This window comes from Petromyzon marinus, chromosome 16, assembly GCF_048934315.1.
Source record: "Petromyzon marinus isolate PM22_M1 ecotype Great Lakes invasive population chromosome 16, UKy_Petmar_22M1.pri1.0, whole genome shotgun sequence".
NCBI lineage: Eukaryota > Metazoa > Chordata > Hyperoartia > Petromyzontiformes > Petromyzontidae > Petromyzon > Petromyzon marinus.
In genome coordinates, this window is record NC_133682.1 from 2,032,634 (window position 1) to 2,248,111 (window position 215,478).

At 49.8% G+C, this 215,478-nt stretch overlaps 7 protein-coding genes across 22 annotated transcripts; 1 reads left to right on the forward strand and 6 right to left on the reverse strand.

The window, feature by feature from the left end:
• Window positions 1–1,821: 1,821 nt before the first annotated feature.
• Window positions 1,822–54,401, reverse strand: TRIM2 (tripartite motif containing 2). 6 transcript variants are annotated; one of them, XM_032955575.2, is made up of 14 exons: window positions 46,143–46,292; window positions 44,110–44,158; window positions 30,166–30,374; window positions 18,538–18,868; window positions 12,142–12,293; window positions 10,671–10,851; window positions 9,773–10,081; window positions 7,727–8,195; window positions 6,151–6,254; window positions 5,058–5,225; window positions 4,417–4,585; window positions 3,653–3,723; window positions 2,652–2,792; window positions 1,822–2,112 (listed from the first exon to the last, which is right to left on the reverse strand). In XM_032955575.2, exons 3-14 carry the CDS (start codon window positions 30,342–30,344, stop codon window positions 1,960–1,962), a joined length of 2,427 nt encoding a protein of 808 aa, XP_032811466.2. In that variant the 5' UTR covers window positions 30,345–30,374; window positions 44,110–44,158; window positions 46,143–46,292; the 3' UTR covers window positions 1,822–1,959. The 6 variants fall into 6 exon arrangements, with proteins under 6 accessions (XP_032811466.2, XP_032811468.2, XP_032811469.2 ...); XM_032955577.2 differs by lacking the exons at window positions 44,110–44,158; window positions 46,143–46,292 and adding an exon at window positions 53,830–54,401; XM_032955578.2 differs by lacking the exons at window positions 44,110–44,158; window positions 46,143–46,292 and adding an exon at window positions 46,323–46,593.
• Window positions 54,402–80,018: 25,617 nt separating this feature from the next.
• FHDC1 (FH2 domain containing 1) lies at window positions 80,019–119,567 on the reverse strand. Its single transcript, XM_032955572.2, has 12 exons — window positions 119,351–119,567; window positions 112,067–112,673; window positions 107,302–107,363; window positions 105,540–105,645; window positions 104,701–104,786; window positions 98,230–98,330; window positions 94,688–94,758; window positions 93,882–93,989; window positions 90,951–91,021; window positions 89,010–89,127; window positions 87,298–87,462; window positions 80,019–86,801 (listed from the first exon to the last, which is right to left on the reverse strand). The coding sequence occupies exons 2-12, from the start codon at window positions 112,472–112,474 to the stop codon at window positions 84,249–84,251; spliced, it is 3,849 nt and encodes a 1,282-aa protein (XP_032811463.2). The 5' UTR covers window positions 112,475–112,673; window positions 119,351–119,567; the 3' UTR covers window positions 80,019–84,248.
• A 5,353-nt stretch (window positions 119,568–124,920) lies between these two features.
• On the reverse strand, window positions 124,921–171,789 carry ARFIP1 (ARF interacting protein 1). 10 transcript variants are annotated; one of them, XM_032955565.2, is made up of 11 exons: window positions 171,599–171,789; window positions 164,881–164,951; window positions 163,303–163,406; window positions 148,041–148,142; window positions 146,729–146,837; window positions 140,357–140,476; window positions 137,362–137,480; window positions 132,229–132,450; window positions 131,377–131,534; window positions 130,807–130,981; window positions 124,921–130,282 (listed from the first exon to the last, which is right to left on the reverse strand). In XM_032955565.2, exons 3-11 carry the CDS (start codon window positions 163,399–163,401, stop codon window positions 130,127–130,129), a joined length of 1,260 nt encoding a protein of 419 aa, XP_032811456.2. In that variant the 5' UTR covers window positions 163,402–163,406; window positions 164,881–164,951; window positions 171,599–171,789; the 3' UTR covers window positions 124,921–130,126. The 10 variants fall into 10 exon arrangements, with proteins under 10 accessions (XP_032811456.2, XP_075923519.1, XP_032811458.2 ...); XM_076067404.1 differs by lacking the exon at window positions 171,599–171,789 and adding an exon at window positions 170,762–170,783; XM_032955567.2 differs by lacking the exon at window positions 171,599–171,789 and adding an exon at window positions 169,807–169,923 and having other exon boundaries at window positions 140,363–140,476.
• A 1,313-nt stretch (window positions 171,790–173,102) lies between these two features.
• Window positions 173,103–179,367, reverse strand: LOC116942994 (ileal sodium/bile acid cotransporter-like). Its single transcript, XM_032955563.2, has 7 exons — window positions 178,396–179,367; window positions 177,626–177,816; window positions 176,685–176,803; window positions 176,381–176,469; window positions 176,023–176,198; window positions 175,473–175,630; window positions 173,103–174,062 (listed from the first exon to the last, which is right to left on the reverse strand). The coding sequence occupies exons 1-7, from the start codon at window positions 178,558–178,560 to the stop codon at window positions 173,893–173,895; spliced, it is 1,068 nt and encodes a 355-aa protein (XP_032811454.1). The 5' UTR covers window positions 178,561–179,367; the 3' UTR covers window positions 173,103–173,892.
• Window positions 179,368–184,744: 5,377 nt separating this feature from the next.
• POGLUT2 (protein O-glucosyltransferase 2) lies at window positions 184,745–200,052 on the reverse strand. The gene is made up of 10 exons (XM_032955561.2): window positions 199,465–200,052; window positions 196,674–196,879; window positions 196,075–196,280; window positions 195,638–195,715; window positions 194,801–194,976; window positions 194,255–194,495; window positions 192,517–192,726; window positions 191,210–191,299; window positions 187,562–187,669; window positions 184,745–187,088 (listed from the first exon to the last, which is right to left on the reverse strand). The coding sequence occupies exons 1-10, from the start codon at window positions 199,638–199,640 to the stop codon at window positions 187,071–187,073; spliced, it is 1,509 nt and encodes a 502-aa protein (XP_032811452.2). The 5' UTR covers window positions 199,641–200,052; the 3' UTR covers window positions 184,745–187,070.
• An 811-nt stretch (window positions 200,053–200,863) lies between these two features.
• LOC116942992 (ras-related protein Rab-33B-like) lies at window positions 200,864–205,969 on the forward strand. 2 transcript variants are annotated; one of them, XM_076067408.1, is made up of 4 exons: window positions 200,864–201,052; window positions 202,277–202,430; window positions 204,426–204,647; window positions 205,090–205,969. In XM_076067408.1, the coding sequence occupies exons 1-4, from the start codon at window positions 200,946–200,948 to the stop codon at window positions 205,327–205,329; spliced, it is 723 nt and encodes a 240-aa protein (XP_075923523.1). In that variant the 5' UTR covers window positions 200,864–200,945; the 3' UTR covers window positions 205,330–205,969. The 2 variants fall into 2 exon arrangements, with proteins under 2 accessions (XP_075923523.1, XP_032811451.1); XM_032955560.2 differs by lacking the exon at window positions 200,864–201,052 and having other exon boundaries at window positions 202,104–202,430.
• Window positions 205,970–206,095: 126 nt separating this feature from the next.
• On the reverse strand, window positions 206,096–214,828 carry PLRG1 (pleiotropic regulator 1). The gene is made up of 15 exons (XM_032955559.2): window positions 214,612–214,828; window positions 213,623–213,729; window positions 212,654–212,796; window positions 212,511–212,564; window positions 211,907–212,000; window positions 211,073–211,163; window positions 210,380–210,481; window positions 209,872–209,964; window positions 209,607–209,756; window positions 209,119–209,220; window positions 208,883–208,985; window positions 208,672–208,780; window positions 208,254–208,393; window positions 206,914–207,107; window positions 206,096–206,276 (listed from the first exon to the last, which is right to left on the reverse strand). The coding sequence occupies exons 1-15, from the start codon at window positions 214,618–214,620 to the stop codon at window positions 206,217–206,219; spliced, it is 1,551 nt and encodes a 516-aa protein (XP_032811450.1). The 5' UTR covers window positions 214,621–214,828; the 3' UTR covers window positions 206,096–206,216.
• Window positions 214,829–215,478: the final 650 nt, after the last annotated feature.

Consider the following 215,478-nt stretch of genomic DNA (forward strand, 5'->3'; position numbering starts at 1 on the left):
TGATTCATTGTAAAAGGTTTCAGCTTGGTGTTTTTACATCTTAACACCTGTTTTGTTGCCAGAAAAAAAGCGGATAATGTATTCTTACAGAGACATTTTATTTCATAGCCTCTAAACGTCGACACAGATGTCAACACACACTTATCCAATGTTTAAACAATCTCCTGTTACACCTATTTCAACAAAGCCAACCTGACTTGCTTACATCACTCCTTTTGAGAAGCAAACGAGGCCGTTCGAACATTGGTGGGGTCTCTATAAACGGATCGAACTCTGCATCCTGTACGCGCACGTGTGTTCGTGTGCAATATTTCGAGACCTGTTCCCCGTGCAACAACGGGCTCTCCCGGCACACGCTGCCCGCGCGTTCACAAAAGCGCACATTTGTGGAATGAAAGCACCAGTTTGTGATCAAACGATACGTAGAGCAGAGAATTACTGAAAGAAAATCCAGAAGATTGACAACTAGGACACGTCTCCTGGGAGGAAGCAAAACGTCGAACTTGGCCCACGGATCTCCACCGCAGTGAAGGGGAGCGAACGTGAATGTGGCAACTCGGCCTCGTGCCGACAGCGTCGGGCAGTTTGACGACCGCTCTCCTTGAGATCACACCATGGCTGTGGGTTAGCTTCCCCGGCTCGGGATATAAGTGCTAAGCATGACAACAGTGTTTTTCATTGTGACAAACCTGTAAACACGCACCGCTTGTACAGCAATTGCACACGGGTGTACCATATCACGCGGGAGGACAAACACGCGGCGCTTAAAAACGGCTTCGAGTAAAAGCACTTAAAACAATCGACGCAAATGAGAAATTAAACAAACAGCACATTGCATCACGCCTGCAAGTTGTCGGGGATGGGGGGGGGGGAGAACGGACGAATGGAAAATGTAACGCGAGCACTCGTGCTGATGTGCGGCGTGCAAGGTTACAACCAGAGCCGTGCAGTGCGAGTTCCTGCCGGTCTACCCGCATTGGGGAACAGGCACGAGTAACACGTCTCTCGTGGCCCGCGCGTGTGTGTGAGCGCGCGTGTTTAGTCACACTGTGAATGTGCTGCACGCAGAGCGTGACGTCGACGCAGTCGATGAACCGATCTCCGGCAGGGACGTCGATGGCCCCCGAACGTCTCCCGAGTCCACTTCCTGGCCGTGGTGCGACGATCGCCTCGTCGCCAACAATCGCGAGCTTCCTGTCCGTCGTGTGAAGTCCTGGCGTGTCGAACCACGCCACTCCCCCCCCACCCACCACCCCCCCCCCCCCGGATCAGGACCCTGCGTGCAGGCGTCCCTCCGCCGCTCCCGCTGCGGAGTCCTGTGGCGGACGAGCGGCGCGTCTCGCCTCCCACGTGTAGTTCGGCGCGACGTCCGACGTTTCGCCCCGCGTGCCGACAGCTTCGCGCCGTCTCCGTACAAGCGAGGTTCTTTCTCGTTCTTCTCGGGACGCCGGCGCGGGTGACGTGGCAGGGAGCGACCGTCTGTGCCGTGTCGCTCCAAGTCCGGAGCTTTACGGACACTCCGAGGTGTGGGGGGGGGGGGTACGAGCGAAGGGGCGCGTGCGCGTGGACGAGTGCCCACAGGGTGACAACAGATCAGCCTCCCAAAGCAGCGTCCAGAGGAACACCGGGAAGCGTTCACAATAACAATAAATTAAATCAACATACTTCATGCCAGAGCTTGTAACCCAACGTAAGAACGCGAGACGACCGTAAACGAGTTTAGTTTGATTATGACACGGCGCGTGCGGGGGAGTTTACGCTTCAACCCAAAACGGGACATCGCGCGACGGACGCGAGGGTTCGTCGTCGAGGGCGACGGCCGATCCCGCAGGTCACACGGAGAAGAGATCGGCGCACGCGTGCCCCCTACGCCGGAGACCCAAGAGGCCCGGCCGCCGGCCATCGGCAGAACCGCTCGCGACGCCGCGCTGGGAGGAAGTGAGGAGCCGCGGCCGGCGTTCACTGCAGGTATCGGTAAATCTTGAAGCAGTGGTTGCCCGAGTCGGCGACAATGACGTGGCCGTCGCAGGTGAGAGCCAGGCCCTGGGGCCCGTAGAGTGGGTCCGCCGAGGTGTTGATGTAGGAGAGGAACGAGCCGGAGCTGTCGAACACCTGTCCCGCACGCGGAGGGAACACGCGCGACACGTAGGGGACTTTTAAGGGCAGCACGGAGGGGGGACGGAGAGAGGGCAGGTGGGAGCGAGTTGTCCTGCAGCCTTTGTCACGAACTTTACCGGCTTCGCTCATGTCACAATCACAAGAATACGAATGCTTTTATGTCAATCCACTGTTGAATGAAGGCTTCTTCAAAGACATCTTCTGTTTTCTCTGTCTGTGTCGGTCTACACGAATAAATAAACCACATTTGTTTTCTAATTGCGGAGGTTACCGCTTTAGAAACAGCCCGCTGAACCCCGGGCAATGACATGAAGTCATAAGGCACGCGACGTCGTGACCGTCGCGTGGTCACGTGCAATGACGTCATCGCTGAGGCAACACGCGCATGTCCGGTGATGTCACCGCTCTGGCATAAGAGGCTCATCTACTTTTGAGACGCAACAATAACATCGGCACGAGGCACGGGCCCGTTCTCCACACTGGGCCCTCGATGCGACCGGTCCGCCCCGCACAGCGACGCGACGCGGCGTCACCTGTATCCGACTGTTGCCCCAGTCGGCCACGATGATGTTGCCCAGGGCGTCCACAGCCACGCCGGTAGGGGCGTTGAACTGCCCGTTGCCTTCTCCGTTGGAGCCGAACTTGAGCAGGAACTCCCCGTCCGAGTTGAAGACCTGCGCCACCGCCGCCGGCGGGAGCGATCGAGCGTGCGGGAGGGAGGGAGGTGGAGCAGGTGGGTTGAGCGAGCCGGGGAGTGTGTGGAGGTTGATGGAGTTGGTGGACGATTGTTTGAGTGGTGGTATGATTGTGCGGGGCATGTAAATAGTAAGGTGCACGATGGTGAGAGTAGATGAAGTGTCGGAAAGGTACAAGATAGCAGAACACAGAGGTTGTTTTTCGTTTTTTTTAACCAATATCTAAGAGCAGACTCTGCCTATATATTTTGGCGTGAGTATCACACTCCGTGGAAGGGAAATTACTTGGGTTACTGATAATGGGGATGATATATTTGTAAGCGTTATGCACAAGAACAACAGTGAAGGCAAACATTTGATCAGTAATTAATTTAAGGGCCCAGAGTTGAAACTATTGGCTTGCAAACGTTTCTAATTTGACTCAATGATATCTGTGAAAAGTTTCTAAGCTTTCTAGGCCTTCTAGAACATCACTGCATTGCGTGCTCTCAGATGCACTTCTGGGGCCGTCTGGAACGCTCTTCCTTCCGATATTAGGAAGCCACTGGAGGTATGCACTTTTAAATCTACGTTGAAAACTCATTGTTAGAACTAGTTTTGTGTTTATTTTGATGTCCTTCCCACGCACCTTCAATTAGTACGGTTGGCTACGTACGGTGCGAAAGAAGTTCAACATGCATACATCATGATAACAATTTACAGTCACTCTGACACTATTACCTGTATGTATCAGATAATATCACTCACATCCCATCTCTGAACAATGAACGTGTTAAGCATTCTTGTTCAATCTAAAACTAATATGGATGGGGCAGCGTGTCGCTACTCAGAGGCAATACCTTGACGGAGTGGTTGTGGAAATCCGTGACTATGATGTCGTTGTTGCTGTTTACTGCGACAAAGTGAGGTCCTGTGGGGTAAACGGACGTCGTGAGGCTCATCATGAACAGCAGGGGGCCACGCGACAGGAAGGAGACGCCACCCTGTGGGACACCCCCGCCCCCCCGCCTCCTGGCACAATCCCTCAACTGAGTTTCCTTCCCAATCCTCGCTCCCAACAGCAGCTGACCCACCAGCTGGCCAGGAGGACTTTGGCCACGCCCCATGGCTTCCTCCACCCATCGTGTGCCCAAGCAGAAAGAACCTGGTATGCAGGGTCAACTAAAGCAACGAGAGACACGTTTCTGAAATGCCGTCGTAGGCGTTGTTCTGACGTTGCCGTATGTGCTGTAAAGTTCTTTAATTTCGTGCCGCGAAAGCGACGGCTTTACCCAAATCAATGTCGACCAACAACACAAGGCTTTAATTCAAAATTTAAACGCAAGGTCTATTGCCCATTCTTTATGGTGGCATTGCAGGGCAGAGAGAGAAAGACAGAGGGAGGGGCGATGCCCTGAAAAGCCTTGGTCGTGCCTTCTGCTTCGAACAAACCCGGGAGTGGGGGGGGATCAATTACAATCATTAGAATGGGGCAAGTCGCAATCGACCTGCGGTCGCAACGCAATCGCAAAATTTCAAAGAACGCTACACGTTGGTGTCATTGTCATCGTAATTGAACCGCTTGTGTGTGTCCGGCTCCGAGCGCCCGTTTGCCGGTGGCAACCTGCGAACTGCTTGTCCCCGTTCCCCCGGCTGCCGAAGCGCGTCACGAGTTTGCCGCTCGGCTGGAAGGCCGTGACGCAGCACGCCTTGTTGTCCACCACGATGATATGCCCGTTGCGGTCCACCGCCACGCCCTTGGGCCCCAGCAGCTTGCCGGCACCCAGCTTGCTCTGCAGGAGGGGGGGCGGGAAGCGCGCACGCGCACATGAGCGAGCGTTCCCCGCGTTATTTCTGGAACCCCCGTCGGCTCCGATTGTGACGGTTCGCGATGACACAGCCGGAGACGTGATCGACAGGGTTCAATAGCAGCCGGCTTTGCGCGCGACCGGCAACGCGGAAAATATTTCTGAACTCGGCAACACCCCATGGCGGTATGCCGCTCACTACCAGCTGGTGTCAACGTCTCTAGGTGTTCCGAGGTTGCGTGATTACGTCGAGTGCTAATTGAGGCCTCCCCCTCCTCCTGTCATCCGCCTGCTGCAGTCGAGCAGCGATCCGGAGAGTTTCACCGCTCGAGTTGACGTGGGCTCCTTTGGAACGTGGGCCACGGGCGTACAACGGAGAGGACGTTCAATCTTCGGTGAGACGTTAAAGGCCACCCCGCACGGTGAGATGCGGTGGGAGGGGGGGGGGGCGTCTCACCTTGAACTTCCCGTCGGTGCCGAAGATGCTGACCCACTTGTTGTCGTAGTCGGCCACGATGACGTCCCCGTTTGGGTGGACAGCAACGCCCGTCGGCCGCTGCAGCTGCCCCGGGGAGCGACCTCGCACGCCGAAACGCGACTTGAACGTCCCGTCGTTGGTGAAGACCTTCCGACGGGTGAGAGGGGGCGAGTGGTCACCGTGGTTACCGTGTTCACCGTGTTCAGTGGTCACAGTGGTCCCCCGCTCGCGTCTTTATTTAAATAGCCTTAAATTGAGCTACCAGCTTGCTACTAATCGAGGGGTGTAAGGAATACGTCGATATTCGTAACACCGTGCATCATATTGCGTGTTTGAGAATCGATGTTGTTACATTCGTATATGTTGCATGCAACAGGCTCGCGGCAGCCTTGCAGCCAATAGAGGCGCTCACATTCACCGCATTTAGACAGCGCGTTGCAGAATCCACCCTCTGGATTCGGCCCCTAGGGTCCCTCTTAGCAAAGCGCCCAAGCGAGTCCCCTTTCCTTCTCCACGTCTCCGCAGTAGCGGTCGATCCGATGCCGCCACGAGGCATGTGGCCCACTCCTCCCCCCTCCCTGCTCCCCGAGGGTCTCTGGATCAGAGAGCTTGGCGAGCAGGGTCAGCACGGAGGAGGCGAGGAGCCACCGTTAAAGGCCAAAAGTGCCGTAGTCGGAATTCCCGCGTGTATTTTTTTTTTAGCAGGTAAGGTCCGCTGAGCTATACAGCTCTGTTTCAAAAGCAGCCTCGCCACAAATGATAGCTCAACAAAGTGGCTTATGTGTACATTTATAGCAGCCATATAACTCGAAACACATGTTGACTCTAAAGGTATCATCCTCCTAAGCAAGCCTCATCTTTAGTTGCAGTCACCTTTGGTTGAACTCTCAAAACAATCCAATGTGAGAGCAAAGGATCGACTGCTGCACCTGCTCGTGATTCTGGCCACATCCTGCAGTGTGTCAGCATGGGCCGCTGGTGGAGGTGAGTGTGGGGATTAGGGGTGAGGGGTCGAGAGAGGGGGAGGGGGTGTGGGGTCGAGGGGGGGGTCAGGATGCAAGCAGGCCCTTACCTGCACACACTGGTTGTTGCTGTCGGCGATGACGATGCGGCTGTTCCCGGAGGTCGCGACCCCCTGCAGGTTCGTGAACTCTCCCTTGTTCCTTCCTTTGGTCCCTGCGGGAAGTAGACATTTCAAATTCTTCCTCGGACAAGGTCCCGGGGACCGCTGATCCAGGGCAAAGAATCATCCGTTACTACAAATCAGGCAAAGTGGAAAGGTAATCAGAAAGCTGGGGGGGGGGGGGGTCTGAGTACCGCAGCTGGCACCGTTGTGATTCTGGATTCGAATCCAGGTTTTAGCCGCCCCGTAGTTAAACCGCATCCGCATTCTCAAACGTAACAACTATCCGATGGTCTCAGTCCCAGTCACTGTTGACTCCATACGAAATAATCATCACATTGAGTTTGGATTTGCACTTGATTTGGATTAATTCATCGGTTAGGCAGTCATATTAATAACGTTTCTCTGTGGCAGGCAGTGTGTGATAGAAAACAAATGATCGCTTGAAGAGATCTCAGAAGTACTCTACGACGTCTCTTTCCTGTAGACTAATTCTCTGACGTGGGGTGGTGGCACTGCCTTGGCAGAGTTCCTCATTCATTCTTCCTCTTATAAAACAAAACTCCCAGAGCAAAACTGGATCAAAAGTGTGAAGAAGAAAGACTACAAAGTGGAGCAAGTGCCGAGTGGCACGGCTACCACTGAGCTATAAACATGCCCAGTGGCTTCACAAATGGAGCAGATAGCGAGCCAGACAATGTGAAATTGTTTTACCCTTCTAAGCCAGTTGAAATTCAGCAACCTTCCTCACAGGCAAAACCAACACGGTTACTTTATTCATGCAGACAAGTAGACAGAAAACAGACAGCACCACATGCAAAGATGCAGACAGACAGAAGCAGGGAAGAGTTAAGTAGAAATAGTGAGGATGAAGACAAGAGAGAGATGGCGATGATGAGGACAAGGGTGAAACGGAGGGGGGGGGGAGAGATGAGGAGAAGGATTTGTGCAACATCAGGGTGAAGTGGACAACAAGGGGCGTGAGGGAGCGACGTGGTACGTGAAGGGAGTGTGGGCAATGTGTGTACAAAACGTGGATTGCGCGAGGCAGCGTGGAGAGAGAGGAGACGGGGAGCGAGATGGTTTGGAAGTGGAGTCCGTGCCCGTCGTGCGCACGGGGGCCGTGGAGCTGACGAAGAAGGGGACACGCGGTACAACCGGGGGTGCGGAGAAGCACTCCAGGCGGTTATCGAATGTGACGTGGGACGGAGCGTGCGAGAGGGGAAGCGCTCAGTGAAGTTTGGTCATTGACTGCAATTTTAAGAACACAGCGCGAGGGCACGCAGGGCGTAGAGCTGCTGGTGAATACGACGTGGAGCGTAAGGGCGAGAGAGGGAAGCACCGAGCGCTAGGGGTGGTCACTGAATGCGGCGTGGAGGTGCAGAGTGACAACAGGGGGATTTGCAAGCAGCAGGGAATACACACGGAGGAGGGGGAATACCCCGGGTACCCCCCCTCCACCTCCCCCACCCCCCCACCAACCCCAAACCACGTGGGCGAAGTTCCCAAGCGGCGAGCGGCTCACCGATGCGCGCGATGAGGTCGTCCTCTATGGGGTTCTCCTTCCGCCGCCCGGTGCTGTACATGCTGGACGGTCGCTTGAGGGCGCGCTGCCGCACGTGAGCGCTCGACGGCGCCGCCCCTCCTCCTCCGCCGCCGCCGCCTCCCCCGCCGGCGCCCGGCGACTTGCCCCGGCGGCGCGCCGCGTCCCCCGCGCCGGGCGACAGGTCGCTGGGCTTGAGGCCGCGCAGGCGGAAGGGGCTGCCGCGGATGTGCTGGTCGTAGAGTCGCAGCGCGAGCGTGAACTCGCCGTCGCGCGGCAGCGTGTACGTGAGCTCGTAGGTGCCGTTGCGGTTGTCGGTGACCTCGCCGTCCACCACGCTGCCCTCGGGCGTGCAGATCTCCACGGTGAGGGCCGCCGAGCCCGAGCGCACCAGCTCGCCGTCCTTGTCCTTCGTGGTGACGGTGACGCACGCCGGCTGCCCGACCACCGCCTGCGCCGCCGCGCGTGTCCAGCGGAGGGGACGGGGTCAAAAGGGATTTTCTGCGAGCTGGCAAAGATTCGTGAACGATAAAATAAAATAACACAATAATATTCTCACGACGTTTTGGCCACAACACAAGCGGCCTTCATCAGGTGAAGGGACGAGACTGGCTGGAGGACCGAGACTGTCTGGAGGACAGTCTCGTCCCTTCACCTGATGAAGGCCGCTTGTGTTGTGGCCGAAACGTCGTGAGAATATTATTGTGTTATTTTATTTTATCAATTTATTATTTTATTCTCATTCTACGTGACTTTACCGAAAGAACCAAAGAAGATGAATCCTTGCAGTCACGAAAGCTTTAAATCGAAAAAATTCGTGAACGATTTCATGCGCTCCTCGTTTCGATGAAGCGACGCGATTTAAAGGTTGTGACTCGATTCCGTAGTTGATTGTTGCATTTTGGCGAGAGGAAGCACATCCGGCAGTGCCTGCAGGTGTACGTGAACCAATTACCGACGTTAGCGCCTCTCGCCGAACTAGCGGTTGTCGCGAGGTGAACAAGGCGATGCCGCCCGTCGAAATTGTACGCCGAGAGGACGGGCGATTTTCAATTTAAATAAAAACTAATCTATCCTCAAGTGCACTATTCAATGCATTGTTTCAGGAGCATGGGAATCGCATCGGGCCCCAGGCAGAGTTGAATGTGGGGGCTCTGTGGTCGTTTGTATGAAAACAACCAAAGTGACAATTTGCCTTCAGCTAATCTAGAAATCTATAGCCACTTATTCATGCTGGGAGACTGGGCGTGGGGTGTCCTGTTCAGACTGCAGAGTACAAGAAATGGCACATTATAAAACATATCTGTAATAAATATCGTACGTAGGACATTTTTGGAGCCATCCTAAGAACAGGACTGGACTCTGTCGTGGTAAATGGGATGGCGGTAACCTTACAATAACTTGAAAGGCTTTTTTTCCTCATTAATAAAGCTTTAACTCACATGTGACAGCCAGGACCACACAGCCTGGGTCCATTACCTGCAAGATGAGAGCTGTGATTTATTTTGGCTTGCGGCTCCATTTAATCACGGAGCCCTTTCACTTGTATGTTTTGACTTGTTTTCAATATGTCAGGGTGAAGCGGTGGCACTGTGCTATGAACCCAGTGACCTCAGCTCAGTACCCAGTGGTATCTGAACTGGCCCCTGGGTCTCCCCATTGGTCAACCGAAACAGAGCAACATTGTCAAGTTTGGTAAAACTACTCCTATGACCGACGTGCTTGTGGGGCCTTCCTCCAGCAGTGGATCCACAATGGGCTGTAAAATGTTTACAGCACCGCCATAGCTTATGAAGGCCATTTGCTGCCACCATATCAACACCTCCACCAGTACCACGATTTCCACTGCCACCACCACAATCTCCATCCCCACCATAATTATCGCCACCACCACCACCATCGCTGTTGACACCGCCACCCATCACCACCACTACAAACAGGCACCACTGCCACCACGATCTCTACCAACCACCATCACAACCTCCACGACCACCATGGCCACCGCCACAGCTTCTGCTAGAGCCGCACCTGCCGCAGGGCGTCCCCGGTGGCGACGGTCTGGCAGGCGACGGCGTGCGTGGTGACGAGCGCGCCCAAGTTGAGCAGCGAGCGGCGCAGCGGGTCGGCGGCCTCGGCGCGGAACTCCAGGTGGTCGTTCTGCAGCGGGTGCAGCGGGAAGCTCTGCTCCGCCAGCTGCGCCAGCCGCTCGCTCATCTGCTTGCGCACGAGCAGCACCTCCGTCTCGCCGCCTTGGCTCAGCGCCTGCGCCGTGAAGTCGCAGCTGCTGCGGATGTTGGCACGGCCCTGCACCAGCGTGTCCAGCTGAGCCTGCAGCACCTGGCGGACGGAGCGGAGGGGCGGCGGTTTGGGTCGACCGGCAGGTGCGATGGCGGCCGGCGGTAGTAGGGGTGGGGCAATGGAGGGGGAGGGGAAACGGGGGGGGGGGGGGGTGGCAACGGGGGAAGGAGGGCCCAGGGCAGCGTTCGCCGATAAGACATCAGTGTGGCGGCCGCCATACATTTGAAACCATTGGCTTTGACAGCAAAATGGGGCGCGTCAGGGGCCGCACTGAAGGTCACCAGAGGCCGCCAGTGGCCCACAGGCCTCGCAATGAAGAACACCGGCATAGGGTGCATGCTATTACTAATCTTTATAATGAGCAGGCAAGTATCGGTTTGTTGTGCCAGTGAGGCCTGGTCGACCGGCCTTTAATGGACATCAGGCCACTGGGCGGGTGCAGGGTACGTGACTGGAGGAACTCCGCCGACTTCAGGGTTTCTTTGGGGGGGGGGGGGAAGTAGAGGGCATAGAGGGGGCACGCACGCCACCCCCACCTTCATCCCGACGCGTTACCACGACCTCATCCAGCGATTGCGTCCGCTCACAACGAACCCACGCAGCTACGCAGAAGCGGGGCGCCCCGCACCTTCTGCTTGGAGGTGTAGAGGCCCTCCGTGTCCGTGACGAGCGCGCTCTTGCGCTGCTCCAGGGCCTTGGTGAGGTCGTCGAAGGCGGCGCGGATCTCCCCGAGTGCCTCGTCCCGCTGGGCCAGCAGCTGCTTAGCAATCTCCGACACCATGCCGATAGCAGAGTCAAGCTCCGGGAGCCTGCGGTCACACGGGAGGTATGGGATGATCATCATCAGCCATGGTCAATCCACCGCTGGATGAAAGCCTCCTCACAATACGTCGCCTCCTCTCACAGTTCTGAAATGCATCGGCCCACCAAGCATCTGAACGCGAGCCGATTTCATCGCTCCATCTCCACGGTGGACGTGAATGGGTTACATGGTGTACCTGGGAAACATGCAGTCCATGGGGTACAAGTGATGCATGGGACACGTGGGGTATGCATTCAATGGGCAAACAGCACCATACGAGAGTAAATGCGGTATACGCGAGGTACGTCATCATGGAGGGGCATATGCCATTGGACATGGGGGAGCCTGGGTCATGGGTTATGGGTCAGATAGGAAACACGGTGTATAAGGCAGCAAGGCACGGACACGTGTACAAGGCAAAGAGTTTTTTTGTAAATTGCGATTAGGTTTGTCGGAATGTTCCAAGAGCGGATAGCGCAAAGCGGCGTCTGTGCTTCTCCGTGAAGCCGATACAGAATGTGGCACCGCGGTGCCGCAGTGCCGCAGTGCCGCGCGAGCACAGCACCCGGCAGACTCCGGAGTCTTCCGCGTTTAAAATAAAAACATCTCCGCCTCACGGCAGGGCCGTTCACCCCCCGAGCGCCGACAGACAAGCGCGAGCGCGGCCCGACCACGCCCGCGGTCGGTCACGAAACGGTCCTGTCCGTGTTACGGACCGTTTTCTCGCGAACGTAGAATTGTGTATGGGGCGCCATGGTGGCGCCTGGTTTACAGGAGGTCGCCGATTCGATTCCGACCCTAAAGCCTGCTGTAAATTTGCAGTGTTAATGTTCGCCCCACGGTTGTGTGGCTTTTCTCCGGGTCCTCCGTTTTTTCCCCTCCACATTTAGAATCATGCGTTTAGAGTATTTGGCCGCTAAAAATGCCCATATGATTAGCCACTTCGTTGAGCTATCATTTGTGGCCAGGTGGCTTCTGAAAAAGAGCTAAATCGCTAACTGGGCCTTACCTGGTGAAATAAAAGTAGTTAAACTAAATTAAAAAAGTATATAACGAACAAATAATTATCGATGTATATTACATTTTATCACACGGTTTAACACCACGTGATGAAAACTTAATGTACGTGCGATCAATTCTGTTTCCTGAAAAGATTCCCCCCATCCTTGGGGGAGCAGCGAAGAAAGGCGACGGGGGGGATTGCGCTTTGGTGGCATGGGGGGACGTCGCAGAGGGCAGAGACGGAACGGGTTCGGTGCGGAGCTGGGAGCGTAGCGCGGGGAGCGGGGAGACTCGCCTGGCCTGCACGAGCTCCACCTGGCCCTGCAGGGACGCCTTGTGCTGCTCCACCACGTCCTTGAGCAGCACCGAGGGGTGCTCCAGGTGCTCCGCGTTGGTGCAGTCGTGGCACACGGCCGTCTCGCACGACTCGCAGTAGAACTCCATCACCTGAGCCCAGACACGCCACCGTCGTCGTTTAAAACTCATTCCGTTAGAAGTGCCGTTTGACGCGTTTACTTTGTTGTCTTGCCATCGCACCTCCGATTAGCACGGTTGGCTATGTACGGTGAGAAAGAAGTTCAACAAACGGTCACTTTTGTCATCGTCACCACCATCATCATCATCATCAAAAACCACCAACAGGCCTCACCAGGCCCACGACAGGAAAATTAAAGACACGAGCCACAGCGATGCGATTGTGCGACTCATTAAACCTGTGCGTCTGTCACCAAAGTAAACTACTTCATGAATAAATGATCGACGACCCCGAGATGTTTAATGAATGGGGAACCAAAATAGACCTTTCGTCTCGTGTTCAGAGCCCCTAACGGAATGCTGCGTGTCTGAGCACGATTCCCAGCTTCGACACCCGAGCCATCTCATGCAATATGCAGCAGCAGCAGCGGCGGCGGCGGTGGCAGCGTGGCCACAAGATGGCTCATAGAAGAGCCCCTCACTTCGTCATCAATGGCCACAGCAAATAACAAATACTATCTTTGACCTTTTCACACATGCATTTGTACGTGCGTACATGTGCACGCGTACAGCCCTTCTGTCAATGCACTGTTGGATGAGGACCTCTCCACTCGGTGCAGGTCGTGGGGGTTACGAGACCACGCTGGTCAGAGCGGGTAGGTGATGGCAAGCGGCAGAGGATGCTGGAGAGTAGGACAGTGGATCTCGCAGCACTGCCCTCCGATGACAACGCAGCCCTGCGGCAGCCTATAGCACCTGCTTTATGCGCGGCGATCCCCCATCCAAGCACCATCCAGGCTCAAATGTGCGGAGCTTCTGAGATCCGACGAGATCGGGTGCAGGTCGGGGTGATTTGGTCGAAGGCTTCGGACAGCATGCGGTTTGCGAATTGCAGACGTTGCTTCTGTCTCTCTCTGTATGCCTCTCTCGATTTTCTCCCTCCTTGTATATACACTCCCCCTGACTGCCTCGTGATCCCTCCCACAGCAGACTCTCCAGTTCATGAATAAACACGCTCAGTCTCTTACAGTGCGTACGTGAGAGCCGTCGGTTAGACTTGCACGCTAATGTGCATGCAAAACGTTGATTTTAAAGATCGTTTACCCTATCAGCACTATGTCGTTCTGTTTAGATCGTAATGTCCAACATTAAGTTCGCTCAAAACCTTTGAATCACTACTCATTCAAATACAAATGATAATTTACAGCCCTCTGTCAATACACTGGTGTACGTAGACCCCCCAAAGCCGTGTCGATCGATCGTGGCCGTTGTTTGACCATGCTTCACCACTCTGCTCAGCCCGTGGGATGGTGAAGTTCGGGATTCAGGAACGGGTCCAGATGACACTCGCGAATAATAATGGCAGTGGCCAGGAATCAAACTCAGGTGGCCAGGGTTCAGGTTCAAAGCGAAGTGTGCTAACCAGTTGCGCCACCGCTCCGTTCCACTCATCCATGAGTTTACACGCACACACGTTAAAATATAAAACACGTGGGGACACGTGGTGAGCAGCAGAGAGCGTTGCAGCAGAATCCATCGTTGGACTACACTTTCTATGCTCCCTCGCTTCACAAATCCGCACTGAGCAACGCAGCCAAAATAAACCCCACGACCTGAACGGCATGGGGAGCCTCTCACCCAGCAGCGGAGTAACAAAGGGCTGCACGTGTACAATGTGTGCATATCCTGAAGCGCTATGATCCGTGCGAGAGCCGAGCGTTTGTTAAACACCAGACGATGCCCGATGCACTCTCGAGCAAAACGTCATAAAAAAACGTGTTAACGCTTTTGCTTGCTTTTCAACATTCAGCCGAATTTGCCAAAAAAAACGAATCAATAGCCAAATTTGGCGACGTGACAACTCAACCAGATTGGCTCTGTCGGGCGGTGGGAGATTGACGTTCTCGCCGACACGATCGACAACCAACAAAGAACCAATTACGAGAATGGAATTCACGTGAGCGGGCACCGTCGACACATTTGTCCGCATCACCGCGGGGGGGGGGGGGGGGCAGGACGCACCCCCGCGAGCCGAGCGTTGCAGCAGCGTCCGGCCTACGGGATGAAAGCGGCGACGGTGATGTCATGGCGCACGACGCGCTGCGGCTTGGCAGCAGCCGGCGGACCGACCGTGGCGCGAGCGATGCCACACCCCCACCGCACCACCCCCCTCCCGCCCCTCTGCGCCGTGCACCGCAGCGGCTCACGGGGACGCGAGCACGTGTTCCGACTGTAGCGGTCCCGCGAGGCCGCGCGCTCAGGCGCGCCAACGGACCGCGAGCACGCGGCCATCGATCGCCCTCGACGGCGACCACCTGGTGGTTCCTGGAATCAACGGTGACCTCTCGCCTCCCCGGGTCTCCCCCACCAGCCCCACGCGCAGCGGTCGCTTTTCATGGGGGGGAAAAAAACCACACCGTCCGATGCGGGAAATGATCCCTTCGCCGCCGTAACGTCTTCGTTGTACAAACACACACACAGGGGTAAAGCCATTTCTGTCGTCAATCCGATGCTTGATGAAGCCCCCCCCCCACCCCACGCTGTGCGCATTTTCATTCGACCATCTTTTTTGCTGCGCCTGACGGCGCGGGTCGGTCAAGGTCAGGGCACGGATGTTGAAGCCACGGCAGAGTACAACAATGGAGTGAAGCTGCGCTGTGCGTTGCTGACAAAGCAGCTCCGGCAGCAGCAGCAGCAGCAGCATGGTCGGTCGGTCGCCCGCCCGCACACTTCTTGGACGACAGGTGACGCTGCACGGCATCTGAGACGTGGTGACGTGACCGAGATCACTCGCGGGGCGATTTGGTTCGCGATCGGTGTTGGTATAAAACCGCCGCGGAAAATGCAGCCGAGGGGTCTCTGGGGAGCTCACAACAATCGCCGTGCCACGGGGTGTGGTCACCTTACTCACTCCCCTTCGGACTAAAATCACTGCAGGAGCACTGATGTATGGGGAGTCCACAGTGTCCCGTTCCTCCTGGGCTGCATGGATTTGCGTTTGTTTATAAAGCATTTAAATTGTTCATCATCGTCGTCATTATCATCATCGTCACCATGACCAGGGCCGGTGGTGGCTATGCACGTGGCCGTTACTCCATCACTTTGGAGGCAGCAAGGGTTGGTGGATAGCACAGATGTTGTGAGACTCCCTTCCCGTGGGCGTCGAGGTGCCATACCCTGGCTCGCCAGGTGAAGGCGGTATATAGAGTAAAGTTTAGACGAATCTCCATCTGTTCCATCTGTACGCGGTAGTATCGCACCTCGCACGCATGTGTTTTCTACGGGCACTCCAGTTTCCTTCCACATGTATTCACACTCATTAACTGAAAACATCTTCCTATATAGAGGACCGCAGAGCTTGGGCAATTATGGGTGCCAGCTGCTACCTTCCCACTTTGTCTGTGGCTCCTCGCACCTCTGAATCGATCTCTCCCTCTTCAAGAGTGAGCAAATAATGTGTGCATTACAAGTTGAAATTATTAATATTATCCACTGCTGGATTAAGGCCTCCCCATGCCACCGCCGTCTCTCAATGTCCTGTGACGCCACAGTTCTACCACAGATAGGCTTGCCGCCCTTAGCATTCCGCACTGACCGGCGGGAGTGAAGTATGGTCAATTAACCCCAATGACCCGCACGCCGTGGGAAAGCGCTCATTCAGCAGTGGCTTGAGAAAAGGGGCCACACATGCACAGCGAAGAACACGCGTTACTCATCTTACACTGGAGAAAGCGGCTAATTTTCACGCTCCATGGAATGCCAGCATAGTGATCGTGGTGGCACAGTGCTGTAAGCCCGGTGACCTAGGTTCGATTCCCAGCCACGGCTACCATCAGTGGCGAGCGAAATCCTCAAGTTCTGGGCCGCTACCCCCATCCCCTTCACCAAACCCGCACTGATCATCGCGGTGAAGCACAGTCATGTAACACCCGCGGTGAATGACATCAGGCACCCGTGCGCGGAGCTTCACGGCACCGCTTGTCTTTGCTAATCTGGCGTCTCGGCGTCTCTCGTTAGCTTCGGGGCTGGCGGGCTGGCCGGGCGGGTGGGCAGGCAAGCGGCAGTGTTAGTGCGTCGTCATCACAAGCGCTGGCGGAGAGGAGAGGGCGCAACGCGTCTCCGCGTGCAGAGCCGCTGGGCTGTGTATCGTGGGCGTGGTGCTCAAGACTCGCGTCTCCGCATTGCTGGTGGTGGGAAGGCCCAAACGCTGAGCTGAGGCTAGAGGTGTCTTCGATGCCCATCATCATCATAATCACCAAGGGCAAAGGTCTCCCATTTAGCCCACAAAGGCTGTCAAGGCAAGTGCTGTTAGTAAGCACCAGTTAAGGCCAGCATGCTACACAATGGCATGGTGTGATCAACATAATGGGGTCTAAGCGAAATGCGATAACCATTTACACGCCTGTTTTTCACAGCTACTACACATAAATCACACGCACGCACGCACACATCCAGACCACCAGTAACACTCTCACCTTCACTTAATTACGGCTTGCGTCATTGTGATATTCCCAAAGTGAAATAAAAACGGAACACCCAGCCCGCACCGATAACGCCACTGTTGCGCAAGGTCGCTTGAAGCGCGACCAACATTTTGCTGAGAAAAATCGAATCGGCTCGATACGCAGCCCCGGCCTCACTGCGCCGACGGGCCCACTGCGTGTGTGAGGCCCAATCGCGCACACGCCCTCCGTGTCCTTAATCGCGGGCAGAGCGGAGCTTTTCATTGGACAAACAACTAAAATAAACCCCACCTCTCTTTTTCGCTGGAAAGGCGGCTTGCTAAAGCCAACCTTGTGCTTAACCCTTTCCCGTTCCAATGACGTAGGTGCACATCATCAAAACGAAGCTGAAAGAAAAACCTCGAATAGAATAGCCCAAACCGAAGCGAGGCTCCCGCAAGGCCATGCAGCAGGGCGTGCGGCACGGTTTAGCGGCACGGTTTAGCGCCGCGTCGCTTCGGTTCTCTGCGGCAGGTACGGCGTCTTGAAAAAACAGCGGCGCTGCTACGACGCCTCTACAAGAAAAATGAACACCGAGCCGCTCGCGTGTTCCGAGATTCGGCGGTGAACGAGATGACCCGCCCTGCAGCTTGCAGACGTCTCGGAACGGGAAAGGACTTAACGGGTAAAAGGGTGCAGGATGCAGCGGTGGCAATTGCTTTGCTCACGCCACCACTGGCGAACGGGCGGCGTTCCCATGAGAGTCACAAGAACTCGAGGGAACGCCTCTAGGAGATGTTTGGGTCTACTCTTCCACGCCAGCCACATGCCTTGGAAGAGAATGCACTTAATTTGATTGGGAGAAGGTACCAGTCGCCTTGCTGTGCGTGTTCTTTGAATGAATTAACCAAAGGTCAGGCTTTGTTCAGTTAAAGCTCACTTAAGTTGACTCATCAAACGCACGCTGTGTTTTTCGTTAACTCGTAATAAGTCCTCTATTATTCTACTTGAATTTGCATGATGCAATCGTGCATTGCTTTGGCCTGTTTTTTTTTAATATTGCACTGATTAAGTTGTTGTTGTGATGGACAGAATCTGTGGAATGTTTCTTTGTTTACGAGTTGCTCCTCGAATTATCTGCCAGCTCTCCCTTGCACAAGACAATCGCCGTCTCCGTACCTTCTCAGCCGGCTATTCGTCAAGAATTTACGTCGTAGATGATCATGGTCGTGATGATGATGATGACAACGACGTTGCTACAAATGTTTATGAAGGGTGATGTTGACCATGATGATTGTGATCATTATGATGGTGACAGGTGAAGAGGATGATCACAGCAACGACGATGAGGTGGGGATCATGACGACGATGGTCAGGAAGACGATGGTGATGATGCTGGGTTTGATGACAATACTGATGATCATGATAGTGATTAAAGTGGTAGTGATGGTGCTGACCATGACGATAATGGCAATCAACATCGTCACGGCCCTCATTATCAGCACTGTTGCAACGTCTTGCCACCTTGCGCTGCGATAGGTAACCGCAGTTATTATTATTATTATGACGGCTATTGAGCAGATGATGATGACGACACCGACGATGATACCAACGAAGGTGGAGGATGACGACAAACGATGACTGTGACGTCAACGACGACGGCACAAACCCCGACGGATCACAACGACCGGGAGTACGCAACCACAAATCCCGGCGAATCAAACACCGGTCCAGCATCATCACCACCATCACCACCACCACCACCACCTCCTCACCTTGCCCTGGTGGTTGGGGCAGGAGAGCGGCTGGCCGATGACGACACACACCACCCCGCCGGGGACGCCGCCGCCGACGCCGCCGCCGGCCCCGGGGGCCGCGCCGTCTCCCGTCCCGGCACAGCCCCCGGCGCCGAGCTCGCCGGAGCCGGCCACGCCGGGGCACGTCCCCGCGGCACCGTCTCCCTGCGTGCTCAGCACCTCCATGAGGTTCGTGATGAAGAAGTTGTTCTGCAGCGCGGAGACGCCGCGCTCGGGGAGGATGGACGTCTGGCGGCACACCGGGCACGACAGCGTCAGGCTCTGGGCTGGGATGTAGTTCTGGAGGCACCTGGGTGGCGGAGTGGAAGGGGAGACGCGGGGGGGGGGGAAGAGGAGGGGGGTGTGTGGGGTGGGGGTGTGTGTGTGGGGTGAGGGTGTGTGTGTGGGGTGGGGGTGTGTGGGGGGTAGGAGGGTGTGTGGGGTGGGAGGGTGTGTGTAGGGTGGGGGTGTGTGTGTGGGGTGGGGGTGTGTGGGGGGTAGGAGGGTGTGTGGGGTGGGAGGGTGTGTGTAGGGTAGGAGGGTGTGTGTGGGGTAGGAGGTGTGTGTGGGGTAGGAGGGTGTGTGGGGTGGGAGGGTGTGTGTAGAGTAGGAGGGTGTGTGTGGGGTAGGAGGTGTGTGTGGGGTGGGGGTGTGTGTGTGGGGTGGGGGTGTATGGGGTGGGAGGGTGTGCGTGGGGTGGGGGTGTGTGTGGGGTAGGGGGGTGTGCGTGGGGTGGGGGTGTATGGGGTGGGAGGGTGTGTGTGGGGTAGGAGGGTGTGTGTGGGGTAGGAGGTGTGTGTGGGGTGGGGGTGTGTGTGTGGGGTGGGGGTGTATGGGGTGGGAGGGTGTGCGTGGGGTGGGCGTGTGTGTGGGGTAGGATGGGCGTGTGGGGTAGGAGGGTGTGCGTGGGGTGGGGGTGTGTGTAGAGTAGGAGGGCGTGTGTGGGGTGGGGGTGTGTGTGGGGTAGGAGGGGGTGTGTGGGGTGGGGGTGTGTGTGGGGTGGGGGACACGGCGGGCAGTGGGTGGGGAGGGGGTACAGCAGACGTGCGCCGTGGTTTAGCGGCACGGCACCGCCGCTCAGTGCGGCGGTGCCGATCGCTCGTCATGCCACGGTCGCTTGTTTTGCGAATCGATGCATTTGCGCGGAGCCGGATGAGAAGTAAATAAAGAGAAACTTAAATCATTAATTTATGGACTGCATTAGCTGTGGTGTGAGTGCAAATACAAAAAACTCGGCATTACTCACGCTCAGTTTAACACGTAGGCTTTCGCGACGAATATTATTCATAATAAAGGTTTTTGGGGTTAGATCGCGTTATTTATTAATGTGTCGTAACCCTCCACCACCCGACACGGCCAATCAGCAAAAAAAGTGTCACGTTGACAAAAGACAAATAATTCACTACTTTAGCCCACCGGTGTGTTGAAGAGTGAATCCACAACATTTACAGTTTGAGTACGACGTTTCGCTGGTAAATACATCCAGCATCATCGGGCAATTCGCCAGAATGGTAAAGCCCTCGCTTGCTCACTCCACCTGATATGAGTTAAATGATGACGTCACCCTGCTGCTCTATTTTAAACCGGGAGCAAGCGAGGGCTTTACCATTCTGGCGAATTGCCCGATGATGCTGGATGTATTTACCAGCGAAACGTCGTACTCAAACTGTAAATGTGGATTCACTCTTCAACACACCGGTGGGCTAAAGTAGTGAATTATTTGTCTTTTGTCAACGTGACAATTTTTTTGCTGATTGGCCGTGTCGGGTGGTGGAAGGTTACGACACATTTATAAATAACGCGATCTAACCCAAAAACCTTAATTATGGATTACTCACGCTACCTACGAAGGGTGAGTTCGGTGAGCACTGCCACATAAATAGAACAATACAAAATAGATCTTAACTTAAAGCTTTCGTGACTGCAGGAATTCATATTCTTGGGTCTTTCGGTAAAGTCACGTAGATAGGGTTCAAAGAAAAAAAAGAAAAAAATAACTAAAAAACCTACGACGCGACACAAGCAATCGTCATCCTGTTGACGACTGCTTGTGTTGCGATCGAAACGTCGTCGTTTGTTGTTAATTTTTTTTGTTATTTTCTTTGTGACTTTTCCGAAACACCCAAGAACAATACACAATAGGCTGATGTTTCAGATAATGGCCCTTCTTCAGAGCATAAATATTGAATGATTATAAGGCAGAGAGGTGTCACGAACGATTCAATCTCTACCCTCTCTGAAGGGGTCACTTCCCAGAACATTAGCTTCCGATATACGGTATCTTTGAGTCGTAAGGCGGTGGTGGTAATGATCAATGTGGTGGTAATTTTCCCCTTTCATGGTATCACAATTACAAATATCAAACCGCACAACCGAAGCGTAAATCATTCACGGTACATGTCATCGCAAAATGAGCGGATTTATTACCAGACGTGTCTGTGTGTGCTGCTTGTTTACGGTTACTGTGGACGCGCCTGAAAGAGGGCAAAACGAACGATCGGCACAGGGAGACGGTGGGACGCGTTGTTGGTTTGGGGGGCGGGCTATGACGGGGGGCGGGCTATGATGGGGAGGGGCTATGACGGGAGGGGCTATGACGGGGGGGGCTATGACGGGGGGGGCTATGACGGGGGGGGCTATGACGGGGAGGGGCTATGATGGGGGAGCTATGATGGGGGGGGCTATGACGGGGGGGCTATGATGGGGGGGGCTATGACGGGGGGGGCTATGACGGGGGGGCTATGACGGGGGGGGCTATGACGGGGGGGGCTATTACGGGGGGGGCTATTACGGGGGGGGCTATGACGGGGGGGGCTATGACGGGGGGGGGGGAGCGTGCACATCAAGATTATTGCCCCACAGCGCGCTCCTTGCACGTCGTGGTTTGGATCGCGCGCTGCCCACAAGTAGAGTTTGATGGGCACGTAAAGCGAAGCGCCGACATCTGACGCCCGATTAAAAACTAAAATTAGATAAAAATGTTATTCATTTCAGCAGGAAGGGCCCAATGAGCTGTTGAGCTCTTGTTGTTTCATGGAAATCATGCGACGGTACAGATGTCATCCAGCAAGAGATCTTCGTTACAATCATGGTGAGATCGTTCGCGATACAAACAGCGAGTATCGTTACGTGCTGCTCATCGCACTGGAATATAGATAACCGGTCGGAAACGTGAAAAAAAAAACCACGACTACATTCCGTTACAAACAAAAATAAATGAAGGGCGGTAAAAAAACATAATTTAACAAAGCGAACACAACCAGTAACCGGGAACTGGAATTGCGATCCACACAGACTCGGGCTTACATTTCTCTGCCGATTATTTATAACAGCTATGTCTACGAAGGAACTTGGATTTCAGAAGTGAACGGAGGTGTCTCACAGTCGACGATTGAATCCCCAAATATAAATATGATCGCAACGCCCCCAAACATCAAATATTATTACTACCGCAGAGTTTGGCCAAATGGCCTAATGCAGGAGCTGCCTGACAAAACGGTCTTTCAGCCTCAGCGATGCTTCCGTCAGTAAGACATTTACATTATTACTTGAGGAGGGAAAAAAACGGTGGAAATATATTCGCTGGTCTTGAGTGAAATACACATGTTTAAAGGCTGTATACGAATCTTATTTGTCAGATAAAATGTCCTAACCCTTTCTACTGACGTAAACATCACTTATTTGAGCGAAATAATAAATGTGTTAACCCAGCGAATAAAGGAGAGGGAGTGAGGGGGTATTGGAGAGGGGATCGTGATAAGAAGAGACTCGTAGCGACAGCAAGAGGTTTACTGGACGTTGTGCGCCAGGTGCAGAAATATATTAAGGGTCACCGACCCCAGGAAGACCCGTCTGAAATTAAGCCTTGCGAGAGAGAACGAGGAGGGAGCGGGAAAAAATGAAAGATGCAGGAGACCTTTAGATTTGACAAGCAGGGCAGACCTCTGGGTGGCGTGAGATGTGGGAATGAGGCAGAAGGCTGGGGCTGCCTTAGGGCATTGGCGCGGCGGTGGCTAGATGCGGGGTTCAGCAGGGGGAGGGGGGGGAATAAATTTAAACAAAGCTAGCGGGAACGTGCAGTCGTCGTGCGCCCGTTTGACGAGGGAGGAGAGGCTCCGAGTTGCCAATCCTGGCCCCTGTTAAACCCCCGTCTAGCTGCAGCTCCTCACAAAGCGACGGCGGTGGCAATCCGCTGTGAGCTCGAGGACGGCCGCTTGGGTTTCAGAACTACTGCGACGCGCGCCTTTAAAAAAGGGCAGAGGAGAACAGCAAGGCCTTAAACCAGGTGCAGGGAGTCGACAGCACGGATGGCAGAGTTAAGGGTGTTCCAGACGATGAGGGCAGCAGAGGAGAATGAGTGACCTCCCACTGAGCAAAGGTTGACTGGGGCCTTTGACAGGAAGCCTTGGTTGCCCGAGCGGAGAATGCTTGGAGGGAAGTTGAGCGAGATGAAAATGTGGAGGGGAGTAGCGCGAGGCAGAGAGGTAGACATGGCCTGAGCAACTTCCGCAGATATTCAATGCCGCCATATCCTGACGATGAATGGAAACGTGCCATGCAGTCTGTTACACGGCATAATGCAGTAAAACAGTGTAATGCATCTGAAGGCTGCACATAAAACGGCGCGCATATAAACCACGTCGACGCTGGCACATCCGCGTCAACGGCGGACCGCAGTGGTACGTTGTAATCCGGGCCACATAACGCACATGGTTATGGAGAGGGCACGGTTGCAGCACTGGCTATGCGTCTGGTTATCACGTATGCGATGGCAAATTTAATTGTAGGGCGTGTGATGTATTGATTTAGTGTGCGGCGTAACGCATTGTCGCGGGTGGCATGGTTAACGCACACACAACGACGCAATGCATGAACACTGCAATATACATATATGCCCGCTGCGTGCAGACATTTTTGAGGAATACTCCATTAATAGTAATAATAATGTACAGGCCCTTTGTCAATCCCATTGCTGGATGAAGGCCTCCCCACGCCGTGTCGGTCAAGGGGGCTACTTGACCATACTTCACCACGCTGGTCAATGCAAGACTGGTGAAGCGGTCGTGCCAAGAACCGGTTTGGATATCGCTCACCACTGCTGTTAGCCACGGTCTGCAATACAACTCTGGTGGCCAGGTTAATAGTGCAATGTGAAAACCACTGCGCCACCTTTCCACCCCTGGTAATATAACAGTAATACGTATACATTCGTATACATACGTATCACTACACATGGCTATTGCTACACATACGTACGCATATACGATGTTATGTAATTAATGGGCAAGAACATTAGCTTGTGTGATGACAGTATTTTGTCGAAGTTAAGAGTCGGGCAGCTCTCAGATTGTCCGGGGCGATGGGGAGTGCAGGAGGAGTGGGCGCAGCTGAGTACAATGCCATCCATTGAGCCGGCAAAGCCTCAACGAGTCTCAAGAATTTGCTTTCAAGGAGCGTCCTGCGTTGGAATGTTTGGGCAATGAGCTCCATGAACGGCAGCACCGCCATCTCCTGCAGCCCCATGCCTACAACACCTGGCAAGCACCGATGGTCACATGTCTACTCCTCTCCGCACGGATGCAATTCATTGCTGCATGTTGCGTGTTGCCTATGTTAGGGTTAAATGTGAAAGGAAACGGGTTATTATTACAAACTACAAAACAGGCTGAATGCTACTTAGCATTTGGGATAGGATGAGATCGGGCACATTCAGGATGAAGCTTTGGTGGTAGGCAATGAGATATATCTGAGAATTTAATTCAACAGAACACAGACCCTTCCAGGAACATTTAATTAATTTCTCGGAATTGGAATACGCTGAACCAAGTGAAAATAATTCAACATTTAATTTGTTAAAAGCCATTAGTGACCGGGCTGAGATGACCAACTCGCTAGATTTCAGAGCCAGGTTTAATCGTAGATGATTGCCCAGAATCAAACCCAAGGTCACAGTGTTATTGACTCACTGCTGCAACACAGAGTCAGCCACCTAAGCCACTCAGTCACGTCGTCTAACTGGGAATATCAAAATATAATCTTCACGAGATGGCTGAGTCTCTCCCCTCTCTGTCTGCCTCTCATGCAGCCGACTCCGCACACATGATAGAGCAGTGATCCAGCACCAAATGAGATCCTGGGTTCAAATCCCAGGCTCCCACAAGAGATTAGATCAGGACAAAATGTGCAGTGTTTATACTGTACTCTACAAGTGGCTGACCTCACAAGGGTCGTCGTCCCCCGCCCTGACAGAGTGCGACTCCCAAAGGGCTGCCGCATTTCCTGCTTCTCAAAAGTGTCCGCCTCTCTCCCCCCCCCCGTCCCATTCTTCTTTCCCCTTCGCCCCCGCCCCCCTCGCAGGGCAAACATCACGTGGAAATCTCAACGGGAAATTTCGGCTCCGCTGGTCACATTAAACATCCATGTGAAATGTCGCTGCGGCAGTCCCTCGCCGTCGAACGAAGACGGAGGTCACCGCATCGCGCGGCGCTTTCAGATGTGCTCCTGCGGCCGTCTGGAACGCTCTTCCTTCCGATATTCGGAAGTCACTGGAGCTATGCACTTTTAAATCTTCGAGATTGAAAACTCATTTCTTTAGAACTGCCTTTTGATTTTAGTTTGTTGTCTTTCAACCACACCTCCGATAACACAGTTCGCTGCGTACGGTGCGAAATAAGTTCAACATACATGCATACATACAACCAACCCTGTCAATATGCGATACAATTGTAATAAACGACTTCCACGACACGTTGAGACTTGCGTCCTTTCTTTATTAGTTATGACTGCTCGGCTCCTCACTCTCTTTAGATGGTCACCCTCCCTCTCTTTCTTGCCGCATGCACGTGCTCTCTGCTCCTCCGTTCCCGCGCGGCTTTCCTCGCTCTCGCTTCCCCCGCGCACCGCTGGTCGATGGCGTGCTGGGAATCGGGAGAGCTTCGCTCGCGTCTGCCACGTGGTCGGTGGCTGACGAGATGGCGGCGATGCAGTTGGGACCCAGGCTTCCACACCGAACCCCGAGTCGTCTTCCTGCCTCTCCTTATATCCTCCTTGGCGGTTCGAAGCCCCGCCTCTAACCACGCCCCCTTCAGAACCTTCTCGATGGTTCCCGCATGTACCCCTGAGCTCCGCCCATTAACTTTGGCCCAGATCGAACACGTAGCCGAGATTGGCTTTGACCGATGCGGCAATGCCTATGCAGCCCTCCGTATGTCGGTGTGCTCTCTCATTACACAATCATTCTCAATGCGATGCGTTTTCCTCCTCTTCCTCCTCCTCCTCCTGAATATCAATGAGTTGGTCTATCACAGGGTTTGTCAACCTTCCGTGCTGTACTGGTAACCCATCGTGGTCCACGTTTGCATGAGGTGAAGCTCAAATGCAAATTAAGCTGTTATGCGCTGCACGCGCCCGATCATTGAAACACGCTCCTTAGTAAAGGAATTGGCCAAACATCTCAATGCAGGAGTCTCCTCGGAAAGACACACAGCGAAGCTTTTGCTGGGTAACGAAACATTGCTCATACACACAGCGTGGAGCAGGCCTTCATCCAGCAGGAAACCCACACAGGGTTGTAAAAGAATGACACCATTATTCTGTGCTCATACACGCAGAATTAACATTCACGAGTTTGAAATCCAAGCTTTCCTGACCGACTACTAAATGTTATAACAGCACAAACATACATAATGTACAGCCCTTTCTCCATTCACTGCCGGATTAATGCCTCTCCGCGGTCTGTTGGGTCGTGGCTGTTGTTTGACCATACTTCACCACGCCGGTCGGCGCGGGTTCATGAAAGTGGGGCTGGGCAGCCAGGAGTACGAACGGGTCTCGCTCGCCACCGATGTTAGCTGCCGACGTGAATCTAGCTCTGGTTGCTGGCTCCGGAGGGCGGTGCCCTAACCCTAGCGGACGTTCAAATCGTGGGCAGCTGTGGCCTCTTTATTCATCACTCACTCTGTGAGCAATGGGCGCTTTATCTTTCCGGGATTAGTTCTTACCGAGATGTTTTTGTTGAGTAAATTCTTAAACGGGCTGTAATAGTGAAGGGGTGAAGAGGTGGCGCAGGTGGTTCGGGCTTCCTGGATAAAGCCTCGGCGAGGCAACGTGAACCTATATCATCAGGTCACTGCGAATCCTTTTGAAATTAAATTTCCACGTCTATTTTAACATTTCCCCAAAATGTCACGGTGAAATGTTTTTTTTTATTGAAACAGATTGCCAAAAAATATATATGTGCCCTTTACGATGCTACTGCTACGTGAACGGTTGGTTTATTAAACTCGTTTTTCTCATTCTCTATTTTCATCACGACGCCAGATGCGCCGCTTGATTATGAGCTAAGCACTGGCACGAGGCTCTGATCAGTGATCAAAGGGCAACTATATTGCGTCTCAGTAGCTAATCCTCAAAAGCAATATTTTTTTAAATTATTCATTCACATCAAAAAGACGGCCTGACAGAGAGAGACAAGTGCGCACAATTGCAGGCTCATGCGTAGAGAGCATTCGATAGCAGGGATTCCAAAATGTCATCTTCAAATGCAAAACACGTCCAAAGAAGCAACAACATACATTGAAGAACAGCTACATTTTTTTATGGCATATGAAAGATTTTCAAGGGACTTTTTATGTAGCTCGGAACGCCCTGGTGGTTCTCAAAGCTATTTCTGGATTGGAATCTTTGACCAATGTTTTGCCGATTCCCTGAACGAGTGTTTAATCGGAACTGTACTGTGCATTAATAATGACAGGGTAAAGGCACAGCCTCGTAACCACTGGCTCGTGCCACCGCTGCTGGAAGGAGCACCACTGCTAGAGGGAGCTCTATGGAACCCCTCTCTCCATACTGTGTATTTGGCCTACTCTTCCACGCTGGCCAGGCATCCCTCGGGATAGGTGGGAGTACCCACACTCTACCCCACCACGTGCTACCTGCCAATCGATGGTGGCGAACTCATTTACACTGCCGAAGAAACTTGCCCTGGTGTTGCGGCCGTAGCGCGTGGAGGGAGCAGCTCGAATAATTGTGATTGAAATCAAGAACTGCGCTTCTATGAACAGCAATACATGATTTCCCAAGGAGCGATTACATGAGAAACGTTAACAACGTCCGCAGTGTTCGCCGGCACACACTCGGCCACCGCCTGCAGGGGGTGCCACGGCGGCTATGAGATGTTAACTCCCTCGCCTGGTGTACAGGGGGTCCTGGGTTTGATCACGACCCTGACGCCTGCATATCTGGAGTTTGCGTGTTCTCCTCGTGGTCGTGTGGATTTTGCTCCTGGTCCTCCAGTTTTCCCCCCTCCACATTTAGAATGAACATGCGAGTATATGGCTGCGATACTGCCACGTGATAAGCCACCTTGTAGAGCCATCATTTGTGGCCAGGTCGAGCAGCCCTCGAGCTCACGCGTCCGTATGCCTCGCCGCGCGCGACGCCGGGCCACGGAAACTCGCCGCGTTGCCTTGGAGACGAGCGCCCGCTCCCCCCGCCCCCCCGCCCCGCTCGCCCCACTCGCCCCACTCCCCGCCCTTCCCCGCTCCCCCGCCCCGCTCCCCCGCCCCGCTCCCCCGCTCCGCTCCCCCCGCCCGCTCCCCCCTCCCCGCTCCCCCCGCCCCGCTCCCCCCGCCCCGTCCACCCTGCCCCGCTCGCCCCGCCCCGCTCCCCCTCCCCGCTCCCCCCTCCCCGCTCCCCCCGCCCCGCTCCTCCTCCCCGCTCCCCCGCCCCGCTCCCCCCGCCCCGTCCACCCTGCCCCGCTCCCCCCGTCCCGCTCCCCCCGCCCCACTCCCCGCCCTTCCCCGCTCCCCCCGCCCCGCTCGCCCCGCCCCGCTCGCCCGACTCCCCTGCCCCGCTCGCCCCGCCCCGCTCCCCCCTCCCCGCTCCCCGCTCCCCCCGCCCCGCTCCCCCCGCCCCGCTCCCCCCGCCCCGCTCCCCCCTCCCCGCTCCCCCCGCCCCGCCCCCGTTCCTCACCTCGAACGCTCAAACGATCTACCCCCGTCCACTCAGTCAGCCACTCCACCACGTTTGTTCGCTCGCCTCGCTCGGTCCAATGTTTTGTTTACCAGGTAAGCTCCACCGAGCTATGTAGCTCTTTTTCAGAAGCGAGCTGGCCACAAATGATAGCTCAACAAAGTGGCTTATCATCGTGTGGAAATGTAAAGCGGCCAAATACTCGGCGTGGCTTTCCGGGATAATAAACAACATTGTGATTTGTTACATAACGCGTCGCGCTCCCGGGCTATTCCCAAGTTCACAGCTGGGGTCACAGAGTGGCTGTGACCCCTGGGAAGGATATGCCAAGATACATAAGCATTTGTAACAATTCATGCCATCCTGCGATTCAACACAATTCACGGTTGCAATTAAATTCAAGAATCGATTCGTTTTCTGCTTTTTTTGTGGTTTAGGTCTCGTTGATATTTGTGTCGAGTTTATTCTGCCTCGTTTGCACAGTTTTGCTCGGTCAATCAGCCGAATCGTTAACGTCACCGTACTATTTGCGCAGGCCTTAAGTGATCGATCCCATCGCGCGTGTGTGTGTATATCGTGAGGAATTCAAATCTGATACCGTCTGTATATTATGAGAGAGGACATGACAACAGGTACATGTGTTCGAATGGAAAGAAGGCAAATCTCCAATCGTGCCGTACATGTGTAGTGGGCTCAAATAGGCGCACACACTTCTTGGGAGGCAACACTTTTGATTTTAACACACAGCGTTTTAACATGTTTTTTTGCGTGGAATATTGGCTGGTTTATTCCAGGATGTTTCTGTTACACGTCGCTTTAAGATGTTCTGTGTTAAAATTTTGTTTGTTGCGGTTGCACCCGACTTAAGAGCCGCATGGCTCACAGGGCTATACCTAATAAATGAAACTTGAAACTTGAAACACCAACACTGGCCGCGTTCCATAGAGTGGTAACCACCGTCCTACTCGAGCTAACACACACACACTTCTCTAGCGTGACCCAGCCAGGTGGGCGACTGGCGGGTCCGCTGACTGGAGGCTTGACCCTTCTTGGCGTCTTCACGAGGCATCTTCGTTCTTGATACGGGCAGCCTCGAAGCTCGTGAGGAGGCTGCTTATATGGGCCTCGGCGTGCCCGGGCCCCGCCCCGGCCACGCCTCCCTTCGAGAACCCTCTCGAAGCCTTCCTGCTGTCCACGTGCCCCCCGAGGTGCCCCCTAGGCCCCCGGCCCCCACTGGGGTCTAGTCACGTGTCCAGCCGGGGTCACAGAGAGTGCCACGGCCTCACACCACCCCCGTGGCCTCCCGAGTCCAGAACCGGCCCTGACGTCATTCCCGCCTCCAGCCGGGATGACGTCATGTGTGTGTGTAGACCCGCGTGGTAGTGACGCTCCCCCACATAGTGACGTCACACGTGTGCGTGTGTACACAGTAGTGACGCTACTGGTCACTACACATGTATCATATGACCGCTAAAATGCGTGTAAAATGCCCTCAGCCTCGTCTCGACAACCCGCTCAAATCATCTGAAAGTGTGCTCGCATTATTGCTCGTCGTCCAATCAGGCGCGTTGTAACGAGCGCAAGGATTGCTTCCAAGCCGGGCGGGCGGGCGGGGGGGACGGGGCGCGAACTTACTTCTCGCAGAACGTGTGCAGGCACGGCAGGACCTTGGGGTTGGTGTAGCGCTCCAGGCAGATGCTGCAGATCAAGAACTGCTTGTCGATCTGTCGCACGACGGGGCTCGAGCTGCTGCTGGCGCTGCTGGTTCCCACGGCGACCCCGTCCGCGCTGCTGCTACTGCTGCTCGTCGCCATAGTCCGTCGTCACGGCGACACCATCCCAGCCTGACGGCAGAGACAAAAGATCGGCGGTATAAATTAAGGCGAGGGTTTTTCAAGGCTGCTGAGGCGAGCGCTGTTCAAGAGCGACCATGAAAGCCGGCACGGCGCACGAGGGGGCGAGGGGCCAACAGCACACCCGGTCGCACATGCACGCACACATACACACGGACACAGTATAACCAGCGTGGCGGGCGGAGTTACCTTACATCGGTGCACGTAATCAGACACGATGAGGTCAAATTAGCCCTTTGTTTAACTTTTTTTGAATGAAGTCGTGAGAGAAAAAGCAAACTGTGGCCAATTTCTCCACTTAAACGTGGACAGCGGTTGAATGTCTCTGCCTCCAGTCTACGAAGTGTCTTGACTTGCCCAGTCATCCCTGCGATGTGCGCGTCTCGGCATCCTGTTCAGCACCGAGAGAAGAGCGCTGTGTTTAGACAATCCATTATTTAAAACCTTATTGCAACACCGTGGATTTCTATTGCATATGAATGTGACCGTATCATCCCAAGATCCTGTACAGAAACACAGGTAAGGGCAGTCAATGGACTTGCAGGGGAGCAGACAACACGGATAGCTGGGGGAGAGGAGTTCCAGACTACAGGGGCAGCAGAGGAGAATGAGCGACCCTCCCACCGAGTCTCAGTTGCTGGAGCGTAGAGTGCGTGGAGGGGAGTAGAGTGAGATGAGAGGGGAGAGTAAACTGATCTGGGATTTAGTTCATCAACCAATGAGACTTCTTGACTAACTGTCCAGCAGGCAGACTCTGGACAGGAAGGCCTCTAGGCTGACGGATTAACATAAATGTTATTTTTAGGGCAAAATACAATTGTTTCTTATTTGTTTTATTGCACTTAATCCTCCACATCCCTTTTGTGCTGAATGAGTCCCAGATTATTCATGGGCAGTTATTGCCAAGAACGGGCCAGGCTCTGCAACCAGGTTTATTTGTTTAAACAAATGCTACTACGACGTAACATTAGTCCAGAAGGCCAACACTGTTAAAAAAAGACGATGGTTACATCAACATGTCTGTCCATTCATTGATTTACTTTATGATCCATAATATTGCAGAACTGTGCATAATGAGTGTTAATACCACATGACCATTAATATTTGACACGGGAAGGTCACCCTGGCGAGGTGAGGATGAGATAGGATGTTGCAAGTGCCTCCGCGTGCGAGGCAACAGCAAGAGTGACGGAGCGTGCGTGGCGCTCACCCTTCCTCACCGACTCACGGCACCACCTCCCTCGCCCTCACACCGCGGCGAGGGGTGTGCCCCCTGTGATGAAGCATTGCCGAGAGCCTCGAATATTTCTAGTGAAGCAGAAAATCAGAGCTGTGTGCGTGCAAGTGTGCGACATATCGGGCGAGCGGTAGCGTAGCGGTTTGCGTGCTGTGCTAAAAAACCGGGGACACGAGATCAATTTCCGCTCACGGCCAACATCAGTGACGATATTTGAACCGGTCCTGGGCCTAGCCTAGGTCGACTCAGCCTCAAATGAGAACCTGCTGTGGTGTGTAAACATCGCCACTAGCCACTAGGGAGATAAAGTCGGTCGGGCGTGATGTTGTCCACCCACCCACTCGTGTACCACTCCAGCCTTCAGGAGGTGCTCGTTAACACCACTTGCCTCAACAGTCTATTCAGGCTATCCGGGGGATATTTGTCTTTGTGACACATTTCCTGACAAGGCCTGCAGCTCCCGCCGCCCTCCGACCACCGCTGCCTGACCCCTGACCTCATCTCCTCTCTACACGAAGCCCGCTCCCTCTGTTCTCCAGGGCCACCAATCCCAAATGCGACATCAACATTCAGCCGGCGTGCGCAGGCGTCTGCACTAACCCGAGCTGCGGCCCACGGCCGCCGGCGAACAATGAAAATTCCCGGATGGTTTATGAAAGGCGATTTTTTTTTCACCAAAACCGATCGCTCAGGGGAGAGGAAGTGAATTGAGAAAACAATGTGGGCGAGAAGGGGGAATATGGCTCGGCAAGCCCCTTCACAAGCCGAGCCCAAGCATCGCTCGCTCCATTGCCTCACTCAGGCCACCCCCTGGGACAAACGTTCAGTGTGAATGTAGCAGCGGTTACTCAGCGCAACATCACGTGGTGTCATCTAACGCGAGGCGTCACTCCTAATTGAATGACCTGACTGTACGATTCATAGGTGTGCATTCGTTCCAGGGAGCTTGTTGGTCAGGATTGTGTCAATGGTTTTTATTCAGCGGTAGAGCGAAGGAGGCTGCAAGTAGGTGGGGTTGCAAGTTCAAATCTGTTGGGGGTTGACTCAGCCAATCATCCTTCCACAGTCGATTCAATGAGTACCACTTTGTGGGAAAGTCAACAGTGGTTTTACAGCCGTGCATAGGCTCGTCCCCATCACAGGAATGTGTAATTTACACCACTAGATCAGGGCTGTAAAGAAGATATGAGCTCTGCCGCAGTGTTAATTTGAGCCGGAAATCACTGACGTTTGTTCATTTGCGTTGATGAGACTTTAAGGACAATGGCAAAGACACACACGGGAATCGCAGTGCACCAGCCCCGGGTTAAATAATGAATCATATCCGAGCACTAAGACCGCGGTCGCACGGTGGGTACCAGACTAAATTCTTCCTCAAGTTGGCGCAACCATTTGTGCCCAACGTTTTTTTGTTCACGTGCGAAAGATGGGAATAGAAAGAAAACCCATGACGAGGTTTGAACGGGCGAGATGCGGGGACAGAGAGAGAGGGAGAGATGGGGCGGGCACAATGAATGCCCCTTCCCCAGCCGCCTGCTTAGAATCACAAAATGTGCTGTAGCTGCACGCGGGACATCTGCAAAGGATTTTCCTTTTCGTGGGAAGGCGCGGTCACAAAATCGGCAAAAAACTTAAAAACTACACGCGCCGCTCCCACGGTCCACGCAAGGCCCTCCCGCACGGCACGGCGAGGCCTGGGCCCGGCGGGAAGACGACACGCGGACCGAGCCACCACCCCTGCCCACGATGCACGCCGTGGCGCAGTGAAGACGCACGTCGCTTCACTGCAACAGACACCGAATGTCAAAGCCAGTCCCGGAGGTTTGCTCGTGTTCAACAAATGCTGCTGAAACGATGTGCTCTCAGAAGGCCAGGGGGCTGAAGGGATGTGTAAAATAAAAAATAAACCGTTAATTTTTTTATGTGGATGCGCAGATATAGATGTGGGTAGGTGGCGAACCGTCTGTCGTGGTATTTTGAGGCGTCAAAGGGTTGCCGCGATGTCCGATGACAATCATCGCGATAGCAATTTCCCAAAATGTAATTATAGCGCATATTATAATTGTAACGTTTTTGAGCTTTGCTCTACTGACAGTTTGAATAAAATACGAGACTATATGCCTCCTTCCCATTGTATACGTGATTATAAACACGTGCAGTATAAAGATAACTTAAATGTCATTCAACTCACAGGTCGCTCAGCATAAGCCTGCCAAAGATATGACTTCCATTCGTTGCAACTTTACAATCTGTTTTGCTTACAGAGCACATTCTGTCAGTTGCAAAATAAATTATTCAAATATGAAATGACCTCCAAAAACGATTACTTCATATAACCGCCATGCCGTAAATTCCACCAGAAAACGTTTTGCAAAGCACTAATTTAATGGGTAAAGAGCTAATTATTTAAATTGCTCATTAGAACATTTTTTTTGGCTTAGATCGCGTAAATGTGTCGTACACCCACCTCCACCTGACGCAGCCAATAAGTAAGATTTGTTCTACGAGTTCAGAAAACGCAGCGATAATTATCACGGAGACAATAATATTTTCGCTCAATGGACGATACGATTATCGTGAACCTTGAATCGTGCGATGTATAACAGTATCCGTGGTACGCATTTGTAACATAACGGCAAACCCATTGCCTCATTAGCCAGGGTCGGGGGGCTCGTGAGTGAGCGATGAGTATGGCACCCTGCGTGCAGCTCCACTCGCCCTCCTCCCCCTGGTGGGGGCTAAGTACTGCCCGCGCCGTACGCGGTTACGTCATAGGAGTGGAAAGCTGAAGGGAGGCTGGGCTGCTTTCACTACTAAGGCTGGTAATAATAGTAGGGTTCAGCCCTTTGCATAGCCACTGCTGGATGAAGGCCTCACCATTTTTATCTTTTTGTCTCTATAGGCGCGTCCTTCACTCAATGAACTTAAGATAATTAAAAAAAACGGTAACAGAATAGAATGATATCGATGGCAGGGGCGTTCAAGGGCTGAGGAATGAGTGACCACGATGGAGGGTACGAACAGGGGGCGATGGGAGGGAAGAGGAGGTGCAATAGAGAAGAGCATTGTTTCCAGGTCGCCTCCTTCACCATCCCGCACTAACGAGCGTGAAGTATGGTCAAACAACCCCCAAGATGAACACTGATAAAACTTTTTTTTTTATTTAAACCACGTGCGTTTCTCTGCAGCACAATGAGCTCATCTGACACGGCACCACGGTTTGAGTGTTCATTTCCTGTGAGAGGCTTCCACACAGATTGCAGATCCAAGAGAAAGCTGTCACAATGCTCGCCTCGCCTGGAACGCCGTTCTCTCCCGTCACTGCATCGCAGTAATCGTCAGAGACGCACGGCGTTGACTTGTGGAGAGGCCTTCCGCCCAGCAGTGGCTTGACCACGGCTTACAACGATGCTGGTACATCTGCAGCGTCGCGCTTGCTATAGACGAGCTGCTGGTGCTGGAGGTTTTTAGGAGTGTGCAGTCATCGTGAGAGCGAGCAGCTGGTGCATGAGTGGCTCCGTGTCGGCAGAAGGGGCGTCTGCCGCCACGGTGCAAGAGACGAGGATTTTTTTCTTCAAAACTCATCTCCGCCTTCCGTGTGACTCATTAGCGATCCCAATGCCGCGTGCAGCTGCGTGCAGACAGAAATGTAAATACAGCCAACGCACGCCGGCAATATACCTCTCCCAAGCCTCCATCACGTAACAGATATGTAAACTAGCTATTGCTACCCAGACCTATTCTCTTGCACACTCATGACATAACATCATCGACGTATACAGGAAGTATATTGTGCACCGGGCTATGATGCCGATGAACCGGGTCGACATGATTTAAATTCCCCGGTACGGTTCACATTAGTGGTGAGTGATGTCTGAATGGGTCCTGGGCACCCCCCACTATCTTCAGCAGTCCACACTGACCCACGTGTTCAAGTGTGGTCAAACAACCCCCATGGGGGAGGCCTTCATCCAGCAGCGGATTGACACAGGGCAGTACATTAAATCCTGCGCAGTGATGCCCGATGAGCTGAGTTCATGCACAGGAAGGAGGGGAAAAAAACAACATCAATTGCACCTTTGTAGTTTGCGAAGGGTAGTTTAAGTGCTGGATGCTACCAGTAAATCGTGGCTTCTCATCCATAATTGTCGGGCTTTGTGCATCACAGCCGCTGCCTCCTGCCTTTCTAATCCCAGCAAGCTCAGCGTCTAAACTCTGGGCCGAGAATATTGATTGAATGGAACGAATTCTAGCCTCAAGGCTATGACATTGCAAAGTCTATCAAACATAATATCTTAATTATAAATACTGGCTGCTTGAGCCTGGCAGAGAGCCACATATGTTGCTAAAATATTAAACACGAGGAGCCCAGACTATGCATATGCATACTGGCAGGTGGACGGTGGCGTTTTCAGATTAATGGTTCGAAGGCGCCTGCCATTTCAATTGTATGTCCATTCAAATCAAGCAAGCTGGCAGGACCAAACGTATTTCCAGGACTTACATATTTAAATTTAACATCATTAAGAGCGATGCATTTCTTGTTATTTTGACACCTATTCGTTTTTTTTACAAATTGTATATACACAACCTTCTAGGTGCAGGGGCGAATGTAGCATTTTGGAATCACCTGGAAAATTGTTTCATAGGATCTGTGCTCAAAATCCTTCAAAGATCCATCTTGTAACAACCTCTAAATTGTGCCCCACACCTGCGCAGTGGTTACCCGTGCCCATCTGCTAAATTGGAAGTTTCAAGAAAGACAACGAAACGTACATGTATGTTATAAATGTACCGTCACTAGCAATCGGGCAAAAAACCATCGACTCACCACGACCCTTGAGCACCTGGATTAATCTGTACCCTGGATTCCCCAGCCCTGTATCTCAACACCGCAGCAGGTTAAATACCCCGAATGGGATATTAACCCAGTGCGCCACCCCTGCCAGCTCCTATTTTAGTCGCAAAACCGCATCGTTGTTGATTTTGCGCGTCACGTCCCGGTGATCAGGACGACCCCGGCGCTACGCGGCCCATGAGGACGGAACGGTGGAGGGGGGGGGGGCAGTAACCAAGAGCCCCCCCCCACTCCCCCCCCACAAACGGCCTCGACCCCACCCCACACGTCCGTGGCGTACACACACACCGCCCACGCTCGCCCCGGTGTGACACAGAGCGGCGGAGAACGCGAGCAGAATGTCTGCCAAACCCCATCAGCGTCCAGCTACCCCGACGAGCACAAGGGGGGGCTCGGCCGCCTCGTGGGCTGCTGATGATCAACCCCCCACTCTCTGGCACTTCCCCCCACCCTGCACCCCCCCCACTCCCCGGCACTTCCCTCCACCCCGCACCCCCCCCCCCACTTCCCGGCACTTCCCCCCAACTCCCCAGCACTTCCCCCCACCCTGCACCCTCCCCACTCTCCGGCACTTCCCCCCCCACTCTCCGGCACTTCCCCGCACCCCCCCCCCCACTCCCCGGCACTTCCCCCACCCCCCACTCCCCGGCACTTCCCCCCACCCCGCACCCCCCCCCCCCCCCATATCATCGTCACTTTAAAAAATTGTGCAGGTAACAAAGGAAGTTCGTTGCCCCCAACAAAATGTTTAGAGGGCGGCCGTTGTATGTCACGGACCATTTCTGAGATTTTTCACGAATGTAAAATTAAAAGATACATTTCTACAACCTTTTGATAAATCGTAAGAAGAAAACTTGGCGAGGAAAAAAAATATTTTTTGTATTGCCCCTTCGAAACGCTCGCCTGTGTGCGCCAACTGCTCACGTGCTGCGCTGGCGTTTGTTGAAACGAAACGACCAAAATATTTTTCTTGTTCAAGGTATTGGCTCTGGCGCGCTGCTGCTGCTGCTAACAATCGCTGTTGCTAACATTCGGTCGAAAACTAAAAGAAAAAATTGGAGTTGCACGCGTCTGTGGATTTCCAATTGTCCTCCGAGCGATGCCGCGGTGCGTGCGCCAATTGGGAAACAAGAAGGGGCCCCCATGCGCAGCGAGGCCCCACTGGCCGTGTCCGGAGCCGGGTTGGGGGCTACAATGCCACAGGAATTAGCAGCAACAACAATTCAGGAATTAGCAGCAACAACAAAAATGTGGCGGGTTGCGTCGCAGGCAAATGTCGACTCTTACCCGCCAGGCGTCCCAATTTGCCTACCTCATTAGGCGCCCATCCACATACTCGGTGCGAAATTCAATCTCCTGGTTGCAGCGCTCGACAGCCATTTGGAAGTCTGCTCACGTACGTCATAACTCTGGGGTAAATTAAATGTGAAACAATTTAATAATAAAATATATATTTTATCATTGTATTGTTTCCCTTCAACGTGACTTTACCGAAAGAACCAAGAATATGAATCACTGCAGTCACGAAAGCTTGAAATCAAAACACCCTCCTGAATAAAAGGGTCCCGAGACCCGGTGAGGTTTTTCTGGGTTAACAAGCGGAATAATAACGATGACGGAAGGACAGATTTTACACTGACGGTCTACCTTCGCAGATGACTCGGCTACATTTATTTCTACGAAGGCGACGCCAGGGTCTGGTGCCACCAGGGGCCATGTGACATCGCCAAGGGGGCACCAAGGGATGAAAACAACAGATATGGATCATCACAGGATACATGCAACGTTGGGCCAAAGTTGGCAATACGATTAGCCCAGCATTCGTCCAACATTTCTACTTTTACCGGGATGGGAGGAAGAATATCCTCACAAAAGCCAAAAGCGGTGAGAACTACGCTGTTCTTGTGCATTCCTATGCCAAGGACACACACACCGTGAGGCTTAAATGGTTCGGGAAAGGTCTACAGATGTTCTAGGACGGCTACCTTTACAAGAGGGCAGTCCTGGGTAAACCAGGACAGGTGGCAACCCTAGGCGCACAGGGTGTGGCGTGCAGCTTCACGCTTCCCGCACGGATGGTTCTGGCGATGCAGCCTCAGCTCCTGCCATCTCGCTCAGGAGCACACGCAAATCACGTGAGCATCCTGCATTCATTCAATAATTCATTCATTGAGCATGGGCAAAAAACCATAGCTTCAGGGTTAAAGCTCAAATTTCTGACGAACATTTATAAAATCGTGAATGAGCAGAGGCGGGGTGGGGTGGCTCAGAGGTCAGGGGACTGAGCTGACACCGTTGGGATCCTCGGCTTGAACCCAGAAAGTCACCTGATATCATACCGAGTTCTCAGGCATAGCGGAGTTGATGGTCTCGGCCCGCTCGCCACAATGATTGGACACAATTTCATCACGTTAAAATTTGGTTGTGGACTTAATTTTTCTCATCACAAAAACGAATGAGCAAACGCAGTCGGCATTCGCAACGCGCAGGAGTCCGGGAGCGGCTCTGGTGAGGGCGGGCGGGCGGGCGATCGGTTATTATTCGATGTCGCACCTCCCGCTCTCACGCACGCTCGCACTGTATCAACTATCAGTACTGGCGTCCGTCCCAGCATCTTCAAGCGAACAACTCGAAACCCCAGATCCAGTGCGCATGTTTCCCTTTGTTATTCTTACTCGGATGCCCTCCGTTACACGCCTACACATGTACAAAACGCCCGTTTATATTTTATACCGCATCCCCCCCCCCGTCATCCTGTGCCGTTACATCTGGCCCCGTGTAAAACAATTGCTTCTCCGCCCAGATGATTTTTTCTTCTTCTTCTCTCGACCACACATCACGCACACACGCACATCACGCGCACACACGCACACGCAAATAAAGAGATGGGCGCGAAGAGTTCGACATTGCGGTCACTCACATTGCTCATGCGGCGGAGAGGAGCCGGCCGGCGACGCGGGCGTCGGTAAACGTGCGAGCGACGTCGTGCCGACGCGTTCACATCCCTGGCGTGGCCACGGCGCGTTAGGCCAGAGAGCGGCGGCGGACACGAGCGTTGCACGCGCCAAGCCCCGCCGACTGCACTGCAGCACTCACCACTCCCCTCCCCACTGATGCCGAATCGCACATCCACGCAATGCCCTCCCACCCCCACCTCTCATCTCCCCCTTCGTTCGCTCGCTCCATCCCTCCTCCGTCCTCCACTCCCCCTCCACATCCCCATTGGCTGCCTTGGGCTTTTGCTGGGAATAACGTCACTGGATCATAACGGGAAATAACAACCCCTTGCGGCGGATGATTTCCCCACGCCCCGCACATTTTTTTTCCTCAAATCTAGAATGTCTTGTGAATGCACGCGTGCGCACACACACGCACGCGGAAGCACGCGCATACGCGTACTCACAAACACGCTCGCTCTCTATATGCCTGCAGCTTTTGATCTCTTGGCGCATAACAAACAGGCAGCGTAATTGTATCACCCGCCACGTCTCAAATGTATTAGGCGAGCTTACTCAGAGATTACAAACCACCGTGTGCGTGGGCGAGTCACTAATTGGGCATGAGTGCCGAATAAAAAGGAAAGATCTCCATCCATTTGGTAACTTTGCAATCATCAGCAGTAGCATTCCTGGAACGGCACTGCGAAGGGGGCATTAGTTCACAGCAGCCCGTCCTCTCCTTGCGTCATCGCATTCATGAGAAGAGAGGCCATGGGCGGAGGAAAGAGCAAGCGGGGAAAAAAGTGATGGAGAGCACGAAAGCAGAAGTGGGTCCTCCATCTGGGAGTGGCACCCCACATCAGCGACTGCTGCTCCTTCAGTTTCTCTCCTGACCCCTGTGACCCAGACCCCCACCACGGCATCAGCGCTGGCATTCCTGAGCCCTCTGCGGCTCCACGGATTGTAACCCCGTGCATTATTTATGAACTCCATTAACAAAGTGTCCGTAAAATATTGCGGAGCTCGAGTTAAAACGTAAACGCTCGCACGTGTGCTTGAGCCAAAACAGAGACGAACAAGTATATCGTATGAGATTAGCGTGCTTCCTTCAGTAGCGCAGTTTGAAAAAAGAGAATATCTAAATAAAGTCTTCATTTTACATCAACTTCATGCCGATTGTGGCTTTGGCATCGTGTCACATGACTAAATATGCATTTGGAACTCTCGCAGAGGAACCGTCCATGTTAGGGAATGACCCGCAGAAGCAAATATCACAGAGCTACTTCTGAGATCCCTAAACATGTGTTTGGATAATTATTTGGCTGCTGTAAATTTCCACATAAGCCAATTCGTTACCCTATCAGTGGGCTTTACCTGGTAAAACATGTTTGTTCGTGATTTTCGTATCTTTCCTATACTTTGTACTCCTTGTGTTTTTTTTACTTTCTGACTCGTCCCTCCTGAACATCTGTGAAAAACTGCTTTAGAGCTCATCGGATTTCTGCGGGATAAATAAAGATTCTGCAGTTACCTCTGGTTCACGTAAAAGAGCGCACCAATTTCGCACCCACTCTACATATTCACCACAAGATCAAACCAATTTTTATTCTCAGAGCTGGAATTTAGTCAAATTCAGTGCGGAACCAAATTTAACGTGGTGTTTTTTTGCATAGTCATCGGTGACTGGGCCGAGACCATCAACGTACTCACTGCACTTGAGATCCATTAACCACGAGTGGCCCACACCTGGGATGTGAACCCACAACCTCTGCAGTGACAGCTCAGTGCTCTGATCTCTAAGCCACCCGGCCACCTCCAGGTCAAGCATTTTTCTTGTTAAATCTCAAATGCCTTCCAAGTCATCCTTAAGCCACGAGAATTAACAAGTGAATGCACTACGGTTTTGCAAGACTCATAACGATGACAATCTATCCCGTAATTAGATTGACATGGTGAAAGATCATAATCCTTCCCAATGTGTACGACACACCGATGAAGGTTGAAGCAATAACTGTAAATGCAATCATTCTAACAAGGAGCTGGAAGGGCTTCAACAAATCAGAACAATGCTCGCATGAGTCATAAAACTGAGAAAAATCACTCCAATAATTTGGTCACAAAGTCCCTGCCCACTGTCCGCTTCCTACAAACACAAAACCTGGCAGCCATGGTGCTGCCACGCTTTGGAAACGGGGGGGGGGGGGGTGCCTTTACTTGCGAAATGGTCCGCAGTAGCCAGGGTCACGTGCGTGGGCCACACAGCTGCGAATTATCTTCATTTGTGCAGTAGGGTTTCGAAACTGTGTGGATATGCACCTATACTGTGTGCTGCGTGTTGTACGAGAGTGTGCGTTGACCAGTGACGCTACACTTTGTTGGTGTCTCTTAGCCACAAATGAATATGTTATTGGTGTATCTCAGCCACATCTGAACGTGCTGGTTGGGTGGTGGGTGTTTGGATTCCCTCCACGCCCACAGGGGCTGCACCCCCTTCTGTCAGCACAACTACCAATCCCACATCCACATCACCGTGTTGACGCGGACATTTTTCCTCACATCGCTCAACGTCAAAGACGGCAGCATTGGAAGAGAACGCGAGCGGTGTTTACAGATGAATGGAATGCGACGGTCGTAATGTGCCCATTCGAAATTCCAAACGGTTCTGTGCCAAAAGCCAGTCTGGGTTATGGCACAGAGAGGCATTGGAGGGAGGGGCTTGCGTAAGTAGGGCAGCATGAGCGCCACACTAAACGTGTGGCAAGGGAAAGTACTTGGTAGTTGACACACACACATATATCAACTCCGCCCCTCCGATTAGCACGGTTGGCAACGTACGGTGCGAAAAAAATTAATCATACAAACTAAGGCGACGGGCGCTCGATTCCCTGCTACGAATAAGACCGGTGGAGAGTGACAGCTGAACCAGTTCTGGCTGCCCCCTCCTCCACCAACCCAGTGCGTAGAAAAGAACGGTCAAGCAATCCTGGCAATCCGCAACGGTGTGGGGAGGGCCCTCATCCAGCAGTGGATTGACAAAAGGAGGCTATGAAACATGTAGGCGTGTCCGTGAAACGTGTTGACCTTTGCGAGGCGCGCACTGCTGCGGTGGGGAACGTACTGTGCTACCATTGATGTTCAAACAGGTTCCATTCCCGCCCGCGCACATTGTCAGCGACAATAGTTCGTGCAGTCGGACCTGGGTGTCCGGCCGGATTGACTCTGCCTAAAATTAGTACAGTCATGTAACTGTACACCCGGTGCGGTGCGCTGAACGTCAGCACCGGGGATTGAAGGCGGCCGCTAACAAAAAAATCACACAAAGCGACGGGTAATATGAACAACGAAAAAAATCCTAATTATTTTAATGCCATTCATTTGTTGGTTAGCAAATCGCAAAGCAGCCAGTGTGACAGAGGAATCACGCAAGCCTTGACCACATCGCCGCCACCACCCACCCCGCCCAAGGCGGGACTCTGGGAGGCTGCTCCCTGAGGGATTGTTAGAGAGGGACAGCTGCGGATTGCTTTTTGATAAATATCCAAGCCGCGTGCGTCCACGCGGGGTGAGAGACCCCCACACGCCTTCTCCGCCGCCGATACGAGGGTGCGATCAGGAGGCGGCGGGGGAGACGCAGGGGAGCGTGCTGCACGCATGATGGAGTACGAGATGCACGCGGCAGGCAGGGCCACGCGGTCACGTCCGTGGCATATTCACACATACGCGGAGGGGAATTGCAGATTACGGTACTGCGTTTTGTAGTGTAAAGTGTAGCGATGCCACTGCCGCTCCCGCCGTCGTCGTGGTTAGGAATGGTTAGCATGTCTGGAACTTGCAATCCAGAGGCTGTCGGTTCGATCTCCCGGCACGGACGTTGTAAAATAAATGGCTAGCTTTCTTAAATAATTTTCTGCTACTTCAGATATATACCATGTCATCAATGACGATGAGCGATTTGGTCATAGGCTTGTGTATATGTATCGTACTGTGCATTTTTTGTCTTGCCTGTGACACACGACGGGAAGGGGAGTAGAGTCATGGATGCGATGAATGGGAAAATAAAACGGGAAGAGAGAAGAGACAGAATGGGATATAAAGAGGGAAAGGATGGAAAGATAGAAAAGGGACAGAAGAAACGGGACCACAGGGTTTAGGAAAGATGATAGGGGGGAAGAGGCTGCATCAGGGCCTCGACGCTGCTGCACAGAAGAGCAGCAGCAGCTGCTGCTGCTGCGTGTGTTTTCAAAGGGGGCGGGGGGAGGAATTCAGTCTGGGCGTCGCCACGTGGAAGTCACGTGATTTACGGGAGGCTCCAGCTGATTCAGATAACAGTATATAGATGTATACTGTTATCTAGTTTTTACTTGCTGTGGTTGTACCACCTGATGACGATTGCTTGTGTTGCGTGATCTATTATTTTTCTACCTACGTGACTTTACCGAAAGAATCAAAGAGTATGGATTCCTGCAGTCACGAAAGCTTCAAATCAAGATAGTATATAGATGTGTACACATGGGTGTATTTATTTAGCGATGTATCATTGCCCGCAGCTGGTTGTGGGAATTTAAGCTCACTTTGTAAGATATCTGTCAAAGGGTGCGCTTTGCACCAAGCACAAAAAAACGTATACAGGGGATCGTGACGAATGTCGACCGGCCGCACGCGTTCATAAAAAGGTAAATGTCAGGTGTGTACCCTCAAATGGATGTTTAAAACGCCACGTTCTCGACTGAAATCAGCAATTCTGCACAAGAGGGGGGGGAACAAACACCAGTTTGTCATGGGCGCGAAGTGGGTGACACATCAGCATTGAGTGGCCGTAGAAAACCGCAGGCTCAGCACAGTTCCCACGTGTAATGTATTGCCCCGTTCCACACGAGTTGTACTATCGCCAAAAGGCCTGTAATATGTAGGTTGAAATGTCAATGTTTTTGTTTTCATAATCGCTTACATTTGTACAAAATGGTATGAAGCAATTACTTTGGTGTTACCGTGGTAACTGCAATACCATAGCAATTGTCTAGGATAGCCATGGCAATCACCGCCGTCATCACATGACATGGCGATGTCATGGGCTGCCAAGCCAATCAGGGAGCACCTGAGACCATGATGCTAATGAGGTGAGTGATTCCTGCTTCAACTGGAAATGCTCATCACTTAGAAAATATGATACCAATGGCCTCAAAATCCCTTAACCCTACCTATTACCCTACCTTACCCCTAGCTCTACCTTACCCTGAACCCTACCTTACTCTTAACCCTGCCTTACCTCTAACCCTAACATACCCCTAAACCCTATCAAACCTCTAACTCTACCTTTCCCCTAACACTACCTTCACCCCTAACCCTACCTTACCTTTAGCCATACCTTACCCCTAAACCTACCTTAACCTTAACCCCAAGCACTACTTGGAACCTTAACCTACCCTACCCATAACCCTGAACCATGCCCATCATTCAAACCATACCTGAGCCCGAATTGTAACCCTACCTCGAAGTCGAATCCCTATTCCCAAGCCTCATACGTTAACACTATTATAACCCTTCACTTACCCTACCCCTAATTAATCTCTCCCGAACTCTGCCATTAACTGTTAACCTACTCATAAACCTAAATATAACTCTACTCCTAAACGTAACCCTAACCTTAAACACTCCCATTAACCTACTCTAGCCCACCCGAACCCTACCAGTAGCCCCTGACCCTACCCGGACACTATTGTTAACCCCACAATATAACCATACCCCGAACCACTAAGTCTAACACACTACGCCAAATATACTATAACCTTACCGTATCCCTATTCCTAACCCTAGATATACACCGAACTTTACCCTAACCATTATCCTAACCCGAGCCCAATTCTACCCCCATCCTATCCCTAACCCTACCCTTACAACCCAAATCCAGCACTAGGTTTATGCACCCCAGACAACGCAAATGGAATACATTTTTTTTACCGACTCTTTATTCTAAATCACACGAATTGCGGCACGACAATTTCAAGAATAAGTACCACAGATATTTTCTCATGTAATTTTTTCATGCAAGGGGCATTTTTGAAATATTTGTTTGTTTGTTAAACATTTGACATCCACAGTTAAATCAAACTACCCACAATGCATATGTATGTCATGAGTATTTCGTTAAGACTACAAGTGAAATGGATTTTTTTTCATTAGCATTTTTTTCCATTACAAGCGAAATTCATTTTTTTCCATTACAAGCGAAATTCATTTTTTCCATTAGCATTATTGGGCACCACGGAGCGACATGATTCATTAATCCACGGTGGCCAGCGCCCTGCACCCCGCACGCCGCACACACAGAAAGGGACATTCCGCCATTGCCAATTGATAATCACGTCCCGTTTCATGGCTGCAAAAGATTCAACGACTGCGGCATCCCCCCGGTGAGACGGCCGATGGCTCGGAGACCGGGAATGACCTCGCTGCTGATGGGATCGAGTGGCATACAGAGAATCGAGGCTCATTCCCAGCGAAATCAGTCCCTTGTGCAAAGCACACGGAGAACCCGTGGTAAATCTGAAGCCATTGGTATGCGACGCACCTCCCGCGTAAAGCCACAATCCTTGGCGCCCAACCTGAATTATGTTTTTTTTTACGGTGTGCATTGACACGAGGTAAAAAAAATTACGTTTCATGGGCAAATGGCAGCGACAACAAACAGCAAGGACAATGCACATGGGGAGCACATGTGCGCATACCTGCAAGCACGAGAAAACACAGCATCACTTCTCAGAGCCGGAGAGAATAGTGGATGAAGGAGCTGGAAGAGGCACAGGCGACGAGAGCATAGAGCTCTCCCTCTCCCAGCCGTGCAGAGAACGCCCACCTCTCTGCAAGTGTGACATCAGCACTTATTATATCTGAGGATCCTCGGTTACCTGGGCAACGGGCACAAGAGCCTCCAATAGGCTCGGCCGGCGTGATGGATCGATGATGAATGTTAACGCTCCCCGCCCGGCGATGAGGGACCACGGGCGAGAGAGAGAGAGAAAGCGGTGTTACCAACACGACGCAGACGTGTACAGTGTATGAATATTTAACGGACGCCGTGCCGGCCAACGGCACCTCGGATAGAGAAGGCCCGGAGTGGCCACCGCGGCTAAGATGCCACGACAGAGGGATCGATGCGTCTTGGGCCCATGCACCCGATGCCAGGTGGTGGTGGTGGTGGTAGTGGCAGGAGTCAGTCGCACACTGCAAATGCTAAAGACTTTGAAGGAATTAGCCACGTACTATCCAATTGCATAATTTGGTCCAGTAATTAGTGGATGTTACATTGAAATTATCTTATTATCAAACCAGCCAGTCAACATTCGCTTAGTGGGAGGACGCTTATTCTCCTATGCAGCCCTTATTAGCTGGAGCCGCGTTCCCCTATCCATCTGTGCGGTCGACTTCCTGCACCTATTTAAGTCTAGGCTCATGACCTCTCTTTTAACGATACCATTAAATTGGACCGTCTCTCCGTTATGAAAGACCCACTGTTACATTTATAGCATCTCTAGATGCAGTCCCATGGTGTCACTACGAATTCAAATTGCATTGTAGTACAGTAGGTACATGGACTCGGTGAAGAAAAGTGGACAATGTCCCAGGAAGGGATGACAGCTGATGGACGACAAAATTGATGGAATGAGGCCAAGAGACTCCCACCCTCCTTTCCCAGCGGATGGTCACATCAGAGACGGAGCGGTGAGATCAGTGAATGTGCAGGAGTGAGATGGATTGTGACATCGCAGGACTGTGGGAAGGTGAAGGCATTGCGATGGGGGGGACTTCATCTATTAGCAGCTAGTCAATGATTCATGACAATGATGATGTAGATGATGATGATGGCCATGAGTTAATGGGCATCTGAATATATTGGTGGTTATATAATACAGAACCATGTGGGTTGTTAACACCCTATATCCCAAGTGGCATTTACCAGCTGCCAGGCAGCTCTGTAACACCTGTACGCCAACGCTAGATTCACCTTGCGTCGTTAGAATGCAGCAGCAACCTTACAAAGGGGGACGATCCAAAACACCGCAGTTTGTAACGTCGGCAATGTCATCATTCCAGGTTTTTTTCCCTTTCCAAATGTTAACAAGTCACAAGACATGTTCACGCAATCCGATGTGACACGGCCAACCCACAGCTGCCCTGAAGCGAGATGCGATTACATCACGCCGTACTGTGGCTGTAAATACCACAGCACACACACACACAGACGCACGAAGACACACACACAGAGGGGGGGGGGGGGCACGTCAGCTCACCAGCACGCCCCCCTACCACTCCTCCCCCATATCCTGGGGAGACGCCGAGTCTGAGAGGGCCCAACATGGGCTGGCCGTCATGGCAACCTCACGACCCATAACGCCAGTGAAATTTAACATACCCCTGGCAATTGGTCTCTTCACCGGAGGTTAGCAGACTGGGTTACAATTATATTTAAGCCAGATTTATTGCGTGGATATGTACATTTATTTATTTGTTTCAGAAATAAATCGCTTCGAGAAGGCACGCTGACGGACAAAATACACAGGAGCAAATAAATTAAGTCTCGGCTCAACAACGCTGACGTTATGGCCCACAGACCTGCAATGGGAATTAGGTAGAGGGGTCTACTTGTAAACGGGCCTCTGCTGCTCGTTAATTCAACAACGATCAGTCTTTCTCTTGATTGGCATCGTTTAGTCCCTCGTGCGGCGTTTAGACGAATTGAGGGAATGTGCCGGTGGGCTTTGAGATCAAACACCAGGGGGTCTGCATTCTGAACCAAGGGCTGCACTGTACTCATACCTGCTCGATATGAAAAGGCTGAAGATACAAAATAAAAAAAATCTACATTTGTTTAAAAAAAATCACCCGTTGCTGGCCATTATTCAAGAAATATTTTTCTTCACCGCGTTTCGTTTTTTTTATCGGAGTGTATTTGTCATCCATGAGTTTTTTGCGATGGTGTAGATATAAATGTGTCGTTAAACCCACCACCACCCGACACAGCTAATTAGTAAGGTTTGTCACATAAACAGAACATGCAAATTCGCTACTAGTACAGCACACCGGTGTGTTGGATAAACCCACACACAATAGTTACGGTGCTCGAATACATGTTGTGGGTTTACTCTCCAACACACAACGAATTGCCGTATTTTGTATACGTGACACACCTTACTTATTGGCTGTGTCGGTGGTAGCAGGTTTAACGAGACATTTATATATTTACGCCATCTAACCCAACACCCTCCATTACGGATACTATTGGTGGCGAAAGCCTCCTCCTACTACTGCTGCTACTGCTGCTACAGCTACTGCTACTACTGCTGCTACTGCTGCTGCTACAGCTGCTGCTACTGCTGCTGCTGCTCCTCCTCCTGCTACTGCTGCTGCTACTGCTACTACTACTGTTACTACTACTGCTGCTACTGCTACTACTACTGCTGCTACTACTACTGTTGCTACTACTGCTACTACTGCTGCTACTACTGCTACTACTGCTGCTACTATTACTACTACTGCTGCTACTACTCCTACTACTACTGCTGCTGCTACTGCTACTACTGCTACTACTACTGCTGCTGCTACTGCTGCTACTATTGCTACTACTGCTGCTACTACTACTGCTGCTACTACTCCTGCTGCTACTACTACTGCTGCTACTACTACTGCTGCTGCTACTGCTGCTACTGCTACTACTGCTGTTACTACTACTGCTGCTCCTGCTACTACCGTTACTACTACTGTTACTACTACTACTCCTGCTACTACTACTGCTGCTACTACTACTCCTGCTACTGCTACTACTGCTGCTGTTGCTACAACTGTTTTTGCCACCTTGGGGTTTTTTCTTCTTCTTTCAAGCGATAATTCTGCCGCCAAAGTTCAGCAAAAAAAAATATTGTTTAAAAAAAATATCGCTCAAATAAAACAGAAAGGAGTTTCTTGGCAGGGCTGAATAATGTCAACATGAGAAATACCTCACCGCTTCTCTCGTTTTGTTGACGGAGTCACCGATCACGTCACTCTAAACACGTGCGGCGTCAGCAGTGGTGGCGCATCGAGAGAGATTTAAACTGTATGCATAGGCTCCGTTTGAACGCTACAGCTGGCCAGTAGGTCTGTAAGGGGGCTAAGCCCTGTTAGTCCTCATTACCCGCCACCTATGACGATATCTATAAAGAATAAAAGTCTACATAGAGTATTTACAGTTATTCTTAACCCACGTTGTGCTTTCACGATTGTGTTGGTATATTATACCGTACTTTTAAATGTTTGCATCCCACGTCAGCATAGATATGGGAACACAGTACAGTACAACAATGCATTCTGCCGCACTGCCCTCTGCTGCCCGCAAAATGAGAGCATGCAGCAGCCTATAACGCCTGTCACATGCTGTGGGATCACCCACCCAAGCACTCATCTAAGCTCTGTATTATATACATTCCTTCATAGTGCGTTACAACAAACATCTGTTTTAAAACCAGCATCAATGACAACCGTGGTCAAGTATTATTATTCATTCATCTTGGCATTTAGCCGTCTTGTTGTTGTTGTTTTGTCTGGGCAGCTTCGTTCTGACCCTCCGAGCCCTGGCCTAGCCACAGAATGACAGCGAATTTCCCCACAGCGCATCCGGCAACACCGCCACCTCGCGGCTCACAACGCACGGTGCCAAACCACCACCACGGTGGCCTTGCAGAGACCCTAGCGGAATAGAGAGTGGGGGGGTATCTGCTTATAGGCCTCGGTTTATAGCTCCAGTAATGATCAGAGTATCAGAATGTGTATTTATATTGTGGGGAATCCGATGAGCTATGAAGCTCTTTTTCACAGACGTCCAGTAATGGCAAAAACCGACGCGCCAGTCTTGAGCGTCATCATCATACGACGAGCCCAAGCGTCGTCACGTGGACGTTGAAAGTCCACGTGGTGACACACATGGCGAGGCCATCATTATGCCGTTATGTCAACACTTGTGCTGAATCACCATCGTGTCAATGTCGCATGCAATAAACAATACATGGGGAAGGGGGGGGGGCTAGGATTGGCCACCTGTTCCCAGACTGTCCCGGTTCGACCGGGACAGTCTGGGAATTAGCACCTGTGTTTGCGTGTCAGGAATTGAATTGATCCGGTACCGGTGCAGTGTTGAACTTTATTGCAGGAGATTGCACAGTGTTGATTAGGGACCGAGTTGCTGGCTGCGATGTTATGCCCCCCCCCCCACCTGGTTTGGTCTGTGGGAAAAGCTGGGCGACTGGAAGCGGCGGAGGCAGTGGTTGGTCCGCTGCGCTGTGTACCCGGCGAGCCAAGTTTAATCCCTGGCCATGGCTAACACCAAGTGACAAGTGGTCTCCCCCACCCCTACACTTCGCCAACCTACACTGACAAACCCCCCACAACCCACGGGCCATGGGGGAGGCCTTCATCAGGCGGTTTATAAAAGGGCTGTGTTTTATTACCTTTTTTCATTCTTACCGTGAATGTTACCTTATTTGAAATTATATAAAATCAAAATGTGTTTCAAGATGACTTGGAGAGTGGCTACACTTTTTTACAAGCCACACTGCATGACTGAAAAGTAAAAAAATGCCCGCAGATGTAATATCTTTCCGTGAAGTAGCGTATTCACTATTTTAACCAAGCTTACAACACTTTTAGCAGAGCTATATAGGCTGAGATGGCTTTACCTGCTAAAAACTTTAAATCATGCCATCCAAAGTTTACACCTTGCAAAATAACTCCTTGTGAAAATGTTCCTATACTCTTTGGCTCTTTCGGTAAAGTCATGTAGGTATAAAATAAAATAAATGTTCCTATTTATTTCCAATGAGAGGAAAAATAAACTTACTCTGGTGTATTTATCTAGGTATAAAGGTTGGACACAGCACACATGGAAATCAATTTAACGCTCAAGGTTCCATTACCATCCATTCTCAAAGATGAATCATCAACCACAAAAGTGCATTCCCAACTGCATCTGCATTACTTAAACGTAACAAAAAAAAGCCATCGGTATTTTCAAGCATCATTCCGATTAAAACCGAAACCTTTGGAACCAACCCAACGGTCCCATAAGTCACCGACCTTAGCTTCACTCCGATATATCCCCGACTAAAGCGGCGTACTCCGTCATTTCCATTACGGCTGCACTTTCCGTGGGCGTCTCGAGTCGTGTTTATTCAAGCATCCCTTTAAAAAGTTCCACTGTGAAACATCGGCCGAGCGACTCATTGCACAAAACACACACACACACTCTCACCCTCTCGGGCTTTTGAGGGTGACAAAGCCCTGCCGGAGTGCTGGCCGCTGCCATGGGAGTCGGACAACAAAAGTGCGCATTATCCGCACCGCGCACAAACGGCCCCTTCATTTCCCTTTTTGGCAGAACGTCCGGACCATCGCTCTTTAGCATCGCCGTCACATCGCCGTTAGGATGACACCACATTGCCCCCCCTCCCTCTCGAGCAGGTCGCAGCGCCGCTACATTGCTGCGCGCAACGGCTGCACCCAGCGACGCGCAACATTGTGGGCGAAAAGTCTGCAGGAGAGAATGCGCTTCGACGAGCACACGGAATCGAGGTCTCCGTCTGCATGCGCGACTTTGAGCTGCGAGCGGGGTTGCTCTGCGCGATGCAGCCGCGGGCACTGGCAAGAGGCGTCCGTACGCCCCGGATGTTGTTTACTGAAATGCTGCATCGGGCTGGCAGAGGATGTTTAATTGAAGAATGTATTGGGAACAGCATTGGGGATTCTGGGTCATGGCCAGGCCTAATGTGGCATCGTGGCTGTAAACAAGTTATGGAACAGGTCACCAGTACAAAATGAAACTAAATAATTATACAAGCAGACAAGCTTTGTAAGTGTGCTGTAGGAATTATAATAGAGTTACACGGTAATAATATTACGTACAAAATCACTCTCAAATAATAAATTACCCATCTCAATCAGTGCAGGTTGGAGAACGGGGGGTGGGGGGTAGCATAGAAGTGCAGATTAATTGTATTTCTCTGTTCAATTTAATACAGAATACAGGTGTGCCAATGGGGAATTTAAACAAAACCTTAGTCATACTGAAAACTAAAACGTTGACTGAAGTGACATCAGACTATCCATTAACGTGGCAGTAAGGGGAATGGATTAAATGACACAGGCACTCTGCACACAGGGGGCTTGTGTAATTCAATCAATGTACACATCCACCTCTGTTTCAGGCATGACCGACTCCTGACATTACTTTTAACATTCCAAACATACACACTGCTAAGAACAGGTAGTGGGGATGTTGCTGCTTGACATTGCCTTCAGTGTCACTCCACGAGAGGAGAATTACTTGGATCACACGGATGAAGGGGAACGTATATTTCTAGGTGTGCAAGCCTACGCCAATCCACACTGACCAGCGTGGGGAAGTATGGTCAAATAACTCTCACTATCCGCACGGTGTGGGGAAGCTCTCATCCAGCAGTGGATTGACAAAAGGGCTGTGCATATATGATGCAAGCAATAGACTGAATGCAATTTAAGCATAATGGGTGACCCAGCCCTGCTGAGTGAGACCAGCCAACATCCAGGCTGTCATTCTTGGGGGCCCACATTTGAACATTCTGACTTCTGGATCATTGTCTTGGAATAAACACCTTTGTAACAAATTTCAGCTTTGTAGCCCTTCCAGAACATCATTAGAATTTCAAAACACTCGGGAAAGATCGTCTGTGTGTATCCATCATCATCATCATCAACAAGCACTATCGATCCACTGCTGGATGGAGTCAAAGTGCTGCCTACTCAATTGAGCATAGCGGCCATCGTCTCTCTCCAGCCCTGAGCCAGCAGTGGACATTCCACATTCCTATGGCGGAGGCAAGTGAGTACATAAGATGACAACCATCAGCACAAAGTGGTACATATTTTATATCAACCCCCGAATGGATTATTTGCTCAGTCAACCCCGACCTGGATTTGAACTTGCACATTTTCAATTGAGTGTCATCATGTGTAACATGGTTCCAAAGCGAGAGGCTTATTCATTCAATTTTGAATATAATTGTACATACAAGCAACACAAAGGGCAGTTATAGATACAAGCAAGGCATCATTTCTCAGCGACTATTTTCCAGGTTGCTCGTAGACTTTAGTAGAGGCATGCGAGTAGCAGCCACGGCGAGAGCTGTACTGGTTGTTGTGTGCAGTAATCTTTTCCGGGTCGCCAACAACTCTTACGGGCTCGACTGAAATGAATCCCTGGTTACAAGCGTTCATCTCTTGCCTTACATTTTCGCGTGTGTATTAGTGGCAGCCAAACGTGCGTCACAGCTGTAATAAATGCGCGCTGGGCATTCATTAATTCGTTATTTGATCTCATTCATTCTGTGTTAATTGAACGATCGGGCTCACCTGTCGCCATGGTGTTCGCCGCACGTGCTTCCTCTCTCTCTCGACTTCTTCTGTTCGGCAGTCCAGGTGGCTTGTGGACGCTCACGTGGGATCCCCAAGTGCGCGGGCGGGCAGGTAAGGGTTCTTCGGTGGTTGGATGCTCAGGTATGTAAATAGGTAGAGGCGCTCCGGTGTGGCGGCAGGCAGACGATCAGGCGAGTGGTTGCCGAGGCGAGTTAGCAGACAAATCTGCTTGGTAAGTTACGCAGGTGCGAAGACAGGTGAGCACGCAGGTAGGCGCTCCGATGGGTAAGTAGATTGGCGCTCAGGTGAGTAGCTAGGCAGGCACTCGGGTAAGTTGATGGGCAGGCGCAGGTTTTGACTGTTAGATAGGCGACCAGGTAGGTAAGCACGCAGGTGTGTAGGCAGGCGGGTTACGAGGTGTCTAGGCGTCCAGGTGACGCGATCCCAGCAAGGAGCAGCCGGCGTGTCGCCTCTGCGCCTGCTGATAGCCGGGTCTCACGGAGAGCCCTCGCCGAGTACCAACCTCCACCCCCGAGGCTCCTGCAAGGGTAGAGGAGAGGACACGAGGGCCAATGTCGCGTTACGAAATCCCCCGCTCTGAATTTTCCCTCCCCTCTCTCCTCTTTCCCCACCACCACGGGGCCACACAGCAGCAACTGCCCGCCTCCACGTACACACACAAACACCCCCCCCCTTGCCGGCTGTGCGTGACCGTGATGCCACTCGGCGTGGGTGGCCAACTGTGGGGGGGTGGGGGTGGGGGAGAAATTTGCGTAGCGCGTAATAACAATGAAGAAAACGCATGCATACGCATGACTTCTGGAACACTTTTAGTGCTGTACTCGATGTGATCAGCAATGTGGATGGGAGCCCATGGGTAGCAGTCAGGGCAAAACGCGTTTGAATATTTTCACAGTTATTTTAGCACAGGTTTGATGTATCCAAGTTTTTTTTTGGCACCCCCCCCCACCCCCCCTGGTGAATTTACCCGGGTTCTCTCTTGGGCGAGTCCCGAATGGCAACACAACAAGCTTAAGCGAACGTTTGGTTCACGTTGGACCACCTTTATGAGACTGCACCATGAACCCCCTCCCACCAGACTGACTGACAGAGCGAACGGGATGTCAGCCTTCGTGGAGGAGCGTTCACCATATCCTGCCACGTTGAGGGTACGCACGGTAGAGACAGGGTCCACGTTGAGGGTACGCACGGTAGAGACAGGGTCCACGTTGAGGGTACGCACGGTAGAGACAGGGTCCACGTTGAGGGTACGCACGGTAGAGACAGGGTCCACGTTGCTGTACTTCAAGGTACATCAAAGATGGAGACGGCGGAGCGGGGAAATGTTGACTTGGGGCGCGTTTACCCACGGTAAATAGTGAAAGATTGCACCGTTTTTATTCTGTCTCGTGTAAATAATTCACGGTTTTATGTTACAAAATAATATGATAGAGCCCTTGGTCAATCCACTGCTGGATGCAGCCCTCCCCGATTCAGTATCCATCATGATGGGGGTTGAAAGGCCATACTTCACCACGTTGGTGGGGGGGGGGGGGGGTATGTGTTTGGAGTACGTGTCTACTATACATCTCAACATGATAAGCCACTTCGTTGAGCGACCATTTGTGACCAGGTCGCTTCTGAAAAAAGTGCTTCATGGCTTAGTGGGGTTTTACCTGGAAAAAAAATTAATGTTGTGATTTTTTTTGTACCTTTCCTATACTTGGAACTCCTACCGTGTTGTTTATCGATTGTTGTAACTTCCTGAACCGCCAATACTGGACATGTGTGAAAAAGAGCTTCAAAAGCGCATCGGATTTCTCCAGGATAACTAACGATTCTGATTCTGAAGATCGGTTCAGATACACCACTCGCCTCTGATGTTAGCCGTGGCCGGGAGTGGAACTCAGGTTTGCCAGGGTTGGTAGCGCTACGAGTACGCTAACCACCGCATCAGCGCTCCCTCGTGTAACAGTGACCATGTCGGCAGTATTTTACACATCTGTATTGCCATAGGAATGTGGAATTTCTACCATTGCCTCAGAACCACCCAAGGGGCCGTCCATAAATGACGTCACGCACCTAGGAGGGGGGGGGGGTCAGACATTTGTGACGATGTGTGACGAGGGGGGGGGGGGTTGAGAAATGTGACGTCACATCAAAATGCGCAACTTTAAATCAATATAGACAACACGTTCTACTTAAATATACGTTTTAATAAAATTTTCTCCTATAACAGAGTGCAGCGGCACATTAAATACGCACTACAATGACAATAGTTTAAAGTGATTTGAAGCATGTTTTATATATTTTGTGGGGGGGGGGGGGCAGAGCTTTGTGACGTCATATTTGAAGGGGGGTCTGACTTTTTATGACGCCGTGTTACGAGAGGGGGGGAGGGGGGTCAAAAATCGTCCAAAATCGCGTAATGTCATTTATGGACGACCCCTAAGACTATGGATTTGCAACACCATTCGCCTAATTGGACACAATTCAGAAGAAAAACAAAAGAAAATCACTTACTTAAAATGCACAAGGCAATACGTGAGATATGGGTAATTACGTGCTTATAATGAACACTAGCAGCCGGAGTGCTGTCCGGATATTGCCTGTGAATCAACAAAGCTACCGCTGCATGTATACATGTGAGGTTTCCCCATTCCGCAGCGTTCACTCGTGTGCGGTCAAAGCAGTGTATCTGGTTATATAATCACTTTCTATTTGTATGTGCTCACAGGGGCTATCCGCCTATCCGCACTTGTATTATCATCATCATCACACAACGAAATTGATCAGTGGTGTATCAATGCTTAGATTAATTTAATATCGATGATATAATCGGTTCATGTGTGTAAGAATGGATGTTGTTAAGATTCGCGTATGTTGTATGTTAAACTGGTCTATTCACGCCCGAAGCCACTTGAGGCGCTACCGTTCACCTGCAAAGCAAAATAAAAATCGAATCCAGTACTGAATGTACGAGTTAACCGCAATGTTACAAAATAAAAACAATTTACTCGAATTGCAATGACGAATCGTGACATCTCTATCGAATCGCCGGAGATGGGGTCATAGTTACACAGCCATCATAATACTCTTTGGTTCTATTCGGTAAAGTCACGTAGGTGAAAAATAAAATAACAAAAATCACGACGTTTCGCCATCATAATAATAATTCATCAGCTCCACATACAGAAAAACACGTGAGGGCTGCCTTGCGGTTTCGCAAACTAACCAAACACATCCGTGCCGCGCTGTGATGGTGCGAGCAAACAATCCCTGGGACTCCGACAGGTACGATGAGCAATGGTGTCACGTATCGGCGGATGGCCCAGTCGCCAGACACACATTCAAGAAATGCCAACCAACCAGCAAAAACATTGAATGGGAGAAAGGGACCCTGGCGGCTGGCACGTGAATTCGGGTGACCGTGCCAAGGCAATTATAATGCCAGGTCCGATCAGCTGTCAAATTACATCTGTGTCACGGCCCGATAGAGGAGAGACAGAGAGGCGTGGACGGAGACACTGAGCGATACGGTGTGGATAGGCACGCAGAGACGGAGACGAGACAGACACACATACAACGGAGAGAGATAAACAGACTCGGACAGAGACCGAGAACCACGCAGAGCGATAGAGATGGATAATGAGACAGACACGGGAGCTATGTCCGCATGACTCGCATGAGTGGGCGAGAAAGGATTACGGCCGATAGACGAGGCTGGCGGCGGAATGACAGCCTAAGGAGATGACGACCACCGCGAAGATGGAGAGAGGAGGTCATGCCGTGTGCGGTGGCCTCGCAGGTGCGCGAGGGATGGAGACAGCGCGTGCGACTCGTCGTCCAGCAGTGGAGAGACCCTGGCCGACGGTGTCGATTGTCACGACGAGCGGGAATTGAAGGCCCGGCGAGCGACACGTGGCGTGAGAGCAGCGCACAGCCTGCTACGCAGAGCGTCGCTCGGCCCTGGATTTTGCGCCGAGTCATGCGCAGAGTCATGCGAGCCGGAGGCTGCTTGATCTCTGCCTTCATCGCCCCGTGTCGTGAGCTATGGCCCATGCACCAGGGTCCATGCCAACCACTCTGTTTATATTGAGTGGAGTGAGCTTTGGAGCCAGCTGGCCAAGATCGGGCCAAGGACATTAGAGCCACTTTTCACCCAGGCAACCGAAGAACACGGAAACATATTTCTTGACGAACAGACTTTACATATATAAATAAGGCTCCATTTAAAGTGACAAATAAGCAATATGGTATCGAGGATATTTTGCCATAGAACGCTGTAAGAAGTACAATCGTATCCATGATTCCGATACTGTTTGGGACACTTCTAATGTGCACATCAAAGTGTACCTAGCCCGACATGCCCATCGCTAAGTGGCGATATCACCACCGCTTCGTGGTAAGTGACAGCTATTGCTCTTGCTAACGCGTCAAGCTGTGTTTTTGCCGCAGGCCGAGCTTTTAACGCCATATAATTAAACGTGTTAATAATTAAGCGACAACCTTAAATTGTTTAAAGGGACGGCGATGCATGTGCGAACGAACGAGTGGAAACATGTAGTTACACGCGTTCGTGTGCGTCCGTGTGCGTGCCAATGCGGCGAAGTGGGTTCGCGCAAGTGCCGGGTCACCTGGGTTCGATTCCCAGACCGGGTAAACATCACCAGTGTGTGGACACATTGGTAGCGAGTGAAGCGGGACTTAACCCAGTCACTTCAAACGTAAGACTTGCCGGTACAGAGTTCATACATCACCACCCGAGCGAACATACGCCCAGACGTAATGTTGGCCCAAACTACGCCCTCGTTTGCCGTTCCGCCCTTAACAGGTGCTCGCTAACAGCACTTGATTCTCAACAAAGCAAAACGGGGAACCTTTTGTTTTAGAATTTTTCCTGTAGGCTACATCAATGCTCATGGTGGCTTGCTCAGATGCCAGAAGGTACTTCAATAATATCAAATTACAGCCCTTTGTCAAATCCACTGCTGCACGAAGGCATCCCGAGCATATTTCGCCACGCTGGTCAGTGCGGGTTGGTGGAAGTGGAGATAATTGCGGGGCCCAGGACAAGGCTAGCTATGGCTCACCGCTGATGTTATCCGTGTACAGGAATCAAAACTCAGCTCGGCACGTTCATCGTGCAGTGTGCTAACAGCTGAGCCACCGCTTCACCCCAGAAGGTAATTGATAATTACTTGCTCTCAGTTAGAGTTACAGAGGCGTACTCGTTGGTTCTAATCGGTAAAGTCACGTAGGTAAAAAATAAAACAACAAAAATCACGACGTATCGGCCACAACACAAGTGGCCTTCATCAGGTGAAGCGTACTGTCACGAGGACAGCGTTGGAGTGAAGACAGTTAAGCCCAGGTCGCGTCCTTTTAAGCTGTGTGGGAGGACACAAAACGTTTTGACAAAGGAATTAGCATAAAATTACCGTAAAGTGCAATAGGACCGGCAAGGAGTGGGGGAGAGGGGGAGGGGAGTGTGAAGGGGAATTACCGTAACGTAGAGGACCGGCACGGGGGGGGGGGGGGGGAGTTTACAAAGTTGGTGTGAAGTGAAATAAGCTGCAATGAAAGTTTGGTATATCACTACTTGGATAAATATACTGTACCATTGAAAATTAGTTTAATGTTTGGTATGATTTAGAACATCTTTCCAATGGTTACTTAATTTGAAACCATCTTCTCGGTTGAAATTGTGTCTGTGTTTGTAAATCTGAATTCCCTCGTGGATAAATCTCTGATGAAAACCCGTGGGTTTACAAAAGACCTTAGTATCGGAGAAAATTATATCGTGATCACCCACAGCGTTGTAACAGTGGTCAGCTACGGCAGAAGAATTCGTTTTGCCGTGTTTCAAATCTGATTTGTGCTCGCGAATTCGGTCAGAGACATGTCGTTTCGTCTCCCCGATATAGCAATCACCACAAGTGCAGCTCAATTTGTAAACCCCGGGGTACTGTAAGTCAGGAATGACATCCTTCATGGATGGGATCAGGTCACGGATTTTGTGTACTGTGTTGAACCGGACCAGGATCTTGTGTTTGTTTAGAATTTTGGAGATCTTTTTAGTAACGCCTGCTATATATGGTAGTGTGATGGTTTTGATCGGAGTATCAAGTGGTTGTTTCTGTATAGAGGGTCGTTTTATGCTAATTCCTTTGTCAAAGCGGTTTGTGTCCTCCCACACAGCTGGGCTGGACTGTCTTCACTCCAACGCTGTCATCGTGACAGTACGCTTCACCTGATGAAGGCGACTTGTGTTGTGGCCGAAACGTCGTGATTTTTGTTGTTTTATTTTTTTACCTACGTGACTTTACCGAATAGAACCAAAGAGTATGGATCCTTGCAGTCACGAAAGCTTCAAATCTAGAATTTACAGAGACGTCCGCGTGATGCGATTCCGTCACGAGCGAGCGTCTCTGCAGGGGGTCGGGTTGCATCATTACGTTCGCCGAAGAATTGACGTGCACGTGCTCACGATATAATGCATGATTGTTTTGACACTCGAAAGACCTCTCATCCTTCTCACGCCGTCTCGCGTCATTATGATCACATTAGAATTTGGCTCTTGGAAAGCATTCCATGAACGATTCCAAGATTTTCCATTTGCGAGCTGCATTATTTTTTAAACACTCCGGATACCAACATTACACACGCGGTATAGCGCGTGTTGGATTTGAGATGGGTACACGAGGGATGGTGCGGCGTGTGGATGCGTGTGAGAACACGCTTTTATTTTAAATTTATTATTTTTATTTTGTTTTCCATCTACGTGACTTTACCGAAAGAACCAAGAATAAAAAAAGTGCGCACTTTGCCCCCGAGACCAGTAAAAATTCCAGTCGGAAAGTAACACTTGAATTTACAACGCCTAGCCAGGAAAAAATAGCGCCCCAGACAGTGTGTACGTGCTGTGTACACACGCGCACGTTAAAAGCCATTGTCCACTGCTGGATGAGGGCCCACACGCTATGCTGCTCACGGGGTTAATTGATCGTAAGTATTTCAGCACGATTGGTCACAGTGGGTTGGTGAGCATGGACCGTGGGATTATAGACGTACGGTCCAACAAGGTGTTACAGGCTGAGGGGCTGCGTGTTGGGTATCAGAGTTGCAGTGCAGGAAATCCGATTGATGTACTGTTCTATGCGCCCCCCTCATCCAGCGGTGGATTGGCAAAGGGGCTGCACATGGTAAATCTACGTTTCTGCAAACAACGATCGATGAACGCGTTGGCAGCGGGGCACGATCGCATATCACACACACACACAACCTCTCCGCACGCTCGCCAAGAGACATCGGATCTCTTTGCCGATGCAGCCTGGGCATTGCACAAAACCTTGGCCCAATATCCCTTTGCCCGTGAGTTCAGCGTTTGACGAATTTGCGTTGCATATTGGGCGCGCGACCCGATCTCACGACGCTCCAACGCATTTGCGCACAGACACGCGGGTGTATCGTTGGTTGAGGATTACGCATCGCCCTTCCCGGGAGCTGTTGGCACGGGACGTAAACCCTCACGGTTTCAATTCCCCCAACGTCGCTTCGCCAATGTCAGCGCTGCGCCTCGTGGCTTAGAGTCCGCATTGCCCGGGAAGGCGTTATGTACGTTCGCATGTTGAACGTCTTTCGCACCGTACGTAGCCGACCGTGCTATTCGGAGGTTAGCTATAGAGGAGGTTAGGGCGACGTGCTGCTGTGAACCCGGCGACCTGACAAGTCACATAAACGAATCCCCATTCACAAACTCGCGCTGCCCAGCGTGAAGTTCGGGCAAATTGTCCCTAAAGCAACACACGGGGGGGGGGGGGGGGGTGGCCGGCTTCCTTCAGCAGTGAATTGACTAAGGGATGCGAAATTATTATTGTATTGTTCGTAGGGCAGGTAACAAAGGTTTGCCCTCTCGGTTTGCAGTAAGCCCAGAGAATACACGGGATGAACCATTTACAGATACCCCACAGGTGTATAACGCTCTGCAGGTTAATTATTTAATGTTGTGAAGGTATCCTCGCCTTAAAAGGAAGAAGAGCGTCAACAGATGCAATTAAATACGCGTACAGTATTGAGATTGTGGGACACGTGTCAGGGGCTTCAAAATCAAATTCCGTTTCATGTTGGCTCTTCACCGTACCACGCAGCCACCAATGTGTCTATTGGCGCGTGGTAACTCGAAATGTTTCATTGTGTATCACGAGCAACAATCAAACTGCATCAAAGCACAGATACCGGACCGTGATATTCACGGAGCACAAGACAAAGATCCCCTGTGTAGTCTTTAAGGCTGTTAGGGCAAGTGCAGGTAGAGAGAGGAGCACCTACGAACGCCGGCACGCCACACGAGGGGGTGGGTGGCCAGAACCACGCCCGGCCGCCTTCGTCTCCCCAGTGTCGGTGTTTACACACCGCACCAGGTACTCATTTGAGGTTGAGTCGACCTAGGGGAGGCCCAGGACAGGCTCAGATAATCGTCACTGGTGTTGGCCGTGAGCGGGAATCGAACCCGGGTCGCCAGGTTCGTAGCGCAACGCGCTAACCGCTACACCACCGCTCCCCACTACAAAACAAAGATCCCCCATATAGCCTTAACAGACTGTAGGGGCAAGTGCTGTTAGCGAGCACCTATGAAGGCCGGAACGGTACACGAGGGGGTGGGTGGCCAGCACCACGCCCGACCGCCTTTGTCTCCCTAGTGGCAATGTTTACACACCGCACCAGGTACTCATTTGAGGCTGAGTCGACCTAGGGGAGGCCTGGGACCGGTTCAGATAATCGTCACTGGTGTTGGCCGTGAGCGGGAATCGAACCCGGGTCGCCAGGTTCATAGCGCAGCGCGCTAACCGCTACACTACCGCTCCCCACTACACACACACAGACACACACACACAGACACACACACAGACACACACAGGACAAGCACGCGAGTCCGTCGGGGTGATGACAACACAGCGAGCGGTAACCTGGTAACTCCGTTGCTGAAAAGAAGCCTCGTCAGATGCCCTCTCTGCCCACCACCCTCCTCCTTCCTCCTCCTCGTCACGAGCAGCCCAGGGAGCTCCCAGGCGCCGATGAGGATGAGGGGGGGCTCCTCCTCCCCCCCCCTTTGTGCCCACAGCGCCGCTGCCGGTGACCACACGGCACGGCGCTTTTATGTTTTCTCTCTCAAGTCAGACGTTAAGGGGGTTGCCGGGGGTATGGGGATGACGACACCACTTTTTGTTACAAGTGGGCAATGGGTGGGTGAGTGGGTAATGGGTGGGTGGGTGGGTGAGTGGGCAATGAGTGGGTGGGTGAGTGGGTAATGGGTGGGTGAGTGGGCAGCGGGTGAGTGGGCAGCGGGTGAGTGGGCAGCGGGTGGGTGGGTGAGTGGGTAATGGGTTGGTGGGTGAGTGGGTAATGGGTGGGTGAGTGAGTGAGTGGGCAATGGGTGGGTGGGTGAGTGGGCAATTGGTGGGTGGGTGAGTGGGCAATGGGTGGGTGAGTGGGTGAGCGTGTAATGGGTGGGTGGGTGAGTGGGTAATGGGTGAGTGGGTGGGTGAGTGGTTAATTGGTGGATTGGTGTGTGGGCAATGGGTGAGTGGGTGAACGTGTAATGGGTGGGTGGGTGAGCGGGTAATGGGTGGGTGGGTGAGCGGGTAATGGGTGGGTGAGCGGGTAATGGGTGGGTGGGTGAGCGGGTAATGGGTGGGTGGGTGAGCGGGTAATGGGTGGGTGGGTGAGCAGGTAATGGGTGGGTGGGTGGGTGAGCGGGTAATGGGTGGGTGGGTGGGTGAGCGGGTAATGGGTGGGTGGGTGGGTGAGCGGGTAATGGGTGGGTGAGCGGGTAATGGGTGGGTGGGTGGGTGAGCGGGTAATGGGTGGGTGGGTGGGTGAGCGGGTAATGGGTGGGTGGGTGGGTGAGCGGGTAATGGGTGGGTGGGTGGGTGAGCGGGTAATGGGTGGGTGGGTGGGTGAGCGGGTAATGGGCGGGTGGGTGGGTGGGTGAGCGGGTAATGGGCGGGTGGGTGGGTGGGTGAGCGGGTAATGGGCGGGTGGGTGGGTGAGCGGGTAATGGGCGGGTGGGTGGGTGAGCGGGTAATGGGCGGGTGGGTGGGTGAGCGGGTAATGGGTGGGTGGGTGAGCGGGTAATGGGTGGGTGGGTGGGTGAGCGGGTAATGGGTGGGTGGGTGGGTGAGCGGGTAATGGGTGGGTGGGTGAGCGGGTAATGTGTGGGTGGGTGGGTGAGCGGGTAATGGGTGGGTGGGTGGGTGAGCGGGTAATGGGTGGGTGGGTAGGTGAGCGGGTAATGGGTGGGTGGGTGAGCGGGTAATGGGTGGGTGGGAGGGTGAGCGGGTAATGGGTGGGTGGGTGAGCGGGTAATGGGTGGGTGAGCGAGTAATGGGTGGGTGGGTGAGCGGGTAATGGGTGGGTGGGAGGGTGAACGGGTAATGGGTGGGTGGGTGGGTGGGTGAGCGGGTAATGGGTGGGTGGGTGAGCGGGTATTGGGTGGGTGGGTGGGTGAGCGGGTATTGGGTGGGTGGGTGGGTGAGCGGGTATTGGGTGGGTGGGTGGGTGAGCGGGTATTGGGTGGGTGGGTGGGTGAGCGGGTAATGGGTGGGTGGGTGAGCGGGTAATGGGCGGGTGGGTGGGTGAGCGGGTAATGGGTGGGTGAGCGGGTAATGGGTGGGTGAGCGGGTAATGGGTGGGTGGGTGAGCGGGTAATGTGTGGGTGGGTGAGCGGGTAATGGGTGGGTGGGTAGGTAAGCGGGTAATGGGTGGGTGGGTAGGTGAGCGGGTAATGGGTGGGTGGGTGGGTGAGCGGGTAATGGGTGGGTGGGTGGGTGAGCGGGTAATGGGTGGGTGGGTGGGTGAGCGGGTAATGGGTGGGTGGGTGGGTGAGCGGGTAATGGGTGGGTGGGTGAGTGGGTAATGGGTGGGTGGGTAATGGGTGGGTGGGTGAGTGGGTAATGGGTGGGTGGGTGAGTGTTTGGTTCGGGCGATGGGGGTGTTGAAGGGACAGGCGGCCAAGGGTCCAAGGGGTGAGACTGATGCGGAACGGGCCGAGGCAACGCCGTGAATGTGAAGCAGGAGGCGTTGACACGAAGCGAGTGGAGGCGCTGTAGCCGAGGGCTTTGTGTGGCGAGTCCCAGGCACGGAATACAATAACGTTTTGTTGTTGTTAAACACCCAGCCTCCAGGATAACTTAATTAATGTATAATAAGCATACTCTTTGGTTCTTTCGGCAGTCACGTAGGCAATACAATTCTTTCACATCTGTCCCTGCACGTAAACAAAACATAATTAAATGTGCTTCCATTTGCAAAGTACAACTGGCTAATTGTTGATTTTAATAGCAAAAAAAGCAACCATACAAATGACACCTGGATTTTTAGTGGGGAGCTGAAATCTAATCTTAACCCCTTCAGCCTGTCAAGCGGGGGGTGCTGGCCCCCCTCCACCCCACTACGGCCCTTCCTTTGGTTGTGGTTCAAGGGGGTGGGGGCACGTGGTGGGGATGAGGTTGAGTCCCCTTTGTCTGTGAACAGAGACGTTGGGCAAAATGTCTGATGGGAAGTGACTTTTGGCCACCAACACGTGGATCGAAGCTGCGGTGTTGACAAGTGCCGTATTCCCATTCTTGCGGTGTGGCAAGGTTGGCTGGATAGCGAATTAGCTCGGGTTAGAGCTAGTACTCGTGGCTGGTTGGCTACTTAGTTACATTTATACGATAGAGGTAATATCTGTGACTGGCTGGCTAGTTGCTTAGAGTTAGTGTCTACTAGGTGTAAGTCATGCTGACAGTTTGGAATATCACAGAACTACTTCTGGAGATGCCTTCAATTGATTCAAGCATGCCTGTCCCTGCTGATGAGCCACTGTACGTTTATAGCGGCCCAGAGTTTGCGTGTTGTAGAATCAATGCGACTGAAATGATGCACTACCAGCAGGCAGTGGGGGACGTTGCGCTGTGTACAAGACACTTTAATTAGTTTCATTGTAGAGAGACAGATATATGTAGGAGACATTGCTCATCAATCTTGCCTCTCCCAGTGATCGCTGGGTCTCAGTAGGGGGCAGCACTTTCCAACTCGCCTTGCCACCGAAATTCGTTCTAGATTTGAAGTTTTCGTGACTGCAGGTATCCATACTCTTTGGTTCTTTCGGTAAAGTCACGTAGGTAAAACAATATTTTTAATGGAACATTTATTTATTATTTTATACCTACGTGACTTTACCGAAAGAACCAAAGAGTACCGATATTCGTATTTATTAGCTTCACGACAATTCGACCGATATTTTTTTTTATTTTCAGAGTTACAATCCACCGAAATTGAGTGGAGAACCAAATGAATTGCGATGTTTTGTGTGTTAGTCGTCGTTTGTGATCGCCCTGAGATCCTCAACTCACCACGCTTGAAATAAAACCCCGTTTAAAAATCACAGACGGCTGAAACCTGGAGACCAACCCATGCCCCCAGCGGTGCCGGCTCAGACCCCTGACCTCTGCCGCCAGTCACTGCCGCGTAGGTGTGACCGCTCCACATGACCGCAGTTTACAACAGGCATGTTGGCAATGGTGTCATCGCTGTTGTGGTTGTGGCTGATAATGTACAGTACGTTGTTGACCATGACAAGAAGGTCGCTTTAGGCAGTGACAGCTGAACTTCGATCACGGCGTGTGTGAGGAGCGTGATCAGGTGGCCCTTAAAGTAACAGCACGGTACTTACAGGTATAGCGTTGCAACGCAATTATCTAGGATATGAATTAACAACTAGTGCATATAAGATTTGTCCATGAAGCCATCTAGATATACAAACATAGACACAACTTCAACCGAGAGGATGGTTTTAAATTGAACAACCATTGGAAAGATGTCATCAACCAAGTCAAACTTTAGCTCCCTTATAATTGTACAGCCATTTCCATTTCTACCAGTGGGCTGTACTCGCTCTCGTGCAGTGCACCATCGCTTCCCCCAAACCCCCTGCAGCATAATAACAGGCGGCTTAACTTAGCCCTCCCCCCTACCCACGTCCCTTCCTGGCTCCTCCCCCCCCTAACCTGTATATAATCTCGGGTGTCTCAGAGCTCTTCACTTGATACAGCTATTTTGCTGTGACTGTTCCACCTGAAGACGAAAGCTTGTGTTGCCTCCGAAACGTCGCGATTTAATTTAGTTGTTTTCATTTATTTTATTTTACCTTCGTGACTTTACCGAAAAAAACAAAGAGTATAAAGTAAACAATATTAGAATACAGGGCACTGTTCATTCCTATGGGGCGTTGTGACTTGCACTGTGAATTAAAGAGACTTATTTCCGTTTCTTCACGTGAATCATGAAGAACCAGTGGCATCTACATCTACGGAACATGAAGAACCAGTGGCATCTACAGGAGATTATAGAACTTTTAAAGCCATTCTCCGTGTTTAGTGTACGTGCCGTACAACGTTTTGGAATCGACAGGAGTAAATTTGGACTTACGAACAAATCGACTTACGAACCCAACTCGTTCATAAGTAGAGGAATCCCTGTACTGTTGTTTTAGTCCATCAGCCTATTGGCTTGAAGAAGGAACAAAACTCTGAACTGGTTCCGCCAATCTGGGTCTCATCAGCCGAGCCTAAACCGGTCCGGAGTTTCCTTAATTATAAACGCGTGCCGCTATACAACTCTGGCTCTATCCAATGTATTATACGATTGGTGAAGCGGCGTTGCAGTAGTTAGCGTGGTTGCGCTGTGAACCCCACTCACTCCCCAGTTGGATTTCTGGCCCGGGCTAACATCCGTAGCGAGTGATAATTGAGAGCCGGTCCTAACTCGCTGTCCCGCTCCCCCCTTAAAACCTTCACCAACCGGCACTGACCAACGTGGTGAAGTATGGTCAAACAAGCCACGTGACCAGCACCGGCTTGAGGAGTCCTTCAGCCAGCACGAGATCTTAAGTTTATTTTCGTCATCACGCGACGTACAGAATTTCTAAACCCAAGATAAGTTCATTACAATTCCATTATTACGAGTTTATATTAAATTAAGAATTATTTTGAAATATATATTTACTCTGCAATTATGTATTCCAGAGCGACGCCGCGCTTTGTGAGATGTGTGGTTTTGAAACGTCTCGCCTCCTCCTACCCTCATAGCCACTGGGGCCAGGGAGGGGAGGGGTACCCAAACAGACAGCCGAGCCCTGGCGTGAGATGTGAAACCCGATCTCCCGTCTCGCAAGTCAGCCGTCGGCTCGCTTGACAGCTCACCGCCAAAAAGCATTGCACAGCCAACCCTCACGTTGTATTACAACCACCCACCCCCCCGGGCCCCGACAGATTTATCTGTTTAAGGGCACCCTCACATCCTTGGCTGATCCCTCTTATTTCTCTGTACATACATTTTTGTTTTACTCTTTAAAACAAGGACGAATTTACTCGGCTATTTATTGCATTGCACGCTTCTGCGAATCCGACCACCCGAGTTCGAATCTCGACCACAGCTAACGTCAGTGGCGAGTGACGTCGAATGCGGTCATAATTTACCAACATAGCGAAGTATGATCATACAATCCCGTGACCGACTTTCTGTGGCCTGGCCTTATCCAGCAGTAGATTGACAAAGGTCTATGCATCATTAATACTACCACACATTACGTGTTTTAGCAGACACATTGAAGACGGAATCAAAATATCAAATTACTCTCATCTTGTGTATACATACGTCGGTTGTATTTACGGGGCAAGTTTCGATCAGGTGCCCCTTAAAACCTGGTTACAACCATTCAGGGACTCGATGGCCCTTCCACAGCGTTTAATGTCATAGCAATTCGTGTCATGTCCGTTCAATGCCGTAGTTTAAGTGGACGCCTTCCGTTATGAAAAAAAAAACATCGCTGAGTTTTCATTTGCTCTGGTTTGCTCCTGTAAGCGTCGTTCATTTAATATAAACCTTTTGGGAAATTCGATCGGAATAACATGAAAACGTGGTCTTTATATCAGTAAAGAAAAGGAATAGAGTGTGGATACTGTATGACAATTCACAGCACTTTGTCAGTCCATAATTGCGGGTTCGGTGAAGGTGGTGTGGGGATTGAAGGTGGGTGGGCAGGACCGGTTTAGATATCAGTCGCCACCGATGTTAGCCGTGGCCAGGAATCTAACTCGGGTGACTGGGTTCATCCACCTGGCAGTGGAGACAACTCGACGCAGTGGAGTTGCAAGAGCCTCCGACCAACGCGGCAGACCTCGTCAAACCCCTGACGCGAGTCAGGGTCGGACGTGCATGGGTGGCCACCGATCATTCGACCTGGTGTCATAGGCTGCGGAGGTTACGAAATGTGCACCAGAGGGCAGCACAGCCGCATTGATTTGTGGACTGCACGCCAATGCTGCCACGTGTCCACGCCTCCGCCACCCGCGCGCGGCGTGGCTCGAGGCCCTCATACAGCAACGGATTGACAAAAGGATATGTCGATGATAATCAATCAACGGGGGTCGACAAACTGCGGCTGGCTTCGTGACTATTGAAAGAGGTTTTGTTTTTTAAGAATTTGAAAAAAAAAACTGTATCTGCTCGTTATTTTGGTTTGCCGACCCCCTGATCTATAAGAATCTTTGATTTGTGTTTCATGAACTCCACTCAAGTTCAGGATTGCCACAGCCGCGTCGCCCTCCTCGTCCGTGTGTGCGGGGTTTTCTCGCGTTTCCTCCCGACTGAATCCAAACTCGCCAGTGGAAGTGGACCAATCATCCCGAAGTGGGCAGCACCCTCCTGAAAATTTCCCCGAGGCTCAGCGAGAATTTGCACATTCAAACCCCCTTCTGTAAATCCACTTCTGGGAATGAGGCCCTTTCCACTCCGTGCAGGTCGTGGGGGTTATCAGATCACTGCACCACACGCTGGTCGGTGCGGGTTGGTGAAGGCGAGGGGAGCATAGACGTTGGAGTATAGTACAGTACAACTATATATTTATCTTTAATGCCCTCTCTCGTTTTTTATAGCATTTACAATAATTAGCATTGGCGCGTCTTGTAATGCGCGTCGCCCTGTGCCCCATGTGTTCGTGTGTAGAGCAAATGGAACTTCATTCTGTCTCGCCAGATATGAATAGAAATGTGTTGAGTCCATCGGCCTATCATTATTGGATGTCCAGACCAATATAAAAGCACGCAGCATTTGTTCAAGCAACTCCTGGACGGGCGATGACCTTCTGGGTTATCACCAACAGAGGCAGGCATGCTAAGCAAATGATGCTGGATCGCCGGATGTTATTAGCAAGGGCACTCCTTGGAAACTACGGGGGGGGGGAGCTCCGGTTCGACGCAAGACCAATGCTACACACAAACGAACGCGTGTGATCGTGGCTTCATTTGTTTCGGCAAAGTCAAATATTAACCTGCACTAACCCCACTCCGCTCAAGGACACCACGGGTCGGCGATTCTTAAGTTCGATCCCGTATCCCGGGCGACTCTTAAGGCACGCAAACTCCCCCCCTGCATTGACGTTCATTCATGTCACGGCTTCTGTCTTGCGTAACGGGCGCGTGCGGGGAGCGGTGGCGCAGTGGTTAGCGCACCGCGTTGCGAACCAGGCCTCTCGAGTTAGATTCCCACTAAGGGATAACGTCGGTAGCGAACATCGGTAGCGAACATCGGTAGCGAACATCGGTAGCGAACATTGGTAGCGAACATTGGTAGCGAACATCGGTAGCGAACATCGGTAGCGAACATCGGTTGCGGATATCTGCAGCAATGCTGGGCCCCCCCTCGGTCGACCTGGTGCGGTGTGTGAACACAAAACACTGGGGAGACAAAAGCGGCCAGGCGTGGCAGTTGGCACGCCACCCCCATTGTGCTCATTAAAATAATTTGCCCCAACAGTCTACGTAGGCTATACAGGAAATGTCTACCATTGTTCCTGTGGGTTACACTTTGCATTTGAACGCAAATGCATTGGAACATAAAGAGATGCAATCTGCTCTTGCTCACTTCTCCGACGGACAAAAAGCATAAAGGCACATTTATTTTCGGAACTAATCCGATATCGTTATCATTCACGATATATCCACTGCTGGATGAACACCCCTAGCATTGGCCATCTCTCACGGTTTCGCGATGAAGCCCAGTGCACATTCCAGCCGCCCACAAATTACACTATAAAAATAGACAGATTCAAACGGCTCGAAACTATTGGCGACTGCGTTGACGGGTTTTTGTTGTTATTCGTGCTCTCGTGAGCTTGACTAATAATCGATATTTAGTCGATGACTGCGATCGCTGTATCGTTCCAGCCCGGACAATGACGCACGCACCAGCGATGGTGGGATTTCACACCGGCGATGTTGGGATTTCGCACCGGCGATGTTGGGATTTTACACCGGGGATGTTGGGATTTCGCACCGGCGATGTTGGGATTTCACACCGGCGATGTTGGGATTTTACACCGGCGATGTTGGGATTTCGCACCGGCGATGTTGGGATTTCACACCGGCGATGTTGGGATTTCACACCGGCGATGTTGGGATTTCACACCGGCGATGTTGGGATTTCACACCGGCGATGTTGGGATTTCACACCGGCGATGTTGGGATTTCGCACCGCCGAGCCTCCCTCCCAGTACGCCACGTGGACGAGGCATCGTCACGTGGGCGTGACCGGGACACGCATTGAACCTGTCCTGCAACGTGCGAGCGTAAGCACCGTGTCAACACGTGCTATTTGCTCTGCATTAGTTTCTACGCACACACACTCTGTACATATCATCATCACCAGCAGCAGAAGCCATGGTCTATCCACTGCAATCCATTTCGCTGCTGCACATCCGCTGGCTTCATTGCTCCACCTCCGCTGTGGTCGTCCTCTCAAGCCGCGTTTTCTCTTCTTTCGCTGCCGTTCTGTCACCGGTCGTCCCCCTTCTGGCGACGATGACGCGTCCTGTTCATGCCGACGTCACGTTTCCTAGCAGCCAATGCGACGTCGTCTCGGCCTTTGCCTTTTCTTCCACGATGCACGTGCGTTCCCTCCTTCTGCATTTCGATTTCATTCAAAGCACGTGAAGTTTGTTTTGTTTTAATCTTAATATAATATACCAAAGTATGTGGAGCTGGTTTGCGCACTTATTTTAGTTTTAGTTCCACTTTCTTCGTCTCGTGCCCAATATTCCAGATCAATTCCTCCTCGTGAGTAATTTGGGCTGATTGAATGACAAACTCAGGTTATCCAGCAAATAAAACGATACTTAATCCTGCTGTCGATCTCCCTCGCTCGGCTTAAACAAATTTGATCCTGGCTGGCTTTGAACAAACGTGTTCGAATATCAAATAACGAGAACGCAAGGTGAACTACCCTCGGCATGTTGGTCTAAGGCTGCGCCCAGATGCTATGAGCATTGCCCACGCAGTTCCTGTTCATAAAAGCAACAGCTTAACGTGTATATGCGTATACACACACATAATATAATTTGGATACGTTTAAGTCTCGTCTTAAAAACACATTTTCTTCAGCCAGTTTATTAAATGTAACTCTTGACTTAAAGCTTTCGCGGCTGCAGGAATCCATATTCTTTGGGTCTTTCGGTAAAGCCACGTAGATAGAAAAAATAATTTTAAAAATAAATAAAATATTTTTTTCTTTTTCTACATAAGCGGCTTTACCGATAGACCCAAATAATATAAATGCATCTCCTTCTCTTTTGGCCCTATCCTTGTCCTCATTCTTGCAAGGCAATACATGTAAATTATACTTATTTATAATCACAAACATTACAAAGGTCATATCGCCTTAATAAACTCCGCCACAGAACGACTGAGTCCTGGATCGTGCTTGGATGGACGACCACTGTGCATAACAGGTGTTATAAGCTGCATCGGGGCTACGTTTGTGGGCAGCCACAGGGGAAAGTTCAGCAACGTCCATCGTTACACGATTTACTTCTTTGCTTCCGCGTCTACGGTTGCCTTCTTACCATCACCAACCTCCACACTGGACACGCGTGGCAAAGTTTGGTAACGGTGTGGGGCAGGTGCTCATCCAACAGCGGGCGTGGAAAAATGAACGCTGTAGATGTGCATGTATTTATTTATTGGTTACATGCCTTTAGGGCTGGCCTGTTTGATTGCTATGCAAGTATGCTTAAGCCGAGGTAGATTTGCACCATTCAGCGCCGAGTAAACTTAGATAGGAACATAATGCGGCGACTGTGGTTGGCACGGATCTCCTTGGCAGCGGTTTGCTATTGAGAGCCCTCGTGTGTGTGTGTTTCCTTTGCCCCAAGCGAATGGTGTTTGCCACACTGGCCTCGGGGATGGAGAAAAGTGGCAACAATGGTAAAGGCGAAAACATTTACCAATGAAAAGCCCCTCGCGGTCTGCAAGACTCTATTTTCAGGACCTCCGATTAGCACGGCTGACTACGTACGGTGCGCGAAAGACGTTCAACATACGTGCATACAGGAGGGGCTACTGCTACACAGGGGGAGAGAAGTTGGACCAATTCGCTGAGTGTCTTCACGTGGGAGTGAACCAGGGGGGGGGGGGGAACACGCAGGAAACAAAACTAAACCCCGAGGTACCTACTCTGGTCAGGCACTGCCTCACCAACACCTACTTTACTTGGAATGGTTCCTTCTACAAGCAAAATGAGGGTACTCCCATGGGTTCCCCCTTGTCACCAGTGATAGCCAATTTTTTCATAAAGAAATTTGAATCGGACGCCATCCAGACTTCCACCCTCAGACCTTCCCTGTGGAAGAGATATGTGGATGACACTTTCGTCATTTGGCCACATGGCCTCCCAGCTCTGAACCTTTTCCTACACCACATCAATTCCAGACATCCCGCCATCAAATTCACCATGGAAGTGGAGAAGGATGGCAGGCTACCATTCTTGGATGTTCTGTTTGAGAGGAGACCTGATGGCTCGTTGGGGCATTCTGTCTACAGGAAACCCACCCACACGGATTCCTACTTGAAGCCTGATTCCCACCACCACCCAGCTCAGAAGAATTATCTCATCAAAACTTTATACTACAGGGCTCATTGCATTTCGGACCAACACCACCTGACCAGTGAATTAAAACATGTACACCTGGCCCTCAAAAGGAATGGATACTCTGACCGTACCATCCGCCAAGCCGTTTCTCTCTCCATACAGAAACAACCACTTGATACTCCGGTCAAAACCATCACACTACCATATATAGCAGGCGTTACTAAAAAGATTTCCAAAATTCTAAACAAACACAAGATCCAGGTCCGGTTCAATACAGTACACAAAATTCATGATCTGATCCCATCCGTGAAGGATGTAATTCCTGACTTACAGTACCCCGGAGTTTACAAATTGAGTTGTACCTGCGGTGATTGCTATATCGGGGAGACGAAGCGACATGTCTCTGACCGAATTCGCGGGCACAAATCAGATTTGAAACACGACAGAACAAATTCTTCTGCCGTAGCTGATCACTGTTACAACGCTGTGGTTGATCACGATATAATTTTCTCCGATACCAAGGTTCTTTTCAAACCCACGGGTTTTTATCAGAGATTTGTTCACGAGGCAATTCAGATCTACAAACACAAGACACAATTTCAACCGAGAAGATGGTTTCAAATTAAGCAACCATTGGAAAGATGTTCTAAATCGAACCAAACATTAAACTAACTTTTCGATGGTACAGTATATTTTTCAAGTAGTGGTACCCCAAACTTTCGCAGCTTAAAATCCCCTTTTCACACCACTAGCATGTGGACGCTGCCGTGCCCCCTCGCCAGCCTGCACAGGTCGACCCCCTCCCTACCTTTCATCATGCTAAGTCGGCCTATTAAAATGCAAATTTATATGCTAATTCCTTTGTCAAGGCACCTTAATTATTCTCACACAGCTTAAAGGTCGCGGTCTGAGCTTGGCTGTGTTTCACTCCAGCACTGTCCTCGAGACAGGCTGGTCCCTTCACCTGATGAAGGCCGCTTGTGTTGTGGCCGAAACGTCGTGATTTTTGTTTTATTTTTTTACCTACGTGACTTTACCGAATAGAACCAAAGAGTATGGATCCTTGCAGTCACGAAAGCTTCAAATCTAGAAAAGAAAAGATGACACTCAACACTGCCATCTCGTGGCCAGACGCCGCAGACAAGTTTTTCCAAACTATCCATGGAACTCTGCAGACCGTTTCCAAGTGATGTACGAAGAAGAGGCTGTCGCAACCGTGATACACCGAGGGAAGAAGGGGAGTCAATGGTAGAACGTGTGGAAAGGGAAGAGAGGGGAGAGAGAGAATGGGAAATGGGAGCAAAAGGATGGAAAAGTAACGGAAGCGCTGTAATTGTATATTTTTGTATTTCGTAAACTAATTAAAGTGGCTAATCTTATGGAGTTAAAACGTCTCTTTAGCAAAGGGTGCGCTGCGCGTCTCGTGCGTATTCAAGGACACTGCAACAGCGCCGTTCTCGCAGCGTCCTGCCGCTGTTGCTGTATAAATAATACGGCCGCAGTTTTAACCTTCATGAGTCGGTGGTGTGGAAGGGCGATTATCCAAAACGTCGCCTATGTTTATATATATATGTGTGTGTGTATTTATAAGTAGTATTTCCTTTAAATGCCACAGCGTCATTGGACACGCACCGCGTTGGGTTCCTTGTTGTCTGTGCACCGCAGCCAACGCAACAGCATCACTCTTACGTTGCAATTATGGCTTTATTTTTTGGTGATTTTCGAAAACGTTTTTTTTAGTTTGGACATGTTTGTTTTGTTGTAGTACGGAGTTAGACTGATGGCCTTAATCTAAGTTTTCTTGTGGTTGTTGTTGTTGTTTGACTTGCATCCCACTGGGATTTTTTGCACATAGCGTTGGTGTACGGTGCTTTTTTTCAGGAATATTTTGCTGATTTTTTTTCATGGATTTTCTGTTTGCACAGTCACATAGTCATTTTAAGATGTTTTCTTGTTCGTGTTTTTGTTTTTTTGTTTGTTGTGGTTGCACCCGATTCAAGAGCCGAATGGCTCACAGGGCTATACCAAAATAAAGAAACTGAAAAACCACCACCACCATCACCAAACGATTTTCTTGAAACGGGGGGTGGGGGCGGGGGCCTTGTGTGCATTTTTACGCTCGGCGTGGCGATGTGGCGTATACGTGCGCTGCGGAGAGCGTGAGAGGTCTCCCCTTGGCGACAGAGGGCAGTGCAGCCTCACCGGGAAGCCCGTGTCGAGGCCTTTGTGACGATGACGACCGTGGCAGCTATGGTGACGATGGCACACACTTGAGGGCACGCGACTCCATGCCAACGAACGACCACAGCCCGCGGGAAGTATGTGCGAGCACACACCTCACTGGCTGTGTGTGCGCGCATCGATTATTGTAATTAGAGCCCGGCCTCCGATTATCTCGCTTCCACGGTGTCTTTTGGAGTTTGGCACGAAGGGGGTGGGGGGAGTGTATAAAATAAAGGAGTACAATTTACGTAATTTGCAGAACTTTGTCAATCATCTGCTGTGTCGGAGCCTGAGCGCGCCGTGTCCGGGCAAGTGTTGTTCTGTTGTTCTGGAGCAGTTAAGACTCGCTGGGGCGGGTTTTGCCGGGGGTTGTGTGACACTATCACACACGGGGGTTGTGTGACACCATCACACACGGGGGTTGTGTGACACCATCACACACGGGGGTTGTGTGACACCATCTCACACGAGGGTTGTGTGACACCATCACACACGGGGGTTGTGTGACACCATCACACACGGGGGTTGTGTGACACCATCACACACGGGGGTTGTGTGACATCATCTCACACGGGGGTTGTGTGACATCATCACACACGGGGGTTGTGTGACACCATCACACACGGGGGTTGTGTGACACCATCTCACACGGGGGGTTGTGTGACACCATCTCACACGGGGGTTGTGTGACACCATCTCACACGCGGGTTGTGTGACACCATCACACACGGGGGTTGTGTGACACCATCACACACGGGAGTTGGGTGACACCATCACACACGGGGGTTGTGTGACACCATCACACACGGGGGTTGTGTGACACCATCTCACACGGGGGTTGTGTGACACCATCACACACGGGGGTTGTGTGACACCATCACACACGGGGGTTGTGTGACACCATCACACACGGGGGTTGGGTGACACCATCACACACGGGGGGTTGTGTGACACCATCTCACACGGGGGTTGTGTGACATCATCTCACACGGGGGTTGGGTGGACACCATCACACACGGGGGTTGTGTGACACCATCACACACGGGGGTTGTGTGACATCATCTCACACGGGGGTTGGGTGACACCATCACACACAGGGGTTGTGTGACATCATCTCACACGGGGGTTGGGTGACATCATCACACACGGGGGTTGTGTGACACCATCACACACGGGGGTTGTGTGACACCATCACACACGGGGGGTTGTGTGACACCATCTCACACGGGGGTTGTGTGACACCATCACACACGGGGTTTGTGTGACACCATCACACACGGGGGTTGTGTGACACCATCACACACGGGGGTTGTGTGACACCATCACACACGGGGGTTGGGTGACACCATCACACACGGGGGGTTGTGTGACACCATCTCACACGGGGGTTGTGTGACATCATCTCACACGGGGGTTGGGTGACATCATCTCACACGGGGGTTGGGTGACACCATCACACACGGGGGTTGGGTGACACCATCACACACGGGGGTTGTGTGACATCATCTCACACGGGGGTTGTGTGACACCATCACACACGGGGGGTTGTGTGACACCATCTCACACGGGGGTTGGGTGACATCATCTCACACGGGGGTTGTGTGACATCATCTCACACGGGGGTTGGGTGACACCATCACACACGGGGGTTGTGTGACATCATCTCACACGGGGGTTGTGTGACACCATCTCACACGGGGGTTGTGTGACACCATCACACACGGGGGGTTGTGTGACACCATCACACACGGGGGTTGAGTGACACCATCTCACACGGGGGTTGTGTGACACCATCACACACGGGGGTTGTGTGACACCATCTCACACGGGGGGTTGTGTGACACCATCACACACGGGGGTTGGGTGACACCATCACACACGGGGGTTGTGTGACACCATCACACACGGGGGTTGTGTGACACCATCTCACACGGGGGTTGTGTGACACCATCACACACGGGGGTTGTGTGACACCATACTGACACGGGGTTTGTGTGACACCATCACACACGGGGGTTGTGACACCATACTACATCACACCAGTCAGCGCAGTTTGGTGGAGGAGTGTAGCTCAGTGCCGATTTAGATATCACTCGCCACTGATGTTAGCCGTGAGCGGGCATTAAACCGAGGTTGCTGGATTCATAACATAGTGTGCGAACCAATGTGCCTCCGCTCCACCACGTGACATGAAGATGGCACTTCAAGACACGCACGGCTCTGCGGCCTGAGTTTCATTACTGGCCATGGCTCACATCAGTGGCAAGTGACATCTGAAACGATGCTGGTCCTCCCCTTGGTTTACTCAGCATACAATTCGCACTGGAGATACAAATGCAGCCGGACGTTGTTGGCCAAACCATCATCCTCATGCGCCATTCCAGACCCAATAGGTGCTCGCTAACGGCACTTGCCCCCTCAGGCTTAAATGCTACACGCGGGCTCTTTGCCATGTTCACGAGCTGTACGTATGTTGAACTTCTTTCGCACCGTACGTAGCCAATCGTGCTCTAGCGGAGGTGCGGCTGTTGAGGGAGCTCTCTCCCACTCGGTGAGTGGGGGGGCCGTTCACAACTCGAGTCAAGTCCTGTCTCTCCCCATTTTGCTCTTCTCCCCTCGCGGCGGCTGAAGCCCTCTTCTCCTTTGCATGCCGCCACATTCTTTTGTCTCTCAACATCCAGGTTCTCAGCCACCGGGGCTTGAGCATAGCGTGGGTCAAGAGGTCATGTAGCATCAGTGGTTGAGCCATGACCACTTTAGAGTCCATGGGTCAGGGCCAGATATTTCACTTGCACAGGATAGGATGGCGACGCTATAGGCGTCACAGATTTTTTTTTTTATGACCAATCCTGATATTTTAAACCGAGCAAATTATCACGAAATTGATGATCAAAATAAATCGGTGCCACTTATAACAATAATGACACAAATTATTAAATCAAGAAAGCTTAATTGAGTCTCAGGAATGTTTTTTTCATAAGGTCCTGCCTAGGGATGTTCAATCAATCCCTACGCATAATAGGGGTAACACTCAAGGCTTGTACATGCAGGATATATTCAAAACCCACTGCTCTACAGCCATGTCCTGGTCACCTTGAGATGCATGCCAATTCTTGCCATTCCCACCTGGTCACCCATCCAAATACTAGCCACGCTCAAAACCAGCTTAGCTTCAGGGATCCGACGTAATACAGCACTTTTATCATTTGGTAATGGGCCACCATAACGTGGTAACAACGTCTGCTCTGGCCTTTGGACTGCGTAACTGAGCGAAAGGGATCACTTGCGAAACCAAACAAACTAAACACACTCGTCAACAACACTGCCTTCATAGCAAACGACGTAATCGGCGTCGTTCCGTCCAATGGCTCTGCTGCATAGCGCATTGGGTTTTATGCACTATGGAGGAGGGCCATTGCCCGAAACGACGCCGATTATATCCAGTACGTTTTTATTTGAAGGCAGTGCCTTTGACAGAGGGTGTGGGTGTGTGTGTTAATTGTGCTTGTGCGCCACTACCAACGGCATCGTCATCACGCGAGTAACGTTCACAAAGCGAGTGTCCCATGCGTACCTGAACACCGCTGGGCCTCTTAGAAGGCGGGCCGCGTCAGGCTGAACACGACCCCAGCAGAGGCCGCAGGACGTGGCAATCTCCGCGTTTGTTCCACCCCGAGCGAAATGTTCTCGCGTTCGGCGTAGCGCGTGGATCCCGCGGCTGTTCCCTCCACGCACGCCTAAAGCGGGGAGGGTTTCTAAACCCGTCGAGCTACACGAACCAGCGGATCTGCATTTCTAATCCTGAAACGATTACCTCGTTGCTCAGAAGTTCTCAATCTTAGACGCCCCCCCCCTCCCCCCATGCATTTAATTCTGGTCCAACTGATAAATCTCTTGCTGGTACAATGAATTAAATCAAACCAATCAATCGATGAATTCATCAAAAAAGCAACAGATGAAGAAAAAAAACGATAATTAAACGCGGGATTGCGAGGGTCGGTAGTCGTGACGCGCATTTATTTACAAGCACGCAGCGGAGTCCCGCCGACGTCTCGCCCGCGCCCCGCACTATAATTTATTCCGCGCCGAACTGGGGCCACCTCGAGTGGGGTTAGGGCGAGGGCCGTGGGGCAGTAGTAGGAGGAAGGGGGCTGCGGGAGTCAAGCAGCTGTACGTTAATCCGAACGTCGTTTTCGCGTCGCTCTCGGGCTAACGAAACGGCACCCGGCAAACTCTGCGAATGTCACGCCACCCGGCACGTGGCCCTCTTCAGCTGTGCACCTGAAGGTGTCACGTGGGCTCAGGCAGAAGGCACGGGACGGAGAGTGCACCCACGTGACAGACTCACTCACCTACACTACAGACTCACTCACCTACACTACAGACTCACCTACACTACAGACTCACTCACCTACACCGCAGACTCACTCACCTACACCGCAGACTCACTCACCTACACTACAGACTCACTCACCTACACTACAGACTCACTCACCTACACCGCAGACTCACTCACCTACACTACAGACTCACTCACCTACACCGCAGACTCACCACCGCACGAGGTGTCGCGTGGAGCGTGTTTCCACGAGCCGACGTAGAGAGTCCGCATTCACATTGATACACGACATTGATAGACGACCTTTATACAATAGACAGCTTTCGTTTATATAAACGTAATTGGCAAGTGTCATTAAACAACAACACTCATTAAAAAAAACAAGTTGACAAATCTCGTATCACAGTCAGACACGAAATCTCGACCTCTCTTCCCCTGACGGTCTGGGATCACAGCGATTCCTTCAGATTGTACATCTCTCTTGGTCCCGAGTTCGTTTGTTAGCAGCCTTCATTAATCCAGGCGTAAGTCATTAGTAAGGGAGGGGGACACCAGTAGGTAAGTGAGGGAGTAGGAGTGAGAATAATGAAGTAACGCTCCAACCTGTCCGTGACATAACACGCGTGATAGAAAACACATCTCAATCAATGTCATAATCCGAGCGCAGCAAACATCATTCAAGCATATGGGCCGCAGACGGCCACTCGTTTTATATTTGTCCAAAGGAGTAGTAACCACGGCTGGATTGATACATTGTCCAACACACTCGAACCAGCTTCATTTCAGGCCATTCCCTGAATTCAAATAATAATTCTAAATAGTAGCATTTTTATTATTTGTGTTGTTTAACACACAGCCCTTTTGTCAATCCACTTGATGGACGAGTGCTGGTCGTGGGGGTACATTGTTCGACGTTACTTTGCCAACAGTGCATCCCAAAACGAAACGCGGGTGTGTCTCGCCGTGACTCTGGACCCTTCAAACCCAGACGCCCCTCCGTGCAGGCTGGGGGCCACGCCTGCGACCCCCTTCTCCCCGCTTGTGTCGGCAGGAAAGGCCGCGCTAAGCGAGGCAGCGGTAGCCACGAGGGCCCAGGGCCGCACTCGCTCACAGCGCCGGGCCACAGAGTGCGACCGCCTCCCCCCCCCATGCGCTCTGTCGGCAACGTGGAAAGCGCGGCTGTGGGGCTAGGAGTGGCGGGGGAGACATTGAATCGGCGCGATCTTTGGTGACTCCCAGAATTTCCTCCCGGTTTTGTTTATTTTTTCTTCCGCCTTTTTTGTTGTTGCTGCGCGGTTCTCATTGCTCCGTTCCGTGTTGCCTTGTCCCCGAATCGACATTGTCGATGTGTTGTCTCGTTGTTGCGGGCTGGCTGGCGTGGAGCTTGGAGGTAGTTCTGTGTCCGCTCCACCCGTGGTTTCTCGCTGCAGTAACTAAACGAACGGCTGGCGCGAGTGTGTGTGTGTGTGCCCGTGTCTGTGTGTGCCCGTGTGTGTGTGTGCCCGCGTGTGTGTGTGCCCGTGTGTGTGTGCCCGTGTGTGTGTGCCCAGCGCGTACGATTCAACGCTTCAATTCAGCCGTTAGTTTCTGTGGCACGGAGGGGATAGTGGATGGAGCGGTGGCTCAGGGGGGTCGCTACCCTAAAACTTTAGACAGTGGCGACAATTCATGTACTGGACTCCCCCCTTCCCCCCCATTAAAAATTACCAATCATGGACCCCTTCGGTTCCTTGACACATTCCTCCATCCGATGAGATTCTCATCATTCGTCTACAAAAAAAAACCGAGACTGTCCCTTCAACTTTCAAAGTCGTTCCCGAACATCTGCGGAGAGACGGACGGCCCGACACGTGCCGCATCACACGCGGCACTGCCTCCCCCACGTGGTGCTGCTGCCGCACCGAGCAAGGGTGCCGTCACGACCCCCTCCGCGAATGACCCACCAAAACAAAGATCCCCCGTGTAGCCTGTAACAGACTGTTGGGGCAAGTGCTGTTAGCAAGCACCTATGAAGGCCGGCACGGCGCACATTGGGGTGGGTGGCGAGCAGCACGCCCGGCCGCCTTTGTCTCCCCAGATACTCATTTGAGGCTGAGTCGACCTAGAGGAGGCCCAAGATCGGTTCAAATAATCGTCACCGGTGTTGATCGTGAGCCACCCAACCCCATAGCCACCGAACGCTTCCTGCTCCCCTGCTCCCATCGACGCGACGGGAAGGGGCGCGCGTGGCACGGCTCGTAAAGGGCTACACGGACTGCTTCTGTTGCTCTCGTTCCGTGCACCAGCTTCGTCAGAGTGCACGTCCGTGGCCACGGTGGAGCCCGCCGCCGCCGCCGTCCCAGTAAGCGCGCAACGTTGGGCCGACATTGGCACGTGGTTGGAGCCGTTGGAGCAACGGGGTGGCCCAGCGTTGACCGAACGTTCCACGTTTACCGGGTGGCCCTGGCTGCTGCCCCCCACCCGCCCCCCGTCTTAGCAAGCAAGGTTGCCATGCCTACCACGGTCAAGGTTGCTATGCCTACCACGGTCAAGGTTGCCATGCCTACTACGGTCAAGGTTGCCATGCCTACCACGGTCAAGGTTGCCATGCCTACCACGGTCAAGGTTGCCATGCCTACCACGGTCAAGGTTGCCATCCCTACTACGGTTAAGGTTGCTATGCCTACCACGGTCAAGGTTGCCATGCCTACCACGGTCAAGGTTGCCATGCCTACCACGGTCAATGTTGCCATGCCTACCACGGTCAAGGTTGCCATCCCTATCACGGTTAAGGTTGCCATGCCTACCACGGTCAAGGTTGCCATCCCTACCACGGTTAAGGTTGCTATGCCTACCACGGTTAAGGTTGCTATGCCTACCACGGTCAAGGTTGCCATGCCTACCACGGTCAAGGTTGCCATGCCTACCACGGTCAATGTTGCCATGCCTACCACGGTCAAGATTGCCATGCCTACCACGGTCAAGGTTGCTATGCCTACCACGGTCAAGGTTGCCATGTCTACCACGGTCAAGGTTGTCATGCCTACCACGGTCAAGGTTACCATGCCTACCACGGTCAAGGTTGCCATGCCTACCACGGTCAAGGTTGCCATGCCTACCACGGTCCAGGCTGCCATGCCTACCACGGTCAAGGTTGCCATGCCTACCACGGTCCAGGCTGCCATGCGTACCAACTTCTCGGCATTCTCCGCGTGAATAGGGAAAGAGGCGTGAGCGGTGTCTCGTGATATGGAGACAGAATCTGGATACAACTCGTGAGAGACACATGCACCATACACTGAGACAACACCTTTTGATGCGTAACCGCAGTGTGTACTGCGCGTGTGTGTGTACAGTGTATGTGTGTACGGTGTGTGTGTACAATGTGTGTGTGTACGATGTGTGTGTGTGTGTGCGTGTACCATGTTAACAAATATCAACTTTTGTGGCTCCACATCACTCGAGGAAAACCAGTGCATCACGTGATTGAGTTCTCAATACATCACGGCCAGAGATGTAGCCGAAAGGTATACGCTCATTACACTCGTTCTCCGATAAGTACTCAAGCGAATATCGTTTGGACCGTGTGTGTAAAAGAAACAGAGCAGCACCTGAGATGTGAGGCAAAGGTATTTGTTTCCCAGCGTGACGTTATCAAGAGTCCCTCGCACGGGGACCCCACCGCTGCTGGCACGGAAGGCACAGGGTGGCACAAAGCGCACGGTGAGCGGTCGCCGCGGTCGACCTCGACTCCGTCGGGACCTCGCCGGCACGACGAGTCCGCGCGTTTGCTGTGAAGGTACGTCGGTCAGATAATCTGGCTCGCTTCAGCGTTTGCTATACGTGACTCTTTTTTCGTATTTTTTTTCTTCTTCCATCTGTTAACTTTCATCACCGTCAATTTTCTCTACTTCCATAGGGGCCGGCCCGGCCTGTTGTCCGTGGGGCTACATTTCTCCGACGATGTTCTCCGAATTCCCATCGCGGGTTTCAGCGGCGCCGCCGCCGCCACCCGGGCAGCGGCCCTGGCGGACAAATTCCTGGGCCCGTCCGACGACGCGGGGCTCACGGTGCCGTCCCTTGGCCCGGCCTGCGGCCCGTCCGTCCGCGCCGCGGGGCCGCAGTGCCGGCTCAGTTCCGGCAGATCCGACGACGACGACTTCCTCGGTCCCAGCTGCGACGAGGAGGCGGACAGGTGGTTCCGTGCGAGGCCGTGCCTCGGCGTCACCGCCGACAACCGAACGACGAAGCCGGCTTTCAGATCCGGGGATTTCACTTGCCTCGAGTGGTCAAGGCAAATGGGAGAGGTGGGAGAGGTTGCGCCTTTGCCGTCGGTCCGCTGAGACTCGGACCGCGTGACTTTGTTGCCGCCCTCGGGAGGCTTCCTGGCGGAAATGCCAAAGCTCTGCGACCGCTCGACGACGGAGGAGGGCCGCGCGGCGGAGGGACGCGGGCCCGTGACTCCGCCGCCCTCGACGGGCGCCCCGGCCTTCACCCGCACTGTCGCCCTCAGCCTGTCGGACCGGTTCAGCGGCCCGCGGACGTCCGTCGTGCTGCCCCCTCCCGTTCCCGACGTCGCTCGCAATTTGCTCACCGGGTTTTTCCTTTCGACGGAGCTGGCGCCATCTCGCACGTCGGGCACCGAGAGCGCTGCCTGCGGCTTCCTGCATCCGCCGCGCTCCACGTCCGGTTTGCGATTGGACGGCGTTGGCGGCGACTTTGGATTCGGAGACATCACGGACCGCCGGAAGGGGCTGCCCCGTTGCAGGTAGGACGACGTCTCGGGCTTGACGCTTGCCGCCTTGACCGGTTTGGCGGGCGAGGCCGTCGCAGACGTGCTGAACGTTGTCCTGTTGCTCGCCGGTTTCATTGTCACGGCGCCCGACGAGCTCGCACCCCCCACGGGCCTGGGCCTGATGGGCTCCGCCGTCACGTTGTAACTCCGCGTTCTCTGGACGAAGGCGGCCACCTTTGACTTCACTTGCCGCAAGCCCACAACGGGCGGCGGAGTCTCCCTCCTCGGCTCCTCCCGCGCCTTCGGCGCCACTTCCGTGTCCGATTCTTCCCGGGGATCATCGGTCGGCGCTGGTTGGTCGTGGTGTTCAGGCGGCGCCGAGACTGGCGCTTCTTCCTCCGCGCTGTCAAGAGAGACGCGGCGCTCGACTGCTTCGTCAGAGCAGCTCGACTCGCCGGTTTCGCTCGCTTGCGAGGCCTCGTTAATGACAGCGAGATCCGGAGAACCCCCCCGAGCATCCGTGCCTGCCCTTGGTGGCTCTGCAGTGGGTGCGTTGGGCTGTGACCCACACACGTAGTAAACCATCTGCACCTCTGCATCAGGCTTATCGCTGCCGGCCGGTGCCGGGACGTCAGCTGGCCGTTCTGTCATCGGCGCTGGGCCGGCGTCGATTTCCTGCGAAGGTTCCGCCACGGCCCTCCACGTCTTGGGGAGTTCGTCTTTTGTCGTCTCCAGGTCTACGAGGACGACGTCGCCCGGCTCCTCCGGCTGCTGAGGCGCGACCTCGATGACAGCGCCATCGTAGGACTTCAAGCCCTTGACGAGCTCGCGCCGCTCGACCACGCCGTTGATGCGCTCGTATTTTGTCGCGCTCGGCGACGGGGCCGTCGCGCCGTCCTGGCGATGATCAGGGGCGGCGGACGCGACATCCGGCTCCGAGGTCACGGGTTCCACTCGCCCGTACCGCCTGGCCACGGGGGCGGCCCAGGGCGCGGTTCCGGCGGCGGGGCTGGCGCTCCTCGTGTCATTGTGCGCGGCGCCCAGCGCGATGCCCAGCGCCTTCTCCAAGTCAGAGATCGCGCCGCTCACGCCGCCTCCGATGTCGGCGCTCCGCCTGTACGGCCTCGCGGTGACGCCCTCCCAGTCGTAGCGCCTCGCCACCGTCTCGCCGCAGCCGGCGCTGCTGCTGCTGCTCCTCTCGACCGCCCTGCCCAGGGGCCTCTCCGCGTCTCCGTCCTGCCACGCCAGGCGGTTCGTGAGGCTGGTGGCGCGCTGATTCCTGACGAGGTCGCCGCTGCGACGGAGGCTGCTGGACTTTGCGAGCGGCCTGTGCTCCCTCTCCCGGTCGCTGTCGAAGTCCCGCTCGCTCGGCTCGCCGGCCGCCGTCATCGGCGGCGACACCGGCGGCGACGCGTGCAGAAAGTGCAAGAGGTCACGGCCACCCAGCTCCGACGGCAGCCGCCTGCTACGCCGTGCATTGGTGGACCCGACCGAGGTGCGGGAGAGCGCGAGCATCGGCGAGACGGGCGTCACGGGCGACGTGCCGGCGACGGGCGACTCGGGCAGAGCCTGCTCCGGGTCGACCTCGCTGCCGCTGCTGCTGCCCCGGGGAACCGGCTCGTCCGCGGGGAAGGCCAGCGAGCGCCGCTTGGCTCCCGGCGGTAGCGAGGACGCCTCCCGCGTGCGCTGCTGCCGCAGCTCATTCATCTCGCGCTCGCGGTTCTCCTGCCGGGGAGTGGAGGGATGGAGATTTGGCGGCGGCACGGAGGCACGTTGTGAGCGCGTAGCCACGGGTGACGGCACTCACGCTGCTAAAATCGTGGCCACTGGCGTAGCTATCGGGATGCGCAGGCAGTGCAACTGCACCAGAGCCGACGGGCTAGGGGAGCAAAGGCACCGGGCTATGAGAAAAGGGGAATTTGGACAGAAGGGCCCTATTTAATTCCTCGCACCAGATTCCACGTCAACCACGCCACTGCCACCGCTGGCCAAGCGAGGGCGTGGGGTGGTTCAGCGTTTACCTTATCTTATAATTTTATATAAACTCACGTATTCCGACATGCGATTCAATTCCAAATATAAACAAACCTGGCCAAAGTTGCAGGTTATACTCGCCCCTATTTACAGCGCTTACAGTTGGAATATCGCAGGCTTGGCCTTTGCTTTCTTTTAACAAGCACAAGAGGGGTGGAGGGGGGGGGCGGGGAAGTCCGGTGCGTACCTTGATGGCGTTCCGGACCTTGGCGCAGAAGCTGTGGAAGATGCCAAAGCACTCCTGCAGCGAGAAGCCGTCCTCGTCCTCGCAGAGGAAGCTGGCGAGCGAGCGAGTGTCGGCGCGGAGCACCGTCCGGCGGCGCCCCAGCTCTGCCATGGTGCGCGATGCCTCCTGATCCACGCCACCCGCGGCCGGACATGAACGCACACGTGTGACGCAAAGCACGCGTGACGGAGCGCACGCAATGCCAAACAAAAAAAGGGAGAGAGTCAGCGACGACAGCGGCGATGTGAATCGTGCGCCTGCAACCAATCGAGTTTGAAGATTCGACTCGTGTTTGAGGCTTCCGTGCGGCGTCGATTTAAAAGTGGCAACTTTGTCTGGGGGTCGTGCAGTCGTTCCCAAATGAGGCTGAAGTGCACATTCCGATGTTCAAGTTTATTTTTTTCTCTCCACTGCATTTACAGGCCCACTGGGTGGGGAGCTCAGGGGGGGAAAGTGCCCCGGCTCAATGAAGCGACAAGAAAGTTAAAGTAGTATAGAGCATAACAATGAGGCGAAGAGAAATCAGAGCAGCAACAACAATAACAATAACAAATGCATTTACAGGCGTAATCGAGAATACCGCCTCAACATAAATCGACATTGGCCTAAAATGTATTTCTCCATCGAAACTTGGCCCGGGCAAATTATTTGTAAGAAAAAAAAAACGCCCCATCGTGTTGAGCGAGTCAACGCGATGGACACTGACGCGACACAAACGCGGAGATGGGAGGCCGTCACAACTTTGGACAGCAACGGTGAGAACGCACGTGGCACATCCATGGAGGGGGACAAACAATACATTCATAATAGAGGTGTTTTTGGGTTAGATCGCGTAAATATACAAATGTGTCGTTAAAACCCGCCACCACCCGACACAGCCAACTAGTAAGGGTTGTAAGTAAGGGCTGGGCTGTTGTGGTGGTCTAGGGAGACCTTCATTCAGCAGTGGAGAGATAAAGGTTGCGAGTGATGATCGTGATGATGATGAAGCAGCTTTGCCCTTCCTCAAACTCACTGGTTCGGAGACGCAAGCTCCACTAAGAAGTATGTTTTAAACGTTGGAGGTGAGCCAAAGCACATCAATCGCTGCCTCTGCTCATGCCTTATTGTACAATGCTTAGCTTATAGACAATGAAGCTCTTCTAGAGCCACCGCCCACACAGCGGTTAATGTAAAAAAAAATATCAAAGCTGCTCAACTGAAATGATGGACAGGTGGATAAGACATTGATCCATATCCCAGAATTGTGGCAAAATCCCCTTGTCTGATTGGCTAGAAAAGTTAAGAATCAGTTCGTGCTAAAAGTGTACTTGTATAACCCCCATGACTCATCACACCGTGAGGGTCATGAGGGTTGTTTGGCCATACTTCACCGCTCTGAACGGTGTGGATCGGTGAAGACGGGGCACATAGATGTGGGAGAAAGGCGCAGTACAACGATGGGTTTTGCTGCGCTGCCCTCTGCTGCCCACCAATGTCGCCCCGTCGCCCTACACGACAACCTGCTTGTGCATGGTGGTCGCCCATCCCAGGCACTATCCTTTCCCAACTCTGCTTAGCTTCCGAGAAAACGACGGGAGCGGGCACATTCTGATCTGGTCGCAGGCGATTTGTGTCACACCGTCGACGCTCAACGGATGACCGGATGCCTGAGTTTGTTTCCTTGCCGGCACCTGGAAGAAGGAATCCATCTGAAGGCTGAGCTGAGGGTCGGCGCGCACTTTCTGGCGGAGCGAGGCGATCTTCTGGCTCATGTTCTCCAGCTCCAGCTCCATCGTCTCCACCGAGAGCCTGGGTCACGGGCAACGACGACACAGCAACGGCGCCTCCCGTCAATCGCTGGTCCAGCGACCGGCGGCGCGGTGCGGTTGAAACAGTGGGGCATCGTGGTTGCGAGATGTTAACTCCCTCGCCTTGTATACAGGAGGTCGTGGGTTCGATCCCTACCCTGACACTCATTTATATTTGGAGTTTGCGGTGTCTCTCTCCCCTGTGGTCACGTGGATTCTTTTTTCTCCGGGTTCTCCGGATTTCCCCTCCAAATTTAGAATCAACATCACGCGTTTAGGGTATATTTGGCTGCTATAAATGTTCACTCAATGATAAGCTACTTTGTTGAGCTATCATTCGTGGCCAGGTCACTTCTGAAAAAGAGCTATGGAATAGTTCAGTGGGCCTTACCTTGTAAAAAAAAAATTAGTTTAGAAATGGGCCTACCCTCCCCTTGCGCCTGACTCCGTCTGGCCCGTGGGTCCCAGTGACAGTTGTACCGCCTGCACACTTTGATAGCTACGCCACTGCTGGCGAACCTTCCTGTTGTTTCGCCCCCACTGTCACAAAGCGGTGCTTAATGAAGGACACAACCCAAAAAACAAACTTCTGTTATCTTGTTGATGGAACCCTGGGTCGTGTCCCAGTTCGAAGCTTTGTTGATAAGAAAATGGACGTTAAAGTTGCAGTTAAGCACGCCATTATGGCACTCTAGTTATGTTATATTGCTGCGACACTACTCACATATATTTGAATACGTCAACGCTGTGACGTTGCTATGGCACACCATGTTAACACGTCTAGAAAGTAATTTACTTTTCATTAGCTCAGCTTCAAGCTTGTGTTGGACACCCTGGGATACAGAGCCCAGGCTGCTATCAACACGATAAGAGTTATTTGTTTAGTGGGCTGTGCCTCCCTTTAACAGACATGCCCGTCCGCTGGAAATGCCGTCAAGTTGCCGACTTAGCTGCAGACGTTGTGACGAGCCATCACGGCCATTAAGTACTTTATCTGAGAGGTAGCGGTTCTGCAAGGGGCTGGACGGACAGCGCAATCTTCACTGATTGACACTTGAATGGCCATCCCATCGTTCCCACGGCAAAGGAATAACAACAATGCCTTCCCGGGCCTGCCAGCCGCTAGCGCAGGAGGACAGCGCAAACTGATGTGACCCAGCGTGGTGAGAGATTCCAGCTCTGATCGTTGGTGTCAGAGCCTGGGTTGAGAAGCCTACAGGCGGGGCCGGATTTAGGTATCTTTACCCCAGGGACACCAGAGCAGAAAAGACTCCTCCCCTACACCCATCTCCACTACCTCTACCCTTGCATATACAGACAAAGATCCCCCATATAGCCTTTTCGCAGACTGTTGGGGAAAGTGCTCTTCGCGAGCAGGACCAGTTCAAGATTTTCGCCACTGTCATTGGTCATGAGCAGGAATCGGACTCGGGTTCGCAAGGTTCACAGCGCTGTGCGCGAACCACCAAACACAACATTGCCAACCCTCGCATGAGTGCAAGACGAGATGGTTAATCTACGTAAGACGTTGATAGTTAAAATAATCTCATTCAAACAGCAATAATAAAGGTTGTATTATTTCTAGTGTTACATTATTAATAATATATCGATAAGATGAATAAACAGTTCCACTTTTATGAATAATTAAAAAAAACCCGTGTTTTTGTTCATGGGCTCCTCTGGAATGTTGGGCCCTTGACATCAGAGCCGACGTCCCTTAAGCCCCTTAACCTCAAAATCCATTCCTGGTAAGACCTCAGGATGAGAGAGAGAGAGAGAGAAGGCCACAGGTGAATAGTACATTCTCTCTCCGAGAGCGTTTACCTCTTCGCTTCTTCAATGTGCACCAACTTGTCCGGGAAAGACAGCAAGGAGGGGTCCACCTTTTGCGCCTCCTGCAAGAATGACAACAAAAACGAGAGTCGGCGCCCCGTGCACACCATCGCGCTGCGCTCGTCAAAGCCCCCCCCCCCCTCGTGTTAAAGAGGCTCAAGCACACGACACGGGGGGGGGGGGGGGTCAGATTCACGCGGCCACAAAATCGGTCGCGAACGCGAAGCCTGGTGGGCGAGGCAACACGTGGCAATCACTTAGATCAGAGCAATGTGTTTTTCTCTTGCACGGTACGTGTAAATGTAATAAGCCCCACAGATTACAAACACGGCCAAACTCCCCCCCCCCCCGTATAGCCACGTATGTACGTCGAACTTCTTTCGCACAGTACGTAGCCAACCGCGCTAATTGGGAGGTGTGCAGCCTGAACTGACTGTTGGGGCAAGTGCTGTTAGCGAGAAGCTATGAAGGCCGGCACTGTGGCACACGAGGGGGGGGGGGGGTGGGTGGCCAGCACCACGCTCGACCGCTTTTGTCTCCCCAGTGGCGATGATTGCACATTGCACCAGGTGCTCATTTGAGGTTGAGTCGACGTAGATTGCACACTTTTCATACATGCATTTAGATATTTCATATAAAAGGTCAAAAATGTGCAGCGCTGCTTTTGCGCACTCTCACCACTGCTGGGGGAAGGGCAAGCACTTGGGGTAGCTCAACATCGACCCTCTTAGGTGTTTGGCCTACTTTTCCCCTCTGGCCAGACATCTTGGTAGAGATAGTAGATATATTTAAACAAAAAAATAAGTGAAGGGACGATGCTGATATTTGCGCGCAAGTGCAATACCAATCGACATTGTTTCATTATACCGAGTGAAAAAGCTAGCGGGCAGTAGTGGCGCAGTCGTTGATGCACTGCGCTGTGATCCCGACGACCCGAGTTTGATTGCCCCCCAGCCATGGCCAACGTCAGTGTTAATCCGCTGGGGCACGAAGCTCAGAATCGGAATCTTCATCTCGACTGCAGGAGGAATCCGATGAGCCATGAGGCTCTTTTTCACAAGTGTGCAGTAGGGGGCATGGGGTCAGCCAGTTGCAAGCTCTACCCCACGCTATGTGAGTCAAGGATGGTGGTGGGGGGGGGATCAGTGTCTCGTGCCCCCCTAAGCTTTTATTTGTCCCCGCCCCCCCTCCCCCCACTTTAAACAACCACGAGGTTGCATCGGGCCACTGCCCTAACCACCGCGCCACCGCTCCACCGCCCTAAGATCGCCATTACCCACGGGCGGAATAAAACTTCACGCGGCGCGTGCGAAGAGGCGGCGTGCAGCAGCGGGAGCCGAGCGCGAGTCGCGAACGAGCAGCTCGCTCGGCGCACGCCCTGGGTGACCTCGTCTCCGCGAGGACGGCCGCGGGGTGCACCCCGGTGAACGGGGTTCACCGCATCCTGCGCGCTTCGCGGTAAACGCGTGCGAGCGCGTTCGCGAGTGCCCCTCCTCGTGTGCGTGTGTCACTAGTGTGGAGTGTGTGCGTGTGTCACTAGTGTGGAGTGTGTGTGTGTGTCAGTAGTATGGAGTATGTGCATGTGTGTGTGTCAGTAGTATGGAGTATGTGCATGTGTGTGTGTCAGTAGTGTGGAGTATGTGCATGTGTGTGTGTCAGTAGTGTGGAGTATGTGCATGTGTGTGTGTCAGTAGTGTGGAGTGTGTGCGTGTGTGTGTCAGTAGGGTGGAGTATGTCGGTGTGTGTGTCAGTAGTGTGGAGTATGTCGGTGTGTGTGTCAGTAGTGTGGAGAGTGTGCGTGTGTGTCAGTAGTGTGGAGTGTGTGCGTGTGTGTGTGTCAGTAGTGTGGAGTATGTCGGTGTGTGTGTCAGTAGTGTGGAGAGTGTGCGTGTGTGTGTCAGTAGTGTGGAGTATGTGCGTGTGTGCCAGCAATGTAAAGAGTGCGCGCGTGTGTGCAGATGCGTGTAACGTTGCCAACGACCAAATCGCTCTGAAAGTGCTCGATCTTCGTCAGATCTCTCGGAAGCCATGCAGGTTTGAGCGTGGACATTGCTCAGATGCGCGGCGACTTTGCGCGAGCGGCGACTTTGTGCGAGCGGGCTGCCATGTGGCTGTGGGGCTCCGTGGTGGAACAGCAGGGCGCCAGTGCATTGACATACAATGTCTCGTGCTGCATTTCTCTGCTGCCACGTAGTCAGAAGTCGGAAGCGACGCGATGGTTGAGCCTGGAGAACACTTGGATGGGAGACCGCCTGGGAATACCGGGGGGTGTTTGTGGGCTTGAGATGACAATCCAGCAGCAGCGAATTTAATCCATGCGTGCCATGCTTTGAGTGTTATCCCCTGACATGCCTGGGGGTTTCTCCCATTTCTTCCCACATGCAGCCAAACACTCAAAAATAGAATTGGCCAATCATAACAACGGAAGAAGGGAGGCTTTTTTTTTCTCGGTTGAATAAAATGAATTATTATAATTGCCAATCCTCCGCTGTGCCAGCAAATGTGTGTCAGTGCCCTGGTGCGTGCACCCATGGTGTCAGTAAAAACTACGCTGTGGTGTGCCAGTGACGCGGTGTGTACATGCACACAGAGCGACGTGTCACTGTAAGCAGGAGCGACACCAGTAAGCGCGTGCGTGCGAGGGGCTTGGTGGATCACGCACTGCGCCATAAACCCGGCTATACCTGAACTGGTCCTGTGCCTCCCCTAAGTCGATTCGGCCTTAAGCGAGTACCTGGTGCGATGTGCAAACACCGCCACTCGGGAGCCAAATGCGGCCGGGCGGGATGCTGGCCTCGTGTGCCTTGCCGACCATCAGCGGTGCTGCTCGCTCACAGCATGTGTCCCCGTCGGTCTACGCAAGGCTACACGAGGGATCGTTGCGTGCGCACGCACACGCGCGCGACGCTCTCCCGAACTCACCATCACCACAAAGTGCATGAGGCTCATGCCGGGCTTGTTGGCGCGCGTATCCGCGAGTTTCAGCAGCGACGTGATCTTGAAGCCCGCGGCGTTTCCTGCGTGCCCTCCCTGGGTTGGGACAACAGTGGCGTCAGCCGCGGTGCGTTGAGCCTCAGCGGGAGGAGGGGGGGGACGAGGAGGAGGCAACAGCAACTGCAGCCGCCGTGTTGATCGTAAATATCGTCCCCGGGCGACGGGCATAATCATTGTAATTTGAACGTGCGAACTCGGAACACACAGCCTGCTATTTTACCACTCGAGATATTTTGCGCTTATATAAAATAAAAATGTCAAGCAAAAAAATTATATACCTAGGTTGTAAGTACTGGGTATTGACAAAGATAACGTTCCCCCGTAAAGTCTTTAATAAACTATTTTTCTTGCTGTGGTTTTCACACCTGATGATTGCTTGTGTTGCAGTCGAAACGTCGTGAGAATTGTATTGTTTCATATTTTTATTATTTAATTGTTTCTCTTCTACGTGACTTTACCGAAAGAACCAAGAATATGAATCCCTGCAGTCACGAAAGCTTTAAATCAAAATCTTTAACAAACTGTTGGAGCAAGTGCTGTTAGCGAGCAACTATTAAGGCCGATGCTTCGCACACTGCATTACGTACTCATTTAAAGCTGAGTCAATCAAGAGGAGACCCAGGGCCGGTTCAGATAGATAGTCGTCACCGATGTTGACTGCGGCGCATGCATTGTGATGCATGCACACTCTATCTTTGTTTCTTTCAAGCGAGGGATCGAGGCGGTTGACCTACCGCATTCATGTAATTTCCTGCCTTCAGCACGAGGTGGATCACCTTGTGGAGCTGCTCGCACGCCTGCAGCTCTGCGGGTCACAGGAGGGGGACACGGCTGAGGTCAACCGGGTCGCAACTTGCGAACTCGTTAACCGCCGGCAAAGCGTCACACTCCGCCGACACACACACACACACAAAAGACAAAGATCCCCCGTGTAGCCTGAAAAGACTGTTGGGGCAAGGGCAAGTGCTGTTAGCAAGCACCTATGAAGGCCGGCACGGCACACGAGGGGGTGGGTGGCCCGCACCACGCCCGACCGCCTTTATCTCCCCAGTGGCGTTGTTTACACGCTGCACCAGGTACTCATGTGAGGCCGATTCGACCTAGGGGAGGCCCAGGACCGGTTCAGATAATCGCCACCGGTGTTGGCCGTGAGCGGGAATAGTGCAGCGCGCTAACCACTACACTACCGCTCCCCACCGACACACACACACACAGACACACACTCGCCCGGAGCACAACACCTCATTGTGTTGCCCATGTGGGCGACATGTGCACTGATGCATTCATGGCCATTGGCGTAGCTATCGAGTGTGAAGGCGGTGCAATTGCGCTGGGTCCCATGGTACCGAAGGGGCCCGGGCAACGGGCTGGGAAGAGGAGTGGGCTGGGGGCAAGGTGGACAGGATGCCCCATTTCACTCCCTGCACCGAGGCCCAAGCCGACCACACTCCCCCAATTTTTGCTGCCTCGGCGACATTTTCAACCGAGCGATTTGCTTCCTTCCTCCGTCCGTCTACCCCTAATTCACGCTCAAGACGTGCGAGACACGCGGACAACCTGCTCGTCTTTGTCTGCATGGCACAGCGTGCAGTGAGTGAAGCGACCCTTGCTATGGGCCCTGGTGTAAGGAACGAAACAGCTCCTGGGCCCCTTGGGCCGTGAGCCCCAGTGCACTCGCCGGCACTGCCACTGGCGGTGTGCGCATTCATTTGGGACGGGCTGTAGGCATCTCCGAAATGGAGACTCGTGGAGGTCCCTGCAAACCGGTTGGTTAACATAAGTTGACGGGACAACAGGTAAAGTTGGGGGTCACGTGGGCCCCCTTTCACAACTCCCACCCTGGCTTGTTTAGGTTGTACACACTCAGGGTCCCTGATCCTCAGTTTTGGTGCAACTCATGTTTCTTTTTTTTCTGAACAAAAGCACTTGGCCAGTCACCCACCCACTCAGCCACCCAGCCAGCCAGCCACCCAGGTAGCCACCCATCCAGTCACACACCCACTCAGCCACCCAAGTAGCCACTCAGCCACTCAGCCAGCCAGCCAGCCACCCAGGTAGCCAGCAACACAGCCACCAGCAACCAAGCTTGTCAAGGAGCATTAACCACCACCACCACGGAAACTCCGGTGGTCATCCTCGCAGCAGCGGCTTTTGGCGAACCATCGAACAAAGACGGTGGTCACTGTATCGCGCGCTTGCAGATGTGCTTCTGCGGCCGTCTGGAACGCTCTTCCTTCCGATATTAGGAAGCCACTTGGGGGCTATGCACTCTCAAATCTTGAGTGAAAACTCATTTCTTGAGAACTGCTTTCTGTGTTTAGTTTGTTATCCTTCCCCTGCACCTCCGATTAGCACGGCTGACTACGTACGGTGAGAAACAAGTTCAACGTACACACATACCCACCCAGCCACCCAGCTACGCCATGCTTAACACGCCGCCTGCACCCCTGCCACGTGACACCGATACTCGCCAACGCGTCTTCCTCCTCTACTCACACGTGAACCTCCTCCTCCTCCTCACACGTGAACAACCCACCCTGCCGGATCCACCCCTGGCTGTGAGGACGCACGTATAACATTTTGCGGATTCGTTTTTTTAGTGTGGCATTTTCAGATTTAATAAAAAAGAAACGCCCGAGGCTGCTAGAGCCCGACTTGGGTTTCCCAAGCGACGGAGAAATCACAAACAGTTGTGGCTGGGTCAGCGGCGCGGGGAACTTTCACGTCCATTAGCACCGCGTCCCTTGCCGCTTCTCCGGTGACCTCTTTTATCCGAGTCAGCGCCCGTTTGTTCGCGTGAAACTTTGTTGTAACAAAACATCGAAGTGATCGATACAAATGCGCACACGTCTTTTCAAAGGACCATCACAACTCGCGTGTGGGTGAGATATATGCGTGTGCATCCTTTATATTTGGCGAATGATGGCATTCGTATATATTTTAGTTGTAAGTGATTTGCTTTCCGTTCCTGTACATTGCACTCCTATCGAGGTTTGTTGTACTGTTTGTTGTTGTTACGTTCTGACCCCGTGCCCCGACTGGACATCTGGGAAAAATAGCTTTATAGCTCATCGGATTCCTCGTGCAGTATAAATAAATATTATGATTCTGTTGCTCCATGCCCCTGTACCGTTCCCGTTCTGTCATAAATGTGCACCGATGCCTACTATCCTGGCGGCGATATTGGCACGTAAAATAAAGATTTAATTGATTGATTTATTGGGACACAGTGCGTAAGACTTGAGCCGAATCAGGCAGTACCTGAAAGACCCCATTCATATATTAATAAAAGCGAGGACGGCGCCACTGAAAACAACGCATAAATCACAGCACACAGTGGGAGTAGCGGTCGTGAAAGGCGAAACAACTTCAGGTCTGGGTGGGGCGGTAGTGGCAGTGTGCCACAGCTATCATCAGTGGTCCCTGTGGCACCTGGCTTGTGTTTTTTTTTATTACTAAAACCCAATTATGTGCACCCACTCTTCCCGCTTCACCGACCTGCACTGACCACTGGTGGTGGAGTATGGTCAAACAACTCCCGCGGCCCCCGCAAGGTTTGGGTGGTGGGTGGTGGAGATGTGCCTGGGCAGTACCCACTCCCTCCGCGTTCCAGTTTTCTCAATGGGGTCACACCTGGCATGGGGGCCGTCGGTAACCGGCCGTGTGAGCTCGCTGATACCGGAGCTACCCCGCTCGCCCGCTCGCCCGCCCGCCCGCTCGCCCGCACATCCCCCACGCGCTTAACTTCAAAGGCGAAGTGTAAAAAAAAAGAGAGTTTTTAAAGAACACAACAACAAAAAAACCCGAGGAGACAATGATTCTCCCCGCGTGTCAAAAGAAAGCGGAGCGCGGCGTCGCTCGGGTGGGTAGGGTCAGCGATGACGGTGATGCGCGTTGCTGCACGCCAGCATAACAAACTAAAGCGATAAACGAACAGTTTTTATTTTATTTTACAAGGTAAGGGCGCACTGAGCTATATAATTCTTATTTTCAGAAGCGACCTGGTTATTATAAATGATAGCTCAACGAAGTGGCTTGTCATCACGTGGAGATTTATAGCAGCCGAATACTCTAAACGCATGACTTTCATTGTAAATGTGGAGGGAAAAACCGGAGGACCCAGATAAAAATCCACACGACCACAGGGAGAGAGACACACAAACTCCAAATATACAGCAGGCGTCAGGGTCGGGATCGAACCCGACCTCGTGTATACCAGGCGAGGTAGTTAACATCTCGAGTAGGAAGCGGGGAGAGAGAGAGAGAGGCTCCGTACCCGTGACCGCCTGGCGCACCACGCGGATTCCGTCGCGTGCCGAGGCCACTGTGGGGTGGAATTCCTCCTTGAGGACCATGAGCTGCAGCCTCAGCTCGTAGCTGCAGCACGAGGACGGGGGGTGGGGAGAGAGAGGCACAACACAGAAGACGCGCAAGAGCAGCTCGATCAGAACACCGGCGCACACAACGACATTGCTTCATCGGCGGCAGCGGCAAAGGTGCAGCGCCGCTGCTGGCGGAAGGGAATGCACCAAAAAGGGAAGCTGTGGAAGCCGGCGCATTTACAAAAAGGTGTTTTGGCTTCCTCTTCCACGCTGGCCAGACGGCTTGGAAGAGGTGGAAGTACCCACACTTTACCCCACCACCACCACGTGTGACCTGTCAATCAGTTTCGCTGTGGGTGTCGTCATTCGCATTGCTGGATGGACGTATGCAGCAATGGAGGGGGAGAGGGGGATGTTGGCATTTAAGATAATAGCTCATTATACAAAACTGCCGTGCCGGGAAATCGAAGCAGACCGACGGACCTCTGCATTGGCAGAACAGCGTGCAAACCATCACACGCAGCGTTGTCAACAGAGCTGGTGACGTTTAAAATTCGTGTAGGTTAATGAGTGCCGCGCGCCGTGCGTGCCGCCCATCACAATAGCGGCTTCGTTCAGTTTTTTGGAATTTTCACCAAAAATGGCTTTGGACCACCGACGCCGGAGCTAAACGCCACCCAGGGGAGACACTCCGACGTGGAGAGATCGACGGCATCGTGTTCACGACCACGGCTTTTATTCGCCTGTGTTTGTACATTTAAAAAATATATTTTTAAGTTTATTGAGAGCTCACTGAGACCAGGGATGCCTTTTTTATTGTTGTTGCAAAGGGAGACCTGGGTTTAAGTTAGGCGCTGAATGTAATGGCACGCAGAGAAGAAACACCGTTTTGGGAAAGAAAAAAAGTAATCATCAACCAAATGGAGAAAAAAATATATATATATATATTCCAATCCAACGCTTTCTGTAAATGGTGAGAAAAACCTCATCACAAACCTCATCGCGAACCTCATCGCACACCTCATCGCAAACCTCATAATCAACCTCATCGCAAACCTCATCACGAACCTCGTCACAAACGAGGGGAGCGCCGCGAGGGCTGGACGCGACCAGAGGCCACCACTTGGCGCACAGCAGAGGCCCCGCTGCCGTGCATCGGCCTTGCGTGCAGGTCACGCGATGGGCGCATTGCACGTGCAATGCTCTCAGCCTTGTCTAGACCACCAACTACAGAGATCTAACAACACGCAAAGGTGCGTGTTGTACAGTACTATACATGCGGTGGGAGTCATGCCTCGCTGCTGTCTGTGAGCATGCTTTTGCGTGTCGTTCAACCCAATCATTAACAGTATCAAATTAATTACGTGAAAATACGCGTTATTAAATGTTATGAAGTTATATAACGTCATTATTATTTGACACAAAAGTGCGGCCACTATTTTCATTACGTTATGAAAACAACGACATCGAAAATTACAAAAGTGTTCCTCAAATACCTTACAGACACTCAATTTTACTACACCCTTAAATGCAAACGTTCACGAGCTCCATCTCTACTCGATACCACTCGTTAACCGCGGCAACGCCTCCACCTCATTGGGCACGCACGACGTGCAGTGACTCGACCTGCCATCGACATTAACAGCGGTGACGAGACGAGGCCAAGCCGCTCTTGCGGTGGGGACAGCTTCTGCACTTTACATTTGATTTCATCTTAATGGGACGCAACCCCAAATCATGGTCGTCACGAGCACGCCGCTGTTGGGTTCCTGCGAGGAGGGATGGCGCGTGTGGGACCGTGTGTGGGTGCACGTGGCACTTGCCCCTGCAGTCTGTTAAGGCTATACTGTATGGGGGATCTTTGTCTTTGGATGCACGTGGCAGGAGCGCGTCCCCGACTACGCCTGTAACCATGGGGTCCCCCAGGAGTGAAAACAGCGTAAGGCATGCAGGGATAGACACGAACAAAGATAAATACAAAGACCCCCCCGTATAGACATAACAGACTGTTGGGGAAAGTGCTGTTAGCGAGCACCTCTGAAGGCCGGTGTGGAACGCGGAGCAGTGGGTGGCCACCACCACGCCTGGCCGGCTTTGTCCCCCGAGTGGCAATATTTACACACCGCAGCAGTTACTCATTTGAGGCTGAGTTAACCTAGGGGAGGCTCAGAATCGGTTCGGATAATTGTCGCCGGTGTTGGTCTTGAGTGGGAATCAACCCAGGGTCACCGGGTCCTTAGCGCTGCGCGCTAACCCTTGTACGACCGTTCTCCACGGAGAAAAATATTCCCCTATAGCCTTAACAGACTGTTGGGGCAAGTGCTGTGCTCCCCACAGCCACGGATACACATGCACACATTCGGACGTGCACACGCTAACACACACGGCGAGCCCATGCATGCTGAAAGTAAACCCTCTTCGCGATCAGTGCAGGCTATCGTCCTGTTGTCTGGGCGAGCAGAGACAACGCGCCAGCACTGGATCGGTGCTTAGATAATCGCATTCAAACTAAGCACGTGTGTGTATGTATAATCAGTATGTGTGTGTGTGTGTATAATTATCGTGTGCGTATAATCAGTGTACACAATTTACAAGCCGGGGTCAATCCATCTCCTTCCCATGCCATTTTGATCTTGGCACGGGGGGGGGGGGGGACAACTTCACCATACTTCACCACATCGGGCAGCGTGGTGAAGGGAGAGAGGGAGGGAGTGGGTCCCAGGACTGGTTCGGATTGCACCGCACCACTCTTGGTTTGCCGTGGCTGGGCACCGAGACGCAGGTCGTTCAGGTTCACGGTGCGATGCGTGAACGTGTCCCCAACGAGCGCTCCTCCCATGTATTGCGGTGCACACAGCGGAGATCGGTTTGTGATTTTTTTTCTCGCAGAATCATTGCACCATTAAATACTTTGCAGTGAAGACGCGATTGCTGGTTCCTGCGCCAAGAAGAAGAAGAAGAAGAAAACGATGTTTCGACCGACTGGCCTCTCCCAAAATCAAGACGTGCACGAGTGCAGCCAACCTGTCACTCCACTGCTGGATATGGCAGGGAGGGGGGGGGGTATAATTTGACGATACTCTGCCACGATGCTCGGTCGGGTTGGTGAAGGCAGGAGGGACAGGCTGTTGTCGCGCGGTGCAGCTCAACAATGGAACGTGCTGAAGCTGACCCTGCCGGACAACGTCGAAAAATTAATTGTACGACCTAATTTATTTGGCTGTCGTAAGTGACGGCACCAGCACGCCAACGGGTGGACGGACGTGCCGGCGTTTCCGGCCGCAAAGGGCGGTCAGAGGCGTTTGGGAAAGCGGGGCAGGCACTTCACGTTGCTGTGCTTGTTCTCGCCCCACGTGGCCGGGGCAACCCTGCGGCTCTTTGAGAAACTGCTTCGTGGCGTTTATTTATCAAGGACCACCGTCTCGCGTTCGCCACGTGCATTGCGGCTCTCGATAAACTGAGTTATTGGTTTTACCGAATTCGAAAAAAAAATGAAAATGGCTCTTCTTGGCTTTTTGGTTGCTGACCTCCTGGGCTGGGGAGACAAAATATGTTGAGCGATTGTGCAAATGTTTATTATTTGACAATGTCGTGTTCCCATAGACTATTTGTCTGCCCTTCATATACACACATTTACAGGACATGACTTACGAACACATGCACACACGCGTGTTTACATGCGTGACCCGCGCACACAACAGGGGTGTGACACCTGTTTACACCTCGCCGTGTTTTGCGAAAGTGGCGGTGACGAGTTAACGGGGTCAGCTACTTGTCACCGAGCGCCTTCGCAACGCATTAAAGCGCTGATCATGACCCCCATACGCGTGGAGGTCACGGCATAGACATCTCCCGTGCCTGGCCACTTCAAAAACTCAGATGCCACGCTAATCCCACTCTGGACTGAGGACGCAGAGGTCAGTGTCACTTTGTAAGCCATGCCACTTTCTGCCGTAGAGAACAGGCTATTAAAAAGAGTCCATCATTCCCAAACCTAGTAACTCATCGTGATCAGCCATATTCTGGCGCGATGTGACGAGCCGCCTGGCGCCTGCGTGGGTGCTCCGTCTATACATCTTGTCGACGGACGTCCTCCGTGGCTGCCACCCCCCACCGCTCGTCTTCACTAAGCGACAGGAGACTTTGCCGTGAATGGCCAGGCCCGGTGGCTCGGCGGCAGAGCGAGCGGCTCGCAATTGTAACGTTGCAAGTTCAAACCCCGGTTCGGTGTTTCACTCGGCCCATCATGCCTCCGGGGTGGATAAAACGAAATACGACTCTGTGGAGAAGTCCGCAGTGGTTGTCCTATGGATAGACTCGCCCTCGCATTAGCAAAGTTGGAGTTTGTACCACAGGCTCAGAGCAAGCGCCTTGAATAAGAGAACCATTACGATGGAAGGATATGAACCTCGCGATTCAAAGAAACGAAACAGAAACTATAATATCCGCCGCACCTTCCCGGCGTTACGCAACGCATAGAGGACAGCGCGTCAATAGCCTCACCACATCCGCGGCGTGTCACACGTCCGACCAGATTGTCTCAGCCCACGAGCAAGACGAACGAGAAACGTTCTCGCGTTCGGCGCCAGCTCGTCCCCCCCCCCCCCCCCTTTGTTGGCCCAGCATCCTCCTTCCACGCGCTCGCTAATGAACCAACGGTGCGCACGTGGGCACCGTGGAAGGCACGGGCGAGCGAGCGAGCGTCGTGACCCGCGGCGCCACGAGAGAACCCATCACGTGAGCTCCGCTTTGTGAGGACCCCTGAATCCGAGCGGCGCCTCGTGACGGGAGCACCCCCCCCCCCCCCCCGCTAAATTGCGTCACGCGCTTTATGCTCGGTCTAAAATGTGACGCAAGCGCCAGCGGAACGTCACCCTTCTGTTTGCCAACAAGCCCTCGCCTCTGGATAGGGTGGTGGGGGGGGTGGGGGTCAGGGGTGGTGGGGCTGCTGCTGCTAGGAGCGGCCAAGTGACGCCTGAGGATGGCGGTCGTGGGAGACGCGAGCTCCCGCTTGAGTTAGGAGAGAGGGTGGGAGAGAGAGAGAGGCTCTCAGTGCCCCGACTCTATTCATCATCGTCGGTGACAGTGGCACACGGAGCGTGAATGGGAGACGCAGTGAATGAGCGTGACGCTCGAACCGTACACGCACGCACGCCCCTACGTGCGCGTGAACACGCACGCCCCTGCGTGCGCGTGAACACGCACGCACGCACCCACATGGGGCTCCCAAAGGACGGCCGACCTATTCAGTTCGCCGTTATTGAACACCGCCGCGCTGCGTTCGCGTGAGACCCATGCGACAAGTGGCTCTGCGATCACCAGGGACAATGGTTGACCCAGGCTACCTGTACTAGGTCTCCCCTAGGTCAGCTCAGCCTCAAAGCATGAGTGATGTGGTGTGTGAACATCACACGCCTTGTGTGTCTTTTCAGCCTTAGCAGGTGCTCGCTAACAACACTTGGCACATTAAAGCTCTGAGGATAAACTCCACAGGAGATTTATTTGCAGTCTGAGTCAGTGTGTGAGTGTGTGTTGGCTCAGGCCACCATTCACTGAAACTGGGCTGGATTCCAGTAGCAATCGATGTGTGACTTAGGTCTGTGCTTCCCTGGGGTCGACTCAGCTTAAAATGAAAAAAAAACACCGCAAGGCTGACTGAGGGTCAGTGCCGACCACACCGCATCTTCGTGTGAAAAATACACCCCACTTTGCAGGTGAACAATGTTTGTAGAATGGAAACCGAAACTCAAAGTTCAACCGAATAAAAGGAATAAAGCCGCTAATCGGAACGTAAAATGACCTCGCGTTCCCATAAACGAATCCAGGACAAAGCGCCGCGCCTCTCATATCCCAAAGGAACACTTTTCTCCATTTTATTTGGTGACAATTACCCACCCATCATCTGGCAATTGTACATTAAACAAGGCAGGCAGCTTATCGCCGAAGACTGTAGTTTAAAAGCATAATTGCAGGCTACTGCATTCTATCCCACAGCCAGTACCTCTAACTAGTTGCCAACAAACACTGAACCCTATTCACGGTGTTGTTTCTTATGTTTCTTAGGTCCTTGGTTGTTTCCCAATTATATTCCAGTCGTGCTTTCAATGTCGTGATGCGAGACGGAGTAAATATCCACGTGGCGCTTCTGCAGCTGGCAGTGTACTACCCTGTGCCTGAGAATCCCTTGAGAAGATGACGCCTCAGAGGAAACCAGAGTACCCGCAGAAAACCCAACCACGGGGCAGGGAGAACGCTCAAAGGTTTCACGAACCCGCTTGCTGTACTCTCTTCCTGTCACCCAACAAATTGTATCGGTACAATCCGCAAACCCTTGGACCACCCCCCCCAAAGTTGCGGGCCGCAGAAGCGCGTGCCACCGCGCCCGGTTCAGTCTATGGAATGAGGAGGGGAGGGCCTCCACTTACCAGGGCACTTCGATCAACAGCAGCATGAAGGCGTCGGGAGCCGGCAGCCGACTCCTGTCTCCGCGAAACTGCTTCAGCTGACTCAGCTGTGCCCAGCAACATCGGGGAGCGCGCACGTGGTGGGGTGGGGGTGGCGGGGAGGTGTTGAAGGGGGGGGGGGACACATTGACGAGTGAGATACAGCGGCCACACGGCCCCAGGAAGACGACCTCGAAAATAAAACTAAACTATTTATTATATTCCACCAGGTTAGGCCCACTGAGCCTTACAGCTCTTTATCATATGTCTGCGCCCAGCACACCGCATCCAGTTCGCCTCTCGCTATGGCTGCGGCTATTCCCAGTCTGCCACCGAGCTGGGAAATATTCAGTGAAATATTTGAAGCCCCGGGCATTTGGGACGTAAGAGAACACACAGGGACAACCTGGAAACCGGTCCACGCAGACGCAACGGGGACATGGGGACAGCAGCGGGACAGCCCCATCCACGCGGAGACGTGGAGACACATGGGGACAATGGAACACAGGCGTGCTGAGACACACGGGGACACGTGGAGAACACGGAGACACATTTATCATGAGAACTAGCCAGCAAAGTACTTGAATTGGGGGATATTGGTGAATGGACAGTAAAAGAGGTGGTGGAGCGGTGGCGCAGTGGTTAGTGCACTGTGAGTGATATCTGAACCGGTCCTGGCTCCCCTCTTAAGTGGAATGACAAGGACCTGTGGATTATTTTTTTAGTAAACACGGGAAGATTAGCTGAGTATTATATGTGACACCCCCCCTGTTGCCCCCTAACACCACCCACCCTCAGGGCGTCCGTCACCGCACCCTTACCTCGTCCGCCTGCGGCAGGAGTTTGAGCAGCTCCCCGAGCCTCTCCGCTCCGTAGTCCTTGCTCCGGCACTCCAGGATGTCCTGGATCACGTCATGGCCCAGGGTCCTGAGTGGTCAAAGAGTCGGGTTCGAATTAATTGTTGTTGTGCTTATTTCATCTACAGTGTCGGATCGGGGCGGTCAGTGAGCTCGATGGGGAAGGGCGCGGTTAGTGGAGAAACATCAAACATCTTCATTGTGAGGTGTGGGTGGGGGAGGAGGGCGGAGATGGTGAGTGGGTTGAGGAGGTGTGGAGAGAATGTGTAGGCGGTGGGAGGATGGTTAGGAATTGTTTGGGAAATAGTGGAAAGAATTGGGGAGAGTTGATGAAGAGCCATAGTTGGTGATAAGATGGTTGGGAGATGTGGATAAGTGATCAGGAGGTGGTGGTGAGATGATGGAGATGTAAATGGGAGGTGGTGGTGAGATGATGGAGATGCAAATGGGAGGTGGTGGTGAGATGATGCGGAGATGGTGGTGGTGAGATGATGCGGAGGTGATTGGGAGGACAAACAGTAAGGAGACACTGAGGATGTGAGCCAGGACTGACGGTGAGAGATTTACACAACCGCATGGTGATGCAGCCGGTGAAACGAGAGGCTGCAGTGCGTTTAGAGGAGTTAATTGCGTGCGCGTGTCACTGCTCATGACAGGATTTGTTTAAATGATCCACAAGATCCCCCCCCCACCACCCCCGTCTTCTACCCCCTTACTTCTGTTCATCTTCCGTTGCCTCCACCCCCCACCCGACGCTCCGGCTCGTAATCCCCACCTGGCTGGGGCAGTGAGCACTATTTTCTCCCCTCTCCTAAAACCCAGAGGAGCACTGAGTTTGGGATGTTGCTCCCCGCGGGGGTTTCTATGCCCCCCTCAACCTTGCTACGGTTTCTGCTTTGGTACCGGGCGCTTGTTAGACAATGAAATAAATCAATAAAGAAATGTATATCCACAAGAAAATGTTACGGCAAACATTATTCCATACTATTAAAATAAGAATAGGTTTTACCCTTTCTGGCAATGAAACAGGTGTTAAGATTTTGATTTAAAGCTTTCGTGACTGCAGGGATTCATATTCTTGGTTCTTTCGGTAAAGTCACTTATATGATATTTTTATTATTTTATTGTTTCCCTTCTACGTGACTTTACCGAAAGAACCAAGAATATAGGTGTTAATTTGTTCAAACACCAAATATGGAGTGTGTGGAGTGAGTGGGGAGTGGCGGTGTAGTGGTTAGCGCGCTCCGCTACGAACCCGGTGAGCCGGGTTCGATTCCCGCTCACGGCCAACACCAAGTGACCATTATCTTAACCGGTCCTGGGCCTCCTCCCCTAGGTCGACGCAGACTCAAATGAGTACCTGGTGCGGTGTGTAAACATCGCCACTGGGCAGACAAAGGCGGTCGGGCGTGGTGCTGGCGACCCACCCCCTCGTGTACCTTGCCGGCCTTCATAGGTGCCCGCTAACAGCACTTGCCCCTACAGTCTGTTAAGGCTGTACGTGGGAGATCTTCGTCTTTGTTTGAGTGAGTGTGGACACTCAAGGTGAATTAGCACGAACCCCTTACCGGCTGCTGTGGAGTCGCAAGCCAATAAATGTTTAACGTGTCTAGCCATGCGCGCTGCCGTTTCCGTGACTCATTAAAGCGCTCGTTCGTTTACAAAAAGAAAAGGAAAGAGGGGAAAGCGTTCAATGAATAATGCGCTCGGTAACAATCGAACTCACCCTTTGAATTGCTTGAGAAAAATTCCAACATTCATGCTGCGCTTGGAGTCAAGGAGGCTTTCCTATATAAAACAAGATGCACACACGCACGAGGGGATGGGGGGGGGGTTAGGAGTTGATCCCAATTCACGGAAGGGGATCACAACCTAAATCCTTCCATCCCGCCCAACCGCCCCAGAATAAAGAGGGTTAACGGTAAAATAAAAGTCAGAGCGTTTTCAAGCTCAAATGAGTGTGTGGCAGTGCTCATTTCCGCTTGCGGTCCAGAGCCTGTGGTGGAGATCCCACACTCACACCGCGGGAGACGGTGTGAGTGTGGTCAATTCAGAGGACAACTGCTGCTGACTGACAAAGTGATAAACATCAACCTTGTAATGATGATGGTGATTATGGTGGTGGTCATGTGCTGATAATGCAATTTTGAATCTAGATTGAAAACTAATTTCTTTTGAACTGCTTTTTGTGTTTAGCTTGTTGTCCTTCCCCCGCACCTCCAATGAGCATGGTTTTCTACATACGGTGCAAAAGAAGTTCAACATACACCATGATAATGGTGACATGATGACGGTGATTATGAAGTGTATGTATGTTTAACGTCTTTCGCACCTACATAGCCAACTGTACCTCATCGGAGGTGCAAGTGATTGATGGTGATGTTGTGATCATGCAAATGATGATAATGATGATGGTCGTGGTAACAAAGTGGTGATGATAATGATGCTCATTTGATGATCGATGGCGACGAGGATGATGGTGGTGATGATGATGATGATTTGGTGATGCTAATAATGATGATCGATGACGGCACTCATTGTGATGATGATGCTAATGATGATGATGATCTATAACAATGTTGATCGCGATGTTCGTAAAGCGGTGATGAACGATGACCGTCGGTTCACAATAGCGAACCTGCTCACCGCCACATCGTCAGCCCACCCGCTCAGGCTTCAAGTGGCGTCAGCCAAACCTGCTGCCATCGGAACCAAAAAAAAAAACCCCAGAGGTGAACTGCCTCTAGACCGGGAGGTTAAAGAGCGTGGGCCGGTAGGTAGGGGTGCCGGTGGTGATTGTTGCGGAACAGCTGTTATCGGATTTCCACGCGTGTCGCTTTGGGTCAGGGAAAATCCAAAAATCAATCGGCGTTCCGACCACCGCCTCGTGACGAAGATTCCAGGACGCGACACCCACACCACGACAGGAGGCGTTCTGTCCGCGTCCGCCCGACAAGGAGACCGCAGAAGCCATCGCCTCTAGCGAGTCTACGCCGTCTGATGGACCCCCCCCCCTCAACTCCCACAGCTCCTGGGCCCCCACCATCACCGCTCTTCCCCATCCATCCGTGGCTGCCCTTGTGAGTGTGGCCGCGTATTATTGATTTTCTTGCCCGCCAGCAAGGGCCTCTCGGTTAAATGAATAACCCACGGGGATCATCAAACGTGGCCGTTTCGTAACGCGCTGCGTGTGCGCGTGTGTGTGTATACGTTGAACTTCTTTTGCACCGCACGTAGCTAACAAGCTGTAGTGTTAGCGGTTAGCGCTACGCTGCGCTATGAACCTAGCGACCCGGGTTCGATTCCCGCTCACGGCCAACACCAGTGACGATTATCTGAACCGATCCTGGGCCTCCTCCCCTAGGTCAACGCAGCCTCAAATGAGTACCTGGTGCGGTGTGTAAACATCGCCACTGGGGAGACAAAGGCGGTCGGGCGTGGTTGCTGGCCGCCCACCCCCTCGTGTACCGTTCCGGCCTTCATAGGTGCTCGCTAACACCACTTGCCCCTGCAGTCTGTTAAGGCTACACGGGGGATCTTTTTATTTTGTTGAACTTCTTTTGCACCGCACGTAGCCAACCGTGCTAATCGGAGGTAAGGGGGGGGGACAAACTAAACACAAAAAGCAGTTAGACAAAGATGAGTTTTTCAATTTAGATTATTAAAAATCTCAACAAGTGTGGAGGCGGAAAGGGTTTACCCTATATTACCACCCGCACTTTGTGACTATATTTTTTGTTACATGTGTGTTATGTAAACATGGAGCATGGAGATTTCATAGCGTGGGATAGCGCAATTGGCCAAGGTGAATAAAATAAACGTTAAGACAACTAACCTACAGACGGGGCATGCACTGTCCCATACTTTTCTTTGCACCCAGGTCTCCTTTGCGAAATATAATTTTGGACTCTTGTCTAAATATGTACAGTACATGCAGAGCCCAGCGTTTTCCTGATGACCTCTATGTAGAACCCACTGCTGGATGAGAGCTTCTTTCTATAACCATCAGCCTCGTTACGAAATCGTGGGAAACCAGACATCATCTCCTTCTCACACCCGTTGCCTTTCTCCAGGCAAGCTCGTCTTATCTGCCAAGGAAGCAGTGTTATGATCCAACCCATACTGCACTCGACTTCAGATGCCGGCTCTCTTAGCAACATCTGATTTGACGCTTGTTTGATTTACGTAACACGGACGCGACGCTGAACGATAAGTCGTCTTTTATGAAGCAGCGTCGCAATTATCTGGATCTATACATTCCTGGTATAACCTGTGCTTTGCCTAAGACATAGCTGGCTTGACCTGTAACTTGGCCACACCATTACCTAAATCGACATATATCTGACCATACCATTACTTGGGCCAACATATACCTTAACCACACCTGTACCTAGATCAGCATATACCTGGTATCACCTGGACCAGCACTTACCTGGCCACGCCATTACCTGGGCCAGCAAATACATGGCTACACCTCGCCCTTGGTCAGCAAATACCTGACCACACACATGGCCAGCCTATCCAGACCAGGTGTCACAGCCTGAACGCCCATTACATTTGATAGAAACCTCTTAACTATAATTCTACCAAGCCTGGGCATAAGCCAAGCCTGGGCATAAGCCCCGCACACTACCAATGGGTAGGGCAAGAGCTGTGTTAACGTTCTGAAGGATTTTACGGGGGTCACTGTTTTAAGTTGAGCCACTTTTGCTCGGTGCCGCCCTGATTTTATCACTGGGCGAGCGAGCGAGCGAGCGGAGCCACTGCCCTGATGAATCACGGGCCACTGAGCATGAGCGGCAACGGGTTCCTGTGTCATCACTCACGCGCTGGCGTCGTCGCAAGGCGACACGGGTTGGGAGTGTAGGGGGGGCGGCGTGGGGGTGGGTAGAGAACTGGGGAGGGTGTAGAAATTGTTCCCTCCAACTACATGCTTATCCACACCTCCAAGTGGTGCAACTTATAGTTCGTAGGCTGGTACCATCCGGGGGATGCTCCTCCATCTGACCGTGTCAGATATCAGAAGTTCAGCAAGCTCGAGCGTGAGCGGGGGCCAGTCGTATCTCCGGCACGACGAGTGCAGCGACCCCGGAGTGCGAGAGAGCAGCCCGCGGGAAGCGAACCACGCGGAGCTACGTCTGACATTACAGAATTATTATTGTCGTTTTTCCTTATTATTTTTTTAACGATGCAGATCAGGGCAGACGACAACGGGGCAGAGAAGCGCTCCGACGTTGCGGCTTGGGCGTGACACAGGGATGTTTGGCCGAGAGGAGAGGCACGGTGGGGCGGGTAGGAGGCCAGCCTGGTCGCGTGGAGCGTACGCGTGACCTTCCCTCGGTGGACTCCCGAGTCTCACCCCACCTCCCCGTGCCCCCCACAAACGCTTCACCCTCCACCTGCCACCGCCCCCTATACACGCAACGCAGCTCCCGCCAGCCAGCGAGCGCTGACTGAGCGGAGCCTCCTGACCTTCCGACCCCCCCCCCCCCCGCTCGAGTCATGCGGCCCGCGCGTTTCTATGGAAAGTTGCGCTGTGCAAACTTCACGGCGACGTGTTGGGGCTTTTTTTGCTTTGTTTGTATTTTGTTTTCACTGCGCAGACGCTTGAGTGGGGAGGCGTTGGGGAGGTGTTGGGGGGGGGGGGTGTTTCCATTGGGCTTCATTTCCGACTGAATATTCTCAGGCTCACCGGCACAATCAGGTTGGTTGATGATCCAGCACTCACAGACTTGCTCCTGTCAATCACTCACCGGAAGCCTGTCGCTTCCCTATCGCTCTTCTATCGCTGCTCCTGTGCTCACTGTGCTCGTGAACGTCACTCGTCAATTTGACGACTCGGTTTGCTCGAGCGACCGTTTCGTCTCAACCACCACGCTGAGGTCAACCACCACGCTGAGGTCAACCACCCCGCTGAGGTCAACCACCACGCTGAGGTCAACCACTACGCTGAGGTCAACCACCACGCTGAGGTCAAAGCACTTCTCTTGCTGCTTCATTCCTCACACCGCTACACTTTGGAATTCCTAGTTTTTATCATGATGTTCTAGTTAATAAACATATTTACTCTCATCTATTATATTCTCAAAAGTAGTGTTACTGGCATCTTGTTCGCTTGGGGTCTTTGCTCACCAACCGTGATAATACCGAAAGATTTGAGTAGGCATGTGATAAGTAGCCACAGCAATAGGTATACTGGATGTGGTGTGCCAGATGAGGAATTCTTTTCAGGGTGCTTACCTAGACCGACCCAGCTAAAACGAATCCCTGATCTCACCACCAGACACTGGTGTGATCACGTGTGAGCAGTGGTGTCACGTGGCTGCCATGGGCCCTGGGGGGGGGGGGGGGGCCTCCTGTCCAACCTTCTTACCTCGGCATCTGGGCCCCTCCGGCCCACGTGGGCACCCCCCCCGCCCCCCCCCCCCCGGTGCAGTTGCACCGCCTGCGCACTCGCTCGACATCTACGCACAGCAGCCAAAAGCACTCACCTCCTTAGCCAACCGCGCCGCGCTGTGGGATTTCACGAGGCCAAGGGCCGCCCCCGTCCGGATCTCGGCGTCCGCGCTGGAGAAGAGCTCCTCCATGCGCCGAGTGTCGAGCTCGATCGAGTCGCTGCGACCCCCCATGGTCCATAGGTTCGTTTTGCCCTCGATGCGTTCCTTGGGGATGACGTTCCAGAAGAACTTGCGCATCTTCTTCTTGCTGGCGTCCACGCCGCCGGCCCGGCCGTCGCCCTCCGACGTGACTCCCGTGAAGCCCAGCGACGGGGGAAGGGGCGGCGGTGGCGGCGGAGGAGGCGGAGGAGGAGGAGGCGGCGGTGCCGGCGGAGCAGCGTATCCGCTCGGGGCGTTGGGGAGAAGCGCGCGTCCGTTGCTCTGCACATCCATGTTGAGCATCGTCGATTTGGGGAATCGGCCACCCTCCGTCGTGCAGGTTGTCGTGTCGCACGAAACGTAGATTCCCTCGGGGACTTCTCGCAGCCAGAGAGAGCTACCAGCGGCCGCGCGTCGGATGGGGGCGGCGGCCGTCCGTCGCGGGGTCAGCGAGAGCAGGGGGTATCATCGCAGCGGCGAGGCCAGGTCTCCGCTTGTCCACCTGCGAGGCAAAGAACGGCAGAAGCTGAGCTCCGAGGTTTAAACTGCGAGCCGCAGCGGCCCTGGCCGACGGCGCGTGACGAGCGCAGCCTCGAGGCGTGCGTCTGTGTGTGTCTGTGTGCGTCTGTGTGTGTCTGTGTGCGTCTGTGTGTGTCTGTGTGCGTCTGTGTGTGTCTGTGTGCGTCTGTGTGTGTCTGTGTGCGTCTGTGTGCGTCTGTTTGCGTCTGTGTGTGTCTGTGTGCGTCTGTGTGTGTCTGTGTGCGTCTGTGTGTGTCTGTGTGCGTCTGTGTGTGTCTGTGTGCGTCTGTGTGTGTCTGTGTGTGTCTGTGTGTGTCTGTGTGCGTCTGTGTGTGTCTGTGTGCGTCTGTGTGTGTCTGTTTGCGTCTGTGTGTGTCTGTTTGCGTCTGTGTGTGTCTGTGTGCATCTGTGTGCGTCTGTGTGCGTCTGCGTATTTATGGTGTCACTCTTTCACGGGGGCCTACACAAGTGGGCGCCTATGACCAAATCGCCCGGAATGCTCGCAATCTCGTCAAGTTTTGGACGCTAAGCAGCGGTTGAGCCTGAAAGAAAGAGCCGCGATGGGCGATCACCACGCATGGCCGGTTGTTACAGGCGAGGTGGCCGTGCTATTTTGTGGGCAATAATAGAGGGCCAGTGCAGGAAAATCAATTGTTGTACTGCACTTCTATGCACCTACTTTGTATGCTCCTCTGCCTTCACCGATCCGCACTGACCAGCGTGGTGAAGTCACCCATCCAGCAGTGGATGGGCACAAAGGTTGTACGTGTACACAGGTGTGGATATCATCATCTGCGCGCTCCTACGCATCTCTACAACTGTCCTTTTCGCGTGCCCGCAACTCACAAGCGTGTGCACATTTCCGCACGTTGACACCTGCCACTCGCGGACAAAGACAAAGATTCCCCGTCCCTAGTAGGCATAGGAACTGTTGGAGGCAAGTGCTGTTAGCCTACCGACGACAATGTGAGACAGTAGTTATTTCTCTACATCTACATCAGCCATGCAAGAAGAAGGCGAAGTGCACACACATACACCGACTACAATGTGAGTTTGTAGTTATGTATCTGCACACAAACACACGCACCGGCACGCAGCGCCTCCACACCCTAAACCAGCGGGTCCCAACACCGCCAAATTAATCCACGGGCCAGAGCAGACATTGGTACCACCTAAGGTAGCAAAAACTTTTGTCGTACCGATGTGCTTATTCACATGGCTAGAAATATACACTTGGTGAACCCCAACTCGTTTCAAATGGGCCATCGCACGCCTCACTGTTGTCAGCCACGCTAAGGTATTGCAACCACTGAAAGTACTGCCACCTCAAGGGCTGCCCGCGAGTGAAACGTCTGCTCTGTGGGCTCACAGACTGAGTCCAGTCCACACCTCCAAACCCCGTGGCGTGGCAGGCGTCGATGGGAGTCTCGCGGAGGTCAATTGACGACGGGGCGCCTTCATTGAGCAACGACGGCTGACGGACTCGCGGTGGAGCGGATTGTGATTCGCGACTCTGGTTGATCCGAGTGCGTGAGGTTGTGCGTGTAGGCGGCTGGCGAAGTAAGGCGACACCGTGAACGATGTTCACCCCCTCGCGGGGGATGGAAGTCTGTCCGATACCATGGGAGGACGACACCGCGGAGCCCCGAATGAGACAGCCGAGTGACAATTCTGCAAGATGCACAATGCATGGCCGTGCCAGGGGAACCGGCCGGCTCTGTTCGAACCCCGGCTTCGAGAGGGCCTTCATCCAGCAGTGCATTGGTCATGGCTGATGATGATGATTATGATGATGATCTACGTTACGTGGACAGAATGCGATCGCGTTGGCTGAGCACTTGGATGAGCGACCACCAGGGCTTGCTAGGTGGTGTAGGCGTGTGGCTGAGAGGTGTGACCAGGGGTGGTGCCACCCTCGTTTCAGCGGTGGGGTTCCCCCCCCCCCTTCCTCCGGGTTCTCCAGATTATTCCCACAAGAATACAAATACACACAGTGCGAAACTTGTCCAAACATTCCCACGCTGGAGAACACTTCTAAAAAGTACAACATTGAAATTTCGGCCGTCCTAGCTCAAGGGCATTGGTGGCACTCAGGCTGGAGAGGGGTGACACGGTGGCTTCACGCGCTGCAGTATGAACACGGCGGCGGTGGCCCAGGGTCCAATACCCGCCGCGGCTACCATCAGTAGCGAGTGACATCTGAACGGCTCCCTTGGTCACCAACCCGCAGCTGTTGATGGATGTTCAAACGGCCCGCGCGCGATCGACGCGGCGCGGAGATGCCTCCCGTTGCCAGCGTCCAGCGTCGACAGAGGCCTGTAAACGACTCTCATCGTATCGTCGACTGCAGTCGTGAGATTGGCATTGGACGTGGCGGTGGTGGCGGCCGTGCAAAGGCCACAACGGAGCACCGCGGGGTTCCTGTTGCTGCCGCGCGTGCTCGCTCCTCGTGTTGCGCGCGAGCGATGGAACAAAAGCGATGTTTACCGTGGCGGGTCACGGTGCCCCCCCCCCCCCCCTCTCTCTAGCCTTTGTGTACAACGCGATCTCCTGACGCACATGAAGAAGCCCCCCCCCACCACCACCACCCCAGGTACTCCCCCCCCCAACTCGCCCCCACCGTAGAGGCCCCTTTTGTCCCAGAAAACACCCAGAGGCGACTTGGGCCACAATTCGATCTGCGCGGTAACGCACGCGACGCGGACTCGATTACAATTACAGCGCCGTGGATTCAGTTTTGCCGGAGGGGGCAGCGGTGGTGCAGCGGTTAGCGCGCTGCGACGTAAACCCGACAGCACGCTTCGGTTAGAATCCCACCCACGGCTCACCCCCCCCCCCCCCGCACTCACAAGCCGCACTGACCAGAGTGGGGAAGTATGGTTAAACAACCCCCATTGCCGATGCAGCCTGGGGGAACCTTCATCCAGGAATGCATTGACAAAGGGCTGTAAATGATTGTTGTTCCTATTTTATAATTCGCATTGCGTTGTTTCATCATTATTCTGAGTTGTCACTAGCAGTGTTGTCAGTAGCAGGTGAGCGATTTATAATAAAGCATCCGGCAACAGGCAGTCCCACGGACGGGGTGAATTAATCTTCGTAGACATTTTAAGATTGCTATCTGGATTTTGTTTCATTAAAAAATAAAACAGTTTTCAACTTTAAAATAAATAAATACATGTGGAGCAATAAGAACAGATTTGAGACGTTTCTAGAACCCCATTCACCATTATTTCGACGTACGTCAAAGGATCGTACACGGGGCGTTCCTGTAGGTGCGTGGCCGATATTCAACACAATAAGTTCGCAGTTTCTTCCGGTCAGAATGAACCCGTGCCCGCATCTGTAGGTGGCAAACCAACTTCAGTAATCATTGTGACTTGCAGGCTGACCCCTAGAGGGACAAGCGCAAAGCGCCAGTACCCCTCGGGGTAGTCGTCTCACAGCGGCACGCATTTGTACATCAGCGGCTCAAAAGTCGTTTTTTTGTCTCTCGCTCCCTTTGAAAGGACCTCGCAAAGCGGTCGACTCGCGTTTCGTTTCACACTTTCACACGCCATCGCCGAAATGACAAAGTCCGCCGCGATGGTCGAGTCTCGACAAGTCTGGCCGCTCACCGAGCCGCGTCGCCGGACATCTGACCGCGACCATTGATGCCCGACTGGGTCGTCTGCTGCTGCTGCTGCGCGCGTACGAGGCGCTGCAGAGTGAATGTGTAGGGAGCGGTAGGGGAGCGGTTAGCGCTACGCTGCGCTACGAACCCGGCCACCCGAGTTCGATTCCCTTGCACGGCCACCAACACTGGTGACGATTACCTGAACCGGTCCTGGGCCTCCCGCTCGGTCGACTCAGCTTCAAATGAGTGCCTGGTGCGATGTCTAAACATTGCCACTGGGGAGACAAAGGCGGCCGGGCGTGTGCCGCGCCGGCCTTCATAGGTGCTCGCTCACAGCACTTGCCCCAACAGTCTGGTAAAGGCTATAGGGGGGATCTTTGTCTTTAGAATGTCGGTACTTTCTTTTTCGCACAATGGGACCGCTTGCGCGTCTGTCGTTACCGAACGCTTCGGCGAATTTAATGAATCTCCCCCAATGTTGTGACGGCTGGTGCATGGTGGGAGAGTGGAGGCGCAGTGGTTGGCACGCACCGCGCTATGAACCCGGTGACCCCCTGTGTTCGACTCCCAGCTACGACGGCGAGCATCAGTGGCTCAAGAGCGACACCTGAACCGGTGTCTGGTGCACCCTTCCCCACAATCCAGTCCCATCACCAACCCGCATTGGCCGGAAAGGTGAAGAATGGTTCAAACAACCCTCATGACCGACGTGGCGAGGGGAGTCCTTAATCCAGCAGCGCGGCGTGATGTTAACGCATTGAGCGTGACATTGTGTACGTTCCAGCACCACGCCCGACCGCCTTTGTCTCGCCAGTGGCGACGTTTACACATCGCGCCAGGTACACAAACGCACAACACGAATGTACATTATCAGCACAACTATAGGGACATCGAGAGGTTCCTGCGACAGCCCGCACATGGTAAAGCAACTTCCATCCCGCATCAAACATCTTCTATCCCGCATATCAGAGCAGGGATTCCCATGGTTTTACGTGTGTATGTTCAACTTCTTTCGCACCGTACATAGCCAACTGTGCTAATCGGAGGTGCGGGGTAAGGACACCAAACTAAACACACAAAAAGCAGTTTCATCTGAACTCTCCGTTCAGACGAGTTCCATCTGAACTCTCTGTTCAGACGAGTTCCATCTGAACTCTCCGTTCAGATTAGTTCCATCTGAACTCTCCGTTCAGACGAGTTCCATCTGAACTCTCCGTTCAGACGAGTTCCATCTGAACTCACCGTTCAGATGAGTTCCATCTGAACTCTCCGTTCAGATGAGTTCCATCTGAACTCTCCGTTCAGATGAGTTCCATCTGAACACTCCGTTCAGATGAGTTCCATCTGAACCCTCCGTTCAGACGAGTTCCATCTGAACTCCCCGTTCAAACGAGTTCCATCTGAACTCACCGTTCAGATGAGTTCCATCTGAACTCTCCGTTCAAATGAGTTCCATCGAAATTCTCTGTTCAGACGAGTTCCATCTGAACTCTCCGTTCAAACGAATTCCATCTGAACTCTCCGTTCAGATGAGTTCCATCTGAACTCTCCGTTCAGATGAGTTCCATCTGAACACTCTGTTCAGATTAGTTGCATCTGAACACTCCGTTCAGATGAGTTCCATCTGAACACTCCGTTCAGATTAGTTCCATTTGAACTCTCCGTTCAGATGAGTTCCATCTGAACTCTCCGTTCAGATGATTTCCATCTGAACTCTCTGTTCAGATGAATTCCATCTGAACTCTCCGTTCAGATGGAACTCCCCTGGCGGCGCTGCATCACCGCTCCTCTCGGCCGTGAAGACAACGCGCAGCGCGCGCACGCAAATCGTGAGCACTTCGCACTGTGCGCGACCAATCTGACTGGATAGCTCCACGGGACGAGATTCCTCGCGAAATCCGCCGAGGCAACTCAGAGGCGAGAGATAGCGGGGAAGGGGCTTTGGGAGGCTGGCTCCGTGTCGCGTTGTCGCCCCGTGCATTGCGAGAGCGGCTGCGTCGGCGGGGGCGAGGGGAACGCCGCGGCCGCCGCGCGCAGGGGGTCTCGAGTCGAGAAGAATGCCAGATTCGAGGTGGGGACTTTGTTGTTCTTGTTGTTTGTCTGGACTCGAGATTGTTTAATTGCCTGGGACTTACGGCTTCATCGCCGCGTCCCACCACAGGCGACCAAAAAACGAGAGGAGTGGGGGCAAGCGCTGTTAGCGAGCATCTTTTAACGCCAAGGGGGTTCTGTGGCAAGCGCGACACCCGACCGCCTTTGTCTCCCCAGTGGCGATGTTTACACATCGCACCAGGGTCATCGTTTTTTTTATGCCGAGCCGACCTAGGGGAGGCCCAGAGATGTTTGCCGTGCGCGGGAAAAGGAAAAGCATCGCAGCTCGCCGGGTTCGTGGCGTAGTGCGCTCGCGATCACGCTCCAGTCTACACGGATTATCCACTGCTGGATGAGGGCCTCCCCGCGACTTAGAGGTCGCAGAAGAGTCATTTGATCTAACTTCACCTCGCTATCCAGGGTGGTTTGCTGAATGCGGGGATACGTTGGAGAGGAGGAGTATGAAACAATGTCATTTTTCTACACGTCCCTTCGCTGATCGTTCGAAGACAAAGATCCCCCGTGTAGCCTGTAACCGACGGTTGAGGCAAGTGCTGTTTGCGAGCACCTATGAAGGTTGGCACGGCACACGAGGGGGTGGGTGGTCAGCACCACGCCCGACCGCCTTTGTCTCTCCCGTGGCGATGTTTACACCAGGCACCAGGTGCTCATGTGAGGCTGAGTCGACCTACCAGTACATTGCACGCGCAGTAACTCCAGGCGCTATCGAATGGATTGCCAAATTGAGCACAGTTAGAATACTTTGTCAGTCGCTCTTCAAATGCCACGCGCGAGAGACCGCCACTGCACTACCGCTCCCCGCAATTATGAATCATGCAGCAGCAGCAGCAACAACAACAGCAACAACAACAACCGCCATTCGCCGACTAAGTGGCGGTGTGTGCCATCCTAGGTGCACTTTGAGTCATGCACACGCGCACAGACGGACTCACGGTTCACGCGTCGACTCGCTTGATGCGGAGTTGAGTGACGCGGCAGGCCGTCAACTCAACACCTTCGTCAATAACACCGCCTCCAAATGCAAACAAATATATATGAGGCGACGTTCCGGGCAATGGCCCTACTTCATAGCACGGAGGAGGCCGCACCGTGGCCTCGCGACGCTCGTTCTCGACAATTATGATCCCAGGCAGGTCTGAACCTCGCCTTCTGTGAGCTCCTCCTCCCCCTCCACCCCTACGCCTCCCCCTCCACCCCTATCCCTCCTCCTCCCCCTCCACCCCTACGCCGCCCCCTCCACCCCTATCCCTCCTCCTGCCCCTCCACCCACTATCCCTCTTTTATCCCTACCCTAACATAACCCATCTATTGCTCTCCCTCCCACCCGCGGGACGCCCCGCATCATCCTACATCTACCCCCCCCCTTGTTTCTGGATTGAAGGCAGCAGCAGCTCGCGGGTCTTCCCCCCTCCCCATACCAGAGCCCCCCCCCCGTCCATGCATTAATTCTGACAATCTCCCTTGCTTCGGTAAATCCGTTTCTCAGAAGCAGAGAGGAGTGTGTTGTGTTTGCACGGTGGAACCAGCTGGCCAGACAGCATCTGCTGCTGCTGCTGATAACGAGTCAGCCCGCACGGCCCCGTTCCACCCAGCAGCCAAAACCTTGCAGACGAGAAGGAGATTTTGCTCGAGACGGATTATGTTTACAAAGAGTTATCTTTACGAAGAGTTATCTTGACAATCGTTGCTGGGAGGAACTCCGCCACGGCGATGTAAAAATGCAGCGAGAACGCCGGGACTTTTATACCCGAGACGTCTCTCTTCGCGGCAGTTGTAGCGATGGTGTAAAGTGTGGGTAGTTGCTGCCACCTCTTCTCATCATTATTATTATTATTATGCCAGTGTGAGAGTGGACCAAAACAGCCTCGAACTTGGTCCTCTCGTCTAAAGGGGCTTTCTAAAGCGACCGCCGGTGAAGGAACTTCCACCAGCAGTGGAGCGAGCAAGGATTTCGCAGGAGCTGCGCCTTTACAACTGCTGCGGCAATTTCCGTGGTGATCTGTTTATAGACACCCCACTGATTTATAATCACCCCATTACTGTCCTCTCTTCTCAACGGGCGAATTAATATCGCGAAAGCGGTGGCTGCATCGTTATTATTGTTAATGGTCTAATACGTCTGTTGAGGTTGATGGGAGACATGTGGGGGCTCTAAAATAGCATTGTTTACTCTGTCTCCGATTTAGCGGGGTATCTATAAATATATTGCCCTGCATATTCACATGGACACCGTTCATTACTCGTTGCCTTGGATACGTGGAGCGGTGAGACATTGGTTCGCGACCCTGCGCTACGAACCTGGTGACCGAAGTTCGATTCTCTTCACGGCCCCTGGGTCTTCACAACCCCGCGATCACCAGCGTGGTGAAGTATAATACGAAAAAAATCCCACCATCCGTATGACGTGGGGAGCTCTTCATCCAGCAGTGGATTGGCAAAAGAGCTGTGTGTGCACGTTGACATTGGGTGGTGATGGGGGCAGGTTGCAGGCTGTTGAGCAGATAGCGACCGTGGCCTTCGGACTATAAGACGCTCTGGAAAGTAAGACGCACCCCAAACTTGTGCCCGGTGTCAATAGTTTTACAAATCTGGTCAGAAAACAAAGACAAAGACCCCCCGTATAGCCTTAACAGACTGTCGGGGCAAGTGCTGTTAGCGAGCACCTACGAACGCTACACGGGGGAGGTGGCCAGCACCAAGTCTGACCGCCTTTGTCTCCCTATTGGCGACGTTTACACAGCGCACCAGGCACTCGTTCGAGGCTGAGTCAACCTAGCGGGAGGTCCAGGACCGGTTCAGATAATCCTCACTGGTGTTGGTGGTCGTGCGAGGGAATCGAACTCGGGTGACTGGGTTCATAGCGCTAACCGCTACACTACCGCTCCCCACACACTCACTCTGCAGCGCCTCGTACGCGCAGCAGCAGACGACCCAGTCGGGCATCAGTGGTCGCGGTGAAGTGTCCGGCGACGCGGCTCGGTGAGCGGCCAGGCTTGTCGAGACTCGACCATTTCGGACACACACCCAAATGTTTCCTTAAAAATATATATATTTACAGGAGGAAAAGAACTGGAAAAAGGCGACAATATGGTTCAGACGGGACTCAAAGCCTCGCAAAAGCCTCGCCGCGCTCTCTCGGCCACTCGTGATGAAGTCCGTGATTCATTTCTTCGCGGAAAAGTCTGGACCTCGTCATGGGAATCTTTAAAATGTTTTCTCAGGAATGGAAATTAAACGGAATGCTCGCTGGCTCTGGATTTGCGTGGCTTTTCACAGACACCTACGGGCTGTAAGGCGGTCCAACATGCTTAATCCGTTAATGGCAGACTAATATTTACGGTCCTCCTCCAGAAAAAAAACGAGGGCAACAGGGCGGTGGATTGTCTGTCTGTCTGACTCCATCCAGTGATGAGGAAATAGGGTCGCCAACCCTCGCATCCACAATCCCAGAATGCGTTATGTGAGACTGTATGGCAAGCGGCGGAATAGCCTACAACACATGACCCCTCTCATCACCTGCACTTTCCATACATCCTCTCTCACCACCAGCACTCCCATCTATATCTCTCTCACCAAATGTATCTCTCTCCAGCTCGCAGTCCCATGCATCCCCCCCACCCATCCATCTCAAGCCACGCCACTCAACTTAGTCCCGGCCTCCTCACAATATCCAAACCGAATCTCATTACTGCCAGGACTTGATGCAAGGTATTAAATGGGGCCCAGTTTGTCGAATACGGCCTGGCAGCTGGGCCTAACGATAGGGAATGAAGCCATCAACTCGCTACACTTGAGAATCCAGTTGATGCTGCCAATGGTATGGAACCTGTCCGTGAAAGTCTTGTACAAATAAAATAGGGAACAATGTAAAGCCACGTACATTCTCATTAATTCACGCCATTCTTTCAGTAATTGTGTGCGATATTGTCTTGCGGCAGATTGGCCACGTGGGGACACGGTGTCTGTACATACAGCATACTGCCCTGTTATCTATGTGTGTGTGGGGGTGGGGGGAGCGGTGGCACATTGCTCTGCGAACTCGGCCACCTGAGTTAGATTCCTCGCCACGGCTGACACCAAGTGGTGAGTGGTATCTGGAACTGTTCTGGGCCCCCTCCCCCCTAGGTCGACTCTGCCTTAAATGAGGACCTGCTGCGGGTGAGGGGTGAAAATGAGCACTGGGGAGACAAAGGCGGCCTGGCGTGGTGTTGGTGACCCTTCCCCTCGTGTCCCGTGCAGGCCTTCAGATGTGCTCGCTAACAGCACTTGCCCCCAACAGTATGTTAAGGATCGTTATCTCTGTGAGTCTGTTTGTAACGTGGGGTCACGATCATTCTTGTACAAATTGACCAACCGGAACGAGACCTTAGTTGAGAGTGACGTTGCTTTTAGGGACTCAGTCTCGACATAAAACCGGCAACATTGACCAAAGGGTTGCCAATTTAACACGTAGAATGTTGCGACTAATATTTGCCAGAATAAAGTTTTGTTTGGGTAAGATGGGGTTGCCCATGACTTGGAGACGATAACCAAGAGCTAAAACATGACTATTTGCAGAGGTAAACGCGTTTTGCCCTGCCAACTACTCGCCGGCTTCGTCTCGATACTTAAATACCTTCACAGACAAACGCGTGTTGGATAACGAAACTGTATTCACGCGTGTGCGTGTGTATTCTTCCTTGGTATTTCATCACCAGGGTAGCAGCAGCAGAAGGGGCCGTGTGTCCCAGACGTGTAATGACCCCAGGCACCCGATCTGGCACCGGGGGATTAGGTAGTTCCATGCGCAACCACCTCCAACGGCGGCTCCGTGTCCATTAAACAAAACGCGAGAAACCGCACATCAATTTTGAACTTACAAATCATTACCGGCAGATTGTCCACTAAAGCCGGAGACAATCCCCCAAGGTGTGTCCTGATCGCCAGAGTCCGGGCTGCCTCCCTCTCCGCTTGCATCACCCCGATAAGATAGACAGATGACTTTTGAGTTCACAGCTCACCGTGCGGAGCGGTGGCGCAGTGAATAGCGCGCGGAGCTGCGAACCCGGCGACCAGATGTTCGATTTCCTCGCCCCGGCGCACATGGGTGACCGGTAATTGATGCCTGAACCGATATAGGTGCCCCCACCCCCTATCCCCTCCTCTAGGGGGGCTTCACCAGAGTGGTGAAGTATGGTGAAACAACCCTCACGAACCACACTACGTGGAGCGGCACTTATTCAGCAGTGGACTGACGCAGGGGCTTAAGTATGCACGTGAGATCAAGCGTGCATCTCTCCATGCACGCATTTCAATGTTGATGCATTACTATTATTGATCATCCATGCCCATGCAGTGTGATCATCAGTCATGGGTCAATCCACTGCTGAAGGCATTCCCAAGCGACCGCCGTCTCTCACGAAGCTGCGATGTCACAATCCATACAATCAATACAGTATACTCTACAGTATATATTTTGAGCTAAGTTTTGCTGGCTCGCCGGCTGCCGGGAGGTTACGGACGGTCACGTACAAAGGCCCGCGAGGCCTGTTTGTTTGAAAACAAACAAAAAGTGTCGAATTAAGGAGCTCGGCTCGTAACGCAGAGAGGACTTTGGCAGGGGTCGGCCGCGTTCCCGTGGGGGGCGTGAGGACGATTCGGCACCGCGCGATTAGAGGCCCCCTTCTCCCCCCGCGGTGGCAACTCGTGATTATGATCATCTGTGTCGGTTGGAAGTCTCCAATTATACTCTCACGTGGATTTCCCCCTCCGGGGCCGCTGTGTGCTGCTGCATATCTAGCTACAGGTTCAGCAACTCGGCCCTAAAAAAATGAAATATACCGCCCATTACTTGCTATACTGTAGGTTTTTTAAATATATATGTATGCGCCTGCCTGCAAACAGACGTGTATGCACAGTACAGTATATAAGTGCATGCGCCGGGCGCGTTGTGACAGATGTCACGATGCCAAAAGGGAACTAACCAGAATCACTGGGCCTGCAGCTCTTTTTAGACGGCATTCACAGGCGCTGCGGCAAAAAGGGGCAATTCAGTCGCCTCCCTATCACCCTCGTGTCGCTTCTACCGTGGGGCTTTTGTTTCAATGAACTTCACCCATTCAATCCTCCACCCACGTTGAGGGCAGTCTACCGGCCTTACTGTTGCGTCTCGTTCAGTCTCCAGCCACCAAACTTGCGGGTCACGACAACCGAATCACCCACTCACTCACCACAGTGCAGGTCAAACACACTCGTTTCTGCTTCATTCCTCGCACCGCTCGACTTTGGAATTCCCTCTCGCCATCGTCTCCCCCCACCCCGCGCCCCCATCCAAGCCCTTAGAACAGCGACGCTCAATTCAATAAACGTACGAACTCCTATTAGGCTCCTTGCTGTTTGAGACCCTTGGTCTCGTGCTCAGCAGGTGCGTTTTAAAAATAAATATTCTGTTTTGGCAAAAATTGGGAAGGGTGGCGAATCCAGAAAGCAGCAGGGGCTTAAAGCACGGACGCGAATCTGTGACTTGCGGGAGCGAAACGATTTTGACTTGTTTTTATTCACACACGTTTTAAGAATCGTTACAAGAAATTACGGAAAGCAGCCGCACTCCTCCAATCACAAGCACCACGTAAACCGCCCCCCACCCCATTTCCCACACACCCATCCGCGGGCACGTGTAGTATTTACACATGGAGGCGCTCATCAATGAAGCGTACTCACGGTGTCCGTTCGGACCACACACACACATGCCCTCTCTCATCCGCTCCGTAAATAACAGATCTGTCGAGTCGCCGACTTGTAAGCTGCAAAGCAGCAGACACCAAGAAAACCTATAGAGGTTTTATTTTAATCTTTCTTCTCATTATTCTTACAATACAGACGGATCAGTGTAACATTTCTCTATATTCTAACAAAAAAAAATCCCCATACACACCGTACTCCAAAAACGCGAATAACGGAATTATCATCATGATAATCATCATTATATTAACAATTATCAATTTCATTAAACGCTCTTCGTTCTCAACCGGGAAATCAAACGCCAGACGAACTGTCTCGACCACGGCATCTATTGAGACACCAAATGCGATTCGAAGATGTTACAATCAGCCGCTCGGATAGCGAAGGTGTACGCGACTCCACGATGCCCGGCGCAATGTTACAGAAACGCATTTGATTCATTCCCCCACTCCAGATTATCCATACTTATTCTAAGCCATGCAGACGTCCCATTGTTGAATGGGGTCCCAGCTGCTCGGACGTATGTGTACAGCATGTTACTTACATCGATGTGCCTACATTTGGATCTATCGCGGTATCCTTCCGTTTCTTAATATACCGTATCGTTAATTCGGACAGGAAAAAAAACCCCCACAAACAGAAAAAACGGTGTGTTATAGTTCGTGTGCGTATATGGATGTCGGTACCGGGAAATCTTATGAGGGTTAAGGTTAATGATGAGACATCAGCGTTCGACTCACACCACCGCACATACACACACGTGGTGTGGGGGGGGGGGGGGTTCCGACATCACCAATGTCCAGAGTCCTCCATATCAGGGCTTAATTTTAACCGGAGCTGTCCAGGGCTGAGCTCCAGAAAATATTTCCGGACCCCGGAAAATATTCCATGAAAAAATTAAGCCCTGCTCTTATCACAATACACATTACAGCTTTATATAGATATTTATATATATACCTGTCTATAATATATATATAAAAAATAATTAAACCCAGGAAAATGAACAGAGGATAAAATCGAATTGAAGGCTCAACCGAGCGCATTTACAGAGCACGCGTAGCGACCGCATTGCACACTATACATAATGAGGGGGCGACCGTCATTGTCACAGACGCGCTGGTCGAGAAGTCACCACCACGGCGCACGCAAGGAAGGTGCGTCCGTGCAAGTGCGGGAGGGGACACACTAAATGTTCGGACTTGACAACTGCTACGTTTGCGAACTTCTGGGTGAATTACAGCACCTAGAGAAACCGGCAAGAGGTTGTTTTTGTTTGTTTTATTTAAACTATGGCTGGCAGCAGCACCAGCAGCCGCATTGAGCCGTACAGAATGCATTGTGAATACAAATAGGTAAAGGTGCAGGCCCCACAATTTCTTGACCACGCCACTGCTGGCAGAAGGGCCTCCAATTGCGAGCTCTAAACCACGCCCGCTCGAGGGCATTTGGTCAACTCTTCCACGCTTGTCAATTAAATGCTCTGCGGTAAAGGTGGTTTTCAAATGTTTTGTTTGTTATGGGAACCTCGAGCCGGTGAAATTCTACAGAACCCTTGAGATATAGTCCCATCGACATGTCCATGGTCACACACTGCACATGCATCTATTAGATCCCCACAGCATCCACAATATTACATTTTATATTCAAAACACTACTCTGCAAGTCACAGATAGGATCCGTGTTTAGTGCAATAAAAAATGCAATGCTAGAGGTCGCTTTATTTCAATGGAAAGATAGAGTTTATTTAGACCTCTATGAAAGTGGGAGGGAGACGCATTTAGTGCCGTTTAGCAGTTGTGTAGATTTTCACTGAACAGTCCCAGCCCATGACCAACACAGCAAGTGAATCAAACCCACGGGTGCAGTAGGTCCCTGTTCACTCATCACAAAAAAGACAACTACTCCATGCTCAACGCATGGGCAGCAAGAGGACAGGCCCCGTGTGGTTAATGAACCAAGGTACCCAACACAGACTAATGCCAAATACAGTTATATTGTCAATAAAGCATTTGGGGAAAGCAGTCTGCTCAAAGCCCGACAAGCATAAGCTTGGCAGAAAAAGAGGTCACTCGAAATCAAAGTCTGGAGTTGACGTTTCTCCTTGGGTGGTTTGCTGGAAATGAATGCAACTGTGAGTAACTGAACAACAGAGCAATGCAATCCCGTTCCTTTCTGAGAATTCAAGAACTTAAGATGTTTGCTTTTTCCCAGCACGTGCTCTCATAGTATACTCAAGCTAAAAAAACATCCACCTTGAATACACACGGGAATGAAAAAAAATATAATTCTGGCAGTAATCAACACGTGCAAAATGTGGGCCAAAATGTTTGTGGAATGAGCCTATTTAAAATGTACCATTTCTAGTGTACAATTAAAAAAACAAGCGATGGATAGTAGCACTTAGCCCCACGTTTTTTGCCCACGGCGTTGAAACATCATTTATGGCCAAATTTTCAGGGATGAGTCGGTAAGCCTCAATGTTAGCCAGTGACCAAAACACAAATCACCGCAATCACGTGGCCTTGCACATCACTGTCCTAAGGCGTAACACACCGAGACGCAATATGTAATATAATATGCAATGCTCCGCATGAAGCACCTCCGAATAGCACGGTTGGCTACGTACAGTGCGAAAGAACTTCGACATACATACACCGCAGGGCGACTGGCAACTGCTGCTCCTGCCTAACATTGGGTCTGGACCAGTGTTCTTCATTGCAAGGTGGCCTTAGGTGCGGCCCCCAACAAAACACAAATGTGAAAACACCCCTTTGCAGGCGGCGAGGCGGCCCTCACACTCATGTTGTCTTATCGGCGAAAGTGGCCCCCCCTCCGAAAATTAGTGAAGAATACCGGTCTGGACAATGGCTGATATGTGGCAGAGCAGAGAGCGATCGGTGATCTCGCTCGGCCCTACAATATTGAGAACAAAGTGCCTGAAAAAACACAATGTAGAGCAAGAACCGATTCCAGTTCTTACAGCACAGCATGACTTAAACCGTTTCCATGTTGAGAAATGCATACAAGGGGCATTCATGTTCATCGAATATGCAACCCAAAACACATACCTATTGTCTTAGGTACACGCCTAAGATGCATCTGCCCGACACAAAGTTTGAAACCTTGAGAAAACAAAGAGTTCCAATTATAGATAAATGTGCCACCATCGTAATAAAGTGACGTCACTCCACTGATGTGGTACTAAAACGTATGAGTGTGATGTCACAGTGATGTCACTGAAGTGCCATAATGATGCACCCAACTATAACTTTGGGGTCTCTAACCATTGACAAAGTTTCAAACTTATGTTGCCCAGCTTGGGACACACAGGCTAAGTACTACAAGAAATATATTTTGAGGTTGCATATTCCTTTAAACTTTAGTTGCAAATCTTAAACAAACAAAAAAATCATTACTGCATACTATACGTAGCTACAAAGGTGAAATGGACTGCCGGAATCAAAACCAGTGGTAATCCCCTATGAACAAAAAGCACTGGACTTGGAATGGACTTCCTTTTCATTGACCAGCAGTGGAACACAAGAGGCCAACAGATGCCCACGCATTTCGAATGTACAACACACATCACACTCATGCCCAGAGCAGTTAACACCCAAAACCCAATATTACATGTATCACCAAACCCACCACCTGGTTACCACTCCCAATTTACACCAAAATTACTCCACTTAGCCAAAGCAATTATTGCCACAAGCATAGTTTTTTCCTTATTTGATCAAGTTTTTTGACTCATGGAATATGGACCAATTTCATTCATTTACATGGTTGAGTTCTTAACACGTACAATCGTCTTTGCAAATAAACACACAGAGTTGTTTATATAGCGCCAAGATAACCACAAAAGCTAAAGCACACACAATCAGGAATGCCTTCTGAAGTCGAACACCTTTCACAAAAGGCGCATCAGTCGGAATATGAATTTGAATTAAATGTATCTGCAAAAATGCTAAGATTAAATGTGATCATTTGTGTCACGAGTGGCTGCACGCAACCTTTTCGCACCGACCAGTGTGAGCGGCAGGCTCGTTGTGACTACGAGCAGGCCAGGGCTGTCCCCACCTTGTGACAACAGCCAACTCCACGGTCAACGGGGCAAGTCATCAACTTCATGGTACTCGGCCCATCAGTCATTCAATAAATATACTTTTCTATGTTCTGTTTTTTTATCCAGAGTAAAATAATTACCATCATAGATGCACTTTTACTGCACAAACCAGAAAACAATCAGAGACGGAGTGTCAAAACCATCGCCCGTAACTAATTTTAAGTACAAATTTGGTATGCATCGGCGCCATGGTCAATATGAAAGTGAAAATAAAACTGTCTGGGTCGTACCGAGTGGGCTTCGGAAATTGTTTACACTGCAGTGCTACAGGGGGTCACCGTCTCCACGTTCGTGCCACGGCTACCAGAGACGATTGTGGCCTGCAAGAACACGGAAACGCAGATTCCCTCTTTTTCGTGTCGACTCTGTAGACCCTAACAGTCGTGAAGCAACACCGGCTGCTTTAAACGGACGTAAAGATTCCTTTATTATTGCCATCTAGCCAAGTACAGAGACATTGCATTTTCCCTTGTGTGTGTTTTACGTGTTCATATGCATTTACCATTTGTGACTCTATCCTTAACACTCGTACACGGGTCAGAAAAATGCTTACGCGGGTTCTGTCTGCGATTTGCATGGCCATGTGTGCGTGCACGGAGGTGTAGGCACGCGTGAAACTCCAAGCGCGTGCACAGAGGTGCATGTGACTTCGCGCTCAATGCCTTTCCCATCAGAAAGGCAATGTCTGACCCGGCGGGGGTTGGAGCTGTTAAGCGCAGATGTGGACGTTTCAATCTATGTACCTGTGCACGAAAAACGTTAGCGTGGGGGCATGTTTATGTGCGTGATTGTCGTGTGTCTAGGAGAGAGCGTGTGTGTCTTCGTCTTTGTGAGTGCGTCGCAGGACCGCGGAGTCTCGCGTTCACTGCTCCTCCAGCCAAGACGGCTTGTCCGAGCCAGGGGTCTTCAGCTGAATGTTGAACTGTTTCAGCGTCTGCTCCAGCTGCTGCTGGTTCCCCGCAAAGTACGCCGAGATGGCGTTGTGGAACAGCAGGAGCTGCTTGTGCATCACTTTGACCTGTCAGCCGAGACAGACACACAAGCCTTGAGGGCACAGCACCATGGGGGGTTTGGGGGGGGGGGGATGGTGGGCAGCAAGGGGATCCGCAGGGCTGAAACAACAACCGCGAGGAGCCTCTCACACCAACAGGCCTCCCCCTAAACAGAGATGGAAATGGCACTGCAGCTATTTGAGCCGCATTGTAAAAAGCAAGTGTCTGGGTCTCGCAAAGAAGATATTAATAGCCGTAGGGAAATCTTACACCGACGACAATAAACGCTCACATACTTTTCACGTCGAACTATGCTGCTTTAAAAAAAAAGCAACACTGTTGGGAGACATGAAAAATATATTAGAAGAGCATCGCCGATATCAAATTCCCTATCTCTCGAAGGCTTTCCCTGCCACGAGCCGATGGGGGGGGGAGGGGGGGGGGGCCTGCCGAACGCACGCGTCGGGGTCGCTCGTACAACGAGTGAACAACGCGGGTGAACAACAATGCGTCGGCGAACGAGCGCCCGCGGTGGAGGACGACGAGAGACCTTGTTCTCCTCGAGGAACTTGAGCTTGATGGCGACGTCGCCGCGCAGGCGCTCATACTTCTCCTTGTGCGCCGAGAAATGCTGCTGCGCCGCGTCGATCTTGACGACGACGGCCGAGTCGCGGGGGCCCAAGCTCAGCTCCTCCAGGTCCGTCCGGTAAGCGTCGTACTCCACTCTGTCGCGAGCGCACACACGCACACGAGCACACGGTCCCACACGCACGTACATCATGCATACTACTGATGCGTATTAATTAGCACACGCGAAAATAACCATTGGAAATGAGTGTCCTTTTAGCAAGGATTGCTGCATAACTTTTCTATCGTTCCAAAACTTTGAATAATAAATGAATGGGTGGCCATTAAATCAAACGGCACGAGTTTTGTTCATCTTAAAAATATCTCGACAAATACGCTCACCTTCGAACAAAAATGGGTTTTTATTGTCAAAGCAAGGGTTTAAATATCATATATACCTCCAGCAAAAAACCTTGCCCAACAATCATAGATGAAGAGACGGCGTTAGGCTTCGGGTCATTTATCGCTGGCCTTGTCGACGTTGCATCCTCACCTGGCGTTCTCGTACATCTTAATAGTCAACAGGGTGTCCTCCATCGTCTTGTTGACCAGAGTGTTCACACTCGACACAAAGAAGTTTACGGCTCCCAGAAGTGTCTCGCCGTTTTTACACAGCAGCCGCTGCGTTTCCGCGTTGTACCCAAACTCCTCCTGCACGGAGACGCATACACACGTAATCAATTTGTTATCCCATTAAGTCACTGCGATTAGCTCAAAACAAAGTGTTTTGCAATGCCGTGTGATTAAAAGCAGTGACGCGAGAGAAAAATATGACCTCTTGCAAGCGAAGCGCGCAGTCACAATAACCAGTAACAGAGAATGTATAAGTTGCGGCACTAATGGACAATCTTGCATCCGAAAGTCATGAAAACATTTCTGTTCCCACGCCCATTGAGGTTCTGCTGCAGCAGGAGGGAACCTATTCCTAACCGCGTTATCCAATAACGCGAAAGATTACGTGTGTCGACCGCGTATAAAGGCGCCTTCACAGTGACTAAGGTGAACGCGCATGCTCAAATTATGAAACTAAAATAAGATTCAGTGATGCCATGTCAAAAATAGTACCCCCATTTAGTGAGGCTAAGATGCCTGCAGTGACAGAAAAAGACAATGTGCTGCCCATTTCAAAGCGGTAAGGTCTCATTTGGCTGAAGGCCATGTGAAACTAAGTCGCATGGCCATATCTTTCGGGGAGGCAGTATCTGTTCCACGAGCCATATCTGTTCGGTGGGTCACATCTGTTCTGCAGGGCCGTAGGTTCCCCAGCCCTGCCCGAGGCGGGCGTGACGCAGCGCAAGCGCGGCAGCTCGCGCGGCAGCTCGCGCGTCCACCTCTCGGCACTCGCCTGCAGCTCCGGCGACTTCTGGCCGAGGTCGGCGAAAGCGTCGCCGAGCGAGCGCTGCGTCTGCACCACTTGGTAGAAGTGGCGCGTGAGCTCACGCGCCAGCCGCAGGACGCTCTCGTACTTGCGCTTGGTGTCCCGCAGCACCTCGATCTGAGCCTCCAGCTGCAGGTCGACGGTGCGCGAGCCGCGCCCAAATCGCTCCGACAGCACTTGCTTGGTGCACTGCTCGTGCGAACACGTGGGGGGGGGGTGGGGACGCGTGGTGGGGGGGGGGACCGAGCGCGCGGTTTACACGAGCAGGTGCGTAGCACGTGGACTCGCACGCGTGGGCACCCGGGACCAAGCGCGCAAGCGGCGGCATGTAAGGCACGCACGCACGTACGCACGCACGTACGCACGCACGCGTTCGGGGGGCTACGCCCACGTGGAGCCGTGCCGATGCGAACGAGGTAACACTTAAAACCATCCCAGATTGAGGGCACCTGCCCTTTTCGAAAAAGATGGTAAGATAAACCCATCATTGGAACACGTGTGCATAAAATGCAAACTCTCTTTAGCCTAGACCCGCAATTATGACCTAAACGGTGCACGGAAATTAAATGACAATTTATAATAACACCAGCAAGCGGAAATATCCGGTTGAATGTAAAGTTAGTTGGTTTGCGTGTAAATGTCGTGCCTGCATGTGAATGCGCGTAGTATACGCAAGCACAATAAAGAGCCGAAGGCCATCTTTGGGAGCCCAGCACTCGGAGCAAGTCAGATGAACACCGTGTTTCTCCCCTAGGCTCTACCTGTAAATGTCGCTTTAGAATAGAAACATTCAACTGTTTAACTCCAAGCCACTCTCTGTCAGAGGCTGAATGAAATAAGGCCAGCCAATCCAGCCACTATGGCGCAGGCCACAAACTGCCGTCGCTGTGACGCACGTGGCCCGCCGTTTGTGCAGCGTCTCGCGATGCCGCCTGTACTTAAGATGCCAGATAAGTATAGGTGCGGCCCTCTCGTCAATTCACTTCTGGATGAGGGCCACCCCCATGCCATGAATGAGCATGGGCTATATAAGTACAAATTGTAATTTTGTGTGCCGAGAGTAACGTAAGCCTATTCTGAAATAAAATAACTTCGAATAGCAGGCAAACCAACAATTCATCGCAGAAAGAAGTTTCTTCACTATTTTAACGTTTTTCAACATACATTAAAGTCTGCAATGTTAATTTAATTGTGCTAAATTGTTACTTAAACTGGGTGGCCCAAAAGTTAGTTTGCAGAGATAGTATTTACCGACAGCAAGTTCCAACTCATCTCGGTAAACTGACTTTTGGGGCCACCACGTACTGGGCAGTCGAAACTTAGTGTACCGGCAAAGGTGCATTTAAGATGTTTGAAAAACAAAGATGCCTTCAAAAAAGTTATACATCCGCTCCAATAAATCAGGAAACAGCCTCCGGCTTTCTATAAAGACTATACTTAATACACACCTTTGGGCACAATGTCTTCGGTTACTAAACAGTAAGACATCACACTTCAAAAGTTATTTTTAAATAGCTAACGCAAATGTCAACTTCTAAAATGTCCGAAAACATTTGGTAGGACATCTAAATGCTGTTTATCTATTCAATGTGAGCAATTTTTCAAAACCTGTTTTCTGTAACTGCCCTAATACTACCCTTGTATAATGGCAAATACAAGTTTAGGTAATTTGAAATAATTAGAAGGGATAACAGGCAACTAGCCAGTGTTCTAAAAATCACACTTAATAGTGTGCGAAATTCCAGTTCTTGAGGCCTCAGATTCCCAAGCAACCCAACAGAATGGGGATTAAGTTCTCCACAATCCATGGGAATAAACAAACCTATCTGCTCTAAACCAGGGAACCGGGCTCTGCCTCCCGAAAGCATCTCTTTAAAATGACCGACTTGGCGTGCACTTCAGGCTAAGTACAAAATCTCAGTGTAATTCCAAATGCCCTGTCCCTATTCTTCAGCGAGAGCCCCAACAATAACAACGCATTCCCCCCCAAAATCCTCCGCTTCCGGAGGACATCTTTTTCAACCCGCACCAGCCCTGTGCAAACAGGGCACACGTTCTCATCTGCTTTTATGATACCGAGGCCACGGATCGGTGCACGTTCTACTGAAGCAGCCACTGTGCACTGAATGGAGTGTTTGCTTTTTATACTAAAATACCTTTGCACTGTCTATTGAAGAAGAGACCAACAAAAGTTGTTTTAAACAGTAAATTTCCATGATCTATCCACGGTTAGATGAACGTCTCCCGCAACAACACCGCCATCACTCGTGATCCCGCGATGCCAAAACCTATTCCTGCACATCAGCTAATGCATCGCTCCATCTCCACAGTGGCTTATCCTCTCGGGTGAGATATCTTCTTTGGCTGCCATTCCATCACTATACTTGTCCATTAGCTATTACCCCTCTTGTGAGAGTCATGTTTAAGCCCCACTTTCCTTAAGAGTCAATGCGATGTCTCCAATTTGTTTTCCGATTGCCAGACTTCGTCAAATGTTGCTGTGAATAGCCTCGGTGAGAGCCGAACTCCTTACCAGACTCCTCTTCCGATTTGTGTTTTGTACTTTGGAAACTTAAAGTGCAAAAAATTAAAAACCTGGATTCGCAGGAAGGACTTAATGGCCAGATGGTTCCCCGCAGGCTCATGTGTTTACTTGTTTGGGTGGAAATTACGCGAGATTGGTTTTGGATTTGTGCCACGCCCGCAGCGCAGGGCTATGTCCCTCTCAATCAGGTGCGAGCAGCAAACAACACCTGCCAACACCTGTAGATTGTTATCAGGCACTCCCGCGGTGGGAGGCCCACACGCTTTCCACTGAAGAACACATCCCACAGGAACCCTCCAACAGTCGGCATGCACCGTGGAAAGTAAACTATCACCCCTCTTGGCAGACGAACCCTTTACCTATTTAAATATAGTTAACACGATCCTTTCGAGCTCCGTTAAATATTCATCGTCAAGCACAGCTGTGGAAAGGTGCCGCTTCACTAAAAAAGGTTGGCCCAAGATGCAACCGTGTTCCGAGTGCAAACCAGATTTATGGGTTAGGCTCCCGTAATTGCATCATAAACCAGATGCTTCTGCTTCTGCCACCGCCGTGGGAACGTGACTCCTTGTGAGGAGTCAGCAGAGCTCCGCACAATGGCTCGCGGGCCGACATTACCATGCCAGGAATTTCTGCTCGTTGCCTCCCGTGAGCCACTCGGCCATTCCGCATCCCGCTCCTCGTTCTGTTCCCCATTACCAGGGTGAATCGTTCTCCAGAAAAGCCAAGAGCACAAAAAAAATGAAAAGGTCTCGATGCCGAAGGGCTGCAAACAAGCCAGGCATCAGCATGCCTCTGCAGCCTTGGCAACTGCTTAAGCTGGCAAAAGCCTTTATCACTGAGGCCGCTTGAAGGGGCTGACTACAAGACACAGAAATACTCCAAGGGAAGTTTTGCTATAGGACTCTCTGCATTTGCACTCATGAGGTGTCTTGAACATGAAAGGAAGTTGAGATTGCACGTGTAGTATAGCCACTGTTTACTGGTTAAAACGCTACACTCATATTTAATATCAACTGGGGGCACTTTAATGCATCCAGTAGGTCAAGCACTTACGCTCATGACATTTAGACTCTTAAATCATACATGAACCCAAACCTACCCAAATCCACTGCACCACTAAAGTGTGAGCAAATAAATACTTCATTGTAATACTGTAACCAAGTATCAGCCGAGAACTTGCCGAACCAGTCATGACTGCGCCCCCTTGTCAGGCAAAATGGCCTTCTGGGTGACACCTCTCAGTGTCAAAAAAAACTTTCCAGCAATCACTTTTTTTCCTCCCCAATCTTTTCTTTTGACAAACCACTTTGAGACAGCACATCCAAATTTTGGAAAAAATATGCTGTCCGTTGTATTTCAAGCTTTTTACCCTTTGCCCACAGGACACATTTGCCTAGACTTTCCAAACGGCGCACTTCAGAGGTTCTCACAAATACCGTGGTTTTATTTTTGAGTAAATCACAGACACTCCGCCACGTTGCGTGAATGTGCAACGCACACCGTTTTTTGTTTGCTAGTCCAGGTCTCAACTGCTTCCACGATGTTCCACATTTAAACACTGTCTGCACCATTTTGCTTGTAATGTGAAAATGTAACTTGTCTGGCAGGCGTTCAAAAATATGTATTTATTCGTAAGACCAGTATAATAATTTTTAAGCCTAATCAGTGCGTGTGCTAATCATAGAATATTAAAGAGCAAAACTAAATTGCAAAATATACTCGTACGGGTTCCCCCGTGCACACTTATCCCATTGCGAGACGTTTTTTGGCCATGCCTCGAACGCACACATTTCTTAGTGTGCGCACGTAAGGTGGCTCGTGGAAGCCACGACTCGATGTTTGATTTAGGGAAGACGAGCGGTGCACGGCACTTTGCTGTGGGGAGAACATGTGCAAGCCTTGCAAATAACCCCCACCCCAGCCCCCCTGCTGACCCCTAGATTTGGGGGCCAAGGGGGACAGCAGGTGCAAGGGTTAAAAGCCCCACCGCTGCCGCCGCCAGCGTTAGACCACAGTTGAGTGTGGTCTGGAGGTAGGGGGGGGGAGGCCGAATAGGGGAGACAGAGCGGAGGAAGGTGCGCAGTCGGGGCAATCTCGTCTTGTCCGAATGTTCTCCGATGGGATGTTCTCGCTGTCAACAAGCTGCAGGATCCATCAACGTCCGTCAATGACAATCTTCTTCGTATTCAAAGGGACAACTTCAATTTGGCTCGTTTGACGTTAAACACTCGTTGCACTCGTTTGGGTGGCAACACACATACAGACAATTACACGTACATACACACAGGTAAATACATATGCGTAACAATGGAAGGTCACACAGATGCAATATTTACAAGGCCAATGATAAAACACTGGCTTTGGCTACAGGAACAATAAACTCAAAAGACAATATTTGGAATAAAAGCACCCCTCCACAGCTACCAGTGCCCTTGAGCACAGTCGCAAGGCGGAGTCGCGTGTGTTGGTCTGAGGGACGTCGGTGAGCCTCGTGTGTGTGCGCGCGTCGGTCGCTAGGCACGGCCGTAGAGGCGTCACCCCCGTGCCCTCACCTTGTACGTGTTGACGCTCCACTTGCGCACAATGTCCAGCTTCTCCAAGGCCACGCCCTTGGCCGGCTCCTCCATGGACATGGAGCTACTGCTCGGGGAAGTGCGGAGGCCCGGGGCGCCTGCCGACAGGAAGCACGGTCACGCGGAGCCATTGCGCGACCGCGCAAAACAAGAAAGCGCACTGCGCAACCATGCACTCGCACAAACACACGATCGGGCATATGCACAATCATGCATCCACAGAACCACATCACATACGCACAATCATCCATCCACAGAACCACAATACCATGCACCCTCGTGTCCTGCATCTGCACAACCACACAGCTATGTGGTCCGTACAACCACACATTCGCACAACCACACACTCACACAGCGATACATCCACAGTTACAGAACTGCACAACCGGTTACATAACCACACATTCGCTCAACCTTGCAACCACCTTACACCACCAGGGCAAGGGCCCCTCCACTCCCCATTCTGGATATGTCTACCGCACTTGCCGACAAACAATTAGTGTGTCAGTGGCCAGCAGCACAAAACACCTTAAGTGAACATTTTTCCTTGCTCTATGCCAATTTATATTGGCTGTTTGGAGAAAGTCACATAAGCGGCTTTATGCAACCGGCTTCAGAAATCCAATGAAGCACAACATCTCTTGACACTTTAACACCCCTCTCTACCAAATTGGCCGCTACATCGTGCACACGAGAATGCGACTTTACACATTCACTTGGTCTTTCCGCATGGATTGGGTGAAGTTGGCACATCAACCAAAATGTACCACATATTATTGGTATTTTTGTTTGTTGCTGTGTTTATTTTTTATCAAACGAAGTTGTTGCTTCTTTGGCTTTCCATTTACCATGCCTGAAGTTAAATTAAGAGGGACACTGAAAGGCACACACAATTTCACATCATAGGATCAATATCATTGACTGTTATTTTTCACGTCCATTATGAAGATTGTATTTCCCACGTAAGTAATTACTCAAGCAATGAGTCGACGGCGTCTGGTGCGGAATCTCAACGAAGAAAATGTTTCAGTGAATTTAAGCAAATGACTTCACTGTCACCATTGGTTGATGTTAGTCAAGGAGGGGAAAAAAGGCGAAGCAGGATTTCGGTGTGCAAGCGCACTCCACGGGAGAAGCGGTGAAGCTGCGGATTAAATGCATCACAGCAATCGCATCAAGCGGAGATGACATCAGCAACGAAAGTGTAAAAAGGTTTTCTTTGCGAGGAAATAAATTGCTTTGTGCTAAAAAGTGCAGACACAGCGTAAAACAACCCATCACAAGACAGGAAACTAGGAGAGATATATTCATATTTAACAGGATGCCATATTAAGCAGAACTCTGCAGATTCGTGGGACTATTATTTTGTTACCAGAAGAAGCTCCCATAATGTGGAGCGAATTGTCGGAAATCACGCCGAACAGGCGATACAACCCACAGACGCATCGGGGAGAGCTACAGAGTTGATCATGAATCACGGCCATTTTTTTAGTAGCATTCACTAAGTAGAAAAGTGACCAATTAAGGTTTTTTTTCTCTTCACACAGATGACGTCTGTGTCTGCACTTTAAACAGTCTCTAAGCTTCAGGGAGAGAGAGAGTCGTGTAATCAGCTGCGAGGCAGAGGCTAGCACAGGATACAAGGAGTGGTTATTACACCCGCGAACATGCCCCACATAGAGCCGCGCGCATGGTTCGCCCCTCGTCAGCTCACAGCGATCTGCAAAGCAACCCAACCTCTGTGAGATCATTCAGTTGGCAAGCTCAGAGTTATAAGGAAGCACTACTTCTCGCCAACTTATCATGCTGCGATATGAATACAGCTTAAATTGGTGTTAGCGTTACACTCTTAAGCTGTGATGCGAAAGTAACTTATTTTACTTTGTCCTTGGGACTGAGCGAGCCTCAAGGACTTAAAAAAAGGCAGCCGCTTTCTTAAGCAGCATAAACACTGTGGATTCTGTTTCATAGGTAAAGCATGACACAGCTTGCCTGTAAATAAACCGCTTGCCAACTCAATGTCTTCAACAAACCGATTCACAAGGGCTTGGTTAGTAGGGATGGAATTTGGCCTCGTTCCACAATTCAAACCAGGGCTGCGATGTCTCACAAATACATTCATATTCCTTTTGAAAATTCTGCGCAGACAGGAATAGCTATTAGCTTATGATAATGAAAGGTGATGGAAAAAAGACAAAGCAAAATAATGGAATGTTCTAACATATTAGGACGTGGATTGGAATGGTATTTTGGAAATTTGTATACCTGCTTTTATACAATAGAACTACAAAATGTTTGCAACAATTTCACTCATCAAATGAAACTTTAATCATTCCACATTGATCATTCTGGCAAATTTCTTCAATGCCAAATTCAGCACAGAGAGATTATCTTTCATTAAAGACTTTAAAAGCTAGTGGTTAATGTCGCAACCCGAAACCGTCATTATTGGGTGTCACATTTGAATCTGTCGCATAATGAGACGGAACTGCGACCCATAAACGGGTGTTTAAAAATCATTAAATAACAAAGGATGGTGGTTTCTGCATGTGCTTGCACAAGACTCTACAGATCATCACAGCTCTGGCGTCTCGAGAGCCAAGACGACACACCCAGTCGGGCGGCTGTGGCTGCCGCGGGAGAGATTTTCTTGAGCAATTTCAGGAAAAGTTTCATGAGGAATCACACCCCCAGATAGGTGGTTACCACTACTGATGGAAATATACAGGAGCCTCAATCTCATTTCACAACATGTGCATCAAAATGTATTTTATATTCCGGTAAACAACGTAAAGTCGTAGTTTTAATGCTTCAATCAAATTTGTTAACCTGAACGAAAACGCTGAGTGCAGTTTGACTGTATGAAATAAGAAACAAATGGAGCAATGAAATTTAGCCTCCGAAGATTTCCATACAAACTCTTCCCTGGGCTGTTTATAAGGGACCCATGTGCCAGTGGTGGCTCCAACGGTACCTTTACCCGAGGGCTGTGGCAAGCTGCCTTCAGCCGTTTGATTGGCCAGCCTACTTGCTGCCGATTGGCTGGGGATAACCACGGTTGCTCCTTTAACCGCAGGAGTGTTGAGTGCGGTGCCTGTATGCGATGACATAAAAAATAAATTATACGTAACAAAAACAAAGAAAGCAAAAAAGACAAAATCCAAACTGCAATGCATAGCCAATCGCAAAGTAAAATAAAAATATTACACAAAAATTGCGATGCGCATAAAAAGGACCAAGCTTTTAAAATGCTCAACGTATTAAATGAAAAATAGTGATGCAACGTAAAAAAACTGACAAATGTGGATTTACAAAACGGGCTATAATTACGTACCCATTTGGTATAGTGCACCAAAATACCTGAATGCTCCAGATGGGCATAGATGGGTACACTGCGTAATTATAACCCATCCTGTAAGGATGATGTGTTCCATCACACCTGTGCGTGGGGGTAACTGTGGGTTTCTTAGCAGAATTTAAACACCAGAAAAATTAAGCAATTTTTTTGTAGATTACTTAAATATGACTCACATGAAATTCCCTGCCCAAAAAGAACAGGTTTGTGACACACACTCCACACATTTCCTGTTCACATCGATGGTACTGACGTCTAAGCACCGTAAATGAACTCACAGAAAGCGAGGAGCGAAAAAAATAACGTTGAAACTTCCCCAAAGTTCATGTTTGCGTTGACGTTCTGCCTCAAGAGGCACTCGTACACACAAACAATTACGCCGGATGGTGTGGCGCAGATTTAATCACAGCGGATAAAATGAACAAGGTAACCCTTAAAACCATTAAACCCATAAAACACAATTGGAATGTCTTGCTTCCAGCAACACAATCTGTGCTCCAGACTGCAGGCGTTAGTTTAAGGTATTTGCCATATTTGCCCTTCTTGTAAATGAGATTTGTACATATTCGGTTGACAATGTGTTTTTGTTACACCGTTGCGTTTTTACGTCACAAAATCTGCAACAACAACACAAAATCTGCAACAACAACACAAAATCTGCAACAACAACACAATCGGCTTCGACAATACCAATTCTCAAAGTGGCTGCTCGATATTGGCCAACTGGGGACCAAAATGTACATTTCATAATTACTCGCGTTCATCTTCTCGCATAAAGGCAAGCAGATGTAAATCATACGTTTAGGTTTAAGTTTGCGAGCCATGTGATAGCTTCGGGGGTAGCGCGACTCATACTGTCCAATCCGCCGGAGAGCGGACGTAAGATGCAGTTGTTCGCTATGTGGTCCATCTTTTGGTTCGAGTGGCCGCAGTCACACTGTGGGTCACCGTCAATGTCCCATTTGTGGAGCAGCAGCATCAGCGACCGGTTATTGTGTTCCGAAGCGGTTGTTGGGAGCCACCGCAGTTTTCTTGGCAGATGTAAGCCAATTAAAACTCGCATTCACCAACATTAATTGGTGCATTCACAATGATGCACAGCCGGCGAAGAACGTGCTTGTGAATCTGCCAAAGAAAAATCTGCCAATTGTCTATCCTCTGCTGGATAAAGGGCTCCCCACGTCGTCACAATTCTTCACGGCCTTGTAAATAACGCAATCCATCTCGCTCTTGCATGAGCCAATCCCATCGCTCCATCATCGCAGCGGTCGTTTTCTCAGACAAGTTCACTCCTTTGGATGCCTTCATCGGTATCTTCCACTGGCCATCAATTCTTATAGCCGAGACTTGTCCCGCTGAAGCCGGTTAACTTTTATCACAAGCAATACGATACCTCTATTGGAATTTGTTTGCTGATCCACATGTCCTCTGTCTCCTCTGTGCAATTCTCAGCAAGCACCTATTGACGCTTTTTTGTGCCTTTTTCAGCTTTTGTTCCAGTTTCTTTGTCAGCGTCCCATGTTTTTAATCCATATACAAAGTAGGTGATACGGACCGGTTAAAAACGTTCTTCTTTAGCTCCTAAGAACACGAACATTGGTAGTACGAACAATATTTATGAATTAAGCCAAACTTGGATGAACAGGTGACATTGAATTTCATGCGCACTGCTATTAAAATTGAACTCGTAAAATAGTTTTTCTTTTTGTAATGCACACAAGTCCTCCGGTATGCGATAAGGATCTGCGGTGTTGTGCTTCCTTGGGCAATGACAACACGGCAGTGTGCGCCTTCAAAACTGTTTTGATGCGCGGCGGCAGCTCGGCAAACACACACTGCGCGGGGAAACCCGTCGCACGGCAACAGCGGCAGGTTTGGCATACAAATAGAGCAGAGCCTGACGTGCGAGTGAGGCGTGGGAAGGCCTCCAATCGCCCCCCCCCCACCCCGCAATGGCCTCAAAGCCAATGGCGCTGCGGAGCCTAGCGCCCGGATCCTGGGATCGATTGAGCGCGTGGCTCAAATGTACGGCCTGCTCGCCGCCCACAGGCACAACCGGTAACTTCCCCGCGCATCGAACGAAGACAACTTCACGTCAAGCACGCGGTCACGCATCCCGGGGCTGAATATATAAACGATGGTCAAGTAGGCGTCGACGAGGTTTTTTTGTGTTTTTTTTTTCCTTTTGCTGCCGCGTCACATTTGACAGTCTGCACAGATGTCACTTTTAACGAACCAATTGTTAAAATGACAGATAGTCGAACGTATAAAATGGGCTAAGAATGGGCGTATAAAGGATGGGAATAAGGCCTTCCAACGAAGTTCTGATATGAGAAATTGGTTATGATGTTAGACCCAGTAATAAAATAAACTCACATTTTAGGGCTGTATTATTGACGACTGCGTGGAGATGTTATTTGTGCTAATATATCATTGTCAATGCAGTATCACAAATACATTCTGTATTACAATGGTTTGCCCAAGACTTCCCAAATGCACTTGCAATCCCAAATGGAGATGTTGGTATATTATTTAACATAATTCGCTCATGTTAAATATATTTACTTTTAAACAAAGTGTTGAATATGTCCAACACGCGAGCTGTCAGTGGTGCAATAATGGGGCATGGCTCAGCTCCGGCTCATTCCCCAATTATTTACTGCCAACCACAAGTAAACAAGAACACAACAACCACTGTGCAGTGGTTGCATCAAAGGATGAGTCAGGTGTTGGCAGCCGTAACGACATAATGTAAGCAGAGAATTTTCACTGATTTGGCAATTTGTGGAAACCCAGAGAAGATGTGCATTGACAAACTGAAACAGAATTCATTTACAGCCACAGCAGTTTAATTTTTTTTGCACGTTGGGTTTTTGTTTTTATCAAAGAAGGCAATAACGCAGATTGACTCCCATATCAAGTCAGAACCCTTTCTTTTTATAAACTCCCAAATCACACGTTCTGGTGAGCTTCCCCTGGCAGCCTGCCGACATGCCCGCACTGGTCGAGACTTCCACGGCGCGATTCGGCGTGGACTTAAATACTCTTGCCATTATAACCGCGGAACCGAACCGCGGCCGTGACCAGATTTAACACGACGCGGCGGTGACGCCATCCCCGGCGGAGGAGCGCCGGGGGCCTCTTTGAGAGCATAAGCGGCCCATTGTGCAGCGTGGTCTCGAGGCGGGCCGTGACGAGTGCTCGCAGTTTGTATTCTCACATTTTGGGGACCGCCTCATTAAAGCCAACATTATTACTGCCTGCGACTGGTGTGGCATCATAAACGGTAACCTCCTTTTCCCAGTTCTCTCCCGGCAACCCCCCCACACCAACCCCGCCCACCTCCCCCTCCTCCTCCTGTCGCCCTGCTCCATTTGGGATCGCGTTAAGCACGCAATCCTGCTGCGTGTGCAGAGCTATGATTATAGGATTCCTGAAACAATACATAGGGTTTGCCAAACACAGCTAAATTTACACTTCTAAAACTCAACTGTTTCAATTGCGAGTTATTTTCTTTCTTTTTTTATGCCAGCGTAAATGTTGGCTGTCCGCGCGCGTGTTAACATTTTTAAAACCAAGCTGTGGAAACAAGCCTTGGGATACAGCTTGCTCTGGGAGACTGACGTGAGCCCATACGGTGGCGGCGGAGTGCAATCATAGCGTAGAAAGCGCGCCTCCCCGCAAACACAACTGCCCGTTTATGCTGCTTATTGACAGCCAGAAACATGACAAGGAGTGCTTTTGTGAGTTTTGTTTGGCGAATGGCGCTGCTGTGCTGACCCATACTGACCTTCCCGCAAGACGGGCCCTACTGTTGGGCACGGAGGCGCCTTTTGTTTCAAGGACTATTTACAGAGGCCCTCACCAACTCTTCACCCACATTCTGGCTGCACCACCACACATATGGGTATTCCACCGCCCTCATTTTGTCCCTTTCTTAAAAACAAAATAAACACCGAAATAAACACTTGAATAAGTTATTGTTCAACTTGATTTCCAGCCCCACGTTTATGTTTTAATTACGATCCTGGAAAGTTAAGTGTGACCTCTAAGTGCTCGCGCTTTTGACGCCAACTTAAACGGAAGCTCCCCAAGAAGAGTAATAAACCTTTCAAAGGGAAACAAAACGTCCTGTGTTCCAGTGGGTGGCCTGCCCTCACATCCCACTGCCTTCTGCAACTTCAATTTACCAGCGACAGAGAATAGGATTCCTAATCCGGTCTGCCTCCCTGCAAGCTCCCCCACAGTTCTCCCTTCATCCGAAGAGGATTAGCAACTCTGCTGAAAAGCCCACGCGGAAGACGGGTATGGAAGATAAGATTGGTCGTACTACAATAAGACTCTTATAGTCTGTCGGGTGACTTAACAGTGACAATAGGCACCCGTGATGGGGGGTGGGATATTTAATGTACTCTTAACGTTAAACCGACACTAATATACGAGTATGCGTGACAGCACACCAATGTGAGGAGAGAACTGTTTTGTATTTTGACTTTGGCTTCTAGCTCTTTGCCGAATTACACACCCAACATGAATTACCTGTATGCGCTGTGCAAACGCACATTAGCACGCGGCCGCTGTTGGAAGCACGTGCACGAGCGGGTTAAAGTAAGAAAACATCACAGGGCCAGCGCGGCATAAATACGAAGCATTAGGATGCAGTGACACAACACGCCTTCGGTTTAGCACCTGCGCTGCAGCGCTGACTCAGTGGCTCTGCAATAAAGAGGTTCACAGCTGCCGTGAGATTTCAAAATCGGCAGCCTCCTCCTTCAGCCAACAGCACCATTCATGTGCGAGAACAACTGGGAGGCCTGCCTGTCAGGAGGAATGCTTTCTTGCCACATGGGAATGCAAACAGACACCACAATGCTGTGGAATTTATTTCCTAGAAACTGTACGTGCAATGAGCGCGGAACTTTTAGGTTTGTTTTTTAAGCTGCTCAGAGGGAATGTTATAAACGTAATTAAACTTACTTGCTCTTTTCATAAACATAGAAAGTCGCATGCTTCACTGGGAAAAAAAATATTCCTCGCTGTAAAGTCATTTAAGTATTTTAATCAGTAATAGATTTAAATAAAGGGGGGAGGGGCCCCACCTTTGACCACTTGGCAGAGTTTGACGATGGGTGAAATCATGCAGTGAAGGACACACAAAGGTAAATTATAAGTTCTACAGACACACAGAAGCTTGAGTGACGTTGCAAAAGGGCCTGGCGCACTCAAGGCTGTGGCAACATTGGTGTAACCTGCCATAAATGAAACGTTCATAAATGTTAACATTGCAAGTCCATCCGGTTACTTTGTGTGCCTTTTAAATATTATCATATTTCTCACATACGGTCTACAAATGTTAAGGAGATTTGTACAAAAGGGCACACAATTGCCTAATAGCCACTGCCGTATACCACTGCACAATGTGTTTATGTTTAAGCTTTTTTATATATTTACCAATTTCATATAATTCTACCGCGATCTGTGCTATCGGCGTCATGTCATGGGACAACATCCATTCGGATCTCTCACAAAAAGAAGCAGCTGTACATGTTAGAGAATGGCCTGCAGAAGCGGATGTTGCAGAGCTACCTCTGAGACCTTTCAAGTGCCCTCTGACCCGAACAGTAGTGAGCAGAAATTGCTTATCCGCTCTGCCACATGAGAGTAATGTTGGTCACGTGAAAATAAGACCAATGATATAATTATTTATTTGGAATTTTGATTAAGTGCAGAAACAAATTTTGTATGTTTTTTTCTACGTGGTCATTGGTGACTGGGCAGAGACCAACAACTCACTACAATTGGGAACTCAGTTTACTGCTAAGCCAGGATCACAGCAGTGCTAGCTCAGCACTCCGACTTCAGGGCCACCTGGACCACCCCATGCTTAAGCAAATTCAATCTCGACTGCGATTTAACAAACAAGCAATCGAATTGTTGCATTGCCCATGTGACAGAGGCGAACGGAGAGTGAAAAAGCAAAGCTCAATTAACCTTTCACGCCGCCCGTCTGCAGCACCCCCTCCAGGCTGCCCCCGTAGCCTCCCGACACGACGCTCGTCTCGTTCAGATTCGGCCCGGACGCCATCATCTGCCGCAGGTCCTGCAAGGCACGAGCAAGCGAACGAGGTCACAAATGAGACCACGCGTGTAGTCACGTGGGACTGCACTGCAGGATCAACCGCTGCCGCTATTGAGCATTACACACACAAACACTTGTTTACATGAACGCGGCGCTGCGTGTGCATTCATTTTAATAAAAATAGACGGGAGTTGGAGGGGTGTTACTGCCGTTTACAAATGAGAATGGTGCGCGATAACATGTTTACTGCAGAAAAACCTAAGTTACGGCAAAAAAACCCTGCTATACTTGTGTCAACACAAACATGAGTAAAGTGCTGACAATATCTTGAAATTGTGCAAAAAGAATGTGACAAAAACACCTTATTTCCTTACCAAAGACAGGCAAAGAAGCGCACACACGGGGAACTTTATAAATGCACCAACAGGTTAAGCATTCCATTTAGAATAATGGCCATAGAAACCACAACATATAATCATGAATGGCAAGGTCCCTTGACCGTGCAATACAAAACGTGGCAAGGGTTATTTGTAGGGTTTCATAAAGAGTTGTTCTGTCATTGAACGTAAACGTAATAACGTCAAGAATTTCGCAAGCACCACTTTAGAAAGAGTGAAATTTCAGTTTGGTTGGGTACATTTATGTCGCAGAAAAAAATATTGTTAAGAATTGCCAGCCTAGGTTTGTTAGTCACTGCTAGCAGTCACGCTCACATTTTCCCCTGTTGACTTATTTACGCTCTAAATTTGTGCTTCTCCATGGCGATGTTCCACTTAAGTCTGTTTTTTACAATAAAGTCACATCCAAGCACACTCCAACGACCAAAACTAGCACACAAAAGCATCAATGCAATACTTCCCACACTGTTGACTTATAGTTATAAGCCACTAATTGGTCTAAAGGTAAAAACTCAATATTTTCCATCCAGCATTCTCCAGGTTACTAAATTCAAAATGTATTTTTTTTTATCATTGCTGGCATCTGACCAAAGAGCAAACACACTCGATTGACATGCAGCAGCAAGTCGCCGTGAGTTAAAGTAACTCAATATGCTACCTCCCCATGGGTAAACTGTGGGCGTGTAATCGCGTGTCGTTACACCAAAAGATCTGCCGGCAGCGCCAGTGTGCCCCTTGACAAGCCAACCAAACAGGATCCCGTCTTTTACAGAAAACGCCTAACAAGCAAGAGCAATGGAAATACACATTTATGCACTTCACTTACGTATTGACAATCATACTCCAGGACACTAACAGTCTTATCGGTGCCGAGCCATGACTTTTGTGTCTCGCCATCGTCGCCTCGTTCTGTGATGTGCGCTGCACCCTGGGTCGTGCGTGCGAGCAAAATAAAAATCAACGCCAGAATGAATACAATCACAGCCAAGAGCCCAGAAGACAGAATGAAACTTAAAGACAAATGGCAGAGGTAAGGGAACACTTAATTTTTAATAGTTAAACTGGGTCGTTAATCTTAAATAAAGTAACCTGGTCATTCTTAAAGACAGATAAAAAAAACTTTCAATTGCTTCACACTGGAGTGAGAAGTCTGAAAATTATGACTTGAATGTGGCGTAAGTCACTCGAGCGGCGCGTTTAGTTAACCTCTTTGTGCCAATTAGGGCTCCTGTCCACACAACACGGGCTTAGAAAGCACGCCTTACAACAGCCCCCAGTTAGCGCTCAAGGTAACCGTCGCTCGCCAATGTGGATAAACACACGGGCGTGTTTGTCTAAGCCGCTTCAGCCGTGTCTGTTGGACGCTGAACCGTCTCCAAACTCTGCATTGAGCGTGCGGCGAGCGTGCACACGTGTCATCATCGACAGCGATCAACCGCATCACTGCGCAGCGGCCATTAGATCAGTGGACGCGTTTTATGGATGTACCGTTGATCTATTTATAGCGCAATATGAAGGAATTTGTATGACTCCTCTTGGGGTTTATGTGTGTTATGTTGCAGCCATTATTATTTTATAATACATCAATGGCAGGTGATATCTGAGCGAGAACTGCCATCCCCCCCTTCACCACCAACCTGCACTGACAGTGTGGTGAAGTATGGTAATATTACCCCCATGACTAGCATTGCCTTGGGAGGCCTTATTCCGCAGTGAATTGACAAAGGGGCTGTACATTATTAATACATCGGATCATTGTGACCGAGCGATTGAAATTCTGAAGAAGTTCTTAAAGGTCTGAAAAGATGAAATTGCCCACAGTCAGATATATGCTTATAACTAGAAACGATCAATTTTCAGAGTCTGAGCTGCAAAAATGAAGGACTGGAGGTTGATTGGTTTTACTCTAGAAGTAGGGTCAGCCTAAAATTTTAAATTGCTTTCAATTTTGCATAAACATTTAAAACATACAATCTCTATCATCCCACAACTAAGTAAACTCCTTTCTTAGGAGGGTAATGCAAAGAGAAAGCTGCCACAAAGTGGGAAAAACCCACCACCGGTTACTATTGAAGATTAGAGAAGATACGCAATTTAGACATCATTCATAGCGACAAGTTAGTGGGGCTTGCGCAAGGCAGGTCGCTACGAATGATGACGGCCAATCGTCAAAAAGAATGGCAGTGATAGCCAAGGAATGCCACGTGTCCGAGAGAACATCCACCGAGGATACGGAGCGAGGAAAACAGGGAGTGTGCAGGTGGCTGGGTGGATCGTTACATGGCAAGATCTTGAGAGATGGCAATAGCTTGGGGTGCCATTCATCCAGAATTAGAGAGATCATGCATGATGAATGCATTAAATGTTGCTAATAAAAATAATCAGGATTTTATGCAAACCAAATGTTTCATGTAAAGATGTTTACACTTTCTGTTTTTTGGCCTTTGTTATAGCACACATTAAATTGTGTACAGCTGTAAACAAAGGCCGTTTGGACAGTAGGCGTTGTACACATTACAAATGTGTGCAAATTGACCGTACCCAGGGGAGGTGTGCTTACCAATCGTCACACATCCCAAGCGTCGTCGCACAGAGACAGAGCGCGCTACCGGTTTATAAAACAAAGCCGAGGGGGCACTCGTGTGCGAGCTTGCACATCGGTTATGCGCAAACTAAACAAGCTCGAAATGTATATGTACATTAATAGCTGCTGCAAACACACCGAATAAACGGCCCATTGTGCAGCGGATTGACAAATGACACGTGTGGCGCGATGATGTTTGAGACCCTCACACGGCACCCGTCTTCAATTATAAAGGGACACATCACCATTTATTACACTTGTTTAGAGTACGCCTCAAAACAAATCGCACCGAAACAAGGGTGCACTGCTCCGTCACCATGACCGGCAGTCAGACCCAAACGCACTCAGTCAAGTACAAACCCTCAGCCTCTTGGCTGCGCACAAGCACAGAACTGCTCGCAAAAAAATTAGATGTAACCCACAAAACAGCTATTGTCGTTATGTACCTTGGCTGTGTGTCACAGCTGTCCCATGTGACTTTGTGAATTAGTTTGAGGGAAAAAAACTTAATTTATGCAAAGGATTTCAGGATTTTGTTGGAAGTTATGCACAGCACACTGCATATTCGACAATTCACACGTTTTGTGAGGCTATAAAACAGCCGTTTGACTTCATGGGTTTTTTTATCTTGTCTATGTCTACCAATTAAAACTGGTCACGTGCCAAAATTACTCAAATGTCCCAGGTTTCTCAGGGCTCCACACTGTAAAGTGCAATCGACAACGATAGGAGAAGCACAAATTTTAACTCTCTCTTCTCTGAAGAGGCAGTCTCAAATGTCAGCCGATTCTAAATGTCTCTGTCATAAGGCAATCCTGTTAATGTTGATATTTAACTTTCATTTTTATTAAGGTCAAGCATGCCAAGATAGCACTCTGCTGACATCACCCATATATTTTAAAACAAAAGTGGTCACCAAGGTCCTATAATGGAATCCCTGACCTTGAATTAAAAAATTCTTTATTTTTTTATACTCTTTGGTTCTTTCGGTAAAGTCACGTAGGTAGAAAATTAAATAAAACAAAAAATAATATTTCGATTTAAAGCTTTCGTGACTGCAAGGATTCATCTTCTTGGTTCTTTCGGTAAAGTCACGTAGGTAGAAAATTAAATAAAACAAAAAATAATATTTCGATTTAAAGCTTTCGTGACTTCAAGGATTCATCTTCTTGGTTCTTTCGGTAAAGTCACGTGACTTTACCGAAAGAACCAAGAAAAAAATAATATATCACGACGTTTTGATCGCAACACAAGCGGTCGTTCTCAGGCGAAAAAACGATTCTTCTGTCGTATCTTGGGGTCATCCTTGATTCAAAATTTAATTTTCAAGAACACATTGATTATATTATTAAAAAGACAAATAAAAATTGGTTTTCTGTATCGACACATACACTGTTTTCCACCTATGTTCCGTTTGGAATTGATAAAAGCTACCATAATGCCTCTACAAGATTACTGTGACATCGTATATAAATCAGCACCCAGTACTGTTCTGAAGAAGCTTGACTCAATATATCACTCGGCCTTAAGATTTGCATTGAACTGCCCATATAGGACCCACCACTGCGATCTCTACATTGAGTCAAACTTAACATCTCTTAATGATCGACGGCTCAGGCATCAGATATTTATTTACGATGTACTTACAAAAAAATCCGCAGACTACCTGCTGGATCTCCTCATTGTTTCGGAAAACAAACATGAGCTAAGATCTTCGCTCATTTACCAGCTTCGCTTTCCTAATTGCCTTACAAATACTGGAGGAAGGGCCTTTGCTATAGATGCCCGCAGGGTCTGGCATGCTATCGCAAATAAACTCCAGCTTGTATCACTACCTACAAGACCATCACTAAAAACTGCTCTAGAGGAGTCGTACAACACCCCTAGCTGCCACTGCTATAAAGTGACCTGAAATCAAATATATAGCTATAGATGACCAAGGCGAGAAATTATCATGTATTTAGATTATAGTGTGCTGCTACTAATATTATTACTCCTGCTATTACGGATTGGCTCATGCATCTAGCGATGGATGCTAGGTTTAGTAATATATGTTATGTATGTCGCTATTGTTAACTTTCAATCACATTTCTTATGATCACTGTTACATTGTATTTATAGCATTATTTTAGTAATTTCTAGAAAGGGTTAGTTTAGCCCGATTTTTTGATGTAGTATAGAGTTAGACTTAAAAGTTTAATATAAATTGTATTATGATTATTGTTATCTAACATCAAATTGGGACTTTTTGCACAGTTTAGTACGCAGCATAAACAAATGGTGCTTTTTCTGGAAGATTTTATTGTTTTTGTAGGGGATGTCTCAATTTGCGTACAGTAAATTTTAAATGTATCTTGTCATTTTATTGTTTGTTGCGGTTGCACCCGAATCAAGAGCCGAATGGCTCACAGGGTTATTCCAAATAAATGAAAAAAAACTGTATGGCTGATGTAGATGTAGAGCAACTACAATTTCACATTCCGTTGGTCAAGCCAGATAACCGCGTCAAGAGCAGGAGTGTACTGCTGCTATGTCTCTTTTGTATTTGTGGATCGGGCATTGCGTCATTATGTTTTATGGTCTGTACTGGATGACCACGGTATATTTTTTTATTAACGGAGCCTCAAACTGGACACAGCCTCGCTGTGTATCTACAACAGAAAATGCTGTGTTTTTTTCCGGTTGTGTAGTCCTTTATAAAACGCTGGCATAACTATTCAGTGCGAAGGAAGTGCAGCTACCCCGCAGCCCAATGACCAAAATACTCAGGGTGCCAGGCATACAAAAAGGGTGGAAATTAAATAGGGAACCACTAAGCTCATTTACCTATGCCCATGCCAACCGCGCTATGCCACTCGCTTTCAAGCACCATAGACAGAGGGAACTCGACAGTATTTACGCGAGTGCATTCATGACATGCCAACACTGAAGCTGGGAAGGTGCGGTAAACACTCGTTCACCTGGCAGGCAGCAGATGTAATGCCGGTGAGACATGCCAAATTTGCCAACATCAGCAATAGTAGCAAAATGATAACATGATAAATTGGTCTCCAGGCAGTGTCATGTAAAAAAAACAATGCAAGCCACATATGTACCTTTCAGCAACTTCAAGTGACACATTGTCAACTGCAGTACAGTATCTGCTATTTTCTTTTGTATGTAAACTCCAAAAAATGTTTTTGCCTCAGGCTATTAAACACAAGAGACAAACAGTGCAGGGTAGACCGTGAATTATTAAGTAGGGGCATAGTTTGTTCTCGGTGTGAATTTCCATTTATCGCGGGCCGAATATATATCTATATATTACAATGGTCTCTAATTTGAATGTTTATTTAACAAATATACAAAACATCCACTCGCAAGAACCCACTCCCTCATGGACTTCCTCACATTCATGTGGTACAGCATGAACAACACTCTTTTCAGTCAATTATGATTATTTTTTTAATCTTTCATACAATTGAATAAAAAATAGTTAACAATCTACAATTAGTTTTACTTATAAACCATATCCGACTACAAATATTAAACTAATATTTTCATGACAAAGGATTGATTTAAATTTGACATGAACATCATTTGCTTGGTGTGGATCGATGAAATACAAATAACTAACGAGCCCAGGGCTTTGAGTTTCATTTGAAATGTGCATTATACAGTACCACTGACCCTGTCAAAGGAGAAAACATGCCCCACTGTGCCCACCGAGGACAAGGATGGATTGCTTCGAGATCCTGAGAGATGGCGACGGCAAGGGGAACTCTTCATCCAGCAGCGGAGAGATCAACGTTCGTCCTGAAAATTTGCAGGCCAGTGCTGCGTACACCTTCTGCCACGTAGGGACAAGCTGGCACTCTGGGCCGCAGGATGACATTTGGAAATTATTCAGATGAGATGTGATGTAAGGCCCTCTGAGTTGGCGAGACATTAAATTTCCCTATACAGGAAGTCCTCTACTTACAATGGAGATGCGTTACGACGACCCCATCGTAAGTCGAAAATATCGTAAGTCGAAGATGGCCTAGCCTACCCAGGAGTCTTAAAGAATGGTGATAATTTAGCAAAACAGAGCAATTTACAGTACCATACTGTATAAACGATATACTGTATGTATTTATTAATTACAATACTGTATTGCACAGTAAAATGTAAAGTAAAAAAAAACAAGGTAAATTCTTAGCCTACCGATATGAACTGCAATTTAATAGAAAGTTTTTTCAGGAGACAATCCTATCTGCTATAAAAACTTTTTACATGCATTGAACGTATGTATCGTATCGTGGTAACCCTAAAATGAAATCGCTAAAGCTACGTATCATACATGCATTGAACGTATCGTAACGTATCATATTGTACTGTACTCGCCAAGATTCTGTCCGTCGTCTGCATACTTGAACGATGTTAGGTTGTTGAAGCAAATTTTGTCATATCGCTATCGCCATCGTAAGATCGAAATATCGTAAGTCGGACCATTGTAACTCGGGGACTACCTGAACATGCAAATCATTCATATAAATCCATACGGCTGATGATAATGACACGTATGTATTTTTCACTTCTATAGAGGAATACATATTGACAGCGGTATGTAACCCATCCTATTGGGACCCTATTTAAGGTATCAAAAACTGGGGACCCACGAGGGTAGAGAAATGCCCCTTCTCATTTTCCTCCGGTGGAGAGCCACCCCAAAAGACCTAACAAGGCAGTCAGGCGGAACTCGGGCTCTTGCCTCCCCCACCTCCAACCGGCAAATTGGCGCACGCCCACCTCCTCCTCCGTGGCTGTGGCACCGGCACAAAGTACTGGCCTCAGCTAACCCATAGTAACTCAAAGAGTTGGTGGCTAGGGACACACGGTGAGGTTTCCAGGGCAAAACGATGCAGCAGTGAGGTTGTTCCAGGAGATCGCCAGGACACCGGCCTTACGTAATCGCGCGCCGCTGTCATTCGACTAGAATGAGCTTGAGTAGGAAAGGTCAAACAGAGATCGAAAAATGCAATGCGGCGCTGCATTTTAAACGTGCGGCAAATAGACTCAGCCAACATGGCTATTGTACTGCGTATTGACAAATGACAAAAAGGGCTGTGATGTATAGAATGCTCTCACGGCACCTCCCTTTAAACTTTTTGAATCAAATTAAAATAAATTGCGCTTGTTGAGTGAATCCTGTAAGATAAAACAAGAAAATCAGATTATACAATGGGCTTAGCACGCATCACCAGCCAGCCGTGGACCCATTTGATCAACACTCAATCACGCACCAACTTTCACACTGAACAAGTGACAAACCAAAGCGCAAGCACACATTCAAACGTAACATCTTAAAGATATACACCATCGCAGTGATTGCTCTTTTGTGGTTTTAACAAAACTATGTTCAACCTTCCATAAAGCAATGCTGTAATTAATTTCTTAATGTTCTCTAACGCACGGTGTGTATCATGTTAAACCAAACCACAGCAAACCAGAGGCTCCACCCTGAAATTTCCCAAATTTAACAGGATAATGGGGCAAGAACAACACAATGACATATATAAAGGTATGGCTTGTTTTTAAAAATTGCGAGGAAGCCAAGCCCAGTTTACAGTGTTTTCTTATTAAAAAAAATTATTATCGAAGAGTGTTCAAAAGATCAACCATCAACACACCCATGGGTGGGGCATTGCAATCATTGACAGTTTTGGACAACAAGTGCAGATTAAGGGTGTCATCGTCTCATGCGATTGTCTGACAGGCCTAACAAGACGTCCTACGCTGTACACGGACGCAATAAACATCAACTCCCAACTTTCAAAATAAGTGGCATGGCAACGGTGCCAATAAAGCTACGAACAATAGTTAAAACGTATTTCCATCCCAATCATATTTACTTTTGGTTTCACAATTCATGCGACAAAACGGTCTGTGTTCTTCACGGTCCATGCATGTGTACCCTCCTCTAGATTTATGGAGTTAGATGTCATAAAATTAATGCGCAATTGGCTTGAGACGATTACTCGCTGCGCCACCAATCCTTCCGTCCACAAACCACATCCACCTCAACTTTTATGGTGCTCATTCCGACGGCTCTCAGGTTTCACTCATGCCACGTAGGTCAAATGCGAGCCTGGTAGGGGGACAGCATAGGGAGCCCGTGAGAATAGCTCACTACGAGTTATCAGTAAGTAATGGGGGGGGGGATAGGCAGGCCACAAGGCCGTTACAGTAACAAGCACAGCAAAATAGTCTTCAGGAATTCCAACAGCAACGCTAGCACTTTCACAGTTTATAGATTACCTTCGGACATGAATGACCAAAACCCCTGACTTGAATTGCCCTCTCCACTGGGATGAATTTGTTCAATGGCTGACAAAAACGCTGGTCCTCGAGAGGAAAGTCACAAGACTCAGAGCCATTATCCCTACCACCAATTACAAATTAAATGCATGCAATGGCCAGGGGGGCACAACATTCAGAACCAAAAATCTTTTAACTACGGTAGAGTAGCATAATTTTAAATACTATATCGTGTAACTTATTCAATGTTTACTAAGATGTGATTTAAAGAAAGTTTCAGTCCTCATACAAAAAAGATATACTCATTGTCACATATCAGATGCCGGTGTTTACATCTTTATGATGCCTTGTGAAAGCACCTCACCAAAGTTAAACGATGCCAATGAATTAACTCATATGCATTTTAGACTTGTAGTCAACATTAAAGTAGGTTTTTTTGGGTAACATCGCGTAATTATTCAATATAAATGTGTCGTTAAACCCATCACTACCCGACACAGTCAAATAGTAAGGTTTGTCATGTAAACAGAACATGCCAATTCGTTACTAGTACAGCACACTGGTGTGTTGGAGAGAAAATCCACAACATTTACAATCTGAGCACGACGTTTCGCCAGTAATTACAACTAGCTTCATCAGGCGACATCCGTATGGCAAATCTGCCTGTCGCCTGATGAAGCTAGTTGTAATTGCTGACAAAACGTCCTACTCAGATTGTAAATGTTGTGGATTTGCTCTCCAACACACTGGTGTGCTGTACTAGTAACGAATTGGCATGTTCTGTTTACGTGACAAACCTTACTAGTTGACTGTCGGGCGGTGATGGGTTTAACGACATTAATATTTAAGCGATCTAACCCAAAAATAAAACCTAAATCATGGATGATATTAGTCGCGAAAGCCTACGTGTTAAGCCTGTAGTCAACCTAATGACATTAATTGGGTAAACTTGGGAGCTCACCAAAGCTTAATGACAGGACATCCAACAAGGGGCTGTAGGGCCAACAGGGATAGAATACAAGGGGGTGAGAGAGGTAAGGAACTGGCGGAATTACCGGCGTATGCCCTAAGCTATAAATTGTAGTTTAAATTAACAGGGAAAAAACCTAAAACTATTCAAATCCACCTAGGAGTTTTTTTTTCTTCTTTTTAAACTGCAGCATATACACAAGCTTCCACATACTGACACACAAACACACACACAAATACTCCCACGCACGGAGACTGAGAAAAAAAACGCAACCATAAACACCCACGCACGCGTACACATGCAAACACGCGCAAGTGGAAGCACGTACTGGCGCGCGTGCCCCTTCGTCGGCAGCAAGTGGAGTGACAGTACAAATGTCCGTTTGAACCTTCATGTCGGCAAAAAAAATAGGAAACCTGCACATTGGCAGTGCAGCCATACGGAAGTGAACAATCGTGCAGTTTTTGATTGGGCCACAAGCACTTTGCTTGTAAGAAAATGGAATCATGAGCCACTGCCTCCGGAAAGCGTCAGGCGCCTAAAAACAAACAAACCAACCCGGCACTCTTCCTGTCTGCTCCAACCGATGAGTATTGTAAAGGGATGTCAAAGTGCTGAAGGTTTAGAGCACATCAAGTTGGCAGTGTGACATTTTTCACTTGTTTGCCAAAGTGCTCGTTTAATTTAAGTGCTAAATACTGTCCTATTTGGGCACGCAACACATCGTAAAGGAGTGAGTTTGGGTATGTAAGTAGTCAACTCTGTACTTAGAAGTAAATATTTGTTTTGTAGAATAGAAAACCATCAAAGAACAAGCTCATTATAATTCGAGTCACAAATTAAACTGCAGAGCATTATCATGTATTTATTTGTTGAACTTTTCGCACCATACACATAGCCAACCGTGTTAATCGGAGGTGCCATGTTCAATTCAGTCCTATATGAAAGTCTCCACTCGTCGATGCTGCCTGTGATGTAACAATCCATCTATCACCTGCACACGATCCGATTTCATCGTTCCATCTCCCAAGGGGGGACATCCTCTCGGGCGCATTCTGTCCTTTGGCTGCCACTCCACATCGTTAAGTCTCGACCACCAGCACGGTGAGGTATTGTCACCTTTCTTTCCCCCCGAAAGGGAGAATGGTATTCCAAACATCGGTTCACGTGGAAGTGAAAGTTGTTCGTTTAACATTTTAAATGGAAATTCGATTTTACAGTGCGATATATCCTTTAAATTCTACCTGCTATTTTCGTCCATTAAACTTACCTCTATTTAGTATCACATGAACATCTGAAACTTAACAAACACCTAGTTTATTTTTGCAAGGTTATTAAACAACCATACATGACTCATGGTGCCTCTGTCAACACGTGAAATTGGTACAGAATAAGATAAACTGCACATTGCAAAACGAGTACTTCCAATTTTTTTTAAATAGGTAGTTGAATGCGTATCATGTTACACCAATGTACGGAGGCTAAGCCATTAGTGAGTCATTGCAATTGTTGTATTGTGCAGCTACTGTGCACAAGTGTACGACTCTGAACAATGTGCCATCCCCTCAAACCGCAGCCAATGAGCCCTTCCTGAATTGTGATTTACGTCCAAACAAGTCAATATCTTCAGCAAAATCTGGGATGGTTCTAAATGAATGTGTTTGCTTCTCGAATACAATTTTTTTTGACGGGGAAAACGGCAAAGAGGAGAAACATGCCCAAGAGTAGAATCCACCACAGATATGGAGCGGTGAAATCAGCTCCTGTGAGGCTGCATGGTGGATTCTTACATTGCTGATTCGCAAATAACGGAAACATCTGGGGAAGATATCCATTCAACAGTGGATTGACCATTGCTTATGGTGATGATGATGACGACATATATAGCTATTTTGTTGCACATTCATTTGGAAAAATTGGTCTGGCTGCCATCTAGATGTGAAGTTTTCGTGACTGCAGGGATCCATACTCTTTGGTTCTTTCGGTAAAGTCACGTAGGTAGCAAATAAAATAAATTAAATCACTACGTTTTGATCGCAACACAAGCAATCATCATCAGATGGGAAAACCACAGCAAGAAAATTCCCACATCAGCAAAAAAAATTCTTGCTGTGGTTTTCCCACCTGATGACGATTGCTTGTGTTGCGATCGAAACGTCGCGATTTATTTCATTTTTATTTTATACCTACGTGACTTTACCGAAAGAAACAAAGAGTATGTTCTGGCTGCATTAAGATCGCAGCCTAGGGGTGTCAAGGCATGCAAATGCATTGTCGTGAAAATAATAGTGTGTCTTTAAAAAAAAAGGGTAGTGTGACAATTTCTTAAAAGATTACAAGGATTTCACAATTCAATAAACATGGCTCAAATTAAATAAGAGTATTATTGTGAAGTCCCATAACAGAGCTGATCACGTTGAATACTCCATAAAATGTAAAGGAAGTCATAATAGAATAGCTTCCTTAAAGGTTTGAAATAAAGTATTTTGTAAAAATGCAACTACAAAGTACTTTCGGAATTATTTTATTACTTCAGCTGTAACTCCAGCTGATAACATATACATAATAAACTATGGCTATTTGTCATACTTTGCCATCCACCACGGTCATGCAATGTAAAAATCCACCTAAGCTCTTGCACATGAGCTAATCTCATCACTCAATATCCGTGGTGGGTTCTGATGTTGATCAGTTGTTCCTCTAATATCTTGATATGTTCGGTGAACATGTTGTACTTGACTGTTCTTAACATTAAAAAAATCACAAATATGGGGCAAGTATACTTAGGTTGCTTGACATAACAAAATACATATTTTATAAGGGGCGTCAGGCAAGGCGAGATGCTTTTACTCAAGTTATTCAAAAGAGTTTGTATATATTGTCTGAAAATTGGATTGGATGAACACAGCCATAAACATCAATGAAGACATTTTTGGCAATGGCAGATGAGCAGCTGACAATAATTATAACAATGAAAATTAACTGAGGCTGAAAAACTTCAATAAGGCTGCAAAGTTTGCCTCAAAACAAATGCGTAACGAAACTGTCAATTTTAAATGAAAATGTACTTATTTAGTTCGTTGCAGACATGCTGGCCATGTCCCAGCAACACCATGCCGACTGCCCGGCCATGGTGGCGAGATGTTAACTACCTCGCCTGGTATACAGGAGGTCGTGGGTTAGATTCCGATCTTGACGGATGTATATTTGGAGTTTGCACGTTCTCCCCGTGGTGGCGTAACATTTTATCCAGGTCCTCTGGTTTTTCCCTCCACATTTACAAACATGTGTTGAAAAGTATTTTGGCTGCTTTAAATTTTCACGTAAGCCACTTCAATCAGCTATCATTTGTGGCCAGGTCACTTCTGAAAAAGAGCTATATAGCTCAGTGGGCCTTAACTGGCAAAATAAAGTATATAGTTTTAAAAAGTTTTGAATTTAGCAACGATGAAAATAAGCTGGTAATCTTATGCGGATGGCTCGACATGTCCCGTACCCTGGGCGCAACACATTAGACCTGCCCGGTAGGTCCGTCTCTGACGCAGCTTGTAATGGGAGCAACAAAAGCACAGAATGGCCATTCACCAAAACCTACGTCAAAAGTGTCAACAGTGGCAATGTTACGGGAACGTAAAAAAGGATTCTTCGGGCACAAACATAAACTTCCATACAAATGCTAATAGAGCAACATTGAGACAAACTAGGACAACGGAGACAATGAGCTCCATTACGTCAACATTCCCACTCTAAAAAAAAACTCAGCCAAGGCAACCTTAAACTGTAAACTTTAACTGGCCAATCCATTTCATTTAATGGTCTCTATAATACGTTGTGATGACCATTCAAACCCTTAAATGGAACATAGAAATTTGTCCCCCTTTTAAACATATCTAACGCAGAGTTTATTGGTGACAAAATAGTTTCGTATTATACACACTTTGATACAACACAAAAATAACTAAGAAACAGACCACATGGCTCTTGAGCACACTGACATTTAAAACACAACATACAAGCTAACTATGCACAAGTTAGAGATATCCTAATTACAGTCTGTATCGGCTGTTATTATCCCACCCCTTAATTATTGCTTAATGCCAGGAGTTGAAGCAATGGGTGGTGTTGGTTGCCCTGCAGGGGTCATTTTCTCTTGGGCCAAAGTCCGCTCTGAACCTGGTGGAGTGCCAGTGCATCCATTTGTCAAAACCGCAGTCTGTACCATAAATACGTCTTAATTCATCATGTTTGTCCCTCTCACCTGACATATGCAAATAAAGTTCATTGGATGCGGTCATTAATATTTCCATTAAAAAATCCTTTAAACAGTGTCTCTAACAAAAGAATAACAAATATTTTGAAGAGTCACAATATACATTACCCATGAAATAATTCGAATTTTGGTCAACTGTAAAAGGTACGAATATTTATGTATAATGATTAGGCTTGCTGATCCAGCAAAGCCTCACTCGTCTCAACAAGACCCTTAATCAGGAGGGTCCTGCCAAGATGTTCACAGCAGGGGGCAATATCCCTACGTGCAATTCCAATCGAGCAATTTGCAGGTCATTTTTTTCGGGTGGATTTTTTTAGCTATGGGAGGAAACCAGAAAACCAAAAGGAAACCCATACAGAAAGAGGGGAAGGACAAACAAAATCCACACAGAAAGGCGCCCGTGTCGGAAATCAAACCCAGGCCGTTCTTGCTGTAAGGCACGAGTGCTACCACTGCGCCACCCTGCCGCCCGAAATGTCAACTGGAGTCTGTAAGTCTGAGCACAGTGTGTTGAGGCATTAAACAAGTGCTCGCCATCAGCGCGCACCTCCACTGCGTAGTTTATCCATTAAAAACAACTTCACATTCATATACATTTTTGACAATTAAAATGTACTCTTGGCAAAGAACAGTTAATATGTGTGTAATGTCAGGTTTGTGGAGCTTTTTTTTTTCCCCCGGAAGAAAAAAAAATATATCGCAAATTGTTCATTTTTGCGCAACACGCCATAGGCACGTCATCGGTGAGCTTTGTCGGGCGCGCTGCTGACACTGAACAATAAATCACAGAGGCTGCAGAGGATGAACACAAAATCTCCTGCAATTCAGGCTTGTTCTAGGATACAATCAAAGAGGATGCCTTTAAACATTATATAAATACGAAGAATTTCCCCACAGAATGGGATAGGCAAGAAACTACCTGCACCAGGAAAGGTACCGCGCGGATGTGCGATATCAATTCATCCGTGCACGGATATTTTTTTGTTGAACTTAAAAATACCCTAAAGCAATTCTTCAACGCTAGAAAAGAAACAACTTTTGACAATTAGCAACAGTGTTACGACGCTTCTCTCTGTAAAGTTCAACAGCCTTGGAGCCCTGAACAGAAGATGACCTTTTGAAAATGGGGTTACCATGCCCAAAGTGGAATGGATATCGATTGGGGTCGGATCTCGCAAAGCAGCAAAATGACAGTTCACAGCACATTTTTTAGCCATGTCAAAACCAGACGGATTTTTTTCCTTCCATGTGCATTAAATAATGCTACCAGACCCATGGGAAAACCAGTAATGGATAAAACAAACGGTACAATACAATACTTTTCAGCACACCAAAATAACATTGCCTGCGATACTACGTATGAAAATGGTCCTGATAAATGTTAAAACATTAGCATTGATTTATTTGACTTCTGCTAATATACACAACATGCAACAGTCATTAGTAAGTGTAAAGTTTATTTTCTAAATAAGGTCAAAGTTGGTCACTGCCCATACGAGTCTTGGGCAGCACTCACCTCCACTGGCAGCCCTGAGCAAATGAGAAAAATTCCACAGTCCAATGGAAAGGAGCCAGTGGACAACCTATAGCATATTCTACTCAGACTAAAAAGGAGGATGTTTACCAACAGCTGTGTGTGAAAATGAGACTGCAGGTTTGCCATAGTAAATCAAAAGAGATGCTAAGGAATTAATAAATAAGTTAAAGAACAGGGCACATTGATGCTGCGGTCAAAACTAAATCAATCAAGTGGAAATGGGCAGGCCACGCAACAACAAAAAAACTGACGAGAGATGGACAAAATGAACTGCGTTGAATACCGAGACGGTAAAAGAAGCAGAGGAAGACAGCGGAATAGATGGTTAAATGGAATGAAAGAGTTCGGAGGCCACTACTGGACAAGATCTTAAAAAATGAATGGAAGAAAATGCAGTGGGAAGTTTACAGGCCAATATCGTCATTGACATTGTGTGAATGTGGACCTGCTCGAAGCGATCATCCTCGGGTGGTTGACGGGGTTCTCCGTTGCTGGAGATGGGGATCTCCGTGGTGGCGGCTTGGCTTATCATCCCCTCCGACATGGTGGCTGCATGTGGCCAGCAGTGTGTTTGGAGAACACACGGCAACGAGGTACAGTGGCAATTTCAGCAACAACCAACACGCTCACAATCATTGGCATCCAAACAGAGGCTACACGTATCTTTAAAACGGTCGTAAAGGTGGAGTGTATACTATCTTACATGAACAATTTAAAAAGTGAGATTGAAACAATGGATGGCAATACAATATATAGTAAAAAAATTATACGTTCATTAAAGCATGCATGCCAATGTTTGTACAAAGTTCATATCTAGGTGTTATGAGCGACATGCTGTTGTCTTATATGCTGCACGTATAGACAATTATACTGAATGAGAAAAGGCAGAAGGGTTGACCACTGGTGCATGAAGCTCAGACACCTAGCACCACCCTTTCAAGGAATTTCCTATTTGTTGGCACAATCCAAGCACATATCACTTTACTTTAGCAACAGTGCAGATGACACGTTAATAACACTGCAAGATCAACGCACCAGAAAGCCATTTCTATTGCATGATGTATGTAAAATAAGACAATGACATCACCATCATCATAGCTATAGTTCAGGGTATTAAGCGAGCAGGGAAGCGTTAAAGCAATGACAAATTAAAAGATAAATGTGAAAAAAGTAATACAGAACACATGTCAATACAACGAATAGCGCTGTGACCTATTCGTGGCAGGCTCAACAAAAACATCAACATACAGGAGCCCACCCAAGAAATTCTGCAAAGTTGTGAGAAAACTGTTATGGTGTATCATTTATATTATAAGTATATCAACTTTAACAGCTATGTCAGTAGCGCCAAGACTAAAGGATAAAAGCTGTCAGAAACCGGGCTGTCGGGATGGAAAACGATCTCTGTTTTGCTTTTACGGCCTGACCCTTTCAGGCTAAAATCACATTCAAATGAGTTGTCTCTTCTATGTGCACAGAGCCGAGTCACGCGTGCAGGCATCACGGGCACCCAACAAGTGTGGCTTTCTGCCTTTAAAGTTTTCAAACCAAATTCTGAACATTAAAAGACAATCTCTGTAGCTCTGCAAAAGCAAACAGAAAAAAAAACTAACTACAACCACAGATAGACCTGAGTGAAAGACGGCACAGCTGGAGAGACAAAGTAAGAAACCAAGTAATAGTTGGCTGAAACAAACACTTCTACTAGCCCCCCCCCCTCCCCAATAAAGGCTTTGTCAGACTGTCTGGCCAAGTCAATATGCATAGTCAAAATAAATTCAGTGCAAGCCAACACATGTGGAGTCTTCTGTTTAAAACATTCCTTTCTCGGCCAGCTTTTATTCACAGTGTGTACACATTTTAAAACGGTATGTAAATGTAGCAGGACTAACGTAAGGTGGCTCTCATACAGGGTTATCACAGCAATTTCAACAGTGTTACATGTTTACCTTACATTTGTGAATAAAATGTTACACTGGTAAATGTGTTCTTCACAATTGTGTTGTTCACAATATACACGTACCTTTCTGTTCTCAGTGTCTTCACCAGGTGCCCAGTCTTATTCAGCAAAAAATAATGTTTTTGATGGGGCTTCTGTAAAAAAAATATAAGATTATATTGTCATCATTTTTAGTGATAGCTTTAACTATTGAAGGTATTTGACACCAAATAAATTATTATTTTTGTTGAATAATTCTCTACAGGCATTTCTAAACATTTACATGAGTTATTATGACACCACTAAAAAATGTGAGCTCTTTTTTGTAAAATGTATAATGTACAGCCTTTTGTCAATCCACCATCAGATACTGCCATCTCGTGGAGAGAAAAATAACTTCCAATAACATCATGGGGCCTCCTTTGCCAGTACCAAAATATGCGAAAGGTTTTCCCCTTTTTTCTGGCAACAAAACAGTTGTGTTAAGATGTTAAAACACCAAACTGAAACTTTTTACAAGCAATCATGTCTGCATTAACCACAATACTTGTGGTCAGAATGCAAACAAAAAACACTGATAATATATGCATTGTCTTTGAAACTGATTGGTCCACACCAGACAGCTTTCTTTCGAGCCTAGACTCAAACGGTGTTAGACCGTCTAAAAGGCGTCCTCTGGTCTAACACCGTTTGAGGCTAGGCTCGAAAGAAAGCCGTCTCTGGTGTGGACCAATCAGTTTAAAAAACAATGCATACATTATCAGAGTATGTTGTTTTTTTGTTTGCATTCTGACCACAAGTATTGTGGTTAATGCAGACATGATTCCTTGTAAAAGGTTTAAGTTTGGTGTTTTAACATCTCAACACCTGTTTTGTTGCCAGAAAAAAAGGGGAAAACCTATTCTCATAACCTACATTTGTGATAACTACCGTACGTTAAAAACGTTTCTTGTTATATATTACATAACTCTAGAAAGGCGTTCAGGATATTTAGGTTATTTGCACACTGTTCATATATATAAAATAGCCTATGTGTCGATTAAAAGCCGTCTTCTTTAGAAACATTAGTAGGTTGTTTTAATTAAGTTCAATATAACAATAGTACTCCAGCATGGCTTTGCATGCCTCTCTATATCCTCAATTTGATCCTGATCCGCCTTCAGTAACTACCCTACGTATCCATAAATGATGTGTTTTTCAGTTGGGAAGCTCCAGATGCTTTCAATTGTTTGATTAACTCTTTGTACGTGAATTTTGCTCATTAAACTTGAGGCACACTTCAGCCTTTTTTTAAGTTATTCGATTACGTTGAAGTTAAAATTCCACTGGCTGCTATTTTATTAATCAGTGTAAATTAACTGTGAGATATGATTAAAGAAATTCAATAAACATTGAAAAGTGCATAAAGCAGCATGCAGAGGTGAATGCTTGTAATTGTAGTGAAGCATATGAAAGAAACACATGAATCATAAAACACTCACAAGTTGAAAAAAAATGTACGTTACAAAAACAAGTGATTGACAAGACACGTTGCTGGGAGGAATTATGGCTACACTGGTCATGACTCAGCCGAAGTGGAATACACGCCCAAGAGGATGATTACTCCGGAGATGGAGCAATGAGATCAGCTCAAGTGGACCCATCGCATGACCATGAGAAATGGTGAGGGTTGAAGACGCCTCAATCCAGCACTGGAAATGTCATGCCTGATGAACATAAAAAAGTACCAAATACTGAAGCCATTCAAACGTTGGTTGATGTGTGTCAAAGGAGAATTGTAAATATGTTGTGAAAGCCACATATTAAGGATGCATGACATAATTTAGCAATAGGAAGCTGTCCAACGAAAATCATAAAATTATAAGCCCGTTTATACATTTTCAAATATTTATGCAACAAAAGTTTTTTTCTCGTATAGAACATCATGAATAAAGTTTGTCAAGGACAATTTTAATTATTGTCGAGCACCATTTCGCTGTTATTGGAAACATCCGCTAAAGGAAGTTACTGCAAGCATCCATCCAGGCTCCAGATTTTCCAACACGACCCTCATGGGTATATAATTATTGCATTAAAGAATTCCAAGGAATTAAAGCACGTTATGGAAAAAAACAATGACCAATTCTAATAATAAAAGTCACGGTGTTGACCAAACATAGAAAGTGTATACATATTATAGCTTTTAATGATCGATTTTTTTAAATAACTGTTCATAATCAAATCCAGTTAAATTTTAAGTGATGACTGGCATGCAATCACGTTAAAATCACAAGGTCAATTCCAATTTGATTGGTCATATGGCAACTCATTACGTGGAAATATATATATTTTTTTTAAATCTACAATCTTTCATCAGTGTCCTGATCATACTCGCCTACTCTGGTCAGTGTGGGTTGAAGATTGGCAAACTGATAACCGATTTTTTTATTGAACTTTGCAATCCATTATCAAGAATACTAAAATAACAATATAACCAACCAGAATACAAAAAGCACTTAAGTGCTGTGTTATACACACTACTGTATACAACACGTTATTTAATTATTACATGTTGTAAAAATTATTTACTCCATGACTGCACGGCTATATATTGGTCACTTGACAGCCAAAACCTCTAAGGTTTCCCTGGCAGTCTCCCATTCAAGTACTAACCCGGCTCAACCCAGCTTAGCTTCAAGATTGGACACAAGATTGGACGCACTTACACAATGCCACATCTGGGATAGTCACATCTGTTGAAAATATGTGGGTTTTGATTGCCCTACTTTTGGTTACTTAGATAATATCCAGAAACACTGTAGGCTTGAGGTTTTCACGTGGACAGTGTGTTAAGAATGCCAAACAGATCTAAATTTATAGCAAAACCTACATCGAAAAATCTCTGGCTCAAAAAAATTACTTTGCATTCTATGCATCCAATCCAACTTTCAAGGTTATCCACTGAAAACAGGGGGTGTTGGGAGCGCACATATAATCAATATGACACGTGTGAATAATACAGTAGATTTGGAACAGTTTTTTCTCCTTGATTTAAAGCTTTCGTGACTGCAGTAATTCATATTCTTAGCTCGTTCGGTAAAGTCACGTTGAAGGGAAACAATAAAATAATAAAATATATTGTTTTAAATATATTGTTTTACATATATTTTATTATTTTATTGTTTTCCTTCAACGTGACTTTACCGAAAGAGCTAATAATATGTTTTCTCCCTTCAACCAGAGCACCACATTCTGCTGCTGGAGATGCCGGTCTACAATGTTCGCACGTTAGGTTATAGCGCCATCTACCGACGCGTTCTATACACTCTTGATGGCCGAGAAGTGCAGGCAAACTGGGTTGCAACTGTACTGTTAAATTATGATTTAAGATTTACACGATTCAAATATGATTTAACAGTACAACAAAAAAATTTGCACATATATCGCACGGTAGTGGATTGTAAAAGTATTTGAATCGTGTATCTTCAAGGACGATAGATAAAACAGAGTTAAAGGAACTCAACTTACAAAATTTCAAGTGAAAAAGTATCGTATCTACGCGACAAAGGCTGGATTTAAAAAAAATACCTACATGTCAAACGTGTGCTACATAAATTAAACTCACAAATTACACTTCGTAAACATACTTACATTGACAACACTGCGATTGTTTTGGCTCCGAGTTTGACGGACAAGCGCCGCATTTAAGTGCCTTTATTTAAACACTTGAATGTGTATGGCTTTGCTACGCAGCCCAGCGTATAACATAATACTGTATGTTGTCCCCGTGTACTCAAACATAAACACGTGTTGTGCTAAGACTACACACAGTAACACTTGGACAAGTATTACATCACCAGTGGCATCATTACAAACATAACAATACAGCATGCGCTTATCACAAAGAACCAACCGCCAATATGACGTGGTTGCCATATGTTACTACTCAACGCATGCGTTTCACTTGTTGACGAAGATACCACACGCTGTAATTCAACTCATAAAGTTCACTCAGCACACACCATTATACATAGTTGGTGGCTTTGTTTATGCGGAGGCGTAAAGATAAATAAACCGGGGAACGAAGTCCACGCTTCCGCGGCGGCAAACATTATAACAGGTACAACCCCTGGCAGCGAATGAAGCAGACACCGGGGGTGGGGGGTCAAGTGACGCGTCCAGAAGCCTACAGCTTCAACAAACCTCGCAAACGCAGCCCCTAAAAACGTCACTTCGCTGGGCAACCCCAAAGTGTCGCCTCCCCCCCACCACCACCACCAAGTAGCCTCAAGCAGCGTGGCCTCGCGGCAGCTATACAATGTTACTTTACGGGGTGAAGCGTCGTTTACCTGGGCAGCCTAAATGTCGCTCAATTGGCCAACCCCCCCCCCGCCCCGCCGGTGAGGTAGTTAACCTACCTGGACTGCGCCAAGCAACATCCCCATACATACCCGGGACCAAGTCTCCAACGCCCACCCAACTCTGGGCAAACCCCGAGCAATTACTCCCCCCAGCTTCTCTGGGCATCACTCCCTAACGCATCGCGGCCACTCTTGTTGGTAGCTCCAGAGCAAACGCCACTTACCCGGCCAATCCAACACCTCTCTCCCGGAGACCACAAATGCCAATACGTAGTCACCACCGCACGCTTGCCCGAGCAGCGCACGCCTAGACCAGATGTGCGAGCGCCACGTTCAACGTCTCGGAGCGCACACGGCGAAGCGCCGCCCTCGCGGCCCATCCGGGCAAACCCAGCACCGCGCGGCCTAGCCCGCCCGCAAGCCACGGCCTCTCCTGAACTGCCCGCCTAGAGCGGCGCCTCTGTCCCCGGCGTCGCCTCCCAGGCCGAAAGCGCCGCTTCGGCCAGGGCCTGCTAGGCCGCAGCGCGTACGCGGGGGCCGCGGACGTACGCGCGTCTTACGCGCTTCGTCGGCCCGCGCAGCTCCAGCTCGGAGCGCACTTTTCCCCGCGTCGCAGAGCGCCGGGCTGCCGCAGGACAAGGGCTAAGTGAGGGGGTGGGGGTTAACTGACCGAGACAGAAGGCGGCAGCGGCGGGCGACGCGAGGCGGCGGGGAGAAGCGGACGGCCGCGCTGACATGTCACAACATCCGGGTCTCCACTCAAGCCACGCGCACGCCCCGCCCAATCCACGCTTAGTCCCGCCCACATCGAGTCCTCACCCCGTCCACTTCTAATAAGCCCCTCCTAAAATTTTGATTTAAAGCTTTCGTGACAGCAAGAAAACACCTGATGATGATTGCTTGTGTTGCAGTCGAAACGTCGTGAGAATTGTATTGTTACATATTTTTTTTATTTTATTGTTTCCCTTCTACGTGACTTTACCGAAAGAACCAAGAATATGAAGCCCCTCCTTATATCGGGTAGTGGCCCCGCCCACTACATCTCAGCCCCGCCCATGCCACGCTTGCTACGCCGCCCGTACTATTGTGGCCCAGGTGAATTTGTGACGATAACCCTCCGCTGGCAGTTGTGCATAAATAATACACAAACTCAACACATTTCGTCGATAACCCTGCCTTAAAATTGCAACGTTTCGAGCAACAACCCTTCTTCATAGTACATAAGTAGAGATGCCAAAGAATCAGAATATGTATTTATACTGGAGGAATCCGATGAGCTATAAAAGTTATTTTTCACAGATATCAACTCGTCGTATACACTCTGTCTCCGGACTCTCTAATTGCTATGAAGAAAGGCAATTGTCAGAAATGTTGCCTATTGCTGTATGCATTTATTTAATTTTAAGAATGCGTTGCTGACGAATCTGTTGAGTGTTTTCACTATACTCTTTGGTTCTTTCGGTAAAGTCACGTAGAAAGAAATTACATAATAATAGAACACGACGTTTCGATTGCAACACAAGTAACCATAATCAGGTACAAATTAATGAGAAAACAAACATAGTAAACTTGAAAATATGCAATACAATACAGAGAGTCGGCCAACAAAACAGTCAACACCCCACCTGGTTGATGACGTTCTTCCAAAGATTGCTAAATTTGAGAGAGAGACAAAACATAGACACGGAGACACATAGACAGACACACAAGCAGAGAGAGACTCACACAGAGACAGAGAGAGATACACAACATAGACACAGAAAGACAACGTCTCTGTGTCGAGGCTTTAAATAGAGAGGGGGGGGGGGGCAGAGGGGGAGTTGTGTGGAATTCCTGCCCATAGGGGAAGGACGAGCTCGAAACTGACTTCTAAACAAACAAGCACGAAGCGTTGTGTGGAATTACTGCCCATAGCGGCCGGAGGAGAGAATGGACTTATAAACAAGCACGGTAGAAAACAAATTTTATAAAATCAGGAAGTGTAATGCAATGCAACACAGAGTCGGTTAGCACACAGTTAACGCTTAGCCTGATTGATTACGTTCTTCCAAAGATTGCTCAATTAGAAGCTAAGTGTGAAAACAAACAAGCACGGCAATCCCTCCCCGTAGAGGTGGTTCAAACTATGCATTTGTATTTGATGATGGTTGCTTGTGTTGCAACGTCGGATTCTATTATTTAATGTAATTTATTTCTACGTGACCTTACCGAAAGAACCAAAGAGTAATTCTTGCAGTCAAGAAAGCTTCGCATCAGTTTGTTTTCACCATTTCTTATTAAGATGTGGAAGTCACAAAAACGAAAAAAACACAAATAGCGCCACCGCTGAAGAAATAAACGGAGTTGTTACTTATAATACAGGATTCCAAAACGGTGTTTTGTCATTTCAAACGCCATGTCGTTTTATTCCACGGCGGTGGAGCTTTCGTGATGTCTCAGCACCGCCCACGCCACGCGCTCACGCTCTGCCTCCAACCCCGGCGCCCCTGGCTGGATGAGGAGCACCACCGGCGCCCGTGTCTGGATGAGTGGCACCACCGGCGCCTCTGGCTGGATGAGGAGCACCACCGGCGCCCGTGTCTGGATGAGTGGCACCACCGGCGCCTCTGGCTGGATGAGGAGCACCACCGGCGCCCCTGGCTGGATGAGTGGCACCACCGGCGCCCAGCAGAGCCCCGCCCGGCCGTGATTGCTGCACACCCAATGCCGTACATCCAGTTTCTAGTTCGCCTGTGAGTGGAAAAACCTGAACACATTCGTCAGCAATTCCACTCTGACTTTAAAATGTGTCTATTATAATAGTAAACGTTTTGGGCTAACGTCCCTCATGTAATGCACATACAGAGATAGAGGCAGAATCAGAATATGTATTTATACTGGAGAAATCAGATGAGCTATAAAGCTCTTTTTCACAGATGTCAAGTAGGGGCGAGTCAGAACTTTACAACAACAATACAAAAACACGAAAAGAGGGCAGAGAAAAATGAACTCTTATTATCCACTCTACCTCTTTGGCCTCGCTATTTACGTGCTGTGACGAGGGACCGTTCCCTACACGTAACCTGTTGCTGCAGTGTTATTGATAAATGCTGAGTGTGTTTTGGTAATTGTGCTTGTGCAGCCCTGCCAACGTGGCATCATCATCATCACCACAGTGCATGACTAATTTTGTGGAAGTGGGCAGTCACGTTGCACTTGTAATTGTGTTTGTAACTAGTTATATATTCATTACATTTTACTGCAGTATTGCATTATTAATGGCAGCAGTATTAGCGTGAACAAATTCAATTATGTAAACACTGCACAGTTTCACAGTTTCAAAATAGTTTTAATACTGAACTCTAATAACTTAAGTGGCAATAATTAAACTTCCCTCCTTTCGCAATTTCACCGTGTGAAGTTTCATTTAACGTAGAGGTGGTACATTTCTTCGAGACTCAAGTAGGACATCTGTGAAAAAGAGCTTTTTAGCTCATCGGATTCCTCCAGTCTAAATAAATATTCTGATTCTGACTCAACCAGGACGCATGGGCGTGAGCTGGCAGCCCTTCCCTCCGTCAGGCACGCCCATATTTACATAACCACGCCCGCTAACTCACTAGCTCCGCCCACACTGGGAGTGACCTCAGATCCTGACGCACGCCCCGCCCACTGTACAGGGACTCCCGCCCACTACACAGGTAGTCCCGCCCACTACACAGGTAGGCCCGTCTACGAGAGGTAGCCCCGCCCACTACATAGATAGCCGCCCTGCCCACTACACCGGTAGCCCCGCCCATTACACATGTAACCCCGCTCACTACACAGGTAGCTCCGCCCACTAAACAGGTAGCCCCCGCCCACTACACAGGTATCCGTTCTCTGCCTGATCAGGGGTTGCGCCGCTCTGTCACAGATCCGAATAGATCTTTCGTCTCGTGACGCCGGGACGCTCACAGCAACATTGAGGAAAAAAATAAACAAAAGTGTTGTCACAACATGTTTTTATGAGAAACTACAGCAAACAAAGAAGTACAAATGACACATATGGAAGTGTGCATGTTTAAGCATGTAAACTTTATTTTTGGATACAGTCACCGATACCATCATCGATTAACCTTCACCACCTATGAATGATGGTCGTTTTGTAGTTTCCAAAATACAATCCAAATGATATAAATTTTATATTTACATCGATGATATATATATTTTAAAATCACATGGAATGTGTCTGATATCGGAGAAGCTAAGCAGGGACCCAGAGGTGTGCCTGGATAGTGTTGAGATGGACGACTATCGCCATGACCAAACGGCTCGTCAAAGGGCAGTGCAGCAAACAGCCTCGCTTTATATGCCCCTTTGGTTTGTGTGATTTCGCGTGATATGCGGCTCACCCTTTTCTTCTCAAAATTCGCAATATGCCGTTTGAATTCACTGAGATGCGGCTATGTGGTCAGACGTGGGCAAGCAATGTGTATGTACCGTGTGTGCTGTGTGTGTACGGTGTATACTGCACCGTATGCTACTCGGCAGGCAGCTGTCCCCCGAGTGCGGTTTCGCTGTGTGCGCTACTTTTTTTCGGAACGCATCGATTGGTACCGAATAAAGCGCTCGAAGCCAGTACATTGTTCGTTACTTCTATGCTTCCACGTGAGCCAGGTGAAAGTGATTGGGGACCGAGGAGGTGGCGTCGAAATGTGAGAGAGGGGGAGCTGCGAGGGCTGTGCGAGAAGTGACACGAGGGCATTTGTGGGGCTGCAAGGACGTTGCGAGGCGGTCAAGGTCGCGTTTTGTCCGCGGCGATCTCACTGGCGCCTGCATCGGCCCCGTCGTGGCCCGCCGTGGTTTGTTTGCGATGCCCTTCGCGGTAGCTGACGAGGCTGGGCGCCACTGCCTCCTGGTCCACGCTCACCTGGACCTTCCGCTGTCGCTTGTAAATCTTATAACCTGCGAACGACATTGAACGATGCTTCTGTAAATCGCCAACAAATGGCTAGGGAATTTAAATGTTAAAAGCCACGCAGAGAGACCTATTTATAGCTATATGTGTGATGACCTTCATTAACAAAATGTGCATGAGTCATGCACACTGAACTTCACATTGTTTATTCTCCCTATAGGACTCCAGCAAAGCTGGTTTTAAATAATTAATGAGGCTGTCTGGGATTCACTCTGCATATATATTATACAGTATATAATTTAGATGACTCTTATGGGATGGGAGAGGAGAAGCATCGTGGTTAGTGCACTGTTTGATGAACCCGCTACCTGACTTCGATTACCAACCACGGCTAACATCAGTGGCGAGCGATATCTGTACCAATTCTGGGCCCCATTCCTCCTCGTCAATAACTTACACTGACCAGCGTGGTGAAGTATGAACAGCATTCTCCACAACAAACATGGTGTGTAAGGTCTTCATTCAGCAGTGGATTGACAAAGGGCTGTACATTATTATCACAATTATAATGTTCAAGGTTGTCACTACCATTGTGAATGTTCTTGTTAGCAAACATAACAAATGCATAATGCCTGTGACTTATGGACTAATTTTCATCGATTATATTGGTGGTCAGATGAGCAGCAGGACAATGGATTTTTCATTCTGAATGTGCAGAGCCTTCTAGTCCCCTTGTATGCATGGATTTTCTCCAGGTACGCCAGGTTCCCTATGTGCAATACACTAGTTCATGGAATTCCTCAAACATCTCAGTGGAGGGAACTTTTTGAATTTGTCTTGAAACTCAGCAAAATATATTCTTGCTATTTAAAAGGCATGATTGTTATTGTGGTTCAATTATAATTCGCGTGTAATTTTCCAAATTTGATTAATTTTAACCACTATTTTGACACACGCGGGCTATGATGTAATGAGATGTTATATCCTGGCTTGCCAGGAGAAGGTAGTACAGTAAACATTTGGACTCCACCTGTTGCATCTGCATTGGATAGAGTGTTTATCCCTTTCACGCGGGGGTTTCCTCCGACATATAAACTTTCAGAAATTGGCCGATCACACCTCACTATATACAGGATCGCAAAACTCAGGCGGTTGTTGGCACCCGCTCATCACGTCGCTGCCTTCCTACTCGTCTGTGGCTCCTCCACCTCCGAGTCGCTCTCTCTCTCTACGAGAGTGAGCGAATACTTTTTGTGTTACAAGTTGAAATTATTATCATCGTTGCGATGGATAAAGTCGTGGCATATTTAACGCCCGCATCACATTGTTTGGCTAAAACACCCGCAGATCTAACCAGGGTGATCACTCAACTCGATCCGCCAACCTCTGCAACAAATGTCAAACGACGCCACTGCTCGGCCACGTCACCGCTCCTTGCCGCTGGCCCTGCCGCATACCAGTGATCATGAGGATGGCGTAGACCAACTGGAAGACGCTGTAGGCGATGGGGAAAGAGAACATGAGAGCGAGCTGCTCCGGCGGGAAGGAGATCTGCAGCACGCCGCTGCACAGGTGAATGCTCTGAGCGCCAGTCTCCACGCTGATCGTGCGGCACCTGCAAGCAGCGCGCCATCAACCGCACACTCCCTCAATCGGCAAATTCGTCGCCGGGTTTCCGGTGAGAAATAAGAGGAATAACGCACCCGTTAAAACCAAAAGGGGACACCTGCTTCCGCCTGCCTGTGTTCAGCAGCATCATTCAAGTGTTATGTCTGTGCGAGAGTGCTCAGTGACGCCGAGTAGTCAGGCGTGGGGGCCCTGCCTCAAGGAATATAACGGAAGGTCAGAGAATAACCAATGAGGTCTCAGGGCAAGCTCAGAGACAGCAGCAGAAACAGATACATTTGCGGAATACAGCAGTTCTGCATTTTTTTAACAACAATCAGAAGAAGACGGCTTTCCGCCAACACATTAACATTGGGCATTATTTGTTGTAAAGCCACAAACCTGAACGGTGGCTGCCGGAACAGCATGGCGAGAACATAACCCAGGAGAAATCCGATGAGTGGCAAGGCTGCCGCGATGAACCAGATGTGCATGCTCATGTTCTGCAGGCTGTTGTAGGAGATGATGCCCAGTACCGCCGTCACCACGAGCACCAGGCTGCCCACCACCGTGCCCAACTGCGCACGTGGCACGGCGGAGTCACGGGCGAGGAAAGAAAGGGATTCGGATCACATCAGTGTTTTTCAAAAAATTTAGGCACTGGATGACACAGTGGCCACATTTGAGAATCGAAGTGAGGCGAATATAAACAAAATATTACGTTGGACCTAAATTCTAAATTCACACTCCGAAGATTTACCTTGAGCATGCGGCAGGCGTGTACAGGGCACTTGTGACGAAGGAGCATTCCTAATATGACCGGAATGACTAACAATGCCAGCGTGATTCCTGAAAACAGCAAGACGCACGCACCCACGCACGCATTGACGGCAAGCAACACCATCGCTATACGGCTGAAAACTCACTTCGATCTCATGGCTTTTGGAGCACTAGATCAACGACGAAGCACAATCTGTTCATGCTCCTTTTAGTGATTTGCATCGCATTTTCCCCCACGCTTCTGCGCCCCCCAGAGTATGAGCAGTAGTGTGGGCTGCGCTCACCGATGGTGTTGTAGGGGATGACGAAAGTCGTATCATCGAGCCACGATCTGCTGTAGATGTAGAGGCACAGTGGCATCATGCCGAGTCCCAGGATAGTCGAGACTATGGTCATACTGATGCTGCACAACAACAACAATGCATAGACGCTCATCAACCACGTACAGAATCCTTCGCCCACACAAGCGAATATTCCACCGCCAGACTCTTCATAGAAGATACCACATCACCCTAAGACTCAGATCCCTCCGCTAGTTCCCAATCCAATCCCGGATGAGTTTCAAGATCGCTATTTACTGAGGACCATCTCGAATTCACACGCATTGGCGGCTCTTGAAATATTGAGGGTTTTTATTGACGCAATTCGAAAAACAACGTCTTCTTATTGTTATTTTGGTTGCCGACTTCCGTTATGGACGAACGGCACCAAGACAAAGATCCCCAGTATAGCCTTAACAGACTGTGGGGGCAAGTGCTGTTAGCGAGCACCCAAGAAGGCCGGCACAGTACACGAGCGGGTGGGGGGCAAGCACCACGCCCGGCCGCCTTTGTCTCCCTAGTGGCGATGTTTACACATCGCACCAGGTACTCACATTTTCAGTTTCATTCATTTTCATTTTTCCAGTTTCATGTATTTGGTATAGCCCTGTGAGCCATTCGGCTCTTGAATCGGATGCAACCGCAACAAACAAAAAAACACAACAAGAAAACATCTTAAAGTAACTTTGCGCAAACAAAAAAATCCAGGAAAAAACAGCAAACACAGCACATGAGGCTGAGTCAACCTAGGGGAGGCCCACGACCGGTTCAGATAATCGTCACCGGTGTTGGCCATGAGCGGGAATCGACCTCGGGTCGCCGGGGCTCGTAGCGCAGCGGTACTGCTGACCGCTGCGCCACCGTTCCCCACGAACGCTACCACCGCCCTCCACACCTCCCAGCACCTGAGGTCCATGTCTCCGTCGAGCCAGTACGATATGAGGTTGGAGGCCAACCCCCCCGGGCAGCACCCCAAAATGAGGACGGCTGACGCCTCTGCGGAGCCGAGCCGCAGGCCGCGCGCCAGCGCGAACGCCGCGAGCGGCATGACCCCGAACTGGCAGACGAAGCCCACGGTCAGCCCGGCCCACGGGCGCTGGGCACAGGCAGAACGCACGGCGACAAAAGGAGCAGGGTGAAGCGACCACCCTGTGTGGTGTGACCTTGTGTAAAGGTGGGGGTAGGGGTTGGTGCACATTTGACACTATGCACGGGAGATAAATGCCAACGTCGGGGTCTCCTAGCCACAACGAGACGGCTTCAGCAGCAACATCCACGTTGTACTGTACGCTATGCTCCCCGCTATTACACAACCCGCACTGACCAGCGTGGTAAAGTATGATAAAAAATTATATTAAATTTATGCAACTGCTGGCCACTGGCTCGGTAGAGAGCCTACGGTTCATGCTATACCATCAGCTTGCTGAGAAAAAAAATTCCCCAAAAACGCAGGCTTTGAAATACTATGATTTTTGTTGTCTCAAATATTGTTCCTCAGTCATGTGCAGACCCCCCCCCCCCACCGACCGCCCTTCCAGGCAGGCACTTACCCATGTATTCCCTTCCAGCAGGTTTGTCTGCCTTCACCCAGAAATGTGCCCTCTCATGCCATGCAAAATCTCAGGCCACGCAGGTCTTACCACCCCGAGCCTGCCCTGGTCACACCTCCACTCACCTTGAGGTGCTGCAGGATGCGGTCAAGGCACACGGAGCAGCCGAGCGCCAGCATGACGAAGCACATGAGCAGGGTGGACACAACGGTGAGCGCCATACGCAGGGTGTCCCCGGCTCGCACCGCGGTCGAGTTACCAGCGGTGCCGTTAATCGTGCTCCCGTTCATCGCGCTCGTGAAAGATGGTAGAAGTGAAAACGTTGCGTGGTAGGTTCAATCTAAAAATGCGTTCAAAACCACTACCACATTAACCCCCCTCCTTGTTGTTCTAGACTCTACCCACGCCCGTTGATTTACTTCCTGAACGTTGTTCCAGTTCCGTGTGACTGTGCAACAAAAGCTGAAATTTCCCAACGTCATTTTCTGAATGGTGCACATCGGTGGGAAGTGGATGCACGGTGAGATTCGATTGGAGCGGCTCTATACTCGCCATTCTGCCCTGGACCTTGGCTCTTCACAGTGGCGGTGGCTTGCACCGTGTCCCCCAATTAACGCGTCAGCAAGCTCCGTCCGAGTCGTGCAGAGAGAGTAACTTACGCACCAACCTGTAACAACAGCAATTAAGCTCTAGATTTATTAAGCGTGCGAATTAATCCAAGTTGCGGATTAACCGCACTTGTGAGGAAGGGGGAGGGGGAAATATGAAATATTCGACGCTTATTTGTGCGCACGCGCCTGTTCCCTCCGCAGGCGCTCCTCGCTCGAGACACGGTGGCCGATGACTCTAAGCAACGAAAAAAACACGTGACAAATTCCGTCTTAGACTATTTCGCAACACTCGCATTATCCACGCTGTTTTCTTTTATCTGAGCCATCCATCTCCTCACATAACCCAGGATAATGGAGAACTGACATATGTTATGGACGATAATGCCTCTGGATCTAACAAGACCAAGCGCATTCAAGCCCAATTGATATCCAACGCATCGGCTTCCAGGGACGTCACATGCAAGATGACATCACGTGCAAAAGACCACGACAAGAACACATCAGCCAATAGATTTACCATCAAGTACAATACATACATGCATACACTGTACATCCCTATATGTGATGACTGTTTGAATCAAGCATCAGTGGTGCGGGGTGGCTTTGAGGGCATGTGGTCTGTGGCTTTTCATGGGCAACTCGAAGGCCGGACAATGCTTAGCAAGCAAACCGTGGTAAAATTTCCAGTAACCTTCAGCCACACGCGTCGGTCACACGCAATGAGACGTTTTGCAGTTCTTAACGTGCATGCAAAAGGGCAGGGGATGGCTCTCGTGACGTTTGCCACTTCCAAGGGCCGACTGCCGTGGCTCTCCTCCAGTCTACCAAGCAACCCAACACATCCTGCCGTTTTTTCAACAATTAAACCCAACACACACAAAATATTTTCACTCAGAAATGAAATCCCTCCGTGGCCCTAAACCGGAGCCACTGGTCACTGCCACGACGAGGAAGCCGGAGAAACCCGGGGGACAGTGGCCACGCGCAGAGTATAAAAACAACTGCAGGATGAGGTGCACATTTTGACCTAAAACTTTCGTGACTGCAGGAATTCATATTCTTGGTTCTTTCGGTAAAGTCACGTCGATAGAAAAGAAAAATAATGAAATCAAATAATTATTTTTTTAAATACATTTAAAATAATCCGTGACTTTACCGAAAGAACCAAGAATAGGATGAGGTGTGCACAAGCATGTTCTCGATCACAGGCCGTCGTGCGAGACTCGTCGTTACGGATGACGAAAAAAAAACGATCCATTTATTGCCGTTCTCTCCGAATTGCGTAAACTGAAGTTTATTTGAATTAGGAGTGTCCTGGAATAAAATACATTCCTAATCGCCGCACGTGTATATATGATCAGCCACACGTATAGAGAATTAATATACAATTAACCCATGTTGCTATATTCATTGAAACACTGTACAATCCCATTTGATGAGTCAGTTAAGTTTATGATAAATTTTATCTCGCCACTCAATCCGCTGACTCTTAACAAAAGCCTCCTACGGTACTTTCCGGCCAAGACATTGTGGGGGTGATCACGTTTATTATTATTTTTATTTTTCCTCCAGGACACCCCTCGAATCAAAAACAAGGCCCCGAGCCTGATCGGAGTCTGAAGGAGGAATGTGGAGTGACGACTTGACACACTTCTCTTGAGATGGCACTCTACTGAAGACACGTTCACTTGACATCAGGCGGAGACCCCCCCACTGCAACAGCCCCGAGTCTCCCGCGCATCTCCCCCTTTTATATACCGACCGAGGCCACGCCCCCCTTCCCGAACCTTCTCGCTGACTCTGGACGCTCGTCACCGGGGTTGGCCGTGAGCGGGAATCGAACTCGCGTCGCCGGGTTCGTATCGCAGCGTAGCGCTAACCGCTGCACCACCGCTCCCATACGTAAGTATATACGGATACACAGACACAATCAAATTGAACGCGTACAGAAAATGCGAAGGATGGCTCAATAAAGAACAATGGCCATTGTGTTTCAGAGAAAGGCCAATTGTGAGCCGTGAATACTTGCCAGGGTGTTGACGTTGGACGGCGAGGAACCGTCGATGCGCTTTAGCTGAAACGAGATGCGGGCAAGCGAGTAGGCACTTGCCGGAGAAAAGCAGCTGCCACCGAGACGTTTCGACTCCTTAACGTATCTCGAGACGCTGCCTGCGGCGCACGCTCCCACGCCTGACTTGAGTGACTTTTGACCAAGGGGCAAAAGATATCGTCACGCCGAATTACCTTGAGTACGCGCGTAATTACAATTGAGCATGGTGGTAGAAGTAATGTGGGTGGTGAATTGGGAACCTGCCTCTGGGAAATTAAGTTTTTAGAGTTGTCACTTCCCTGCGAATTTTCCCCAAGTTCTGCTTAACAAACACGCGTCGATTTGACAAAACAATCTGCAGTGCGTGCGACACAATTTTTGGGGAAAAAAAAGAAACATTTTACGAACAGTGCACACCAAAAGCCGGTTGTGTAAAGGCTGTGCAACCGACCAAGATAGCCAGTTCCCTGTTGTGGTGCAGTAAACAAGATTCGCTCAAAAAAATATCACCTAGAACAGTGTGACCATGTTCCCAGCCGATGCCCAACTTCCCTGTGACCCGTCTGGAGAGTTTGACATTTCGTATGTACGTTTGAACTTATTTCGTATGCACGTTTGAACTTATTTCGTATGTACGTTTGAACTGATTTCGTATGTACGTTTGAACTATATTTCGTATGTACGTTTGAACTTATTTCGTAAGTACGTTTGAACTTATTTCGTATGTACGTTTGAACTTATTTCGTTTGTACGTTTGAACCATATTTCGTATGTACGTTTGAACTTATTTCGTATGTACGTTTGAACTTATTTCGTATGCACGTTTGAACTTATTTCGTATGTACGTTTGAACTGATTTCGTATGTATGTTTGAACCATATTTCGTATGTACGTTTGAACTTATTTCGTATGCACGTTTGAACGTATTTCCTATGTACGTTTGAACTGATTTCGTATGTATGTTTGAACTTATTTCGTATGTACGTTTGAACTTATTTCGTATCGTATATAACCCACTGCGCCAATAAACAAAAAAAACGCTAACAAGAAACAATATGCTTTCCCTGAATACTAAAAAAAAAATCTAATACGGTTTTTTTTTAATTTGTTACCTAAAAAGCAGGAGTGGATACATCCACAGAACGGAATGTATCCGCTGTCGGTTCCAACCACAATCTCTGAGTAATTCTCCCCCCAAAATGTGGCCGATTAAAGTTAACCGGGTTAATCGGGTTCACGACCCAACACTGGTAGGGATAACGGTTTGGAGTAGTGGGTTAACCAGGGAAGGGGGTCCCTGAATACGTAGCGAATGTGATTGTGTTATATGAATAGCCCTGGGCAGGCCAAACTCGTCTCTACACTAGGGGACCGGCACAGGCACGTCGGATGTGTAGATTAAAAAAAAGATAAAGATACCCCGTGTAGCCTTAAACAGAATGTTGGGGCAAGTGGGGGTAGTGAGCGCCTATGAGGCAGGCATGGCGCACGAGCTGCCCAACACCATGCCCGGCCACCTTTGTCTCCCCATTGCTGATGTGTCCATCCACACCAGGTACTCATTTAAGGCTGAGTCGACCTAGGTGAGGCCCAGGTCCGGTTCAAATACATTAACCACCGTTATTGATCACGAACGGGAATGTGTGGTGTCGCAGCAGTGAGGCCGCTCCGTCGGAGCCGTGCCTGCCACTGTGGTGCCGCAGCAGCAGCAGCAGCGAGGCCGTCCTGACGACTCCGTGGCCACGACGCCGCCACCTCCGAGCGACGGGGCCGACGCTGCTCTTGCCTCACCACCCCCCACATGAACACACACACACACACAGAGCCCCCACATGAACACACACACCCACATAGAGCCCCCACATGAACGCACACACAGAGCCCCCACATGAACACACACACCCCCACATAGAGCCCCCACATGAACACACACACTCGCACATAGAGCCCCCACATGAACACACACACACCCCCACATAGAGCCCCCACATGAACACACACACCCCACATAGAGCCCCCACATGAACACACACACACCCCCACATAGAGCCCCCACATGAACACACACACACACCCACCCACATAGAGCCCCCACATGAACACACACACACCCCTCCCCACATAGAGCCCCCACATGAACACATACACACCCCCACATAGAGCCCCCACATGAACACACACACCCCACACACAGAGCCCCCACATGGACACACACACACCCCCACATAGAGCCCCCACATGAACACACACACACCCCACATAGAGCCCCCACATGAACACACACACACACATAGAGCTCCCACATGAACACACACCCACATAGAGCCCCCACATGAACACACACACCCCATACATAGAGCCCCCACATGAACACACACACACCCCCACATAGAGCCCCCACATGAACACACACACCCTCACATAGAGCCCCGAGGGGAGGTCACCTGGCCGACAGGTTTTCACCCAGAAGCCCTCTCATGGGACCAAGCTTAACGGTTTCCTGCGACCAGGGAATTGGGCGACCTCCCCCGAGGCTAACTCGCACCGTGGCGCCGTGACCTGGGTTGTAATCACGTGGTCACGACGGGGCTGCCGAGCCACCCCGGATAGGAAACAACAAAAACACACACGGGTCAGCAGGCAGGTAGGGGGTGGGGCGGAGTAGCGAGCGGCGGGAAGGCAGAGGGCCCTCTCCTTGCACAACGTGTGCAGTGGACGTCGGAGAGAGCACCGATCGGATTAGCGAGGAGCGGGAAATCCGAGGCTCCTGATTGGACGAGAGGCCAGCGGATTAGTGGCAAGTTATCTTTGATGTAGGGACAATAGAAATGGCAGGGAAGCTAGGGGCAAGTCAGTCGGGTTCTTCTGGAGTCAAGGATCGGAGGAGTCATCGTGCCTGCTACTGGAACGTCCGTGAGACGAGTCGCAGCGCAGCCAGGCCTCGTTCCCAGCCAGGACTACATGCAGCCTCGCCTTTCCGCGGCTTCTTGCACCTCGGAGTCGAACCGTGAGTACGGAGGAGAGAGGTGAGATTAAGGGGAATATCCTTAGGGAGAGGGATTGGGGAGAGACGGGACAGATTGAGTCCTAGACCGCCGGGAGATAGGTTAGACCTGCCCTGCTGGCCCACACTTACACGGGTAGTTTAGCTTATTATTCTCGGGGGAATAAAGCACCAGTAGTCAATAAACCTTGTCGTGTCGCCCCTGCGAGTGCGGAGAGGGGTGCATGGTACTGTGAGCCTTCTCGTCGTGGTATCCTGTGTTTGCGTACGAGCGTGTATTTTACCCGCGTGTGTGCGCTCGCCACTATGTAGCTCGTAGTTAACGTGTACGCGAGGTTAGCTGCGTGTAGCTCGTGGTTAGCGTGTGCGAGAGGTGCAGCGGCGGCGTACCCGCGAGGTTGTTCATACAGCCCTTTAAACCTGCTCCGGGGCACCTCTTCCAATCGGCTGCGCGCGTACGAGTGACGCCCCCGCCCTCCGACCCCCGACCCCGGGTCCCGCGCGTGCGATTGGTGCGCGGCGCCGGGCAGGTAGCCGCGTCGAATTTTGGTGGCTACGCGCCAGCCCTTTAAATCATGCCCCGAGCGGCCGCAGCGAGGTGGGGGGGGGAGTCGGTGAGCATTTGCCCTCCCCAGGACACAGAAGAGGGGAGCGGTGGATCACAGATGAGCGGGGAGACGGGGGCCAGCCTCCCCGACAAATGGAACTCGGGTCATTGGGTTGCGAGTGCAGTGGGCCAAACATTGCGCCACCACTCCGGCACTGAGCCAACACACACACACAGATATGACAAATGGAAAACATAAATGTCACGGGGAAAAAAATAAACGTTTATTAGATTTGTTTTCTTCATAAAAATACGCAAAACATTTTCCAACCTGGATTACAAAAATCGCCCCACCGGGCCGCAACAAGACTTGACGAGGCGAGGCGATGGAAGGCAACTTGTGATTAAGGTGGAAACCGTGATAGTGTAGCGTGTGAATTCGAGTATAAAACGTTAGAATATAAAGTCGAGGATTCATCTAACAACATAAGAGGGGTCCGGTCAAGGTTTAAGCTGCACTTTTAGTTCTGAAACTGACCATAGTTTTCAAGGCATTTCATGACAACATCGTACTTGAATGTCCCGTAAAAAAATTACAAATCTGTAAAGCACTGCGTGGGTTTAATAGATTCAGGAGGTGTGGGCTATCACAAAGGGATAGAGGGAAGATAGCCATCAAACGGAACCAACTTTTTCCCATGTTGGCCCTTACTCTGGACGTTTGGCCAACTCCATTAGCGCGAGAGAACACCAGAGCACCTGAAAGAACGATAATGCAATACTCCAACCCCTACAGATGGGGTCCACATTCGTTGTACCACATTCCCCAGGTGAGCCACGGAATGGCGTCTTAATGCCCACCGAGAAGGGAGCTTCACAATGTTTGTGCGATCCACCAACCCACGCCTCCACGGTGCTGGACTACGGCGTGCGAAGCCACCAACGGCAGGGAGCAACTCGTTCATGCCAAAAGCAAAGAAATATTTAGCGCTTGTGTGCAGATGTTTCAGGAATCCTTTCACATCCCCATGCGTTATTACCGACTAATGCCCCCTCTTTAAAATCTCTTGCAATACTCAACACTTCTGTGAGAAACGCGTTTCGACACGATGTAAATTTTAAACTGGTTTGATACTGCCCTTCACAAGAAACGTCATTCACCAACGCTGTCCCACGTTGTGCGGCACGTTGCTTACGACCATCTTGCAATTGATCTGACTGCTGCGTACAGCCACGATGCCACTTCACACTGCAGAAGCCAAATTTCGTCAGTAGCACCCCAGATAAATCATCGGTGATCTGTAATTTATTTGAGACGAGGACAAACAGTGCAGGACAACCCGAGACAGCCCTCCGATTTAAAGACGTATTTTACATCACTGTTCTAAAATGAAAAAAGACTGAAGTCAAAAACGTGGCATCCCCCAATCGTGGAATGCAACATTACGTTTTACTATGGCTTGCTCAATTTCACGCACGCAGTCCTATCGGCAGCTCGCTCATCGGCAACGCCAGTAGCACGCGTCAGGAACACAAAGTGACGACGCGTCGCTAAGTTTCAACACCACGCTCCCCTTCCCCCCCAGACCCCGTGAGCTTCCCGCTCGGCTAAAGCAAGCGCCGGACAAAGCGTAAACTACGGTTCCAAATCGAGGAGCCCGATACACTCATGCGCCACACATGTCCCGCCACTGTCGGCCCCTCTACAGAACGGGGGTGGCCGCGGGAAGGAGTGTTAATTGCATCGTAAAGCTCAATTGGGTATAGAGTGGTTCAAGCTCAATTAATCAGATTGTGAAATTTAACAAATCCTCTTGATCATTCATTAAGTAACTCTCCCCAGCCATGGCTGACTTCAGCGGCGAGTAATATACTGGAACCGGTCGCCAAATTAACCAACCCGTACAGACCAGCGTGGCGAAGTATGGTCAAACAACCGCCACGACCGACATAGCGTGAGAGATACTTCATCCAGCAATTGAGTGATACGGGGCTGTAAATGCAACCGATTGAATTCACGCGTGGTGCAGTCCGTATAACTCACCGTGCGCTACGGTGCAGGAGCACGGGCGATGCCACACATAACGTACAGACAGCGAGCCCAGTTAGAATATAAAAGACACAGACGGGAGGGGGGGGCGTTCCGCGTCTCCACCCACAATAAACCTTTTGCATTGGTTCGTCGACCTGTGGACTTTCCACAATATCGTTTCCTACAGTTTTGCATAGAGTGCAAGTACACAGCACTGTAGTGTGAGGGTAAAGACAAATGGGAGTTAAAATGCCTTCGGATCAGTTTATATTCTCTGCTCAAAAGTGTCTACCTTGAGCACAGCTCGAATGGCTGAGGTGCCACACCTTAGCCTGGCGATCAGCGGTTAAAACTTCTCGTTCCCGGGCTGCGTCAAGGAGAGCAGCATCTACCTCACAGACCAACACAGAGTGTGTGGGTGTATGATGCGATGAAGTCCATAGGACCTCTCATGGTGCAATCAAGTTATTTTTCTGATAAAGTATAAAGCAAAAAAGTTGGTTAAAAAAATCTTGCAGTCCCACGATAATCGGCAATTCATCGCCGTCAGCTCCTCTCACAGCTCATCTTTCTCCTGGCAGAGGAGACAAATGTTTGACGAGTAATTAGAACCAATTACCCAGCAGCAGCTTGCAGACACGCGGCTTACATTGCAATAGACAATATGTATTCATCTTTAGTATTCATCTTTAAATTCCCTCCCACCACCCTCTCCCTCCCCTGTTCACCCAGCAGTATAAATGTATACACCACAGCCAGTCGATCGGCAGGTTACGGTGCGGCGGGGTAAAGCGTGGGTACTCCCATCTCTTCCATAACGTCTGGCCAGCATGCAAGAAGTAGGCCAAAAAGCGGAGGCCCTTTGCCACCAGCAGAGTACGAAAGCAATTGCGGGGCTTCACTTTTACACGCTACGCATTCATCTTTTGTCTCGCGATTTGTGGGTTGCCCACAGATACGATTCGCTCGTTGATCCCCTGAGTGCGCAATGTGCACCGCGCCATACTCGCTAGGTGAGTGACGGTGCGAGAGTGAGGCGGTTGTCACCTTCGCCGCTCGGTGGCACGAGCAAGGGAAGGGCTCGTCCGGAGGCTGCTCCACCGCCTCCATGTCCTCCCACACCTTCGGCTTTGTCGTCTGCCGCCGGGCGTACTCCTGGGAGGGCAGGGGTTACACGGTGATGACTGTTGTGACGACGGTGACAATGATCTACATGTCAGGGCTGGGGAACCTCGAGTTACTGTCGCAAGAGGCTCCAGTTTGTGGTCTTGAAGGGCATCGGTCATGTTCTTAAAGAGCGCGAGTGGGGTTTGACTCCTACAGGGCGCAAGTGGTCTTCCGAAAGAACACATGAAAAAAGCAGCGCTCACAGAACTATATGGTTGGTCTCTATGTATGTACGTATTTTGAACTTCTTTTGCACCGTACGAAGCCAACCGCGCTGATCAGTGGTGGGGAACATTTTATTTATGGAGGGACGAACAGGACTTAAAATATGTTCAGCGGGCCACACATTAACACGCACCCTAGCGTTGTCCAATAATAACGTGGACACTAATTATGGCTCAGCTTTACAGATGGCCGAGCAGACTATACATTTTAAACACAGTGTTGTTGCCAGGTCTGAAACATTCCCCTCTATCACCTGTTAGTACAGCCTAAAATGATTACATTAATGAATAAATACCGTTTACGGCCTGCTTGAAAATGACAGGCCTCATGTGGTCGCGGGCTGTATGAAACAAAGTCACAGGCTGTAGATTCCCCCATCACGATCATCCTAACAAACTTTGTCGAGTTGTGTACGAAACAAAGTGCTCGATTTTTCAACCACCTATCAAAGAAGAACCCAGTTCCACATATAACAAAACTAGATGTTAACAAAATCGTCATTAATTAGAGTAGCACCCCGATTTCGGACAATCTGAAAACAGTACTGGCTAGGGGACTAAATTTTGCTGTCACCCCAAAACACATACCAATAGATGATATCATCTCTCGGGTCGATGTAGCTCTCAAAGGCGTAGGACACATCCAAGCAGACGTTGCGAGAGCTGAAATAGCCACTATTCTTAAGAATGCTAAGAAACCCATTAGTAACATCAGCAAAAATGAACGCTCTGAACTCGCGAATTAAAAAAAACAGAAGTGATATAGTCATCCTCTCAGCCGATAAAGGCAACGCTACTGTTATTATGGATAAAGATTCATACAACAACAAAATCCAGAATCTGCTCAACGATGGAAGTTACTAAAAAATTAAAAATGACCCCACTAATAGCCTAGCGATAAAAACCAACAAGATCATCACAAGTTCGACCTCCCTAATCGACCCAACTAAACGTCCCTCCCTAAAACCTTCTGCTGCAAGACCCCCTAGATTCTATGGTCTTCCCAAGATTCATAAAGAAGGCACCCCACTTCGACCCATCGTATCCACGATCAACTCCCCTACCTATAGACTAGCCCGTTTTCTGTCAGATACCTTGCTGCCTTTCACTGGCAAGACTGCCTCAGCAGTACTTAACTCAGCCAAATTGGTCTCTATGGTCAAAGACGTTGTACTGTCCCCTGACGATATCCTTGTCAGCTTCGATGTGGTCTCTTTGTTCACCAAGGTCCCAGTACCTGATACCATTGAAATAATTGAAAATTTGGTCCAACATGGACTAGACCCCGACATACCTGCACTGGTTAGGCACTGCCTCAACAATACCTACTTTACTTGGAATGGCTCCTTCTACAAACAAAATGAGGGTACCCCCATGGGATCCCCCTTATCACCAGTGATAGCCAATATTTTCATGGAGAAATTTGAATCAGACGCCATCCAGACTTCCACCCTCAGACCTTCCCTGTGGAAGAGATATGTGGATGACACTTTTGTCATTTGGCCACATGGCCTCCCAGCTCTGAACCTTTTTCTACACCACATCAATTCCAGACATCCCGCCATCAAATTCACCATGGAAGTGGAGAAAAATGGCAAGCTACCATTCTTAGATGTTCTGTTTGAGAGGAGACCTGATGGCTCATTGGGGCATTCTGTCTACAGGAAACCCACCCACACAGATTCCTACTTGAAACCTGATTCCCACCACCACCCAGCCCAAAAAAATTATCTCATCAAAACTTTATACCATAGGGCTCATTGCATTTCGGACCAACACCACCTGACCAGTGATTTAAAACATGTACGCCTGGCCCTCAAAAGGAATGGTTACTCTGATCGTACCATCCACCAAGCTGTCTCTCCCTCCATACAGATACAACCACTTGATACTCCGGTCAAAACCATCACACTTCCATATATAGCAGGCGTTACTAAAAATATTTCCAAAATTCTAAACAAATACAAGATCCAGGTCCGGTTCAATACAGTACACAAAATTCTTGATCTGATCCCATCCGTGAAGGATGTCATTCCTGATTTACAGTACCCCGGGGTTTACAAATTGAGTTGTACCTGCGGTGATTGCTACATCGGTGAGACAAAGCGACATGTCTCTGACCGAATTCGCGAGCACAAATCCGATTTGAAACACGGCAAAACGAATTCTTCTCCCGTGGCTGATCACTGTTACAACGCTGTGGGGGATCACGATATAATTTTCTCCGATACCAAGGTTCTTTGCAAACCCACGGGCTTTTATCAGAGATTTGTTCATGAAGCAATTCAGATCTACAAACACAGACACAATTTCAACCGAGAGGATGGTTTCAAATTAAGCAACCATTGGAAAGATGTTCTAAATCGAACTAAACATTAAACTTTCACACCATCAATAGGTAAACTCCCCCTCCCCCCCCTTCCCCCCCCCCCCACGCCAAACTGCAAGTCCACCGGCACGTACACCACCTCTTTCCTAAAATCCGCCAATCAAATGCTAATTTTTATGCTAATTTCTTTGTCAGAACACCTTGTTTGCTCGCACACAGGTCCGATGTCTGAGCGTGGTTGTGTTTCGCTAAATTCTCCTGTTTGATGAGTACTAGGTGCCTCGGTGAATGTATATACTCTAACTTTAACATAGCTATTTCTGTGACCAGTTACTAGCTAATCACTCAGCTATTTCAATGCTAAATTCGATGCTAATTCCTTTGTCAAGGGGTACCTCTGCGGATGTGTATACTTTAACTTAGCTATTTCAATGAGCCATTTCAATGCTAAATTATATGCTAATTCATTTGTCAAGGCGCTTGGTCTTCTTTATCTTCTCACACAGCTTAAAGGTCGTGATCTAAGCGTGGCTTCTTCCACTCCAGCGCTGTCCTCCAGACAGGCTCGTCCCTTCACCTGATGAAGGCCGCTTGTGTTGTGGCCGAAACGTCGTAATTTTTTGTTATTTTATTTTCACCTACGTGACTTTACCCAATAGAACCAAAGAGTATAGATTGTGTCTCTGTGTGGGAGCGAACCACGCAGCCCCGACGTTGCTGTACTCCTCACTGGGATTGAGTCGATGGTCCTCCAGATGGCTGGCAATCATGAGCAGGTGCTGAGTGTATGATCATCAGTGATGGAGACGGGCTTTGGAGCGGCCTTCACCCAGCAGGGGTTTGATCGCGGCGAACACAAAGGGTTGCGTATGTGCAACGAGAGATCCGAATGGATTCTTTGTCTCGTGACAAGGAGCCGAGAGCACAATTGGGAAAGAAAAAAAATTACAAGACAAATAGTGCTTCCTCACTTACCTGGAAGAGGCTGTAGTGGTAACAAAAGACTTGGTCGGACATGAGGTTGTTGCGGACGTACTGCTGGCCTCGCTTGGCTATCTGCCTCGCCTGCAACGCGAGGGACACAAGACAAGGATGACATCATCATCCTCATCGCAAGGGTCTCCACCTCTTGACGGAGATACGTCAAAAGTGATTCCTTGCACAGAGGCGGTGGTCATCTCCTGTTCGTAGTCCTAAGCGGTAATTATTTTATCGACCTCGGAAGGATCATGGTGCGAGTCAACCCCCGAACCAGGATTTTAACTGGCGACCTTCTGATAGCAAGCTGCTCGCTCGGAAAGCGAACGCGAGGCCGATATCAGGAGTCGTGAATGCCGACCATGGGGCTCTTTCGTGGATTTGTGTGAAGCGTGCAGGGGCATAGTGTTACAGAGTACGGAGCAGCACGTACCGAGGGGGAAACACAGCTGCAGTTGGCATTCGAAGCTATATTTACAATATTTAGTATGTTGTCTGAATTCACTTCCCGATTGGGTGGTTCTCTTGTTTTGATCTCAAATTCTGATGGCTTGAGATGCACTGCATTGGAGGAGCAGTATAAATAATACATGACGACGATGATGGTGATAATGACCATTTGTAGATTCAACAATGACAAAAACTGGCTTAACGTTCCTAATTTTGTTGGTCACTAACCGGTAAAATCGGCCCTGGGCACGTAAAATCCACCCACAATGAAATCCACCCACACCGTTTCGCAGCAGATGCTGTATGTTCTGCATGCAACGATTCGAGGAATCGTCGCAGTCCAGTGTCGAAATTCAATTTTAAAAAATCGATCTATTATTTTGCCGTCGTGGTATGTAAACGTGAACTGTTTACATACCACATACGCATATAATAAAATAATTGATTCATACACGCATTATTTATTGCGTGCATCGTGGAGAGTTAGGAATTGATTTTAAATCGTCAAAATTATGCATCATTACATGGCCACCATAAACCCCGTGTGGGTATCAGCGTGTGATTGAATACTACAACAACGTCATCATCGTCATCGCAGCGCGACCACGTCGCTAAATCCGTAACCTGAAGTCCGTCAGGGTGTGCCTGGTGGACTTGTTGCCCTGCACGTGCTGGAGAAGGAGGCTGTCACATTGCTCTGTGGCTACATGTGCTGACGTCCACTCACAGCATAACATTGACAAACAGTTATTTATTCATATTGTGCATCTGGTGCTCAAATTGTGTAAAAGTCACGTGTAAAAACATTCGCTAAAAGAATAAGTAAGCCCGTAACCTCGGCGTGAAATTCGTACCTCGTCGTCGTGCTCCTGGGCCCAGCGGAGGCGCTCCTGCAGGTCGCCGAGGTCGCGCCGGAAGGGCACATAGTGCTCCCAGGGCCTCAGCTCCGAGTAGAAGTGCTCGTAGTAGGGCGACTCCTGCTTGAGCACGAGGCTGTCGCCCGCCAGCAGGTAGGGCAGCCGGTACGCCGCTACCGTGCCGTCGATGTTCAGCTGGTATTTGAACTGAGTGAGAAACACAGGGGGGGGAGCGTGCTCGCACACGCGCGCACACACACACACAGGCACGCACGCACACACACAGGCACGCACGCACACAGGCACGCACGCACGCACACACCGTCATCTAGAGCCCTGCCTTCCTACTCAAGCAAAGCTCTACCGCAACGAGAGAACGCATGCAATGGAGTACTCAAATTGTAAATGTTGTGGGTTTACTCTCCAACACAACGTTGTGCTGAACTAGTAACTAATTGGCACGTTTTGTTTACGTGACAAACCTTGCTAATTGGCTGTGTCGGGTGGTGGTGGGTTAATGACACATTTATATTTACGCAATCTAACCCTAAAAAAACACCTTTATTATGGGCAAATTGCGTCGACCTTGAGATTGGTGGATTCTGATGTTTTGACATTTCCTAGAAGTCGTCCAAAATCAGTAGGCACAGGGGGGTTACTCGCTGCACTTCCTGCCTGTGGAACTCGATTCAAAGTGATACCATGAATGCTCCTGCTTTGAAAACCCATCTCTTTAAGGTGGCCTTCCCTCTTTGGTTTGGTTGGCTGCCCTGGTTCTGTTTTTGTTTCCCGCTGTTCATGCATTGAGCATTGGGATCCTAGGATGGAATGCGCAATTATACATTTGAATTATTATTAATAATCCAATGCTTTACCACAAATTTACTAACGTTATTTGTTTGAGATGAATATTTTTAGCTGGATCAATTGGGCAATGGCTTTCATGAAGCATACATTGCAAAGGCATCGCTGTAGCTTCTGTCATGATGATATACAATGGCTCTACAAGCTACTGGAAGGTTTTGAACACTGAAAATAAAAAAGAGCGCGTGCATTCACTTACAATGAGCAGAACTGCAATAGAAGGGCCAATCGTTGCATGCGCTGCATTGGATGCTTTTTAATGGTTGCTGGAGTTTTGTGTTTAGGGTTTAGCAATTAGGGTTTAGCGGTAAGGGTTTAGAGTTGGAGTTATGGTCAGCGGTTTCTACGACCATTTTTCCTGCTTCATAATTTTGGGAACAGTAGAACGATTTTAGTGCATGTGCCTACAAACCCACCGCTTACTCTCACACCTAAGTCACAATTTTATGCTGCACTGTCGATTCTTCATGATAAAATCACTTACAACTGTATTTGATATATGCCCGTCTGTTTACATATTGCTGCAATAGTCACCCGAAATGTGTTTGGTGTTTCTCTAACTTATTTTGCTATTTTAGTCCGATATGTTTAAAAGTGCTCTTCCTGAGCAGGCTTGCGCTAGATGGAATAAATGATTAAACACAGATTAATCTCCGCGCAATATTTTCAACTTCTCATGTGACGCAGTTGTTTTTGTCCCGATATCTATTTTTTTTCATTGCTGTACTTGCATTTACTTTCTTGCTGTTGTCATTGCATTGACTCCAAGGGTCAAACCCCTTGCAAATGAGACTGCTATTGCGCTCTCACTCTCTCTCTCGAGCCCTCACCTGGGCGAATACAAAACTCAACCCGAACTTGAGCGACGTACTTTGAAGAAGTCGAAGAAGGAGATGGAAGGCACGGTGGGGCCATACAGGCTCTCGTCGTGCTTGAAGAAGAAGAAGTGAGTGATGGCAGCATCGACGGTGGAGTTAGGGTCGGACCGCGCCATCTTCACCAGGTCCAGTCGCTCCTGCCGGCTATCCCGACCGCGCCAGAACGCGCGCCCCGTCTTGTTGTCCCACGCGGGGCCCGTGTTGGCCTGCACCGACATCAGGTCGAGCGACACCCTGCGGCGAAGGGGCATTCGCGTGCAGAAGACATCAAACTTGTGTTTCAATCGTCCGCCAGAGTTCTGTTCGTTTGGTAACGGTCGACTCTCGATTATTGTCGGCCGTGGTCAATGCACTGGTGCAATAAGGCCTCCCCCCAAGCCGTCACCGTCTGTCGCGGTCTTGCCCACATACGAGATGATTTCAAGATTCCATCTCTGTGGCATACGTCCTCTCGTGTGCTTCAGTATAGGCCGAGTGTAATATCGGAGCAAAGTGAGTGCTTCGGTATCGCCACCACTGTGTTACCCAGCATGCCTCACCTGCCCATTGTCTCGAGGACGGACTCGGTCAGGTCGTAAGTCGGCATGACGATGTCGCGAGTCTCCTCCGAGCCGCACCACGAGAAGATGGGAAGCAGGCTTCCGTCCGGCGCCTTCCCCTTCTCCAGGGGCCAGTCACCCAGGTTCACGAAAAACTCCATGTCTGGCAACCACACCTACACAGCGCAACACACACCACATGGTTAAGCGTTCAGTAATTGGTGGCTTTCAATTGATATTTGAAAAGAGTTTCAATGAAATGGAGAGCTTATCCAGTACCTATCTGAACAGCATTACGAACTATTGTAACAGTAAAATAGATTTATTCTTAAACGTACTTTTTTTTGGTCTCCCCCCCACTAATTTGATCAAGATTGTTCTATTGGTGTTGCATAAAAAGAAGAGGAATTAATTTGGAATTCTCCCAGACCAGTGCAACTCCTCGTGTTGGAGGACTGCCCATGGAAGTGGATATCGGAGAGTTACCTCTGAGATCCGTTCAAGTGACCTGGTCCACACAGTCGGGGGCAGCAATTTTCTCTCATCTCTGATAGTCGTATGACAGTCAAACCAATATATATTTTTGGAGCTGGAATTTAGACAAATTAGGTCCAGAATCAAATTTAATGTGATGGGTTTTTTTTGTGGGTGCAGTCATTGGTGACCGGGCAGAACCAATTCACTCGCTACACTTGACAACCCGGTTTAACCACAGCTGGATCCGAGCGGTGCCAGCTCAGCACTCTGACCTCTGACTTCTGAGCCACCTAGCCACCTAAAAAAAACCCTATAAATATTTATGGCAGTTTAGAATGCGGGGCCCAACTCGTTTCAGACCTTGCGTGTGAGAGAGAGAAGCATGGCGTCCATGAACATCTTGAAGTCCACGTGTTGCCCAAACGTTCGTCTGTACACCTGCAAATAAAGTAAAATTAATGTACAGTCAACCTTTGATGGTGGGGGGTGGGGGGAGGGATGGCCAAGATAAAATAAACAGATAAATAAAACATGTAAATTAGGTTATAAAACTTGTTTATTGTTTACCTATGTAGAATTGCGAAGATGGCAGCGCCAATATCAGCTCATGCCCAGGTGCCAGACGGATCGTTGCGTCGCAGGGCAACCTGACACAGCGCAAAGGCCTGTGGCCCACCCCTCGCCCACTCCTCCAGCTCACAACCTACTGGGCAGGGTCCACCTGGTGGGCTAAACTCGCATTGAGTTAAATCCCTTGTACTAGCCATCCCCCCGGACCCCTATATAATAATCCTCACCTTGTTATCCTTGATGGTGTAGTGGCACAGGCTGTGCCACTGCCCGAAGCGCTTGGGGGCCTCGCGTGCCACGTGGTCCAGGTTGACAGCGGGGAACGGCTCGAGGTCGCGCGTGATCTGCGGGTATTTGTCGCGGCACCCCATGTCGGCGTACCAGCGGTCGCCGTCCGTGCGTGGGCACACGCACAGCTCGTTGTACACCTCGCCTGCGCAGCGTGAATGCGCGGGAGCGTCAGCGTCACCGACCGCGTGGGATTTCGCCGTCGCGCCATTCGGTGCTCTGTGCGGTTCATACCGCACGTTGTTTGGCACAACCGTCCGACATTTCGCTCCACGTGTTCGGAGCTTCTTCCAGGAACTAAATTCAGAATATTTTATTCAGGATGTTTAAGATTATTTTCGTTGTTGCACGGGTGATCCCGTTTAGCCAGTTACCCGGCTATTTTACAAGGGAGATCCGTGGTGTGAGCACAGTCACAACAAAATAAAGACATAAACATCAACTTTGCAGAGAATGGGCAAATGGTCCTTAATAAATATTGCATAAACAGACAAACAACAACGATTAAAGGTTAGAGGGACATGGTGGGGCGGCTCACCCCGGAGCGTGTAAGGCGACTTGGCGATGTGCTTGTCACGGTAGGTGACTTCGACGCGCAGGTCGGTGTACGACGCGTACAGCTTGTAGCGCACCAGGAAGGAGCCGTCGTGCCGGTCCAGCACCTGCACCCACGCGCGCAGGAACGCGCCGTCCGCCGCCGACAGCTTCACCTTAAACGTGCCCTCGCCCGGCGAGGAAGTGAAGCTGCGCACGGCGGGACGGGACCGGGTCGGACGGGACCAAAGCAGGAGGGGACTGGGTGAGAACTGCGCTCGGGTGCGGCAGGCAGAGACAACATCTTTTTGACGACGTTTGAGAGATCCACGGTAAAGATATAAGAAGGTCTTACCAACATAATCAGAAGTGCCTCACTGAATGGATACTGGGACCACGTGAATAACCCGGCAGTTATTGCTGCTCTGGTTGTCCCTGGGTCTCGTTGTTGTGTTTGTTGGAGCCGGGCCCAGCTTGCTCTGACCCCGGGAAGGACTGCAGTTGTTGTTCTCTCTATCTCCCAAGTTTCCAACTGTAGTTTATTTTTGTGTAAAGCATTTTGAAATGTGATTGCATTTCACGATGCTACGTCACTTCAAATTGTTGTTGTGGCCACTCTCCTTACATCCAGATTAAAAGATGGTTGTGTTGTAAATGCCGAGTTCATTTCATGTGGGCACTGAACAATCAAGTAAATGTGTTTTTACATCTGTTCATTGAAAATATTATCGTCTCCATTTATTAGCCTCTGTTGTAAGGCTGTTGAACTTATTTGTATTCTCACCCCCGCAGGCAGGAGTAGGGGAATGTTTACCTTCTCGAGGGTGGAACAGGACTTTCAAACACATCTGGTGGGCCACGCATTATCAACACGCACAACGACGTTATCCAATAGCGTGAATAATGGCACGTGTATCCACTGAATATAAAATAAGTCCTTTGCAGTGACCGCACGCCCTAAAATTAGAAATACAATGTTGCCAGGTTGAAACCATTCCTCTATTATTTCCGATGAGTACATCTAAGCTATTGGCATGCAACCCAATGGGTGTCGGCTATAAAACTGGAACAAGCAACCAAAACTTTGGACCATAAACTAAGCCACTGTAGTCTGCACTCCATCAGAGGCATATCAAAAGTACACGAACTCTCTCCTGAAGCCCTCTCGTGGTGGCTAGCAGACTTTCACATTGGCACTGAGCTCCTGAACATATTGCCACCGTGCGCATGAATTTGCGCTGACGGAAAAGATCGTTTGCGAACTATAAGAAATGAAGCCACGGGTGGCCCCTGGGTCAGGTTATCCAGCAGTGTGCCAGGAACACCAGTGTCACCACCTGGAGGCCACGTGCTGCACGTGCAAAACATTAGCAGGCTCGCGCTCCGGGGAAGACACATACCCCATCCTCTTTCTGGCTCCACGGCTGACACCCATTCATTAATTCATTCAAAGACAAAATATCCCACTGTTTTAGCCTAAACAGGCTGTCTATCTGGGCAAGTGCTGTTAGCGAGTACCTATTAAGGTCCGCATGGCATACGCGGGGGTGGGTGGTCAGCACCACGCCCGGCCGCTTTTTTTCTCCTGAGTGACGATGTTTACATATCGTACTCATTTGAGGCTGAGTCGACTTAGGGGAGGCCCAGGACTGCTTCAGATAATCTTCACTGGTGTTGGCCGTGAGCGGGAATCGAACTCGTGTGGCCGGGTTTGTAGTGCGCCGTGCTCACCGCTACACTACCGCTTCCCATGCACGCACACCCAGCCTGCATTCTTAACTAATTGCCTCTATTCAGCAGTCTTCACTCACCAAATGCCAGGCGGACTACAATCAGCTGGCCGTGAGATACGTGACAAATTGTGGTTTGCCCAAGGTTCTATAAGCCTCACCCAGGAGGAGGAAGTTAACCCAATGCAATTATTTCAAATGTGTGGGTTCCTGTTCTGTGTGCGAGTTGTTCGTTCGGGGCGATTCTTCGCCGTGGCAATCACCCACCCACACAAGTTGTGCGAAATGCCCTCTGGGGATGTCCTCCTGGGACTGCAATGGGTGCCCGGCTCGCACGACCGCGTGTTATATAACAGTTGTACGAGCACGGCACGTGACATTACACACTCCGATGGCACTCACCATAATTCACCGGATTAATAAGACGTACATTTTCACCCGTGTATGTGCAAAGCACGAGTTGGGCGGTGCGTCTTATACTCCGGTGCCGGGACGTTTGGGGGGGGGGGGGCTATTTGACCATACAATACCACACTGGTTAAAGCTCGAGTTTGTGAATTCAGACAGCGTAGACGTGGGAGCATAGAAGTATAGTCCAATACAATGCTCATCTGCCAGCCAAACTTCCGTGGCTACTTAAAGAACGCAATCATCTGTTTAGTGCCTGATCAATTAGTAACACACGCATGATGGTGAAATAGCTTGGAGAGAAGATCCAGCAGCAGTGGATTGATCATGGCAGACGATATGAATGTCACGTTTTTAAACGCTTCGACGAGACTACCACACGAAGCGCACAAAATATGTGAAACCCGCAGGATGTAATAATGTCAGTCGGAGATGCCCTAGGGGGTGGGGACGAGGCATAACTTCGGGATATACTTTTTGAGATCGGAGCTGCCCTGGTTGAAACTTTCCCATTCGAAATGCAACCCCCCCCCCCCCCCCACGAGTCAACTCCCTCCGTAAGTTCACAGTCTTCCAGACCCACAAGCCATCCCCACCCGAACCCAGTGAGATGAGCGTGGAAGAAGCGGCGAGAATCAAAGTGCGGTGTTTACTCACTTCTCTCCCGACTTGTCCACCGCCTGGACAAAGAAGTATCGAGCGGGCAGCACGACCGCCGTGTGTAACCCCGGACCCCACACCAGACACTTGTTGGCCGAAGGCACCCGGCCACTGACACATGGAGTGGCCACCGTGGCCAACAGCAGCAGCAGCAGCGGCGAGACAGCTGCCATTCTCGCAGGAGACGGAGTGACACGGCGGGAGGTGTAAGAGAGATGGGGGGGGAAGTCTCCTTCTTGACGAACCCCTTCACAGTGCAGTCGCGTTCAGCCAGCCGGAGGTCGGCATGAAGATTGTTGCGACTGAACGAGGTCACGCTATCGTCCCGTTTGAAGCCGGCGCGTAACAAAGAAGACACAATCCGCCCTGGTCGCTGCTCACACGCTCACTCGGGTGACTTGTGAGTGAAAGGAATTCGCGAGAAGCCTAAGAAATGAATAGCTTTGGAGACCGGGGCCAGAAGTAAAATGTGGCGTGGATCGTGACGTGGGGGAGTCCACGTGGTACCCACCCCGTCCGGATGAATGGGTTTAGCGGTTTTTTTTTTAAATCACGGTGTGAGGCTACATACATCATGTCAATTGTATTAGACACACAAAGACCAAGATCTCCCGTATAGCCTTAACGGACTGTTGGGGCAAGTGGTTTGCGAGCACCTATGAAGGCCGGACCGGCACACGAGGGGCTGGGTGGCCAGCACCACGCCCGGCCGTTTTTGTGTTCCTGGTAGCGATGTTTACACACCGCACCAGGTGCTCATTTGAGGCTGAGTCAGTTTCAGTTTATTTTTTATTTATTTTGGTATAGCCCTGTGAGCCATTCATATAATCGAACTCGGGTCGCCGGATTTGTATCGCGCTAACCGCTCCCCTACGCACACACATATACACATACACACGACCAGACGTGCAAGTATTAAAGATGTGCCGAAATAAATCAAATATAGCTCAAGAAGATTTTACGTTAAGGGTAAAAATGGCCAGGAATACATGGAAAATAATGGTGAAAATCATCACAAAACAGAACCCATCTGTACAGCAGTCAACCAATTAAGTGAGAATAAATATAACACAGCACTCAACCAATCAAGTGAGAATTAATATAACAGCAGTCAACCAATCAAGTGACAATTAATAAATATAACACAGCAGTCAACCAATCAAGTGAGAATTAATAAATATAACACAGCAGTCAGCCAATCAAGTGAGAATTAGTATGACACAGCAGTCAACCAATTAAATGAGAATTAATAAATATAACACAGCACTCAACCAATCAAGTGAGAATTAATCCATATAACAGCACTCAACCAATCAAGTCAGCATTAATCCATATAACACAGCAGTCACTGGTAGGCCACGTGGACAGTCAATAATTGCGGGCCTAAGAGTGCCCTCTTGGCCTAATCTTCCACGCTGGCCAAGTACCTTGGAAGTGGTGGGAGTACTCACACTTGACCCCACCACACGCGATCGACGATGGCTGTACCCATTTGTACCGCAGTACTGGGTGGACAAACTCGAACAGGCGACCATTCGGATTGCAAGTCCAGCAGTGTTCCTTGCAACTACGGCAGCATCCCCCAGTGCGTCTACAGCGATATTGTATAGTGAATGGTTATTCTATTTCGTGCATAACACTGTTGGAAAGCATCGTGTATATAACGATCTTGTACATCACTACGTTGTATGCCCGTATATTTTACTGCACTGGATGGAATTGAGCTGTCACAGTACTTGTATGCACAATGTTTAATCCAGGTATGGTGTACAGAACGACTCAATTAGAATCTGCTGGGCGATCATCGCCCTCTACTGCGAAGTTGGCGGGGAACTTTCCTGGAATTTAATCGGCGAGGCTTTCTTGTGTGAACAAGCACAATAATAGACCGCGCTGTCATGTATCCTTCACTTTTGTGATTATCTTATGATTGTTTGACTTGCATCCCACTGGGGCTTTTGCACACAGCTTGATATACGGTGCTTTTTTTCTGGAATATCTTGCTGGTTTTTCCTAGATGTTTCTGATGCGCGTCGTCACGTTAAGATGTTCTTTGTTCATGTTTTTGTTTGTTGCGGTTGCGCCCGAGTCAAGAGCCGCATGGCTCACAGGGCTATACCTCATAAATGAAACTGAAATTAAACTGGAAACGATAATGCGATGTGAAATCAGTTTTATCCATCGCAGTCCTTGAAAGTATCAATCGTGTTGTATATTTCATGGTATTGTAACTGAGTAATACGTGTTTAATGGTATCGTACTGTCACGTATTATAACGCATTGTTGTATGACAGTACGGTGTTGTATATTATACGTGATATAACGTAGTATAAGTTTGGTGTACTGAGTGGTCCAGAGATGTCTTGTGACCCCCCCCCCCCCCCATTTAATTCTGTAAAACTGAAAAAAATAAAGTAAGGTTTATTTAAAACAGAAATGAACATGCAAAGCAAAAATAGTGACGGGTCAAAAAAATTTTTTTGGGGGGGGGGGTCACAAGACATCTGGACACCATCCCGCAGGCTGAGCCGCATCACCGCGCATTCCGCTCCTCGGCTTCCACGTGCTCGGGCGCTCCACGTGTCACGCGTGGGGGCGCGCGCCGTCTCCCCACGCCTCCGTCGTCCCGGGTAGGAAACTCTGCGCGCGTCTCCCCCGCAATGCGTTCCGGGCGGAAAGAGGCCGGCGCTTCTGCGATGTCGGGGCCGCGGTGCCCGGGCGTGGAGGCCCCGGGCGCGGATTTGCTCTCCTCCGTGTGGTCCACCTCGTCCGCCGAGACGTCGCTGTCGCTGGGCTCCGTGCGCACCAGGATCTTCAAGATCATCGTCATCGGAGACTCGAACGTGGGCAAGACGTGTCTCACTTTCCGCTTCTGCGGCGGCCTCTTTCCCGAGCGTACGGAGGCGACTATCGGCGTGGATTTTCGCGAGAGGACGGTGGAGTTGGAGGGCGAGAGGATCAAGGTGAGAGGCTCTCACTCGCCCCTTCCCTTCCCCCGTCGTCTCCCTCTCCGGCAACAGCGGTGGGTGGAGGAGCGACGCTCACAACAACGGGCGGAGCGCCGGGCAGATAAAACGAAGCGAGTTGGTTTGGCACAGCGGATGGTGCATCTTTCCAGCCATCTCAGTCAGCCCACGGCCCCTAGTGCTGTCCTGTTACCAGCACCTAGCCGGGCACACATCAGTTAACCTATAACACCTGTCTGTTCCGTGACTCTGCCAGTAGCCAGCCTGCCACCACTTCACGTGGTCGCCTCAAAGTGCACCCAGCCTGGTACAAACGTTGCTGGCTGCTGGTGATGGTGGTGGTGCACAGGGCGAGTCGAGGGTGAGAGTGAAGGGTGGAGTTGGACGGCAAGAGCAGTAATGTGGTCAACTTAACGCGTCTCTCAACTTGGCATCTATGTCTCACGTCGTCCACCACCTTGGCTTCAAGGTCTTCCCCCTGGTCGCCTGCCTCTGGGTTGGCGCTCCTTTTTGCGAGAGTCAAAAGTGCGACGAGACACGACGCCTTTTATAAGCTCCGTGTTTCTCTGTATGCGAGAGTCCGCCTCGGCGTCTACGGGGAACAGGTCATTAGCCTGGGGCGCATGGAGGTGCAAATGCGGCGTCAAACACCGATCGCGACCTCGGGCACGGCGTCGGGAATCGACAGCCACGGACAAGAATGCGGAGAGGCATTGCATTCAGGAAGAGATGCAGAGACATAGAAACGGTGTCCATGAAGGCATTGAGACAGAGATACACCGTTACAGTACAGGAAGTGACACTGAGGAATAGAAACACGAAGATGAACGGCAACAAATGGGGTGGGGGGGGGGTCCCCATAGGCTCCCGACTTCAAAACTTCACTCGAACTCCTGCGAGTGTTCGGGGCTCCGTGATTTGGCCGTGGTGTCCTCACCGGTAACATGATGGGTGGGACCTCACTGATGAGGCCATATAATTGCGATGAGTAATTTAACCCTCTGGGTTCTTGGCAGGGAAGTGGCTCTGACGAGCTGCACCCTGGGTTATATTTTTTGTAATCCGAAAGTGTAGGCATGAGCCCTACCGAGTATGTTTAACATTATTATGACAGCGTCGTAGTAGTACAATTCACAATCAGGCCAGTCCAGTAACAGGTTGACCAAGAGGGAGTTATCGTCCCAGCTGATGGGAGCTCACGTGATGATCCATGAGGGCCAGGGCATGGTTCAGGGTTGGAATAGCCTTTATTGTAGAACTTATTTCACCCACGTTTACAAGCAACAAACGCAGCTCAATCAAATGCTGCCGTTCCTGGACCTGGTTGGCTGGCGGGTACATTGAGAGCTCTACTGAATCCTTAACGCCAAAGTGTTTGGCCGCTTTGGAGGGGTTTAAATATATTTTGCCAAGGCACTGTTACTTACACACTCATGTGCCAGCTTCAGCTCACAGCAAACAAGTTGGGCGTTTTTTTAAATCACGTACAATACTATTCTAGACATTTTGTTACAGTAAAAGTATACGGTGTACTTGGCGTGTGCCATTTAATACAGGCAGTGGCTCAATTTCCACACTACGGAATAAGCACATTCACCACACAAGATAGTTATATTTGTCCAAAATATGACTGCATTCCATAATACCTGCTCATATAGACAGCAAAATAATTGTGTTCCTCTTTTTGCCAATACATTCTGGTGGGCAAGTGTTGAGTGGGCTTGGACACCAATATTTCTTTGGAATGTTTTTTATAATCTTAGGGACAAATCAATTTTTGTACTCTACTTTTATGTTTCCCACCTTCACCAACCTGCACTGACCAGCGTGGTGAGCTTTGGCCAAATGACCTGCCGTAGCATATGAACACCCTCAGACGGCAGTGACTTTAAAATACTTTACAATAACAAATAGGCAGCTTTGGGACCAAAAATGACAAATATTTAAAAAATGCGTGGGGAGAAAGACTGTTTTGATTTTCGCCGTGCACAGCTTCAACTTTGGGACACGGCCGGCCAGGAGCGCTTCCGTAAGAGCATGGTATCGCACTACTACCGCAACGCACACGCCGTGGTGTTCGTCTACGACGTGACAAGCCGACCCTCCTTCCTCAGCCTGCCGAGCTGGCTCGCCGAGTGCGAGCGGCATCTCAGTTCATCCGACGCTCCTCGCGTCCTCGTGGGAAACAAGTGCGACCTCAAAGACAAAGTGGAGGCGAGTGACACCATGGCCAACATACCTTGTACACTTTCAATCTAAAGCCATACCAATTTAATCATTATTTTTAACCTGAAGTTGGCAAAAACTGGACGTGCCACATGGCAAATTTAATGCATTGTCATTTTTTCCTATGCGCACGGAGAATGTGCGAGATCTTGGAAGCACGGTTGAGCCTGAATAGTGTTTGGGTCAGCATCCACCATTCATAACAGATTATACAGGTGGCTGCATTATTTACAGCAGCGGGAAGGGCAGCAACATTCATCATTGTACAATACTTCTATGCTCCCATGTCTATATTGCATGCCGTGTACCAATCCGTACTGACCAACAAGGTGATGTCTGGTGATACAATACAAACGACCTGCACGGCGTGGGAAGGTTCTGATCCAGCAGTGGCTTGACAAAAGTGTCATTCATGTTTGTGTGCCAACAGGTCCCAACATCCCTGGCCCAGAAATTTGCAGATGCTCACGGAATGGCACACTTTGAGACATCCGCCAAGGAGCAAGAGGGCACAGGCGATCATGCCGAGGCCATCTTCCTGACACTCGCCCACAGGCTGCGCAGCCAGCGTACCATGGCCATGCCGCGTCTATTGGCTGCCCAGGACACAGCCATAAACCTGGCCGATGACAAGCAAGGCGCCGACAATGGGTCCTACTGCTACTGCTGAATGGAGGTGGCGTGCAGTGGGAGGGGAAATGGGGCCTAAGGGTTATACAAAAGCACTGGTTAAGACAGCCAGCAGAGCAGCTGGATAAAAAGGTTACACGTATGGATGTGGCAAAGTCTTTGACATTCTGATATGGACAGATCTTCTTGTAGAAAACGTGATGAAGTTCCATGTAAAATGTATCTAAAATGGTTGGACTCTAAAAGGAGATTTATACATTTCATGCTTAGAACAATACGGTTAATTAATACATTAAACATATGGGGAGTCGATCATGTTTTGGCAGAGGGCTTTTAATCCTTGCTAGGCTGAAGAGACATTCACCGAGATGTGAATCCCACCCAATGAGGTCATATTCAAAAGTTAGTTTAAAGGCAATTTTTGCTCAAACTATTAGCAAAAATACTACTTTCCCAAAGAGAGTAATACTTTTTCTGAAAGATTTGTTGAAAAAGGCTTTTAATTAAGTAATAAGGCCTATTAAGTGTAAAATATGGTTCAGGGTGGTGATTAAGAAGTTGCAAAAGACCTCTACAGTAGAATATAAAATGTAAATGTTTTATTTTAAACCACCTATGTACAGGATGTTATTTTAATCACTTTAGTTGTAATACGAATCAATAAAGATAAATAATCCTGATGGATCCGTTTATTTTTTTTATAACAAAACGATACATCAGTTTTACAGTGACAGCAGTTGAGGACTATGTTAACTCGCACCTTATCCTAGTTTTGGGTTTAAAAAAATACTGAATATAACAACGTCAATATTCAAAAAGTCTTTATTTACCATGTCAGTTCTGCATTAGCCACCCAAAACAATTTGAGAGCATATGCGTGTATGACAGAAGAGAGAAGGAAGCAAACAACATGAGAAGTCGGAACTTTCAAAACCTCTTCCTTTTGAGGATCTCGGGCTTCCAGTTGATTGGGTGCGTCTCCTCTGACTGGATCACAAAAAAAAGGGAACAACAGTGAGGGGCGAAGTCTTAACTTCTGGTCTGTCCAAAACAGCTTTGATGATTCGATGAGAAAAACATTGAAAATTACGGGCATGCTACCAGTGACATTAATATAACGCGAGTGAAACCATGCTGATGTCAATGAAGGGTGCAATGCTAAGTATTTTAATTCTCAAATGAAGATTAAAACTCAGGACAGACGGTCTGGTGCACAGTCGAGGCATGTAGCTATCGGAAAACAATTGTTTTTGGTTGCGGTTTCAGAGCAGGAAACCTAGAGCTCCCATAGCCTGGACACAGCCTGTAACTTTATTTTACAAAGCCCACAGCCACAATAGACCAACTACTTCAAAACGGCCAACATTTATCCATCACTGCATCTTTGGCCACAGTATCCGACTACCAGAATGGAATATATTCGATCTGGCAACACTTTCTAATTTTAGCATGCTCAGTTAAAGCGAGTTCATGTTTCACGCTATAATTGGATAACGCTAAGATGTTCTGGCCTGGCAAAGGTATTTCAAAGTTCTATTTGGTCCTCGGTAAGGAAAAGGTTCCCCACCCCTGCTTTTGGATAACAGGGGTTTGTTGTCAGCACAAAACAGAAGCGTCTACTCACAGCGGTGTCATCTTCCTTGTACAGCTTGATGGTCTTGTCAGCCTCAGCCGTGATGAGGCGGCTCTCGGAATGGTCGAAGGCGCACGCAAATATCCCTGACTCGCTGTCCAGGGAGCCCGGCTGCACGGCTGCGTGAATGCGCTGGAAGTTGTAGCCCGTACGCCAGTCCCATAGGTGCATCGTCCCATTGTCGGCTAGTTACAAAAAAATGTGCAGACAAGTTTATCCAAATCCTCGGTTCTTAGCAGAAGAGTTTGACTTGAAAAAATATAAAAAATCAAAGCTCACTATTAAAACTAAACACAATACACAACGGTTGCAAGCATCAGCTACCAGGAGCAATACTTTCTGAAGAATCAAACAACTTAAAACTGTTGCGAAGAGTCCCAGATAACTGGGGCACAAGTGCGTCCTGTCGACAAATTAAACATTTGATATCCCCCACCAAGCTGTGATTCAAGTCAGCAGTTTCAGATAATCCAGCTGAAATAAGGTTGTGACAAGCAATGTGACCTTACAGCACCATGCGGGGCCAATGTTTCCAGTAAATTATAATTAGTACGATACAAAAGCATATGCATATCCCTTAATAGATGCTTGCTAATAGGACTTGCCCCAACAGCCTGTTTTCGGAGGATTTTTGTAGCAGTGAGGTACTTACACATCCCAAATTACGTACTTGAAACTTTACATGGCTAGTATTAATCCAAATCCTACTCATTTACAAATGTAACTTCAGTACATACTATTGTAGATGAAAAACTTCTTAACAAAGTTATAAACATTACTGTGCATTGCATTTATATAGGTATTTCCAAGTAATGTATTATTCGCAATTAAGTGCAGGACATACAAGTAGGGTAATACGAAGCAAAATATTTTCTGCTACAGCTTAATTATCGTCATGCTAGAATCACGTGCTCTGAACGGTAAATTTGAGATTTGGTGCAATGGTTTGTTACCCTAGTATCTCCTTACACGCACTCAACTGGTCGCACCGTCAACTCGTCGGACAAGACTGGTGGGGCTCAATGCTGGTTTTTGTTGGGTCGAGGGTTGAATTTTTACAGCCTTTTGTCACAATGCTTTGCTTAATCAAAGCCACACCGTGCTGGTCAGTGTGGGGGAGGCGGCTCAGCACAGGCTCAGATATCACTCATCACTGATGTTAGCTGTAGCTGGGACTCAAACTTACGACGCTGGGGCACATAGCGTAGTGTGGGGGTAATCCTGGTTGTGGAAAAAAAGTGTAGTGTACCTAGCTCAAGTAAACACAGCTAATGGTAACTAAGCAACACGAACGTTGACGCCAGTGTTAAGTATTTCAAAATCGAATTCACCTCCAGACACCAGCACTCCATCAGAGTTGAGGGCCAGGCAGTTGATGATGGCATTGTGGCCAGACAGGTTCTGAAAAAACACCCCGTCCGGGAACTTCCACTGCTTGATGTTGTCGGGTGAAGCGGAAGCAAATGTGTACCTGGGATGAAGGAGGAGAAGAAAGCGTAATCTTCTTGGTTCTTTCGGTAAAGTCACGTAGAAGGGAAATAATAAAATATTAAAAGTTAAACATTATAAAATAAAAAATATTATTTATTATTTCCCTTCTACGTGACTTTACCGAAAGAAGCAAGAAGATGAATCCATGCAGTCACGAAAGCTTTAAATCAAAAAGAAAGCGTAAGTTTAAACGTAGGCTTCCCCGAGTCGGTACAACAGGTCAATGGTTCAGGGTTCATGTTTTGTTTTGGTACGTACTGCCGAGGGTGCAGCACAACAGAGCGGACAGACTTCTTGTGGTTGGTCAGAGTCACGCGCGACTTTCCTGCTGCCAAGTCCCACAGACGCACCGTGCAATCGTGGCTGCCTGCGAGATTACAAACGAGAAAACGTCATCCCAAGATTAAGGCACCCATGACTGGCATTGCTTTAAAATAAAATAAATAGCTGAGAAGATGGCTCCTTTTACCAGTAATGATTTGAGGCTCTACAGCCTGACACTTGACGTCTGCCACGGTGTTGGTGTGACCAGTCAGCGTGTGAACGTTGGCTTTGGTACGGATATCCCACACCTGTACCACACCCACAGCGAGGACAGACAGAGCAAGGTCGTTTTAACATGACACCACACAGCTCGTTCAGGTTTCCTTGTTATGTGTAAATGTTTCCGTTGAGCACAAATGCCAGCATTTGCAAGACACTCACCCGAGCGGTTGCATCTCTCCCGCAAGTGACGAGGACATCGATGGTGGGATGCAGGTCCAGTGCATAAGCGGCACTAAGGTGACCGTGGTAGTGCCTGATCACCTTTGGGCATTAAATACATTTCTCTTAGACACTGCTCTTATAAAACATCTTGACTTAGAACATTCAATACATTTACAGCATCACATGAGTGTATGTGTATACAATGCAGAACTCCTTAGCTGCTCTGCTAGTGACTTAATTACACCTTTCCCGGTCCTAAAAATCATGACTCAGCTGCTTGTAGTTTAAGCCCATCAAGTCTGAGATGCTCTGACTCCAAGTCTCCCTTGGACAACATTGCTACTTTGACTTATACAATGGATTTGAATAGTTTGTTGGATCTATTGATGTGTCCAAAGAACTGCAGTTTCATTTATTGGTGGCGAGAAGTTTTTTTTCTGTACTGGTTGCAAAGTAATCGTGCTCCATACATAGCCGAAGGTTACCTTGTTGTATTCCAGGTCCCAGCACTTGATCTGCTTGTCTTCGCCACAAGAGAAGAGGTAGGGGCTGCGGGAGCTGACTGCCACTCCACGCACTGTGCTGATGTGCCCCGTTAGTGAGAGCTTTAACTTCCCCGTAGCAAGCTCCCAAATCTGTACGTGTGCACACAAACAACCCAAACGTCAATCGGCAACTCGCTCTTTTTGTAGTCGCCTTTAAACATGCATTTGTACAAAGAGTTTGAACACAATATAAATCGGAACTTACCTTGATAGTCCGATCAGCAGACCCTGTGACAAACCACTGGTTTCCTGGCTCAACAGCAATACTTCGTACCCAACCCAAGTGGCCACTGATAACCTGGAACAAAACATGGATTTTATTACACGGCACACATCAAAAACCAAAAGTAGAATAGAACAGCAATAATACGCACACCTATGTTCATGTACAATACTTTTGCCAATACACAACTTGACAAGGATCTCCGCACACCGTGTAGGTCATGGGGATGAATTGACCTTGCTGCATGTTAGTTAGGGCGGGTTGGCGATGGTGCGGAGCAGACGTGGCAACACACTACAGTACAATAATGTATTTTGCTTCACTGCCCAATGCTTCCGATAATTTAGCCCTGCAGCAGCAGTCCATACCTATTGTATTCTAGAGGACCGTCCATAAAATCAATGTACAGCTTAGCTTCTGAATTCTGAAGAGACCGGGCACGTTCCAGGTGATTTTGTCAAAGGTGTCAAATGCAGAAAACTTGACTCACCCTGTAGAGTTTCCATGGTGGATGCCACTGTGGCTTGGGCATGCTGGAAGCCTTCTTGGGCATTAGAGCCGACCCTTTCAGCCCACCTCCATCCAGAAAAGCCTAAGAAACACAATAAGAAATAAACTTAACCAGTTTCCAACATAAGAAAACAAATTCCTTCACGTCCAATCGACAGATGTCTGAAAAGTTAAATCACAATTATATTTTCCAGGGCCACTTTTAACTTAGAACGTTATTCACATTAATGAAAGATGTATGTATATATATATAAAAAAAAAAATCCATCCCAAAACCGAATGTGCTAAACTGTTCCAATATTTGTCTTTTTGTAAATGTACTATCATTGTACTTTCAAAATAATATCAGAGCAGCACGACCCGAGGATCAGAGAACATCAACACAGCAGAATTACCATAGGACTTCTGAAAAATCCTTCAAGTGCCCTTTTTATGCTTTACACAATAGGGGGCACATTGCACCATGCACTTGGCAATGGGACTGTTACATGTAAATACATATTTCTTTACAAATCGAGTGCAAAATTGTATTTAATGATGATCAACTCACTACACAGCTCAGCACACTCTGATCTGAGCCACGCAGCCACCTCTTAAACGGTAAATAATTTGCTCTAATGGTGCAATCACTCAACGGTGGTTACTCTGGTGATTGAGATGCAGCCCAAATTACCGAGCTGCTTCCAGGTGGCACGACGCGTTCTGCGATTCCAGCGTGACGATGGATGTCGGCCACACTGGCAGCTGTGCGCGACGCCTCCTGTCTGCCTCATCCCCACAAGCACAGACACAAACCATGAAAAAACGCAAGTGCTATTAAACCGCAAAAGCAAAGTTAAACTGCCATACACACACATCCTGTACATATGAGATATCATCAGGCATGGTCTATCCAATGCTGGATGGAGCCCCACTACCCCACCCCCCTAAGATGGCACCATCTCTTAATGGTCTCTGTGGCGTAGCAATGTATCAAGCACCTGCGCAAGAGCGGATTTAATCAATCCATCCATCTCCATGGTGGACGCCCTCTCGGGCACGTTTTTTTCCATTGGCTGCCACTGGTGCTATTCACGATCACTGACCATCAATAATAGTGACATGTTTTGCACAAGTCCAGTTTGACTTTTTAACAGTCACTATGATCTCTATAACGTTTGTATGTTCATAAATTAATGTGTTCCTCTTTCTGTCACAGTGTAATTCTGTCTCAGTGGAATGCAATTCTCTCAAAGAATACTTATCAGCGTGCACACTTAGAAAAATGTGTTAGTTTTTTGCCATATTTCTAATCCATGCCATAGCCAGTAATAGGCACCAATTATAAATGTTCTTCTTTAGGCAAATCAGTATGTTACTTTTCATTACCAAGTTCAGTCTGTAAAAAGCACTCCAACCTGCTTTCCTTTGCATCTTTATTTGAATAAGATATGTATGGATAAGGCATTCATACAGCATTGTTTAACTTGGCACATGGGGTATATCTTTGGCAAGTGGGGCATCACACCTTGTTTGTGATGGGGGGAGAGTGAGTGCCAGACTCTGTGTAGCTGCATCGCTCGGGGTCCTTTGCAATCGAGTTTCCTCCGTCAGGGCAATTCCTAGCAGAAAACATTAGCAATCCTATATATTCCAAACAGCAAGGATTCACAACTCTAAAGAATAATAGGGGTTTTCCACTTTTTTCTTGAAACCTTTTTACAAGGATTCACGTCTGCATTAACCACAATACCTGCAGTCAAAATGCAAACAAAAACATACTATGATAATATATGCATTGTCCTTGAAATTGATTGGTCCAGACCAAGGGACGGCTTTCTTTTGAGCCTCGACCCAATTCTATTGCAGAGCACCAGAGTACTTATATATTTTCCATGGAAAGCTTATATGAGCAAAAGTTGTGTTTTTAAGAATTAAGAGCTTACAAACAACAATGTATATTTGTAAAATAAATTAATGCAGTATATTTACTTTAGAAACTGCATAATTATCTTTGAAAGCACTTGGGTACTTAAATATCATGCATACAAAGCATACATCGACATAAGTTACACTGTTCAAACTCAATTTTAAATAAACTATGTCTTTAAACAGCAATGAAGTATATTTACCAGGTCCAGATGGATAAGGGTGAGTTCCAGCAATCGTGTACTCTGCATCTTCACCTGAAAGACAGAAACAGTTTTACCGATTCAATCCACGGAACCCAAGCAGCAACTTGTTCTGTGCGTTTGTGTTACATCCGCGCACCCACCCTGCTCAATGGCGTAGCGTGGAGGCTGTCCGTAGAGAGCGGGGGGCAGCTGTGGCGCCTTCTCCCGAACCTCCTTCTGCGTGGGCATGTGCAGCACGGGGCCGTACTCTGCACGCAACTTCACATTCATCTTCAGCTGGTAGCTGTCAGAGAGCCAGAGTCTTAACTTAAAGGCTGCCATGGGTTACATGTCACGTTGGCATTTCAGACTTGGGACGTAGCCACAGTTTAAAAAAAGTGACACTCGCAAATTTCGTTTTATTTACTTTTTGTAATCCATAAATGTGTCGAGATGTAACAGGACACTAGCAGCAACTGTACAGCAAACATAAAGGAACATTTTAATGACTCTGTTATTGTAAGTTCAATGAATCAGCGCTTTACGCCACAGCTGATAGCCATTCATGACTCAGGTACATTATATTAATGTTCAAGAAGAGCTAGAAAGCAGAAATTTTGGGTAAATATAATTGACGTTATGCTTATACATAAACAAATCTAACAAAAATGTTTAATGTTCGTGCTCTCAAACTAACATTTAGAAAATTTAGTTTTTGTACCAAGCCTATGAAGGCTTGCATCGGGATGTTTTTAAAGCTGTTGACACCGAAGCTGATGGAAAGTGAGAAGGGTCTACAAATAGTTGCTCGTACTGTAAAATGTATACAGGTTTCGAGTGAAACCCAGATACTTGACTTACATGAATAAAGACACTGTGCCCGGGTCGAGCAGTGATGCACTGGTTCTCACACTATGCTCTAAACACAGCGACCTGAGTTTGATTCTCAGTCAACAAACATCAGCGGCGAGTGGTATCTGATCAGGTCCTGGGCACCCTCTTTACCAACTCACACGAACAAACGTGGTGAAAAATTACCAAATAAAACCCCATGACTGCCAGGCCATGGGGAGGCCTTCATCCAGCAGTGGGTTAACAATGGGCTGTATATTACATAATTATATGCTCACCTCTTTTCATCCTGGCTGAGGGGTTTGGCGTGGTCAGCCACAAACATGTCATGAGTCCGCTTCAAGGAGCGAAACACAAGCGTATGCACCGAGTGCTTCTGCACCTCCTGTGTGGCACAGGCGTTGTGAAGAGGGGGGGGGGGCAAGTGAGAGTGACGATCAAGGAGCTTTGCAGAAGCCTATGACCAAAACTAAGGTTTAGAATCTGGATAGTGCTCGAATGGGCAACCGCCACATGCAACAGCGGGTTGCTTTGGATTGTGGCGCTACGTTTTTGGGCAGTGAAGCGAAATCGATTGTTGTACTATACTGTTACTTCTATGCTCCCACGTTTCTGCTCCCTGCTGCTGCCACCAACCAGCACCGACAAGCGTGAAGTATGGTCAAACAATTACTACGACCCGCACGGCGTGGGGGAGGTCCCGGTAAACTGTCAGGATCGTTTTACACCGACGTGTGCTGTCCATCACGGAGCCCCGCCATAGAAATGTGGAATTTCCAACAATGGCAGGAGGCAATGTGAAGCCTCACCAGTTATTAGGAAACCATTGGAGCTATGCACTTTTAAATATAAACTGAAAACTAATTTCTGTATAACTACTTTTTGGGTTCATTTGTTGTCCTTCCCCCCCCCCCACCACCTCCGATTAGCACGGTTGGCTACGCGAAAGAAGTTCTACATACATTTACATACCACGCTCGTGTGATCTGTAAACTACTTTGTTATAAAGTACACAATTTAAGATTAACGTTTATAATGCAATTACGCACGGTGTGAGGCCTTAGCAAGGCTCCATCATGCCACGCGCTAAGGATCTCAGGCAACTAGCCGATACCAGTTCAGGGCTCCCGTGAACGCGTTAAAGCTCGACAGAATATTGTATGTTTAGTTTATTCCGGTTGTATCGACTAAAACAATCGCTAAAAGCTATTTTAGTTCATTGGTCGCCAGGCTCACTACAAGGCCTCGCACAAACGTTGCTGGTTACCTCTGCCATGACCACGGCGCGCCGAGCTCCCTGTCTTCCCGCCTTGAGGATTCGCTTCAAGAGCTTGAGTTAATATTTGTATGGTTGCAGTTGTTGTATGTTTGTCGTGGTGCTGCTGCTGTTGTTGTTGTTGGTTTAATGTTTTGAAAACTCTGTTCGCGGGAGCGAGGGCGATCAGGGCACACTGAGAGCGGCCATGCCGAGTGACGTCACGAGTATGAAGTTGACCCCTGACCCCGAGGAGGATGGTGAAGAAGATTCTGCAAGATGATGATGATGGTGCTGGTAAATATTGTGGAGATGATGATCTGGAGGAGGAAAATATTATTATTTTGAACAATCATGACTCTGGATGATGATTATTTTGGAGGAGATGATAATGATCCTGGATGATGATCATGATGGAGAAGATGATCATTCTGGAGATGATGGTAATGAGGGACGATGGCTATGGAGATGGTGATAATTCTGCAGATTTATGGTGATGATGATTTTGGATGATGATTCTGGAGGTGGTGATGATGGTGGTGGTGAAGATTTTTTTATTTGATGATAAATATTCTGAAAGAGAATGATTTATAAGGGAGTGGTGATGACGGTGGTGAAGACTAATCTGGATGATGATGATGATGACCACAGTCGGATATTCTGGTTGAGGCGGTGATTATGTAGATGAGGGACACTGGAGTCGGTCGGAGGAAAGATTTTGGGATTGGTGGTGATTATAAAGTGTCGATGCTGGTTATGTGTGGCGATTATAAAGGAGATTGTGGATGAGGTGGTGGTGAATGTACTGGAGGTAGGGCTGGAGATCTAGAGAGGGTACAGGTTGCGCTGAAGGTACTGATACTGCTGAAACACTGGGGG

Bases quoted from the DNA above. Each gene is read 5' to 3' on its own strand.
- FHDC1 (XM_032955572.2), bottom strand. From the start codon at position 112,474: ATGCTCAACATGGATGTGCAGAGCAACGGACGCGCGCTTCTCCCCAAC. The intron at 104,787-105,539 runs GTAAGGGTGCGG...TGCTGGGCACAG, and splicing joins TCCTGCCGCAGGCGGACGAG to CTGAGTCAGCTGAAGCAGTT. The intron at 91,022-93,881 runs GTGAGTTCGGGA...TCATTCTTGCAG, and splicing joins TCATGCACTTTGTGGTGATG to GAGGCGCAAAAGGTGGACCC.
- LOC116942992 (XM_032955560.2), top strand. From the start codon at position 202,128: ATGCGTTCCGGGCGGAAAGAGGCCGGCGCTTCTGCGATGTCGGGGCCG. The intron at 202,431-204,425 runs GTGAGAGGCTCT...CGCCGTGCACAG, and splicing joins TGGAGGGCGAGAGGATCAAG to CTTCAACTTTGGGACACGGC. The intron at 204,648-205,089 runs GCGAGTGACACC...GTGTGCCAACAG, and splicing joins ACCTCAAAGACAAAGTGGAG to GTCCCAACATCCCTGGCCCA.
- POGLUT2 (XM_032955561.2), bottom strand. From the start codon at position 199,640: ATGGCAGCTGTCTCGCCGCTGCTGCTGCTGCTGTTGGCCACGGTGGCC. The intron at 195,716-196,074 runs GTGAGGATTATT...CTTTATTTGCAG, and splicing joins ACACCATCAAGGATAACAAG to GTGTACAGACGAACGTTTGG. The intron at 191,300-192,516 runs GTACGAATTTCA...CTCGCGTTGCAG, and splicing joins CCCAGGAGCACGACGACGAG to GCGAGGCAGATAGCCAAGCG.
- LOC116942994 (XM_032955563.2), bottom strand. From the start codon at position 178,560: ATGAACGGGAGCACGATTAACGGCACCGCTGGTAACTCGACCGCGGTG. The intron at 175,631-176,022 runs GTTTGTGGCTTT...CGCTGCTTGCAG, and splicing joins TTCCGGCAGCCACCGTTCAG to GTGCCGCACGATCAGCGTGG. The intron at 174,063-175,472 runs GTATGCGGCAGG...TGTCGTTCGCAG, and splicing joins CGCCATCCTCATGATCACTG to GTTATAAGATTTACAAGCGA.
- PLRG1 (XM_032955559.2), bottom strand. The intron at 212,001-212,510 runs GTAAATATACTT...GTTTTCTGCTAG, and splicing joins CCCTTATCCATCTGGACCTG to GAATTGCCCTGACGGAGGAA. The intron at 210,482-211,072 runs GTAATTTGGGCT...TGTGTTTCTTAG, and splicing joins TGCCACCTGGAAGCAGCTCG to GCTTTTCTGGATGGAGGTGG.
- ARFIP1 (XM_032955565.2), bottom strand. From the start codon at position 163,401: ATGTCGGAGGGGATGATAAGCCAAGCCGCCACCACGGAGATCCCCATC. The intron at 148,143-163,302 runs GTCCACATTCAC...CGCACGACCCAG, and splicing joins AGGATGATCGCTTCGAGCAG to GGTGCAGCGCACATCACAGA. The intron at 132,451-137,361 runs GTGAGGGCACGG...TCGCACGAGCAG, and splicing joins GGAGCGTCAACACGTACAAG to TGCACCAAGCAAGTGCTGTC.
- TRIM2 (XM_032955577.2), bottom strand. From the start codon at position 30,344: ATGGCGACGAGCAGCAGTAGCAGCAGCGCGGACGGGGTCGCCGTGGGA. The intron at 10,852-12,141 runs GCGAGTCTCCCC...GTGTGACCGCAG, and splicing joins GTGGAGCTCGTGCAGGCCAG to GCTCCCGGAGCTTGACTCTG. The intron at 6,255-7,726 runs GTGAGCCGCTCG...TACTTCCCGCAG, and splicing joins CGACCTCATCGCGCGCATCG to GGACCAAAGGAAGGAACAAG.